The 288,358-nt window shown below is 38.0% G+C and overlaps 2 protein-coding genes across 3 annotated transcripts; both read left to right on the top strand.

Annotated features, from left to right (window-relative positions):
* The first annotated feature begins 50,759 nt into the window (after positions 1 to 50,759).
* Positions 50,760 to 69,174, top strand: LOC101836510 (40S ribosomal protein S27-like). The gene is made up of 2 exons (XM_040731815.1): positions 50,760 to 50,840; positions 68,872 to 69,174. Exon 2 carries the CDS (start codon positions 68,938 to 68,940, stop codon positions 69,118 to 69,120), a length of 183 nt encoding a protein of 60 aa, XP_040587749.1. The 5' UTR covers positions 50,760 to 50,840; positions 68,872 to 68,937; the 3' UTR covers positions 69,121 to 69,174.
* A 23,587-nt stretch (positions 69,175 to 92,761) lies between these two features.
* On the top strand, positions 92,762 to 234,586 carry Tusc3 (tumor suppressor candidate 3). Of its 2 annotated transcripts, XM_005066634.4 has the most exons (10): positions 92,762 to 93,117; positions 142,468 to 142,637; positions 157,160 to 157,277; positions 160,083 to 160,223; positions 165,666 to 165,806; positions 183,259 to 183,348; positions 216,196 to 216,259; positions 223,162 to 223,236; positions 226,489 to 226,579; positions 234,125 to 234,586. In XM_005066634.4, exons 1-10 carry the CDS (start codon positions 92,980 to 92,982, stop codon positions 234,138 to 234,140), a joined length of 1,044 nt encoding a protein of 347 aa, XP_005066691.1. In that variant the 5' UTR covers positions 92,762 to 92,979; the 3' UTR covers positions 234,141 to 234,586. The 2 variants fall into 2 exon arrangements, with proteins under 2 accessions (XP_005066691.1, XP_012966331.1); XM_013110877.3 differs by lacking the exon at positions 183,259 to 183,348.
* The last annotated feature ends 53,772 nt before the right edge of the window (positions 234,587 to 288,358 follow it).

Genomic DNA, 288,358 nt, shown 5'->3' with positions numbered 1-288,358 from the left:
GAGGAACCCTGGTCTAGTTCAATGAACCTATGAACTTATTCAGCTGACTTACAGGACACTGGTGAGTGGTTACTTTTAAGTGTGTTGGGTGAGTCTAAAAAGCCACATCACTGAAAATTCTCACTACAGCATAGGTTACAGCTTCTCCACAACTGAGTTCATGGAGTTTTCCCTTAGCTAACCTCTCTCTGTATATATTCTCTACCACTTTAGACCAGTATATGTTCTCTACCACTTTATACCAGAACATGTCTAGGCACAGCTGGGCAACTGAATCTGCAAGAGGGAGGGTGTGACCAATGTCAGGTGGAGATGTAATATCCATCCTCACCACCCACCCTCTTCTGTAAGGGAACATCAACATGCCTGCTTCATGGAGGGTCTACACATAATCTTGGAGGAGAGAGTTCCACAACGAATTGCGTGGATTCTTCAGTCTGCAATTAGATGACTTCAGTCTGCAATAAGAATGGCAGCACCCCCACTCTTTTTTTAAATAATATTTTGTATTTATTCTTTTTTATATCTTTTTAAATAAAATAAATTACATCATGTTCCTCCTTCTAGCATAACAACTAACATGTGTACCTGTGCTCTCACATTCTGACTGGCTGGTTCAAATTTTATTCCCAAACTTGGAAGGCTTAGGGTTGGTTGTACTAAGATAGCTAGTAGTTTCCTTGAGCTTGGCGACTTCAAGAGATGGCCAATTTCTAAACTACGAGGTTGTGATTGTGTTTCAGAAGATCCACTCTAGTTTTATCTCTTTTAATGACCCTTTTGAATCTGCCATTCATATTTCCCTACTAAAATTGATGTAATATATTTAGATGTGTTTCTACATTGGTAGACATTTTCATACCACATCATCCCATTAAGACAGACTGATCAAGTCAAGAAAAGTAGATGTCAGGGCATAGACCAGCAAAGCTGAATTTCCCATGAGTACTGATGCTAATAAAGTAATCAATAGATTAGGCTATCTCAGGTTCTGTCTCTTTCTCTGTGTATATTGAAGATTAAGAAACTGAAAAAGGCAAGTTGACCTCTCTAACGACTTATTTATATATTTAGAACCACTTCTACAAAGTACGGTTTAGATTAGGCATTTAAATCTGTCCATCAAACAAGCTCATAGTTTTACCATTTAACTTCAAGAAGAGTGATATTTGGAGAAGTATTTTGTGGCTCTTTGTGGCAACCTTATCCATGAAACAATTATTCCTTCTGACTGTTTCCCTTCAAAACACACTAGTTCATATCATAACTGGCTGATATTAAATATATTTTAACATTTCAATATAGCACCCTGTCAACCGTGTTCATCTTTCCATGTTTATCACTTTTATTTTCTTTTTTATGCTTTCTACTCTTTCATCCTGTGCAATTCCTTCATCAAATACCTTGGGGAACTGGAGTTTCAGATGGTGGTAAGCTCCCCTGTGTATTCTGGACACTGGGAACTGAACCTGAGTCCTCTGTAAAAGCTTCAAGTGCTCATACCACTGAACCATATCTCCAACACCCCATACTCCCCCCCCCCTTCTTTTGGGGGGGTGGGTTTGGTTTCTTTGAGTCTCCATACTGATTTCCACAGTGGTTTCACCAGTTCAGGTTCCCAGCAGGAGCTGATAAGAGTTCCTCTTCCCCCACTTGCTAGCATCTGTTGTTGTTTTCTTCATGATACTACTCCTACAAGGGATGTAACTGAGAATCAAGTAGTTTGGTTTACATTTTCCTAGTGGCTAAGAAAGTTGAACATCATTTTTTTTCATGTGCTTATTGGTCATCTATACTTTAATATTTAAGAATGGTTTGTTCAATTTATTTGCATTACTTGTTTGGATTCTTCTTTTTATGATTACTCTTCCAGGTCTTTATATATTCTGGATATTAATCCTGATATTAATTGGTAATATTTTCTCCAATTTTGTAGGTCATCTCTTTACATAGTAAGTTCTTTCCTTTGTTCTGTAGAAGTCTTGTGATTTAACAAATCCATTTGTCACAATTTTAAGATGATTTTCCGAGCTATTTAAGTCACATTTAGACATTCATTGTCTGCCCTTACATCTTAATTTTTTTTAGTGTTTTCTTGTAAGACTTGCAAATGACCAAGTCTTACATTAATGTCTTTGATCAATTTTTAATTGATTTTCATGAAGAATTAGAGGTAAGGATCTAGACTCAGCACTCTATGTGTGGTTACTCAGCTTTCCTGGCACCTTTTTAAAAGAGTCAGTCTTTTTTTACTGTGTATAATTTTGGCAGCTTTATCAACAATTGCTATCATTGTGTAGCTTTATTTCTTGGTTTTCTTGTTTATTCTACCTGCCCAGATGCTGATATTTTGTATCAGTACTATTACTGCTTTTAGTATAATTTGAATATACATAACCTATTTCTTTTGAGTGCAAGTGAAATTCTTATTTAATTTTTTTCTTTTTACTTCAAATTTTTCCTTACATATTGCCTTTTATAGAGAGACAGCCCTTGATCACGCTACATTGAAATGAATCAAGGGACCAACAGGACAATTCAGAGTGTAGAGGCATTTTCCAAAAAGCCTAGTAGTCTGAGTTTGATACCAGAAACACACAAAGTTGTAGGAGGAAACTGTTTCTCCAAGTTGTCTGACTTCCCCATGTGGACTGCAGCATACATGGGTACAAGCTCCTCACATGATGTAAGGGATAGTAAGATCGCTTGCACCTCTTTTATAAGGACACTAGTGCCACCAATGACCCAGTAGTTTATCAACTCCCCCATTTTTACATTTCTGAACTGATGATTAAGTTCTAGCATGAGACTTGTGGGAACATAAAATTCCCAAGTATCTCTCTACTGGAACTCAAAGCTGAACAAAAAAGGTGGCAAGTAGGGTTTGAGTTTGTGTGTGTGTGTGTGTGTGTGTGTGGTATGTACTGTGTGTACACTTGTGTGAGGTGCACACACATGTATGTTCATGGTAGAAGGAAAGATGGGATAAGAAACAGGTTTCCATCATCAGAGAAGCTTCCTCCTGGAGCAGATGAGACCTACAACCAGAAAGAGAGAGAGAGAGAGAGAGAGAGAGAGAGAGAGAGAGAGAGAGAGAGAGAGAGAGAGAGAGAGAGATAACTTTGGAATATATAGCTCTAAGTGAGGTATCTTCATCAGACCCCTCCTCTGAGAGCCCAGGGATCCTCAAAAAAAGAGGAGACAGAAAGAGTATAAGAGCCAGAAGGCATGGAGGACGCCAGGAGAACAAGTCACTCTAAACCAGCTGAGCAAAGTTCTTATGAGCTCACAGAGACTGAAGTAGCTAGCACAGACCCAAATGCATCTGCACCAGGTCTTCTGCATTTATATCATAAACTTTCAGTTTATGAAAATCCTGAGTGTGTGAATAAATTGATCTCCGAGTCTTGTACCTCATCTTAGGCTCATTTCCTTCTGTTGGTTTGCCTTGTCTAACTTCAGTGTGATGGTTTTGTTTTTATCCTATTGTATTTTATTTTGTTATGTTTTCTTGTTATATCTTAGAAGCCTGTTCTTTTCTTTTTTCCCCCTCAATGTATGTTTTTATTTAAATTAGAAGCATGAATGCTTCACATGTCAATCCCAGCTCCCTCTCCCACACCTTCCTCCCTTGTCACTCCACCAGCCCCTTCGCCTCCCCCCAGTCCCCATATCATTCCCCAGGGAGGGTGAGGCCCTCCTTGGGGGAATCTCCAGAGTCTGTCATTTCATAGAAGCCTGTTCTTTTCTAATGAGAGACAGAAAGGGAGTGATCCAAATAGGAGGGAAGGTGGGGAGGAACTGGGAGGATAGAGGGAGGGATACTAATCAGGGTATATTGAACAAGAAGAGAATCTATTTTTTCAATAAAAGGAAAAAATAAGTAGATAAGCAAATAGATAAATAAGTAAATAGGTAAATAAAAGGAGGCTTATGCAAGAGGTCTTGTAATGATAGAGTAACATAGAAAAAGAGGTTGATTTTCCTCTTTTCCTTATCCTATCACGTCTCAATCGTCAATAGTGTTCAACACCATGATAGATAACCAATAAAATAATGAGTTATGCTATTTAATACTGACACAGTTTTAACATTAAGTTTTAGATGGTTATTCTCCAGTTTAAACACTTGTTCTTATCCTGAAATTATCTGCTGGCACTCCTTTGTTTGGATTGGATGAAATCTTACTTTTTTTAAACACCAGAAGCTCTCTTTCCCAGGCGATTTCAATATGAGGTAATTTAATAACTATGGTTGCCTAAAATGTAACAAGCTGCTTCCCAAATAATCATCAAATAGGGCACTCTGTTTCAAACAGCTAAAATACAAGTTCATATTACATTGAATTATAATCCAAATAAATGTTTCTATGTGCTTTATGTTTCACCAAAATCTGCATTATTCTTGGGAGCTGATTTTAAGATGAGGCTTCCTTCTCTCTGTAGCTTCCTTTGTCACTTATTATACTATTGTCTTTCAGTTCAAAATCTATCCAGCTATGTTCCTCATTGGTATCTTCTGCTCTTGGGACAAAATTCTTTCAGCTACGATTTTCCTGTTTTAGTTGTTGGATTCAGGTATTGAGATGAAGACTAAAAGACAGATAGGATACCACTGGAGTTGTCAAGGTCAAAGTCAAAGTTCTGACACCCCTAATGTGCTAGGCTGGCTACCCACTGTCAATAGGCCAATGAAAGAGAACAATACTAGTGAGAAGCGAATAAAATAGTTCACTCATTATTTATTGATTGCCAGTCCATTTATTCCAAACGCGTGTTGATTTATTTTCCTATATCTGGCTGTCTGAGATCACCGAGAGAGATACTGAGACATTCTCAGGACCAAAACAGACATACATTTCCCAGAAGTTCATATTCTAATGAGAAGAAGAGTTGATCAAATAACAGCATCCACAAATGTAAAATTAAAGGCCCATGTAACTGTGGGAAGACAAAAGACTGCAGGGAATAGTCTTCTAGATCCCTGTGCAAAGGACCCCTGGAGAGAAGGAACAAGTACCTGAAAGAGATAATTGTGCTTGGGTAGGAAACAGAGCATGAGCAAGCTTGCATTCTGAGAAGGACATTCATTATCATCTCATGTACTACGCTCATAATTGCTAGCTTTGGAAAACAACAGATCCAGGAGACCAATAGGAGGCAGGAACAAGCCTTTGGTGGGATTCATCCCCAAGAAAAGCATTCTAGGCCACAAGCTGTGAGAAGGGAACAGACCACTTCTTATCCCCAGCAATGCTGGGGCAGAGGCAGCTCCCTCACTAATGATTCCACAGGGGAAAAAAAGAACAGGAGCGGTACGTGATGTGGAAAAGAAGCCCTCTCCAGTGGGGCATTTTAATTTTACGTGCACAAAGAAAAGCTGTGCGCGAATCCTCTGCGAACGTTTCCTGTGAGTCTCCAAAAGGAACGAGTTATATTAACAGTGCAGATGACTTAGCTTTAAAAAAATCAGCATTTGGCATAATTAATGTAAATATTGCCTGCAATAGAAAAATATCCTAACGCCTTCTTTACTTAAAATGGGTTTAATTAATGTCAAGTGCTGCAATAAGTGGCGATATGCCCCAGCTTGCCTCTCTTCTCACACTGTGGAAATGTTCCTGCTGCCTTGTTTACCTGCAAACTTGAGAATCTAAATGCTCAGGGGGAATTTAAGCTTTATTTCTAAAATGCTCGTGCTCTCTCTCTCTCTCTCTCTCTCTCTCTCTCTCTCTCTCTCTCTCTCTCTCTCTCTCTCTCTCTCTCTCTCTCTCTCTCTCTCTCTCTCTCTCTCTCTCTCTCTCTCTCTCTCTCTCTCTCTCTCTCTCTCTCTCTCTCTCTCTCTCTCTCTCTCTCTCTCTCTCTCTCTCTCTCTCTCTCTCTCTCTCTCTCTCTCTCTCCTTCCCTCCCTCCTGAACTCTTTCATTGAAAGAAACTATTCCCAAAGCCTCTTGTAAATTCCTTTCTTGTAGACAAATTCTGAGTGTCCAACACGACCTACCCATACCCGCCCTTGGTTTATAGGCCTAACAACACAAAGTTAGGAATGTAGGTCATCTTTATTGGCCAGAGCCTAACAACTGAATTCCTCTTTCCCTTGCTTCTGCCTGTAGATTGACTCCACGGGGATCCTAAACAAGACAGGAAACTGGTTGGTGTGTCAAAAGCAAATGCCAAGAAAACAGAGAAAATTGTATTAGGCTTACAAAATAGCCAGGAGGGATTCTCTCTGAGCTGCCTGCCTTCCTCGACAGTGAAATGGCATGCCTATTTAGCATCACAGTTTAACATAGGCTCTCAGGGGCTGAAATTATGGAGGAACCTGTCTCCATGCCTATTAAACACATCATATCTTATAATTTCTAAAGCAAGATGCACCAATTTTCTTAGAGATTTCCAACGCAATATTTTGAAGCTTGTACCACCAAAGAGTTTTTGTTGTTGTTGTTGTTGTTTTATCTTGCTTCCCATAGTTTTGCTTCAAACTGTACTTTCCATAATTCAAGGAGATAGCATGCACAAACATTATAATCCCCTTGGGTCAGGGTCCTTCAATTCCAGACTCCAAACTCCTTGGAGTTATTTCAGATCAATCCAAACCTGAAATGACTTCATGATTTCCTTGGTAGTAGTGTTATTAATTCAGAAGTTGCCTGCTGTTTCAAAGCTCTAGTTTCCCTTCAAATATAAACATGAAGAAAAATATTAGCACCAAATATACTTTTCTAACACTAAGTCTCAGACTGGTATAAAAATACTTTGCCTACCTTTAAAAAATCATTTAATGACATCAAATGAAAAAAATCTTCATAATTTCTAAGCATTTTTCAAACCTTACAAGATGAAGCTAATCCTGATTTATCCTAAATATAAATTGAGGATATTTAGCCTTTAAATTATATTTTCAGTTAGGAAATTGGCTTACTATTTTTATACTGTACTCAAGTGTCTGATTTCAAACTAAAATATTTCAAAGGAGTGAATCAAAGCCAAGAATGTCTTTAATTGCTTCTACGAAAGTTCCTGGGTTCCATTTCAATACACACACACACACACACACACACACACACACACACACACACTTTATTTTCTGTAATGTAAAAACAAATGAAACAGGCATGCAGATTTATCTGTTTACCTATCAAAATTACAAGAAACCACAATGAGGCAAGTGTGACCTTTATTGTGGATATCTCATTTCTCCCACCATGGGTTAGCTTTAAGACTTTAACAAAATATTTTGTTTCATATCTCATTCAACATTGTGGCTTTTGTTACATGCCTACAGATGAACCTCTGTTCTCCTTCATGTCTCTCTGCCATCTCAGGGTCCCTACTGGAATCAGGTGGGGATTCACCGGGTGCCTTCATCACTAAGGGACATCACTCCCCCAGTTTCTAGCACTTACAGACTTTACAACTGAAACATTGAATTCATACTTGTAAATATCTCCTCCGCTATTTTCCCACTGTGACAGACAGATCATGACATTTTCTATTTTTGTCAAAGACCCGTATGTGATTTGAATAAAAACTATTCTTTGGTAGACAGACCACTGAAAGAGAAAGCACTGGGCTCATAGACATGGCTGCCTTCATATATTTCCATATATCTTTTTAAGTGCCAGGTACAAACTAATCCTCTGGCTTCCCAAAACTCTATTCCCTCTCCAAAGAAAATAAACTTATTACATCCCAACATCTTCAAATTTCTATACATGCCCTATCTCATCTGGATAAAGTCAGCTGAGAAGCCCCCATTGGATCTCATCTTTTAAGTTGGGTAGATGAGGGCTAGCTCACATCCTGAGTGTCATCCACTGTCATCCATCTACCTGTTCATCTGTGAAACCCATCTATCTGCTTCCAAAATATACATGTGGGATAGGTATGGGATAAGCAACCCTCACTGAGGAGAGTCAGAGCAAAAATTAGGGTTGCTGGTGTACATCAAGTGTGTAACCCAGGAAAGCAAATTCCATGGGGCTCCAAGGCCCAAGAAATTTCACCAGGAATGGAGGCTCTGTCTTCTGGGATCACAGAGAGGATCCTAGTCTCTCAGTTCTAAGCCTGATCCACTGCACTGGCTATCCACCTCTTAGGTTTGAACTTTGCCCAGCATCTATAGCCATGGATCTGCCACTATGTTGTCAATGTTCCCCTTCTCTGTCCCTTTCCGTTTAGACTGGCAATGTATCTTCTTGCTAGCACAAAACTCTCGAAAAATTGGTTCTTGAGCTTATGGCTTTCTCCCTTGTAAATTCTGCACTTCTAGGGTGCCCATACCTTTGGGTATAGCAGTATCCCATTGATACTTCTTGGATCATATCATTACTAACTCTGACTTCTGATAGAGTCACCCGACACTAATCCCTCAGCAATTTTTGACTATCAGCACCTTTGCCTATGAAAATACAACTCAACTCAAATTTTCCAAATAATCAAATTTTATAAATTTCTAGTTTAGTTCACAACTTTTATCTCTCATCATATTTTTATAAAGAGCTAGGAGAAAGCAGACTGAAACATTAATTGATGTGGAAGTCCTGTGTGTATGTCAAGAAAACACTATTGGCCAATAGGGAAGCAAGATAGGTGGGACTAGGAGTCCAGGAGGGCTCTGGGTAGGAGAAACACAGGGAGTCAAGATGTAACCACCATAGGGATAAGAAGCCTGGAAACTTCTCCGGTAAGAGAAAATACTTAGATTAGCAATTATGGGATAAATACTTAAGTCAGAGCTAGCCAGTAAGAAACAAGCAAGGCCAACAGCTTCATAATTAATACAGCGTCTTGTGTGTTATTTGGGGACTACAATGCTACAGAGCCCAGGCGACTGGTGGGGAAAAACCTAAAGCGGCAGACAAGAAAAAACCTTCTCTCTACAATTACTTATTATTTTTTTAAAGAAACAACTTTAGCTAAATATTCAATTTTGTTGCTTGAAGTTCTATTTCTTGACTCAACACTGTAAACACAGTTCTCCGCTCCTTAAACTCGCAGACTATATTTCTTTCATTTTCCAGTATAGTGTGTTTCTAATTTCTGCTTGGGACATCATTAGAAATGTCTTCACCCTTCCTGTTTTAATAAAATTCTTTTCATTAAATATATGTATCATAAAAAGTGACAGAAAACTTTTCTGGGGCAACTCTAACTCCTTTTAGGTCCTCACCAAGTATGTCTGTAATGTCCATATTTCTACCAAGGGACTATCCAAAGCAGACTAGGGTTTTTCTATCATGTACTTCAAAATTCTTATCTCTACCCAATTCCAAATTCTTTAATTTTTTCTGTATATGTTAAAATACCACCCTTCTTAGCATTAGAATAAGTTGACTATATTATCTCCAAAGGCTGCCACAGCAAAGTACAATAAACAAAGAGTCTTGAGACAACAGAAATATGTTACTACATAATTCTAGCAACCAGAAATTAAAAACCAAGGTGTCTGCAGCTTAGTTCCTTTGGAGAACTCTAGGGGGCATTCTTTCCATACTTTCTTCATTGTTTCTGGTATTGCTCTGTAAGCGTGGGTATTTCTTGTTTTGTGCTCGCATCCCTACAATCGTTGCTTCTGACATCTCATTATCAACTTCTACCGTAATATCTGTGTGTCTTCTTCCTCCCTGTACCCTTATATAAAGACAATATTCCTAGGGAATTAAAGCTCCACCTGGCTCCAGTATGAGTTGATCTTAACTAACAACACTTGTAACCTATCTCCACATAAAATCACTTTGACAAGTGGAGATAGTTAAGACTTCAACATGTACTTTAGGACAAAGTAATCTAACTTAGAACAATGTGACTTAAAAAAATGTCAATAACATGGGCTTTCCACATAAAATAGTTCCTCATTAAGTGTTATGATAACAGGAAAATGATCTTCAGAAATAAATTAAATACAGGCAGCTGCTGATGCAGAACGTGTATTTACTATTAATACTATTTACTATTATTAACACTAATACTATATACATTTGCGGAAATGTAAATAGATTTGGCGATTTTGAGCACTTGCTTGAGAAGGCTAGGAGCCAAGTCTCAAGAGAGGTAGTGTGAACACATGAAAAGATGCCATATAGGTCTTCCAGCAATAAAGTCTACAGTTACTGTTGACTTATGGCTAAAGTGTCTTGCTATTAAATAAGATTGTGTCCTTTCTCTTCTTTCAGTGTGGAGATAATCTTAATGAGGGATTATTATGAATGAAAAGAAGGAGCATATAGGAGCTTGTGATATTACTGAGCTGTGAGAAAGCTCTTGGCAACATTACAGAAGCAATTATTAAAACTCTACATGCCTGAGAAACCAGGATATTTTATAGCACTTGAAAACAAAAGGTTCACGTATCTGTTCCATTCAGTGGAGAGTTATAAGAATTTCATGCTCAATAAAAAAGGAGAAAGCAATGGATTGTTTTATGTTCAGAAAAATGAAACTAAGAATCAGCAACAAATAAGCACAATAAGTCAGCTAATCAACCAAGGTGACAGAGCACCTAGCATGAAGTACCTCAACAAATGGGCTCTTACTAATAAGTACATATAGGTCTTCTGTTTTAAAGATAAATAGAACCATTCTGGGAGCATGAATTCTATATGCCAAAGTACTTTCTGAATATGCATTTCTTTTCAATAAAGGTAATAGAAGTTGTATTTCTATTTTTACCAGTTCCTTTTTATTCCACTTATTTATTCTGTCCCCCTCACTTGTGTGTGTGTGTGTGTGTGTGTGTGTGTGTGTGTGTGTGTGTGTGTGTGTGTTTGGAGGATTTGGTTCTCTTTTCCATCATACAAATTATATTCCAGGGATCACGGCACATTCACCCTCTGAGCCATCTCACTGCCTTATTCTGCAGATTTTTAAACAAAATCATTTTATCTCCTGAAAGTTCTAAAAGTTTAAGCTTTTCAACCATTTACTTCAAGCAGTGTTTCTAAAACTAATGCTACATGTGAAATGCTTATTTTACTAAGCTGTCACTAATCTCCTTGTGCTGTCAAGAAACACCATAAATAGATATGAAGAGGAAAAGTTAGGAATTATAAGATTTTATTTCAGAAAAAACCCAAAGCACTAAAAAAATTAAAATGAAGAAAAAACATGCACCAAAGTAACAGTTGGTATTGTGTGTGTGTGTGTAAAGTCAATAGAGCTGAATTGAAGGACTTACTGCTATTTTTACCATGTCTAAAAGTTATAGTTAAGGGAAAGTTAAAGTCTCTTGCAACTAAATTCTTCCCGGACATATTGGACAGATATAATACATTTCCTTTTCTTGAAGCAATATCTTTGAATTCATGTAAAGAAACCCATTGTGTAATCCCAGTCAATAAAAGCACTGAAGAACAAAGCAAAGAGATGCTTTCCAGCCAATGACAAACAACTTAGCATGAAAAACATTATAACATCCAACTGTCACCAAGTAACAGAAAACTAACACAGTGATTTATTTTTTCTTATGTGGCATTCACTGCTGTGTATTAAATCCAAGGATGACATTAATTATTCAGTCTTTCTGAGACTCTTCGTTGAACCTCACACTTCTATGACCAACTATATATAAGCAACTATAATCATACTATATCATACATAGCTACATGCGACTGAAACTAAACTATGGTTTCTTTATCCCTCTCCTGATCTCCCTCCTACTCATTCTCTGCGCATTATTTAGTTGTGAATCTATGTGTTAGTTTCCATATCCTGGAAGAAGAATCCTCCGGGATGAAGGTTGAGTGATGCTTTTATTTGGGTATAGCAATATGTTGTTCATTAGTTGTCATTTTGTTTCTGCATTCCTTTAGCTGAATAGTCATATTAGGTTTTTCCCTAGGTCAATGACCTATCTAAGCTCAGGTTCTTGGCCACTTTAGCAGTTAAAGGTGCAGGTGGCATCTCAGGTAGTGGGCCTAAAGTTTGATCAGAAAGTGGTTGTTTAGCTCAATAATATTGATGCCACCATTGCAGCAGTGTATCTATCGAGGAATGCACAGTTTGTGGTTGGGTGATACTTTTTAAGTATTATAGCCCATTTCCCCTTACTTGGAAGATCCCATTCTCTCCATTGACCCCTTACAAGCTACCTCACCTCTGATAACTAAGGCTTAAAACTAAAGCCTGGGTTACTTCAGTCTAGTTGATTGTTTATATTTCCATCAATTTCCCTGCAAGTTTAATAAATTCATTTTTCTTAACAACTGAATAATATTTCATTGTGTAAATATGCCACATTTTCATTATCCAGTAATCAGTTGATAAGTAGCTAAGCTGTTTCTATTTTCTGGCTATTATAACTACAGAGGGAATAAACACGGGTGAGTGTGCATCTTTGCAGTAAGATGTTCGATCCTTTGGGTACATGCCCAAGAATATAGCTAAATATTGTGATAGACTGATTTTTAGGGTATGCAGAACATCCATGATGCTTTCCCTAGTGTCTGTACCAGCTGAGTCCTACCAGCAATGAATAAGTATTATCCTTACTTTGAATCCTCATCAGCATGTGTTATCACGCGTTATATAGGAATCAGAAAATGGAAATGTCTCCTACACTCACAGATCAGCAGGATGAACATAGTAAAAATGGTCATCCTACAAGGAGCAATCTACAGACACAATGTGATCCCCATCAAAATTCCTCCACTATTCTTCACAGAAACTAAAAAAATAATCACATACTTCACGTGGAAAGACAGAAATCCCATGAAAGCTAAAACAATATCAAATAATAAAAGCTGCTGGGGATAGCACCATCTCAGATTTCAAGTTGAACTAACAAAACCATAGTAATAAAGGCTTTACCATACAGGAATACAAACAGATATTTGATCAGTGGAATAGGATTAAAGACTGAGACATAAATCTACACACCTGTGGACACTTCATTTTCAACAAATAAGCTAAAAATACACACTGAAGTATCTTCAGCAAATGTTGCTGGTCAAACTGGATATCTGCATGTAGAAGAATGAAAAGAGATTTATCACCTGCACAAAACTCAATTCTAAATGGATTAAGGAATTCAACACAAGCCAGATACACTGAATCCTACAGAGAAGAAAGTGAGAAATAGGCTTGAAATTGTTAGCATAGGAAAGACTATTTTGAACAGGACACCCACTGTTAGCACAGCCAATAAGATCAACAGTTAATACATGGGACCTCATGAAATCTAAAAGCTTCTGTCTGGCAAAGAATGCCATCATTTGGGTAAAGCAGTAGTTTGCAGAATGGGAAGAGATCTTTACTAGTTATGCATCTGATAGAGGGTTAGTATATAAAATATATAAAGAAGTAAAAAATAACCACACAGAGAAACATCAAGAAATTAATAACCCAATTAAAAATGGGTTGCAAAACTAAGCAGACAACTCTTTAAAAATAAAACACAATAGCTGAAAAATAGTCTTTAAATGTGCAACATCTTTAGCCATCAGGGAAATGCAAATTAAAATTTCTTTGAGATTTCATTTCACTTCACTCAGAATGGCCGAAGTCAATACCCTTGTGTTTTCCCAAGGGTTCTAGAGATACGAATATACGTCCTCATGTTTGCATAAAAAACACTTTGTTCATTGAGCCATCCTCCCACACCACCCACCAATTCCTTTGGTATAGTTCATTTTATCTTAGTCTATTATATCATGTTCTATTACATTGTTCTGTTTATTCCCCTTGACTCAAAGCTGCACTCTCAATTTCTATTACATTGTAACAGCTATTCTCCCCTAGAGAATTGGTCTTTGCTTTTCAATAATGTCTTTTGTGTTTCTAAAAGGGTACAAAATTTTTATTACACAGGAGAAAAGTTCAAGAGCTCTATTGTCTAATACGATTACTCTAGTTCATAATGTATGGTGTTTTGAAGGAAAATGGTAGCTTTTAATTATTTTAATCTATAAAATGTTGGAAGTATGTACAAATTAGTGTCTCTCATTCTTAATGCTCTCAAGGGCAAAGGAATGGCTGTTTCTAAGTGGTAAGACAACACAGATATTCACCTTCTCCTCTTCTTTCTGAACAGTGGCTGAGCTCAGGGAAATTTCCAGAACTCCAGGCCCCACTTGGCCTCTGACCACTTTGAGAAAAGGGTGTTTTGTGCCTGTTGGGAGAAAATGGAGTTACCCACATGGTTTAGATATTGTTATTGATTCCAGATATTTCTTATAGTGCCTTCAAAAAGAAAGCCAGTAGCTGCTTAAGAATAACATCACATTGCTTTACCAACTCGAGGAGAATGGAGTCCCATCCCCTCTCAGAATTTACAAATATAGGAACATGACTAACCAGAACTAATCTATCCAAAGCATGGAATGATAAATAGGACACAACTCTAAATAATAACCCACAAAACCAAAACTAAATGGATTGAATGTGGTTTCTCAACTAGCAGAAGGGACATCTGTCTATTACAGCTTTCTGTGTGCACCAAGCAACACAATGTTTCAATTCTGTGGATGCAAAGCTGAATGAAACATAACTTGTTCCGCACACAGTTTTTAGCTTCTGTAACTGCACAGACAGGTAGAAAACAATTGTCTCAATCATGTTGCTACAGAAAGGCTTTTAAAAGATGCTGTTTGCAAGAGATGAAAGGGAAAGTGATCAATCCCACTTGTGGTCAAGAAGAATCTTGAGAAGAAGAGGCAAAAGTGGGATTTTTTAAGAACCAGTAAGCTGCATAGATATGGAAAGAAAAAGCATTAAAATGATTAAAACAAAAGGCCAGCATCTCCCATTGGTAAGTGACTTGGGATAAGAAAAAGACAATAAGCATTTTGTGTGCACTGAAGACTGTTAAAAGTAAATCAGTCTGAGAAAAACATTAAGTCATTGTTAAGACCCAATTCAGGTTGGAAGGTATGAACTTTACTGTAGTGACAACCATCATTTGTGTGCTTTTTTTTTCATCAAGAATGGTGAAGTACAAGCTGAAGAGTTGGCTCAGGGTTAAGAGCACTGTGACTCTTGAGGAGAGTCTGAGTTTGAGCCTGTGTAGTGGCTCGCAGCCATCAGTAATTCTAGTCTAGAAGATCCAATTCCAATGCCCTCTTCTGACTTCTGTAGGCAAGAGGCATGCACATGAGACAGATACATACATTCAGGTAAAACATACATATGAAATAACAAAATAAGTCTACAGAAGAACTTTTAAAGGTGGGAGAAGACACACAAACATACATCTATTAAAAAATAAATCATGCTGAACCAGTGGTTAAGAGTGCCTGCTGCTCTAGGGTTTAGTTCTGAGCATCTACATGAAGCAACTCCGGAGCCTCCTCCAGCACCCACTCTCAAGTACACATACACACAAATATAAGTAAAATAAATCTTCATTAAAAAACATTTTGATATACTTCTTTGAAGACTCACATATACTAATATGAAAATCTCTCCCTAAGGAAGTACCATGATCCCATGTATCCTAGTTAAGGTCTTCATTGTTGTGAAGAGACAACATGACTACATCAGCTTGTATAAAGGAAAACATTTAATTGAGGTGGTTTACATTTTTAGGGGTTTAATCCATTATCGTCATGGTGGAACATGATGAAGTGTGGGCAGACACAGTGCTGGAGAAGTAGCCAAGTGTCTTACAACTTGACTTGCAGGCAACAGGAAGTAGTCTGACTTATTGAGTGTGGCTTGAGTATATATATGTGTAGCACGATTAATATAAATCCAGAGACAGATATTTGGATTGAAGGTGAAGATCAGAGAAGCATAGAGGCCAGCCACTAGAGAGTTCTCACCTCTACCAATGCTCAGACCAAAGGGGTGATTGTGTCCTCTGCATCTCCAAACTATGATGCTCCTCAAAGCACCTAGACTGAAATGCTTTCCACCAAAAACCAGACTGCTCTCCGAGACTGCACTGAATTCCTTATAGTCTCTCTAGTGTTGGGATCAAACGGTTGTGCTCTGTTTCTCTTTTAGACTGATTCACTTTCTTGTAGGCCAGGGTGACCTTGAACTAACAGAGATTCATCTGCCTTTGTCTCCTGATTCCTGGGATTGAAGGCATGCACCACCAGCTTCTATGGTTTACTAGTATGGATGCAGGGATTAAAGGTGTGTACCACCACTGCTTGACCTCTATGGCTGTGGCTAGCTTTGCATTCAGACCTCCAGCAAGGTTTATTAGATCATAAATAATATATCACCACGTATATAAGACCTCAGAGCCCACTTACACAGTGACACACTTCTTCCAACAAGGTCATACCTACTCCAACAACGCCACACCTCCTAGTAGAGCCATTTTCTTTCAAACTACACAATCATGAAAAAAAATTAAGGGAAGACTGGTCTACAAAAGTGATTTTTTTGTAGAAGGTACAGAAAGCAGAAAATGTTTTTCAACAGAGTGCACTCATTCTGAAACCCCCACCACTCAGGCACAGTGGGAAAACCTTACAGAAACAGATGCTTATGTGTAAGTTCAAAGCAATGTTCAGCCTGAGCCATCAGAACGTATACTCCAAGGACCTCCATGCTGAGAACCAGGGAACTGAAACCAAAAATTACATTACTCTCTACCTTTTATTCAGACAAACCTTGGATGACATTGATCTCATGGCTAAAAATCTCTCCACTACTTATCTGTTCATGCCCACGGACACTGAATATTTTAGGTTGATCACTAAACCTTTAACAAATATTAATTTGCCTGGTGTCACAATTCATTTAAAATATGAAAGTGCATCCCTTTGCATTTCACAGGATTGTTGAGGTGAAACTGAGATGCAAAGAACTGTATTTTAAATGCACATTTGATGAGTTCGGACATAAGCAAGCATACATCAGCACCATCAAGGTAGAAATCATTCTCAAAGTTTCCTTCCACCCATGTGTTATTATCACTGTATTTGTCTGTTAGAATAGTTTCCCCATGAGCTCTATCTTGATAACACATTGAGAAAGGCACCATATCATATTCCCAGCTATAGACATCATGCTGTATGACACATAGGATATTCTCCGGCCTACATAAAATGTTGTGCCAAATAAACAACCCCTCATTTCTCCCAGTCTCCTGCCCTTGGCAACCACTATTACATTTTCCACTTCCAGGAGCTTAACTGTTTCAGAAACCTCATACAAGTAGCTCACACAATATTTGCCTCTCTGCCCTCATGTGTTTATTGTATTTAGTGTGATGTGTTCCATGTTTTCCTGCCTTTTCACAAATAGTATGATGAGATTGATTTCTGTGCAGGACTAAGTAATAACCCATTGCATGTGTACATACCATTTTACTTATCCATTCAACTCTTGATAGACACAATTTTTCATAACTATACAAGAAAAGCTACAATATGCCTGGATCAGATAGCTATTTAAAAATCCTGATTTTAACTCTTTGGGAGGTATACCCCCAAGTGCGATTGGGAAAAAACACAACTTCCATCTCATTTTCCACAACTGCTTACTGCTTTACCCTCCCCTCAACCAAGCATAAGATTTCCAGCTCCCTAAATCCACCCTAATGAATGTGATAGATCATTACCTTTTTGACTTTCAACACCTATCTTATAACTGCCATTAGTATCTGTTCTTTGGGGGAAATAGGTGTTCAGGTGCCTATTTTAATATGTATGTTGTCAACTTGCTTGTTTTGCTGTTTTCGTTCCATGTTATTGTATGATATCAAGTATTTATTTGGGATGTTAACCTTTTATCAGCAGATGTGCAATTTCACACGTTGTCTTATTTATTTCTTTGCTTGCTTACTTACTTATTTTTTTTTGCAGTGTCTCACTATATAACCCTGGCTGTTCTGGAAGTCACTCTGTGGACCAGTCTGGCCTTGAACCCAGCTTCTCTCTGCTTCCTGAGTGCTGGTATTAAAGGCATGCACCATCACGCTTAGTCTGGCCTTTGCTTTTTTTATCCTCACACATCTTCTAACATAACGTTTCCTGGCTGATAGAGATTTACTTATCTCCTGTTCTGGTGACTGCACTTTGGTTTCATACCCAAGTAAATGTCGGTATTTTCTCCTATATTGTCTTCTAATACTTGTAAGCCTTACATGAACCTTCCCAATCTAAAGTGACTTTATTTTTGCATCGAGTCTAAGAAAGTGACCAACTTAATTTTTCCCCCATTTGATTATTCAGCTCCTTCAGTATCAACTGTTGTGGAATATTTAGCTATGTAAAAATGTGTTACCTTTGTTCATGCTGTGGAACATTACTTTAACTGTGAAAAGGTGTGTTGCATGTGTTTCTACAGCCTTTTTTAATGATGTAAAACATTTGTTTATGCTGCATTTCTTTAATTATGTAAAGATGTGTTGCATTTGTTTAATTATGAAAAGATGTGTTACATTTGTTTCACCTTGTCTGCCTAAGACACCTGATTGGTCTAATAAAAAGCTTAATGACCAATAGCTAGACAGGAGAAAGATAGGCGGGCCTGCTGGACAGAGAGAATAAGCAGGAGGAGAAATCTAGGGAGAGAAGAAGGAGGAGAGAATGAGGAAGAAAGAGAGTGATACACCAGAGGCCAGAAGCCAAGCAGTCGCCAGCCAGCCAAACATGAGAAGCAGAGAAAGTAAGATACACAGAAACAAAGAAAAGTAAAAAGTCCCGATGTACATGAAGAGAAGCAAGTTAAGTGATAAGAGATAGTGAGACAGGCATAAGCTTAAGGCCAAGCACTCATAACTAATAAGTCATCTCTGTCATGATTTGAGATCTGTTTGGTGGCCCAGAAGAAAAAGCCTGCTACAGTCAACTCTTGAAAACATCAGCTTTTCTCCCAATTTGTATCCTTAGATCCTTTACCAAAGGTGAGATAACTACAAACCCTTAGACTTATTCCTAAACTCTCTGTGTTATTCTATTGCTCTCTGTGTCTACCATTTATACCAGTATTATACTTGGATACTACTCTTATTAGTATTTTCTAGTTGTTCTTATTTTCCCTAAGTTCGCTTTGATGTCTTTTGCAGTTCCATATAAACTTTGGGACTTATTTCTGTAACAAAATACATAGTTGGTATTTTGAAGGGGTCAACAGTGAATGGCTTTGCATAGTAAGGACATTTTTTAAATATCAGTACCTCTGAACAATGAGAATAGGAAACTTTCAATTTATCTATGTCTTCAATTTCCTTTATCAATAATCCGGTTTTTAATAAACAGCTCTTTAGTTCCTTGGCTAAATTTATTGCTAAATACTCTGTAAATGGGATCATCATCATCATAATGTTTCTCTCCAGAGTATTCCTTACTTATAAATAGAAATGCACCTGTCTTTTTTTAATATTTAGTTTTTTAATTAACATTTTAAAAAGTTCCAGCAGAAGACAGAAGAGGAACTGGTACCATGGAACAAGAGTTATGGACAATTGTGAGACACCATATGGGTCTAATCTGGGTCCTCTGGAAGAGCAGCCAGGGTCCTTAACATCTGAGTCATCTCTCCATCACCGGCAGCTGATGTTTGTGTGTTGATTTTGTTGTTAAGTTGTTTACATATGAGTGTTCATGTGCAGGCACATACGTGTGTGTGTGTGTGTGTGTGTGTGTGTGTGTGTGTGTGTGTGTGTGTGTGTGTGTGTTTCTAAGTTTATGATATGTGTGCTTTCTGGTGCCAGAAGAATCCACAAGAAGTCATTGGATCTCACGATGCTATGGAGATACATGTTTGTGAGTCTCCTAACATGGATGCCAGGATCCATTTCTGTTCATGATTGAGTAGCACGTGCTTCTGAGCACTGAGCCACCCCTCCAGTCCCAATGGCGCTTTGTCTACTCTTCTCCTTTACTGAATATATGTTTTGACAGATTTTTAAATTTTCAATTTGAGCCTATAACTAGAAATTTTATCCCTTCTCTCTTCTCCCTCTAAACACTGCCATAAACTCCCCCTTGCTCCTTTTCACATTTGTGGCCTTTTAAAATTAATTGTTATTATACACATATGTAAACACATATATACATACATATACATTCCTAAATATAACCTGCCAAGGCTGTGTAGTGTTATTTCTATGTAAGTTTCCAGGGATGACCATTTGGAATTAGATAACCAGTTGATGTGCTCTTCTCTGGGGAAGACTATTTTTCCTGCTCTCAGTTTTCCTTAGTAGTCTGTAGTTCTCTGTGTAGGGATGAGGCCTCATGGGCTTTTCCCCATATGCTTTGGCATGCCTATGGTATCAGTCTTGTTCAGCACATGTTTAGGAAACCATGTTACTGATACTTCAATTCTTGTCCTGCCTGATATTTAATTAGTACCTTTAGATAGTGGTGGTACTATTATAATTTGTTTTTCCCTTTGTGCCTTAGTACTTTTTCTTGAAAGGTACTTACTTTGTATCCAGTACTGGGGGAGGTTTTCAATATGACTTTGTTGTTGTGTTGGGAAAGTAAGGTGGATATTCTGTAGATACATGATAAGACTTGTTGGGCAATGTTATTTTCTTTTTTATATAAATTTTATTTATATTAGAAGAAATACTATTTTACATATCAATCCCAGTTACCTCTCCCTCTTATTCTCCCATGCCCCCCACCAACAAACACCCATCCCATCCCCATCCACCCCCCAGGGATGGTGAGGCCTTCCATGAGGGATCATTAAAATCTGTCAAGTCAAGTCATTTGGGGCAGGCCCTAGGCCCTCCCCTGTGTATCTAGACTTAGAGAGCATCCCTCCATTGGAAATGAGCCTCCAAAGTCCGTTCATGCACTAGGGATACAACCTGATTCCGCTGCCTGAGGCCTCATAGACTGCCCAGTGTTTCTAGCTGACACCCATGTTCAGGGAGCCTTATTTGTTCCTATGTTGGTTCCCCAGCTGTCAGACTGGGGTCTATGAGTTCCCCTTTGCTCCTATTTATTATACTCTCTCCATGCTAGCCCTGTCTGTCCTTGCTCCTGCCTCCTTATTGATCATTCAGGTCTTTATTAGGACCATCAGGTGGTTTAGGCAGTAACAGTAACAGCAACAGTGAAGAGGCTACCTTAAATGCCCTTCCCCTATAATGAGAATGATGACTCCCTTAAATGCCATCCTAGAGCTTTCATCCAGTAGCTGATTGAAACAGAAGCAGAGATCCACAGCTAAACACTGAGCCAAACTCCTGGAATCCAGTTTCAGAGAGGGAGGAGTGACCAACAAAGGGGTCAAGACCATACTGGAAAAACCCACAGAAACAGCTGATAGGAGCATTTGCATTTCCTGGATTGCTAGGGATGTTGAACACTTTCTCAAGTGTCTCTCAGCAATTTTAGACTCCTCTATTGAGAATTCTCTATTTAGTTCTGTAGCCCACTTTTTAATTGGATCTTTTGGTGTTTTGGAGACTTGCTTCTTGAGTTCTTTGTGAATTTTGGAGCTCAGCCCACTGGCAGATATGGAGTTAGTGAATATCTTTTCCCATTCTGTGGGCAGCCTTTTTGTCTTGTTGACTGTGTCCTTTGCCTGGGGAAATGAGGGGGTTTTGGGAGGGTTGGTGGGAGGGTATGGGACAAGGGTAGTGAAAGGGAGAGGAACCTGGGATTGACATGTGAAGCAACCTTGTTTCTAATTTAAATTTAAAAATAAAAATAAAAATACTACTGAGGTAATTTATTTGATTGTACCTAAGTGTTATCCCAGCATGGAATTTTACACACATTTTCAGGAAATGGCTCAGTATATTACAACCTGGAATATAGGTAAACTGAGGCCATATTGTTGGGGTCAGCTCAATGACAATGTTTGCTCACATGTGTGAGAACTAAGTTTGTAAGAGGAAGTATCAAAGCCGGGCGTTGGCCGGGCAGTGGTGGCTCACGCCTTTAATCCCAGCACTCGGGAGGGAGGCAGAGGCAGGCGGATCTCTGTGAGTTCGAGGCCAGCCTGGACCGACAGCCTCCAAAACAATACAGAGAAACCCTGTCTCGTAAAAACCAAAAAAAAAAAAAAAAAAAAAAAAGCCGGCCGTTGGTGGTGCACGCCTTTAATCCCAGCACTCAGGAGGCAGAGGCAGGCGGATCTCTGTGAGTTCGAGACCAGCCTGGACTACCAAGCAAGTTCCAGGACAGCCTCCAAAGCCACAGAGAAACCCTGTCTCAAAAAACAAAAAAAAAAAAAAGAGGAAGTATCAAGTAAAAATGTAGACCACCATTGATAGCACGAGTACACTTTATCTCTCCTCAGGGTCTGACTGCAGCAGGGCTGGGCACAAGACTGTGCAGTCCTGTGACATGAGACAGTATTGACTACAGTGTGTGAGCAGGTGTTTCAGTAGGTCAGGATAGAGAGGAGAGGAACAGTAGGATTCATTAGGGTAGACCAGGAAAAGTAGCTCGGGGGAAGGTATGGGTCTGTTGTCTGCCTTTGGCACCTCCTGGGTGCCTCTGGTCTGGTCAGGGTGAGATGGTTTTTCTTCTGCAGTCTCCAAGGTTACAAAATGGATGCCCTCCTGTGACTTTGAGCTCAGTTTTAGGGCCTTTGGCTATTTTTTTCTTTTAAAAACAGTTTTGCGGGGCGTTGGTGGCACACACCTTTAATCCCAGCACTCCTGAGGCAGAGACAGGCAGATCCCTGTGAGTTTGAGGCCAGCCTGGTCTACAGAGTGAGTTCCAGGACAGTCTCCAAAATAATACAGGAAACCCTGTCTCAAAAAAAAAAACAAAAATGTTTTATTGAGGTATAAATTACATGAACTAGAACATAGTGTGCTTATTAGAGAGTTTGAATTTTGACAAATGCATGGCATGGAAAAATCACAAGGACAATAAAGCAGAACACTTTTATCATTCCTCGAAGTTTTCTTTATTCCTTCTCTCAACCAAATCAGCCTAGTACCTCGTTCACTCAGCTCCCACATGCACTATACACTACCCCAGGGCTTAGACAACCTCCGAATCCACACTGTCACTCCAGATTCATTTTGGCACTTTAAGAGTTTCATAAAGATGGAATTGTATATGTCTATTCCCTTTCCATGGCTGCGCTTGCTTAGAAAAATGTTTTTGACATACATTCCTCTTGAGTGCTGCAGTAACTTGTTGCTTTTCATTCCCGAGTCACAGAATTCATCATAAAAAATTACTATTATTTATTGGTGCTATATGAGGCTCCGCCTACGCCATTCCGGGGCTATTAGAAATAGAGCTGTCATGGGCATTTCCTAGAAATGTTTTGGTGAAAATTTATTTTTATTTCTCTGGTGTAAACAACTACAGGTGAAATTGTTATATCATATGCTGTTTGTTTAACTTCAGGAAGAACTGCCAAACAATTTTCCAAAGTGTCCTTCCATTTCCTCTCATAGTCTCAATGGAGATATATGATATATGCGAGTTCCAGTAGTTTTATCTCATTGCCAGATCCTGACATGATGAAACCTACAATTTAGTCATTCTGGTAGGTCTGTAATGATAGCCTCTTGTAGTTTTTATTTAAATTATCTTAGTTACTATGAATGGTAAGCAAATTTTTTCTACAAATTAGTTAATTGTACATCATTTTCTTTTGTCTTTTTTCTATAAGAAACTGTTACATATTGACTACCCTAGTTGGTTTTTTTATTATTTTAGTAAAAAAGTAATGTATTGTGTATACAGATCCTCTGTCAGATATGTGCATTGTGAATAACTTTTTCAATTACATCATCCCAAAATATTCTAGATTATGACTTCCCTCTTTTCACAATATTTTTCAAATATTAAATATTTCTTGATGGGCTTATATACTCACCTATGCTTATATACTAACCTAAAATGCTATTCAGCCATTTCCTATATCTTGATGCAATGACCTCTAATATTTTTGACAACTTTAATATATGGACTGAAGATATACTGATTAACTGTCTATATAAAATATGTGCTTTATTAATATTGATTTATACATATTTTGAATAAAATACTACATGAAATACTGTAAGAAGCAATAGAACATTCCAATAACATGAAACAGTTATAGTTCAACTCTTTAGATATATCTAATGCCTCAAGTATGAAGAATTTAATAAAAACCATATTCTGACCTATTATCCCTAGGTTACCTTAGGAAGATGAGTGTACACCTCACCTTCTATTTGAGCATGTAAATTGTGAGTTGGGTTCCATGAACGGAAACTAGACCTGCTACTCCAGGAATCTGGATTGTAAAGACTTCAATTTTTACATTGAACCCAATTGACATGACAATGAAACATGCACTTGTTATCTACTCACTAGAATTTTCCAAATTTTAACACCTTGAAATAGTGGTGTTAGCATAGTTTCTTTACCTGCCAGTATAGATAAGCTTTAGCAGGGCAGCTCTTTCTGTGGGAGAAACATTTTGCAGTTGACATGTCATCTGGAGCTGCAGATCACTCATTTTTAGGCATGTACCCAAAAGATGCACATTCATACAACAAAGATGTCTGTTCCACTATGTTTATAGCAGCACTATTTGTAATAGACAGAATGTGGAAGCAACCTAGATGGCCCTCAAATGAAGAGTGGATAGAGAAAAGTGGCACATTTACACAATGGAGTGCTACTCCATGGGAAAAAAAAAACAATGGGATCTTGAAATTTGCAGGCAAATGGATGGCACTAGAAGAAACCATCCCGACTGAGGTAACCTAGTCACAAAGAGCCAAACATGGTATGTACTCACTGATATATGGATTTTAGACATGAATCAGGGGAGTGCCAGTCTGCAATCCCACTGCCAGAGAGTCAGGGAAACAGGAAGGACCCTAAGAGAGATACGCATGGTACTCCAGAGAAGGTGGAATGAGGCAAGATCTCCTGAGCAAATTGGGAGCATGAGGGAGAGAGGGAGAGGAAAGGGAGCCAGGAAAAAGAGAAGGGGAGGAGAGGAGAGGAGGACATGGGGGAGCCGGAAGGTTGAGTTGGGGGAAGAATAGAGGAGAACAGGATGAGAGATACCATAATAGAGGGAGTCATTCTAGGCTTGAGGGGAGATCTGGCACTAGTGAGATCTCCAGAGGTCTACAAGGATGACACCAACTGGCAAGCTAAGCAGTAGTAGAGATTACTTCAAAAGTCCCTCCCTGATAATGATTTTGACAAGCATCTTAACCATCCCAGATCCTTTATCCAGTGACAGATAGAAGCAGAGGCAGACACCCACAGCCAAACAATTAACTGAACTCCTGGAACCCAGTGACAAAAAGGGAGGAGTGATGGGCAAAGGGGTCAAGACTGGGCTGGTGAAACCCAGAAAAACAGGCGACCTGAACAAGGGGGAGATCTTGGATCCCAGAATGATGGCTGAGAGGTCAGCATGGGACTGATCCAGACTCCCTGAATGTGGGTATCAGTGAGGAGATTCAGGCAATCTGTAGGGCTTTGGGTAATAGATCAGTATTTATCCCTGGCACACAAATGGACTTTGGGTGCCCATCCCACAATGAGGGATGGTCTCTTAATCTGGACACTCGGGGGAGGGCCTGGGCCATCCCTGGAATGAAGTGACAGACTCTAAAGATCCCCCATGGAGGGCCTTACCCTCCCTGGGGAATGGAGTGGGGATTGGGTAGGGGGCTGAGGGAGCTGGTGGAGGGTAATGGGTGTGGAGTGGAAAGAGAGGGAACTGGGAATGTGAAGCAAGCTTTTTTCTAATTTAAATATATAATTTAAAAAGTGTTTAAAAAAGATTTGGGTGAGGTGGAAATTTCTGCTTACAAACATCTCACCCACATGACTCATAACTGAAAGTTTACTATGAACTAGGAGCTTCAGGTCTTCTCATGGTGTTTCCTTGTCACTTTGATGTTTGTTTCTCAGCAGTGAAGGTTGAAAAGAATGAACTTGGCTGTAGCCACACTGCCATTAAAAAGGCTGCCGTAGAAGCAACATGCGGATATATTTGCTGCTTACTCTTGATTAAGAAAGTAACAAAAGGAAAGGGGCTTGTATAGCTGACAAGTGGGACTTTGTCAATGTCATATTGTGATAAAAGCATTTGGATGGAATATGTATTGGCTCAGTCTACAGTCTGTCACAGTTCTTCATTTTAGATTCACCCAACGGTGAGTATCTATCCTCCACAGTCCAAACATCAGCTTTACTGTCTTTACTTAGGCTACACCGACCTCCAAAATAAACATGTAAGGTAAATATTCATTTCTCCTTTCACAGAGTAGAACTGAGTTTAAGAGCAATGAATTTTTCTGAGTTCTTCCGTATAAATAAAATAGAGGATAAAAATGATTTGAAGGATAAGCATAGGTTCAGATTCTGACTCTACTAGTTCAGGAATGACTATATGAATGAAGAACAGAAGTGGTAATTAGCTGAAATTTTGAAAGGTGTCCATTTTTTAAAAAACAACTTTATTTTATGTGCATTGGTATGAAGATGTCAGATCTCCTGGAACTGGAGTTACGAACAGGGTGAGCTGCCATGTGGGTGCTGGGAATTGAACCCACGTACTCTGGAAGAGCAGACAGTGCTTTTAACTGCTGAGCCATCTCTCCAGCCCTGAAAGGCTCCACTTTTATGAGAAATCGAAATTTTATTTTATATTACTTACTTTGTTCACACCTGTAAAAGCAATCATCTTAGAGTTTAGGAAACAGGATGAAGTTCTATACATCCTCATGCTTAGGCAGTTCCAGAGACTGAAGAATAGCTTAGTCTTTTGAAATCTAGTGTGATATTTATTTTCTCTCTTTCTTTTGCTGCTGTTTGTTTTTTGAGACAGGGTTATTCTATGTAGCCCTGGCTGTCTTGAAACTCATTTGTAAACCAGGCTGGCCTTAAACTCAGAGATTTACGTACCTCTGCCTCCTGAGTACTAGAATTAAAGGCATGTGCCACCACTACCCGGCTTATATTTTCTTATTCTAATTTGTACCAAGCTGTTAATGAAGAATAATTTCCATTAAGCAAATTTTATTTTGTAGCAATTTTAGTAACAGCAAACAATTTGAAAATTAAAGGGGGAGGGCCTAGGTCCTGCCCTGGTTGAAGTGACAGTTACTGGAGATACACCATGGAGTGCCTCACCCTCCTTGGGGATCAGACTAGAGATTGGGTGTGGGACTGGGGGACCTGGTGGGGAGGGCGGGGAAGGAGGGGAGGAAGAAGGAGCTGGAATTGACATGTGAAACAAGATTGTTTCTAACCTAAATAAAAAAATAAAGTGAGTTGGGGAGTTATGGTACACGTTGGAAATTCTAAAACTTAGAAGGGAGAGGCAGGAGGATCTGGAGTTCAAAGCCAACCTTGCCTATGTAAATTACAAAGACATTTTTAAGGAAGTAATTCAGGTAAAATATTCAGGACAGCCTTTTCATATCAGGATCTCAAACTACCTCAGTATTAGAGATAATAAATACAGAAAGTCAGTATACTTTGAGATAACAAAAACAGACCAAAGCTGTGTCTACATTCAATTACTTTGATTCCAGAAATCAGACACCTGATTTGCATGCAAACTAGACACCATATCTTGCATTTCATATTTCATTCTACCACAGTGTGTTCAAGAACTCGAAAGAAAAGACCTTCATTAAAATATATTTGTCTGCCTATCTGTCTGTCTGGTTGATGCTGCTCATTTTTGGACCACATGTCAATTCAAATGTAAAAGTTATACCTAGTCATGATGTGAGCATTACCTAGAACAATACCTTTGGAAGTGTACAGGCCATTGTCCTTCTTGTTAAATTTTCCAGTGTTAGCTCAGTGGTAAAGTAAAATTGTCTATTTAGGAGACGCTGATTACAAAGTCACATTTGTTGCCTAGTTCTGTTCTGGGAAATTAATAAACACAGGTAATTGTTTCTTTTGAGGATTTCAGGAACTTGAGGAAGGCTAGAAAGGGAGGTATTTTAGTATTCCTGAAAAGGCCAATTGATTCATGTTATTCATGAGCTTGCCTTGGCTAACCAAAAACACTTTACTTCATTCGGTAAGCATTCAATAATGTAAATACTTTACATTACAAATGGCTAGCCATGTGTCATCCATGATGCTGTACTAACAACAACTAATAATGTTATACAAGGTTTTATTCATGATGGATTAAAATGCACTGAAATATTATGCATATGTCTCTGGACAGTTACAGGGGTTGGGCAGAACTGACATGATTCTCTCATTCCAAGGAAGAAGGATGAACATTGCAGTCAGACTTATGGCAGGAAACACATGGTGTACCCATGTGAGTAATATGGAGAATGTTATAGAAAGTCTCCATTGACAATGTTGTGTTTACTGTGGAAGGAAATGATAAAAAGACTTCAGTGACCAATCACTGTCACCTAGAAGCAGTTAGTATCCTCTGACATGAAGGGACCAGGAGAGGTTGGAGAAAATAAGCCAGAGTTGCAGAGGTGTGTGGAAAACTGTTATCGTCCAGGAATGCCACATTCATTCAGAATAAGCAAAGACAAAGACAAAAGATAGAAATCTCCTCCTGTCTCTTTGGTCTGTTGCTATCACTGCTATAAGACAAACTCTGTTAGCCAAAAAATAAAATAAAATAAAGATCAAGATAAAAAACAAAAAGACCCAAATGGCACATAGTATTCCCCACGTTTCAAGAGAGGCATATTTTCAGCTAAGATTATACGAACTTGGGAGTGAAGAAAGTAGACTCTGGTCATAGAGCAAAAGCTTGTTCTTTATATCTTTAAAGGAAGCTATATTATTTCCAATAACTGTAGTAACTATGTTAATAGGTCCCTCCTGGACTTGCTCCTATTATATATCTTTTACTCATATCCAGTAATTTCTTCACAGTCATCACTGAGAAGCACTTGACAAAATGATTACTTCTAGAATTATAAAGTATAATATACTCTTCAGTTTTGTTTAAACCAAAATTGAATTTCATTTCTCAAGGTTGTGTTGCAAATGTTCTAAAAAATAAGAAAGATCTGTTATTGTGTTGTCAAAAGTGCTGTCATATTTAGGCAGCCATGTTGGTGAGATGTCACAGGTTTAAATTCTGATATGACCTGAAGAAGGACCAAATTACATTATAATGTAGAAGAAGGAAGACTCATGAGGCCTCAAAGACTCTTGACAAAGAATTACAAGTAACTATGAAATGACAAGAGTAGTAGAAACTGTTTTCCATCACTGTAGAGAATACCAATTGGTTATTCAATGCCAAATTATCAGTCCTGAAAATATATTCATTATTCATACAAATAATACTACATGCACTAAACATTATATTTATGTATATTTAGGAGTGTGTGTGTGTGTGTGTGTGTGTGTGTGTGTAACAACAATTAAAGAAAAAGAAACCATGATTTTGAAAGAAAACAAGTAGGGGTTCATGGGAGAGTTTGGAGGAAGAAAATGGAAGAGGCAATGATATATTATCCTAAAAAATCATGTGAAAAATATTGAAAGAAAACAAAATTACTGCCAAAAATGCTTAGTTTAACCAATATTAGTTATATCCTTCAATTATAATTACTTAAATTATAAAGAAATAAATTTATGGGCAGAGAATAATTGTAGTCTTATCACAAAAGTTCTGTTAAAAATTAGGAAAAAACAAATGTGAGGCAGATTCTTTTTAAAATACTGTGTTTGGAACTTACAAGTCCTAAGTGTGTCTTACAACCGAGATCAGGGCAAGTATTTATGTAGAGTTGTCATTTAAACATTATTCCAGGGAATATGAAGGATAAACTGGAGCAGGAATGAAAGATTCAGGGTCACCTTGTAATTTACAGCTTCCTGCACTTCTTAAGGTCAGGTGTAGACCAAGTGAGTGAGCCAAGTGGACACCAGCTGTGCAGATGAATCTTACATTTGTTTTAATGTTCTGAAAGTGATTCCTGGGGAAAAAATCCTGTCTGGTCTTATTTTCCCAAATAGCTATCTTTTTCTAAGAAGTTATTTTGCTTTATCTTCTGGGTATGAATCTGTGAATTTCATAGTTGACCCAGTTTCCTTTTTATGTGCAGTGTCTTCTGGGAAAAAAGTGAGTATCAAAAACTGATTTCAAACTATTCATGTACGAGTGCTGTTTAATTCTTTCAGGAATTTTATTTTCCGTCTGTGTCTGCTATGTTTCTTCTGCTATCATTATATAGTATGCCTATCTACATATTGATTGATCATTTATTAATATCTATATTGATATGTATGTCTCTGTGTGTGATTTGCTATTCATTCCTTATAGGTAGGTTTTATTTATAATTCTGCCATATTAATTATTTTTATAAAATCCCTGAAAATGTTAGAGAAAAAATCAGGACAAAAGTGAGGTTTTATATGCTTGGCAGGGAGTCAGGATAGGCGTTTAATGACCAGAACATTACTAATAAAAAATATCAGCGGTAAGGAAAGATAATGTATAACTCAGTGTAAGATGATTCTTACTATAAACGGGACAAAATGATCTGATGGTAAAGACTAAGGTGGAGGACAAGGAACCAGTTATTGTCTAGAGTGTAGGAATCCTAGCTAAATTCTCTTCTCAGGATCCTTGATGAAACTATACAATACAGTGATGAACATGGAAGTTCAAAAGTCAAGATATAATTGGGAAAAGTCCAGAAAAGCCTGACTATAGTATGATTAAAGAAATAATTTTCATTATTACTTCCAAACATATCTTCTGACTCAGATATTTAACACTTGTTGTATATAGAGAGGGAAATACATACTATCCTATACTTTAAATTGATCCCCAGTGCAGAAAGTAGCTAATATTACAACTTGCCCTCATCTTGCAGTTTTCATCATCGTGGGAGAGATATACAAATCTTAGCAGATGTCTAGATTGGAAAGAAGAGATAGATAGTAATGCAATGCATTCTGGGAAGTGCCAGTTATGAACAAAGATTCCAATGCTGGTATGTATGGAGGTTAATACTGATAGTAAATTTGACAGGTTTAGGATCACGATGGAAACAAACCTCTGGACATATATGTGTGGGTTAAATGAAATGGGAATACCTACCTTAAATGTCAGCAGTGCCATTCCTTGGACTGGAATCTCAACTTGAATTGAAAAGAGAGGGAAGTCCTCATCACTCTGTGATCCCTGACTGAGAATTCTACTGGGCCAACATCCTCCAATTCCTGCTGCCATGACTTCTTCAACCATCACAGTGAACCATGGTCCCTCAAACTTCCACCCAAAGTGAGCCCCCTCTCCTTAAATCACTTTGGCAGATCAATGAGAAAAATAACTAATACAGCTGATAGTATATAGTCTGGGAACTCAAGAGGCTGAAGAATCAGTTGGAAAACTGTTCTTCTATGCTATGCAGTTTTAGTACCCAAAAATCGAATGATAGAGGCAAAAAGTAGATTAAGGCGAAGTTTATTTGAAACAAGCAATATGATGGGACGTAAAGAGCATCAGAAGTCCTCTTACTAATGGTCTGAAAATCATCAACAAAGGCATTAATAGACAGTAGCAATGAGCAAGAAGGACAAAAATCAAATGACCCTGTGTCTTGTGCACCAAGGATGAACCAGACTACAAACCAAGTGTGGACAACAAACAGAGACTTTTCTGTACTGTCTGGTCCTGTAGTTACTTTTAAAATAATCATTCAGAGGTTTAATGTTAATTAAAAACTGTTTGGACTATTGCTTAGCCTTATAACTAGATCTTACAATGTAAATTTACCCATTTATTATTAGTCTATGCTTTGCCACATGGTTTTGTGACATTACATGCTCTATAGTTCATCCAGTTGCTCAGACAGCTAGCTGGCATTTCATCAAACTCTGCTCTTCGTCTCCTGTATCTCTGATTGGGTTTCCTGCCTGGCTCAGACCAGCCTTGCCATAGGCCACATCAGCTATTTTTATTAACCAATGGAAATAAAAATGTTCACTGCACATAAAAGGGTTATCCCACAGCAGTGGATTCTTAAAACATCTTCAGAACATGGAAGAATAAATTCAAATCAATCCACTTCCTCACTAAATTTTTAATACAAGAAAAGCTTTTGAATAATTAGAAAATAATACATAGCTGGGCATGGGTGGCACACGCCTTTAATCCCAGTAGTCGGGAGGAAGAGACAGGCAGATCTTTGTGAGTTGGAGGCCAGCCTGGTCTACAGAGCCAGTTTCAGGACTACCTCCAAAGCAATACAGAGAAGCCCTGTATTGAAATATTATTACTACTAGTAATACTACTACTACTACTACTACTACTACTACTAATAATAATAATAATAATAATAATAATAATAATAATAATGAACTCTTTGAAAAAAATCAGAACTTCACATGCAGGGAAGGAAAAGACATAAAATTGAACCAAAACATGATTAGGTAGCAAAATCTGATTGAAAGAAAACAAAAGTCAATAAAATTTGGAAAAAAAAGTGTTTTCTGATGATAGTGAGAAAGAAACTTCAGGAGAATAATAAAGTGTGAGCAGGACAACTTCAATGTGGCTCCCAGATGCAGGGGAAAAGATGAGATGAAAGCAATGAGACCATGCAACAGGGGACTCCCATACGGAATATAATTCCTGAATCTATTACAAGAGAGAATATAAAGAAAAATCTCAAAATCGAGAACAAAGAAATTTTTTTAAAAACCTCAAAACAGGAACTATCATATTTCAAGGACATAACCTTAAAATCCAGAAGACAGCAGAGAAAGATCTAAGGCACTTTGAAGAGCAAATATATAACTCAGTAAATTTATATGCAGAAAAGTACTTTGGCCTGTCAGAAAAACAAAGACAAAAATTAAAAATAAATGAAGGCACATGAATGAGGAGATATCACATTAATAGAGATTAAAGACACAGGTTTAGATTCCTCTTATACTTCACTATAAACTTATAAATGAATAATAAAAGTACCTGGAAATTTTAAATAGAGCAAAGTATTTCTGGGCTAAAGTCTGAAAGTTTAGCTGGTCACTAATGAGTAATAAAAGAAACAATAAAATGTATTAGATGTTGTAATAGTGTTTACACAAAGTTTCTTGACTTGCTTGTTTTTTCATTTTTTTCAGAGGTAGGATATCCCTATGACTCCTAGGATGGCTTCAAACTTGAAATCTTCAGCTTCCTGTGCAGAATTGATGACAAGCATGTCTTACCATGTAAAGCATTATTAACTCCTCAGAAGGAGTTATTGCCTTTCAAAAATATGAGGTGTAGATTGTATTTTGAAAATACAATCATTTAGGTCATTCATCTAATTTTCATTTATCTTTAAGATACAATTTTTAAATTTGAATTAGAAAACCCATTATAATTAGGTGGTTCTGTCACTTAAAAATCCTGTGAACAAACCAAAATGTAATATAAACAACAAATTGAAACTAAAAGCTGTACAGAAACCACTAACTGACCTCTAAATGAGTGAATCCCTACATTGGAAATTGGTCAACAGGCTAGAGTTGGATAAAAGGGATCAGTTCTAGTGTTCTGTGGCACTGCAGGTATTATGAACAGCCATGCAATAGGTACTCAAGAGCAAGGAGAAATGTGGATGTATGTACACAACACGAAGAAGGGCAGTACCAAATTGTCAGCGCTGACATTATGTACATGTAAGCAACAGTATAGGGACTGAGAAGATTGAATTTATATAATATATAAATTTATATATAGCTATATGCATACATACATAAAGGTAAGTAACAATGACTTTGAGAGAGAGAGTCAGGGATATAACATGAGAGAGACTGAAGGGAGGAAACTCTATGTCTTAACAGCCATCCAAACAAGCACCACCCAAGGACCAATGGCTTATACTATGAGTTTATGCTGCAACAACCCATTTTACATCCAATCCACATCAGAGTTTATCTTTGCTTCACAGGTTGAGGGTACCGACCTTCAGGGCATGAAAGTCGTGGTTCCAGAGGCAGAAGATCATGTTACACTGGAAAGCTGCAATGAGAGTGGGGACATGGAGTGGAAAGGGGAGACGTTTGGGGAGAGAGGAAGAGAACAGGAAGTGGGCGGGGTTATAAAAACCTCAATGCTGGCCTCTCAGGGACCCAATTCCTCCAGTGAAGTTCACCGCCAAAAGATGACCAAGTGCTCAAACATTTGAGTTTATGGGGGATGTTCACATCCAAAACATAACAGGTTGGGTGATCTCCAAATAGTGTCAGAATTAAGTTAGATTATGGAATATGCAGTTGGTGTCTCTTCAGTAGTACAGACATGAGAACGTTTTGGTATGGGGGTGAGAAACCTCTACATATTTTGGTGACCAGAAATATTATAAGCGTGTGTAAATACATGCATTTTTAGCTGTTAGGAGTATATGAAATCTTTCCAGATACTAGGCCACTCAAGGGATAACAATGAAGCACCTGAGTAATGCAGGGAGACTAGGAAAATATCAGCATCCTTTCCAACCTTCCCACAGCCTCGAAACCTTTCCCTTCCAGGGTAACACCTGCCACAGAAAGCCGATGACAGTAACCTTTCCCAGGAACGGTAGAATTACTGAGTTTTCTGTGAGCATAGTTTTCTTCAAGTTTTAAGTTAGTATCAGTGAATTTCTAGAAACTATCGTGTCAGCTAGTTATTAGTATCATCTTAAATTTAGCAACAGTGTGGTTATAAATACAATCTAGTCACAGAGCTAATGAACATGCTAGGATTTTAATCCAAGAAATCTGGTTCCAGAGCTCCCACTGGGAACTCCCAAAATAACTCATGGTAGTGGGAGAGGGGAGATGGGTTTTATTCTGAACTAGACATCTTAAAATATCTTTTCAAAGCAGCAATAAAAATGCAGGGGAACAGCTAAACAGTTAACTGAACTCCAGGAACCCAGTGGCAGAGAAGGAGGAGTGATGAGTAAAGTTGTCAAGACTGGGCTGGTGAATCGCACAGAGACAGCTGACCTGAAAAAAAAGGGGAGCTCTTGGACCGCAGACTGATGGCTGAGAGGGAGGCCAGCTTGGGACTGATCCAGACCCCCTGAATGTGGGTCAGTGAAGAGGCCTGGGCAACCTATGGGGCCTTGGGCAGTAGATCAGTATCTAACCCTGGCACACAAATGGACGTTGGGTGCCCCTGTCACATTGAGGGATGCTCTCTCAGCCTGGATACATGGGGGAGGGTCTGGGCCCTGCCCTGGATGAAATGACAGACTCTGGAGATCCCCCATGGAGGGTCTCACCCTCCCTGGGGAGCAGAGTGGGGATTGGGAGGGGAATTGGTTGGGGCTGGAGAGGATGTGGAAGAGGGGAGGAAGAGGGAGCTGGGATTGACATGTGAAGCAAGCTTGTTTCTAATTTAAATTTTAAAAGATTAAAAAATACAGGGGAACATGTTCATTGGTTTCTTATCAATATCTACCTTATCCACGTGAGCCTACTTGTTTTGTTTTGACTTGGACATGTTTCTTAGCCAAGAGAGTAATATGCACCCAGACTGTCAGTTTTATTTTCTCTTGGAGAAAATGGAATCAGCAGGGGAACATTTCCCTTGTTGAATTTCTCTTCACACCTCATCATATTTTGAAATTTAAATTTAAATATAGAATTTCTTAAGCTCAAAATTGAAATTTAGATACATCTATCAGTCAAAAGTAAAAGAAAGTCAATCAATGAAAGGAAAAGCAATTGATGATCAAAACTTTAAGTCAAGAGTATGTGGAAATTACTTTTCCTTTCATAATGATAGTATGTACATTACAGATTATATCTTCTCAAACTTACAAGTCTTTAAGAGATGGAAAGTATGATATAACTATTCCTTTCAAGTATATAGAATGCCAGTGACCTGTGTACCTTCAGTCAACACCTAGGGAACATAGTAAAGTGAAGATGTGTCAGTGTTATTGGTGTCTAGACATGGAGGAGCAAATCCTTTTATTTTATGTTGTGTTAAAGCCAACTTATATTACACATCTACCAGTTGGGACAATGTTTTGAAAGACAGTTCATATGACTTCATGTTAGTGTGATGGTTATTACTGATAACAGTTATTTCTATGTTTACTAATGTCCTCAAACTATGAACGCAGTAGAATTAAAGGACAAGTCACTGGGTAACCCACATGAGGTGGCTCCTCACAGGGCACAGACCTGGTATCGTCCTCGAATACGGTGCTCACACACACACAGCTCCTTGTCCCAGAAGAGCAGAGACTCTGGCATGGATGGCAGGGTGCACAGCCAGTGTAGAGCCCATAGAAGGAACACGCTGTTTTCCAGGCGGGAACAAGCTGCTCTGCAGATGGGAACATGCAGCTCAGCCCAGGTCACCAGCCGCCAAGCCAGACTCCTTTAGCATCTCACTGGCTAAGGGACTGCTGGCCAAGGATGGAGCTGGGGCTCCACCTCATCACCCAGGGCCCTCCCCAGACCTCCTGAAGCTTCACAATCCGAGCCCTGAACTGTGTGTACCATCTCATGGTGGAGGCCCTGGGAGCCCCGTCAAGGTTTACCCCAGGCCAGAGGCTTCACTCTGGCTGGGTACCCTAGTACATCCTCTCCATGAATGCCAACAACCAGAAGAGGACATGGCATCTAGCAGGGAGCAGGGGTCACAGCCCTTCACCCACTCTTAGCCCCAGCACCACCACTCTGAGCACGAAGCTTAAGACCCACATCATTTTGAGTTCAGGTACTGTCTGCGCAGTGCAGGTGACTGGCGTGGTGGCTGAGGCCAGCCACACCATCATTAAGCCATCCAACTCAGGAAGACAGGAGAAGACTCTACTCCCACTCCTGAGCTGCTTTCACCACGGGCTACAGGTACTGGACAGGACTCTGAGCAGGGACACTAGGCCTTCTGACTTTGTATGCAAATCTTGGCCGGCTCGGTTTTCTTTTTTTCAGAGGGGGGGTGAGGGGGGAGTGAGGCCCTGCATTTCAGAGTGGCCTGTACCAAAGCCGAGACCATACCCTTTGGTGGGCAGACACGTTGTTATAGTCCAAGGGCAATAAAAGTCAGAAACTAAAAAAAAAAAAAACAACAACAAAAAAGAAAAGGCATTCAATGCTCATTTAATCTACACAGTATGGATTCCTGCTTTTATAATACCGCTAAAATAACAAGTAGTTCCCACCTCTGTTCCTGTTAACATCTTTCAAGAAGTGGTAATTTTTAATCACGCATTTGACTCTTGTCAACTGTGAAAGTTGACTTGATATAACAGCTTGGAAGGACTCCACAAATCATCCCCCCCCCCCCCCCACTGTTAGCTGTGACCATCCTTTCTCCCACACAATTTGCATGAATTTCTTGAATAGTCAAAAAATTTTTTGAACATGATGGGAAAATATTTATAGAGCTTTCTACTTAGGCTAATCAGTTGGGACACTGATACTCCAATATAGATGACTATTTATTCCCTAGTGTGGGCCTATAGGTTATACACAGATTATATTTAGCTAAGAACACCTATTTTTCATTCCAGACTTTCTCTTAGATTTCAGTTTTCAAACTTCTTCCCAAATCCCAAGTTATTTTGATTCTGTCCCCAACCAGGAAAATGACCTTCTGTAAGCTAAATATTTGTTTACTTTTAGAATTCTTTTTAGCAAAATCAAATATTAGCCTACTTCAGATGGACTGTTTTGGCGGATGCATTATATAACTGAGATATTTTAATGAGGAGTTATTCCCCATACTTGCTCAACCTGGAATAAAATGAGACAGGATTAGTTGGAAGCCTATACCCTAACATAATGTGGGTATGAGTCAATCAGTGATTCGTATGAGCTAATCATTCATCTTCTTTGTATTTTTACACTACATAGAACAAACTTATGAATAATTGCTAAGTTAAGTCAAAGCCCACAAATCAGTTTACGTTTTTCGAAAACGCTCCTGGTAGCCTTGTTGCCGTCCTCTTCCAGAATCTAGATGATTTCCAAAGAGGGACGAGAAACTGTGGTGGGAGCCTAAGGGCAATCACAGGTGGGAGGGAGAGGCATTTTGTGATTGCTGGGAAGAGGCTGCCTTTGACTTGTGGCTGAATACACCTTCAAAGAGCAAAATAAGAAGAAAGGAACTATGTGTAGGAGACCATACTTAGGTCACCTTTTGTTCTGAATAGAAATCTGGTTGAAAATCCAGGAAAAGCAAATAAACACCAATTGATCTCTGATATTTGATTTCCAAACCTTCTTTTTTTGAAGTTCTAGGGCTGGGAATCATATTCTGAGAATCTTCTAATGTGATTTCTCTTTGAGAAACTCCAAGACAAAAGAGAAGAGCTCTTTCACAGACTGACAAGCTAATGGATTCCTGGGCTGTTCCCTAATGGGACACAAGGGTCCAAATGTTAATGTAATTGAGGAGCATAACTATGAAAAATAGAAGAGGCTTACTAGACAATAGATTGTCATTAACAGAATACATAATAGAAACGATATCCAATAATATATAAGTTGCTTCAAATATTATTAAGATTTCTAGGAGGAGACTAATAATAGCTCCATGGATAAGAAAACAGGAGAGAAGGCTAAAGCAGAAGTTAAGACAGTTTTTTGGAAAGAATGAAAAAAGCTATATGGAGCAAATATCTGCAAACACAAATTTGAAGAACAGAATCATGCAATTAACGTAGATTGAAAATCTTTGAGAATACAAGTTGACAATATATTGTGCAAAGGGGAAGCAATTGGATTTTAGGCTTTGAATGCTACACATAGTATTTGTCACATATACACACATTTTTTAAAAGCAAATTATTGGTATGTACTTTGGCCTCCAAAGTACATTAATTCATAAAATGCCTAAATCAAACATATTGAAATTGGTGAAAGTGGTAGATGAGAGAGAATATAAACACATAAATTAATTCATTCCATGACCTAGAAAGAAAAATTAGCAGCATAGAGGAAAATTTTAATAAAAATTGGCTGAAAAGTCAGCAATGTATGTTAAAAGCAACATGGCCTTCAAAACCGCAGCAAGTAAATTGAGACTTTGAAGAAAAAAAATGAAATCCTGCATATGTAAAACTCAATGACTCAAGTAAAACTAGAAATCCTGAGGTATAAAATTGACCAATCAAAAAAAAAAAAAAAAGAACGTAAGACATTAAAGAACATGGTTTCCAGAAGAACAGCACCACAATGTCCAAATACTCTGAGAGACATCAAAAGACCAAAACCTCAAATCAATGGGGCAGAAGGAGCCAAAATAAACACTAGAGGCACAGACAACCTAGTCAATGAAATTCTAATAGAACACTACTAAAATATAGAAAAAGAAATATTCATTCCAAAACAAGAAGCCTTTGGAACCACAAATTAACATCAAACAAAGGCATATCAAGAAAATATTGTAGATAAGAAAAATGAAAATCTGACTAAGAACCCAGAGCTGAAATGTTCATAGGCTCCAGGAGTTAACCTACCACCATCATTATGCTGTGTAGCTATACTATCCAACTCTCCTCCAGATTCATACTTCAAATACGTATAGATTAGCATAGCTCTCAACCCAGAGAAACTTCTTTCATTGGGTAGTGGATGTCAGTTATGCAGAAATACAAAACTAGCTAAAATGCAGGCTGAAGGATACATAGTCGTATATGGGACATCTAGACCACACATTTCACAAGACTCAAAGCTGAGAGGAGAAGGAAAGATCATAAGAGCCAGGGGCCAAGGAGGACTGGAACAAAATAGTCTCTTCTAGAAATTACAGGACCTCCACAATCATGGACTTATAGTAGCTATGGTACCCTGCCCAAGAGCTATACAAGATCACGTCAGACAACATTAGGCATGAAGTGGAAAAGGAGTTCATGAACTCCTACATCTATCTGAACATCTATAGGCATTTGATGGCTTCTGTGGGAAACAGTCAATTTTCCTTCAGGGTGTGGTTCCTGGTAGGTACACCATAATCAAGTTGAAGACTCCACAATGTACAGTAGTCCAAAGACAGCATAAATTGGAGTTCATGGGTTATTAAGTTAAAAAAACAAGACAAGAAATGGAAAGAGTAAAGAGCTAAGAGTAGACATAGGATGAGTTATGAGGAGAAGTTGAGGTGAATATGATCAAAATACATTGTATCCCCTACAGAATGGGATAAGATTTTTATGAACTACAGATCTAACAGAGGGCTAACATCCAAAAAGTATTCAACATCCTTAGTGATCAGGGAAACATAAAATAAAACTTCTTTGAGATTTCATCTTACATCCTACAGAATGGCTAAGATAAACATAGCAAATGATAGCTCATACTTGAAAGGTTGTGGAGTAAGGAGAACATCCCTCCATTGCTGCTCGGACTGTACTATGGAAATAAGTGTGACAGTTCCTTGGGATCTACCTCAAGATCTTTATTCTTTGGCATACTTCCAAAAGATGCTTCAACCTACCACATAGTCACTTCCTCAGATGTATTCATTGCTACTCTATTCATAAGAGCAAGAAATTGGAAGCAAACTAAATGTCCATCAACAAATTAAAGGATAAATAAATGTGATACATTCACACAATGTTGTATTGCTCAGCAGTCACAAAAAAATGAAATCATGAAATTCACAGATAAATCGATGAAAGTAGACAAATACAGTCTGAGTGAGATAACTCAAACCCAGAAAGACAAATACGGTATGCATTTACTAGTATGTGGATACTAGCTGTTAAAGCAATGATAGCCAAAGTACAATCCATAGAACAATAGAGGATAGGTATAGAGACAAAGATTAGATAGTTATGGATGGATTAGGATGTGGAGGGCATTGGAACTGGAGAAGGGGAGAGAATAGGAGATTGGGAGATGAATACAGGGAGAGATAACAAAAGTTAAGCAACATTTGAGGGGTAGTATGGAAACATAATACAACAGAAACATTCAAATATATATGTATACATATTAGATTTACATACATATAGTGTGTATGCATGAATGTACGAATGTATGTATGTATGTGAAAACAACCTAAATGAAATCACCAAATCATGGGAAAGACAGAGCTCTAATAGTACATCTCTTGTCACCAAATGAAGTTTCCTGTAGCAGGAATGTATTGTATCTAATTGAATTGCTGGCCAAAAGGATCTCATGGGAACCCTCAATCAACTCAGAATGTTTCCAAGATTCTCTCTCTCTCTCTCTCTCTCTCTCTCTCTCTCTCTCTCTCTCTCTCTCTCTCTCTCTCTCTCTCATATATATGTGAGAATGTATATATATATATATATATATATATATATACATATATATTCCTCTCCACAAATTGAAGGAGGAAAGGCCCCATTTCTGAGGACAACATCGACACAACTACTTGAAAATAGAGAATTAAAGATAGTGCCTAAATAGAATATCCACCCCTTCATGCTAATGTCTTTGACACAGAAAGATACTTTGCACACTGCCAAAAGTGAAATGTAAACACCAATTCAGTCACAAGCTTCTGATCTAAATGGTGTTCTTCCTGAAAGATACGCTAGTACAATGGTGGCAAAAATTTGTGGGTGTAATAAACCAATATCTAATTTAACATAAGTCCTACTCCATGGCTTGGATCTTAGATCTGACACTGCTTGGGTGACCAAGAATTAGAAACTAGACAGATCAGGGACTTAGGGTAAAACTTGTAATGTGCATTCTTCCCGATAGTTGCCTGGGTCTCGTTGCCACTTTAAACCCCAAATAACACACGAGACACTATATTAATTATAAAGCTGTTGGCCATTTGCTATTGTTTCTCATTGGCTAGCTCTGACTTAACCATTGACCCATAATTACTAATATATATTTTTAAAAGAACTTATCTTTCCAAGGACGCCCTCCTGAGTCTCTTCAATACATTTCCCAGCATCCTCCTAGACTCCTAGTCCCACCTACCTTGCTTCCCTATTGGCCAACAGTGCTTTATTTATACCAATAAAACAAACATATATACGGAAGGACTTCCCCCATCATCCAAATACTACTGTTCTACTAAAATAATGTAGCAATAAAATGACACCCAATGACATTCTGCTATGCTCGTAAATCAGTGCCTGGCTCAGTCATCATAGGAAAATTTTACTCGTATAGCAGAAGGATTAAATACAGAGACCCACAGTCAGAAATATGCAGAGAGGAAGAGACCTTGGAACATTCTGCTTGAAATGGGATGGCTCTTCATGGTTCAGGGAACACTGCAGGAGAAGTGAAAGGGTGTAAACACCAGAAGGAATAGTGGACACCAAGGAAACACTGTCTTCTGGACCCCACAGGACTGACACATATATGAACTCAGAGACTTGGCAGTATGCACAGGGGCTTAACAGACATTCTCGATTCTTTTATGTCAGCTTGACACAAGCTAGAGTTATCTGAATGGAGGGAATCTCAATTGAAAAAAATAAATGCCTTTATAAGACCAGGCTGCAGGCAAGCCTGTAGAGCATTTTCCTAATTAGCAATTAATGGAGGAGTACCCAGCCCATTGTGGCTGATGTCATCCCAGGCTGGTGCTTCCGGTTATAAGAAACCAAGATGATCAAGTGACTTGCACTCCTTTGTATCAGCTCCTGCCTCCAGGTTCCTTCCCTCTTTGAGTTCCTATCCTGACTTCCTTCAGGGTGGACTATGATTTAAAAGTTTAAACTAAATAAATCATTTCCTCCCAAGTTACTTTGGTCATGGTTTTTCATAGCAATAGATACACGAAGTAACACAATGGTTATGAACCAGATGGAGTCCTAAAGCTGGCAAGAGAAGTGGGCACATGCCCCCATCCCTAACCCAGAAGCTATCTCTAATTGATAAGTACTTGTGAATGTAAATTAAGTTTTCTGCAAGGGAGTCTCACTGGAGAAACAATTCTTAAGGGCAAACTGCATGCCCAACAGGAGATGACCAACAGGAAACAAATCCAAGGTCATCTTTGGAGGTTTCTTGTCTCATACGTCTTGTCAGTGCATTTGTATTTTCTTAATTTTAGTATACTTTTTATTTCAATTTATTTTTATTTTTATTTCATTTAAATTAGGAACAAACTTACTTTACATGTCAATCCCTGTTCCCTCTCCCTTCCCTCCTCCCCTGCCCCCATCCCCCATCCTACCCCCCTTTCTGCTCCCCAGGGAGGGTGAGGCATTCCATGGGGAATATTCAAAGTCTGTCATATCATTTGAAGCAGGGCCCAGGCCCTCTCACTTGTGTCTAGGCTGAGAAAATATCCCTCTATGTGGCTTGGGCTCCCAAAGTCAATTCCTATACTAGAGATAAGTATTGATTCATTGCCAAAGGCCCCATAGATTGCCCAGGCCCCCTAACTGACACCCACATTCATGGGGTCTGGATCAGTCCTATGCTGGTTTCCCAGCTTTCATTCTGGGGTCTATTAGCTCCCCCTTGTTCAGGTCAGCTGTTTCTGTGGGTCTCTCCAGCTCATCACTTCTCCCTCTCTGCAACTGGATTCCAGGGGTTTGGTTCAGTGTTTAACTGTGGGTTTCTGCTTCCATCAGCTACAGGATAAAGACTCTAGGATGTCATACAAGGTAGTCATCAATCCCAATATCAGGGAAGGGCATTTAAGGTAACCTCTCCACTATAGCTTAGATAGTTAGTTGGGGTCATCCTTGTAGATCTCTGGACATTTCCATAGTGCCAGATTTCTCTTTAAACCAATAATGGCTCCCTCCATTATGATACCTCTTTTCTTTCTCTCCTCTATTTTTACCCCAACTCAATCCCTCATCACCTCCTCCACCTCCTCTTCTCCCCTTCTCTTTCTCCTAGCTCCCTTTCCCCTCCCCCCAGGCTCCCAAATTTCTCAGGAGATTTTGACTCTTTCCCCTTCTCTGGGGAGGGCAGGTCCTCCTTGTTTCCTAGATTCTCTGGAGGTGTGGATTGGAAGCTGGTAATCCTTTGCTCTATATCTATAATCCTTATATGAGTAACTATATACCATGTTTGTCTTTTTGTGACTGGCTTAACTCACTCAGGATGGTTTCTTCCAATTCTATCCATTTGCCTTTGAATTTCAAGATTCCATTGTTTTGTTGGGTTTTTTTTTTCCACTCCGTTGTAAAAATGTGCAACATTTTCTCTATTCATTCTTCAGTTGAGGAGCATCTAGGTTGCTTCCAGGTTCGGAATATTACCAATAATGCTGCTATGAACATAGTTGAACAGATGTCCTTGTTGTATACATGGGCATCCTTTGGGTCTATGCCTAAGAGTGAAATTACTGGATCTTGAAGTAGACTGGTTCCCATTTTCCTGAGGAATCACCATACTGATTTCCAAAGTGACTGTATGTGCTTGCACTCCACCAACAGTGGAGGAGTGTTCCCCTCTCTCCACATCCTTTCCAGCATAAACTGTCATTGGTGTTTTTGAATTTAGCCATTGTGACAGGAGCCAGGTGTTATCTCAGCATTGTTTTGATTGGCATTTCCCTGATTGCTAAGGATGCCAAGAACTTACCTAAGTGTCTTTCAGCCAGTTTAGATTCCTCTATTGAGAATTCTCTGTTTAATTCTGTATCCAACTATTTAATTGGATTATTTGGTGTTTTGGTGACTAGCTTCTTGAGTACATTGTATATTTTGAAAATCAATCATCCATCAGATGTGGGGTTGATGAATATCTTTTCCCATTCTGTGGGCTGCCTTTTTGTCATGTTGACTGTGTCCTTTGCCTTATAGAAGAGAGTTGGTTTCGGGGAGTCCCATTTATTAATTAACCATTTCAGTGTCTGTACTATGGCTGTTATTTACAGGAAGCAGTCTCCTGTACCAATTCGTTCAAGGGTACCTTCCACTTTCTCTTCTAAGAATTTCAGTGTGGCAGGATGTATGGTGAAGTCTTTGATCCATTTGGACTTAAGTTTTGTGCATGGAAACAGACATGGATCTATCTGCAGTCTGCTACATGCCAGCATCCAGTTATGCCAGCACCATATGTTCAAGATGCTCTCGTTTTTTTTCATTGCATAATTTTAGTGTCCTTGTCAAAAACCAGGTATTCATAGATGTGTGTGGGTTAATATCAGCATTTTCAATTCGATTCTATTGTTCTACCTGTCTATTTTTGTGCCAATACCAAGTTGTTTTCAGGACTATAGCTCTTTAGTAGAGCTTGAAGTCAGGAATGGTAATGCCTCCTGAAGTTCCTTTATTGTACAGGGTTGTTTTGGCTATCCTGGGTCTTTTGTTTTCCATATAAAGTTGACTATTGTTCTTTCAAGGTCTATGAAGAATTGTGCTGGGATTTTAATGGGGATTGGATTGAATCTGTAGATTGCTTTTGGCAAGATTGCCATTTTTACTATGTCTATCCTACCTATCCAAGAGCATGGGAGATCTTCCCATTTTCTACTATCTCTTTTAATATCTTTCGTTAAAAATTCAAAGTTCTTGTTATACAGGTCTTTCACTTGTTTGGTTGCCTTTACCTGAAGATGTTTTATGTTGTTTGCGGCTATTTTAAAAGGTGATGTTTCTCTGATTTCTTTCTCAGTCCATTTATCATCTGGATATAGTAGGGCTACTGATTTTATTTTTAGGTAATCTTATATCCTGCCACTTTGCTGAAGGTGTTTATCAGTTGTAAGCATTCCCTGGTAGAGGTTTTTCGGGTCACTTATATAAACTATCATATCATCTGCAAAAAGTGAAACTATGACTTCTTCTTTTCCAACTTGTGTCCCCTTGGTCTCCTTTTGTTGTTTATTGCTCTAGTTAGAACTTCAAGTACAATATTATAAAGAGACAGGGTTGTCTTGTTCCTGATTTTAGAAGAATCACTTCTAGTTTCTCTTCATTTAGTTTGATCTTGGCTGTTGGTTTGCTGTATATTGCTTTTATTATGTTTAAGTATGTTCCTGTTATTCCAGATCTCTCCAAGACCTTTATCATGAATGGGGGTTGACTTTTTTCAAAGGCTTTTTAAGCATCCATTGAGTTTTTCTTTTGCAATTTGTTTATATGGTGAATTACATTGATGGATTTTCATATGTTGAACCTTCCCTGCATTCCTGATCATGGTGGATGATTTTTCTTTAATCGATTTGCCAGCATTTTGTTGAGTATTTTTGCATCAATGTTCATGAGGGATATTGGTCTGTAGTTCTCTTTCTTAGTTGTGTCTTTGTGTGGCTTAGGTACCAAGGTTATTGAAGCCTCGTAAAAAGAGTTTGACAATGACCCTTCTGCTTCTATTATGTGGGATACTTTGAGGAGAATTGGTATTAGCTGTTCTTTGAATTTCTGGTAGAATTCTGCAATGAAACCATCTGGGCCTGAGTTTTTTTTTTTTTTTTGGTTGGGACACTTTTGATGACCACTATTACTTCATTAGGGGATATAGGCCTATTTAAATTGCTTATCTGTTCTTGATTTAATTTGGGTAAGTAATATCTATGCAGAAAATTCTATATTTCCTTTAGATTTTCAAATTTTGTGGAGTACAGGTTTTCAAAGTGTGACCTAATGATTCTCTGGATATCCTCAGTGTGTGTTGTTTTGTCATTCTTTTCATTTCTGACTTTGTAAATTTGCATGTTCTCTCTCTGCCTTTTGGTTACTTTGGATAAAGGTTTGTCTATCTTGTTGATTTTCTCCAAGAACCAACTTTTTGCTACATTGATTCTTTGTATTGCTTTCCTAGTTTCTACTTTATTGATTTCAGCCCTCAATTTGATTATTTCCTGGCATCTACTCCTCTTGGTTGAGTTTGATTCTTTTTGTTCAGTTGTGCTGTTAATTCTCTAGTGTGACTATTCTCCAGTTTCTTCACGTAGGCACTTAGTGCTATGAACTTTTCTCTTAGCACTGCTTTCAAAGTTTCCCATAAGTTTGGGTATGTTGTGTCTTCATTCTCATTGAATTCTAGGAAGTCTTTAATTTCTTTTTTATTTCTTCCTTGACTCAGGAATGGTGCAATTGTATATTGTTTAATTTCCATGCATGTGTAGGGTTTCTGCAATTTGTGCTGTTGTTGAATTCTAACTTTAAAGCATGGTGATCTGTTAAGATACAGAAGGTTATTCCAATTTTTTCTCTACCTATTGAGGTTTCTTTATTGCCGAGTATGTGGTTGATTTTAGAGAAGGTTCCATGTGGTGCTGAGAAGAAGGTATATTCTTTTGTGCTTGGATGGAATGTTCTATAGATATATGTTAAACCCAATTGGGTTTTAATTTCTGTTAATTCCTTTTTTTCTTTGTTAAGTTTCTGTCTGGTGGTCCTGTCAAGTGGTGTGAGTGGGGTGTTGAAATCTCCTACTATAATGTGGAGGTTTTATGTGTGATTTGAGTTTTAGTAATGTTTCTTTTATGAATGTTGATAGCTTTGTATTTGGGCAATAGATGTTCAGATTTGAGACTTGAATTGTTGAGTGTGTTATTGTACTGTTGTCTTCCCATCCCTTCTTCCAGTGGGTACTGGTGGGGTCATTCCCTCTCCTAGTAGGTACAGGTCCAAGGTTCTCTTGTGGTGGGTGGAGTCAGGACTAGCACCTCGAAGCTGGCTCATTCTGGATGGACTGGTCTGCAGGGATGGGCTCCCTTTTACACAATCCCCAGTTTTCAGGAGGTTCCTAGCAGAGCACCAGAAGATGGAAACAAGCCCAAGCTTATCTCCTCCTGTGGATGGAGGCAGGACTAGCACAGTGATGCTGGCAGACTCTTGATGGGCTGTTTGCCTGGACGGGATCCCTCGTGCCAGTCCTATTTCTATTTATTTTATGAATATTTTCCCTTTATTTTTACTTGATATACTTTAGGTATATATTATGACTTTAAGTTTAGTGTTTTAATGGGAATTCTCAGTGTGTATACTATTTTATGTATCTGTCATTGTCAAAATTTGTTTTGCAATACCAAGCTTGATGCAAATATAGACATATCTATACCACATTGTCTAACAATTTTGGTAAACATAAAAATTGCATATAGGTGCAACACAAATATACAGAAATTTTTATACCAGGAGCTGGTTTATAGCTCTGTAGTAGAATACCTGCCAACCATGCATGTCTGGAGTTCATCCATTAAGCCAAAAAGCAGTAAAAGACAAACAAATTCATAAGAGAAAAAAACTTCAAAACAACCCAAAGCCTGTATGTAGCAGTGTAAGCAAATACAATTATAGTCAGAAGCTGAAAGAATTCACAACAGTGCATAAAATGTAGTGTTATGTTTTAATGGAATCCTCAATGAAAACACATAGTACGATATACATCCTAAAGTTTAGTACTTAATAAAGTATATTTTAGTAATATACTTTATGTGCATTTGCAGAACTGAAATGAAAAGTATTGGAATAGAGAGTAAGTGACTGGTGTGTCTAGTTGGAGCAAGGAAGGAAAATAGGGTGGTTTAAAATCAGGGTCAGATCCCTTACTTTCTACACAGTGTGTTTACTGGTCTTATTTCATTATTCTAAAGCCTGGTTGATATTGCAGGGTGCACATGATCTAATGATGAACGTGTCACATGACAATGGCAAAGACTGACTTATAATCCAAGTTTAATCCATTAGGTTCAAATTTTAAGGTTCACAATTAATGAAAAATGAGGTAGCAATTTGAAGGAAAGCAGAGAGTTGTATATAGGAGGGTTTTGATGGAGGAAAGGGAAAGGAGAAATGTAATTGTATTATAGTCTAAAATTTTTAATTTAAAAAAATGTTGGAATATGTAGCTTTCCTCCAAATTTCAAAAAGTGGAATACTTTCTGAAATTCAGAATAAGAAATGATTTGGGACCTAAACCTTGTCTACTGATGGGGGATGGAGCTCTGGTTCATTGATACAAAAACTAAAGGACAGTCCCTTGTAATACTGAAAAGTGTCTTGGATTTTAGTCTCATGGCTGACAGAATATTGGTATGCAAGGCTCTCTACTTTTGAAAGTCCATGTTCAGTCCACAAATTCCTAGCCCCAGAGAGAGTGAACACAGATTATGATTGTGAGTCTTGGAAACCATGGTAAAATAAGTCCTCCTCCTGTTTTTCTCATATAAGCTCAACTAGGGTTCTTTTTATACATCTACCAGGTCCATTTTTATTAAAAGCCAATTGAGGTAGTGAACCAATTTTTTATGAAATGGTCTAGATCTGGTAATTCCTTAGAATTTATGATAAGTATTTTCTGTCCTTATCACCTAAGTTATTTGAATATATGCTGAAATTAAAAGATCAAAATGATAGTTTCTCATTTTAAATATGTCTATTTAATACAAAGAAAATGTTATGAGAAAATAGTGTAGATTTGGGTGGATGTGGTGAAGGTGGATAGTCAAAACAGTGATTAAGTTATGTCAACATTGTTTGAGGTGATTAAATAAAAGGGCACAAGACTTTGAAAATTGAGTCAGGCATCTACTTAGGCAGTTCTGGAAATAATATATGCAATTATAAGATGTTTTCTTCTTGGAGATGAGAAACCGGAGGAACACAGGACTAAAGAGGTTGTTTTTGGTGACAGTTGTATCTTGAAACTGTGCAGAATAAATCCTATCTTTGACATGATAATTGCCTCCTAAATTCTCTCTCATCACAGCGAATCTATCTGTAGAATGTGGGAATGGACTTCTCTAGAAGAGTCATAAGTAGCACCACATTAATAAACTACATTGTTTTAGAAGTAGCAGCGTTATTGTTAAAAGGAGATAACATTTGTGTTAGCTTACAGCATTTGATTCTTAAAATCCAATCCATTAGTGGACATGTGGCAACACAGGCGTGAGTTTCCTCCCTGACATCTAACCTTTCACCTGCACAAATCGGCTAATGTTTGGCTTCAGAACCCATTCGGACAAGGAGCACAAAGACCACTTTTCTCTGAAAGCATTCAGAATCACCACCTCCCAAGGTCACAGAGGCCAGCGAAAAGAGAAAGTGCTTTTCCCTGGAAAGAGGGGAACAATTCAAAACCGATTTGTCAGTTTTAAAAGGAGAATGAAAGGAGAAAATGAAAGAACATCTGTGGGTAATGGCTTTGATTTTTTCTTGTTTCCTTTTTCTTTTTCACGCCTCTTCCTCCTCGTCCTTTCCCTTCTCTTCCTCCTCATCTTGTTCTCTTTCCTCCCCTCCCAAAAAAATTTAGAAAGATTTTTGTCTTGATTCAAAAATACAATTACCTTGTGAATTGAAAATTTCCTTAGACTGGTTTACCAACAAATTGCTTAACATGAATTTCAAACTTCATTATATGTGTTGGTAAGAATAAAACTGTATGCTGTTATTTTAGCTGACCTAAAATTAGAGGGGTCACTCCCTGCTATGATCACATTATAACATAGAGTCAAACAATTTTTCCTAATGGCACACAATAATTTCAAGAGGAACACTGGAAAGTAATTACATCTTCATCCAAATAATAAGAAAGATCATTGTTATCATTGGCACCATAATTGGACCGATAAGCTCACTGATTGTGCAATTCGTGTTATTCTCGCTTTATGTGGTCTTAATTAGAAGGCATCTGGCAAATGAACACCTGAGTAGCAGAGAGTTAGAAGGTGGAATGGCAGTTCTTCATAGGGTTTAATGGTCTGGATTGAAACAGCTTCTTCAGGTCATGAAGCCCTTTGATCATTACCGAATGATTATTGCTGGGAAGCATCATGAAGTCAGCTTTTTTATGCACCTGCCTTAAGGATACTGTAAGGGAATACTCATAAAGGTGGCTTAGCATCTGGTATCAGAGTCAGTTTTCAGTGTAGTCTCTACACAGCCATGGAGGCTCTGTACTCTCAGGCACTAAAGTAGCCTCGCTTCATGATAGCACCGTGCTGTGGCTCATCCTCATTTCTGGTCACGCTGAAGCTTCTTTGTGATGTCACAACTTAACAGCCTCCCAGGTAGGGTCCCTCTATTGTCTTCTCATTGAGCCTTTGTGATCAGTGGGGCACTTGTGGGGTACTTCCGTGTTTCTTTAGTGGCATCCCTTAATATTTACAGATGAAAGAACTTTTGGACTTGGTGAAAAAGTCTCTAAATTCACTATAAGATGTTATCTGGTAAGCAAGCATTCGAAACCTTCACAGTTAATCTATATACATGTACCTAGGCAACTGTAGGATGGAAAATTGGTTAGGTATTTACAGGTTGTCATGATTACAGATTCTTCGGGAGTCAGAGTAGGAGTCCAGCAAATAAAGAGGGACTAATGTTTGCCAGGTGTATAATTCTGATGACTGAGATGTAATCTAATTAAATTGCTCCAGTATTGTAGCAAGCATCGATTCCAGACTCAAGTATTGATAATGCAGAAGCAACCATAGACCTCAACCGTGCAGACTACAATGCAACAGCATGACTTCACTCACCCACTCAACAAATTATTTAAGTCTGTTATATGCTAAACCCAGCAACAAACAGAATTTCTCATTTTTCTGATGGTCTGTGTGATCTACTTGAAGCATTAGCCCAATATTAAACAAATGGGGGCTGGAGAGGTGGCCTATGAGAACTAACTGCTCTTCCAGAGGACCAAGGTTCAATTCCCAGCCTTCAGACTGTAGTTAACAACTGTGTGTAACCTCAGACTCAGGGGATTTGATGAAGAACTCGTGTTTGGTGCACAGACATACATGCAAGCAAAACCCCCATACACGTAAAATAATAAAGACCTAAAATATGTTAAACTTGTATTCAGTATTTCAGTATATTGTTGTCAGTGTAGGACTATTTTGAAGTTAATAGAGTTTAGAGCTTCATTTACTTCGGTTTATCAGTTTTAAGTCTTCAATGGATTTACATGATACTTTACACTTTTGTTCTTGCTGTTGTTGTTTGTTTGTCTGGAAGGGTTGTTTTTGTTTGTTTGTTTGTTTTTGAGACAAGGTCTCTCTGTTTTACATTTCTCTTGCTGTATCATTGCTAAAGCAAGCTGTCTTTGGTAAGAAGTCAGGGTCTATAGTCTTCCCTAAGGGTCAAAGTAAAAGAAACTATGCTATGGCAGAGACAGCAAGGAGATTTCCTGTCTCAATCCTGGCAGGAAGAAGAATGAGTAGGAGGAGGAAGAGGGGGAGGGGGCTTTGTGTTTTGGTTTTGTTGCTATTTGTACAGACTTTCCGTGTTGCCCAGGCTGGTTCTGAACTTCTGTACTCAAGCAGTCAGTCTGTGTCCCAGTCAACAGAGTAGCTAGGACAGCAGACACAACTGGCTTTCTTCAAGTCTTTGAACCTAAAAGTGATTTATTTATGCTGAGTACAGTGTGTGGCCCAAAATGTCATATAGACTTTAAAATTTTACATGATCTCAGCTGATCACATCAGTTTATTTAAAGACATTATCAGTGATAAAAACGTGAACTGTTTTGAGAGATATTAAAATAACTTAATGCCCCTTGAATTTAATAACATATAATGAAAGTTTTGTTCCAAAAATAAAGCCTATACTTAGTATTCTCAATACAGGATTATAAAAACTTCTGTTTTAGAATAAGAAATCAGATTTTGGATCTGGAAAGATTTCTCAGAGATTGAAGCTCTGGCTAAACTTGCAAAGACCCAGGTTTGGTTCCCACCCCCTATATAGAGGCTCATAATCATCTGTAACTCCATTTCCAAGAGATTCAAGGCCTTCTTCTTATCTCTAAGGACCCCAGGCCCATGCCACATGAGAAGTACATACATGCTTGCAGGTGAAACACACACACACACACACACACACACACACACGCACGCACATGCACACACATAAAATTTTAAAAGAAGGTAAGTCAATGGAAAACATTCATCTGCAAACTTTTTCTTCAAGACAGAAGAAAATAGCCCATAGGATCCTGGCGGGAATTCCTCATCTCCTGCCATAATCCGATTGCCAGTCTTTAGTTCAGCACAGAATATCCAGGGAAACAGGATAAATATAAAAATGTATTTGATCCAAGTGTCTCATAAATGTTGGGCTACACCCTTCCACTGCAAAAGAGTCATGATTAAAATAATTGATAAAAACTTAAATTTTCTTGCCTTATAAAAAGATATTCCTTTACAAATTTTTTCTTTCTTTCTAGGAAGAGTGTTTCACATTAAATAATCAGATGGTATCATATTGTTACTGAAACAAACTAATGAAATCACCACCATTTTGAAAGATATATTTTTAAGGCTACATTTCCTAACAGTTGTATCTTTTCTATCAGGGTTCATGCAGTCCTCTGGAACACTTTTAATTGATACAAAGAATTGTACCCCAAAAGGAAGGAGATCATTTAAAATTCACTGATTTTTTTTCAGAACTGAAGATGTTTTCTTACATTATAAATAAATGCTAATAGTTGAAAAATAATTCGACATTTTGTGTCTTAGTGCTTTACACAATTTAATTTGATATTTTTAATTTTCAAAATACTGGTTTTAGAATAAAAAATTATGTCTGGTGTATAAAAAGTACTTACATAAGGAATCATGATCCCTTTTAGCTTATTTTAAAGCAAAATTCAATGATATTGGCTTCATAATTAAGCCAGTATGAATCTTGAAAGAGATTTTATCCATAACATTAGAGTTGAGAGACTTTCAGAATGATGCTTAGCATACACGCCAGCTATCAAAGTTAACCAGGGGATCTCTCCACTGTTCTTATGCATTTGTCTAAATTGGTGGGTGAAAACCAATACTATGTGAGGTACTATATTAGCTTTTCAGGACTGATAATGGAAGCCAGGGCTCTAGGACATGCTAGGCAAGCAACCCAGCCCTTTCTTGCTACTATTGTAATGCTTTTCTTAACGTGTCAACTCTTTTTAATGCTGTTTTCATTTTCTGATTTCCTTCTATAGGAGGCCTTTCCCTCTGCCATGACGGAGAGTGTCTGTGGGAAGCAGCAACCATTCTATCCCTTTTTACCTGTCTGTCTTTGTTATTTTTAAGAATACGCTATCTTATTCTAGACCCATCTCCTCCTCAATTAGTACTTATTGTCTAAACTACCATTATGCAGTATTCTTATTTAGAATCCAACAGTGTAACTTGCTATCTTTCTCACAAAGTAAACCTGTAATTTTATGCTATAACAAATACAGAAAAAAAACTTAAAAATCTAAGTTTGCTGCCAAGATGGAGGTGTCAGTAGAAAAGTAACTTTTAAATCAGTAAAATACACATCTGTAATTAAAGGAATGAATGTCGTGCACATATTAAAAATCTACAAGGTGTATTTTTAGAGGGGCAATTTAGAAAGAAACATTACAGACTATTGTATAATTATCTTCCTGAGAACAACAGAATTTATTTGTTTTGTTTTTCTCTTTGAAAGAAGGCAGGAAAATGCCCAACAGTGTCTCAAGAGTACACTGTTAAAATAAGAGCACTTGGGATGTTTAAAGATGGAGATCAGGGAGCATAGGCACATTTCTGGGATTTAGCTCTTAGTTCTCTGGACTGAGGTCCCTGAACTGAGAGAGAGTGCCCTGCCTCAATCAAGAAACCCAGCACCACCATGACCTTGTTCTAAGGACTGCATCTCTAGTTGAACAGACACGTGTTTTAATTGGAATATTTGGTGTTTTTTTGTGTGTGTGTGTCTAGTTTCTTGAATTCTTTATATATTTTAGAGACCAGTCTTCTGTCAGACATAGGGTTTGTGAAGATCCTTTCCTATTCTGTAGGATGCCTTTTTGTCTTGTTGACTGTGTCCTTTGCCTTACAGAAGCTTCTCAGCTTCAGGAGGCCCCATTTATTAATAGTCTATCTCAGTGTCTGTGCTACTGGAGTTATGTTCCGGAAGTGTTCTCCTGTGCCAGCACATTCAAGGGTACTTCCTACTTTCTCCTCTAATAGGTTCAGTATGGCTGAATTTATGTTGAGGTCTTTTATCCATTTGGACTTAAGTGTTGTGCATGACAATAGATAAGGATCTATCTGCAATCTTCTATATGTCATCATGAAGTTATTTTCGTACCATTTGTTGAAGATGCTTTCTTTTTTCCATTGTATAATTTTAGCTTCTTTGTCAAAAACCAGGTGTTCATAGGTGTATGGATTAATATCAGGGTCTTCAGTTTGATTCAAGTGGTCCACCTGTCGGTTTTGGGATCAATACCAAGCTTTTTTCATTACTATGGCTCTATAGTAGAGCTTGAAGTCAGGGATGGTGATGCCTCCAGAATTTCCTTTATTGTTCAGAGTTGTTTTGGCTATTCTGTGTTTGTTTGTTTGTTTTTGTTTTCCCATATGAAGATGAATATTGTTCTTTCAAGGTCTGTGAAGAATTGTGCTGGGATTTTTGATGGGGATTGCATTGAATCTATAGATTGCTTTTGGTAAGACTGACATTTTTACTATGTTTACCTTACCTATCCAAGAGCAAGAGACATCTTTCCATTTTCATATATCTTCTTTAATTTCTTTCATTAAAGACTTAAGGTTCTTGTGATACAGATCTTTCACTTGTTTGGTTAGAGTTACCCCAGGATATTCAATGTTGTTTGTTGCTGTTGTGAAGGGTGATGTTTCTCTGATTTCTTTCTCAGCCCATTTATCATCTGTATATAGGAAGGCTAAGGATTTTTTGAGTTAATGTTGTATCCTGACACATTACAGAAGGATTTTATCAGGTGTAGGGGTTCCCTGATAGAATATTTTGGGTCACTTATGTGAACTATCATATCATCTGCAAAGAGTGAAGGTTTGACTTCTTCCTTTTAACTTTGTATCCCATTGATCTCCTTTTGTAGTCTCATTGCTCTAGCTGGAATGTCAAGAACATTATTAAACAGATATGGAGAGAGTGGATGGAAGGACCAAAAATTAAATAAATAAAAGTTTAAAAACTTGGGCTCTAAATCTATACAGAGAAAGGGAACTTCTAATGGTAAAGGAAAATTTAACTCCTTAAATTAGGTGTGTCATGGCTGGTGCCTGAGCTCAGCTCTCAAAGAAGGGAGGTGACCCTCCACCACTTGGGCCAATGTTCCCATCTGCTAATTGCTGGTCATAAGGTTGTAAAGTTCCCCAGGCCATGGGATAACTGACAGACCCTGTGACTCTGTAACCCAGCGCCCTGTCTTACCTGACTCAAATGTATCTTGCTTAAAATATATAGTTACTGCTTTACTCTGTACTTTGTATGACATTAAGTAACCGTGGAAACTCTGAAATTTGTGACCTTTAACCTTAAGATCTGCCCCTTTAAAAGCTTCTCTTTTTGGCTGATTGGCATCTCATTTCCCCTGCCATTGAGTGAGATCCAAACTGACCAGCTTGATCAATAAAAAGAAACCTTTTGCTTTTGCATCAGAGTGTCGACTCCTTGGGTTAGTCTCTGGGGTCTGGGAACCCAGCACAACAGACAGCCTTGTTTTTTTCCCTATTTCAGATAAATCACTTTGAATTTCTCTCCATTTAGTTTGATGTTGGCTTTTGGCTTGCTGTATATTACCTTTATTATGTTTAGATATGTTCCTTGTATCCCTAGTCTCTCCAAGGCCTTTATCATGAAGGGGTGTTAGATTTTTTTTCAATGTTTTTTTTCAGCATCTAGTGAGATGATCATATGTTTTTTTCAGTGTGTTTATATGCTGGATTACATTGACAGATTTTTGTATGTTGTGCTGCTTCTCTAGGATGAAGCCTACCCAATCTTTTTGATGTTAACCCAGATTTCCCATTTCCAGCATTCCCTCAGGTTGTGCTTTCTTCATTGCCTCTATTTCAGTTTTCAAGTCTTGACCTGTTTGAACTGTTTCCTTCACCTGTTTTTTTTTCTTTTCTTAAAGAATTTGTTGATTTATTCCATTTGGGCTTTTCCCCCTCCATTTCTTTAAGGGAGTTTCTCATTTCCTTTTAAAGGGTGTCTCTCATCTTCATGAAGTTATTTAAAAGATCATTTTCTTATGTTTCATCTGGACTGGGATGTTCAGGTCTTGCTGGTTTAGAACCTCTAGTTCCAGATGGTTTTGTCATATTGCTCTTTATGTTGTTGAATGTATTCTCATACTGTCATCTACCCATCTCTTCTTCCAGTGGGTACAGGTGGAGCTGGTGATACAGGGTGTCCCTCTTCCTCCAATTGGTATAGATGGGGCCTGTGGCTTATGTGAGCTCTCTACTGATATGCAAGCTTGACTACTGCCACACCTCCCTGGCTTGATGGACTCATTCTTCTGTTACTGTAAGCCTAAATAAACCTTTACTTCCATAAGTTGTTTGTGGTCATGGTGTCCTTTCATAACAACAGAAAAGTAACTAATACAGAAGATAAGGAAACACATAGCCCTAAAATAAGCAAAAATAGGGATAATTAGACATTAACAAAAAAACCACCAAAAACTCCTGTGGGGATACTGAAGTCACCAGCAATTATATAAACCAATATTCATATAATGGTTCCAGTCCATTCGAAACACCATTGGTATTAGAGTGAGAATGATCAAACTATGAATTGTCTGCTCTTAGGATTTGGTATTACTGCCAGATTGGCCACCACAAATCCTCTAATGGTTCTTCTATTTGTTCTGAATCTGTGGGAACAAAGTCTAATTTAAGTACCCATGAGGAACATAACTTTAACATATTGGAAATTCCAAGTTCCAAAGAGATGAAAAGGTGAGAGGAAATTTTAGGTTTTATTGAGGCGAATTCATCCATGTATTAAAAAACAAGGCTCACAGGTTGGAAGGCCAAACATCCATCACAAATGTGCACTCAATTATTCAACTTGTGTAGGCAAAAGTTAAAATAAAATGTTATCCTCAGTAGTCAGATTTAAGGCTAAAAATATTTGTTTTGACAGACTCAAGTACAGAGAGATAAAACATTTATAGGCACAGCCAAATCAAATTAGATGCTAAGGAGTTACAATTTGCCTGTCTCGCCTTTGTCTTCATATTTTCATGTACTTATTTCTAATCACTGAAAGAAATATTAGTCAAGTATTTTTATCAGTATCATTCTTCAGATAATTCGGTTATTCCTCTGAGTTTTGATGCCTTAGGATAAAATAAAAAATAAAGTTAGAAATATAACATTCTTTTTGATATCTTGTTTTATTTGGGATCATTTAAAATATTCAGGGAAAGTAAGTATATGCAATATATGTACTCACATACACATGACTGTTTTTATTCATCTATATCTATATGTCTTCATACATGCATGTCTATATCTATATGAAAACACACAAATCAAATTACACTTGTTCTTTTGTATAACAATGATATCTTTTTTAAAAAGACAGTGTCAAAGTTAAAATTCCACTCGGGTTGTGGGACAAAAACAAAAATGCCTTCCCTTCTCCTATATGCATTTTAAGGCTTATACTTAGGGCTTTAATCAATTCTCTATACTTTTCAGAGTGGGGGAGATACACAAGGAGTGCACTGGTCAAATACAAAAAATAAGAACAGCAATTGTCTTAACATAGACAGAGTAAAGGTAACATGGTATAGTCCTCACTATATTGAACTTAAATTCTGTGGTGTCTTTATATCACATATACCTAAACATTTCACATTTTGTGTATTTCATGGTATCTAAAGTACACATGTATTTTTCACAATTCTTAAGTGGCATTTTAATATTTGAAACTTAGAATTTTTATTCTTGGATAGCTTAACATATAAATATATTTTAACTATTCTTGAAGAAAATGAATAGTGAGAGTTGGATGGTATTTGGTTCTTTAATTTTGTTTTCATTTGGGGATAATGAGGGAGCAAGAATAAAGACCTCATACCTCCTTTCACAGAATCAAAAGAAGGAAAACAACTACAACTTCTAGCATCTTCAGGAGGGATAAACTGGCTTGTGCAGACAAGGGATCCTGATGGAAACTGTGGTCCTCTAGGATGCAATCAGAAGGAAGTGTCCACAGATAAGCAACTCTTGTGTACAAAACATCCCACATGAGACCCCTCATAAAACTATCTCAGCAGATCTACTTGAAGGATTATTTTTGTCATTTTACAGGTTATTGAATAGGATTTCTGTGAGGTTAGGTGCCCTGTTTAGTGTTATCTGACCACCAAATAACTACAATGAGATATAAGCCCATGACTATTTCCCAAGTCCTTAGATTTAAACCCATACTCAAGCTTGGGGGTAATGAAGTGTATGTAATCCATGACATTGGAAGGGACAACTCTGGCATTGGACTACCCTTCCTCAGCCTTTTTATTGTACCTCAAGTAAAGCTTAGTTCTCTGTCAGATGTGGGGTAGGTGAAGATATTTTCCCATAGGGTTGATTCCCAAAATATACAAAGAACTCAAAAAGCTAGTCACCAAAATATCAAATAATCCAATTAAAAAGTGGGGTGCAGAACTAAATAGAGAGTTCTGAATAGAGGAATCTAAAATGACTGAAAGACACTTAAGAAAGTGTTCAACATCCTTAGCCAAGAGGGAAATACAAATCAAAACAGCTCTGAGATTCCATCTGGATCCTGTCAGAATGGCTAAAACCAAAAATGCCAAGGACAGTTTATGCTGGAGAGGATGTGGAGAAAGGGGATCACTCCTCTACTGCTGGTGGGAGTGCCAACTTGTACAGCCACTTTGGATATCAGTATGGCATTTCCTCAGGAAAATGGGAAACAGTCTACTTCAAGATCCAGCAATCCACTTTTAGGCATATACCCAAAGGATGCACATTCATACAACAAGAACATCTGTTCAACATGTTCATAGCAGCATTATTTGTAATAGCCAGAACCTGGAAGCAACCTAAATGTCCCTCAAGTGAAGAATAGATGGAGAAAATGTGATGCATTTACACAATGGAGTACTACTCAGTGAAAAAAAAAAAACAATGAAATCTTGAAATTCGAAGTCAAATGGATGGAACTAGAAGAAACCATCATGAGTGAGGTAACTTTACAGAAAGTAAAGTTTAGTTCAATAGGATCTCAGTAATGCACATTGATTCTTCCCCAAGCTGTCATTCGTTTTCAGCACAGTTTAGAGTTACTAACGGTACTAACGTTAAATTTAGGAGACTTATTAGTTGTGTGATTTCTTGCTTATCTTGTAAATGTTTGATTAAAACATTTAATAATCACCACACAGTGTACACCCTTGATTGTTTATGACATAATTACAAAAATAACTTCATTTTATATGCCCACGTATGATATATTTGTGTATATGTGTTTGGGTGCATGTGTACATATGTGGAGGCTAGGGGCAGAAGTACGTCACTCTCCACATTATGTTTGGAAACAGTTTTTCATTGAACCTGGTGCTTATTGATTAAGGTAGATTGTTTTGTTGGAGCACCCATGGATCTGCCTGTCTCTGCATCCCCTGTGATATTAAAAATGCATGCTGATGGCCCCATATTTTTATGTGGGTGCTAGGAATCTGAACCCAGATCCTCCTGGTGCTGTATTGCAAGCACCCATGTTTCCACAACGGTGATCTCTGCTCAGTTGAACTGAAAGCAGCTGTTCGGTTCCATCCTCCATCTTTCCTAAGAGTGAATGCCATTTTCACATAAAATTACCAGAGAGAAAAGATGGTTTTGTCTGACCATGTTTGTCCATTTGAAGTAGTGTTGGACTTGCTCAGCACTGATTTGGAATTGAGAGTCGTAAGACAAATTTGAAAATCCAGTCTTACTTAACAAAGTGACCTAGTTTTATCAACACATTAACTGAACCTCACCAGGAGTGACAAGAGAACAGGTGTAGTAAGAGCTGCATGCTTCATCATGGAGAAAAGTCACAGAATGTATTGTTTTTGTTTTATAGCTGGGATCTTGGGATGATGACTTTAAACAGGTAGAAATCTGTGTTATCTTTGTCACAGGAATAAACCTCCCCATTGTCTGTCCAATAACTTTTCTTATGGCACTGAGATCGTTCTGCTAGCAAAACAAATTCAATCTGTCATTCAGACATGCTCCTCTGTGACACAGGATTGGCTTTATTAGCTGGCATTGCTTTTATTTGTTAAAAAATGTATTGATAATTATTGATGGCTATAACCCAGCTGCTACTATATGATAATGATAGCTAATTTGATTGAGCAGTGTGACTATTGCACAGTTTCTAAACTCTTCTGGTTTCTGTTGCTATTATATAATCCTCAAGAGTTGGAAATTTATAAAGAGCCTTTTTTTGCTTATGTTCCCTGAGGTCAGAAGGTGTAAGAACAAGGTGCTAGCCCCAACTTTTACTTTGCACAGTTCTGTTTTATGGCACTCTGTGCAAATGTAACTGATGCAATCTAACAAGAGGAAGATCTCACTACAAAACTAGGGCAGCTATCCACCCCTGAGGCCTCTGTCTACATGATCTAATTGTTTCCCCAAAGATCAAAACTACCAGCATAGCCAGACTGAAGACTAAGTTTCAACATTGATGTGAATGGAGAGGAAACACACTCAATCCATAGATACAATATTGCTAATTTTATTGAGCAGTTATTATTTTATTATACCGTATCCTAAGCCTGAAGGTTTAAGTTACCCCATGCTGTCTTCATAGGCGTCTTAGGAGGTATATATGAGTATTAAATGCTTCATAGATGAGCCTAGAGATGAACAAGTTGCCTGAAGTTACTGAACTGGCAAACAGCTGAAGTAACATGAGAATCAGCCTGCCCTAGAGAGAGTTGACATTTTACTATTTCCCTGTACCCTGTGTATGTGGCATACATGGGGAAGGTAGCATTTGAGAAAGTTTTTAAGTAGTGTCATCGCTTGCTTCATTTAATTAGTACCAATATTTTTCTTTCCATCTGTCAGTTTTCTGTTTATCTCCCAGCCCCTGAGCCAAACTCCTAACAGAGATTTTTAAAATTTCCCTAGATAAATGTTGAGATCTGAATCTGTTTAACCCTGCACAGATGAATTCATTTTTATAGAGCTGAAAGAAAAAAATGCATAAACTGGAAAATTAGAACTTCCAAGTATTTGGGGCTCCATACCATTACTATAGCAATTAACAAAAACTAATCATTTTTGTTTTACATGTAGATTATTGGCTGGTGTTTTTGTTTTAGTTTAAATTGTCCACATTAACATAAATACACAGATGAAAGGGAAGTAACTTATTTGCATTTTGTAAATGCAATTAGCATTAATAGAATGTATGAACTCTGATAGTCTAATGACACAGTTGCATTAATTTTCATCCTGGGATAGAGTTAAGTGATTCGGTATATACTCCTTTCTAATTGGATTGTTCTAACAAGGATAGCTCAGGGTGATGCACATTTAGAACTGAACAGAATATGACTTCCACAATTTTAACCACATAATGAGGATTTTTTCTTGACTTAATGTGTATCAGGCTTTCAAAGATACCTATAAAATCATTCCTACAATACTTGTTTTATCTTGCTTAGAAATTTCATTCTGAATAAAGTATTTCTTTTTTTAAAAAAATGCTGGCTGGCTATACCCAAGGAATGGCTTATATAATTGTGTTATTATTCAAGTGGGTTTTAAGATCTTAGGAAAATAATCCATTTAAAGATTCTTTAAAAACATAATGTCTAATTCAGTGTGAGCATAGAATAATGTAAATATGACACTAGCATCCACAAAATAAACTTAATCAGTCATTTTGTGCACTCTCTCTCACTGTTTTGTGTTCCAATAAGCCTTAAATTTTTGTGTAGTTCAGTGGTTTTGTGTGCTGGTTATTTTTAAATTCATGAGAATAACATTTTGTAAGGAACATGGTATCTATATTACCACAGCTAGGAACTTGTAAACTACAGAGGGTTTAGCAAGGGCTCTCACACTTTAGTTAAAAATAATTTCTTCTGGGTGGTGGTAGTGCATGCTTTTAAGCCCAGCACACAGGAGGTAAGGGCAGGCAGATCTCTGTGAGTTCTAGGTCAGCCTAGGCTACAGAGGTAGCAAGTGCCAGGACAGGCTCCAAAACTACAGAGAGAAACCCTGTCTCAAAAAGTCAAAAAGAAGCCGGGCGTTGGTGGCGCACGCCTTTAATCCCAGCACTCGGGAGGCAGAGGCAGGCGGATCTCTGTGAGTTCGAGACCAGCCTGGTCTACAAAGTGAGTTCCAGGACAACCTCTAAAACCACAGAGAAACCCTGTCTCGAAAAACCAAAAAAAAAAAAAAAAGTCAAAAAGAAAAAAAAAAGAATTTTATTCCATATTGCTCCAAACAGGATTTTCAGTTCCATTGATCAAAATATCTCCTTATCTCCATTCAGTTACCCATGAGGTTATTGCCACACTTTTCCCCTTTTAAATAACTTTTGATGATAATGCAATGCTACTTATAACTTAATATCAAGCTCTCCATGTAAAGAAATTTCAGTGTTATAAATATTCTTTGCAATCAATTAACTAACTTGAAATATGACAGAGTATAAGCCTAAATAAAACAAAAAGTGTATACAGATATGATTTCATATAAACTATCAGGAAAATTTGATGGGTAATACTAAATTATGGTATCGTATCGTCGTGTATTGTATTGTACTGTTTTCTCTCTTTGTTGTCTTTCTGGCCTCTTTTCCAATTACAATCCACAACACTGCATAAATGAGAAAACTCTCTACAGACAGTTTCAGAAATAGATACTACACTTGACTGACTTTTCTTTGTCTTTTAGGGTGACCGTAGCATAATTCCACAGATAGGATGACTTAAACGAAACAGCCATTTTCCCCTTGCTTGCTCATGACCACCTCCCTGAGTCACATTCCTAGTGTCTCTGTAGATGCTTCTCCTCTCCTTCTAAGAATTCTGGTGAATTTGCAATACATGACCTCATGTAACTGTATTACTGCCCTGTAGGCCCGGTGTTCAAACACAGTTCCATCCTAATGTATTTAGAGTTGTGACTTCAGGAGGCTTTTGGGGTGACACAGCTCAGTCCATAAATGTGTTAATTGTGTGAAATCCAGGTTTCCTTATTCTAATTCCATTTCTATGGGAGGACATAATTGCACATCTGTGCTTCTCAGTCCTTAGAATATCTAATGAGAGGTAACAGACTTTTTAAAGCAGCCTGTGGCTCTCATGATCACTTGTACTTAAAGCAATATTATGCAAGAAAGTTTGTTAGTCTGCATTCTTGATAAAAATATAATGTGGATTCCCATACTACTTGCAGGTGATATGTATGGGAAATATCTTTGTTGGATTTGTGGTATTGTTTGCTTGCTTGTTTGTTTTTAGCCTGTGGCATATACCTTATTCAGATCAACATGTGGCTACAATCATTGCTAGTCTGTTAAATCAAGTTAAGGGTCTTTAAACCCTTATTGAGTAAAATCTCAATACCTAGTTTCTTATCTACTTTCAACTGGTCCTGAAACAAAAAAAAAATAGATTCTCCTATTGCCCAGTAAAATGGACATATGAAATTATATGAATTACATAGATCATTCTGAATATAGAAATAGTATACATTCAAACTCATGTTTCAAAAATAGGAGACAAGTTATAGCAGCAATGCCACAGTTACACTGATATTATGCTTCAATTACCACTACATGTCCAAGACTGTCTGTATCACTACACTTTCAAGGGTATGATGCATACTAACAAACTGAATTATGGTAAAGATACTGAATCAAGTATGCTTGCAATTATAAAGACTATTTATGATGATATGGAAATTGATGTCAAGGCTTGTCTTGCATATATGTAACTCTGAGTGTGACCCCAGTACTACATATATACACACAATCAGAAACACAAGCATGTGAACAGTATGGAAGAGAAAAGCATAATAAAAATGGATGTATGGATCACCATGCAATTTAAATGCACAGATATTCCCAGAAATAGGAAAATCTATAAAATTCAATGTTACCACTATGATTTTATATGCTTGAATAAATGACTTCTTATATTTTTTCCTTTTACTGAAAATAGACATTTTTTCTCACATAATATATCCTGATTATGGCTTCCCTACCTCCAAGCCTCCCATTTCCTCCTATGTCCCCTCCCATCCAGATCTACCCCCTTTCTGTCTTTCGAGAAAACAAATAGGCTTCTAATGGATAACAAGAAATAAGATGTAATAGGATGAAACAAAAACAACACACTAGAATTGAACAAACAAGCAGATACAAGGAAAAGATCAGGAGGAGGCACAAGAATCAGAGACCCACTTGTTCACACACTCAGGAATCCCACAAACACAATTAACTAGAGGCCATAATATGTATGCAAAGGACCTTTAAGATAAAAATGGAAGAAGAAAAATAAAAATATGGTAGATAAAATTTTATAAACCATGACAAGACATTTTGAGACAAGGGACCTCCAAATATGCTTTGAGTTCATTTTCTATTGGCCATCTACTGCTGCACAAGCTGTTTATGCTTATGTCTTTGATTGTGAGTCTAGCCTTTAATGGCTTAGCCATTTCTCGAGCCAAAGCAGCCTATCCTTACGAGTACTTTGTTTCCCTAGTGATGCTGACAACCTTGGAGGAAATTACATTTTCATTTGTAAATGGTTATTGATTGGAGTTAGATTCTGCATCAGTACTAGGGTCCCATCTGGTGTAGGTCCTGTGTATGACAGATGCCTGAGTATCTTTGAGTTCATATGTGCATAGACCCTGGTGATGTAGTAGGCCTTATTTGCTTAGTGTCCTCCATTCTCTTTGGCTCTTTTCTGTCTCCTCCTCTTCCACAGCGATCCCTGAACCCTGCAGGAAGGGATATGATGGAGACATCCATTTATGACAGTATTCCATGGTTTAGGGTCTGGCTGTGGGTCTCTGAATTTGTTCCCATCTGCTGCACAGGGGAAGCTTCTCTGATGATGGTGGAACAAGACACTGATTTTTTTCTTTGGTTTTTACGAGACAGGGTTTCTCGGTATTGTTTCAGAGGCTATCAGCCCAGCCCGGCCTCGAACTCACAGAGATCCGCCTGCCTCTGCCTCCCGAGTGCTATGTAGTCACTAGCTTGACTCCTCCATGTTCAATGAGTTGTGTAGATGTGATCTTCAGCAATGGAGCCTTGCCATCAGTTCAGCGAGAGCAAACTGTAGTCTTCGCAACAGTCTGGGTTGTGTGGGGATTTTCATAGAATTCCTTTGGCCAACTATTCAATTAGATATAGCCCATTCCTGCTACTGGATGCTTTGTCAGGTAATAAGATATGTTAATAACCAGCCTTAATCTGTGATGGTCAGATAGGAAGCAAGGTGTTATTTCTTGTATCTGTTGAGGCTTGCTTTGTGTGTGAATGTGGTCCCTTTTGAAGAAAGTTCCATGACATACAGATAAGAAGGAATACTCTTTTGGGAGTAATGTTTGGGACAAATGTTCTGCAAATACGTTAGGTCCACTGGTTCATACCATCTGTTAGTTCCAATATTTCTATACTTAGCTTTTTCTGGGTGACCTGTCTATTGGTTGAGAATAAGATATTGAAATCTCCCATTATCAGTATGTGGGGGTCAATATGTGATTTAAGCTGTAGTATTGTTTCTTTTGCGTTTCCTTGGGTGTGATTATTTTTAGCTTGAAGAATTGGAGAGCAGAAAATGGAGGTGGATTTGACAGAAAAATTCAAGCATATATGAAATTTCAAGCAAAACTATGACCAATTTTTCAGGTTATATTAAGCTATACAAATCCAATAATGATTTAAATATATTTGTGTTTTCATAGTCATACATACATAAAATAGTAGTGGATGTGTTTTGTGATATTTGACTTATTTAACCTTTCTTGAGTATGAGTGGGAGAGCTAGTTATAATAATTCTTTATCCTAATAGAGTCATACTGCCACCATTTTGGAACCCATTGCACTAGAGGTATTTACTGCGTTACTTCATTGATCTCTTATATCTAATGTGCTCCATTTTATTGTTGATCCGATGAAGCATTGATTCAGTAACTCACACAATTTGGTAATAGAGTCCATATGGTGTCTGGTGAAAGAACTTGGATCTAAATTTCATTATTTATATAAACAACCGAGAGGCCACTTGAAACAGCACAGCCTGGGAGCAACTGTAAGGACAAAGCAGTGGCAGACAGGAGAGCAGCTGGGACAGCAGCAGGCTGGTATGGTGGGGTTATTCTTGAACAAAGAATTCAAGCAGGTTAGCAATCTATAGGAAGGCAGTGCAAATGATATCAAGTTGTGTAAATAGTAGCTGGACTTGTAAAACAAAGGGCAAATATTGTATTCAGCAGCTCCTGAGTTTGTAGTATATTTATTGATCTTCTCAGTAAAAGCTATCAATACAGCCACATAGCAATAAGGTGATATTCAAACAGCCTTGTGAATTGGCTTACAAACACACTTGAAAATAAAGGTTCTAATGGGTTAACAGATGAAAAAGTGAAATTCTGTACTCTATTTGTGATACCAAAATAAGTTTTACCTGGTGTGTTCATTATTTGTACTTGCTTAGGAAGTTAGCATTTCAATAGTGTTGTTTTTCCTTTCCTTACCAGATGGTTCGATCTTTAAAGACAGGAACTACATTTTTATTACTAGACAGCTTTAAATTTATTATTGCACCATCTTACTGTTATTCTAGTACCAAACATTAAACAATGACTCATTTTCTCAAGCTGATATTTAATAGTGAGGCTTGAACAGTATAGATAAGTGATTGACAATTTATAGTCAGACCAGGGTAAAAGTTTTAGCTCTTTTGTTTACTATGTGATCTTGACTAAGTTGCTAAAACACTTTGTTATGCTTTCATTAGTAACCATCTTGCAGAATTTCTTGTTGAGGTTAAAGATTAACACTTAGTGCTGTGCCTGGAACATGGCAGAGATTTGATAAATGGTAGGTACTATCATCAGCTTTGTGATTTTCACAATGCAGTATAAAATTTGGCAAAGAGAGCAACACATCATCATTAAACAACCAATACCTGATTTTTTGTATATTCTGTATATACAAGGATAAAAATCTCATATGTATAATTCTGAATCTTAATTTTAATGTTCTTCAGACTTTGTGTCTGAAGTTATCAGAGGGGTTGCCAAGTCAAACCTTCCACTCAATGAGTTATCTGTAATGCTCTTGATACAGATCATATTTAAATTTCTGTCGGAAGCAGGGCTCTCGCCATTTTATCTTCAGGATGGACACTCCTTTAAACTTGGACTATTTGATCTTTCGATTTGAAACAAATAAGGTTTTTGTAGATTTTTGCACAACGACCTTAATTCTTCCTTGTAGAATTGTCTACAAGGAAGTGTACAAGCTCTTTAAACAATGCAAGAGAGGTAATATTAATGGCAAGAAGCTCAAGTTAAATGACACATTAATTAATATTACCAATAGGAGGGGTAGTCAGTGTAGAAATAGAGTGGGTGCTTCTTGAGATGGTGTCAACTCCTTTTGCCCTTCATATCGACATTGCCTCCAAAGAAAAGTTTAATAATGCTTGTCTGTGTACCCCAGCCCCTCTAATCTCATAGTCTCCTAGACAGTGGGCAGAAAGCTGCCAGGTGGCAAGCACTAGCAAATTCCTTTATAAATAGATGAGTGAATGGGACAGAGCAGGAGATGACAAGTAACTATATTTCAGGAGGAAGAGCATGTGATCTGAAGCTGAGACCGTGTGGCTGCTCAGTGAGTTGAGGTAACACTGTGCAGTTAGATGGAATGAGCTCCACTGTAGAACACTAACGCTAATCTATAAGGTTCCTGGAACTTATCAGGAGTGGATAGTCCATGGACACTCCTTAAAACAGAAGCGCTAGTCTCAGTTGAGTCATTGCTTGATTTTGGTTCTTGACCTTGTTGAGAAATTCCGGCCATCTTGGGCCCGTTGTCTTTCACTAATGCCTCTGGGTTTATAGACAGATGCTCATCATTGTCACAGTTTCCCACCTTGTGCCTGACACTCCTCTCCCTCCACTGTGCTTGAGCATCAGCTGGAGAGAAGAAGGCATGGAAGGCTAGAGAGTCACCTCCTCATGAAATGTCTTCTACACACTTTACAATATTAAACAAGTATCATAAAGAATTGAGGTGTCTGTAAAGACAAAGAGCAGGGCCCAGCTATGCCGACGCCAGGGGCGGCGAGGGGCGAGCTCTCGTCGGCGTGTGACAGCAGGGACTGCCTGCCATGGTCTCTTTGACCGGCTCCCTCTAAATCTCTGCATTTCTGCTCCTCACAGCTCGCAAAGGATCTCCTTCATCCCTCTCCAGAGGAGGAGAAGAGGAAACACAAGAAAAAGCGCCTGATGCAGAGCCCCAACTCGTACTTTATGGATGTCAAGTGCCCAGGATGCTATAAAATCACCACGGTCTTCAGCCATGCACAAACGGTAGTCTTGTGTCTTGGCTGCTCCACTGTCCTCTGTCAGCCTACGGATGGAAAAGCAAGGCTGACAGAAGGATGCTCCTTCAGGAGGAAGCAGCACTGAGAAGCACCTGATTCAAGATGCGTGGGAACCATCCCAATAAACACATTTTGGATATATATTTAAAAAAAAGACAAAGAGCAAAGATCTAAATTATGACGAGATAACTTCTATAACCTCCCATATTCTAATTCAGTCAATGTTCTTTGAGCACTAAGGACTTTAAATGTGTTGGAGAGTCAAGAATAAAACTTGTGTGCAATCTTTGATTTAAAACCTGCTGGCTGGGGAAGAGTGAGAGAGGGTAGGAGAAGGAGAGAGGGAGGGAAGGAATGAGGAAACAGGAGAGGGAGATAGAGAGAGGGAGAACAAGAACAATAAAGAGAGAAGGATAAGGTTAGGGGGAGGAAGCGAAGGGATAACAAAAAGTGTGGCTAAGCAAGAAATTTGGAAAAGGAGCCGGGCGTTGCCTCAAACAAGCAATAAGGACATACAGAAATGAAGTAGTGAAGACCACATTTTAGTGAGGTAATACTTCAGCCAGAGCAGTGAAATGTGAGTAATAAGTACCACAAATCATTTTGTAAAAATTAAGGATGAGACACACTTGGGGATATATTTTTTAACTAAGGTGAAGACCCTTGTAGAGAAAATGAGAGAAGGATCATTGACAAGACCTCAGGGAGGGAAGAAAGTGGACTTAATATCTTAGAAAATGAAAGTTTCCTTGTCTAATGAAAGATAAGGCTCAGCACTACCAAGACAAATGCAAACTTCATTGGCCCCACTCTGTCACTTATTGATATGGAAAAAGTTGATTTTGTATCCTGTCCCTGTGCTGAAACTGGATTATTTCTGTAAGTTTCTCCCTTCAACCCTATTTTATTTTACTTCCCTTGAAAGCCCTTCCTCATGATAGCCCTTAGTATATTCCTGATGTCTGTGGGTATTCTAAATGGAATACCTATCTGAAGGCTAAAAGCTAACTTTCAAGGAATGAGAGTGAATGTATGATATATGATGTATGATGTTTGCCTGATGTATGTATGATTATGTATGATATATCTGGATTACCTCACTCAGGAAGAATGTTTTCAGCTCCATTCACTAACCTGAATTTTCCATTATTTTATTGTCACAGCTGAATATTTTATTGTTTAAATAAATGTGCCACATTTTTATTACCAATGTATCAGTTGATAGTCATCTACAGTCTTTCAAATTTATTGCTATCGTGTCTAGAACAGCAATGAACATGGATGAGCAAATATCTTTATAGTAAGATGTAGGGCTCTCTGGGTATATGCCAAAGAGTAGCATAGTTGGATATTGTAGGTAGATGTTCAGCTTTGGCAGGAATCTCCACACCAATTTCCATAGTGGTTGTGCCAGAGTACATTCCCACCAGCAGTGAATATTCCTCTTTCCCATCACCCAAGCCAGTGTCTAGTGTCATTTATCTCTGGATATGGGTCATTCTGACTCGTGGAAGATGAAATCTCAGTAGGTCAAATTTGCATTTCACTGAGATCCAAAGATGTTTAATATTGTAAAAAAAAAACCGTTTCAGCTATTTGTATTTTGTGTTTTGAGAACTGTTTTGATCCACACTCTATTGTTTGTTTATTTTCTTGAGTTGTTTGTTTTTCAAGACAAAGTTTCTTTGAGTAGCCCTGGCTGTCCTGGAAATCACTCTGTAGACTAGGCTGGTTTCAATTCACAGAGATCCATCTGCCTCATGAGTTCTGAGATTAAAGACAGGTACCACCACAAGAAGTCATGTTGGTTGTTTTCTTGTTTAGGTTTTGTGTGAGTGTTTGTATGTTTTTAATTTATTGTGTAATCTAGATACTATCAAACTGACAACTGACATTTTTCCCTATTCTGTGGTCTGTCTCTTTGCTTGAAAGATGGTGTTCTTTGCTGTACAGAAAATTTCTGGTTTCTTGGGGTCCCATTTAATGTCTGCACTACCAGGTTTTTTACATAAAAGTCTTTTCCTGTAAAAATTCCCAAGTTGTATCATTTAGTCACTTATTTTTACTATTTCTCAACGGTTTCTTTAACGCATTGATTGTTCAGTAGTGTCTTGTTTAACATCCATGAGTTTGTACACTTACTGAAGATTCATTTTTTATTGAGTATAAATGTTATAGCATTGTGGCAAGATGTGGTACACAAAGTTATTTTATTTTATTGAATTTGTTAAGATTTTTTGTGTCCCTGTGGGTGGTCTATTTTAGAGAGGCTTCCATGGGCTGTCGAGTAGAATGCATAGTCTATAGAGGTTTAGTGGAATATTCTATAGATATGTTAATATCATTTGTTTTATGCTTTCACTTAGTTCTGATGTTTTGCTGTTCATTTTTGTCCAGATGTCCAACTGTGTCTGAGTTGAAGTTAATCTGTGACCTGAAGTTCAATCATACACTTGTCATGAAATTGGAAGCACCAAAGTTTGCTACATATGTTTAGGAATGTAATGTCTTAATGGATCATAATTCCCTTAATTAGAATTAAACTGCCTTCTTTATCTGTTCAGGTTTGTCTTAGTTTGGAGTCTATTTTATTAGCTATTAGGCTATCAATGCCTACTAGATTCCTAATCAAGTGTCTGGAATACTTTTCTACATCCTTTCATTTTAAAGCAGTTCCTGTCTTTAAAATAAAATGAATTTCTTGTAGACAACAGAAAGATCAATTTTTTTGTAGTACATTTAACTAACCTGTGTATTTTAACTGGTGAGATGAGGCAACTAAGAGTTAAATCTATTATTGAAAGGTCTGTGATGACTGCTGTTATCCATTTTTCTGCTTGTATTCTTAGTCCCATTATGTGTTTCAGTAATTACAGCTTCATTTGTTTTCTTTCTATAGTTTCTAGGCTATGGTTATTCCTCTCTTCAGCCCAAAGTATTGCTCTGCCTTACAGAAGTTTCTAAGTTTCATGGGGCCCCATTCATTAATTGTTGTTCTTAGTGCCTGTGCTATTGTTATCAGGACATATACAGAGAGCCACAGTTAAACTCTAGGTAGAGCCAGGGGAACCCCAAAGAAGAGGCAGGGGAAGGATTGTAAGAGCCAGAGGGGTCAAGGACATCAAGAGGACACCGAGAGAACACAGCTCACAAAACCAACTAGGCAGGGATCATAGGGGCTTACAGACAGTGAAAGGACAAACATGTACTCAGTATGGGTCTGAGCTAGGTCCTCTGCACCTATCTTAAGACTGTGTTGCTTGTTGTTCTCGTGGGAGTCCCAATATTGGGAGTGGAAGATTTCTCTGGCTCTTTTGCTTGCCCTTAGGACCCTTTTCCTTTTACTGGGTTTCCTCAACCAACCTTGAAATGAGGGTTTGTGCCCAGTCTTATTGTATCTTGTTAGGCCATGTTCCATGGATATCACTGGGAGGCCTGCTCCTTTTTTTCTTTTTGAGGGGTGACGGAAGGGAGAAGGAGTTGATCTGGGGGAGAGGGGAAGTGTTGGGGTATGGGAGGAGTGGAAGGAGGGGAAACTGAAACTATGTCATTGAGGAGTGAAGACAGTATTTTTGGGTGAGAGATTGAAGGCTGATTTCCTGTCCATCTAACTGTGCATTTGCTCAAATTATTTTTCATTACTTACAGTATTAACACTTAGTTAGCATCATCTTGACTCTAACAAATAAGAAAATGTTATATTTTCATTGGTTCATTATTATACAGAAATTTGAAGACTCTTTTATTAACAACAGCCTAGAGCAAAATAACAGGAGTTTAGTTATTGAAACATTTTTCACATAGGAACATTTCTATTTTGTATGGCATAAGACATTTCCCCATTAAAAATTCTTTATGATAGCTTTCATGCTTTCTCAGAATTTTTTATTGTGTGAAATGATCCTAATCACATTATCAAGGACTTTGGAGAAGTCTTGGGTCAAGAAGTCAGATTGGTATCGGTTTTCACAGTTACTCTGTCAATGACTATCATTGATTAGTCAACTGATTTTGAGTAGCCCTCACCCATCGTAACAGATGCTTCACTGTCCTTAGAATTGACATATTTCCTATATTCTTTCATTGATACATTCAGTTTATAGGAGTATTAAAACAACCATAGAGGGAAACAACAGCAATCAGCATACAGAATTCATGGTCTATTTCAACTTTAAAACAGCAAGTTAGTTATTAAACTGTTTCTAAGAGTCTCACCTGACCGTAATTACTGACAATTTAATTTTGTTTATAGGCTTCCCTTTCTGCAGGTAGCTTCTCACTTTGATTACTTCAGGGCATTATTCACTTACAATACATTACACTTGGGCTCTATGTATTTCTCTTGGTACATACACAGCTTCTTGATGCTATGGCAGGTGATTCTTTTCCCCTTGCAAATGGTTGGCTTTCTATTACCATACAGATTACTTTTCTTAATTAAAGTGGGTAGGTTTATAAATTGGAACTGAAAGCATTTGGCTCCTCCTTGCAACTCTGTGTTGTCATTCATTACTGGGAGTGTTCTCTCTCACAGCCACACTACCATTAACCAAAAGGGCAAAAAGCCTTCTGAATTAAACAGGCCACATATAGACAAATTAATCTTATGAAATATAAAAGGTCAGACACCATTCCCTCAATGTTTGTTGAACAAGGAAAATGAGTAATACATCATCAGACAAAACACAAAAATGAAAGTTAATCATTAAAATAATTATACTTCAAAATGAGATTATAGCTTTAAACAATACAAGATAAATTTAGGATTCTCGTAATATGTAATTTTAAAATTGAAATAATTAATTTATGTATGCTAAAAATAGAGAAGTTTGCATGCCTTCAAGGGCCATCCTGTGATCTCTTGATAAATGTATATATTGCAAAATACTTTGACCAGAGTAAACATTCTTTCTCTTCCTTGTTGCACTTCTTTATTATCCTGTCTTGCCCCCTTGTTCCCATTGAACTCCTCTTTGTCTCTCATCATCCCCTTTCTACATTTATGTCAACACATGGATGCATATAAACAAAATACACATAACTAAAAATTTAAGTCTAGATTTCTACATCCGAGGCAGTATAGGTGGGATTTTTTTTCTTTCTGTTTGCTTTCTTTTACATAACACAATGATTGCCAGTTCTATCCATTTTCCTTGCAGATGCCACCCTGTCATTGTTCACAGCCGCATCACATTGTCTTTATCCAGTCATCTGTTGGGGAATGCCTAGGCAGGTTCCATAGCTTAGCTATTATGACAGCAGCAATAAACATGGATGTTCAAGTATCTCTGTGACAAGCCGATTTACAAGCCTTTGAGTGTATACCCAGGAGTCCAATAGATGATCATATGGTAGTTACGTTTTTCTCATTTTGAGGAACCTCCTTGTTGACTTCTGCAGTGGCTGCACTTGTTTAAATTATCACCTACAGTGTAAACGGCTCTTGTCTCCCCACCTCGTAACCAACATTTGTTGACATTTGTTTTCTTTTTTTATTTTAATTTTAAATAGCTTGTTTTACATGTCAATCCCAGTTCCCTCTCCCTCCCCTCCTCCCGCACCCCTCCACCATGCCCCCCCCAGCCTCCCACCCTATTGCCAATTCCTTCCACATAGGGGATATCTAGAGTCTGTCATTTCACTCAGGGTAGCGTCCAAGCACTTCCCTAAGAGTCCAGGCTGAGAGAGCATCCCTCTTTGTGTTATGGACACCCGATGTCTGTTTGTATTCCAGGGATAAACACTGATCCACTGCTCAGGGCCCCATAGGTTGCCCAGACCTCCTCACTGACACTCAAACTGGGGGGTCTGGATCAATCCCATGCTGGCCTCCCAGCTGTCGGTCTGGAGTCCAAGAGCTCTCCCCTGTTCATATCAGCTATCTCTGCTGGTTTTGCCAGCCCATTCTTTGCCAATTTGCTCATCGCTCCTCTCTCTCTGTCACTGGGTTCCTTGGGTTCAGTTCAGTGTTTAACTGTGGGTGTTTGCCTCTGCTTCCATCAGTCACTGGATGAAGGCTCCTGGATGGTTATAGACATCAAGTTCATTATCAGGAATGGGCATTCCAGGTGGTCTCTCCACTATTGCTTAGCTTGCTAATTGGTGTCATCCCTTTAGATCACTAGAGGTCACACTGGTGTCTGATCTGTCTTCTATCCTATGATTCCCTCTTCCCCCTATTCTACCCCCCACTCACCCTCCCTGTTTTCTTGATGATACCTATACTGACCAAAGGGACAGGGAACGTAAACCAGTTCTAATTTAGACTTCCCTAATGGTTAAGGATGCTGTACACCTTTTCAAATACTTATTAGCTGTCTGCATTACTTCTTTTGAGAACTGCCTATTTGGTTCTATTTGCCCAGTGAATGATGGAGTTTTATTGGTGCTTAATTGTTGTAGTTCATTATACATTCAAGATATTATGAGTTGTTAGGCAGATGGCTAGCAAAGGTTTCCTCCTATTCTGTGGGCTGTCTCCTTTCTTTTTGCACACAAATTATCTTAATGTCATGCAATCCATTTGCTAATGTTTTATTTGATTTCCTGAACCATAGCCATCCTGCTGAGAAATTTCTTGCCTGTTTCAACATCCTGAATTTTTTAAAAAACAGTTTCAAGGATTCAGGTCTTACACTAGGGTCTTTGATCTACTTTGAAATTATTTTTGTGTAGGGTGAGAAATATTAGTCTTGTGTCATTCTTCAACCTGTGGATAGCCAGTTTTCCAAGCACCATTTGTTGAAGAGCCGATCTTTTGTTCTAATGTATGTTTTGGGCACCTTTGTCCTATGTGGCTGTAGCTGTGTGGGTCCACTATTCTATTCCATTGGTCCTCATGCCCATGCTTGCTTTTTTTTGTTGTTAGCTTACTTTGTTTTTCCTAAAGGTCTGCAATTGTGATGCCTCCAGCATTACTCGTTCATGACTTCGGAGAAACTGCTCTTAGTATAACTGAATTTAGTATAATCTTGGCCAAAGGCTTGTCATATATGGCCTTTATTATATAAAAATATGTTCCTTCTATTTCTAGCTTCTTTGTGGCTTTTATCATCAAGGAAAGCTTGACTTTACACAGGAATTTTGTGCATCTATACAGATATGATTTTCTGTTTTAAATCTATATACATGCTTAATTACATTTACAGATAATGCATGTGTTGGATAATCCTTGCATTCTGGAAGGAAATCAATCTACTTTTTGTTTATGATCTTCTTAATACAGTAGTTCTCAGGCTTGGTGACCCCCAACCATAAAAATGTTTTCATCACTATTTCATAACTGTTACTTTGCTACTGTTTTGAATTGCAATGTAAATATCTGATATACAGATGGTCTTGTGATGCCTGTGAAAGGTCCTTCCATTCTCAAATGGGTCATGACTCACATTAAAGAACCACTGTCACATTATGTTCTGGAATGTGATTTTTAAGAATTTTATTGAGAATATTCATATGTATATTACTTATGGGAAGTGGCCTAGAATTTTCTTATCTCTGTCTCTGCCTCTATCTTTACATGGTATATGCATACATATGCATGTTATATATGTGGGCATGCATGCCAATATGTGTTTTTATTCCCTTTCTTTTTTAAATTTTAAATAGCTTGTTTTACATGTTAATCCCAGTTCCCTCTCCCCTCCTCCCGCACCCCCCCATCATCGCCCCCATCCTCCCACCCTATTGCCAATTCCTTCCGCATAGGGGATATCTAGAGTCTATCATTTCACTCAGGGTAGGGTCCAGGCACTTCCCTAAGAGTCCAGGCAGAGAGAGCAATTAACCCATACACCTATGGACACTTGATTTTTATTCCCTTTCTTAAGACAGGGTCTCGCATGGAGTCTAAAGCCCACTGTTTCAGCTAGGTTGGTTAGTCATTGAACTCTCAGAATCCAACTGTCTCTGTCCTCTAATACTGGGATTACATGCGTCTACTGCCATCTCTGGCATTTTGTATATGGGTTCCAGGGACTCAAACTCATATTTTTATGTTTTAATGGCAAGCACTATACTAACTGAGTTAGTGCTCCAGCTCCCTGAAATTTTACTTCAACTGAATGATTTCACAAGGAGATCAGTTTCTCCTTAAAAAATAATTGTCTGTTCCTGAATGGTTATGTCTTTTTTTCTTTTCTAGAACTATAATCAGATATTAAATAGGCTATATAACTCTAGGGATGGTTACTTATCTTACTAACAAATAGAACTTTGGAAAACTGTAAAATGTAAAGCTGCTTTGGACCACTAAAGATTTATGCAGGAATATATTTTGCCTATGCCTAAAGGAATACCGAAAGCTAGCAATGTTATCAATTCCTCATTTTTTTCATAAAATTAAAACATGTTTTAAGCTAAATTTTCATATGTATGTAGACACAATTTCATTAAAATGTAATCAATCTAAACCATACTATTCTCTCATCTCTATTTGAAAAAGTTTAACTATGCCCATGACACCACAAGTCTATCCTAAAATTGAGTCAACAAATGAAATCTTTGTATGCAACTATGCCACAAAATAACATTTGCTCATAAAACAATGCATTATTACAATATTGTGTAGCCTTGTATTTTTGGCTCATTGATTTGGGTCCCTGCTTATTCTGATATATACATCTTCTGACGTAAGATTTATCACCCAACTTTTAATTAAATTGTTGAAGCATGATGGAGGAGTTGTGAAAATAACGATTGAATTTAGTTCTCTTATTTAGCGAATTTTTCGTTAAGTTTTTTTAAAATATAAAAATTTTAAAGACATTAAAAACTGAAAAGGCATCATCAATATCTGCTTATTATAGAAACATGTATCATATAAGAATAATTTTTCATAATTTCTTTGTAATAGCCATGTAATCTTTCCACTTTTTTGTAAGATTTATTTTTTATTATGTATAAGTTTACTACCTGGATGTATTTCTGAAGGCCAGAGGCTACTAGATCTCATTATAGATGGTTGCAAGCCACTATGTGGTTGCTGGGAATTGAATTCAGGACTTCTGCAAGAGCAACCAGTGCTCTTAACCTCTGAGCCATCTCTCCAGTCCCTGAATATTTTTATTTAGAAATTTGACACTATTAATAAACAAGTTTATCATTTAGTTATAGAAAGATCCTCACCAGCACTCGGGAGGCAGAGGCAGGCGGATCTCTGTGAGTTCGAGGCCAGCCTGGTCTACAGAGTGAGTTCCAGGACTTCAAAAATGATACAGAGAAACCCTGTCTCAAAAAACCAAAAAAAAAAAAAAAAAAGAAAGATCCTCAGATCCTCATGCCCCATCAAGTCCAAACTAACACCTGTTTTTTAAAATATATATATATTATAGGCATAAAATTACTTTGAATGGTCTATTAATATCAATTAATATGCTAGGCATGTTATTCATATCTGACATAAATTGCAGTTGCCTATATTTCATCTCTGACTTCTTCTGTGGTCACATGTTCTCTTTCTCATCTTTCAGATAAGTTCGAAATTCAGTATCTGTAAGGGAGTATGGAAACACTAAAGGTGGGATAAATAAGAATGAGACACCTTTATTTTTCATCAATAGGGATTATTGACTTTGTAAGTGGATTGATGTAAATATTTTTAAAACCATAGAGACAGACTATAATTACAGTATAGTAGGATTTTTCTTCCTAAATGTACACAAAGATATTTTGACACTGAGTAATACTGTGATTCCCCAAGGCCTTCTCTTCATTTGTAAATGAGACAATTTATATGAAACATTCAATTTAATGCTTGAACATTTCTAAGAAAATGTTGGCTGATTCCTCTGCTTTCTATTGCCGTGATACATTACCATGACCAAAATGACTCATGGAAGACTTTATTTTGACATAAAGTTCCAGAAGGATGAGCCAATCATGGCAGGAAAGCACGCAGGAAGGATCAGGCTTGAGTGCCGGAGTAGGAAGCTGGGGGCTCATATCTCAACCACAAGCATGAATCAGGCAGGAAGAGCAAACTGGAAAGTAGGGTGAGGTTACATGCACTCAGATTGCCCCCAGGGACAAACTTCCTCCAGCAATGCTTACCTCTTAAATCTCCCCAAATGGCATTATCAACTGAGGTTATCTGAGTCTCAATCAGACTACTGCAAATGATAACTAATGAAATTTAAATCTTATCAATGTGTAGGTCTGTGGAGCTGAAAAGAGTCAGCCAGGTGCCATGAAACACACTTCTTGTTTTGTACTAAACTTCTGCTTTGTATAATATGAACAAATTTCTTCATCACATACATCTGGGAATATGACACAAATAAATGATAGGAAAGATTCGTGGTTTAACTCCTCCATAATTAATCAATGGATTCATACTTCTAAAGTTTCCAATTCTAGTCAGAAGCTTGTATTGTTTCTACTCATATTTCTCACAAATGCCATCAATTATTCAACAAAAATAGAGTAAATTTATTCTCTATGCTAGTTGCAGGAGATACAGAATGGAATATTCCAAAGTTCTCGTACTTACAGATTTGTTGGGAGGATGAAAAATAAAAAACAAAAACCAGAAAACCAAGATTTTCATTGAAAAGGTAAAGTAGACTTTGAAACAAGGCTCTAGTGCAGGTTATTTTATTTGGGAACTGATCACAGTAAAGAAGTGAGGAACAGTTAAAATGCAAAACATCACATCTCACTTTCTTAGACATTTTATGAAATGTTATCTGAGAACTAGCATGTGCTGTTGATCATTGACTCCTCTTATAAATAGACTCAAGTTCAGAAACCACATGATCATCTCATTAGAGGCAGAAAAGGCTGTTGACAAAGTTCAACATCCCTTCATGATAAAATTCCGAGGGAATCTAGGAACATGAGGAACATATTTCAACATAACAAAGGTATACAGGAAGCCCAAAGTCAACATATGGCTAAGTGAAAAAGAAAAACAAACAAAACAAGAAACCTCAAAACATTTACACTAATCTGGGAAAAAAGACAAGAATGTCTACTCACCTTTACTGTTCAGGATAATGCTTGAAGTCTTCTTTGAGCAGTAAGACAAGTAAAGGAGGCAAAGTGGGTATAAATGGGAAAGAAAGAAATCAAAGTATCCTTATTTGCAGGTGAAATGATTCTATACATAAAAGACACTAGATGGTCCACCAGAAAATACCTACAAGTGATAAATTCACATTCAGCAGAGTGGCAGGAAATAAAACAAACACACAAAAATTCTTTAGTCTTCCTATATATAAATGACAAACATTTTGAGAAAGAAATCAGGGTAACAATACCATTCAGCAGAGCCTAAAAGTTTTGGGCTGAATCTAGCCAAAGAAGTGAAAGAATTGTACAATGATAATTTTCTGATACTGAGAAAAAGTTGCAGAATATAGAAATACCTCCCATGCTCATGGACTGGAATAGTAATATTTTTAAATGACCCCCGGTATAAAGAGTCAAAGTAGCCCCCATAAAATTTCCAGGTAAATTGTTCACAGAAATTGGAAAAAATCTTAAATTTCAGATAGAACATGAGAGCTAAAATTGTCAAAACAAAACCGAACAATAGAAAACCTGCTAGAGGTTTTCAGTTATACTACAGGACAATAGTAGTAATAGTCTGGCACTAGCATAAAAACATACACATTGATAAATGAGATAAAATTGATGACCCAGATATAAGCCCATAAACAGCTACCTCGTTTTGGACAAAGAGGCCAACAATATGCACTGGATAAAAGTAACAAGGTATTGGTCAAACTGGATAGCTACATATAGAAGAATGAAGTTAGATTCTTATCTGACCCTGTAGAAATCTCATCTCCAAATCTATCAAAAAACCTCAATGTAAGACCTGAATCTCTTAATCTGGTAGAAGACAAAGTCATTGGCATACACAAAGACTTTCTAACAAGGATCCCAATAGCACAGTAATTAAAGACCAGCAATAAGTGGCATGGCATAATCCTAAAAGGATTCCATGTAACAAAGGGCCAAATGGCTCACTTGAGTGAAGAGGCAGCTTATAGAACTAGGGAAAAAAATCTTTGCCAGCTCTATGTCTACCAAAGGGTATATCTAGAATATACAAAGAACTGAGAAAAAAGTAACCAACAAGAAAACAAACAACCCTCTTAAAAACTGGAGCATGAACCTAAACAGACAGTTCTCCAAAGATGAAACACAAACATCTAAGAGGTGCATTATCTTCTGGAACGCTGGCTTTGTTCTGTGTTTTTGTGATGCCTTTATTCAAAGGGAAAGAATTTTCCTTTAGCAAAGGGATTACCTCTGTAACTTTCAAGAATTTTGATAGCTTAAGATACTCATGTTTGCCTACAGAAATCCCTGAGTTCAGGAATTAAATACAGGTAGCTTATTTGAGAAGCAATTTGAATTCTGGCTTCAGGAAAAGAAGAATGTTAAAGAGCTGCAAGCTATCACAAAGATTTTTCATCAAGTAAGCGATCACTGAGGAAAACAAATGTGTATCATTTCTGTTGCATCCTGTGCAAAGCTTTATATCCAACCAGAAACATCTGTCTTGGTGATTACCCAGAGAAACATCTACCGGTTCTCAACCCTGATGTTCAGAAACTACACTTTGGAGTACTTACGGTAAGAAGCACATGAGACAGTCTGAACTGAAGTGTCACATGATCCATCAAAAGCCAGGGAAGTAGTGACCAGCATCAGGGATGAAGAAGGATCTTGTGTGAGACGGACAAGGTTTGAAGTGTCAGAGTTGCTTATGAGTGATACAGTAGTTATGTACTTGCACTGACATTCCTGTGGTGTGTTGTTCTTTTTGTTATAACTTTTGTATTATTTCTTTTTCTATATGCTTTCCTCTTCTTTTTTTTAAAGATTTATTTTATTATGTATATAATGCTCTGCGTGTAACCCTGCAGTACAGAAAGAGCCACCAGATCTTATTACAGAAGGTTGTGAGCCACCATGTGGTTGCTGGGAATTGAACTCAGGACCTCTGGAAGAGCAGTCAATGTTCTTAACCATCTGAGCCTTCTCTCCAGCCCACTTTCCTCTTCTTTTTAATTGACTAATTTGTGTGTGTGCATGTATAAGTATGTATGTGAACACAGTGTGTCATGGGATATATGTGAAGGTCAGAGGCCAACTTGCTGGAGTTGAGTCTGTTTTTCTAACCATAAGGAAAATGAGAGCCAAACTCAGCACCACTGGATTGGCAATAAGTAGTTCATTTCTTAAATATTAATATTTGGAATATTTTATAACAATTAAAATGGTAAAGAATGTCGTCTGGGCCTGAATAATTATAACCATACATGAATGCTTGTTCTTTTATATTTCACAAGTAGTTAGAGAGAAAAATAGATTTGATGAAGCAGTCCTCCTGAGATATTCACACCTGTCATTCTCCCATAAGTGATCAAAATGTTTGACTAGATATAACCACAGATAAAAGATGCAGCTTTTATTAAGTTACACATTAAGAATTGTAAAAAAATGCATTGCTGCTAGTTGTTTGGTAAATATACTACTTATTTTTTGCAAGCAATGAACTCACTTTTATTTTAAAATAAATTATTTTTTTTGCTCTATTTTATAACATGGAAAATACTGATGCCTATGGCCAACCTAAACTAAATAAAGTTCCTTGAATCTCCAATAATTTTCAAGAGTACTAAAAGATCTTTATACCAAAATTGTTCAGGATTACTCCACTCTGTCATTAATAGTCCAATGTCAAGATGTGGCAAATAATCCAGAATGAGACCTTGTGGTTGAAGATTCTGAGATGATTTCTCAGAGGCAACTGAAACTTACATTGGATCTTAAATGGTAAAATGGATTTAGAAGGAAAAGAATGTCCCACTAAGGATGGTAGTAAAAGCAATGTAGATACCAACCACAAAGTGTAGGAGTAGCGAGAAATGGAGGTGGGGGGGGGTAGGGACTGTGCAGTAGAAGAGTAGTGGAAGCTAAGCTGCAAAGACAGATGCTAAAAGACAGGGTATAAATTTAATCCTATCAACTATTGGCAGCCAGTAAAGGTTTTCAAGCATGGAGAATAGAGTAACATGAATGCAATTATGTTTCAAGGGGATCATCTGCTTGGTGGATTTGATTCTACAGAGAGGTAAACTAGTAGAAATATTATCACTGGAGTTCCATATAAAACAATAAATATCAGTCCTAAATTTTCAGGGCTCGAAGCTTGAATGAGGAGAACAATGAGTGTGGTATTAAGGCAAAAAGAACACTTGGTAGGGATTAGAAGGAAGGGCAAAACACTGTTATGATGATGAAAGCACTGCTCAATGCTTCTGAACTGTAAATACTACATGATGCATGCTACAATGTAAGTATAAAATATATTTCTTTGTATTGCATTTTAATTTGTGTAGATCTATTGTTAAATATATGAAAATAAATCTGAGTAATTGAGTAATGAATACCCTTTGTTTCAACAACCGTAGTTAATTAAAAGTGTACTATGCTATGCACCTTGACACATGCTAGGGAATGTTTCTGCTTATGAAGAAAAAATTTTCTTATAGATTTAAAATTGTGATTTCTTACATCATTAACTCTTTTTATGAGAAGCTTCAATACTTTTAAATCTGCTTTTTTTTTCATTTGGAAAGGCAGTCCACACCAAAAACAAGCACTACTAAGAAATAACTAAACCTTTGAACAAAATAAATCTTTCAGGTAAACAATCATTGGGGCAAATATGGTGATCTTTAACCCCAGCACTTGGAAGGCAGAAGTAGTCATACCTCTGACTGCAAGGTCTGAGGGCTGCTATGGGTAGGGATGCTTCTTTTGTGTGGCAATGATGAATGCAGACTCATAAGTGAAAATGAGAGACATTGAAGGTTTCTGTGGACCTCCACCCACATAAAGAAATAGCCCAGATAGAAAGCTATTGAAGAGAGTCCTTAAAAATTGTGATAAAGATGCTGAAGTGTAGCTCTTCACAGTTGATGGCTTCTGTCCATGGTGTAGAGTGGAGAGGACTCAGATTTCTTTAAGGGGTTGGCCACTGACAGATTGACTATTCCCCAATGAGTATATGATCAACCCAAATTTGAACTTGGTGTATTTCGGGGAGGGGTGGCTCAGGGGTGGGAGGGTGCGGCCTGGAATGAATGGGAAGAAAGAGTGTGATCTGGTACATTGTATGAAATTATCAAATAATTAATAAAAATATTAGGTTGGGGAAATTTTTTTAGCTATTCTGCAATTGTTTACATTTTGTCCCACAAACATCTACCTTTTCTTATGATCACACACACACACACACACGCACACACACACATTTTTATATTAATGAAATGAAGTTTTTGAAATAATAACAATACCTGCTTTAAAAGATATCACTTCCAGTCGGGTCGTGGTGGCGCACACCTTTAATCTCAGCACTCTGGAGGCAGAGGCAGGTGGATCTCTGTGAGTTTGAGACTAGCCTGGTTGACAAGAGCTAGTTCCAGGACAGCCTCCAAAGCCACAAAGAGACCCTGCCTCAAACCCCCCCCATCAAAAAAGAAAAGAAAAAGAAAAAGAAAAACGTTCACTTCCTGGGAAGTCCTCATTTCAGGAACTAAAAATATCCTTCAGCATATTTCTTAACAACGAGTCAGCCTGTGAAACAGATGAACAACTTTGCAGGAAATCAAATGGCTATGTCACAATATTCTACCAATAAAATTTCATGACTGATTATAATTCCAATTAAACACTTGATTTTGTTAATATAAAAGCGGCATATACCCAAGTCAGCATTTCCATTGTTTAAAAGCCCAACTATCCATCACTTCTTTCCTTGAAAATGACAAGGTTAAAATGAACATCTATTCAGTGAAACAAAATTATTGGCATGTAAGTTATTAGCTCACTTAGTGAGCACATGAAATAAATTGAGAAGAAAGTTACTGAATCAAGGATGTGGTGCATAGTTTACTCATCAATTCTATTTGAACATTTACATATAATTCCAAAGAAGGGATAGTTGAACTGTGGCCATTTATACACTAACAAATTATAGCCTTTCTTAAACCCAGAGAAGCCCCAAACAGAATACACTGCTCAGCATTCTGCAGCAAGCTCACATCTATCGAAGCCAAGACAATTTGTTTGACATAATAGGAATGGCAGCATTATCTCTGTGGCTCACCTGGCTTCAGAGTTTCCTCTCCAATGTTTCCTTGGCTCTGTGGAATCCTTCTTCAATTATTTCCGGAGTCTCAGAGATGGCTTCTATACATTCCTGTGACCCGCTTGGACTTACTTCTGTTAAAAAAAATTGCTACAGATCGTTTGAATTAAATAGCTTCAATCATTTGTCCATGTCCCTACCTCCCCTCTATACCATTTCGTTATGATAAAATGAATATTCCTATTGGGAATAGGAAATTTCTGGTTGCCTTCTGCCAGAAAGTAACTGTATTATGGACGCTGACTCTACAGTATGTAATAGAGTAGAATTTAAAGAAATAATTTGCACCATATTTGTCTACTTAGTACTCTTCCTTCCCCAAAGCCACTAAAACCTTCATATTTCTTTGACATTATATTTATTGGGATTAATGTGTATGCCACTGTGGCTATGTGGGCATACTGAAAAGTAAGTGAAACATTGTGTAAGACAATGAAATGGCCCACATAACCAATTCCTATGATGAGGGCTTCTGGAAACATCCCAAACACAAACACAGAATGAAATCTATTTGCACAGATGCATGCCCTTTCTATTACAATTTCACTTGGTAATTTCTTTACTAGAATGTTTAATAATATATTTCAACACAAATATATAATGGCCTTGATAGAAATCCTAGGGCACAAATCAAGCTACACTTAGATCATAAACAAAGGCTCTTGGCAAATGCCTTAAATTATATGAAAGAGAAAATTTAAGTTTAATAACCAGTGTGACATTAGGTTGTGTTTAACAATATTATTGAAATATAACTTAATTGCTCTTGATTATAGGCATAGCACTTTGAAATTTAAGTTATTAATAAAGACATAGTTAAGATAAAACTGAGTGAAATTTATAATATGCAAAATCACTTTTATTTTAGAATACTTTCAAGACACTTATAGAAAAATTATGTTGTTTAAACAAATGTTGTTTAAAAATACCAACATCATTTGGATAACCTAACATATCATTATGTTTAATAAAAAGTAAAGGCAAATTGGATTAAATACTAATGCTTACTACTTCCAACCATTGTTTTCTAAACCTAAGAGATCATGAATTTTTTCTACATAATAATTTCTTTTTATGGTATATATTGACACCTATGTAATAATCCTTGGCATAAGTCTTGTTTCAGATGGGTTAATGGTCCTGGGATGGATGTGTGGAGTTGGCACCATGAAAAAATTGTGACTACCTGCTGTTGTTCATAGAAGTGGCCCCAGATAGCCTAGGCTATCTTTATTTATACAGTTTCAATAGTTTGCATGAATAGTTTTACAATCAGTTTTGACTTCCTAAGTTAAAAATGGTTACAGTAATTGCTAGTTTGTTCCTTGCTTCTCTCCTGTCTCGCAACTCTCCAAGGGTAATCATTACCTTTTTGATGTATATCTCTACCATCAGAAGCATAAGAAGTTTTGAAAGCTACAAAGGAACTTTTCTAACTAGGCACACCTACAGGTAGAACAGTATGCCCAGCTGGCAGCACATGAGGTTATAGAGTCATGCAGGGTGAGAGATAGTTTTGTCTTTTGTGATTAATATTTATAATCTGGTAGGGTCTGGGTTCTCACAATCCACTCATCAGCCAAAGTTGGATTAATCAATCCTACATTTTGTACTACTCAATCTCCTCTGGGAATATAACAGGTTTTTCCCATTTATCCTATAGGCAACATAACCTGTTGACTTACTCTTAATAGTTGACACTGTTTATTCTTTGTCCTTATATCTATTTCTCTTAACTTCTTAGGGTATTGGCACAGCTATTGGAAATGAGAGAACTATGGGTTTCTCTGATTCTACTTCATTCTCTGTTCCTTGAATGTTTCCATTAACTCTTGCTATCATCTATTTAATAACATTTTTTTAAAGTTCTTATAGTTAAAATAATTCTTTGCAGAACAGGTACGCAAATATATAATATTAAACTTCATGACCCACTGTGACTTATTCAGGTCAGTAGTATGGCTGGCATAGTGAAAGCAAGGAGAGCACGTGGCATGGGGTCATGTCTGGAATTATGCAGCGAACTGCCCTCAGGTCCTTGCCAAGTGGGTTAGGGTCTCCAGGGCTTTGCCACAGGAAAGCCATTCCTGCTATTCTCAGTCCTTGTTCCCCAAAGAAGTCGCATGGCTCCTGTCAATTTCTGGGGACAAAAAGTGGTTTTTGCTCTCATATGACATCATACACAGTAGGAAGAAGGTGAGGCTTCTGCTGGCTACTGGCAGCATTTGTTGACAGACCAGCTAAAGGATAGTTCTAAATACACTGATGTGCTTGCTCGTCGACTCCACATGCTTAGTATCTTGGCATGTTTCTTATAGAAGACATTGCTTACTTATCTTTTCATGTCTGAATAGAATGTAATGTTTATTGAATACTCACTAATACAATGGGAAGTAATGTCTAGCATTTAAAGGTTTTGGTGCTTTTTGTATGACAGATGGACTTTTCCTGAATAGATGCAACACAAATGTCTATTCCCTCCAGATAGGGAGTCTACAACAGATCAAAGTACAGATACCATCAAAGTCCAACTTGGTGAACCAGGGATTTTATTAGGGATAATTTCAGCAATATGGGTGAGGGCTACTTACGGTGGAAAAAATCATTCAAAGCCAGAAGTATCACCAAAGCCTGCCTCAGCATATGAGACTGATCACAAAGCTGGACATTTAAAGCACTCTGCAAGCTTATGGGCATCTATAGAGGTCAGAGCTTATCTTTCCCAGGTGGCTCAGTTGGCCTAAGCCCCTCCCAGGCATCTTGGCTGGCTTCTGTCCCTTTTAGATTGCTTGGCTGATCTCAGATTTTTCTTTGCAGCTTGGCTTTTCTGAGAATGGCTTTCAGCAGTCTCTACTGTTTTTTCTTGATAGGAATGGGCCTAGTAAATCTGGTCAGTTTCAGGGACTTCCTGAAGCTATTTGAGTTGTTTATTTCCTATCTTAAGAGATTTCGTGCAGAATGGAATGCTTCAGTCTGGTGGAAACTGCTACGCAACAGGGTTGTTACACATGTTTTGCATGTACTCATTTCCTTCGTGTTCACCATATAATATTACTCCCATTTTATAAAAATAAACGTATGGTGGATAACAACAACTCAAAAAGAGGGCCTGAAGCATCTATGATTGATGCTTGAAAGGGTTAGGTAGCTTCTGTGAAGGATTCTGCAATAGTCTCCAGAGACCCAGTTGCGGCCCTGGTGGTAATGGCTATGGTTGAGACCACAAGACCCATAGTGGAAAAGCTGACTACCAGGAATGGATTGCTGGAATCAAGGTGGGTCACCTGGTCAAGGACATGAAGATTCCAGTCCCTGGAGATATACCTATTCTCTCTGCCCATAAAAAACCCCGAGATTGGCATCTTCCTGGCAGTACCCCTTAAAGATGAGGCAATATAGATCATGCCAGTGAGGAGTCAAACTTGGCTGGCAGCAGAGCTGGCTCAAGGCTTTTGTTGCTATTGGGAATGACAATAGTCATGCAGTTCTGGTTAACATTTGGTGTGACATTTAAACTTTTTTCTTTGGTTATTAATCATTTTGTCAGTTATGAATACTGCTTGGTTTTGCTGTCACCTGATCTGTTCTATATTGCTTTTCTGTGAACCTGTTACCTGGTCATGAAGAACCTCCTTGTTTGGACTATTTTATTGTCAAATCTGTATCAAGGAGTCATCTCCAAGGAGAAAATAGACACAGACCCTGAAAATTCCAACACTGACTCAATGTCAAGGAACTGTGAGTTCTGAAGACATTACTAGACATTCAAGTTCTTTAGATCAAAGTAATCTGCTGTCACTAGTTCAAATCTGCACGAGAACTTTCCTCTTAGTGTGGGAAATGACTTACGCAGTTTCTTCTGTTCAATGTCAGGGCATTCTCTCTGTCCTCTGATTAATATCAGTTACCATTTGCCCAAGTATGACAGGTCCAAAATTTCAGAACACACACTAACCTCATGACCCCTTTCAGGTCAGACACTTGGTTCCTCCATATTTTCCTAGTATAATATATAGTTACATTCTAATTAGTGAAATTTTCAAGAGATAAATCGGAATTATAGTGGCTACTCAGGAGACTCTTGACAATGGGAAGAACAAAGCAGGGCCAACATTATATTGTTAGGACACAAAATGACATTACAGACTAACAAGTACAGTAGAAATCATGGCATACAGTGATAATAGTAGTGATGTGATACTGTAAGAAGTTGGTGTATATATAAAGTTTAAAGAGTTTAGTATTCTCACTGACTTTAAAAAAATGGAGGTAATAGATCTGAGCCTTATCATAAATAAACGGATAGGTGAAGGATTCTTTTGCTGTGATGAAATGTCATGATCATAAACAACTTATAGGAGAGGGACGTCTGTTTCAGCTCCCAACTATCAGGTCACACTCCATTGCTAAGGGAAATCAGGGTTGGAATTCAACAAGAACCTGGGGTCAGGAACTGCTACAGAAGTCATGTAGGAGTCTTGCTTACTGGATATTCAATTTGTTGTGCTGAGTCTCTCACATCAACAGCCAGTCAAGAAAATGCCCTACAGACTTACCTAGTAGCCAATCTTATAGAGGCATTTTCTTGATCAAGATTCTTTCTTTCCAGATAACACTGCCTCGTGTTAAGGTGACATAAACTAGCCAGCCTAGATGCGAACCTTTATCTAGGTGAAAAAGTTTGCACCAATGAGGTCATCAGTACTGAGAGCCAAATAACAGAGTGTAAATGACACATTTAAGAGAAACAAAACAAGTAAGTAGAACACAGTGAGAAAATAGAAGAGAAAATGAGTTAGCAAAGGTCATCATAGATACAGAAATGAGTTCTTGAGGACATGCAATATTATGTTTCCTCTAGTGTGGACAGAGAAAAATGCTTTACACAGGTTTCTGTTTTAAAGCTACTTATGTAAAATGCAGGGAAGCAGGATTAGGAGTCTGGAATTATGCTAATAGAGGAGGATGGTAAGAGTTTTAAAAGCGAAGGAACAATTTTAATAATAATGTTTGACACTTATGAGTTATGGAGTTACACAATTGGAAAGGAAAACAGGCTTGCAACACCTTAGACATAGAGTAAACTGGAAACTGTGAGCTGCAGCATTGATCAGGAGAATGAGGGAATGGAATGGTGCTCTGACACGTTAAACATGGGATGATGATGCTAATTACTGCAAGGAAATTAAGACCTATTCAGGAGATAAAGAGGGATAATGGATTTTTATCTTATTGAGTATATCTAAATTGTCGATGTGGATTTGCAATCAATTATACATTTCCTCTTGTCCCTAAATAGACAAAACTTGAGGCTCAAGATGAAAGTCAGGGGCTATTTAGGAGAGTAAACGCAACAGGAGGTAATGAAATCTGGTGAAAGCACGTTTTAAACACACAAACATTACTCCTGTCTTATTCACTGTTCTGTTACTGTGAAGAGGCACCATGACAAAGGCAAATAAGTGAAATAAGTGAATGCATTTAGTTGGGGACTCGCTTACAGTTTCTGAGGGTGAGTCCATTATCACGGCAGGTAACATGGCGGCATGCGGGGAGATGCTAGAGCAGTAGATGAGAACTACATCCTGATACACACACACACACTCACACACACACACATAGAGAGAGAGAGAGACAGAGAGAGAGAGAGAGAGACAGAGAGAGAGAGAGAGAGAGAGAGAGAGAGAGAGAGAGAGAGAGAGAGAGAGAGAGAGAAGGAGAAGAGCTGGTCCTAGGAAGGCCTTTGAAACCTTAAAGTTCATCCCCAGTGACAAACTTCCCCCAATCTCCTAATTAATCCTTTGAATCTTTTCAAATAGTGCCACTCCTTGGTGATTAAGCATTCAAATTACATATGTAATAACTTCAAAGTCAAATGTATAGCTATGACCAATTATGCAATAGCCTTATTCAGCTTTAATTTCTTTTGGAGCTGAGCTTTCTAACATTTTTCTGATTCTGAGTATGACTAGAATTATGAATTACTTATGCTCCACTGTTGCATTTGTCTAGAAGATTTCTTTAACCAAGAGTGATCAGTCCAGGCATATTGCATATATGTGTCTATTCTGAGTGCCTTGTATATAGAGGCAAAAGGATCATGCTTATAATCATGGCTGTAGAGTGAGATGCTGTGTAAAAGACAAAATGTAAAGAACATGAACTAATTAATATGAACAGAATGCTCACAGAATTTTAGGAAATCAAGAGGCTGGGGCACATAAAAGAGCCCTTTAAAAGAGGTGATGATAGGTTGGGAGATGGTTCAGTGGCTAAGAGCACTGGCTGCTCTTCCAGAAGACAAAGTTCAATTCCTAGCATTCACATGAGGGCTTACAACCATCTGTATCTCCAGTTCCAGGTGCTCTAATGTCCTCTTCTGGCTTGACAGGAACCAGGTGTGCACATGGTGCACATATTTGGGTAAACATTCAGCTGCAAAAAATAAAAATAAATAAAACACTTAAAGTTTGATGTAGCATTCGCAAGTTTACAGAGCTAAACAGACATAGCTCTTCTTCAACCTTTTGTAGCTGTACTGCCTAACTATTGAGTGTTAATTTATCTAATTTTTAATAACTCCATGTTTACTAGAACTTTCCCAATAGCTACACTATGAAGTACCAGCAGTATTTATTCTTTCTTATGGAAACTGGCCTTGCCATGCCACAGCACAGTGACTGCAGGTAACATGGAATGTTGTGATCACTACTCCAAAATGAATTAAAACTACTGTTAGATGGCTTATGAGAGCATTACTTAAATCTCATCTGACTTATTGTCTATGTCCCTGTAGTTCCGTGATCTTTGGTTATGACAAGCATTCACCTGCTGTTTCTCATATCTATAATGTTGTTTGATATCTCCCCAATACAAATATTTGTTGGCCAGAAACAGTGAATTATTTTAATGTTAATAATATTGCACTATAATTGATTTCTTGATAGTTCTTTATATATATATTTTATTTAAAAATACTTTCAATGATGTCTCTAGGTTCCCTCAGATCATCAAAGGTGTTCATTGTACATGTGAAAAAAATTTAGGTAGAAGAAAACAATGGATTACTAGGGCATTAATTATGTCTATTCATTTTTGCTCAGAAAGGCTCTAGAAAAATGTTGATAGTCCATGAATAGTGAATGAATTGTTTTAGCTATGTTGTATGCTAGGGCCCTTGATGGAGGGTGGAAGAAACCAAGGCACAGTTGCAGAGCACTTTCTATGCATCCAGGGACTAACTTGCACGTCAAGTGTGGTAGGGTTCTCAAGAGGAGAAACATTGGGGTCCCTACCTACTTCTCAATGGGAATGGAACTTTCTGGTGGCTAGAAACCCAAGAAGGCAGTGGGAGGGCCTCATGATTTAGGTGCAAGTTTGGACTAACAGGCTCGTTGCACACTCGTGTGCCCAAGCGTGTCTGGAGAGTGGCTTCAGGTGCGGATCAGAGGTGAAGGCAAGGGGCTCTGTCCCCAGGCTGGCACAGGAAGACCCCAAGAGCGCAGCTCAGACGTGCGCACGGAGCCGCGTCCTCGCCACGCCCACTTCCTGCTCCATCCCGCGCCATTCCTGGTCCCCTCTCCCGGTGAACCGGATGCTCTGCCAGTCGCCTCCTCCGCGTCCTTAGCCGCCACCCAGCTCCCTGGAGAAGCCGCTGCCACCCCGAGCAGGCCTTGGCCAAGAGGCTGCTGGCGACTGGCCCGGCGGGCGCGGGCGCGGTAGGAGCTGGGCGCGCACGGCTACCGCGCGTGGAGGAGACACAGCCCTGCGGCCATGGGTGCCAGGGCCGCTCCTTCACGCCGGAGACAGGCGGGCCGCCGGTTGCGCTACCTGCCTACTGGCAGCTTCCCTTTCCTCCTCTTGCTGCTGCTGCTCTGCATCCAGCTCGGGGGCGGACAGAAGAAGAAGGAGGTAGATCGGAACCCGCGGGCGGTCGCCTGAGGGCCGGGGCGGGCTGGAGCTGGCCGCGTTGCTAGGAAGCCCCGTCGCGTTGCTAGGCAGCGTTGGATGTGGGCGCTGGCGCCCGGGGGCGGGAGCCAAGTGGGCGGGAGCGGATTGGGCGTGTCCCTGGGGGTGCCCCAAGCGGAGGATGCTGATGGTGACCCTAGTCCTACCTCTAGGAAATGGGGACTGTGGTGGGACTGATAGCCCATGCCTCAGAGACCTTGGCTGCCCTGAGCCTCAGATGTAGGCCGGGCTTTTGGCAGTTCCTTTATATGCTGGGTGTGAAAATACCCATTGGAAGTATTTGTAAGAGCAGAGGAACTGTTTCCCTCTAATTCTGCCCTGTTGTTTATGTTAAGGCCTCGTGCTGAGTGTGTCATTCTTCATTCTCAGTTATACCCTTGCAGAACTAAATGCCTATTTCTGTGTTCATCTAAGTGTGTAATCAAGAGAATAATCTCATTTTTAATTAAACGATGTTTTTACTCTATACTTATTTGTGATGTTTGAGTCTCCTGATTTAAATTTCAGCCCACCATTATTTTGAGGGTGAGCTTTGATGTATCTCAGTGAGTTGTAGAGTCATGTGTGAACTCAGTTTTGCAGAGTTAATGTGGAAGTCTGGTCTAGTCGATTCACAAAAGCATCCATTGTGGAGTTGTGACTAATATTTCTAATTGTAGACCCAGTTTGGTAAGCGTGCCTTGTTTATATGGCGGAAGATGATTTTTACTGTGTAAATTACACAAGTCATAATCTGACTCTGGTTCAGTTTATTACTAGATTTTTTTCATAGTTAAGGTAGAGAGTGAGTAAACAGTAATTCCTTCTCTCCATTAATTAAAAAAATTAAAAATGGTATGGACGTGTTTCGTCTGCATGCCTGTCTGTGCACCACTTGGAGGCATCTGATGCCCTCAGAACTGGAGTCACAGCTGGTTATGAGCCCATCATGTAGGTCCTGGGAATCGAACCCAGGTCTTCTGGAAAAGCAGAAAATGCTCTTTGATGGTGGAGTCTTTTCCAGACACCCCTCTTCACCTTTACTTGAAACCTCAGTATTAAGAACTGTCCCTCCCCCGCTTTTGCATTTTATTTTTCTTTGCATGAAGTCAGGCATACTAAATTCTTGGTATTTTGGTAAGAGATTGGAGAAGCACCATTGGTAAATTGAAATCACACTTCCAACACAAAATTTGATTTTTCCAGCACTTGTGTTTTGTGGCATATTTTCCAGATTTTTAAATTCAGTTCACCAGAAAAGTAGGAGGTTTGCAGCAGGCAGGTTTACTTATTTATTCATTTGTGGGTGGGGTTGTATACAAAGCAGAGTTCAGTAGTAATTGATGAGGAACTTGGTGGCATTTGTGATTGCGCCTAAGGATGTCACCAGGACCACTGGAGGAAAAATATTAGAAAGTTTACAGGCTCATAGGTTCTTAGCATCTCCAGTCCTGAGGCCATTTCAATATGTAAAATGTTGGGAAACTAAATGATTAAGCTTAAAGTGCATATATGCTTCCCTTAGAAATCCTTAAAATATTCGTTAGACAAGATATTTTGGAAAAGGAAAAGATTAGAGACCACTGAGGTGACTTAGCAGGTGGAGGCATTTGCCATCAAGCCTGATGACTTGAATTCCATTTCTAGAGCCCTCATGGGGGAGAAAACCAACTCCTGTAAACCATTCTCAGACCTTGGCATTCTCTTTGGCATGTGTACAACCACACATGTACATGCACAGACACAAATGTAAAAATGGGAGGCAACAGGATTTGAGATTGGAAAGGGATGTCTTCCAAAATTACCTTTGCCATAAAGAAGAGAACCAATAATATATGGCGATATTATAGGGAATGCTGGTGTATGTAAAGAAAATGTACACAGGAAATTAAACTTTTGAAGTATCTTGAACGACTTTGATATCTTCTAATTCTGGAAGGAAAACATTCTTTGTTGGAAATGATGAGAAATGGTGGTCCAACATTTTTTCCAGTAGATGTTTTTATTTAATTTTTTCTGTCCTGGCCTAAGACCCTAATTGCCAGTATTAGATTCTACAGCATTGAATCAGAAAGCATAGCAGTTGGAACATAATTTAAAATAGATGCTACTGGGATATATATATCAGAGTAGCAGCCTTCACATGAGCATGTTTCTTTTTTCTTTTTCTTTCTTTTTTTTTTTTTTTTTTTAGGTGGGAAGCCAGGTTGAAGTCTAAAGTTAAACTGGGAAAATGGGTGGTGTTTGCTTTTAGTTTGGACAGCAGCAATTGTCATTATGGATTTTTAAGTCTCAGGCAGGTGGTCCTCTTGCAACTGGATCCCCAAGTGGATCCCTGGCAGGTACTTAACTTTGAAGTTTAGTGTGCTTATTTTCTTTTTTTTTTTTGGTTTTACGAGACAGGGTTTCTCTGTTTTGGAGGCTGTCGGTCCAGCCTGGCCTTGAATTCACAGAGATCCGCCTGCCTCTGCCTCCCGAGTGCTGGGATTAAAGGCGTGCGCCACCAACGCCCGGCTAGTGTGCTTATTTTCAAATCTAGACACCAAGTACCTCTTTCTTAGGATACTGTGGTTAAGCCTGTATAAAGTGTCCACTACCGTGCCTCACACATACTAACAAATGAAATAATGCTGGCTAATACTATGTGGGGCTTATATTAAGCTAGGTATGAATAGGATGGGGTACTGAAATGAAAGTTAATTTTTTTCTTTTTTTAAACTTAAAATTTTTCTTAAATAACCTCCATAAAAATAAATTGTATGGCCTCTGTAATGAATTACTGTATTACAAAATACTTGAAATCTAAAATTCGTAGGTTGTTGAAGTACCCGGCTTTTCCATCCCACAAGAGTTAGTGATAGTTCATAGAATGGGGTGTGTTTATGTATACCTATGTGTATTATGTGGGTGCTTGTATAATTTCTTTATAAAATGACATTCCTTAAAATGAGTTTGTTATATTTTCTGTTTAAGAATATACTCAAGAGAAATAACCAAGTAGATTTTTAGCTATTTCCTTTAATTACATTTAGTATGGCCACTATCAACAAACCTTTGAACCGTTTTTACGCTTGGCGAAATGAATTTGTGGGAAATTTTGCAGTTTCTTGTTCTCTTACATCATTAACATTTACCAGTTAATCATCTTCATTTAGAATTGCTTTTAATTTCTAATGACTTCTTATTATGTCATTTCCAGTGGACTTAGTGACTTTGCCAAACACCAGAAGTGTCTGTTACAATAATTTATTGTACCTGTGTGGTAGAATATTATTTTCAGGTGTGTGACTTTTGTTTATGCTGCATTTGTTTACCTCTGTGAAGCGGTGTTACTGTGCCTGGTGGTCCTAATAAAGAGCTGAATGGCCAATAGCGAGGCAGGAGCCAGGATAGGTGAGGCTGGCAGGCAGAGAGGACAAATAGAAGAAGTGAGGAAAGGGAGCAAGAAAGAGAGAGGCAGGAGGGCCTCAGGGGTTAGTCAGCTGCATAGCCAAACATGGAGGAAGAAGGGAAGCAAAGGTATACCAGAATAGAGAAAGGCAAAAACCCCCAGGCCAAATAGAGAGGGGATAATTTGAGTTAATAAAAAAGCTGGCAAGAGTAGCCAAGCTAAGACTGGGCATTAATACCTACGAGTAAACCTCTGTGTGTGATTTACTTGGGAGCTGGTTGGTAGGCCCCTCAAAAAGCCAAAGGAGTGAAACGTCACATAACATACCTGCTCAAATGTGACTCCTTAAAGGCTGGGGTGTGTAGGCGCTAGTGAATAGGCAGCATGAAGACCTCAGATGTTTGCTGAGAGAGTGAGAGAGGACTTTTTTCTTTTTTCTTTTTTTTTTTGGCCTGTCCTAACAGACATTTCCATTGTCTTTTATGTGTGTCTGTGTCATTAATTTGTGAAGAGCATTTACACGGGTGTATAATAATCTCCAGTTATTCCTCATGGTTCTTCTGTGAGAGACTTGAATGCTTTACCGAATGTTGGAAAATAAATAGTATATTTTAAGACAGGGTTGAAGTAGAGGGAAATCTACGGCTGAGATTTCAAAACTGTATAGTAAATAACATGCTGATGCCCACACACGTCAAGATGTGTGATTTAATTTAGCTGTTATCTGATAGCATGTTGAAGGCTGGCTGAAAACAGCTTTTTCTTGAATAGCCCAAACTGACTATCCATCCTGCCAGTGTTTCAGGGGTGATGGCAGAAGACATGCAGGTCCTGCATCACAGCACCGAATGTTTTTGTTCCCGCCAGCTCCGTGGTCCCTTTGCTATATGGATATAGAAACACTGGGTCGGTGAGAGATGGCTCTTCAGTGCTTCTCTGACAGTTTTGTATTTTGGTGCTGGTGTTTGATAGCAGTGAGCAACAATAATAGTAACAGATGCAAACCCACGGTGTTTACAGCTTTTTAGTAGGCCAGGATACTGAGACCCCCAGCCTACCATGTTACAGGTCTTGTGGGGAGGTCTATGTTGGTACTCAGCCCTTGACAGCTGCTGGTGTTGGCATTTCTGGGCCTACTGCTTGGGATTTCCCAGGCCCTTGACTGTAGCTGGAGTTACACATCCTGGTCCTAGCACCCCAAGACCTTTGGCTCTTCAGCTTGTACCAGGAACCTTTCCAGTTTCCAGTGCTTGTGGTTTTCTTCCTGCCAGCCTCCTCTCCTTCAGCCTTTGCCCCTTTGCCTCCTCTTGTCTTATTTCCAGTGCTCCTGTCCCGGTTGCCCTCTGGAACTGTTTAGCTGCCCCTTGAGCTACGGCTCTTGCGCTGTGACCCCTCCTGCTTCTTTTGCTGTCCCTGCTGCTGCTTCACCAGCTGTTGTGACTTGAGCCTACTGTGGGACTCTAGGAATATCCCTTCTGTTGCTCCTGGGAGCTCTTCAACAGTGCTGCTGCTTCTACTCAGCCTGCTGTCTGTTTCCCACTACCTGTGGACCCTGGGAGGGGGGTCACCCCTCTCTGTGCTTCCTCTGGCTCATTATCCCAGGACTGTCGTACAAGAGAGTTATTACAACAGTAGTGTTTTGCTAGAGTTCAATAAACTTACTGCCGTTTTCAGGAGATTTAAATCAGGGTGTCACCATCTTGTGTGTTGTTTCCCCTTCATTTGACAGAGGACAACATGGACTGGATTGTCCAAAGAGGTAGCTCACACCTCTATTGAGTTGCATTGCAGGAAAGGAACCTTGAGGTTCAGGAACCCAGACCCTTTGAAGAGAGCAGTGGGTCTGTTTGACCTATGCCTTAGAGTGAAATATTATCTTCATTAAGCTTGCAAATAACGCCCCTCCCACCCCTTCCATAGTGCAAGCTCCATCATGGCTGTACTATACAAAACCAAGTCAGTTTGTCTCAGGCTATGTAGAAACCAGCACTACTGCTAGCAGGGGAGCCAGGTGGGTGAGGAGAGAATGAAACTCAGTTCAGCACAATTTAGCCAGTGTTGGCTCAAATTTCTGGAGTCTGGTAGAAAGAGGTTTATTTTTTAAATATTTAAACGCAGTAAAACTTTGGAAAACATTTTTCCTGATGACAGCTAATCACAGCAAAGCTTAAGGCATCAAGGCGTGGAAATTCCCTTATAAAGTATATCTCTTTAGCCAAGCACCTGTGAGTTTTCCAGTGGCGCAGGTTCTGTTGACCAAAAAACCATGCTCAATATAGGGCTTTGGGAGGAGGGGTTTGTAGTAAGCATCAGGTTGGGTTCTGTTCACTGAGAAGTAGTGCTCAGAAGTTTGGGAATTCAGGTAAGAACTGCCTCCATAGACTAGGAAGGAAAAACCTCGATTCTGATTTTTCTAGTTCTTAACTGTGGGCACATGGACCTCCTTGTGTCCCACTGAATCCCATGAAGAGCACGTGGACCTCCTCGTGCCCTTCTTCAGAATCCTTTGAAGAACATGTGGGCCTCCTTGTGCCTTACAGAATCCCATGAAGAGCAGGTGGACCCCTCGTGTTCTTCAGAAGCCCATGAAGAAAAGAATTGTGATATATATGTGACAGGAGCTTTGTCAGAAGGGGTCGTAGGGAGGGTGCTTCTACAGCCACATATCTACAGCATATGCTGTCTCATAGATTGCTTTTAATCTTCTTGCTTCTTTCTCTTTGTAGCCCTGAATACTCATTGTACTTGGCTTTGAGCTGTTATGCCTTGTGACTGATAGTACATTGCTTTTGCAGCACACAGAACTTCTTACTAGCCAAAGTTAACACACCTTGAGCAGCTTTTCCAGTGTTCCCTCCTATCAGCTTTCCACAGCCCACACTCAAGACTATTCTCTGCACGCCTGTGACATCACCTTGTCAATTATAGGAACTGTGTCTGTGTCTCTTTCATTCTTTTTATGGTTGAATAGCATTTCAGTATGTATATGTACCTCATTTTCTTTATCCAGTCAGCAGTATATAAGATACGTTTTCTGGCTTTTTGTTTTGTTTTGTGCAGTTAATGCCTTGGGGGGGGGAGAAGGGGGGAGAGACGGATAGAAGGAGAGGGAGAGAGTGTGTGTGTGTGGGGGGGGGTGCAGTTTCCATGACTTAGGATTCAACTGATAGCCGAAGGTTTTCTTTTCTATTTTCAGTTTATTGGGGAAACTTGACACTGCTTTTACATCATGTGGTTGACCTTCACATTGTCAGTATACATGGGTTCTTGTTGTCCATATTTTCACCAATTCTGTGAATCACCTGATCGTAGTCACTTTTACTGCGGTAAAATGGTAACCCAGTGTGTTTTAATTTCCCTTTAAAGTGATGTTAAAGCCAGGCAGTGGTGGCGCATGCCTTTCATCCTAGCACTCGGGAGGCAGAGACAGGTGTATCTCTGAGTTCGAGGTCAGCCTGGTCTACAAAGCTACCCACAGAAACCCTGTCTCAAAAAACCATTAACCCCCCCCCCAAAAAAAAAGAAAGGTGATGATGCTGAACAATTTATCAATGGGAGAAGGTGTTAAGTTTGGATCAGCTCACAGTTTGAAGGTCTGTCTTTCATGGTGAATGGTGTGACAAGGCTAGTCCCATTCCATCTTCAGGAAGTAAGGAGATGAATGCTGGTGGTCTTTGCCAGAGCCAGAAGTCAGGGCCCACTTTACCAAATACCATTGATTTATCAGACACAGTGAGTCAGTCTATCTGTCTGTTTGGTGATACATGTGGAGGTAAGAGGTCAACCTCTGGTGTCATTTTTTTTTTTAAACTGCCCCTCCCCCATCCTTTTTTCTTTTGGAGAGATGGCTCTTTGATTGGCCCGGAGCTCCCAGATTAGGTTTAAGCTGGTGAGCTCCAGGGATCCATCTGTCCCTGCCTGCCCAGTATTAGGATAAGTCCACCACTACACCTAGCTTTTACAAATTTTATTTTATTTTTTACATCAGTTCTGGGGATTGGAATCACATCACATTTTCACAGCAAGTGCTTTACCCACCAAGATAGCCCCTAACCCTTTACATTTCTTAGGGAGGTGTTAGGTGATATTTCTAGAATGAGCCCTTGTTTGCCTCCTGTGTTTTCTATTTTACTGCTGGTGATTGCTAATCTTGGCTGACAACGTGACTACATCTGTTACCAACCAAACCCCAGGCATCTGGGCATATGGGAGAGGGATTTTCTTGACTGGATCATTTGAGGTGGGATGACTCATTCCAAATCAACCCCATCTTTTGGTGGCAGACCACAAGAAAGGATGCACTTTGACTTTCTGCTTGCTGAAAATTTCCTTGATCCTGTTGCTGTGGCATCTTTTCACTGGCATTAGAATGTGCTTCTGGGATTTTTAACTTAGACTGAAGACCAGTTTCTCTCTAGGAGTTTTCTGGGACTCCAGCACTAGATTGGGACAATTGGTCTGAACTCTTTATTAGTTTATAGAATGATAAGGAACTACTAGTAGATATTTATATATAGCTCCTTTCTATATTTTATTTATGAAGTATGATAGTAGAGGGACTTCTGACAATTCTTCTTCTTCTTCTTCTTTTTGTTTTTTTGAGAAGGGTTTCTCTGTATTGTTTTGGAAACTGTCCTGGAACTGGCTCTGTAGACCAGAGCTGGCCTCGAACTCACAGAGATCTGCCTGCCTCTGCCTCCCAAGTGCTGGGATTAAAGGCATGTGCCACCAATGCTCGGCCTGACAATTTCTTTATACACCTGTGCTGGCTAGTTTTATATTAGCTTGACACAAGTTATCTTACAGAAAGGGACCTCAACTGAGCAAATGCCTCCTACTGTAGATATGGCTGTAGGCAGGAAGCCTGTAGGGCATTTTCTTAATTAGTGATCGTTGTGAGAGGGCTATAGAAGTGAAGTAAACCCTTTCTTCTCCTAGTTGCTTTAGGTCAGGGTGTTTCATCTCAGTAATGCTACCCCTAACTTAGTAACAAAGTTAATTTTATGTATTAGAAGTTAATGCTAAAGTATACAATGGAAAAAAGAAAACAAATTCAAGTGGTGCTGGTATAGCCAGATGTAGGCATGTAGAAGCCTGCAGATAGATCCTTATCTATCCCCACTTATAAAACTTAAGTCCAAATGGATCAAAGACCTCACTATAAATCAAACCACACTGAACCTCTTAGAACAGAAAGTAGGTGGTACCCTGGAATGAATTGGTACAGCAGTCGGCTTCCTGAACATAACACCAGTAGCACAGACATTGAGATCAACAATTAATAAATGGGACCTCGTGAAACTGAAAAGCTTCTCTACGGCAAAGGACACAATCAATAAGACAAAATAGCAGCATACAAAATGGGAAAAGATATTCACTAACACCACATCTGACACAGGGCTGATCTCCAAAATATACAAAGAACTCAAGAAGCAAGTTTCCAAAACACCAAATAATCCAATTAAAAAGTAGGCTACAGAACTAAATAGAGAATTCTCAATAGAGGAATCTAAAATGGCTGAAAGACACTTAAGAAAGTGCTCAACATCCTTAGCCATCAGGGAAATGAAAATCAAAACAACTCTGAGATACCATCTTACCCTTGTTAGAATGGCTAAAATAGAAAAACACCAAGGACAGTTTATGCTGGAGAGGTTGTGGAGAAAGGGGAACACTCATCCACTGCTGGTGGGAGTGCAAACTCATACAGCTGCTTTGGAATCAGAATGGAAATTCCTCAGGAAAATGGAAATCAGTCTACCACAAGATCCAGCAGTTCCACTCTTAGGCATATACCCAAAAAATGCCCATTCATACAACAAGGATGTCTGTTCCACTATGTTCACAGCAGCATTATTTGTAATAGCCAGAACTTGGAAGCAACCTCAACTGAAGAATGGGTGGAGAAAATGTGGTACATTTACACAATGGAGTACTACTCAGCAGAAAAAAAAAAAAACCAATGGAATCTTGAAATTCTCAGGCAAATCGATGGAACTGGAAGAAACCATCCTGAGTGAAGTATCCCAGTCACAAAATGACAAACATTGAATGTATTCACTCATATAAGGATTTTAGACATAGAGTAATGGACATCCAGCCTACAATCCATACTGCCAGAGAAGCTAGGATACAAGGAGGACCCTAAGACAGACATACATTGTCCCAGGAAAAGGGGAAAGGGACAAGATCTCTTGAGCAAATTGGGAGCCTGGGGGGATTGGATAGGGAGCTAAGAGAAAGATAAGGGGAGAAGAGGAGGGAGAGGAGGACATGAGGGAGCAGGAAGATTGAGTCAGTGGAAGATTAGAGGAGAGCAAGAAAAGAGATACCATAATAGAGGGAACCACTATAGGTTTAAAGAGATATCTGGCACTAGGGATATGTTCAGAGATTTACAAGGTTGACCCAAACTGACAATGAAGAGGCTACCTTAAATGCCCTTCCCAGATAATGAGATTGATGACTACCTTATGTGCCATCCTAAAGCCTTCATCCAGTAGCTGATGGAAGCAGGAACAGACACCCACAGGTAAATGCTGAGCTGAACTCTGGAACCCAGTTGTAGAGAGAAAGGAATGATGATCAAAGGGTTCAAGACCAGGCTGGAGAAACCCACAGAAATAGCTGACCTCAACAAGGTGGGGCTCATGGACCCCAGACTGATAGCTGGAAACCATCATAGAAGTGTTCCAGATGCCCTGAATGTGAATGTCAGTTTGGAGGTCAGGTTAATCTATGGGGCCTTTGGCAGTGGATCAGTATTTATCCCTAGTATACGAATGAACTTTGAGAGCCTAGTCCACATAGAGGCATACTCTCTCAGCCTAGACACAAGAGGAAGAGTGTAGGCCCGACTTTGAAGATCTCTCATGGAAGACCTAACCCTCTTTGGGGAGCAGATAGGGAATGGGAAAAGGTGGTGGGGGGGCAGGGGAGGAGGGGAGGGAGAGGAAACTGGGATTGACATGTAAAACAAGCTTGTTTCTAATTTAAATTAAAAAAGGAAAAAAAGCTTAACAGTTATACTTTGATTTGATAACAACCTTTTTATCATAAAGAATCAGTACATACATTTTCAATTTGAGTTACGATTCTTAGAAAGTACCAAGAAGTAATCACAGCTGAACTGTTATGTTTAAATTCTTTTGACAATCAAGAAGCAATCATGGTTACACTTCATTTATGCTCATTTCAAATACCTGTGTATAAAACCATGCATTACAGTGTAAGCTATTGCTGCATCTTAGCTTTTTTTCTAGGCTTATTTTTGTTTTACATGTGTGAATGTGGGTACATCCCATGCAGGTCAGAGATGGTGATTGGTTCTCAGGAACTGGATATAGAGATGATTCTGATTCAACTTGTGGGTGTTGAGATCCAAACGTGGGTCCTCTAGAAGAGCAGGCAACACTCTTAACTATTGAGCTATCTCTCCAGCCCCCACTTTAGTTTTCAAGTTGTCATTACTTTATGGGTACTAAAAAACAGTTACTCATGGTAGATAAGAAAACTTAGAAAGGCTGTAATTTGTCTTAAGTACCCCCACTGTTGCTGGATATCTCAAGCTCTTGTCCTTGTCTCCCAAACACTGGGACTCCAGATGTGAGCCATTCACTTGTCCCAGGTTATATGTAACAGGAAGTACAGGATACTTAATGATCAGGAAAGGAATGCAGGAGAGTAGTTACAAACTTTATCCCTGGCCATATTTCTTTTCTCTGTCAGGTTATTTCTGTGAGTTTGGCTTTGTCCTACAGAGTACCATCTTTCTGGTTTTGTCTTTTTGGAGGATTCCGTCAAGATAGAATAGATAGAGGGCTCCAGGGAGCTTCTTGTAGAGCCATGTTGTACTTATTTCTTAATAAAATATAAACTTGTTGCCTGTGGAAATTTTGCTGTTACTATCTATGTCAGTATTATAGCAGAAACAAATTAGATGTGTCTTCTGTTTGACTTTAAAACATTTATAGTGTGTTATAAGTTTCATGTCTTGTATTTGTTGAAGGTTTTAGTAGAAATAATGCTATTGAAGTAATAAAAAAAGTACATGAGTATCATGTTTTAAAAGTATCATGTATGCCATCTGTGTCATTCTAAAATATGTTCTGTCATTTTTTGGTGGTATATACTAATTGGTCAATATTACTTACTAGATATTGTGCTAGATTTTGGCACTAGGATGATGATGGCTTAGAGTGCTGCTTCTGGCGTGTCCTGCAGTTTATAATCCAGTGGAAATTCATGCAGAAAGATAGGGTGAGAATACATAAACTTGAATGAGGACTGTGATAGCATGTAGGAGCTCATTGTTTTTTTATAAGCTACCACAAATGACATACCTGGAGAGAAGGAATTCTGAGGAATGCATTCATCAGCTTGGCCTCTGGGCAGATCTGGGACATTTTCTTAGTTGATGATTTATATACAAGGGCCTAGCCCACCGTGGAGCCACCTTTGAACAGGTGGGCCTGGGTGTAACGATCTCGGGCTACAACACTTCTCAAGGATTGGGGTGAGAGCCTGAGGATTCAAATGAAGACAAAAGACAGCAGCTCATTCTTGCAAGGAGAATGGCGTTTATTGTAACAACATTGGACCGTTATATACCAGTCAGCAGGCACAGTGGAAAACTACCAAGGTCAGAAGCTCACCTTCCCAGGGCCCTCTGGCAATAAGGTTGGGCTGGTAACAGGAACTTGAATTCAGACAATAAGGATGGGCAGAAAACATGAACTTGCATACAGGCCTAACTGGAAGGAGGGGAACAGGATATGCTTGCTCCTTATCACAAGCTGGTCAGCAGTCCCTATGGGGGAAGGGTCCATCACCTGGGTTGTGTAGAAAGGTGCATGAATAAACTAGAGGAAGCCAGGTAGTAAGAAGCATTGCTTTGGCCGGGCGTTGGTGGCCCACGCCTTTAATCCCAGCACTTGGGAGGCAGAGGCAGGTGGGTCTGTGAGTTTGAGGCCAGCCTGGTCTACAGAGCCAGTTCCAGGACAACCTCCAAAACAATACAGAGAAACCCTGTCTTGAAAAACAAAAAATAAATAAATAAAAAATAAAAGAAGCATTGCTTTGTGTTCTCTGCTTCAGTTCCTACCTCTAGGTCCCTTCCCTGACTTCCCTTTACAAGGGACTTTAAGCTGTAAGATCAAATGGATCCTTCCTTCCCCAAGTTGCTTTGGTGAGTGTTTTATCACAGCAACAGAAAAGTAAACTAAGAAATAGGGGTAAGCTGTAAACAAAGTAAAAAGGGAGAAAGCCCCAGGCAAATTACCAAAAACAAACAGACAAAACAAACAAACAAACAAAAGTATTGGTAAAGGGCTCAAAACATGACCAAGCATAGCAAATTTAGAGAACTTGAAGTAGTTCATAAAACTAATAAACACTGTGTGGAGGATTCATGAGTTGAGACCAGAATGGAGACTTGGGGTCAAGTTCCATGGGATATGTAAAAGTATACAGCTTCATCCTGAAAATCAGTAGAAGGACTGGAAGGGTTTTATATTTTGAAGGTGAAATTTATATTTAGAAGTATTTCTCTGAGTGTGATATGGAAGAATAGCTTTGATGGGGATGCAAGATTAGAAAAAGTAACCGTGGATTATCAAGAGATACTGCAAATGTATGAGGTAATGCTGCCTCCAACTTGGTTGTGACAGTGAAGTAAAAAAAAAAAAATGGATTACAGAGCTGTTTAGGAACCAGACAAGATAGCACTTGGTAATTGATTGTGTGGGATGAGGGAGGAGACAGGAATGGCAGTTCTAGCTTTTGTTTAAAGGACAGTTATGTTTGCTGAAATAGTAAATGGAAAGGAAGATATGTTCAGTTTTTAATTTGTGAGAGTCAAAACTGCGTGTTTGGAGGCATTGATAAAATGGATTTAGAAATCATTAGCATAATTGTGACTGAATTCATGGTTGTTGATAGACTTAATACTAAATCCTGATACATGTTAGTAATTTGGTGTTGTACCTGTAGTGTCCATGCGCAACTGAAGACCTGAGTTTGGATGTCCCAAAAGACTATGTCAAGGACAAATTTCCAGTAACAAGTGGTGGCTGCTGCAGAGTTAAAAAAAGGAAAAAAAAAACTCATTGGATTTAGCAAGAAGAGTTTTATTGTAGAGATCAGGATTCATCCGTTTAGTGAATAAGTAGACTGAGAAAAAGAGCAGCGCAGAAAGCAATTTTGCTCTGAATGGGAACAGAATTTCGCAGATGGGAGCTGGAAAAGCAGTTGAAAGGAGGGAAAATTGATAGAACCAGGTGACAAAGGGCAGGGTGAAAGGATGCAAATTGAAGAGGCGTGTTAGCCTTAGAAAGAGATGTGCTGGCTCAGGTATTCGGCTGTCTTACATATATGTGGTAGTGTCTTAGTCGACTGGGACCACTAAACAGTGCAAGTGTCAGAGTCTGGGGTCCTGGGATATCCACAGTCACAGTGCCTTCAGATTTGGCATTTGGTTGGAGGAGGGGACTTTTTCATAGATGGTAACTTTTTACTGTTCTGCATGTGGGGGAATTGTTGCAAGAGGCCTAGGTGGAAGGAAGAATCCTTTTTTCCTATGACTTTGTTCATATGGCTTTCTTTCTTGTTTCCTACTGCTTTCCAGAGATAGTGTATACTTACGCATGCATGGAAAACCAAATTCTGGAAATGGAGTTTCAAACATTTTCAAGTATTGCTTTGACCGTTCCTTCCGTCATGGTGGATTTTAGTTGCTGACCCTTTTGGGCAAGTCTGCTTGCTACTTTCATGTCTCTTTGTGTGCCGCTCACTGGGTTCAATTAGAGTTTTTGTCCTAGTCTGGGTGGGAAGTTATTTACCGGAGCAAGGACAGTTTATCAGTACACCACTGAAGACGATGCCACTCCTCCCACCCCAACAACTGTAAAGTGTTAACATTCCTCTGGAAAGGGATGGGAACTTACAGACTCTTGCCCCATCCCTGCTGAAATGTTGAGAGGCCCAGCCTTGAGCAGATGGATAACCAACACTGCAGGGATTGTAAGTGCTGTGCAGTCTTCTCCCGGTGCCCTGGCTCCCTTTGGTCCTCCTTTGTGATGTTCCCTGAGCCTTGGAGTATGTGATGTATGCAGCTCTCATCATTGTAGTTATTAGCTTATTGTTTCCTCCTTGAAAGAGAGTGGGTTACCACCTTTGGATGAGTATGCCTTAAAAACTGACAAGCTTATTTGTGTAGTTAGACAGGGCTCTGATCCAAATAAACCAGTCAACGGGGCAGAAGTAAAAGAAGTTAGATGTGCTAAGCTTTTCATCCTGCCTTCATTGATTCCTTGATCATCTGAAGAACCAGGTGAAGAGTTCATATGTCTTAAGCAGAAACAGCCTTCTAGGTCATGTTACAGAATGTTGAAAAGGTTTATTTGGAACTTTTAAAAATGGAAGCGTCATTCCTCATAAAGGATCCCTTCTAATGTTGGTGATTAGGTTTTAGGGTAGGAAAATTTTTGGGACCACATACTCAATTGCATTTTCCCATTTCTTTGAATTTGGATTGGCCACATATTTCAGTTATGAAGTTATAGACAGGGATTTGTTGTTGTTGTTGCTGTTATGCTAAAGTGATATGTCTTTTGTCTGGTTTGTTGAATTACTGGCAGGAATAGTCTTGTTAATCCATGATAGAAGAGCACCTGTACTGTCATGTTTAATTACTGAGTTTGGTGATGTTAGCATACTATCATCTAGCCTATTTTTACTGTTTCATGGACTGTTGGTTTCTTTATCTTTCTAACAAAATTTTAAAAAGCTACTGTAAAAATAGGTAATTGATTTAGGAAAAATAGAAAAAACACTACCAAACATTTTTAATTGCTTCTGTGTTGCTGTGCTAAAACATGAACCAAATACAAAGAACAAAGGGTTTGTGTCTGCTCAGACCCCCAGGTGACATAAAATTGTCTCAAAGTAATAACTTAAAGTAATAACTCTCAGCGCTGACAGGAAGGATGGTGTGGTCAGGTGGAGTCCATCTGAGACGTGTTCTTGCGATGTGGGGAGAATCTAGATTTTGGAGGTGGTGGTAGGGCTCAGTTCTCTGTGTGTAGTTTTTTTCTCACTGGGTATGTTGCCCATCACAGACAGCAGCACTCTCCAGCAGTTTGCTCTCCTACAGTCCTCACTGAACTCCATCCTTTAATATCTTCTCCATCTTTACCAGATTAGGCCAGGCTTGCCTCCCTTTTAACTGTAGCAGGGAATTAAGGATTTATGACTACAGGTATTTACCCTGAACATTAATATAGTTATGGGGGTGTTAGGAGATGGATTAGGATACCATTAAACTAATCAAGACATTTCAGAGAATAATACTTTGAGGGGGGAGTCATGGGGAGAATGAAGAGTTAAAGTTCAAGATCTTTAGTGTGCCTATAATTGTCTGCCAATGCGTACTTTTAAAATCTGTTTTCCTATGTTAAGAATTTAGAGAAATGTTTTCTCCCCCTTCCCCATTATAGGAGAAACCATTATTGTATCTGATACGTACTTGTACTTTGTTGAAAAGTGTTTGTTAAACATCATGTACAAGCATGTCATTTTTTTTTTTTGTGGCTTACAGTATCCATCTTTTAAGATTTATGGTCTATGTGCCCCAGATTCAACTTACTGATAAAAGAGCATGTTAGACACCTAAGTGGGGTTGGCTGTAATATCTTTGAGTTAATTCTCTTCCCATGAAATGAGAAAAAAAAAGTCCCTTTTGTTTCATGTGAACTACTTGTATAAGCATCTTACCTTTATTCAGTTACCAGCAGACAGTATTGTGGTAAAGAGAACTGTGCAATCTTTAGTTTGTTATTATTACCAAGTCTGATTACTATAGAATTTTAAGATAACATTTTAACGTAATTGACAACTTTGTATGTTTATTGCAAAGATACCAGTGATACTTTTTTTCTTTCAGAGCTGTGAATTAAACCTAGGGCCTGGGCATGCTAGGCAAATGAGCCTGTGTTTTATTTATTTTTTTTTAGGATTTATTTAGTGAGTGCTGATATATATGTACATATATATGTATATGTATATCTATATATATGTATATGTATATCTATATTTATCTATCTATATATATGTATGTATGCTGTGTGAGGGCGTTGGATCCCCTGGAATTGGAGTTACAGACAGTTGTGAGCTTCCACGTGGGTTCTGGAAATTGAACACAGGTTGTCTGAAAGAGTAGCCAGTACTTATAACTGCTGAGCCATCTCTCCAGCTCCCTAGCTTTCATCTTTTTAATAAGCAGTGCTATGCTTGTGCATAGACAATACTATGTGAACATATTGATGAACAGTTGTAGAGAAAGACCTTTTATGTCATTTTCCTGCTGTGGTTTATCATTTCATTCAATACACTGCATTATGTATTTTTCCCCTCAATTGACTTAATGGTGTGCCAAAGATACTTACCATTATCAGTTCTCTCTTTATAGGCACAAGCCAAATGACATTTCCTTGTCTGCGTAGTGTTCATCAGGACCATATAACAGCCCTGGGCCATGAGAGTGCAGAAACATAATCAAGATGCTCTCAATCTTTCCCTGGCTACGGGCCCTCCTCATGGCTGATACCATCTACTGGTGTTGCAGGGTCTCACCTATATTGCATTACAGGCTTCTTGTGAGCTGCAGTGTTAGTGTGCCCATGAGACTAGGAATATAGACAGGACACACACAGGTCCAGTTGATTTTTCTATTTCTTAATGAGAAGTCCCACATTTTTTATGACTCTGAACAATGACAAGTTACTGTTTCAGAGTTCTAGAGGTGAGATGTAAAAAATCAGCCTCACTGACCAAATAGCTGTCCGTTGAGTTTATTCTTTGAAGGCACTGAGGGGAATATTCAGTTTCTTGCTTAGATAATTAAAATAAAACATTAAGCCGGGCGTTGGTGGTGCACACCTTTAATCCCAGCACTTGGGAGGCAGAGGCAGGCAGATCTCTGTGAGTTTGAGGCCAGCCTGGGCTACAGATCAAGTGCCAGCATAGGCTCCAAAGCTACACAGAGAAACTCTGTCTCAGGGAAACAAACAAACAAAAAACCAAAACATTAAAAAAATCCCATCTCTTTGAATGCACTTACATATGGTCACTTTAGGGCCACACCTTTCCTCTGCATTTGCATCTTGGGAGACACTGTCCATCGAGAACACTCACCTATGACTAGTGTTTAGGTCTCTAACTTGACTTGTTAGCATCATTCTCAGTGTCTTCCCTGGACCATACCATCAGAACATGGTGTTGTTTGAGCATTTAGAGGAGGGCTTGCCTACAACCAGCTCTTTGGCATTTCTAGACTAAAGCATGACACTCAATAGATGTTTAATGAATGTCCCCTTCTTACATGAGATATAGAAATTGTATTGGCAGAATATTTTTACCAAGGCATGTAAAATAACGTTTCTCTGCCTTAGGAGCAAATTTCAATGGCCAACCTTACTGTGAAAATACTGAAAAATGCTGTAGGCAGTTTAGGAAATATATTTAAATTTCATTTTACTTTCCAAACAACACTGAAGATTACATCTTTTTCACTATACTTATGCCTCAGTTTTGTAATCCTTTACTTAACCATACTGAGCACAGTCCAGCGTATATGTTTCAAAGTACTTTTTTCTTCTTCAACTCAGCTACATAATAGCTTATGGTCCTTTATCTTCCCATCTTTCCAGGAATCCGGCCTGCTGCTATTGTGCCCAAAGTCAGGTATACATTCACTTAACATTAAAGGGCTGGTTAACTATTTCTCAAATATGAGGTTTCGCTTTACATAGTGCTTGGTAGGAGACCTGCTTAGGAATGTAGTTCAATGACTAACAATATTTCATAGTGAAAAATGAGAAAGACTTTGACTTGTCTTTGCAAAAATACATCAAAATTACATTTTAACTGACCATGTTTTTAGAACTATTCCCATAGCTATTTTTAAAAATTATGTATTTATGTATTTATGCATGGGTATGTATAGGGTGCTATGTATGGATGCCACATGCTTATGGGTGCCAACAGAGGCCAGAAGAGAGTGTCAGATCTCCTGATGATGGGATAACTGTCCAACATGGGTGCTATGCTGAGAAGCAAACTTGGTTCCTGTGGAAGAACTAGTAAATACTCCTACTAAGCCCTCGCTCCAGCTCATAATTAATTGGTCATTGTTTTGAAATTTAGCTTTTAATTAAAAACTTTCATGGTTTTTGGGAAGCAACAAAGAATAAAATAAGGCTGATAGGTTTTTATGTTTTTGTTGATTTTTAGTGAAATTGTGTGAAAATAGAGTAGGGCATTTCAGTTGTTTGTATTTTAGATTTTGGAACATGATTCTAGGTGCAGGTGGCTTTGTTTGGTTTTTGTATTGGGGAGACTGGATTGTGGTCTTACATGTTCACTTGGCAAGTGTTGTATTATTACTACATTTACAGTTCATGGGCATCCTTTGAAAGGTCATTTCTGAACAGATAACGTGCATTTTCACCAGCCTTTCTGGAGCTTGTTCAATACCCATATTCTCTTCTGAAGTACCTAGCATCGTCATTCTTGTTGTTTCTCGATTTTCCTATGTTAATTATTATAATTCTGTCAGATGCTCACTTATCATTTGCTTTGCATTTAATTTGAGCAATTTTCTATCATTTTCTTAAATATGTTTTTAGTTCATAGCAGTGACCAAAAAATTGTGTTATATGATGGGTTGATTAGATAATAGGGGGACTAAAGAAGGATGTTTGTTCAGGCATGGAGTGCATTTTATAAGTAGTTGGTTCTTCGTGAGTCTTATATAAATGGGCTTTCAATGTGTACACATACTTTGAATTTGTGTGTCTATATTGAAACTTAAATTTTTGTTGGGGGGGGGAGGGAGATGGTTGAAATGGAAATAGCCAGAAGATGGCCATGCTAGTTGGCCTATGAAATAGGAAGGATATATGCTTTCATTCTAGCTTAGAAAACTGCTATAGATGCCAAGCAGAATACAAAAGTAATTTGTCGTCCATTCAGTGAGTAGTAGCCATCACAAATCCAGTTCTAGTTCTGTCTTCCTTGTTTTGTGAACCTTACATACCACTTCTCGAACTAGATGTAATTGGGTTTATATTGTTTGTAATTCCAGGGATTTTGATAAATAGGAACATATATGTTTGCAGTTTCTTTTTCATTAAGAACATGATATTCTTACTAAGAATATTCTTAAGAATTAGGAGGGGGAAAGGGGAGGGAGGATGGGGGAGGAGAACATGAGGAATCGGGAAGATTGAGTCAAGGGAAGAACAGAGAAGGAGAGCAAGGAAAGAGATACCTTACTTAAGAGAGGGAGCCATTATGGGCTTAACAAGAAATCTGGCACTCGGGAAATCTCCAGGAATCCACAAGAATGACCCCAATTAAGACAATTAAGAATCTAAGCAATGGGGGAGAGGCTATCTTAAATGCCCTTCCCCTATAATGAGATTGATGACTACCTTAAATGCCATCATAGAGCCTTCACCCAGTAGTTGGTGGAAACAGAAGCAAAGACCCACAGCTAAGCACTGAGCCAAATTCCTGGAATCCAGTTGTAGAGAGGGTAATGAGCAAAGGGGTCAAGACCAGGCTGGGGAAACCCACAGAAACAACTGGCCTGAGCAAGGGGGAGCTCATGGACCCCAGACTTGCAGCTTGCAAACCAGCTTAGGAGGAAACTAGGCCCCCTGCATGTGGGTGTCAGTTAGGACGCCTGGGCAGTCTGTGGGGCCCTTGGTAATGGAACAACATTTATATCTAGTATATGAATGGACATTGGGAGCTGCTCATTCCCTATGGAGGGATACTCTCTCAGCCTAGATACATGAGCAAGGGGGACTAGGTCCTGCCCCAAATGATGTGACAGACTTTTGTTGATCTGGCATGGGGGGGCTCACCCTCCTTGAGGAATGGATGTGGGGTGGGATGGAGAGCTGGTTGGGGGGGGTGACTGGAAGGATGTGAGGGAGAGGGAACTGGGATTGATATGTAAAATAAGATTGTTTTTAATTTAAATAAATATCGATTGAAAGTAATATTCAGAATTCATAAATGTGATGACTCTCATATTGGATGAGCAAAATTAGAGGAATTATAAAAGTTGAATGATAGTTTTTTGTTTGTTTTTGAGATAGTAGCCCAGTACAGCTCCCTGTGTAGCCTAAACTGGCCTTGACTTTGTGTCAATCATCTCACTTCAGTCTCTTGAGTGCTGAGATTACATTCATGAGCAGCCTGGGGCTACTGACAGAGCTTTACAATTAGTATTAGTGGATGATGAATATGTGAGACACATTGTTTGCAATCTTGCTACCATGGAAATGGCTCTGATATGCTTTTGTATTGTGTCAGCACGTACTGCAAGATAGATAAGCAGCTTCATTCTCCAGTCTGTCATCTGTTGTACGTTCCTGCTTTCATTTGTATCATTTCCTATAGTATGGGCAGTTTATTTTCATAAAAGAATATATACCCTGTTAATGTAGGCCACTTAAAGTGAGAATGGGAGGAAAACTCTGCATAAGAATTTGAGATAACAAATTATTATAGCATAATGCTAATGAAGCCACATAATATATACACATAAAGTTTATTTAACTCGTCTCAGAATATCTATATAATTATCCTGACATCTGGATGAGGGCACAGTTAATAGCTTATAGCTAAAAGGAGCCAGCTATTTAAAAGGAAGATGACTGTATAATTTATCGTCCAAATCGGGACACTTGAGAGTTAAAGTGAGGATACAATTGATAATTTTGCTGAGATAACTGAAGCAAGGTGAGGCTGTTCCTGGGTAACTGTGACATCTGGTGACTAAAATTGGAGGCAGGAAAGAGTGTTGAGAGGAATATACAATGGAGGCAGGAAAGAGTGTTGAAAGGAGTATACTATGGAGGCAGGAAAGAGTGTTGAGAGGAATATACTATGGAGGCAGGAAAGAGTGTTGAGAGGAGTATACTATGGAGGCAGGAAAGAGTATTGAGAGGAGTATACTATGGAGGCAGGAAAGAGTGTTGAGAGGAGTATACTATGGAGGCAGGAAAGAGTGTTGAGAGGAATATACTATGGAGGCAGGAAAGAGTGTTGAGAGGAGTATACTATGGAGGCAGGAAAGAGTGTTGAGAGGAGTATACTATGGAGGCAGGAAAGAGTGTTGAGAGGAGTATACTATGGAGGCAAGAAAGAGTGTTGAGAGGAGTATACATACTATGGAGGCAGGAAAGAGTGTTGAGAGGAGTATACATACTATGGAGGCAGGAAAGAGTGTTGAGAGGAGTATACTATGGAGGCAGGAAAGAGTGTTGAGAGGAGTATACTATGGAGGCAGGAAAGAGTGTTGAGAGGAGTATACTATGGAGGCAGGAAAGAGTGTTGAGAGGAGTATACTATGGAGGCAGGAAAGAGTGTTGAGAGGAGTATACTATGGCGGCAGGAAAGAGTATTGAGAGGAGTATACTATGGAGGCAGGAAAGAGTGTTGAGAGGAGTATACTATGGAGGCAGGAAAGAGTGTTGAGAGGAGTATACTATGGAGGCAGGAAAGAGTGTTGAGAGGAGTATACTATGGAGGCAGGAAAGAGTGTTGAGAGGAGTATACTATGGAGGCAGGAAAGAGTGTTGAGAGGAGTATACTGTATCTGAGTAATCTTGTCTCAGTGTGGTTTATAGGCTGCTTCTCTGTGCTCAGGACTGTGTCACTGATTTTGGTGCTTCGTTGCTCAGCTAACACAGAGCAGGGGCAGTGTCTTAAGTTTCTTGCTTTCCTGCTGTAGATTTCTACAATTCTTAAATCAGCTATTCAACTTTTATCACACCACTTCTGCCTCTTCATTAGTTAAGAAGCAACTTGTTTCCATTAAAATTTAAATTAAGCTTTATATCCAGCTTTTTGTAGAGATGAATTTTTGGATTGTATGTACAGTGCATTGGTTAAAAAGAACTCTTCAGAAAGCCCGTTGTTTAAGAAAAGTTGTGTGTCGTTGCTTGTCCCATCCCATCATATGTCGTCTCAGGATAGTGAAAGTCTGATTTAGAACATCATGTTTCCTTTTCACAAGTAATGTATGGTGTAGAACACCTTAGCATAAACTTTAGTGTTTTTCTAGTGTTGATACAACAGTTTTATAGTTCATTTAGTGTATGTGTGTGTGTTTGTGTATATGTGTGTGTGTAGAAACTTATGTAATTGAATGATGACTGATGTCCTTGATGAGACTTGATAGAAAATGAAAGAATGTATTCTTTGTATTGTATATACTGTGACTATATTTATATCATAAACCTATATAAATTTAAATGGGTTTATGCCTGCCTACCTTCCTTAATTTGTAAATTATTCTAGTCACTTGTTGTTTCGATAAAGTACACAACAAAAGAAATTCCTTTACTGTAGCTTATTGAGGAATTACTTGTATTTGGCAGGGAATATATGTTGGGATAAGCAGGAGGTGGAACGCAATTACTCGTTGTGCATACCTTTCTTTTTCTTCCATGGGAATCCTAGTTCGTGGAATAGCACCACCCCAAGTTAGGAAGTGTCTTCCCACAGTTAGCCTCTCTAGGCCATCACAGCACACCTGGAAACTTGGTTCTGGGCTGATTTAGAATTTTGTCAAGTTGACAGTCAAGATTAACCATCACGGGTAATTTTACAACATGTAAATTGTTACATTTTGTTAAAGCATATAGTAATTTACATATTGTTAGTATGCTCAACAAAGTTTCGTATGTATGCCACAATGTAATTATTTTGTGTTATCTCACCACAAACCTCAGTGTGAGTTAGTTTTGCAGATGAGCTAAGTAAATTGAAGTGTTGTATAGATGAAGGTGATTTGCTCTAAATCAGGATACTAGCAACTGTGCCAAGAAGTTCAGAATTGACATCAAAGCTGTTCTTAATTACCGGGCCATACTTCTCTCTGTGCTTCGTAGACTTGAGGGAGGGAGTGACTGTTTCTGTGTGCCTCTCTGGGGATCTGGAGGTACAGTGTGCAGCCAACTGACTGTTCAAAATAGCTTTGTGACCTTATGTTTTATTTATATTAAACCCTGTGCAGACTTTGCTTTCTGTTCATTCTCTGTTATTTTAAAGTGTGTTTCACTTATTATTTTTGTTTCTCTGTTGATTATATGGCTTTGGGAGTGTATAGTATATTTTTCTTGGCATGCTGTCTGTCTTTCCCAATGGGGTTTAGGGTTATTCTCTCAGCAATACTGCTGTCAGTAATTGCCAGCTAGCTTTAGGACTGTGTGCTTGCAGCAGCAAGCAGCGGCATTGAAGGTGTGTAGTGGAAACCCTGGGTTGACTTGCTGTGCTTTCGTGGATTCTGATGCAAGGGAGACAGTGAGTTTAAGTGGGTTTTGGAAGTATTTTACGCAGGACACAACACACAGGTGAATCCGAGCACACCACGTACTCAGCGGGTCTCTGTCACAGCTAGGGAAGCCTGCACTTAGACTGACTTTTGAGTAGCCACTTTAAACCTCTTCAGCTCTAACCTGCAGGAGACATGGCTCCATCAGTCTGGTAGGGGAAGAGTCTGCTCTGACTCAGAGGGAAGCCCTGCTTTGGAAGCTTTTATGGAAATAATTATATAAAGATACTTAAACTAAAACTGGGAAAGACATGCAGACACGGCTTGGAGCACCACTTCTCCACAGCACGCCGTCCTGACATCGCTGATAGTCTCTTACAGGAGAGGGCAAGGAGTTACCTTCACTGTGCAGGGTAGAGCTGAGAAGGGACAGTTACACTCAGCCTTTCCTTAGAGAATTTTAGGTATGTCTGTTTAGTTAATTTTATTGCTGGTATTTTATTCTCCAAAGTCATCTCAGACTTTTTTTTTTAAATATAATTTCGGTAACTCTTTGGAAACGTGCCTTACAAAGGTCACATTTAGGATCTTGGCATGATCATTTCAGTGAGTGGTTCTCATTTCCCAATTACAATTGTCCTGTTGGTCTTACATATCTGAATTTATACTACTTCAGAGAAGTGAATTAGTCAACTATTAAAATACTATTTAGTGTGTGTGTGTGTGCTTGCATGTGGCATGTATGTGTGTAGTGTGTACGTAGAGGTCGGGGAGGGCATTGTATGCTCTCATGTTGTATGCATGTGTGTAGTGTTTATGTATTTGAGGTAGGATCTCTCCCTGAAGCTGGCAGGTTTTCGGCTTGTCTGTCCTCTAGCAAACACCAGCAGTTCTGTCTCTGCCCTGGTCAGTGCTTGGGTTACAGCTGTCCATGAGACCATGCCCACTTGTTACTTGTTCCCTCTGGGTGCTGAAGTCAGGGTCTCATGGGTTAAGTAAGTGCTCCTAAGTGCTGTGCAGTCTCCCAGTGCCAAACATTGTTTTAATGTAGCTGCTACACTCTTTGTTCACATGAGATTTTATCTGGGTGTTAGTCACTGGGAAATCAGAAGGTGCAGCCAACTTAAAACCTCAGAAACCTGTTGTACTTTAACCTCGGTTATGTGAGAGGACTCCTGGGAGATAAACTATCCTCTTGTTATTACATGATCAGGCTACTTTGAAAGAAAAGATAGTTTACCTTGGGGATAGTTACTTCCTGCAGACTATTTTTTTTCCCCTTTTTGAACCGTTTCTTGAGTTTATTTTTTAGGAAATTTTAGTTTTGAGATTACTTTTAAAAAGCAGGTCTAGGCCTGCTATAAGTAGATTAGTGGTAATTCCAGGTACAATGGACGATGAGGCAGGAGGATAAACAATTTAAGGCAAGCCTGAGCTAGAGTGATTTCTGGGCTAAACATTGTAACTTAGTGAGACCCTACTTCTGACTTCAGTGTTTTTAAGTAAAAAGAGGATGGGGGAATATCTTTGGGTCTAATTGTAGTATTTCAGAAAAAACAGCAAAAAAATGAAACAAAGTACCCAGTACACCCACTGAATTTTTTTTTGTAAACACCACTTTGCCATTTAAATTCCATAAATAATGGGACATATGTAAGAGGCCAGTGCTGTTAAAGTGTTTGTAAATTGAAAGTCTTTGATTTCACTTTGTAATGGTGTTCAAACTTCCAAGTAAAATGGAATTTTTTCATGGAACTTGTTTAAACATAAAATAATTTAGATAGGTAGTAAATACATGTATATACATACCATTTTACTATGAGAGAATGGTATATGTTTTATTAAAATATATACATAATATGTATGTATAATGTAATATATAATAAAATGTTATAATATATAAATACATGAAGTATATAAATATGTAATATAATAATATATACATGTATAAAAATAAATATAAATAAATGAGATATGCAGTTGTTCTCCCTTGCTTTCATTGTTGTTTTATATGGACTCACCTTTGGTGGTCCACTGTAAGCTTAATCTACATGCCACATTGTCTGGAGATTTTTATTAAATTGCTTTAATTACTATACCAATTATTATGGAAGTGAACTGTAATAATTATTGAACCAGTGTGCGTTTTTCTCTCCCTTGGATAGCTCTTGAAAGAACGTATTACATGTGTTTTATGTCTCTCCATGTCCAAAGCCCGAAAAACACCTTTGAGATGAGAGTTTATTTAACTGGAGGTACAGTTTTTGAGAGAAAATTTGGAATGGATATGCCACCTTAGGACACATGTGGAGTCACGTCCCTTGACCAGCGGTGTAACTAGTCTGCCCTGTCCATCTCAGGGGTGATGTTTTAGAAACAAATGTAAAACAGAAACTTATGATACAACAAGCCAAGACTTAACACTTTTAGTGTTCTTATTTTTGTGTGGCAGTTTAATATGCTTAGATGCTTTCCTGATATTCAAGTTTTTGAATGTTTCTTTAGTATTCTCAGTTGTCAACTTCATGAAAATATTATTCTAAGTCAGTAGATAAAGAGCAAGTATATATAGATTTGTAGTTATCAAATTGGCCAGTCAGTAGAACTAAAAAAGAAAAAAACAAATCGAAAACTGATCCATGAGAAGTCTGTGGGTCCATTGGGAGAGGGAGGGAGAAGGAGAAGGGGAAGGGGAGGGAGGGGGAGAGAGAGAGAGAGAGAGAGAGAGAGAGAGAGAGAGAGAGAGAGAGAGAGAGAGAGAGAGAGAGAGAGAGAGAGAGAGAGGGTGGGGGAGGGAGAGAGAGTAGTGATGCTTATAAATGAGAAAGGTCTGTGAAGAATCTCAGGTGGGAATGGCTTCACAAGGAACAGCTGTGTTAAATTAAGGTTTCAGAATAGTAAGACCATTTGTGAAAGGATCTGCATACATCAGGGTTCTCCCCTTCATACCCCAGCTTAGACACAGAGCACGCAGACATCGGACACTCCGCAGCCTTCACTGATGATCTGGGCACTGTTTAGAACCCAAGGGTGAGAGTCTTACCAATCAGCTGCTGTTGGATGAGTAGATCAGGATCAGGAGCACTGGAAAGAGTGGAGAAGGCTTGGGGGAGGGTGTTACTGTCCTGTCTATGTCATGGCATCTGAAACAATGACACCCTAGCATACTACAGGGTGCTGCCCTCTGAGTCCTGGATTAGGCACAGGCCACACCCTAACGCCAATTTCCAAGAACAAATTAAACACAAAGATCCATTGTTAAGCAAGGCAAAGAGACAAGGTGGCTGACTCTGAAACAGGCAGAAACAGCAGCAAATAGCTTTGCAAGTGTTAATTATTTTTTTCAAGAAAGGGTTTCTACGTGTAAAGGGTTGGACTGTACTGGACTCACTTTGTAGACCAGGCTGGCTTTGAACTTACAGAGATCCATCTGTTTCTGTTTCCCAGGTGCTGGGACTAAAGGCATTGCCACTGCTACCCTGTGCGAGTGTTAATTTTAAGAGGGGAAAAAGATGTCTGTGTTAGAATGAGCTGGGACGTGTTGGCAAGTTCTGATTGGGTGTTTTAGTTGGGTCAGGCAGAATAATACATTTTGATAGCTGGACTTTGATGTCTGATTTTTGGTCCTTGGTGATCAAGCTCAGGAAAGTGTCAGGCATAACAAAGTGGCCAAATAAGGGAAAGACCTTGGTAGCTAGCTTTAGGAATGTAGTCTAACCGTTTACCAAGGGAGAGGGAAGGAGAAAAGGCAAGGCCTGCCAGCGCCGTGTTTGCCATGCTTGGGCCTGCTGGAGCCCTTCAGTTTCTGCTCTGGTTTTTGTTGGGATTAGCTTGACGTGAGGCTGGAGAGGTATAAGTTAAAGGTATTTTAAAAACCATGGAACACTTTATACTGTTTGGAATTTATATTGTAGGAGATGTATAGATTTCAAAGGATACTCTGCAGACACATTAACTAATATATATCTGTCTACAAAGCATAATTCTTGCAACAATCTAGAAAGCTATTAGGCTTGATATGCTCCCAAATGACTCAGAATTAAGAGTATGATAGTGCTAATTTGGGAAAGATCATGAAAGTTGGATGTTATGTTTATAACAATGGAGCGAAGGTTAGAGAAGCAGTGAAGTCACTGACATTAAGGTATAGTTACCTAGCTGTGTTAGATGCCACAGAAGTTGAAAGACACAGTTTTGAGATTGAAGTAGGTGTCATAGTTATGTAAGTCAGTAGTTAAGTCCATGAAAGTACGGAAAAGTGCCCAAGGAATTCATACACAACAGCGAAAAGGAAAAACAGAATTCTCAGGAAAATCCATCAAAAACTTGGGAAATGGTTAGGGAATTGGAGAACCTGGAGAATGGGATAACTCAAAAGCCAAAGACGTTTCTTTGAAGGAGGGACTCAGTGTTTTCAGATAGAGGTTGATGCAGATCAGCAAACTTCCATCGTATTTGCTCATTGAAAGTTTAGTTGCAGTTTGTCAGGATTTAATAAGGCCAGTGAATGAATTCAAGGTAAATACAAGAGGGAAAGGTGCTGTTGACAATGCTTGACTAACTAGTGTGGCCAACAACAGCAGTGTAGATAGAAGTAAATGCAACTTCAGTGGAGGAAATTCTAGGGGCTGTTGGGTCGTTAACAAGAGATGATAACAGTAAAGTAGGGAATGCAAGAGTGGTTTATCAGCCACTTGTAGCTGTGACAAACTGTGTGACAGAAACAAGAGAGAAAACAACTCATTTTAGCTCCTGGTTTCTGGGGATTGGTGTCCACGATGGTGGGGGAAGTATGATGCAGATGCCCTAGATCTGTCAGTGAGTGTGTGAAGTGATGAAGTTTTGTGCAGTATATTTCACTTCAGTCTATGAGGTAGAAGTCAAATAACTAGATGCAGGTTGAATTCTTCTCCTTCATGTTTGAACATATATCTTGTTATGCATCTTGAGCTTACATGAAGCAGCAGCTGAGTAGTAGTGTAGTATTGATTTAAATGAGGCTAACATTAGTTTAATAGAAGGGTTTTCACTAGAGTCCTCATTCACCTGCTGGCTGTGGCTTTTTTGCTCTGCTTGGGTAGATATTGTGTAGGCAGTGAGGAGCCATTGGGGGTCTTTTGCAACAGCTTCTGTTTCCTTCTGGCAGTGCCAAGTAGAGGCAGTAGGCAGGTCCATGCAGCAAATAGTCCAAGTGCTGGTAGTCCTCAGGCCAACTTGGTATCAGACCTGTGTTTCTTGGCAAAGGCCAGTGATGGAGTCAGAAAACTTGACAGTTCTCTGCAACTCTCCTGACATCAAGCTTCTCTGCTTGGTCTTGTACACCTTTTCTCTCAGTTGCTTTTGGCTCTTTGCTTTCTTTTATCTTCCTTCCGTACATTTACTTCTCATCTTTCCTTGCTGGTTCTAGAACTGTTGGGTAGCTGCTTAGATTGTCAGGGAGCTGGATGCCCCACTCTTTCCACAGGTTGACCATGCCCGGACTCCCTGGGGCAGGTATCTGCCTTCTCAGACTGTTTGCTCCTCAGGGTGCATGGAAACCAGAGTGCACGTTGGCATGCTTGTGCCCACCATCTCTGCAACCAGGACCACCCTAGGGACTACTGCTGCTGCTGCTTCAGCTCGTGCACTCACCTGCCTTGCTGCCTTCAGTTCGTCCAGTCAGTTCAGTTATCCCTACGTCCATTGCTCTCCTCTGCATCACTACTGGTCTCTTCTAGCTCTGATGCTACTTGCTTTGCTGCACCAGTCAGAAGGTCACCGGAGAGAGAGCTAGCTCCTTCCTCTCTGTTAGATCTGGGGTCACACCCAGGGAAGGAGCACAGGAATGTGGCTTTAAGCTCATTCACTAAGTGAGCCTGAGTAACCTACCTGTGTAGCTCACCAGTCAATGCCATTACAACTTGTGATTTGGACCAATCACAGTCTAATCTCTAAACAACAATAGCTCTAGCATGTTCTCTGCTACTCTGTGATCAGGGGAAGTGCCCTTCCTTCTACCAAGGTGGAAATGGCTTGCAGGATCACAGTCATCTAGAGTTCATTGAGGCTTGTTGTGGCCAGTTGTCTGGTGAACATTGCTTCAGACATCCCTGGCTGGGATTGAACATTGAATAACCAGAGCAATAGGTTCTTAAGGTGTTCATGCAGTATTCCAAACAGCTGGTATTGGCAGAAGAATAGTGTGACAGGCTGTTAGACTGGTGGCCCTTTTATTCATAGTGGCCAGGGCCTCAAGGGAGAGACAAGCAGCTGCTACCTAGGGAATTAGTTTGCCAGTTCCTAATCCTTTGCTTATTTACAGGACACAAACCTCAGAAACAGTGCTTACACACAAGCTTGAAGAAATTACCATTGGCACCATGAACAGTTTTTAAAATATCTCGATTTTTTTTTATTTTGAGATTGTAATAATGGCGTCACTTTCACCTCCCCTTTCCTCCCTCCAAATCCGTCCATATACATCTCCTTGCTCTCATTCAGAGTCAATCATTTCAGGGCTGACTATCTGGTACTTGATAGTCAGTCAGTGTTCTCTTTCCTGGGAATGGCAGTTTTCATGCTCTCAGCATTCCTTAGTTGCCTGTAGTTCTTTCTGTAGGGATGAGGCCTCCTGGGCTTTGCTTTCCTTGACAACTTTGGCCTGTCTGCTGGTGGTGGTCTTGTTTAGATAATGTTTAGGCAGTAATGCTGGTGTTGCTTCTGACCTTCATTGGTACTGCTGCCATGAGGACTAGTCTTTAGCAGCTCAAGGGTTGAAGGAGAGCCATGGAGTGGATGAACTAGTCACTCAACTTGACTTCTATCTGATGGAGTAAAACTTAATTCTTTGTTGCTGTCAAGGGGGGCTAAACTTAACTCTGGAACACACACACACTCTCTCTCTGTCTCTCTGTCTCTGTCTCTCACTCTCTGTCTCTCTCTCTCTTTCTCTTTCTCTTTCTCTCTCTCTCTCTCTGTTTCCCCTTTAGGGTCTTTCCATCATTTTCTCTGCCTATCCATTTCTTTTCTCACCTCTGTTCAGATGTATCCCTTTTGTCTTCCTTGATGTCTTCCTTCTAACTTTATTTTTTTCCCTTACAGTTTGTATATGCTAGCAGAAGCACTCAAGCAGTATAAAAATTATAATGAGGTTACATTCTAATTTTAGGTGAATGAACACAATGAATACAAATGAAAAACAACATGTTTTTCATATCTCCTACGTGATTAAACATTTTACACATTACTGGTGAAAAACAAATTATCCCAAGAACCTACATACATTCCTACTCAAGCAACTTGTTGTAGGTTAACATAGAGTAAGCAAGCAAGGTATTTTCCTCAGCCATTTCTTTTGTTCATAGACTGCATTTTGCGATTACAAAGAAAGGACCAACATTCTTATTATTTATTTCAAAAGGTAATCTTATAAGAAATCTTAGAAGATCACAAGTCTAAACTTTTTGTATGAAAAACAGTCAACTCTACATTAAATCCTCAGGGTTCATTACTTACTCATTTGTTTTCTTAATATCAGGAAGCTGAGGGCAGAAATAGGCACAAGGAATTAATCATCATCTTGGATCACTAACCCATCCTAACAAGAAAAGCTCTGTCAGCTAATAATAACCAGGCTGCTTTGTTCTTGTTCCCGACCTCAACGAGTTCCTCATTCAACTATGCCTTTCTAAACTTTAGATTATTTCCCAAGGTTTGTCAGCTCACAGCTACTAACAAAATCATCTTAGCCTAACCTTAAATTATATTTAAAGCTTTGTTTCAGCTATGATGCACCCCGTTACCTGTGAACACATCTCTCAACATTTAGATTAAAAGAACTTGAGCTAATTTAGCTTTTGGGATTCTTAATCGTTAACCTAAGCCACAGTCTATATGGCTTCTCAAGAGAACCTCACTGTGTGAAATTTTCTTGTTTTTACTTCCTATCCTCTGCAGCCCCTGCTTTATCAGGGGCAGGGAGGGCAACATTTTCAACAGTACAACTTAACAACCCACAGGTAATAATGCCCAGTAGAATGGGATATTTCCAAGAGGCAATCCAACCATTTTAAAGGCAGTGGGAATCTCCCCATGCCCATCCACACCATGTCAAATACCAGAGAAAAATAGTAGTGGCAAACTGGCCACCAGCACCTCTGGGACACAGCTTCACAGCAAACTCAATGATCCTCTGGCTCATAAAACCTTCCCACCTACTCTCTTCTTCATTCTCTAGCCTTAATGTAGGAATGTTTTGTAGTTGTATCCTTTGGGAGTGGGCGCCGCAGTTTTCCATTTTATTGGTTGTGGTTTCTCTGTAATGATCTTTGTTGCAAAGAGAAGTTTTCTTGATGAAGGATGAGGACTGCACCTATTTGTGGGGATAAAGAGAAATGTTTAGAGTGTACTTAGGGATTGTGCTGGTTGAGTTTAGTAGCAGGTAAAGGTAGGTCTCGCTGACCTTTCTCAATTAGATCATCAAAGCCAGCTTTACTGGAGCTTGTTAGAATGAAAAAGCTTAGGTCCTACTGACCTGGTTTTGAAATGTTCAATTAAATAAAGAACAGCTCCTTGCAAATTCCCATCCATGCTAAAGTTTGGGAACTGCTGGTTGGGGCATTACACTTTGAAAACCACTGCCCTTCATATGTTAATAGCTAGTTCCCTTCATTTCCTTACATAGGCCAACTAGATGTCGTTTATGTCTTGTTTATGTTTTAGGTGCTTTTATATATGTAATGTAGGTATCATTGTACAGTTTTAATTTGAGTATTTTTAAAAATTGTGTGTAGTGTTGTGGAATGCTGTCCTTTGCGTGTGACCTGGTGACCTGATCATTGCTATCTTGCAACCTCAGTTGCTTTGATTATCTGTAGGAGGTCCTTACAAGATTGGGGCTACTAACATCTGCTTCTGCAAGAGAGGGGTTAGGGAGGAGCATCAGATCCCTGTCTACCCCAAGGTCCTATAATCTTCCACAGCTGCATGCGGTGTGGGGAGGTGCTACATAGAGTACATAAGAGGTGGAGGTTGACTATGAAGGGGTCCAGGTGATGTACCTGTTGTGAGTCATAAGCCTGTGCTGGATGAGGCAGCCGCCAATCATCCATTCTCCTGTAAGTAGCCCAAATATATCGATTGATTGATTGCATTAGACTTGCATGGAATTGTTTCTTTGATTTGGTAGTATTCTGTTTGATGCAAATAGGAGTTTCTGTATGTTTCCCCAGGAAAAGTCACCTGCCATTGTCACATATAAATAAGTATGGAGTTTTTTGTCTGAGATCCTGTTGACATGCAGATGGTTTTAGATTTTGGAGCACTTTGGATTCCAGTGTTGCAATTGGAGATGCTCAGCTTGTGACATAAGGTTTCCTTCTAACCATGCAGAACTGAAGCTGGTGAAGCTGCTGTTTGCACATCTGTCTGGATCTTCTGTACATTTGCCTTTGACCTTTATGCTTTAAAAATGTCTTTATAGATACAGTAGCATTCCAGAAATCATCTTGTCTATTTAATGTGTCACTACTGCTTTCAGTTTTGTTCCTGTTTCTCTCTGGTAAATGCTAAAGAAAACGACCCGTAGTCTTTTCACACTTCTCCCTACACCAGTTGTATTTACATAATATTGGAAAAGCCATTGTTACAGCGTCTACTGTTTCCTTCTGGACCCAATAAACTTTCTGCAAGGAACTTTTCTTTGTATATTGTTGGAAGTAGTTGAGTGCAATGATAATGAAGTTTTAGGGACTGCTTTGCTCACCCCTTTAAAAGAGAGTTGACACTTAAAATGTTTCTAACCTGGACTGTGTTAGTAAATATGGTGTAAGCTAATGATGCTTTGATATAATCACATACTAACGTCTTTACATCATTAGTTTAACATGTTTTGAATTTTTTAAATATTTGAATTTATTTCAAATATATGACCTCTTGACTTATTTTCACATTGAAGCTTCCTGTAACATTTTACCTCAAGATTGACCCTTTTTCTTCACAGGTAATTGTTGTGAGGTTGTTAGTGCTCACACTTTTGTTCAATTTGGTTTATTGTTAAAATCACCAGCCTCACAAGAGGAGTTTAGAGCTAAAGTATCTATTGCAGACTGCCCACTAGGAGCTTTGCTGCAGAGTCTGTACTTCATCAACATACCTAGACGTCCATAGGTACACTGTAGCCTTCTCAGATGGAATAAGATTAGGATGTGGATTGATTTCCGTAATTGATCAATTAGAAAACTGAGCATGACTTTTAGGAGAGAAATGTATGGTGCAAAGAAAGCCTTAATGTTACATTAAAGGTGGGTAATTAAAAATTAAAATGAAAACCAATTAAATTTACCTTGAGATAGAAAATTAGCCTGCTTCTCCACATTGATATTCATAACTAGCATTGCATATGTGTAAGCTAGTGTTGCTGTAGCCTATACTAATTAATCCTTATTAAAATTCCACATAGAATTCTGTGCTCTATAGTTATGACCTTAGATTGCGGCAATATGGGTAAACTTAAATTGGAAGTTTCAAAATTGAAGATGGAGTTAAAAAGGAATAGTAATAGAATTTTAAAATAGCATTTATACCTTAAAATAAGAACAGTATTATTTCAATATTTTCTCTTTTGGGACTGTTTGGTAGGATTATCTTTATTATTATCCTAAAATCAGTAAACAGAATTTAACATAGTCACTGTGGCACTGAAAGTGACTTAATGATTGAGCCAGTGGAGTATTCAAATCTGAGACTAGCACCTCTTCGTCTTAGATAGTGTAGTCTATATGTCTCTAGAAGTTAAATTGGTTATTTTAATTTTTTTATGTTTGTTTTTGAGCATGTAGAATGTAGTTCATTGTCATTTCCTGTTAATTTTACCATCTGTGATGTGAGGTTTATTGATTACTTTTCTTCTCCTTATGTTGGAATGTGCCCTGTTTTGCTTTATGCTCAGAAGTGCTTGAATGGATATCAGACACTGTAGGTTTTACTGGGACACTGCAGGATATGATTATCTTCTTAGACATATCACTGAGGTTTATTCTCATTATGATGCAAGTATTTTGATGCTTTTAAGTCTTTATACAAGATTTATCAGTTTGGATTGGAACAGGGTTCCATATGAGAAATAATTATTCTTGTCTACTGAAGCAAGGACTTCTGAGTACTCACTAATGCACCTTAAGTTATGAGTTTTTTTCCCACATGGCTGCTGGGAACAGATGCTGTTTTTGGCTGTGAGTGTCAGGTAACTGCTCTTCTTAAATCTATATGCTGTGCACTGATTATACATTGTCTGAGTCTAGTGAGATGAAATATAGTCATGTGGCAAGTTATATGAAGCAGGTTGTTACAGGGAGTCAAGAAGGACAATAGATACCTAGTCTGTCCTTCACAAGGCCCAGGGAAGGTCCCCATGTAGATCTAGTCTTGATTATATAATATGTGCCCCACTTGTACTACTAGAGTGAAGCCTAGGAAGCAATCTGTGCTGGCCTCAGGGCAATATAGCACTCACCCATAGACTAACCTCTGTGTTCAGGGAGAATGTTATCAGTCACGTTAGTTAGGGTTAAATGTTTTCCTGGCCTCAGTTACCTCTTAAGGTGTAGGATACGATCAGCGTTTAGGTGAGTATTAAAGATCTACGGTTTTTCAGATTTCTCTGTAACTCAATAGTTCTTTACCTTGATTCTAGTTCCTTTGGTGCCTGGCCTCTCTGTTGGTATGGCCTCCATGACTCAGCCTTACACCAGACACTCTGAAGGAAGCAATGTGTTTCCTATCTCTTCAACATTAATGTCTTTTATTTCCTGATATGCACTGTCCTATAGTTTTATATGTTTTATTGTGGTTTTTGTTTGCTTCTATTCGGGAGTTAAATCTATATAGTTTTCTCTATGCTGGTTAGTTTTTTTGAACTTGACACAAACTTTAGAGTCACTGAATCTCTATTGAGGAGTAGTCTGTAGGCATTGCCATGAGGCAGTATCTCAATTAATGATTGATGTGGGAGGGCTCAGCCCAGTGCGTGTGATGCCACCCTTGGGCATGTGGTCCTGGATTGTATAGGAAGAAGCTGAGCATTTCTCTTGATCTCTGCTTCAATATCTCCTCCAGGTTCCTGCCTTGAGTTCCTGCCTTATTTTCCCTCATTGAGGGACTGTAACTCTAAGATGTAACATAATAAACCCCTTCCTTCCTAAGTTGTTTTTCATTACAACAGAGAAGCAAATGAACAGAAACTTGTATCAGGAGTGTGGGATATTCTGTGACGAACTGGAACATGAATCGCTTTTGGCAGGATTCTGGAGCTTTAGCTAGAAAGTACTTTGAGCTTAATGAGCTGTTGTGGGAGCTTGGAAGAGAGTACTGAGAGAGACTGCTCACACCCTTTGAGTTCAGGAGATCGGAGTGAATCCTAGTTGTCTAACAGTAGTTTATACTGTTGAATTTTGCTTGACCTGATTTTAAATGTGCTCTGTTTCTTTCTTCTTTGAATAAAAAGGTATATAACTTATTTTGGAATTTACAGCAACCCACAGTTAAGAGGCTTTCTTTCAGATTTTAAATTTAATTTTTTATGTGTGAATGTTTATTTAATAGTTTATTTATTATGTATACAATCTTCCGCATGTTTTGTCTGTCTGCATGTGTATGTACCACATGCGTAACTGGTGCTCACAAAGGCTGAGAGGACTTTAGATCTCAAGAAGTGGAGTTGCAGATGCTTGTGAGCTGCCTTTTAGGTGATGGGAAGTGAGCCCAGGCTGTCTGCAAGAGCAACAAGTGTTCTTAACAGCTGATCCATCATCAGCCTTGATACTTGGCTTTGGAAGTGTTGAAGGATTTAAAATATGAGAATTGTAAAAATTTGTTCTGTGGTTTATATTGTCATATTAATATTAACATAAAGTCATTGGGACAAAGAAATGAAAGAGCACGGTTTATTGTGATGTGCTTATTTCAAGTTGTCAGTCAGTTGTGCTAGTTAGTTTTTGTCCACTTGATACACCTGGAAAGACTGAAATTCAAGTGAAGCATTGTCTTTATTAGACAGACCTGTGAGAAAACAGTCTGAGTAAGCCATGGAGAACAAGCCAGTAAGCAGTGCTCCTCCACAGTCTCTGCTTCAGCTCGTGCCTCCAGGTTCTTGCTTGAGCTCCTGCCCCAGCGTCCCTTGGTAATGAACTCGAACCTAGAAGATGTGATAAATAAATCCCTTTGCTTCCCAAATCTATTTGCATCATGGTTTTATCAGAACAGAGAAGCAATCTAATTCAGTATATTATTCCAGATATGGAAGAATTACATTTAGTGTTGTGTTTTCAAAAGTAATGTGAGACTAATAAAAAATATCTCTTGCTGTCCTGAAACTCGCAGAGATCCACCTACCTCTGCTTCCTGGATGCTGGGATTAAAGGTATGTGCCACCACCTCCCCCACCCTGGCTAAAAAAAACCCTTAAAGGGAGAAGCCACTTTTAAAGCTAGAGCAGCATGATAGCACTCATTTTAGCTTTGTATTTTTTTTTTACTTTTTTTCTTAGAACTTAAGTGCAGCTCTTTCCTTTTTTAAAAGAAATATATATATGTCCAATAAATTTAAAAGTGAGTGTGTGTATAGAGTGTGTACATGCATGCATATTTATATTTCACAGGTTGTATTTCTTTTTGCTTTGTTAAATTCAATTCGGTATCATTTCTGTATGCTTTAGAGACTTTAGTGTTAATAATCACTGATTTTAATTGAATAATAAATGTCTAAAGGATGTATCTTTGATGTCTTTATTTAGACTAATCCTTAGAATTAATATAGATAAGCCAGGTTCAAAGTGATAACTACTGTTTGTTCCCTATATGTGGTTTCAGAGTTTTGTAGCCTTGTGTCTAAGTAGTCTCAGGTTTATTTTGTAAGGGTGATTTTACAGACGCATATTGAAATCTGTTCGTTGTTCCCCTTTATAGTTATAAGTTCCATTTGAGTATATTTGTAAAAATGAGGCAGTTTCTAATAGTTTTTTATATATAAAGTTGATATTGTATGCTTAAATACACACAGAAAAAGCAGTTTACTATTTCTTAGAGGAAGTTACTGAAAAAAGAATCTGGTTGTTTCATTAATGTGCTTTTTAGGTTGGTAGTTATGAGGTAATTACAGTGCACACTTAGTTACAGCCTTATTCTTCACAGTACTGTTACTCTTATGTCTCAATCGTACTTCTGTTTTCCTTATACAGTGAAAATTTTTATTAACATAAAGACATTAAAAGTGAGGTATATGTATAGGTATCAGAAAGGTACAGTGCTCAAATAAGTGCACACAAAAATATTTGGTTGCGTTTGAATATAATTTTATTGATAATTGTTTTATGAAGTACAGATATATTCTAATTGTACCCAGTAGCCTTTCAAGCAATGGGCGGGCTTCCTTATGCAGCACTGTAAACTGCGCATGTTCTGTGAGAGAGAAGCTGTTCATAGGGAGTGGCCGATAGTTCTGTGCTCAGTCCAGTTATTTCTTAGTTCCAGAGGTACCTCCCTTCGGTTTTCTGTCTTACATAATTTGTTGATAAATACTAAGTTTTCAGCCCTCAATTCATTCTCTTGGACATGATGACGTCTAGCCCCTCACTCTGTTAAGTATAAACAGTCAAGTGTATAAACCAGTAAAACTTGAAGTCGTCTAAGATAGTACTTTCAGAAGCCTAGTACATTGTATATAATAAGCTAAAAATGCAATGAGTTTAGATTGACACTGGTTAGGAAATCCTTTGTGGATTTGTTCTGCATGCTACCACGTGGACTTTTTCAAAACAATACAAAACAACAGCAAAAACCAAGTTCTGAGGATTTAGCTCCATTTCACTGAAGGAATTAAGGACACATATTAAGAGCACATGGCTGAGTCTTATGCTTTTGACACTTTTGTAGTCAGTCACTTGTCAGAAATAAGTATGGGCTAGGTTTTAAGGCACTTGCTAGCTTGAGGACTTGGTCTATGTTGTGAATTGTTTTCAGACAATACTTTATAGTAAATGTTCTAATATTTTTGTGTGTATATAAATAATACACATTGCTTTAAATACATACAAAAACACACTCATTTATGTTTGTAAGGGTCCTTGAGAACTTGGTTTATGTTGTGAATTGTTTTCAGACAATACTTTATAGTAAATGTTCTAATATTTTTGTGTGTATATAAATAATACACATTGTTTTAAATACATACAAAAACACACTCATTTATGTTTGTAAGGGTCCTTGAGAACTTGGTTTATGTTGTGAATTGTTTTCAGACAATACTTTATAGTAAATGTTCTAATATTTTTGTGTGTATATAAATAATACACATTGCTTTAAATACATACAAAAACACACTCATTTATGTTTGTAAGGGTCCTTGAGAACTTGGTTTATGTTGTGAATTGTTTTCAGACAATACTTTATAGTAAATGTTCTAATATTTTTGTGTGTATATAAATAATACACATTGTTTTAAATACATACAAAAACACACTCATTTATGTTTGTAAGGGTCCTTTTTTTAGAAGCCTATGGCCCAGCATTGGCATTTTTGGATGATGCTTTTCATGTAAAGTGGTTCTTTGTAGATTCATGTAGACCATGAAGTTACTTCTAAATTGTGGGCTTCTGGTTAAATAAATTTTTTTGAGAAGAAGGTTTAGAAAGCTTCATTTAAATTATTATTTTATGTAATATTTCTGTTTATTTAGGATCCACGTTCTTCCTCATATCCCTACATGAGTCAAATGCATATTATCATATGAAATTGTTTCTTTAGTATTGTACCCTTCTATAAATACTTTAGTTTCATGATGCTCTCTCATTTAAAAAATTTTTTTAAAATACATTTTTGGAGGGACTGGGGAGATAGCTCATTCTAATGGTTGTTTTCAAAGCATGAGGACCTGGTTTAAAGCTTCAGATCCCAGTTTTTCAATTTATTTTTATTAACAGCCTCATGTGGAAGCATGCTTTGTTAATCTGGTGCTTGGTGGTGGCAGCAGGTGGCTCCCTGAGGTCTGCTGGCTCACCAACCTAGCCTCCAGGGGAAGATCCAGGGCAGTGTGAATCCCTCTCTCCTGAACCAGTAAGAAGAAAGACAATGCCTGAAGCCCAGCACTGAAGGACAAGGTCATTCTCTGCCCTGCCTAAGCACATGCACACGGGGTGAGCCTCTTGCCAGTGCTACTTTTCAGGTGGGGAGAAGATTGCAATTCTCAGCTAAGTAGAGATGATGCCCACCTTTGCTGCCCATCCCTTGTTGCCACACATTTTCCAGGTCTCTACCAGAGTGGTGCATTTGGTCCTTTCTTAGGGTTTCCACTTCTTTGCCTCCTTATTTATCTTTGCTTGTGTGCTCTTTGCTTTCTTCATTGAGACCTTAGCATATTGATAATTGTTGTTAATTCTTTGTCTTAGTTCTTCCAGCATCCCTGCTGCTCTGTGTTGTTTTGCTGCTTATGCTTTCTCTTTTGTTTGTGCTTAATTTTGTCATAGCGAGAAATGTATCAGGGTAAAGGAACTGTTGGCTAGGCATATAGGAAGTATTGTTTAATTGATTCCCTTTTCTAAATGGGTTGCTAATTACAATGAGTGCATGTAATATGGGGAAGAGGGTAGATGAATGTGAACATCAGAGGAGGGGACTCGGTGTAGTTTTGGGATGTGAGACAGGAGATCTTTTGCTATTCAAGTGTGGAATTTGTTGAACCGTTCACATCCTGTGATCTGAGTTTCTTTGTTTTATTAGCACTGTTGATCACACTCATAAAGAATTTTGTTTCCAGTTGTTTTCTTAAAGTGGACTAGCAGTTTAACATTGCTCAATAATAGAAACACTAACTGGATTACTCAAAGCTAGTGATTATCTATACTAAAGTTCAGCATTATAATAAACTTGTATGTTTAGTGGAGGCAATACACATGTTCACTAAAATCAAGGCAAGCAATTAAAAGTGCAAATGTAATACATTGTAAACCTCAGTTTATGAGTTCACTTTGTTAATGGTAGTTGTGTTTGTTCTCATGGGTAGCTAGGCTGAACTGGATCTTTTATCCACTATTTTAATAGGCAGTATTTTCATTCATGTTCTTTGTGTGTGTGTGTGTGTGTGTGTGTGTGTGTGTGTGTGTGTGTGTGTGTGTGTGTGGTTATCTTATCTTCTTTATATTTGTTTTGACATTGTGTAGTATTTTGAAACAGGATCTCTCTGGCTGACTAACCCTAACCCTAACCTGCTGAAACTATAAGCAAGCCTCCAATTAAATATTTTCTATTATAAGAATTGTCTTTGACTTGGTCATGGTTTCTCTTCATAACAGTAGAACACTGGCCCCATTCTGTTATTTGTAAAGTGAGAAAGGTAAAAAAAAGAAAAACATGATTGACATTTATGAAGTAGAAATACAGATGCGCCTCCATATCAGTATAGTAAATACATGTCAGGAAAGGACCATTTATTTTGGCCATGGCTTGATGAGTATTGTTCATGTCTAGAAGGCATGGTGACTGGCTGCATTCACAATGACTGAAGTCTGAGAAACATGTTGCTTACATGCTACAGACCAGAAAGGAGAGCACCTGTAGAGTTTCCTACTTGAAAAAATTTCTAAGTTAATTTTTTCTTATGATAAACACATGGCACCTGTGTTGTTAGAAATAATTTGGGTATAGAGTGATCTTCAGAATTGAAAGTAGCCACTGTGAATTAGTAGTCACAGAAATGAAATCATCTTTACTATCTTTTTCTAATTATTGCTATGCAGATATTTTCTTAAGCACCACAGCCCCAACCCCACTTATCACTGCTAACATGTATTTGCTAGAACAATCTGTCTTTCTCTCTTTAGGAAGTAATGTCAAAAAACATCAAAGTGATTGTACCATTTTCCGAACAAAAAACTAATTATGTAGCAATTTCTCACTCTGTGAATTTAGCATGTTTTCATATGGAAAGTCTGAGATTTAAAGTAATAACTAGTTTTTCTTAAGTATAAGTATTCTCTTATGTGCTTCCTGCCAATGTTGGTAAAAGACTTTTACCAGAGATGGGGACCAGATTTGACCTTCATATTGATCGTAGGCTAAATGTTTTGTATGCATTAATTAATTTAATCTTGCCAACATCTTCACAAGATTTTGCTTGAATTTTGTACATGGAAAAGTCTGAGTGATACAATTTGGATAAATTGCAGTGCATATAAATTCAGTCATATTTTGAACTTGTCATCAAATATTTTGTTCATTTTTAAAATTAATATATGCATTTTCTTTTAAAGATATATTTATTTTCTGTGTATGTTTGACTGCATGCATATGGGTGTACCAGGTGCCAGTCTGGTGCCTAGCGGTTTAGCACATTGGGTCACCTGGAACTGAAGTTAAGGGTGATTGTGTGGCACAATGTGAGTGCCTGGATCCAAACTTGGGTCCCTGAAAGAGCAGTGAGTGCTCTTTATCTCCGAGTCCTCTCTAGCTCCTTAGTGTTTCACTTGTTATGGGTTGCATTATATTTTATTTCACAGATGTTTGCTTACTTAGTACAGCAGGTTCCAGAGGCATAAAATATATTCACCTGCTTGATTCCTCGGTTGAAGTAAGGGTGGAAATTCATAATCATTGTTCTCTCCAAGAGGCCATGAGAAACTCGGGAGAATTTTAAGTCTTTGAAATATGCTTTAGAGATTTGCTATTTTTATGTTGTCTCATATGTACCTAGCACACATGCATGTTATTAAACTTCTGTTTGTTTTTCTGATTCTTGTCTAGCTGTATTTTACAGGTAGGCCCAAGTAAAAACTATGAATAATGCAGAAAATTATGTTCTCTCCTCTGCGAGACTGAGCTTCTCAGATTGCATAACATCAGAATAATTGTTCCTAGGGGAGCTAGCATTTTCTGTATATTGCCTCCTAACACACTTTCATTACGGTTTGTCACTTTTATCACCTCGTGGAAGCACTATGTTAAGGACACACACAGAACAAGTAGTCTAGATGGTGATGGGAGCATTCAGCACAGCACCCTGCTCTCTCATGCTTGTTTGTAGCCGTCTGCTCCATGCTAGCAAGCTGCCTTATTCTTTAGATGTGTTTTTCATGTCATAAACTGACTCATTCATGCATGTAATTCAGTGATTTAGTAACTCTCAGGAATGGTATATTCATCCCAGAAATAGATTTTACAGCATTTATGTGTTTCCGGTAAGAGACTCACACATTTCTCATTCACTTTGATTCTTTTACCCAGCTCCAGCCAATGGTTTCTTTACCATTGTATCTATAGAGAGTTTTCTGGACACTTGTTCCCACAATAATGTGTTCTCTGATATCTGCTTTCAGTGAGTAGCTTTGAGGAGTATCCATATTAATTGTTTATGTGAATTTTGCCTCTTTTTCTTCCTCAGCATTCCATTATGAGGATATGCTACATTTTGTTTATTCATTTAGGGTTTTGTGACACATAAGCACAAAAATCATGGTTTTAAAATGTGTAAATTGCTTTGGATGTCATAATAATTTGAGTTAACAGTCTCCTTTACTGAAAATCTGTGATACCTAACGGTCCATGAAACCAGGTCCCTTGAGTTAGAACTAATATTGAGTTTATTTTCTAGTGTGTTAAAATCTTACTATAAATCTTTTCTTTTGCTTAAATATTCACCATTATAAAATTCACTTGATGTGTGCAACACAAATACCTATATTCAACCGAAAAAGCTGAGCAGTGCATTTAACTGCTTCTTGATAAGTAATGACATATCTGTGTCTGTAGAATAGTACTATTGGTGTGCTACCAACATTCTGGAAAATGGACTTATCTAGTCTCCTGCCTTGACGTGCTGAAATTACTAAGAAAGATTTTACTTATTTCTTTTAGTTTTGAGCTTTGTATTATGAGGCAGACAATAGTTTCACATAAAAAAGTTTCAATTTCTGTTACCCATGAGGTAAATTGATATTCATGTGGTAACTTGTCATTGCCATTCAGTAATGCCAATTTAGCACTTCTATGTTAGTAAGGTGACACATTTTAGTTTGCGCTAGGTAGTAGTAAACAACACTTTCATATTTTTTATTGTTTCCTTGGGTTTTTCTGGCAGGCAAGCCACAGGTGCCAGGGATAAGTGACTGATGACTATTAGAGATGGGGAAGATGCTTGAGACAAGACTTTAGAAAGTGACTGCTCAGCCCATTCTGAATGGAGAGAGGAACACAAGTAGGTAACTTACTGGAGTGTAAAAAGAAGGTTCAGTGGCGGATACAGCAGAAACAAAAAGAATAGAGGTCTTGTCTTCTCTGTGGTGGCTAATCTTGCACATACACACTTGTGCATAAGTACACACATATATATATATACTCTAAGAAATTTGTTTATGACATATTGATGTGATTTAAAGAGTGCAGGTCTCAGGAAAGAAGCTGTCATGAATTGCCCCCAGAGCTGCCTTATTAGAGTGATTGAATCATAGCCAGAAGTGGGTGGAAAAGAACCCTTGGTTCCCTTCAGTTCCCAAGTAGAGGAGAGTTATCGAAGTGAGTCAAAATGCAGTAGAGTGTTGAAGTGAGAGACTTAGTTCCAAAATTAGAGTTTTAGCATCACAGGAAAACATCACAGGGGTCAGCAGACCCTAACTTGCAAAGTGTGAATGGAGTTTCCAACTCTTACTTGTTTTCAGAGGTTGAGGGTTAAGTTAATCACCATTTGATCTAGGCTTTGTGTTAGGGGTAATAGGGCAGGAAGGCAGTAGATGAAATGTCAGGGTTTTCTTTGGTATGGTTATCAGGGAGCTGAGTTTGCCAGTCATTACAAGTGAGAGATAGACTTCAGCTCTGTGTAAGTGCTGTAATGTCACAGCATGTGTTACTTATCAGCCTGGAGCACATGGGCACATAGATTGTCTGGACAGGTTGTTCCATGATCTCTAGGAATCTGCTTGTCTCTGCTTTCCAGCATTGGAGTTAGGACATGCAGTACATGATGCCTTACACTTTGTGTGTGCTGCGGTTCAGAACCTGGATCCTCTTGTTTGTATAGGCAGCACTGTATTTGCTGAGCCATCTCCCAGACCCTTCTTAATTTTTTAGTTCTCTTCTATATTTATTTCAGCACTGCAAGTTTTGGATTCATCCTAGGTTTTCATCAACAAATGAATGAATGATACACACACACATACACACTCATACACAATAGGGTTTTATTCAGATAGTAAGGACACAATTACACCATTTGTGGTATAATGGAACTGGGAATTAGTACATTAGTCAAAATAATTGAGACTTACAAAGCTAAATCCCTTCTCACCCTCCTCCCCAGTCTCCTGTGTCTGGTTTCTTTTTGTATAAAACATGAAAATAGAAGAGGGATCTATTTGGAATAGGAACAAAACTATCCAGTGATGGAGCAGAATTCGGTATAACGGGATGGCAAGATCAAAGTACATGATATATTTAAATAAAAATATCACTTGAAAGCTATCACTTTGTATAATGAGATATACTGATGCAAAAATTTAAATTTTATTTGTGATTCAATCAAAGAATCAAGGGCACAATATAACTAGTGAGAACATAACTGTGTGAAATACCTTGCCATAAAATACTAATGCAAATGAAAATGTTGAGATACTTTTTCACTATTTCAGAGGTGTACATACATGCACACATGTAAGATAAAATGAGAATACCAGTTTCTGGCCACAGAATAGTGAATCTCACATTCTAACTCACCAATACAGTGTGGATAGCTTTGAGGAAGTCTTGTCATTAGAGCCAAAGCCATCAATAATTCATCTGCCAGATGACACAAACTGATGAGTGTTTCCTTAAAAATGCTGTATTTTATAATGAGAAAATTGTATGTGGTTGCAGTTCTACTTTTTTCAAAGCATGATATATAAAAGTTTTGTTTTTCCTTTCTTTTTCTTCTTTTTATCCAAGCATTTGTGTCATAGTGTTTGTCAACTTGTAGAATATCAATAAGAAAAATGTGTTTCATTTGCAGAGTTCTGAAGGATTGTTTTCATTTCATCTAATGACATTTGTAAAAGTGTACTGTTGAAAGGGATTTGGTTAAGTCATAACCTTTGAACATTCTAGGCAAATGTAACTTATTTTGTCATAGGCTGAGTAATGAGGGTGCTGTTCCATAAGGTGGATAGCACAGGGAAACCCAGATTCCATTCTTGTTTCCTTCAGTACAGGCCCCAGTGGAATACTTGTTAAGATAGGTGAATTTTTTTGTGGTTACGTAGTTAATGGATCTTGCCTTAGAAATCTTGAACTCTTGAAACAACCTAAAAACTAGCCAGGGATGTCAGGGATATGTCTGGGTATATGAGAAGTCAAATACAATGTTGTCTTTGAACCCGATTTTGTTAGTTGGGGTGATTACATGCCCCCCTTCCACTCAGAAGGTACTTATTTTTCCATACCCCCTTTAAGCATACACAGCAGAAAAAGAACTTTCATTTTTCTAAATGGGAAGCAATCAACCTGTCTGTCATATTTGAGGTTTTAAAATTTTAGGTTATGTCTATAAATTGCCTATTTCAAAGAGTGAAGTTCTCAGTATTATTAGGAGGCACTTCTCCATGGACCACTCATGTTTCAGGTTCCTATATACCTGAGCACAATTGTAAACAGGTGTGGTGTGTTGTCTTCTCAAGGACATTGTCATATAAAATTCTGTGAAGATTGGGGTAGCATCTCCCTCCTGGCCAGTGGGTAAATTTGCTTCTGCATAAAAACAGAAACTTTTTCCCCTCTCTCCAGGGTAAAGGTTGGACAGATTTGCAAGCAGTTCTTTCAAAATCTTGGTGTTTTCACACCAGGGAAGCTGCTGCTGGGTCAGTCAGTAAAGCAGCTGTTACCTGAGCATAAGGATTTGAGTTCCATTCTCCAGCACCTAGTGAAGTCTGAGTGTGACCTAGAACACCCGTAGTGTTGACTGTGAAATGGGTCTGTCTACAGAGCTCTAACCAGCCAACTGAGTTATGAACTCCAGATTCAGTGAGAGACCCTGTCTCAAAAACTAGAGTACAACATCCACTCTAGTCTCCGTGTAATACCATAAACACACACATTCATACCCACCCCTACACATATGGACATAAAATGTGTATGTGCCACACGGACAGACAGACAGACAGACAGACAGACATACACACACACACACACACACACACACACACACACACACACACACACGACTGCAGTTTTCTAAGCGTTGGATTCTTGAGCTATCACATAAAACCCCTGATTGCACATCATCCACTTAGGTCACTTGGTTCATACCGGGATGCAAATAGAATCATTAAATTCTCACCCTGAGAAATATCTCTGGGAATTTCTTCTAGTCTCTGAAATTATGGTACGTTGTAAATTGATTGAAACACTTAGCTTGTGTTTTAACAGTTAACTGATAGATATTGGTATAATTATGTGACTAAACCATTCCGCCACCTATAATTTTCAGAAATTCAGAGTGCTGTGAATATTTATATTTAATGAGAAAAGTATGTTTCATTAGAAACTCTCCTAGGAACCAGAAAGGTAACAATTTCTAAGACCAGGTTTCTCTGCCCCCTCAGGGACCTGACTCTGCTTGATTTCTGGTTTGGAGACTTTTTCCTTAGAGATCACAATTATTAAATATTTAAAACACACTTTACATTGCACCTACTAGCTAAATTGCAAAAGCCTGAAAGAACTTTTGGGTAACATTGATTCATTGAGCATTAGAGTGAAGAGTTGAAGATTTTTATATAAATTCCCTAAATATCTCTAAGGCAAGCATTGAGCTGAATGTGTGTCCTAAGAACTAACCTTGCCTGTAGAGTTCTTAACTCTTTGGGGCATGTTGATGGGGCAGAACAATTTCTTCCAAATTACTTTTTATTTTTTTCATTTTAATAAGATTATTAGTCTCGTTATAAAAATGTACTCATACTTTCTGGAAGAATTAACAGTTAACTTTATCTGCATCTAAATAGATTGTTTTTAGATTATAGTTAATTTCACTTCTTGCCTTTTTTGTTAGAGCCAAGTCACCTTATTGAAAAAGCAAACAAACAATTGACCTGATAATTAGCCATAATTCTTTTTCATACAGTTAGTCCTTATATGCGAACTTGAATACTTTATGCCCACTCTTCATCCAGGCTCCTACCAGCCTTTCCCGTTCTTTTAGCTTTTACCTTTGCTTTGGTAGGCACAGAATACTTCCCTGAGGTTCCCTGAGGGATTTGTTTCCTTGCCTGCTTGTTTTTTCTCTTAAAAGCCAGGTAAGATGCCTGTCTTCCTGCTTCTGTATATACCCACCCCTTCAGAGTTCATAGTGAGCCATTGTGAGTGTTGTACTTGAGAAGGAGAGGGAGAGATTGTGTTTGTCTTCCTGAACTGTGTATAGAGCTGGCTTAGACACAACACTTGAATGCTGTGCTCACTACTGACACCTGTGTGGTTTGCAAGGGCAAGGGCAGTCTTACTTCTAGAAGTACATCCCTGTGGAGGTTTTGCTCTTCAGGCCTTTTCAGGTCTGCTGATGAGGCTTCTGCTGAGAAGCTCGGGTGCACTCTGGAAGAGAATGGCAGCAGAACTCTAGCCTTTGCTGCCCTATCTTTCAGTTTGCCTTTCCCATTGTCTCCCTCCCTGCCCCATATCCATCACCTCCCTTACTCTGTCTCTGCAGTTTGCTTGACCTTTATAAATAAAATTACACAACACTCTTTTCATGCACTTTTATACTTGAAAGATTTCTCTGTCGTTGCATGTTTACAGCTAAAAAAATTTAGTCAAGGAGATGCTCCCATTCCTCAGTTTGCTAGAGAGCATGGTAATGAAAACACACACACACACACACACACACACACACACACACACACACACACACACACACGGGGGGGGGGATGAGTCCTTGGTGATCTGTTTGGGTAGAGTTGCTAACTTGATCTTACTGGGTTGTCCTTTCCCTGCCCTGTGTGTAGAACAAGATTTCTTAAGTCTGTTTTGTCTGCACCATTCACATTCTTGTGTTGCTGGCTTCTTCAGAAACCTGCCTAGAACATAGTAGAGCAAACCTGCACTAGTTGCTTTATCATTCTTCAGTTCTTCAAGTCTCTAGCCTATCTGTGTGTCTTCCACTGATGCTGGCTTCTTTTGCTGGCTGGCTTTTTTTTTATAGAATGAAGAGAATTTTTATCTGTATTTACAGTGAAGATCAGGGAAATGTATTCTATTTTTTTTCTGAGGACAGAAATTTGATGTTCTTTAATACCTTTTTATAGACTTTAATGTCATTTGCAAAAATGAAATATTCTGTGCAGGTCAGGTCAATAAAGAATTAATAGACTTACCCAAATAAAGGCCATTAACAAAGATTAATTTAGGTTAAGAATATAGCCTCTATATAATTCTACTTATATGAAATGTAATGTGAAAAATGTTAGTTTCTCATGAATTATTTAGTAGCATAACAAATGTTGACTTACTAAGGGAAAGTGAGAACACATGAGGATGGGAATGACTCCAAGGGAGGAACACCCTTATAACTTTTAATTCTGTTGAATTACAGAACCTTTTGGCTGAAAAGGTGGAACAGCTAATGGAATGGAGCTCCAGGCGCTCCATCTTCAGAATGAACGGCGACAAGTTCCGCAAGTTTGTGAAGGCTCCGCCTCGAAACTACTCCATGATTGTTATGTTCACTGCTCTCCAGCCTCAGCGCCAGTGCTCTGTCTGCAGGTAATTGATGCGTGTACACACTTGGAAGAAGCCATAGCCCAGCTCATAGTCTCATATTAACATTTACTGAATTTTCCTAAACATGTATAATAGTAGTGTAAAATGTAACTGTCTTGTTAAAGTCAGCAGTAAATCAGGATATTGACCAATGTCACAAGCATTTGTTCAAACTTACTTCTCATCATTTTGTCCTAATTTTTGTTTATAGGTCAGGAGGTAAGAGCTGTTGCCTATGAAGTAGTTCTCTGGTGTACTTCCTTTAAAATGTTAATAAAGGAACTCTCATTTTTCTAGGGAAGTCCGTTTACTTTTGTGCCTTCTAATCTTTACAAACTTCTTAGGGGATGGCAGAGGTAACAATTTGAAAGGAGTGAAGCGTTTGTCAGAAAGAGATTCTGGAAAGAACACTTCTAATTCATGTGCAGTACATACTGAGATAATGGTAGAGTCACAACTAAGGAATTGTTAGAAGTTATAAAGAGACCCTTTGTTCTGCTTTCCATTTCTGTGGCAAAAGCTGAGGAGAGTCTGCATGAAGTAGGGAAGGATTCATTTTGGGTCAAGTTTTCAGAGATTGCAGTTTATTTTCACTTGGTTTTATGTTTTGGAGCCTGCAGTTTTTGAAGGGAGGCAGCCCCAAAATAGGTCAAGGATCCAGGGCCAAGATAAAGCTCTCAAAGGCATACGCCAGCAGCCTTGTTTTTCATAGGAGAAACCACCTCAGTATAGCCTATTCAGATATGGACTCATCAGTGGATCAAACTGTGTGTGTGTGTGTGTGTGTGTACACTATATATGTACACACACATGTGAAGTTACAAGCTTTCATGCATGTCTCAGTAACTTCTCAGTAACACCAGCCCCTGCATACCATGCCGTCAACACAGGAGTTTAGATGCCATCTATATTCAAATCACAGTTTCCTATAGATGGTTTCTCCAGCACCTTCCAATAGTTACATCTTACAAAGCTACAATACCATATTGTCAGCAGATAGTTGACATTGATCTGTCAAGTTACAGAGGGATTATATCACCATTTTTTTGGTAACCTTCTCTACTCCATATTCCACTCTCTGCCTTGAATTCGGCAGCTAGCTGATTGATTTCCCATTTGTATAATTTTGTTATTTCAAGAATGTTATGGAAATTTAATCATTGTAGAACCTTTTGTAGTCCTTCTTTTTTAGTTAGCGTAATTTCTTCCAACACCACCAAGTTGTTGCATTCATCAACAGCTTGTCTTTTTATTACTGAGAAACAATTTCATAGTGCAGATGTTCTGCAGTTTATCAGTGTGTTTGTGCTAGGGCACAATCAGAAGGAGGCACACTTGTTTGCAAAATTACCTGTAGGTTATGTATGTCAGGTATATGCTAAATATTATGAAACAAATGAGTATTATATGTAGATTTGATCCCTCTTTCCAAGTGTTTAGAATGTGTATGCATGTTTTAAAAATCTGAACTGATCATAAAACTGAAAACACTGAATATAACAAGTATTATGGATAAAGCTTATTCAGTCTGTCCAAATAAAACAACTGAAGGTTTTCTTAATGGCTGGTAATGATTAATGTCTTTTTATATGTGTATCTTTTTGTATTTGTTACCTAGATAACTTTCATGAAATACCTGTTCATGTCTTTTGTACTTTGCAAACCTTTTTTTCCCACTGAGTTATATGCCATCACCTATGTGTGTGTGGTGTGTGTATGTAGCTCACTGTGTATATGAAACTAGCCCTGTGGTCTTGAATGGCCTTCAGTTTGCAGTCTATAGTGTTAGGATTACAAGTGTGTGTCTTCTTGCCTGACTGTATATATCTCTATTATAAACACTTTCAAAGGGAGTTGGAGACACTTTGAGAAAAATCACTCTTTCAGCTGTGAGCCCCTCCCCCACCCACCAACATGAATTTTTATGGTTCCTTCTATGTCAGTTTAATTCTGGAAGGTTGCTATACACTGTCATTGTAATATTGTACAATTCTATATAGTCTTTGAAAAATCCCTAGTTATTTTTCAAAAATATATGCTTTCCATTTTTAGCCTTTCTCTTTAAGACACAGGAAGTTTCTCTTAGCATCAAGCATGGTTGTTTGCAGGAGGCTGGTGACTGAGCTTTTGGCTGCCTTTAAATCCTTCCCAAGTCATCCTTTTCTTCCTTCACAGTCAGTTTATTCTCAAATTTTAGAATTCAATTCTCACCTCCCTCCTGGTTAACGTCAAAGACCTTAGCCAAATAAAATTGTTAATTATGGCTACTCAATACAATTCTCACCTCCTTTAAGTGTTAACTCCAAACTTCCTCTGCTAAATTATATTGTAGAGACTATTCCCATAATTGCTTAGATATGTTCTTGTACAAATTTGCTCATCTCCAGAATTGACTCTCTTCTAGGAAGAAAATAGCCTCTTTTAAGGTTGTTGTTATGGATCAGTAGACTTTAAAAAAATCATAGGAAAATAAAAATTTTTATTTTAGAATCAAACAAAATTTATAAGCAAAACCCTGATGATGTGTCAGAGATTAATTAGTATTATACTTCAATTGAAACATAGTAAATTAGAAATATATTTTGATTAGATGCTGACAATATGTGTATATTCACATGTGAACATAAATGTGTTCTAATTCTAATTCTGAAAGGTATATATAATAAAATACATTTTGTCATTGACATTAAAGCTGAGAGGTTATCTAAGTTGTCTGAAAATATAAAACTAATTCCCACCAGGGTGAGGATTTGTGACGTGAGAGCTATTAGAGTGTAATGCTTTCCTTAAGAGCCTGTGTTCATCGTTGTCCTTAACCTGCAAATTGTAACTTGTGTCTTGCCTTTGCATAGGCAACTAAAATATTAGTCATATTTTTGGGTGTAGATGCGTCAGCTAACACTCCCTATACGAATGACCGTGGAAGCTTTGTTTTAAGGCAGCAGCTCCTGAAGATCCAGCGTTTAGAGTACTGAGCCAAAGCCATGCAGGGTAGAACTCATCAGAAAGCCATGCAGGGTAGACCTCATCAGACTTCTGTTGACTCCAGAGAAGTCACGTGTAGGGTTAGGTTCTCAAATTAGCAGATAAGATGAAAGCCACGTGTAAATTACATTATGCTGGCATGTTATCTATCTGTATTACCTTATAAATGATTTTGAGACTTCAACCCTTACTTGGTTTTTATTTCTTAAATAATATATCTCTGAGAACTTTAGTTTTTATGTTTCACTCATTGATTCACCTCCTTGAACAGGTATTTTACTTTGTCAGAGACTAGAAAACTCCATTTCCATTCACTTATTTTCTGTCTCATGGCTTGGTTGATTCTTGAGAAATATTTTAGGCTCGGGGGTGGGGGGGTGGGGAGAATGTCAACTAATTTAATAGTAGAAATGATGCCGGAGTTATTGCTTGGTTCAATGATTTCATTTTCTTTTGAAGATACATGTTGTAATTTCAGTCTATTGGTACTCTGTCAGGTTGTATGATCCCAGCTCCTCTACTGTTTGCCATGCCTTTCTCTGATAGAGGAGATACTGTAGCACTTGACTGAGCTCTTATATGTTTTCTGCACTCTGCATTTAAGATTTTGCTTTAATCTTTGATCCCTATCCCTATTGTAATTTCAAACATACAGAAACAGGGACAGTAAAATATTTGACACCAGTATTATTCTTTATGAAGATTTTTACTAATGGGTAACATTTACCACCTTTGATTTTTTTTTTTTCCTCTTTCAAATAAAGGTCAAATAACCCTAGGCAGACATCAGCAGGAGTGTCTGTGAACTGGAGCAGGCAGTCAGTGCCATGCCTAAATTTGGTAGAAAGCTTTGAAGAAGGATGAAGCCGTTTTGAGACAGTCTGAGGCCCTCTTTGTCTGCTTTGACCTAGTCAGTGTTGTTAAGGTTGATTGTCAGTGTTGTTATCATTGATTGCCGTACCTCTTAGTTTCTTTGACTTTATGTCATTGACATCTGGTTTTTTTTTTTTTTTTGAATCCAAGATCTTGTTGCGTTTACTCCCAATTTTCTTACATTTAGGTTTAGGTATTTATTTAGTGTAAAAGTGACATGAAAGTCATTCCTGCATTCTTATCATATAAGAGGCATTTAATGGTAGGTTGTTGAGACTCAGTGTTGAGATTGAATACAGATGTTGCTCTTCTGATCTGTGTATTGTCTGGTAGTTGGTTTTTTTAAATATATATCTCCATTGTAATATATATCTGAGAGAGATAATTAGGTTTGGAGGAAAGATACGTAATTATTATCTTAGTTACTTTTCTGTTGCTGTGATAAAGCCCCATGACTAAGGCAACTTGAAGAGGAATTTATTCAAGTTCATGGTTCCAGAGCACTAGAAAGGAATGAAATCAAGGAAATTGTTGGAACATGCGGTAAATAGAAATCATCATGTTAAGTAAAATACAGTAGGCTCACAAGGAGATGTATTACATGCTTTCCCCACGAGTGGGTGGCATTTAAGGCAATAAACAGAAATCATAGTAAATTCAGAACTAGAGGGAAGTGGGAGGTAAGAGGGTTAGTGAAGGGAGATGGATAAGAGGACCAAAGGGTGAGTGAATATGAATCAAAGTATATTATAAACACATGGACACTGCCTTAGTGAGGGTGTACCCCGCACAATTCATGTTTACTGGAATTAAGTGATACTACGATAAAATATATGTATTTTTAATTACCATTTTTGTTTTACCATAACTACTTTTCTTATCCAGTGCTGTCCTCAGACTATTAGTTTTCTATGCTTTTGCTGTATGTGGTAAAGCATGATGAATGGGTTTTCAAAATTGTGTTGCCATGCTTACGTGGATCATACTCTTGGCTATTTGTGTTTTTTACTTTTACTAGTATCAAAGTGTCACATACTCTTTGTGTTACACTTTTTGCTGAAGAGGTGAGCTGTGTACAGAGCAAAGAGCAAAGAGTATTCAGGTGGGCTGTCCATGGAGTTTCTCAGTCAAGTACCTGCACAGTGCAGTGTATTCTCACTTAAGTAAAGTTCATCCTTGAAGGATGGGCAAAGGGGGAGCAATATAGCGGCAGCAGCAAATTGAAGGGAATCAGAAGTAGAGAACAACCAAGTTCCACTTTTCTCCATTGCTCTGAAAAAAACCAATACAGTAATGACAGAAGTGCTATTAAACCAGAAAGGGGTTTTTTATCTTCTGTGTTTGTGTGTCTGTTCTGTCTGTCTGTGTCTGTAGGAGGAGGATAGGGGACACACACACCCACACACACACACACACACACACACACACACACACACACACACACACAGACACACAAAGGAAGCTCGTACACATGCCCGCACACACTCACGCACACACACGCACCACAGTACACAAGTTGAACTACAGGACAACTTATGGAAATTGGTTCTCTGCTTCCGCTGTGGTTCTAGGAACTGAATTTGTCATTATTCGTGGCAAACACCATCCTTACTGGCATGCCATCTGACTGGCTCTAAACCAAAAAGTTTTAAAAGATGATTTAAAAAATATGAATTAAAGGAAGAAATAGAAGAAGTAAAGCAAATTTTTAACGAATATTCAAAAAGCATAGAGAAGAGGATAAAGGTGGTGTAAAGAGAAAAAGCAGGCAGGGTAGATGGAGGAGGAAAAGGGTCTGAAGCATAAGGAGGAGCCTCATGGTGGATGGGCCAACACACTGAGCAACAGGACAAGGGCTTGTGTTTTCACCACCCAAGCCTCCTGCTCCTGACGCTGACTCCCTGATGCTATGGCATGTCCTCTGAAGCTGCCTGTCTCCATCTGTGCCATGGATCTTAGGAGGAACGCAAGCTCCACTGTGTCCTATGTCCCTGATCCAGGTCCCACTATTCCAGGAGGTCACATGATAGATGATGTCCAAGACAACATGGCAATCCTTGGTGTGACAAACAAAGTATATGATCAGGGTTTCTCTGTGGAGTTCTGGCTGTCCTGGAACTCGCTCTGTAGGCCTGACTGGCCTCAAACTCACAGAGATCCTCCTTCCTCTGCCTCCCTAGTGCTGGCATCAGAGGTGTGTGTCACCACAGCCAGTTTGAAATGGATGATCTTTTATTTTCCAAAGCAACAACTTTGGGTCTGAGTCTGACCTTCACAAGATTACACTGGGAACACAGAATAATTCTCAAGTGCTGGCTGAAATATAGCTTCTAGATTAGCTGCATTCAGACTGCCTTTTTATTTATCTCCCCATTTGAGCCATTGTGTCTCTATAACTCTGTAAGTTGTCTCCCCTGCCACTCCCCCAGTGACGTTGAGTGCAGTGCTAATGCACTCTTTTCCTGTGTCCCAAATGCTAGAGTTCTGGAGTCTCTCAGGTCACTGACTCTCCTTTACTGATTTTTTTCTCCATCCTGTCAGCCACTCACATCACCAAGTTCTTTTGATTTTGTACTGAGAAATGCTGCTTACTTTTAATACCCCATCTTTGTCCCCTTTGACCTTTGAAAGTGGTCATATACAGTATGTATAGCATTTTCGTTACCATTATAAGCCATTGTATTTGTTTATTTATTTAAAGTAATTATTTGTTGACCTTCATGAGTTTATAGTGATAATTTTCTATGTATAGCTTAATTCTTTGGAGGGTTATTTAATATCTGAACAGAGCAGTGAAAGCATTTTGTATAATGGCTATTATGGAAAGATAATGGTGGAGGTATGACAAGGATGAGAACTGTAGATTGAAGGCTTTGTACTTGTGTGCTTCGTAGAATTTTATTAAATGAATAAAATTATATTGGTGACAAACAATATATTCAATATTGAAAACTTATGCAACAAAATTATAGAAATAAATAGGTCAGAAGGATGACTAGCTTCTTTCAGTTGTTTCTGAAGTTATACATGATGTTGTTATTTGTTTTAAAAACAAAGTCTTGGTAGCTGCTGTCAGACATTCAAAATAAAGACTGAAGTTTGTGCATTTTTATTTCTAAAGCTAGAGATATTTATTTTTAATTATGTTATTTAACAGTTTTATTTTACATACCTTCCCCCTCCCTCCCCTCCTCCTACTCCATCCCTAATTCCCCCCACCCAACCCTCCATCCACTCTTCAGTAAGGATAAGGCCTCCATGGCATATCATGTTGAGGCAGGACCAAGCATCTCCCCTCTGTATTTAGACTGACTGTAGTGTATGTATGAACTGACTTTTTGATGCCCATTCCCTATGGCAGGATACCTTGGTCAGTCTAAATACAGAGGGGAGGGGCTTGGTCCTGCCTCAACATGATACACTACAACTAAATTTTGGTCCCCTGCTGGTGGTCCCATAAACTGCCCAAGCTACATAACAGTCTTGCAGATTCAGAGGGCCTTCTTCAGCCCTATGCAGGTTCCCCAACTATCAGTCCATAATCAGTCTTCCACTAGCCCTGGTCAGCTGATCTTGACCCCTTTGCTCTCTCTCTTTGATTGGGCTCCAAGAAGCTAGACATATTCTTAATAATAAATAATACATGAACATCTATTAGTCTTTGATTTCTTTTAGTTTAAGATACATTAATAACCATACTATGTAACCCTCTCTGTTTTCTTCGCCTTACCTTGCAAATAATTTCATTTAAATATACAAGAATCTGGATTCTCCAGTGATGACTTACATTATCTGGTACTTTTTGTGCTAGATTGTTGTCTCTGTTGGGGAAATACGGTGAAAATGTTGAGTTTGTCCTTTTATGTGTTAGAGACCACAACAAAGATAGACAGAAAAGAAATCACTGTCTTTAGAAAAAGAAACAACCCTCAAAGTTTACTGTTTGGCTATGCTGTCATTCTATTCCATACGTGGGAAGGATGTGTCACTGGTCTTAGGACCAGTTTCCTTCTGGGAGTCTAGATCTTGTCCTGTGTAATAGCAGGCAATGTGTTTCCTGGCCATCTCTCTTAGCAATGTGTCTGTAATGATTGCACTTGGTGCTGCAGCTCTGTGGTAAAGAAGTTCTCTGACTTAACAAGGAGGCATTCTAGAAAGCTGGCATCTAGTTTACTTCACACTTTGCTTTAAGTCCCCTTTTCCCTTTTCCTCTGTCATATTTGCTATAGTAAACACAAACAAATGCTATTCTTGGATATGGCTGTGTGCTGATTTTGTGAAACCATTTAGTAAATCATATGTAGCTGTCTTGTAGGGACTCCCAGTGCAGAAACTTTCAGTAATTATGAACTGTTTTTCTGTATTTTACACAATATGTTACATTCGTGATTTTTTGTTTTATTTGGGATTTTGTGATTGTTTGTTTGAGACAGGGTCTCACTGTGTAGTACAGGAACCCTTTATGTAGAGTAGGGTAACCTTGAACTCAAAGAGATCCATCTGCATCCACTCTCCTCCATGTAGACCAGGCTGGCCTGGAACTCATAGACCTGTCTGCCTCTGCTGGAATTAACAATGCATCCCACTGCTGGCTTATATGTTTTAATAGTCACTATAGTTTTTATTTAAATTCTAATGTAATAGCAGTTTTGTTTCCCTGCCTGAGATATTGAATAGAAACAAGAGAATAAAATTTCATTATTCAACTTAGTATAACCACTGTGGAGCATGGTATAATCATGATTATTTAACATGTACCTAGTGTGCATGTTGTATCATGTATACCCTCTAGGTATAGAAAGTTTAGGAGAAGTACAGAAGAACATGTAGAAACAGTCCTGTCATTAATAAGGCTAGTTTATAGAGGGAAATTAAAGAAGATTTTGGGATTTGATACAGAGTGGGAGAAGTAACTGTTGAAGAAACTTGAAACTGCACATCATGAATTGTGGTTTGTACATCATGAATTGTGGAAAACTTTTACTCAAGTCAGGTCACTTGCTACCCAGCCTGGTTGGATCTTTCCTCTAAGCATACTATAGAAATACCATCACAGACTCCTGGAAGTTTGTGTGCTAGCTATGTCAGCATTTTTCCATGCATTGAAGTTGGTAAGATTTACAGTCAGTTGGTTAATTTAGTTATTTTAATATCATTACTAGTTTTACTTTTTATGTAATATCTTCCTCTGAATTATGCATATAGACTTTAAAAGGATTGCTCAATGAGCAAGTGGTATATCATTTTTTTTTTGCTCTCTGTATGCTGTTTACCTTGGCATCCATATTTAAGCATTCCTGTATTACTCAACTGTTTGTACTATTTATATTCATGTGTTCTTTATACTCCTAAACATTTTAGATTTAAGATATGGTTGTATTTGAATCAATTTTTTACTATTGTTTTCATTGTTTATTTTGATGAAGGAAGACCTTGTAAATATACAAGAATTGCAGAGTCTGCCAGTCATTGGTGGCACACTCCTTTAATCCCAGCACTTGGGAAGCAGAGGTAGGCCGATCTCTGTGAGTTCGAGGTCAGCCTGGTCTACAGAGCGAGTTCCAGGACAGCCTCCAAAACAAAACAGAGAAACCTTGCCTCGAAAAACCAAAAAAGAAAAAAAAAAAAAAAAAGAAATGCAGAGTCATCATTGGCAGTCATTGACATGGTTTGACATGTCTCAAAAAGAAAAAAGAAAAAAAGAAAAAAAGACCAGATGTAGTCTCATGCAAGCAGTGTTTAGGGCTTGACTCTGGGGAAGTGATTACATTCTGACAGCTATGGTTCATGAATGGATAATCCCATTGTTGTATTCAAAATTTGTATAGGTAAGTTTGTAGGATTGTTACAAGTGGTCCTAATTGGAAAAAATATGTCACTAATAGTTTGGCCTTGGCAGTATTTCTGGTCTTGTTCCCTCTTTCTGTATATTGAGTTCCTGGCCACCTTGAGGTGAATAGCCTCTTTACATGCTTCTGCCATTATCTTACTCTTCTTGTCTTTAGTCCGTCAACCTGTGATGAACTAAAACCTTGGAAACTGTGAGCCGTTGAGTAAATATGCCTGCAACGTGGTTGTGCTTGATTTAGTGAGGAAAAGCCCAACCCACTGACTCTAGCTAGCTTAGCACACCAGAAAAATGGTTGCAAGCTTTGAAATATCCTATTCGGTGTTTTGTATTCTCCCTAACTGTAATACCAGGAGCTTATTTCAAAACTGTGGACATCACTATCTATTGAAATTATTTGAGGGTCTATGAAGACATTCTTTGAAATAACTAAGAAACATACATATGTTTATATATATGTAATCCATCATAAATGCGTATCTATAAAAACAAACTCTTAATATAGGAATCTATTATATGATAGGAAATTTGAATAATGTTATGAAGAGATACTACTTAAAACCTTCCTTAAAATGCTTTAAGGATGAAAATTACATTCATCTTGGGAAATATAAAATATATAGAACTATAGATGAGTTAATAATCCTTTTTAGTTTTACATAACCTTTTAAAAAGGAGTATAATGTAAAAAATTATAGCATTTGAATTAAGTGATTTTTTTTCTTGTTCTCTAATAAAAAATGGAGAAGATTTAATACAAGAGATTTAACAGAACAGTGCCCTGCAGTTATTACTTAACACTCTTGGATCTTTCTCATGCAGCTTGACTGCCCTCTTCAGGCTCCAAGGGAACACATTGGAACAATTCGTATTGTTCCCTCAGTTCCTAAGGTTGGAATGCTCATTTTGCTGTGGACTACCCCCCACCCCCACACATAAATACTATTAAAGGTGTAGTCATTTATTTGTGTGCTCTTGGTGTTTGTGGTTTCCACTTTGAATATTGAATAGCAGCGAGGTCTGAAGTGTACTAATAAACAATAATAATTGTTTGTACTTTTAGTATAAACTGATAAACATGCTAGTTTCCACTATATTTCTTTTTCTTTTCTTTCTTTTTTTTGTTAGTTTTCTTTAGTTCCCTGATAAGAACTTAGAATATTAGTGGAAATAGAGAATAATTGGTTTTATATTATTGAACACATTTATTTCTGATAAATTACTTGTATTTGAATAAATAGCATTAATAGTACATATTTATTAAGCACATTTTATTATTTTTAATTTTGTTTTAGAGATAGATTTGTTCATTAGAGTTATTGTTACCCAATACACCCAAACAGGAGAAAATCTTATGTATTTTGCCAATATTACCTTTGATCAAAGTTTTGTATTTGAGTTCAGATATTGTAAATTGCTTTGATTTTCATGAATCTTTTTTCAAATTAGATGTATTTTCAAGGATTAGTCTTAAGTCTTTTCTCTGTTCCTGTGAGCAAATAGCCTGTCAACCATGCAAGCCAGAAAGGGCTCAGTGTACTGAGGCAGTAGTCTGTCATTGTGGTGTTTCCAGGCAGTGGGATCTTGAAGCAGCCTGTCACTTTGTGTCACAGCCAAAAGCAGGAAGCTGGTAAAGAATGAATGCCTGCATGCCATGCAGAACTCACTGCCTGTGGTGGTTTGATTGAGAATGGCTTCAATAGGATCTAATGCCTCCATCCTTAATCCCTAGTTAGTAAACCCTTTGGTTAGGATTAGGAGGTGTGGCCTTGTCAGAGGTGGAGTGTCCCTGGGGGGGTGGGCTTTGAGTCTTCCATACTCCATGATCCTAGGCCCAATTTCTTTCCTTCCCTCCCCTCCCCCCTTCCCCTCCCCTTCCCTCTGTTCCTGTTGCTTCTGGATCAGATTGTAAAGTTCTCAGCTACTGTTCCTGTGCCATACCTGTCTTTTTCCCACCATGATGACCATGGATTAACCCTTTGACACTAAGCAGGCCCTCAAATGTTTTCCTCTGTAAGTTACTTGGTCATGGACTCTCCTCACAGCCAAAGAACAGTGACTAAGACACTCCCCTTTTCATTTAGTCCAAGGCAAGTCCAGGGAACAGTGCTTTTCACACTGAGGGTGAGTCTTCCCACCTTCATTAGCCCAGTATAAAAGCCCCTCAGAGATGTCTACAGGCCACACTTAGCAGATAATTGGTCATTGAGAGTCTCTTTGCAGGTGAGTGCACGTTTTATGAAATCTACAATCCAAACTAGCCATCTAAGGATTGTAAGGAAATCTTAGTTGGAGATTCTGGACTTCTAGATTCCAAAAAGAGTCTATACAGAATAGGCTAAATGATTATATAATATTTTAGTAACCCGTGTTTTCGAAACTTGACCATTATTAGCATTTCAAATGGGCTCTAGATATTTATCATCCTGTGCCTCTACCTTAGACATGTGGTTATCAGACATAGTGCAAATGCTGTTCTTCAAACTGTACTTCTTTTCAAAGCCCTGAAGCTAGTCACTGATTACAGAATGGAGCCACGCTCCTATTTCTGCTCTTTGTCTTTCCTTATGGTCTAGTATGAAGCCTAGATTCTGTTGAGCATAGGAAACATTTGAGAGTAACTCATTTATATTGTTATCTTCCCGTCCTGCCCTGGTAGTCTTGCTTATAATTTCAGTCATTTGGACAGACCTGTTCTTTTCCAGGTATTTCTATTCACTGTGGTTCTAGTCTATTTTCCCCATCTAATGTATGAAGTGTAAGCTACACTTAACACTTTCTTATTATGTGTTATCATTGCATGCCTGTTCCTTTAAGATGCCTCCAGGTAGACAGTGTCAGCCATCTCTTTGTTATTGCAGAATCTACTTAAAATGTTGAACATAACTATATTTATGTTTTCATTTCCACGTTTACATATAAAGCTGACATTATTAACATGTCTCTCAGTGATTTATTCATTCTAATGGTGAGAGTTGTAAATAATATTCATTCACTATGTGACATACATTGCTTTACCTTATTGGTTGTTTGGTCTATTGAAGAAAGTACAACTTGTAGTATCTTTGCTATTACAACATTGTCCTTTCCCATCATTCCACTGTATAGTTTGTTTTATAATAATAGAGCCAAGTTATTCAGTGAAACCAACCTAAATGAGAATACTATATTATTTTGATAGTGGGATAGACAAAAGTTCATTGTTCTTTCTGCAAAGCCCCTTTAGAGTGAAATAAATCTAAGTGTCCTTTAGTTACATCCCAGAATTGAGAATCTCTAATGCAGAACAATCATGTTAAAGGTATTTATGATACACTGATCAGAGAGGAAAGTATATTATTCACCCGTACTAACAACAAAAGTTGATGCAAGTTCAACTTCTAGCCACTAGGCAGTCACTACTCCAGGTAGAACAGCTAATGCACATCCAGTAAATTTTTCTGCACTGTAGTGGAGGGTTTCTGTTGCAGTCAGTGGCATCAGCCAGCATTACAACCGTAGACTTGGAAGTGCCTTTCAAAAGAAGTAGCAGGTTTCATACTGACTTGAAGGAAATATTTAATGCATGCTGTAAGAATGGCTAGGGAGGATTTTGTGGTTATTAGAACATTAACTCTAGAAAAGTAGAATGACAATGGAGTGTAGAATTTAAAGGCAGAGAGGATTCACCTTTGATTAATTGGATTTTTTTAAAAACACATATTCATTAAGAAATCTTCAGGGAACTAGAAATGATCTGATAGGGTGTATAAGAGCTTCTTCTCTAGAATGTAAGCTTCTTGAACTCTTGGCATTTTTTCATTTGCATATTGTGTTGCAATTTGTTTTGAATTATGAGTAGATATGCATGTTTAATAGGCCCTGATATGCCTGGATAACTTAAACATCCTTGTTTTAAGATGTTTCATTATAAGCTTTTATATACACACATGCTGAAAAATCTAAAATATTTTTTATTCCTTATTTTATTTTATAATGGCATATTTTCATTTAATGTCTTATTATCACAAAATGCCAGTTCTTAATGATTTTACATTTTCCTGGGTTTGATTTTTATAGCAAAATGCTTTTTTTAACAAAACTTGAATTATGCAGTTTGTTCACATGAAATCACAATGTTATCCCTTTAATGTTATGGGTCCTGTATCCGCTATTTGCAGACATTCAGCCAGAGCCTATTACTGTAACTTCTTCATATTCTCTTCTGATTTGATGGCTCCATGTATCCAAATATTATAATATTCATACGGTAAATTGATCTTTAAGTTTCTTGCTATGAAATGTAAAGATTCATCAGCTCACCTTCCCATTAGAATATTTGTCATTTTTAAGTTCTATTTGATAAACACCAACAATACAGATAATATCATTGTGTTTTCTGTCCCTTAAATGTAGATGATGTTTCTGGATTATCTGATTTATATACAGAAATTTAGTATCGTCTACTTTATACCCTCTTTAGTGTTGCCATAGTTAGAAGCATTTACAGGCTATGCTACAAACAGTTAAATCTACAAGCTGTGTATAGATTGGTCCAAAAAATGAATTCAGTTGCATTCATATGAGTAAGTGAGGCTGTATTGTAGTTACATTAGTTATGAACAGTAAACTTGTAATTTGATGTACTTCTTCCTTTTCCAAAATACTTGCTGATCTTTATATGTTGTATAACAGTTTAGTTTGCAGTTCATACAAGAATTAAATGAGATGATAATCTAATCAGTAACCGGTTAACTCTACCCCTGAATTGCCTGTTCTTGTGATAGTTCTATTCATTGCATACTCAAATGTTTGTGTTTTCCCCCATTATCTGTTTCAGGCAGGCTAATGAAGAATATCAAATTCTGGCTAATTCCTGGCGTTACTCATCTGCTTTCTGCAACAAACTGTTTTTTGGAATGGTGGACTATGATGAAGGGACAGATGTTTTTCAACAGGTAAAGTCTCTGTATGTTATTTTGAAATACATAACTGAGTTTATTATTTTTGATACACTTTTTTACTGCCTGATTAAATACAAGTCACTGGGTAAGTTAGTGAGTATAGTAAGAAGTGATAGTAAATTTTGTGATGTGGCTGAAATAGAGTTCATATTTGGAGACTGCTAATCCCATCAATATATAGTTTTTACCTTTATATTATAGTAGATTTCTATTTAGAAGAAATGTGCCTTTTAGCATATAGTGGCTTTGCATGTGCATTAATCACTATGATATTATATATTGGTTAGGTTGTATTTCACACAGGCTTATGGCATTTCATATAGTATAAGTGCAGCCTACTTATTTATGCATATCATGTGTGTATACAATAAATGTGTGTGCATGGATGGATGAGTGTATACATGCATACATGTGTATATGGAAGTAAGAAGTTGACTCTGAATATTTTCCTTTTGCTCTCCCTTTTATGTATTGTTATTTTGTGTACATGTGGGCTTGATTTATGTATTGGTGTACATGTCATAAATTGCATGTTGCTGTCAGAGGACAACTTTGTGGAATTGGTTCTCTGTTTTCACCGGTACAGTTTTGTGTTAGGATGAGGGACATCATCCTAATAGTGTTTTTTGTTTTTGTTTTTTTGAGATAGGGTTTTTCACTGGCCGTGAGTATTGAGAATTTGGTTGCTTAGTTCATGGGGATGACTTGTCTCTCCCTCAGCCTCAGTGCTGGGGCTACAGATATGTGGTCCTGTATCCAGGTGCAGGTGGTCTGAGCTGAGGTCCTCAAGATGCTATAGCATGCACTTACCCACTTAGCTGCTTCCTCAGTTACTTATTTCCTACTCCAGCAGAGAGAGATTTATGTGTAAAATATTCCATATTTATCAGAAGTGTTTTCTAGCCTAGATCTTGACTATAAATCACCTGTAACCACATGTGTGAGAGAGAGAACATTAAAGAACTTCCAAGGATGAGTCACTAATCAAGTAGAACTGGTATCTTCTTTTTTTTTTTAATCTAAATTGTACAGAAAGAATAAGAAGTTAGGTTAAACAAATAAATGCCAAGAAAAGAAACAGAGCAAAAAATGTAATCTCTGGGTATCTTTTAAGAAAAGTCTTAGAATGTGCAGTGCAAGAGTAACTGAGATTGGGTAGTTAAAAGTGAACCAGATGTACTGCCTTGCACATTACAAAGGACACAGAGACTAATATAACAATGTCAGCATATGAAGAGCTCCCTCTTGTATAGCTGTGAGAGGATCGCAGGGAGGAATGAAGACGGAAACTTGGACTTTTATATAGGTGTCCACCCTCCCCTTGTGGGTAGAACTTTCATGGCCTCATTACCTCATGAAGTTCACACTTTTACAGAAGCAATTTAAATTTAACATGAATGTGTGTGTGTGTGTGTGTGTGTGTGTGTGGTTTGTTTTGAGGGAATAAACAGAAACCAGGGCAAATAGAAACCAAGTATTCCCTGGCTACCTGGAGCCTTAGAGTAAAGTGGAGGTGAATAGTGAGCATTTGATAGCATCCACAGTACAGTAGTGCAAATAAGAAGTACTTGGTACAGATATATTGCTTTTGAGAATTCAGATTTTCTTTGCTAAGCTGGTTGAGGCTCTGTAGTTATTTGGGACTGTTGTGAGAATTACACAACTACAGGTAGCATTCTTTTATGGACCAGGAGCTGTTTTGCCTTGACTATAAACATTGTCATTTTTGGCAGCTGACCTTTTGGTGATAATACTCACTTGGTACCCGTTCATCTAACTAATTACTTGATTTTGATTTGATTCTCATTGAGTGAGCCTCTGCTTTCTATTTTAAGGTCTTTTTAATGTAATCCAAGATAGCAGAAATTTAATACATTGATATTGTAGTTAGCTCTTCTATCAAATTACCCTATATCTTCTATCTTATTTTTAATAAACATAAGACTATGGCAGTGTTTTTGTTGGTATATTTTATGAGGACAGATTTTCTTTAAGACAGATTTTCTTTAGAAAAGTTTGCCATGCTTTTGTCATTTTATGACATATAATTAAGAAGTTGAACAGATATTTTTCTTATCTCTGATATATTCAAGTTGTTTATAACAAAATACTTGTGTCTGGTGCTCATCAATCATTAACTAAAAAGAATGACCTTTGCAATTTTTTTTGTTTTGTTTTGTTTTTGTTTTTTTCGAGACAGGGTTTCTCTGTATTATTTTGGAGGCTGTCCTGGAACTCGCTCTATAGACTAGGCTGGCTTTGAACTCACAGAGATCCTCCTGCTTCTGCCTCCCGAGCGCTGGTATTAAAGTCGTGCCACCAACGCCCGGCCCTGAGCTTTACATTTTTACTAAGAAATTTGATTTACCTGTAATGTGCCTTGTAATCAGTTCAGTATGTGCTCCCACTTCTCTGCTGCTCCGGCAGCTGCTGAACTAGTGGAGTGCTCCTTGTGCTGACAGATCACTGGGTTTCTGTTTGTACTTCTATGCATGGTCCATCATTTTAATCATCCAAGTCTGGGGAGAGAAAGAATGAAAAACTAGACAAAATGCCAAACTGGGGAGGTCATCGGTGTGCTGAATGTGACGTTCAAGCTATGTAAGCAGATTCAGCCATTCTTCTTCACTTAATAGTGCATCAAGATGAATAAAAGTAGACGTGAGCCCCAGAAAGCCATGCAGGTTTTCTTCATCATTCTTATTTTGGAAATTCAGATGAAAACGTATACAATGTTGGATGAGTATTATGCGATGTTGAGGTGTTGTTATACTTAGCATTTTGTCACTTGTTTTTCAGCTCAACATGAACTCTGCCCCCACTTTCATGCATTTCCCTTCCAAAGGCAGACCCAAGAGAGCAGACACTTTCGACCTTCAACGAATTGGGTTTGCGGCTGAGCAGCTAGCAAAATGGATTGCAGACCGAACGGATGTTCATGTATGTCCATGCATTCACTATAGTAAATATGTGTGTGAGAGAGAGTATGTATTATACATACACTTGTATATGTTTAGGTTGATTATCTTGGTTTGCTAGACAGTTGTAATGAAGCAGCAGGGGTTTTGGTTTTTTAGTTCATCTCTGGCCTTTTTTGCTTTTCCTTGCTTAAAGGAAGCTTTGTTTTTGCCATGCTGGGTTGAACCCAGGGCCTGTGTAGTGAGAATATGTATTCTGCCATTCAGTTACATCCCCAGCCCATGAAACCTGGACTTAGCAGTTGTTACTGGTAGTTGAATTTTGGTTAGTCCATTCAGATGCATTGTTGCATATTGATTAATCGATATTCTAAACAAACACTAAAAAGTATATTAGCTGGGTACAGTTTAATTTTAGGGACTAGAAAATGCAATGAAAATAGTTTAATATTATTAGTGATCAAAATAATTCTGAGAAGCAAGAAAGAAAGAAAAGCATGAATCTTCTATATATGTAGAGGAAAGTTTTAGTGCTATAGAAAACCCACTCTACCATGTATTGCTCTGGGGACTGGCTGTTGGTCTAACCATTCAGACAGCATGTGTACTATGTCTGTCAACAGTAATTTAACTTATCAGTGCCACTTCTAGGAATTGGAACTTAAGGGTGATTCATATTCTTAACCCTGAAAAAAATTTAACAACATTAATTTTAAATGAAAATTGGAAACAAATCAAATCCTAAAAAAAAAAGATTTTTGCATTAAATTCAGTGTTTAATAAGTAAATTGTCCATAACACAAAGAGGGATGCTCTCTCAGCCTGAACTCTTAGGGGAGTGCCTGGACCCTGCCCTGAGTGAAATGACAGACTCTAGATATCCCCTATGTGGAAGGAAATGGCTATAGGGTGGGAGGCTGGGGAGGATGGTGGGGGGGGTGCGGGAGGAGGGGAGGGAGAGGGAACTGGGATTGACATGTAAAACAAACTATTTAAAATTAAAATAATAAAAAACATATTGAATAAAAAAATAAGTAAATTGTCAGTTAGAAGACTGTGATATAGGGTTTTGTTTCAGCCAATGTTGTATGCATAGACTGGGACAGATAATTTATTCTGAATGTAAACTAACCAAAATTATGATGGGTATGATTTGTCTGTGGAGGGCTTATAGCTGTGTTTTTTTTTTTTTTTTGCTTTATTTGTTTTTTTTGTGACTTAAGCAGTTATTATTTTTTTGTTTTTTTTATCTTTTATTGCATACTCTTTATTTTCTAAGGCAGGATCTCTCTATTTTGTTGTCTAAGCTGGCCTTGCACACATAGAGATCCACAGTGCTGAGATTAAAGGTGTCTGCTGCTGTGCATAGTCACTTAATTACATTTTATTTATTTATTTATTTTTCAGTTTAAATTTAGATAAGAAACAAGGTTGCTTCACAAGTCAGTTCCAAGTCCCTCTCCCTTTCCCTCTCCTCCTCCCGTGCCCTCCCCCCCCCCATTATCCCCTCATTTCCCCAGGGAGGGTGAGGCCCTCCATGGGGGTGTCCATAGTCTTGTCATTTCATATAGGGCAGGGCCTAGACCCTTCCCCTAGAGTTCAGGGTGAGGGTGCACCTCACATTGTTCTATGGGAGTCCAAAGTCCGTGTGTATACCTGGGATGGGTACTGATCTGCTGCCCAAGGCTCAATAGATTACCTAGGCCTCCTCACTGACACTCACATTCGGGGGTCTTGATCAGTCCCATGCTGGATTCCCAGGCTGATGCCTGGGATTCAAGAGTTAGTCTTTGTCAGGTCAGCTGTTTCTGGGGATTCAACCAGCCCAGTCTTAATCCCTTTGGTCATCAGTCCTCCCTCTCTGTTACTGGCTTTCTTGAGTTCAGCTCAGTACTTAACCGAGGGAGTCTGCCCCTTCTTCGATCAGCCACTAAATGAAGTTTCTGTTTCCCAGACTCTCTGGCCATGGGATTGTAGGCTGGCACTCCCCAGATCTATGTCTAAAATCCATATATGAGAGAGTACATGCCATGTTTCTCTTTTTGTGACTGGGTTACCTCACTCAGGATGGTTTCTTCTAGTGTCATCCATTTGCCTGCGAATCTCAGGATTCCATTGTTTTTTTCTGCTGAATAGTTGAGTTGATCTTGTAGCCTGCCACTTTGCTGAAGGTGTTAATCAGCTGTAAGAGTTCCCTGGTAGAGTTCTTTGGGTCATTGATGTAAACTATCATATCATCTGCAAACAGTGAAAGTTTGACTTCTTCCTTCCCAATTTGTATCCCCTTGATCCCCCTTTGTTGTCGTATGGCAATAGCTAGAACTTCAAGTACCATGTTGAAAAGGTATGGAGAGAGTGGACAGCCTTGTTCTGTTCCTGATTTTAGAGGAATAAGCAGTTATTTTAAAGGTAAGAAACCTTGAGTTTTTACCAAGATATAAACACATTTTTCTGAGATGAGATAGTTGTCTTATGATATTTCCACCTTTCACCTATATAGTGTTATCACCCGTGTCATGTGTCACTGGCTTTAATGATACCTTTGTTAATAAGTTGTTTCTCAAATTGGTTTTGGTTTATAATGTACCAACAATGTATTAGTCCATTATAAGAAATAGAAGTTAAGACAAGGCTAGAATTCAGTTCTTAACACCCATGTCAGACAACTAACAATCACCGGTAACTTCAGGTCCAGTGGCTCTGATACACTCCTCTGACCTCCTAGGGCACTTGAAATCACATTCATGCATGTGCTCTCTCTTTCTCTCTCTCTCTCTCTCTCTCTCTCTCTCTGTCTCTCTCTCTCTCTCTCTCTCGGCGTCTCTCTCTCTGTGTGTCTCTCTCTCTGTGTCTCTCTCTCTGTCTCTCTGTCTGTCTCTGTCTCTTACACACATACACACTTTGTAAAAATAATAAATATTTACAATTTTTAAAAATATATACTGGTAATTAGAATGATTCTGACTTCTAACAACACTTATGTATTAAGTTCTTTAGTTGGATTAATTATAAACTACAAGTTGAAAATAGTTACAGATTGGTACACTTTTAGCAGTACATCCTTTACATAGATTCATCTGTTATCCTCTAAGCACATATGGTTGGTGATTTTTATTCTTATTCCAATCTTCAAGTCCAGTCCCTGTGCCTTTATTTATAAACACAAATTGACTTTTCCCTTGAAAATCAAATAGGATGAATTATACTTCTTATAGGCACATTAATGTTAGGAGTCTCATGAGTTCACAAAAATTAACATTTTATGAAGGGCGACACAATACATGTTAGAATTTTATCAGTTGATGTTTAACGTTTCCCACCTTTTGTGAGCCAGTTTCACGTTAAGTCATTCATTTAGTTGTCATGTGTTTTAAATTTCCTTCAATCTGTAGCATTTTTATAGCTTGTGGATCCTTTTAGATTTAGTAGATTACATATGTTAAGACCTTGTCATGCCGGGCGGTGGTGGCGCACGCCTTTAATCCCAGCACTCGGGAGGCAGAGGCAGGCGGATCTCTGTGAGTTCAAGGCCGGGCTGGACCGACAGCCTCCAAAACAATACAGAGAAACCCTGTCTCGTAAAACCAAAAAAAAAAAAAAAAAAAAAAAAAAGACCTTGTCCTTAAATATCTTGTTCACCAGAATTTTCTCTCTGTTTATTGCTAATACTTGCCTGGTCCACTTGTTGCCATGATGACTCAAATAATGGCTGGATTTCTGGCTCTATCTCTGAATTCCTTGTTATGTTTCACTACTCCTTCTCCTTTTCCTTCTCCTTCTCCTTTTCTGTCTCCTTCTCCTTCTGCTTCTGCTTTTTCTTCTGCTTCTGCTTCTCTGCCTCCTCCTTTTCCTCTCCCTCTCCCTCTTCTTCTTCCTTTTTTGACATGGAGTGCCTCCTACGTTTGGAACCTGGTAAACTTTTTTTTTCCTACCCGTGCAACTCTCCTGTTATGCCTGCTTATAATTTTTTGCTATTGTTTATTAGCTGTGTGCTAAAATTGCCTGAGATTTGACCCACACACACACACTGTTCCCCCTGGGCTCTGGTCCCTGAGACACAGCTCCATTAATAGTTTTCAAAGTATGCTCTTATTTTCTGATTTCCTCTAGGCTCTTTTTTTTTTTTTTGCTCTGCACTCTACCTAGCATTTTGTCCTCAGAGTCTCCACAGAAAATGTTTCTAGAACCAATTTGTAAATCATGAGTCTGTTCCAATTGTATCACTTTGTAAATATGGCTTTTATATGTTAAAATACAATAACATGGATGCAAGTTGACAGCCTGCAGAGTGAAGTAAATATTTACAAATCATATTTCCTGAAGACCTAGCCACATATCTAGGTATATGTGTGGCTCTTAAACCTAATAACAAAATATCAAATCTCAACCAAAAATCTGAATAAACCGTTCATTCATGAAAATATACATAAGGCTCATAAGTACACAGAAAGAATGTTCATCATTACATTGCAGGCAAATAAAAGCCCAAACCACAATAAGATAGTACTTAATACCCAGGAGGATGTTTAGAGCCAGTATGTTGCTAAGTGGCACTGTCAGAGAAGCAGAATAAATGGAATATTACTGTACTCCTAGAGTATGTGTACTGGCACTGGTACTTCAAAAACAGCCCCATCATTCTTTAGTTAAATATGGAGTTCTCTGTGAGAGATAATGAAAGCACAGATACCTGCAAACTCTGCATGCATGCTGTAGTTGCTCCTGAAAGTAGAGGTCATCTTGGGTGAATACAGGAATTAGCATACATAAGCTTGAGTGGGGAAGTTAGACTTCCAGGTTAGATTTGCATAGCTTTGTTAAGCATGGCATTTAAAGTCTCTAGTTGAAATAATTCACATGTTCCCACACCTCACCTTACCTTAACTTACCTTACCTTACCTTACCTTACCATGTACTAGCTAGTTGAATCGGTTTGTTGTGTAATCCAGAATAGCTCTGGGTTTCACATGCAGCATTTACATAGACTCCAGCATATGAACAAAAGAAAGAGAGTTTCTCTGTCAGCCAGCATGTTCAAAGCATGTATTTTTGATTCGTTAAGAGCTCTGTAAATGTACTGTCAAAGCTAGATGTGAAAAATAGAATGTCAGTTCTGTGAATTCTTTGTGTTGAAGATGGAAACACTATAGGTCGATTATGCTTCAGTGGATCGCCCCCACCCAGTAGTATATAGACAGCACAAAGGAACTGGACAGCATAAAAGAGAGTTAATAGGTGACTGTTAAAAAAAATAGAGGATGGGAAGTTGAGGGCAGATCTGAGAGGAGTTAAAGGAAGAAAAAACTTTCATCATATGTACTTGTCAAAGAAAACTAAATTAGTTAATTAAAGGTAGTGATGACAAGAGTATGAGTAAAAGAGAAGTGTGTTTACTCTTTACTCTTTTTAATAATAATTTTTTATTTACTCTTTTAGTTATCATTGCTTTGTTTGTGTTTTGCAGATTCGAGTTTTCAGGCCACCCAACTACTCCGGCACCATTGCGTTGGCCCTGTTAGTGTCGCTTGTCGGTGGCTTGCTCTATCTAAGGAGGAACAATTTGGAGTTTATCTATAACAAGACTGGTTGGGCCATGGTGTCTCTGGTATGTTACCACATAGCCTCCTGCCTCTGCTGCTTGTGAATGCGCTTTATAATAACAGAGTGAGCCAAATGAGATGTCATATTGTTTTTATAGGTAAAGTAGATTTGATTTACCATTCAGTTTAAGCTATGTATATGGCTTCTTCTATTTTTTACTATTAAAATATAATGACTCTAGAATGTAGCACATTCCAAAAATTAAATGTATCTTGAGAATATCTGTGTAAGTATGGTGATGAGTCAGTAAGAATTAGCAGTTTGAACTAATTTCTTAGCTGAAGAGATTTGGGTGTGTACTCGTTCAGTTTTCTCCCCAGCAGTGCTTATATCCTCACTGTGCGTTTGTCATACTTATTAGACACTGGTTGTATAAGAATGAGACACGGCCAGTTGTGGGGGTACACACTGGTTAACATATACCTGCTGTGCAAAGTTGTACAGGCTCTTATGAGGATCAGCAGGGAGAGCTGTAGGAGTGCTCAGGGAAAGTGCCGAGCCTGAAGTGGAGAGAAAATTGGACAAGCCGCCCAAGCGAAGCAGCAGCTGAATTGAAGAGGAATGGAACTCTGCAGTTGTTATGGACAGTGAAAGGAGCCGTGATTGTGCAGCGCTAGAAAATGGAAGGTGAACTGTTACATGTGGTGCGGGGTAGAAGGGGAAACACAAGCATGAGCAGGAATTAAACGGATGCTAGAGTGGTTACACTTCCACCAATGGGCATTGACTGAAAGTGGCTTTGCAAGACAGGGTCCAGATGATATTAACGCCAATCCATAGACCATGTTCTTATTTCATGTTTTACAAAGCTGGATTTTTGTCTTTGGCTAAAATCGTACCCACCCCCACTCCTTTAAATAATTAGCTAACAAAGGGGCAAGCAAGATGGTTCTGTAAGTAAAGGATCCTGCTGCTGAGATAGTCCACCTAATTCAGTCTTCAGAATCCAGGCGGTGGAATGAGAGCGCTAACTCCAACTTGTCCTCAGACCTACACACACACCAACACTGTGTCCGCCTGAAGAATAAGTGTAAAATGTCAAGAATTAGCCGAAGTGAAACATGTAAAACATCTCCAAAAATGACATGATTACTATGTGAAGTTTGAATTAGTTAAAATATTAAGTGTTAAATATAGATTGCAGGGATGAAGAGATGGCTAACTGGTTAAGTAGCGCTGCCAGCTCCTAGAGGTCTTGAGTTTAGTTCCCAGTGCCCCTGTGACAGTTCACAACCATCTATAACTGCAGTCTATAACTGGTGTCTTTTCCGATCTGATGCCCTCTACTGGTGGACATATGTACCTGCAGACAAACCACTCATACATAAAAAAGCAAAACTCTCCTCTTTGAAAAAGTATACATTATAAATAGAGGCACAAAATTTATGTTACAGAAGTAGGCTTAAACTATTTGTAGGAAATAAAAATATTTCCTAATATATGAAGGATTGTTCATTTTTCATTTCTCAGTTAATTTGAAATATATGATAGGAAAGCAAAATTTATAACACCAGATGGATTGTCTGATGTATCATATGCATGTATATCTACGTATAATAGAAATAGCATATGAAGGCTAATTTGTCCCTGGCTCACACACTGTTACTGTGTCTTAAGTAGTTCAATGTCATATTTAAATTGATGGGAATTAGTTTAAGATGCATTTTGTAATATTCAGAGGAGTATCTGGGAAAAAAAAGCAGAATACAGGTAGAAATCTATGGCAAGTGTTAAGATGGAAACTACTATAATTATTACCGAAGCAGTTACGAAACCAACAGAGGGAGAAAGCCTTGTGACATACAAATAATGAGAGACTTAAGTTCAGTGACATTAGTGTATTTATTGCATTACATGCAGACAAGTTTAGCATCAAATGAAGAAACAGAGCCCATCATACAGGTTCTAATAATGCAGTAGCAAACTGGCCTGGGTGCTGCCACATCAAGAACAATCTGAAGTCACTTAGTGCTAACTATATAATAAGCACATAAAAAGAGACTTATGGAGAAGTGCATGCATTCAAGAGCATAAGGTGGAATATTGTGTATCATATCTCCTTAATGTTTAGATGACAGTTATATCCTGGAATGTCTTGTTAGAAGACAGCAAGAAGCTGATTCTAAAGTTCATGTAGAAGAGTCTTGGAATATTGAGCTGGCTTTTTTTTTTTTTAAGACAACCAAAGACCTTACTTTAGCTGGCTTTGGCTTACCTAAAGCTATTGTAATCAAAATAGCATGGAATTGGTCTATGGCTTGATACCTAATCATTGGAACAGAGTGCTGGCAACCGAACATCTCACATGTACATGTTCAATTCACTCTTGAACACAGGTGCTAAGTAATAAAAATGAGACATACAGGCTGGCACAAGTAATGCTGGAAAATACCTAAGTGCAAATAATGAGTCAATTAAATGGGCCTCACATCTGTGAAATGTACTCAGTGGCTTATGGCTCCCTGTACAGGAGCTTAAGTGACACTTCTAGAAAATGGCAGAAAACTGTTGCATAAGATGAATGAATATGTAAGTGATAAAAGGATGAATTGTTCCTGATTAAGGTTAAAACTTCCTACTCTTTAAAAGTTGCCCTGAAAAAAAAAACCCGTAATATATAGACCAAATGAAAATATTTGGAAAGCATATGATAAGGATACATAGCTACATGTAACGCATAGGAAAACAATGCTCTCATGTTTAGAAGTAGACCAACGGCTTCTACTTAGGATGGAATAAATGCCTACTTCCTTTTGCTTCACCATGACACAACTGGAAAAGCTGGAGGGAATGTGAAACTCCAGTGTTCAGTTTTCTACAAAGTAAATGCCAATAGACTGACCATTCCAAGTGCTGTGTAATTGGCAGAGCATTGGTAACTTTTTACTTGTGGGGTTGAATTTAGTGTAGATGAGGGGGAGAGCGGAGATCATCTACAAAAGTAAGGAGATCTCAAGAGCTAAAAGAGTAGAGGGGCTTCTCCTGTGTTTCTCTTCCCTTGCACCACACCCCCTGGATTCCTGAATACAAAGCAGTAAGGGGCCTCAAAGTAGCTAGCTGACTTTGTGTATGCCTAGAGGTTTCCAAAGAAGAAATGCCCTAAGACAGTGAAGAGCAACAGACAGGCCCTGGATGGAACTTCCAGCTTAGAGACTGAGGGACCAGTTCCTGTCACAGCCTGTTTCTGTAGGGAAAGAATTGAGCCTTCTTGAGGCAGAAGGTGATTTAGGTGTCTTTCCCATACCCAGCGCTGCTTGGAACCTTAGCTAAGTTTGTGACTAGGACCTGGCTGCTACTTGTATGCCTCATTTTCTACAGGCCATATTTGAAACAGGAATCCTTGATGTCTGCTTGACACATCACCAAACCATGAAACCAAACTTAAGTATATTCTAGATAATACAGAGGGAGAGCTACCCCAGCCTTTGCTGTTGCTGTCTTAGAAGTGCCCCCTTAGGATGATCTGAAGAAGTTTGTAGACTTCTCACCCCATAAAGCATCTCTCATTGAGTTGTAAGGATTGCACCTTTGATTTTGAAAGGAACTGATCATGTTGTTAAATTCTCTTGGGTTTTTTTCATCAAAAGTTTTACATTTTTCCTTCATTGAAATTTTATGTGCATGTCTATAGCACGGAAGCTCTAAGGGCCAGTGGTCACTGTGTATATGGAAGCTGCTGGGAAGTTGGACTAGTTTTGGTCCACTTGGGAGAGGACTATGGAAGTAGCTTGTGTTGTTTCCCACCATTCTAAGAGTTCGTTTTTTAGGTTTTTCATGTAACCTACTATGCAAACTTGACTAGGAATGTGTAGGTAAAGGGAAAGACAGACTTAAAATTTTGTGTATACAATCTAGAAACACTACCCAAGACCTGCTGCCAGTGCTGGTGAGGTGTGCTTTGAGCTCTTTTGACCAGTTTAGAAAGTGATCATGGGTCCCCTAATTCATAATTTCAGTAGCACTCCCAAGAATGTCTAAAAGATGCATTTCTCTCATAAACTCCAGCCTGCCCAGTTACTAACATCTTCACTTGCTAATTTGTTGAGTTTCCAGGAGTTACATCTATTAAGACAGGTGACAGAACTGTAGCAGGTTACTTAACCTGTGTGAGGTAACAGAGCTGTGTGTGACTAGCAGCCCTTACTCAATGAGCCCATGTGAGGTGACAGCTGTGAGTAGCAGCTCAAGTGAACCCGAGTCAGTAGTAGGTGATGAAGAAGGCAGCTGCAGCTGCAGGATGGTCCCCCCCCCACAGAGCAGCACTGGGCAGTGGTCATATGACACACATCCTCAGCAATGGAATTGTCTTACTCTGGAGAGCCCTACAAAATGGAAATGCATTTCGGGGGGTGGGGTGGTTAGGCAGGCTTTAGGAGTGAAAAAGTCCTGAACTGAGAGTGGAGGAATTTCCTCAGCTAAGGTCTTCTCAGCCAGGTCTCCTGATGTTTCCATCCAACTGATACCCTGAAATGGTGGTACTCACATAAGCATGGTGGTTTAGTATTGACATGCTTGTATCCTTGACTCAGCTCCCTCTAGGACATTGTGATGGAGTATACCAAGTGTAGCATAGGAAGGGCACTCTACTCTTCTCCACTGCTATGAGCCCTTTTAATTACTTATCTCACCCTGAAAAGATAAACACATAGGACTGTCTTTGACCCAGACTCTTCAGATATTAAGCATAGAAAGCTAAGTTGACTGGAAGGCAAATGGAATTTAAGATGTATAGAAAGTAATTGGACATATTATTATGTAATAATTAAATACAGGTGAGTCTAAGCCTTTGGCTCTATAGATGCATGTAAGTTGAAATGAGACTTAAAAGGTTCTACATGTAAATTGTAATCAAATTAGAGCAAGAATGGCTATACTTAGAGTATGATATTCAAAAGAAAGGTGAATATTATGTAACAGAAAGGAACCAATCCATTGATGCTTGTGTATCATGTGTGCACAGTATTGGAGGATCTAAGTACACAAAAGAAATATGAGTAGAAGTAAGGAAAGAAATAGACAGCCATCCTTAGGGGATTTCAGCTTCCTGCTTTTACCAGTGGAAAAATCAACCAGACTGCCTTAAGACAATTAAGGAAACAGCTGATGTGAAGAACACTGGAAATCAGAAGAGCTCAAGAGACATAAACAGAACACACTTCATAGCAGCTGCAGAATACAGATGATTCTCAAGTTCACAGAAAACTTTCTCCTTAGTAATATAATAATACAGAAATCATATTGTTTTTTTCTGACCACATTGGCGTGAAACTAGCAATCAGCAACAGGAAAATCAAAATCAACCCAAATGATTGTTAGCAGAATGGAAGGGAAGAATAATATAATTATCTTTTAATGAAAAACAGTGAGTACAACATAGCTAAACCATTGCGGCACAGCAGAACTCTTTCTAGAGGGAACTTACATTAAGTCCTGAGAAAGCCAGAGCTCTCAAATAAACAGCCTGGCGCTTACTGTAAAGACAAGAAAAAGGATGGAGTAAAGCCAACGTTAACAAAGGATGAAATCAGATTTCAGCAAAACATGAAATAGATGGCAGATTGAGTACAAGGATCAATAAATTTTTTCTGATAAAATAACAATGAGAAAACTCACAGTTAGGAGAGAAGGTGTGGCAGTTATTCTGTGGATAATAAAACCACAACTATCAATATCAATATTCCTATGGATATGGGAATTTAGAGAAGGCCAAAGCATAGGAGTGTGTCCAGGCATGTTGCAAGCAGCACTTACAACTATAAAAGCAGGAATACTAAAGAAAATATTGCAAATTAGCACCAGAATTTTAAAATAGAAAGCATAAAATGGGAAGCAGTATGTCATAGGAAAGGTTAAACGTTATGAGTTTTGTTAATTGTAAAAGATCTTAATGATTGTTTAGAGGAGAAGTAAGATTGTGATTGTGAATATGATTAGGTGTCTCATAAATAGCAACCAATCATAATATTAAAAGGTTAATAAACTTAATTGATGTGAATATTGTGAATTAGGCAGTGCTTATCTAGCAAAAGCTGTAGTAGATATCTTTGTGGTGAAGATTAAAATCATGTTTAATTTTGTTTCACTATTCTTCATTTTACTCATGAAGTTTGTCAAGTGTGCAGTAAAAATATTAGGAGTAAAGGGGAAATTCACCACCAAATGATTTGCTTTTAATATAGTTGTCATTTGATGATTCAAGATAGCATTTTTAGGGAACTGACAATAACAGCCTGGTTAATTCCTATTCCTACGTTTCCTACATATGGTTCAGTTTGGATACATGATTAAAAATGAAGCATTTCTTATAATGGAACAAAGTATGTGGTGATAAAATACCCTCTAAGTATCCTGGCGGAAGAGGAAAAGGTTAGAGGAGAGGCTGCATATGTCAAAGTGGGATAAATTTGTATATGGAAATGACATGGTGAAACCTAGAAATTTGTCCAATTAAAATACCATGAAAAGTTAATCTAACAAGTTATCTCATTTATGTTTAGCATATTAAAAACAGACATGTGCAATGCGGTATGTATAATCCAGTGTCATACTTCAACAGCTAATTCTCACTTTGCCTATGTCTAATAGCCCATTATGTCCTGCATACTTCACATTTTATTTTCACCAACTAGGTAAGGATCTCCAGAACTGATAGGGGATTAACAGGGCAAACTAAAAGCAGACAGACCAGTTACCACAGGGCAGACTGACATACCAGCCACCACAGGGCAGACTGATAGATCAGGCAGCTGGCACCACCAGGCAGACTAGGAGACAGATAAGGCAGCAGGCACTTGAGAGCAGGTCTCTTCTCTGGGAACATGCAGAGTTTAGATCTCCACGCAGTATCTGTGCCTTTCCGTACCCCAGAATATTATGTTTGACTTCATGCTTTTAAGAGTAAAGATGGCAACACCTACCTAAGAGATTTTGATTTTCTTTGTACTGATTGCTATAAGTAAGTAAACAGTGGGTAAGCTGAGTCATGTCAAAACTAAGGTATGTTTTGTCTCAGCTGGATTTGGGGTTGCTTATTTCAGGGAGTACCCACATTTCTTTGTCAAAATACAGTTTTTCTTTCAAAGTGTTGTTGGAATTTAGAAATTTACTAGTATTTAAAGAATATCATAGCAAATCTTGTCACTGTTTCAGGTTAAAAGAATAAATACTGGTCAGTTTTCTTTTCTGAACTTTTACAACTTGGAAGAGCCTCCAATTAGCATATCAGAAGGCAGTTATGATGAATATTCCTATTTACTGAACTTACTTTATGGGTATGTCTTATAATAATTGTGCAAAGAAGTTTTATTATTTTATAAGCAAGAAAACAAAGAATCAGTTAAAATTAGCTTGCTAAAGTATGCACAGCTAGATACTCTCTGAACTGGAATTTGAGCATAATTACCTGTATTCTGTATTCACAAGGCTGGGTGTCTATAATTTCAGGCACATTTTTTTGTTTTTAATGTCTAAACCTCATGGCCATAAAGAACCCATTATGACAGCAAAAATGCATAAGAGACCATTTGTCTCGTGTATTTAAATATAGCAACAGTTGTCTGAATAGTGTTGTTGCTGTTGTGTTTTACTTTGAAACCTTAAGAGCTAATTAAATTGGCATAGAGGAATATATTCTAATACTCACAAATACATATTTGACAAGTAAATTTTGACAGGTGAACCACTCCCTGGTGGAGACTTTTAGAAGTTACTAACAGACTTCAAGAACAGACATGTTTTTAGACAATATATTACAACTCTACTAATGATAAATTGCTCATTTAAAAAATGAATTGCATACTTTTTTGCAATCTTCCTTTCTTTAACATAGATATTAAAATCGTGAGGTGGTGGCACATGCCTTTAATCCCAGCACTCAGGAGGCAAAGGCAGGTAGATTTCTTTGAGTTCAAGGCCAATCTGATATGCATAAAGCATGTTCCAGAACAGCCAGAGCTGTTACACAGAGAAGCCCTGTCTATGAACACACACACACACACACACACACACACACACACACACACACGCTCGCGCGCGCGCGCACGCACGCACGCACGCACACATATTTGCTGAGTGTGTGGCACACATCTTAAGTCCCAGCACTTGAGAGGCAGAAGCAGGCAGATCTGTGAGTTCCAGACCTGCTTGCTCTATAGAGTGAGTTCCAGGACAGCCAGGACTATGTAGAGAAACCCTTAGATTGTTCATTTTCATATACTCTCAGTCTGTTTTGGAGATTTTCTTAGATAGTAATGAAGCTTTGCAATATGCTGTCTTGTTTATTCGGTTTGCCAGATATTTTTCTGTTTTAAATAACCAACATCTCTCTTTTTTCCCCTTTGGAAGCAAGCATATATATTTCAGTTTGGGCAGAAATATTAATATCTGATTTGGAGAAATTCTATTAAAAGCTTCTAATTGCCTAGCGAAAGAAGAGTTCTTGGAGCACTTATCAGCCATTCAGGAAATGCATAAGTAATACAAAAGGAATTATCCAGACAAATAGTACTTGTAGAATCTCTTTCTCTGTGCTGTTTCTTTCCATGCACGTGCTCGTGTTCATGTGGATATGTTTATAGGGGTGCTTATGGAGACCAGAGACTGCCACTGGTATTTTCTATTTCTTTCCACCCAATTTTTTGACACAAGATCTCTCATTGATTGTGAAACTCAGTAATTCAACTAGGCTTGGCCAGCCATCTCTAAAAATATTCCCTTTCCCCAGTGCTAGAATTACAGGCATATGCCAACATACTCAACTTTCTCACATGGCAACTGGGAATTAACTTGGGTACTCATGCTTGTGAAGCAACCAGTCTATTCTCTAAGCCATCCCCAACCTCCTACCCCATGCTATTTTCTAGTAAAGATAAGGCTAGGTACCACTAGGTGTATGTTGTATAGTTGTTTCTTTAAGAACATAGTTTCCAAGAAATTAGTGTTATAAACTCTTACCACTGAGTAACCTGTCCTATAAGGGGAGTAATTATGTTTACTACTATACTTATTGCTTTTGGTTTACAAGTAGAATAAGCATAGAGTGTATATTGCAAAAAGGAGGAAATTATTCATCATGGTTTATGTATACGATAGAAAGATTTGAACTTCCTGGCAAAGAGGAAATGAGCTCTAGAGATATTAGCACATGCATATTTCATAGGTTCCTAGGTTCTGAGTTAAATTACAAAAGTGAGAGAGGTATACTTTACTGCTTCTTGGGCTTCTTGAGCAGGAAACATGATTCTCAAATACTTTGTATTAATAAAAGGCAACAACGGTCCATGGAACAGAATACAGATCGTTGGTTGGTTCTTGTTTTTTTCCTTTCCTTTTACTTGGAGAATTAACCATGTCCTGATTTATGATGTTGATAAACAATGAATGAATAAAATACGGAATTATAGTAGTACATAATTTCAAAGAACATAGGACAAATGTAAACATTGTAGTTTTCAAAAATCAGTGTTGTTTGAAATACTAGAATGGGTTAAAATTGTGTGGTTTGTAGCCCATAATGTAGGGCTTCATGGTACTGCTTGTTTTTCACCGATTACTTACTGTCATTTGAACCTAGGCAATATTAGTGTGCTGAATAGTAACATTCATTTCAAACACAAAAGAAAACATCCCAAGGATCTACAATTAAAAACATGAAAGATAAGATATCATTAAAAGTCTAATAAGCCTGCCTTATTATTGCCGTAAATCACAGTGGGGTAGAGCTCTTTCTGCCTGTTCCCACTGATGAGCTGTGCTAGTAGATGGCTCTCACACCCTAATGTTTCTCCTGCCTCAAAGAAATTATGTCAGTTTAATTACTTAGATTTTATGAGAAGCTTAAAGGCTAGAGATTAGTATAAATTCCCAGATAATTTTCACATTCAGGAAAGACCCTTAAGCTTTTAACACATCCTAATTTGTTGGAATAAACATTCCAAGCTATTGGGTGGCTCAGATTTCAGAGGGTATGCCTCTGCTTACATATTTTATTTATTTAATTAATTTTAGATTCTCAAGGCAGGGTTTCTCTGTATAGTCCTGGCTATTCTGGAACTTGCTCTATAGACCAGGCTGGTCTGAATGCAGAGCTCCACCTGCCTCTGCCTCCCTAGTGCTGGGATTAAAGGCATGGTCCACCACCACCCTGCTTCCCATATGTATTTTCATAAAACTGTATCTTTTGACTTATATAATGCTGCCTCTGTAGCTTGTTGTTTGGTTCTTTTGTAAGTGGGAAACAAATAGTGGTTCGTGTTCATTTTTCAGTGAAGTAGGTATTTGAGCAGAGCCCCAAACACTTCACTATCAAACAACTGAATCATTGTAAGATAGGTATGCCTCCTTTGTAAATAGGTAGTCTTTATATGCAGTCTAGTGAATACCTACGGAGAATTCTGACAGTATCCTGGAATGAGTTTATATTTTTAGAATGTAGTTTTTTCAAACCTGTGTCTTAATTTTCTCTACTAAGGAGAAACAGTTTAGTATTTTGATTATATGATGAGGGGATTTATTTTCTGGTCCTGTCTGTTTGCTATTCTCTATGACTCATGTACCTTTGTAGGCTAGGGAAAAGATCTCCAATTTTGCTGAAAATATTTTTTGTCTTTTACCTGGGTTTCTTCCTCTTTTTCAATATGCTTTTATTCTCATGTGGTCTTTTTGTAGTTTCCTAGATTTCCTTGATGTTTTATACCTGGGTCTTTTTAATTAACATTTTATTAACTGGGGTATACATTTCTTCTATCTCATTTCTGTATCTTGAACTTCATGAATTGGGCTTACCTCTGAGGTTCCTGGCTAAGTTCCTACATTTTTTCATTTCATTTAGCAATCTATTGTCCTGGTTGATACTGAGTATATTTCTATGCTGGTGTCTAAGCATCTGGATTTGGGATGATTGTAATTGTAGGTATTGATATCTGGACTTGTGTTTGTTGGGTGTGTGTTAAGTTCCTTGGATTCTGTTGCCCTTCTTGTCCTTAGAATAGTATGGTAACTGTGTATTGCCTGATAGGGAATGCTTCTGAGATCATGCCAGGTGTGGCCATAAGGGGTCCTGGGTAGAATGGGTTTTTAGATATTGGAAACTAATACTGAGGAATAGGGATGACCTAGAAAAGGGAGAGGAGTTGAAGGGTAGGGGGAAGAAAGCTGGGTGCTGCACCAGGATCTGAGTAGTCATCTTGGAATGGGGGCAGAGAGGAATGAGAAATCATAGCAGGCAGTCTGTTACAAAGCTGAGGTTGACTCAGGAATTGGAATTGGTAGAGAAGGGAGAGATTTAAAGTAACCTATGTGATTCCCTGGCCAGCATGGCAGCTGGGTTTCCAGGAAGTTCCTGTGGGAGTTAGTAGCTGAGACAGAGGGATGAGATGGTATTAGAGGAAGGTTGTATAAAAAGATCTGTGTGATCTCTTGGGAATAGGGGCAGAGAGGAAGGGGAGGCCACAATAGGTGGTTTACAAAGTTGGTGATAAGACTCTGAGGATTGGAATTGGAGTGGAATAGGAAGAATGAAGATTGTCTGAGGAAGTTGGTCACTGAAACAAAAGGATTGGTTGGTGTAGGAAGGCTGTAGGAGAAGATCTGTGTAATATTCTGGTAATATTCAGCTGCATTCTTTTATTTTAAAGATATGTGAAACTTAAATCATGTAATACTAAATTATGAATCTGCTTTCCTGCATACTTAGTTCTTTTATACCTATGGGAGATTGGTTCCAGAATTCATATCTATAGCACAGCCTGCAGGTAGTCATGTCCTTGATGTAATTGTTTACATTAAAATCATTTGTAGGTTACCTGTAAATGCTTATCACATTTTACCATGTAGGGACCAATACCATGAAAACATGTCTATACATTTTAGAGTACTCAAAATTTCTTAAAATTGTTTCTGATCGCTGGTGAACTGAATTTACATGTGAAACCCATAGATACAAAGCCACAATATGCTGAATTCTGTTGAATGCTTGGATACCTGGCAAGCAAAACATCTAATGCAAACCCATTGCTTAGAGCTGCTAAATGTATAGTGGCATGAACCACACTTGTCCCTGGAGAATCTCAGGAGTTGAGTAACCCATTTTGAAAACATAAACATGCATGTTAGGGGGAGTGCGCCTAGTTTAATCACAAAATTCTAGAAACTTTATGCGAGATGCCACAATATGCTGAGTTCTGTTGAATGCTTGCCTCGTATACAAAGACTAGAAGTCCATATCTTTTATAGCTGTGAGATAGGTCGTGTGTCCTTGTAGACTTGTCCACTATGAAAGTGCTCAGTAAGGATTTGTTGAATTAGTGGAAGTTAGGTGAACAGACTGTTTAGATGTAATGAGATTTTTAAGACATGGTTATTTTCACTAGTAATGTACCATTAAGGCTCATGTTGAGGAGTTAGTACGTTTTATTCTTTCTTCTTGACTTCTGCTATTTATTTTAAAAACAATTTTTTAATTGTACATACCAATCCCAGTTGCCCCTCTATCCCCTCCTCCAGCTCCCTCAACTTTCCCTCACCCCACCTCCATCCACTCCTCAGAGAGGGTGAGTGAAGGAAGGTGGAGTTTCTGTCACCCCAGTCCCACAGCATGCTTCTTGCTGGCTAGACCTTTCTTAATTATTAACCCATTTCTATTAACCTCTGTTATGTCACAAGGTTGTGGCTTACCCTTCATACTCATACTTGGGCATGTTGTTCCTTTGGTGGCTCTCTCTGGAGACTTACTCTCCTTACCTCTTCCCAGAATTTTCCTAGTCTGGTACTTTCTGCCTGGCTACTGGCCAATCAGCATTTATTCATCAATCAATAAGATAAACGTATTCACAGCATACAGAAAGACAATCCCCCATCACTCATGTAAATATTTAATTGAATCCAGACGTATAAGAGAACAAACCGAATTATCAGTCTAATTGGGAGCATAATACTTTCATCAGAAGGTGTAGCTTTGTATTGTTAGACAAGAATATCTTAGAGCAGAGACCGAAGAAACTGAAAAAGAAGAAATCAATGAGCTTTTATAACGTTAAGAGCTGTTTACTAAGTGACACTTAAGAAAATGAAGGGAAAAGCATCCATTTGCTAAGTCTTACTTGCTCTCTGTATATTTTAAAAAGTACCTGGATCCACAGTATAAAGAACTTCAATGAGCCGCTAACAGCAGGGCATGTAACCAAGTATATTTTTAAAACATTTGAAAAACAATCTTTTTTTATTTTACATACCAATCTCTGTTCCCCCTCCCTTGCTTCCTCCAGTTCCCCCACCTTCCCCTCACTCCCATCCATATCTCAGAGAGGGTGAGACCTCCCATGGGGAGCCAATAAAGTCTGTTACATCACTGTTGAGACAGGACAAGGCCCTTCGCTCTGTATCTAGGCTAAGCAAGGTATCCCTCTATTAAAAGAAGACAAAAGATCACACTATCACCCAATGTTAAAATTTCATTCAACATATGAAAATATGTTCACTTTCCATGATCTCTAAGGCTTTGTAAAATTAAATTGTTATTTGACCATACCAGGCTTCAGCTAGGATATGCAGGGATACAAAGTGTTGAGATATGTATCAGTGCATTTAACTCTCCCTCTGAAATCAAGCTTCATTGTATCTATGAAGGAGAGCATGCACTGATGTTTACTGCAGCACTTTCAAGAAAATACCCTCCCTGTGGAGTCTATCTTGGCAGCTATTAGACTGACAAGGGTTCTTTCTTAAGATAGTAGTTAGTGCTCTATAGTTTTCATTTGTGTAATTTACAAGAGGATGTTCACTTTGTGATGGCTCATAGAAACCATGTCCTCATGAATAATGCATGCTTTGTATATATTATTTAATAAAAGTCCCGCTTATTTCAATGAAAAAAAATCAAAATAATCAAATTAAAGAGTATACTGAAATGGTGACATTTTAGCAGTTAAGAAGAACAGAGATCATACTTTAAAGGCTGGTGGCATGAACTTGGCATGCCTTGCATTTTAGAAGACTATTGAGTCAGCATTTTGTTGTGTCTTGTGAAAATTTCCACAACTTTGAGAATGCCTGGGTTTCTGTAAGTATGTCTGTCACTGCCTCAGCAGGCTCAGCAGAGCATCTTGTTCTTAAGGCTCCTTTATACTTACTAAACCAGCTTCTGGACTCCTGAATAAATAATTGAACGAAATATGCAAAATTTAAGTAACCTGCCATAGATTGTGGTGTTGCTTATGTTTAAGAAAATTTAGTCATTTTCTCATGAGTTACTAGCAAAACGTGTTTATATTTGTTTGTAATGCTATATTAACATGTCACAGGACTTAACTATGATCTCAGAATTATCATAATTTAGAAGTAATTCTGAATGGGAACAACACTTTCATGTATTGGCTAAATTCTATAATGTGAAAATCTTAGAAATATTTCTCTATTTGTCTTATTTAGAGAAGTTCACATGCCACAAAAATGGTTATGATCTGGAACCTAAATGCCCAGTTGACAGAGATTGTGTATTTTTGAAGATTTGTTTCTATCTGGTGTAGATTCCCAGACTATATTGAGCACCATATTTGATAGATGAACCTCCTGTGTCTTGGACTACTGTCTACTGTTAACACTGAACAATTTCTGCTCCTATCTGAAGCTAACACCTCTTGTTCATGTGCTAGATTATGTTCCTTTTTTCACTTATTCAATCAATATCATTGTAAAATCTTCCCTTTATAAATAATTCTCTAGCACTGCAGCTAGCCTGAGTATAATAGTTTCTTTTCTAAAATGCCACGATAGGATGTTGGTTGGCCCAGTGTGTATATGTCTTGTATGTGCAGCTGTGCTATTGAGTTCATTGGGACAATATCATATCACATACAATGACAGCTGTTCACAACATTCTTTACTAGCCTTCTGCTCTTGTATTCTTTCTGCACCTCTACTGTGATGTTCCTGGAGCCTAGGAGGAGGTGATATAGATGTCGTATGTAAATACCTTCTACCCTCAAGTTGAGGCTTGTCAGGTTGTTTTATATTTGATCTTCTCTCGACTGTGATGTTTATGGACCACTATGACCTCATATCCCAAAGAACTACATTTGCCTACTATTTATATAACACTCCCCAACTATATCAGACCTGAGGATTCCAACTTCTGTGATGACAGGAATTTCTGAGTCATCTTTTGGGGTTATTCTTAGGTCTTGTTTTAATCTCACCCTACCTAGTGTTCTTGGGTAATTTAATTTCTTCTCATACTTTAGTAATGATACCTGGTAGCTTCACTTTTTACTTCTGTTATTATATATGTAATGCCTTTTGGAAATTAGTTTTTTAATATTTGATTTTATGTGTATGTGTGAGTGTCTGTTGGTGTATGCATCATGTTTGCCCTGGTGCTGCCTGTGGAGGCATGACATGAAGAGGGCAGGAGATCCCCTTGGTCTGCAGTTACAGGTGGTTGTGAGGTACCGGGTCGGGGCTGGGACTGAGCCCAGATATTCTGCAAGAAAAACAGTTGATATTAGCCATAGAACCATTGCTTAAGCTCAGAAATGAGTATTTTGAAGGTATATTGTGGCTGCCCCTTTAAACTGAATTCTAAGTCTTTCTACCTCCTTATTTATTCTTGCATGCCTCAGCCTCATTCTTAATGTCTCTGAGTAGCTCTTCAAATTACCCTGTTGCTCAAGTCAGAAACCAGTAACCTAGCCATGCAGTGTCCATGGTAATCCTAGACCCAAACATGTGGAAACTATGGAACACAAGCCAGATTGGACCATGTAGTTATTTCTATGCCAAGCAGATCTTATATATTGAATGCGAGAACCTGCCTCAAAGATAAAGAAGAAACCTGATACGTGGGTTCTTAGTTTTAGCTTTGAGTCTATTTTCTGTAATGTCAATCAGCCACTAAGGCCCAGTGATGCCACCTCTTATATGGCTGTCCTTCTCTTAGTTGTTGTCAGTACCATGGGATAGGTCTCTGTAATCTCACCTTACTAAAACTAATTTCTCTCAACTCTTTTCCATACTGCAAATAGTATCTTTCTGAAGTCTATCCTTGACCATCCTGGTCCATCAACCATAATGGAAATAGGATTAACAAAACAGTCAGTACAAAGGCAAAGAACCGGTAGATATATACATCGGGACAGATTTAGTCCATGTGAATGCGATGCCTCAAACTGGTAGAATTCTAGTGTCATTGTCCATCTATTATAGCAACAGAGGTCATCTGTTTATTATAAATGTGGTTTTTTCATATATATCTCTTTCTGTGGTTTCTCAATACATTCTGCTTGAGACTATCTTTAGCACAAAATTTTAACTCTCTCTAAATTCACTGAAACTAAGATGTGAATTAAGTATAGAATTTATTTTCCTCACAATTTCTATCATAAAGTGTATTGTTAGATGGGTAAATATATTCTCTGCCTATAGTAGACTGGTATTCTAATATTTCATATTAAGTACAAATATTTATAAATATCTGGCTTCAGAAAATGTCTTATTCAGTTCTGCCCATATCAGTTCTGGCTTCTAAGAATTGTTAAGTTAATTTCAGATTACTTTCATCAGTGCGAGTAGAAGATTCATATTAACCTCTCAAAATGAGTTTAACATTTTCTGTTGAAATTCTGGTTCACAAGCGTTGTTGAACGTAAGCCAACTTAGTTCTCTGAGTTTGTAGTCCTCCAAGGATATGCCACATCCTGCTCCTCTTCTTGTCCTCTTTAAGAAACAAAACAACCAAACCTCCATTGTGATTTACTGCTATTTTTAACCCTTGTTGAGACAGTTACCAGAACTAGGCAGCTGACATGGAGAGTAATTGGAACAAATTACAGAGCCAGAAGAATAACAATCTGGCCTGAGGCACTCATTTTATTCTGGAGGTGTGTTTGAGTTTATGAATTTTAAAATAGTATTTCAGTAGAACTTGTATAACCAAAAGTTATCATGACCAATCTGTGATTTCTCGTTCATTAACACCCCTCCATTAATGCTTTCTTATCATCAAGATTAGATTCCAAATAATTTTTTTCCATATAGAGCCAACAGGTCTAAAAATAATCCCTAGAGTTGTTCTTTAGTTTAACTTTTTGTAGCTTTCCCCACCTCTACAGATCTGGATTTGTAGCCAAGTGGAGATAGCACTATGGTAGCTGTGGATAGCCCTAGCTAGTGTGCAGATGGAGTCTAGAAGATGTAGAGAGGACCCTGGTCTTCATCACTACCTCATGTTTCAGCTGCTCTTTTGACTGGAGGGCTTGCAAGTGGTGTCAGGTTGTCACTCTGCCAGAGCAGGTAGAATAAGTAATTTGCTCGGGATCCTATAGTAAACTGATTTTTTTTTTTAAACTGCGGGAGCTGATACATGGTTTTTTAAAATAGAAGTTTAATGGTGAGTGTTACTTTTTAATTGCATTATTCTGGCATTCCCTAGCTTATGTATTGAAATATTGTACCCTGGTTTTCAGTGTATAGTCTTTGCTATGACGTCTGGCCAGATGTGGAATCATATCCGTGGACCTCCATATGCTCATAAGAACCCACACAATGGACAAGTGGTAAGTTTATTTTCTATCCGTCAATACTATAAACATTATACCTCTTAAATGAAGTTATGATTATCCTCTAGTAAGAATAGATTTTCTTCATGAAACAAAACATCTTTTCATTTACTACTTCTGCCCTATATATGCACACATGCCTAAATACATAGTATGTCTTACTTTAGAGTAAGGACCACTTTCATTTTGATACCTGAAAAGTTAAATTATGTCCCCTACAGAGTACACACATACACTTAACACTATTTCTACAAGTTTGTAAATTATTGTGACAACAATATGAAATACAACATGAAAAAAATTGAAGTGTCTAGTATACCATCAGTAGTAAGTTTAACTTTCAAAAGTTAATTTAAATATCATCAAGAATTCTAACATCTCATTGGAGTGTCAAGAAACCTTTGCTACAGAACTAAAAGTAGAGTTGAAAACATCGTAGAATCTATGCATTAATTAAGTAGATAATGGAATTTATATCAGTAATAGCTCCCAAATTCATGACATGGCCCGTTAGATTTCTTTTCTTTTGTAGGGAAGAAAATACTGTAATAGATCAGCTTAGTTACTTTTTCCCCTGGCAGTTTAATATTAGGTTTCTGAGTATTAAAAAGTATTCAGAGATATGCTTTATTTTCTCTTTTTCTCCTTTGTTCTTTTGGAAAAATAGAAGGATTTTTAGTGGATTACACAATGATGTCATTCAGGTCAGTAGACCGCTAACAGTTATCCTGCATCCCACCCCATACCTTTGACCAGTTGGAGTATTTTACACAGGTGCTCACTCTCGGTTCACCTCATAAGTTAATATTTTATTATGCAGCCAGTTATGGTTGCTCTTGTGTTGCTGCAACCAAAGCATCTAGCAGAAACATCTCAATGAAGAAAGATTCACTTTGGCTCATAATTTGAGGGTGTCTTAGTCCATGAGAACAGGAACATGAGGTGGAGGCTGTACACACTGTGGCAGACCTGGGAGCAGAGAAAGTGGGGCCCAGAGCAGGACAGTTGGACCTCTCAGAAGTCCTTGTGACCTGATTTCTTCCAGTGAACCCCCACCATGGTAAAAACTCCATAGCCTCTAAGAAGAACGCTACTAATTAAGAAACAAATGCTCAAGATATGAATCTATAGAAGACAGCCAGACATAATCCTCAGCCCTGACATCCAAAGCCTCTTGACTGTCTCCGTATATAAAATACATTTATACAATTCCAAGAGTCCCTAGTGTCGTAAAACTCGTTAGAAGTCCGAAGTTTCTACGGACATTCAAGGAAATCTCTTAGATATATGTCCCAGTTAAAAACGTAAAAAAGTAAAAATGGATGCCTCAGAGTAAATTCTCCCATTCCCAAAGGGAGGAATGGGAAGATGTGAGCAACAGAAACCCTGCAGGGTGACGTTATATCTGTCCTTCATGCTAGCATGTGAAATTCAGCTAGCCTGGGCAGCCTCAGATGTATGCTCCCTGTGTGTTTCTCACTTTGCCTGGGGTCTCTCATTTCTGACATCCCTGTCATCCAGGTTCTCCATTCTGTCTTAGGCTGCCACTCTCATGCACTGACTCGTGAAGGTCTCCCTACCTGCAATGTGATGTTACTACGCACTGGTTGGTCTCATCAGCTCTTCTCAGAAATCTTGATACAAACCTCCCGGTTCTGTAAATGCTTTACTGTGTATACAGGCAAAACTAACATACAAAAACAACTCCAGCTTCTGTTTCCATATGACCAAGTATCCAGACTTCCTTGGACTCTAGTTGTATCCTGTCAGTGCTAATGCACCGTGACCAGGAACATACTTGACTGTGTGGCCCTAATAAGTTAGGTGGCCCTGCTGCCCTTTCTTTATGAAGGAAAGTCTTTTAAATGGATTTTCATTTTTATACCATGGTTTTTTTCAATGGTTAGAGTTTTGCCCTTGAGATGCTTTTCTTCTTTCCATATTGCAGGCAACACAGCTTCCCTTCATTGATGTTACTCTTGCTCTTTGAACATTACAGATGCTTTCTTAAAATTAAATGTATTTATTTATTTTCCATCCGGACCTCTTCTCCCTCTTCTCTTCTATCTCTCCCTGCACCTCTCCTCTGCCCCCTCCTCAGTCTACTCTTCAGTATTCACTCAGAAAGGAGTCAGCAAAGCATGGCTTATCAAGCTGCCTTAAGACCAGCTTGATATCAGTCTGGGCAAGGCACCCCAGTAGGAGGAATTGGTTCCCTAGAGCCAGTGAAAGCACTAGGGATACGCCTGCTCCATTGCCATGAGTCCCACATGTAGATAAAATTACACAACCATCACATACACGCAATGGGTTCATTCTAGGGGCAACAATGGAATGAGTGGTCTAGACAAGCTACAGGCCCCCAGAAAAGAAACTACCGGGAGTGGGGACCCGGTACAAGAGACAATAGCAATGCATGCATATTGAACAGTGCAGGAATGACTTAATGGAAAATTGTTCACATTGGCGGTGAAGGAAAATAGAACGGTTAGAGTTTGAGTCTACAAAAGGAGGATAGCTGAAAATGTTCCCCTTACCAGGTTAGTCAATCCGGTGAGCCACTGAAGCTTGAGTGTCATCCCTCAGGGTGTTTTGGAGCCATTTGATATAGATGCTGGTTCTCCTGCAGTAATAGGAGGCATTTATTTATGCAGCCTCCTGTCAGTCATTAGGTGAGTGCATGTTCCCTATCTAAGCATTGCTTTCTTGGCACAGGCAAACTTCATCGAAAGAAATCCAAGCAAACACCGGTTCTGGGGGCAAGTCAGGCTGGAGTGCAGTGAGGTGCTGAGGGCAAGGTTGTGCATGAGAGTCCTTTCATGAACAGTGTTTGCTTCAGCCTCCAACATGCCAGCCTTCTAGATTCCAAACAGAAGGAAATGCTATATGGAAAAAATACAGTTTCATGTTGTATTAAGTTATTGTGCTCTGAAAAAACTAGCCAAAATAATATTGAAAATATCTCCTCTATCATGGTGAGTCAATTTTTTTCTCTTTTTTTATACTTTTTTATTTTAATTTTAAATAGCTCGTTTTACATGTCAATCCCAGTTCCCTCTCCCTCCCCTCCTCCCGCACCTCCCCACCCTATTGCCAATTCCTTCCACATAGGGGATATCTAGAGTCTGTCATTTCACTCAGGGTAGGGTCCAGCCACTCCCCTAAGAGTCCAGGAAGAGAGAGCATCCCTCTTTGTGTTATGGACACACGATGTCTGTTAGTATTCGAGGGATAAACACTGATCCACTGCTCAGGACCCCATAGGTTGCCCAGGCCTCCTCACTGACTCTCACATTTAGGGGGTCTGGATCAGTCCCATGCTGGCCTCCCAGCTGTCGGACTGGGGTCCAAGAGCTCTCCCCTGTTCAGATCAGCTCTCTCTGCTGGTTTTGCCAGCCCATTCTTTGCCAATTTGCTCATCTCTCCTCTCTCTCTGTCGCTGGGTTCCTTAGGTTCAGTTCAGTGTTTAACTATGGGTGTTTGCCTCTGCTTCCATGAGTCACTGGATGAAGGCTCCAGGATGGTTATAGACATCAAGTTCATTATCAGGAATGGGCATTCGGGGTGGTCTCTCCACTATTGCTTAGCTTGCCAATTGGTGTCATCCGTTTAGATCACTAGAGGTCACAATGGTCCCTGATCTGTCTTCTAACCTATGATTCCCTCTTCCCCCTATTCTACCCCCCCCCACTCAACCTTCCTGTTCCCCCATGACCTACTCTCTCTTCCTCTTCTCCCCCTCTCTATTTCCCAGCTCCCCCTCCCCCCCATTCCCTCGCCATGTTCCCCATCTGTTCAGAGGATCTTGCCTCATTCTTCTTCTCTTGGGTACTGTGCATATCTTTTATGTTCTTTCCTGTTTCCCAGACTCTCTGTCATTGGAAGTGCAAACTGGCACTCTCCTGATCCATGCCTAAAATCCATATATGAGTGAGTGCATACCATGTTTGTCTTTTTGTGACTGGGTTACCTCACTCAGGATGGTTTCTTCCACTGCTATCCATTTACCTGCGAATTTCAAGATTGCATTGTTTTTTTTTTTTTCTGCTGAGTAATACTCCATTGTGTAAATGTACCACATTTTCTCTATCCATTGTTCAATTGAGGGGAATCTAGGTTGCTTCCAGGTTCTGGCTATTACAAATAATGCTGCTATGAACATAGTGGAGGAGATGTCCTTGTTGTATGAATTTGCCTCATTTGGATATATGCCTAAGAGTGGAATTGCTGGGTCTTGTGGTAGATTGATTCCCATTCTCCTGAGGAATCTCCATGCTGATTTCCAAAGTGGCTGTACGAGTTGGCACTCCCACCAGCAGTGGAGGAGTGTTCCCCTCTCTCCACATCCTCTCCAGCATAAATTGTCTTCAGTGTTTTTGATTTTAGCCATTCTGACAGGAGTAAGATGGTATCCAAAGTTGTTTTGATTTGCATTTCCCTGATGGCTAAGGATGTTGAACACTTTCTTAAGTATCTCTTGGCCATTTTAGCCTCCTCTATTGAGAATTCTCTGTTTAGTTCTGTACCCCACCTTTTAATTGGATCCTTTGGTGTTTTGGAGACTTGCTTCTTGAGTTCTTTGCATATTTTGGAGATTAGCCCTCTGTCAGATGTGGGGTTAATGAATATCTTTTCCCATTCTGTGGACTGCCTTTTTGTCTTGTTGACTGTCTCCTTTGCTTTACAGAAACTTTTCAGTTTCATGAGGTCCCATTTGTTAATTGTTGATCTCAGTGTCTGTGCCACTAGTGTTATGTTCAGGAAGTAGTCTCCTGTACCAACTCGTTGAAGAGTATCTCCCACTTTCTCTTCTAAAAGTTTCAGTGTGGCTGGATTTATGTTGAGATCTTTGATCCATTTGGACATAAGTTTTGTACAAGGTGATAAACATGGATCTATCTGCAGTCTTCTGCATACCAGTACCCAGTTATGCCAGTACAATTTGTTGAAGATGCTTTCTTATTTCCATTGTATAGTTTTAGCTTCTTTGTCAAAAATCAAGTGTTCATAGGTGTGTGGGTTAAAATCAGGGTTTTCAATTCGGTTCCATTGGTCAACCTGCCTATTTTTGTGCCAATACCAAGGTGTTTTCAGGACTATAGCTGTATAATAAAGCTTGAAGTCAGGTATGGTGATGCCTCCTGAAGTTCCTGTATTGTATAGGGTTGTTTTGGCTCTCCTGGACCTTTTGTTTTTCCATATAAAGTTGATTAATGTTCTTTCCAGGTCTGTGAAGAATTTTGCCGGAATTTTGATAGGAATTGCATTGAATCTGTAGACTGCTTTTGGCAAGATTGACATTTTTATTATGTTGATCCTACCAATCCAAGAGCATGGGAGATCTTTCCATTTTCTGGTATCCTCTTTGATTTCTTTCTTTAAAGACTCAAAGTTCTTGATATACAAGTCTTTCACTTCCTTGGTTAACATTATCCCCAGATATTTGATGCTGTTTATGGCTATTGTAAAGGGTGAGGTTTCTCTGATTTCTTTCTCAGTCACTTCATCATCTGTATATAATAGGGCCACTGATTTTTTTGAGTTTACCTTGTATCCTGCCACTTTGCTGAAGGTGTTTATCAGCTCTAGGAGTTCCCTAGCGGAGTTTTTTGTGTCACTTATATAAACTATCAATTCATCTGCAAATAGTGAAAGCTTGATTCTTCTTTCCCCTTGATCTCCTTTTGTTGTCTTATTGCTGTAGCTAGAACTTCAAGTACAATGTTGAAGAGATATGGAGAGAGTGGACAGCCTTGTCTTGTTCCTGATTTTAGAGGAATTGCGTTGAGTTTCTCTCCATTTAGTTTATTGTTAGCTGTTGGTTTACTGTATATTGCTTTTATTATATTCAGGATCTCTCTAGGACCTTTATCATGAAGGGGTGCTGGATTTTGTCAAAGGCTTTTTCAGCATCTAGTGAGATGATCATGTGGTTCCAATACTCCTCAAAGTATTCCACACAATAGAAGCAGGAGGCTCACTGCCAAACTCTTTTTACGAGGCTACAATTACCTTGATACCCAAGCCACACAAAGACACAACTAAGAAAGAGAACTATAGACCAATTTCCCTCATGATCATCGATACAAAAATACCCAATAAAATACTAGCAAACCTGATTCAAGAACACATCAGAAAAATCATCCACCATGATCAAGTCGGCTTCATCCCAGGAATGCAGGGATGGTTCAATATTAGAAAATCTATCAATGTAATCCACCATATATACAAACAGTGAGTTCTTTTTATAAGGAACTATATAGTGTTTTATAAATAATCCTGCATAGTATTGAAGGTGTGTGTGTGTGTGCATATATATATATATATATATGAGATTTGTCTCTATAATTGATAATTTTATTTTTATTACATACTTCAATGTTTTTATATAGGTGCAGATTTTATTTCCTTATGGAAGTTTTCTCGTTGGCAGTTTGTAAGATTTTTATTTGAACTGTGCTCTCCAGAATTGATACCCATTGCAATCAAATCTTCTGAGCTTTCCCTTCCCACTTCCCTTGTACTTACTAGTGATAAATTGTAGAAACACTGGTAATAACTGTGTGTAATTTGGGGCCATCAATAAAGTATATTATATATGCTGCAGAAGGAACTTGAAGACATAAAATTGAGGCTATCAAGGATTTACAAATTAAGTGGCTTAGGAAACATTGTTACACAAAGTGTAATTTTGTTAAAGGAATGCTGCTGCTGCTGCTGCTGCTGCTGCTGCTGCTGCTGCTGCTGCTGCTGCTGCTGCTGCTGCTGCTGCTGCTGTGACTGGAGCTAAGTAGTGAACTGATCGGGCTTGTTAGAAAAGTCTACAGTCCCTGGGAAACCACTTCTGTAAATTGTCACCAGGACTGATGTCAAGTTGAGTTTCATTCCTGTAACAAAAGGAGACACCCTGACTTCTAAGCAGTCGTTAGACCCAAAGAACATGGGTAGCTCAAGCAAGTCACAGCCTGTAACAACCATCATTACTTATTAAGTCTGGTCTGCATTAAGTCTTTATCAGGAGTAGCATAATTCTGCAAGGTGGACCAGCTGAGCCTGGTCTATTCGAAAAGAACAACACTGTTTTACTTAAGTAATTTTGTCAATATCTGTCCATATGGGTAGACTTACAGTTTCCAAACTGTTTCACTTGTTCACAGTGTAACCTGGGGCCTGAACCTGAAATATACTTTGATGATAGCTTATGTGGACTGTGTAAGCCTATACATGCTGGTAAAATTGTCTATTCAATGCTGGTTTCCTTGTGTGCATTAGCTAGAACTAGTCAAATGCTATTATTAGGGGTTTTTCCTCCTCCTCCTCTTTCTCCTCTTCCTCCTCCAATTGCTATATGTGTGGAATGGCTTCTTACTAGGAATACACACACATACACACACACGCGCACACACATAAATACTATAAAAGTATGTAATATAAAGAAAGTACATATAATTGATGACATGTCAGTTCTGAACTTCTTATTCTGCCTTTTTTGTTTTTTAATTTATTTTTGTTTTGTTTTTCAACATAGGGTTTCTCTGTGTAGATTTGGAGCCTGTCCTGGCACTCACCTTGTAGACCAGGCTAGCCTTGAACTCACAGAGATCCTCCTGCCTCTGCTGGGATTAGAGGTGTGCACCACCACCACACTGCCTTATTCTGTCATTAATCATGTAAGCTTCTAACTAGACTAAGCAGATTGGACAAAACAAGCTTAATACATAACATTTTGGAGTATATTTTGACTTTTTTCATTTCATTTTCAATGCTTTATATATAAAAACTATCTTTAATACAGCATTTTATTCACATTATCACATTAATTGAGAAACAACACATACTTTAAAAAGTAGAAAATATTAACAAAGTTCTATTTCAGTGTAAATGATCTGAGGAATGTTAGAGAATTAATAGTGCTGGAAGAGAGTGCTGAGCTGATTGCGAGTTTGTCACTGTTAAGATGCTATGTAATTGCACAAGGCAGGCACTAATGATCCACTTAACAGTGTGAAAGTCATCACAAAAGCAATCATTACTGCATAGCTAAAGGGAAACTATACAGCTTAGGGTTATACTGTTGATAAACAGTCATGTTCAAGAAAAATGCATAAAATGCAATAAAATTTATACTTAGGCTATTACTCCCACTGTAAGCAAATGCATCGTTCCTTCTAAGAGTAAGTGTTAGCTGTTGCCTAGGATTGGTGTTGTTAGTCATACCTAATCCAGGGTTTGTCACTGCTTTGTAATATTCCAAGTGTTGTGCCCACATGTTTATGCATGTAAAAGCATTGGGTGTAAAGAGACACTGCTGCTGATTGAGTCAGTGTTAATGATCCACTAGACTTTCTTATGTTTCAGCTTTCATGCCTCAGATTTTACTCATGGTAGATCTATGAAGGTCTTATTAGTCCTGCAATTCCATCTCCAATTATAAATTGGAGATTGTATGTACTTAAGCTATTGTTGTGATATTTTGATTAGATATATTTGCAAATGCTGTTCAGTACCATCTACAACATGAATGTTGAGCTTATCTTTATTTAAAAAACAATAAAGCCCAAAAAATTGAAATATAATTAATATATAAAAGATGAGCAGAAAATTTATATAAGGTGTTAGAACCAGGTTTCTTTCTGTTCTGGTTGACTCATCCGTTGTTTTTACCTGCAGTGAACATATCTTGAGAGTGCACTAATGTCTAGTACAGTCTGCAGTACAGTCTGTGAGACCTCATAAACTAGGGAGGAATTGTATAGTGTGTTGCGGGTTAGCGTAGAGTCTCATATGTAGAATATTGCTTCTTACTATGCTATGTGGTTGTTACTAAAGTAACCCCATAGCTATCTGATCTTTTACACATATGTCCTTATATTCCCTGTTACTTTTGGTAGCATTGCCCACCTAGCTGACTTTGACAAGATTGCCTGCCTCTATTATTATTGCCGTGGTTTGCCCTCTCTCTCCACCTCGTATTTACTTTCTTTGTGACCTTTAACTCTATGCATTCTCAGCCAAAATGCTGCTGTGTCTTGTCAAACCTTTGAGCAGTGTAAACTGCTTCCTCCCACGGATTTCAGCATCCCACATACATATTACAAGGGACAATTAGAGGGACTTCTTAACAAGGCACTCCACATGATAGACATTTAATAACTTATAGACAAATAGATGTTTTGCTTTGCAAAAAGAAAATAGTAATTCTATGCCTTTAACTTTTTTTTAATTTAACTTTTTACACATTACTCTTGGTTCCCTCTCCCTCCCCTCCTCTCCCAGCCCCTCCATTCCTCCTAACCCTCCATCCCCCCCTCCACTCCCCGGGGAGGGTAAGGGATTCCATGAGGGATTTTCAGAGTCTGTCATATCATCCTGGGCAGGGCCTAGGTCCTCCCCCTTGTGTCCAGGCTGAGAGAGCATCTTTCCATGGGAATGGGCTCCCAGAGTCTATTTGTATGACAGGAATAAATACTGCTCTACTCTTCAAGGTCCCATAGATTGCCAAGGCCTCTTTTCTGACACCCAGGTTGGGGGGTGGTGGTTTCTGGATCAGTCCTATGCTGGCCTCTCAGTCATCTGTCTGGGGTCCATGCGTTCTCTCTTGTTTAGGTCAGCTGCCTCTGTGGGTTTCGCCAGTCTGGTCTTGATTCCTTTGCTCATCACTCCTCTTTGCACTTGGGTTCCAGGAGTTCAGTTCGGTTTTTAGCTGTGGGTGTCTGCCTCTGCTTCCGGCAGCCACTGGATGAGAGTTCTAGGATGGCATATAATATAGTCATCAATCTCATTATCATGAGAGGGCATTTAAGGTAGCCTTAATGCCAGTTGGTGTCATTCTTGTAGATCTGTGAAGATCTCACTAGTGCCAGATCTCTCCTCCAAATTATAATGGCTCCTTCTATTATGGTATCTCTCATCCTTGCCTTTAACTTTTAAAGTATATCAGGAAAATAAGACTTTACTAATTAAACCCTGATAGATGGCAAGATTGCTCATTGACTAATGTCTCTTACATTCGTGCCTGCAGACCTGAATTTTGTTTCCTGGGAACTCACACACTAAAAGAAGGAATTCAATAACTGAAATTTGTCTTGTGAACTTCACAAGCACACACAACATACCCCTACACACAAATGCGCTTATAATAGAACTACAAAATGAAAATGTCTTTTCATTGTCAAACCGTAGTATAACTAAATATTCTCTGACAAACCAGAATTGACTTGATATTACATGAAAATTAAATGAGAAAAGAATCCACGTTCATACAGAGTAAATGTTGAATTACTCATTAATTTCTTGACATTGCTTAATTTTTTTCCAATTATGGAAAGTTATTTCATGCTTTCAAAGAATTAATATGCTAAATAGCACCCTCTTTTCTTTAAAAACCAGAGATTATTCTCAATATATCCTCATATATATTCTTTCAATAACTCAATATTATTGAGTTATATTAATTATAACTCGATAGTAATCATGTAATTTGAAATCTAGGAAAATATTTTAAATGTATATCTTTAAGAATAAGACCATATAAACTTCACTAATTGACACTATTCTGTGAAGGCTACGAAGTATAATACCATTTGACATTTCATAAAAGTAGTGAAATCTGAAGTAAATAAACATCCAAAGCCCATCTCTTTGGTATTCATATTATCTATGTTACTTCTATACACATTAAAATGAAAATTTAGAGTTTGTATTTTTAAACATAGGTAACTAAACTGGAAATGACAAATGGGTCCCAAAGAAAGAACTGAATGGTGTGAAACAATCTCATATGAGACATTCATGTACCACATATACTTCTATACACATTAAAATGAAAACGTAGAGTAACTTGTAAATATTTGCCTTAAAAATAGTTTGTCTTTATATGCCTAAGGACTTCTGTAAACTTTAACCCAATGTTATATGTTACATGTGTTATCAAAACAAAAATATTAGCTGCCTTCTATTAAAATAACTATGAAAATCAGCATAATTTGCCTACACTGTAGACAAATTTATGCTTTAGTTTATAAATGATAATGATGTTACTGTGGGGATGAAATAAGTATGCACTGGGAAATTTTCACATTTCTTTGCGTAAATAATACTGAACAAAATTCAGGACCCAATAGATTTCTCTCAGCTTCTGTCACCCCAGCCCTTGTTCCCTTCTTCCTTCAAGTATTATGACATTCTCAGCGTTATGTTCAAATAACTAAGTCATCCACACTATCATGGAGCTAGAAGAATAAGTCCAGTATATTGTATGTAATTCTTATTCACAGTAAACAAGTAATATATTTTCTTCTGTTACATGCTGTGATTTTTTTTTAATGCCCATCCAACTTTCTTCATTCCCCAAGACCCTCTTTTTCTGACAAAGGTCATATGTAACTCTTTGGAGAAAGTTAGGTGTCTACTTGAGTGAATATAATTATTCTGAGTAGAATTACCTTGGTTGTTACAATTGTTTAATTTAATCATATTTTTCATAATCATATCTACTACTGAAGTGACAATCCTTGACCATAATGCCATAATATTCTTCATGTTTGTAATTTTATTCAAGGGGCTGTGCAGACAACATACTGAATGAAAAAGTGTGCCAAGAGGATGCATCCGTAGGCTGGATAGATTTCATCTGTTTTTTTTTTTTAATGTTCACAGTATGGTGGTCTTGTACCTGTACATTCATTACTTATCTTGAGCTTTGCTTTGTGTTTTGGTTGATTTTTTTTAATTCTTTTTGAAATAATCTGGGAAATAAATGTGATTACATGTTACTTATTAGTAGAACATTGGCTACACAGAATATATAATTATTTACAAAACTATTTCTAACTTTGTAACATTTTTTATCCTTCATAATCAGTTATCTGTTATAGTTTATAATTATAAAATTGTTACATATACTAACACTTCATCCATTTGGAAAGTTTGGTTTTGGGTCAAGATAGTTCAAATTTAAATGAATCTTTGTGTCAAAATATAGTTAATGTATACCATACCATGCTTAAATATCTATGCAATACTAGGTTCTTTTACCTTGATCCTTGAATGTACACTTAAAAATAAACACTGTTGAAATGTGCAGTATGCAAAGTAAGCTTTGTTCACAACAATGAGCTTTGTAATAGATAAAACAGCAGAGATGTCTTGTGAATTGTGCAAAAGTACTGCACTTTGCTCCAGAGGGAACAATTACTGTGCAAAGAATCATTTTCTTCAGTAAATACAATGGTCATGTGCTATATCCAATCCTGTAGAATTCTGTCAGGAGCCCAGAATGCTAGGCAAAATTATGTACCTTCTTTTCTCTTAAAAGAATGAAAAGTCATTTTTGCAGTAATGGAAACTTTTTAAAATATGTAATAACTATATATTATGTCTGGTATTAAATGTGTAGCTTATATGCTTAGTAAAACTGGAAGTCATATTTTCAAAATATAACTATCAATCTTTAGAAATGCATCTCTCCTATGAGACTGTTTCACACCATTCTGTTCTTTCTTTGGGACCTATTTGTCATTTCCAGGTTAGGTAGGTGTACACTCAAGTCCCTACACTTTCTTTGCATATTGTTCAATAATTGCAAGAAACTAAAATATTGCCTGGGAAATACTAGGAGAAAGATGGTCTCTAGGAACAAGAATACCATAAATAATATATCAGGGGAGGGTTATCCCAACTAGTTATGGTCATGGAGCATTTTAATAAACTTGACATTTTAAAATATGTTGAAGGTGGTCAATGATTTTAGAACTTAATCTATTAACCAGTAATTAAACCGGAGGACCATATGGTTTCTAGCAAGGGATGAGATTGTATGACATAAACACAGGAATTTTGAAGAACATTGGGTAAGAGCTCACATATTATGTTACATACAAAATATACAGCTGCTTGAGTATACCATTTTCATGAGAAGTTTTAAACTAGACTGTTGCTTAAATTCTTGTATGTAAACTATATTCTATAGGAAATTATAGAAGAAATATTTATTCTGTAGTTAAGTATCTAAGAAATCTATAACATCTTCTAGAGTAAATGTGTTTTGAAGTGAGGGCAATAGTTGATAATTAAGGACAGATGTAGACCATGTCATTGTTGAACTACCCCACAGCAGACAGCCTGAGTATGAACTTACTGAGGAAATAGAGATTTATCGTGCTTCAGAAAGAAGTAGACATGGAATCTGTCCATAGCTTTGGGCCTGGGCTCATGTGGTATAAGTGGACTTCGCAAGGTAGGCAGCTGACATGGATTTGGAAAAGACTATTATATACCAGTTTGCATTTCCTGGAGAGACTGTAAGGCAGAACTCTTAAAGCAAGCTGTCCATCCAGGTGTGTGGACTGTTGTGTGTGATAAATTGATTTGCATAGATTTCCTGAAGCAAACACTTGTTATTTCTTTGGCTTATATTCTTTGTCAGGCAAAGATTTCCTTGAACAAATTCGTAAGTCATGTTGACACAGATGTTCTCAGTTCTCAGTGATAATTCAGGAGGTTGTTGAAGAAAAATTCCTTATGGAATAGTGTTAGTGTTCTCATGGCTTCAAGGGACTTATGTGTTATCCTTGCTTACTTTGGCATTTATCATTCAGATTCTTTTTTTAATATATTTTGTAGATGGTAGGGAGTCTAAATGGTACCAAATTCAGATTTTATTTACAAAACACTTTTACAACTTCCCTTATTAAACATTAATGGTAATCTGCCTCTTACATTGAGATGGCGAGAACCTGCCTTCTCATGAGACCATCAGCACAGCTATAAAAGCTCTGTGTGTTGGAGTGTGTGTGTGTGCACACTAGAGAGAGAGAGAGAGAGAGAGAGAGAGAGAGAGAGAGAGCCTGTGCCTGTGCATGCATGCAGATATGAAAGCAAGAGGGCAGCATATAGGCCTCTGCCTTTCCTCCTTGGTTGAAACAGGGTCTTTTCCCTTCTCATAAACCAAGCCAACTGTCCCACAAGTTTAATGAGACTCTTCTGGCTCCACCCTGTTTCCCTGAGTCACTTTGGCTAATGTGTTAGGCTTTTATGTAAGTGTTAGAGGTTTGAACTTAGGTCTTCAGCTTTGAAGTGCTTTTACCCTTCAGAGGTATGTCTATAGACTCACACCTTTAATTCTCACATTTTAACACACTGATATAGGATTTGTGATTTGAAATATTTCCTCCAGTCAATTGAAATATCACATCTACAGGGAATCAGTGGAATTAATGAATTTTCTTACATTAACAAAAGAAGTTAGTCACAAAGCAATTAAATTCAAATAAGGTTTTTTTTTTCCTGTCTTATTTTAAAACCTGGTGACTCTAACCTTTTTGGTTTTGTTTCTGTTTTTTTTTTTTCAAGTCATTTCTTTTGTTACATAATTTCCTCGGTTTGCATAATCTCCTGAATTCTTATACCTTGTGGCTTTATTTCATTAGCATGCCATTATTTGCATTATTACTGATATTTATATTTTCATAGCCCATCTCTTCTCAGACAGTAGGAAAAGGTCCAGTTGCATGCTTTTCTTTCCATGCCCTTCATAAGCAGAGGTCTTGGGGCTGTAGTCACCCAGTACAAAGGGGAGGAATGTAGCAATGTGTCTTTGGTGATAAAGGGAGGTGTCTTTGCCTGTTAAGTTGACTAGAGCCGCATGGGCAATTGGTAATTTTAAATCACATATTTTGAAATTATGCTTCTACATGCTGTGCAAACATAATTATTGCTAAGAAGGGTCTGCTAGATGGCTCAGAAGGCTGTGATACTCAGAACCAAACCTCAAACCTAAATTCAATCCCCAGGACCCAAATGGTGGAAGGAGGAACTCTACATGTTGTCCCATTACTTTCACACGCATGCCACATTACCTGTGTACATGTGTGTACACTACTCCACATGTACTAAATATAATTTTTATAGTTTGAAACCATTATTAATGAAACTAATTTATCATCTCAGTATTATGAGGCCATTTATAGGTTAATTAGGAATATAGTATGTCACTAAATTAATTGGCTTTAAGAAATAATTTAATGCATACAGTTTTACATAAAACTTTTATATAAACTCTGAAAATTTTTTGTAACTATGTTTTAGTAATGTTAGAACTAACTGCCTTTAAAATGATTTTTACTAGACTGTTGGTAGCATGGGCTGATAGAAAGTTTCTCAGAAGGCTGAACATAAGTGTCCTCAAACATAACTGTTTCTATTATGTTAGAAAATGAGCTGGGTGTATCTCTTCTGTAGTCACAGCGTCATGCCAGTGGTGATGCATGCCGTCACGTTGACAGATAATATGAGAGAAGATTATCTTTCTGCTGTAATCTCCTCTTTCATGCTCTTAAATCTTACATCTTATTAGGAAAAACTGCTTAAAAAATCCCTTCCTATGTTATCATACAATAGCTCTAGTTTCTAAACTCACTGATAATATAAATGGATGGATGCTTTAAATTCTAACATGGAGTCGATGGAAATTACTGTCCTGGTTCCTCACTGCACTAGGATTAAATATGACTCCAGTGAGGATCCTAAAATGACCTCAGCATGTAGATACAGCATATGCAAATGGTATATTGGCTATTTTCATCTTCTAGCCTAGTACTATTATTGTTACTCTTATTTAAATCATAAGTTAGTTATACATGCAAAAGAAAATCTGATTTATTTGGCGTAGCACCATGTTTTCAAGTGCTGTCTCAGGAAATTATACAAAAGATTCTTAAATAACCCAATAAGAACATCTACATAAAGACTGAATTACTGGTTCTAAATTAATTAATAAAGAAAATGCCTTTTAAAGATCCTTTTTTAAATTTTAAAGATTCTCATATTTTATCTATATGAGTATTTGACATACACGTATGTATGTGCACACGTGCATGCCTGCTGCCCACAGAGGTCAGAAGAGGGCCTCGGGTCCCCTGGAACTGGAGTTACTGACAGTTGTCAGCCACCTTTTGTCAGCTAGGAACCAAATATGGTCCTCTGCAAGGACAAGGATGTTCTTTTCCACTAACACAGCTTTCCAGCCCCGTCTAATCTTTCTTGATGATTGTGTTCTTCTCGTTCAAGCAGATAATGGAAAATTGTTCCAACTGACAGTAGAGGCACTTCAAAGTATAAGACAGGAAAAAAGTAGAATATGTTATCTGGGTTTAAAGAGAATAGACATTTTGTATTGCTCATGTTGAAATGTGGGTTGTAATATAAAATAGAATACAGTTTATAAATATTGCACAACTTCCATTTGTGTGGATAAAACACAGCGACACTGTACTCTTGAAAGCACAAGAACATGACATGAGTATTACAATTTCAATGTATGGGAAATGAGGAAACAATGTTCAACTGAACATTATTTTCTAGTATCTGCATTTAAATTTTGAAATGAAGATATAGGGATGCTCATGAATTGATTGGGGCCCACAGAACAACATGAACAGTTAAGCTACATCTTTTGGGGGGAGTTGGCTCCATATTTTTACCAGAATAATTAGTTAATCTGGTTTTAAGTATGTCACTTCCAAAAGCCTAATGCCATTGTTAATAGTATACTATCTGTTCAACTAACCTAACTTTAGATGATATTCTTTGAGAGTCAGCCAGTTTCCTAATGCATGTACAAAATAATTAAATAATGATTGAATACAGTACATGGGTATTGGAAAATAATTATCCCAAGACATTATCATTGAACTTTGTGAGTACACATTGAAAATACGAGTGATGGTTTGAAGTTGTTGGACTTTGGTTTCTTATCTTCTGTCCTGTGATGGTCCTTTTATATTCTCTCTTTTAATCAGTTGAGTTCAGTGATCTGGATCTGAATCTGAGATCTGTAGATTGTCATATTTAATCCTATACTTCTTTAACTTCTGTAGTGGATCATCTATAATACCAAACACTCTAAATACTGATTTGATTCATTTACAGTTTTAGGATGGAAAGGATATGATTATATATGGCCACATTCCCCTTCATTTATAGTGAAACGTCAAGTTGAAATTATTTCTGTAGTAGCAGAACTGGAACAGCAGCTTTCTACACGTGTGTAGAAAGCAAGGAGAGAGAAATGTGAGAGCCCCGGGTTCTTATGTTCCTATAGGGATTTTGGAAGTAGGTGATGAAGTTTTGACTTTCTAAAGTTGTCCGTACCTGGGGTAATGTAACACAAGAGGCCTGTGTTCTTAGAATTCAGGAAGCTAGACATCCAAAGTTGGCTTCTCCTGAAGGTTCTGGGGGAAATCACCATATGCTTTGCCTAATTTTTTATTGTTGCCTAAAGTTCTTGGCATTCTTTGGCTTGTTAATGCACCACTGCAGCCTCTGCCTCCATCTTCATACATACTCTCTCAGGCAAGGCAACAGGCTAGGCATTCCTAAAGATGGGACAGCCCAGGAAAACTCTAGAAGATTAAAAATAATCTTCTTGTGAACTATATAGTTGCCCTTGGTTTATATCAATAAAGATAATGTTGCTTATAAACGTTTACCTATATATTGAAAGAGCTCATTTGTAAATTTCTGGTAGGAATTGAAGTGATTCTACTATGAGAATATATGTAAAAAATGTATACTTCTCTTTTCTTCACAGTTTACTATAGTCATACTTTTGAACTATTTAGGGAACTAAAAGGAAAACATAGATGAAAAGCTAATTTTATGAACTTTAAGAAAAACATGTAGGAGGCCCCGTGGTGGTGGCGCACGCCTTTAATCCCAACACTGGGGAGGCAAAGGTAGGTGGGTCTGTGTGAGTTCAAGGCCATCCTGGTCTTCAAAGAGAGTTCCAGGACAATCTCCAAACCTACAGAGAAACCCTGTCTCAAAAAAACCAACAAAACAAACAAACAAACAAAAAACCATGCAGCAGCAAACAGATGATATATCAATTCCAGATAATGTGTGAAAATTGTTCAACCCTTTGTAGAGAAAAACTAAGTTGATTTGCAATTTCCTTGTATTGCTATATTTATATTGCTTGGGATTCAATAATACATATGTCGTATCATTAGAAAGTGTGATTGATCTAGTCTATATACCATCTGAATGAATCACCTAGTAACTTACTTGGAAAATGTGATCCTGGGGTCTTACTAGTTAAGGTTATCTAATATATTCTGATGCCCTCACTTAACACAGATCCTTCCCTTTTTTGAAGACCCTTAGGTTTATACTTTTAGCATGCTGTCTCTGTGTTAACATTTTCCCCTTAAATTCTGTATCTGCCTTTCCACTTTATAAAATGCCCATTTAGAAACCTCCTGACACTCATCAGATTCTGTAACTTTCCAACAGCAAGTCCTTAAACCTGCAACGTAGCATTCTCCAGTGAGGTCTTGTTTGCTATGAGTCTCTTCCGATCTTCAGTCCTGACCTGTTTTTTACATTTCTCTTATTGTCCTTTCATTCTTTTCAAAACACTCGGATGGATACTGACTCCTGAGTTTCTTTCTCCAAAGTCTCTGCCCCCATCCCATCATCCCTGCCTGTCCATCCCTCATCCTGCTAAGCTTTGTTGTCTTCTTTACTGTCATTTGTGAACTATTAGAGAAAGTAAAGATGTCAGTTTAATATAGTCCATATTTGTTCTTAAAGTTTGTTACTGCATACCTCTATCCGATCTTCTCATTTTTCACTGAAGATTAGTTAGGTGGTTTTATTTTCCTTATGAGCCAGTAAAGGAGTTGCCTGTACCATCAGTCTGATACTGGTTATTTCCATATTAAGTCATTTTGATTGATATTTTTCTATCATTATAAAGGCTAAAGACAAACTACTTTTTAAACAATTCATATTATGCCTTTATATTGTCACAATTGATGGTAACAATATTATATCTTCTGAAAGAGTGTTTGGTTGAGTAGAAAGTTCAATAGGAGAGAGTGGTTGTGGCATGCACAAAGTGGGGTCTATGACCAGTGATGACAGAAAAAAGAAAACAAAGAGGAAAACTGATCCCCAAACAAACATTTTTATGGTGATTTTGTTGTTGTTGTAAAGAGTAAAGCGTGTCACTTTCATTGCTGGTTTTTTATGCCCTCAGTCTTATATGGATAGTTCAGATTTCTTTGTTTCCCTATATATACATCCAGTAGTGGTTATGATGATCACTTTTAAAAGTAAAATCAAACATTAATATTTATTGTTCTGGAACCTAACAAAAAAGAATTTCAGTCATTAGTGTCATCAATTAGTAGATGTTTAGAAAACAAACCTTAGTTTTTTGCTAGCTGAACATGTATTAGTTTGCTTAGGATTGCGGTAACAAAGGAACACTCGCTGGTGTTTCCAACAACATAAATTTAGTGGAACAGAAGCTGAAATCTTGAGGTCTAAACTCAAAGTGTCAGTAAGTAGATTCTGCTTCTCTTCCATGAGGTTGTAGACATAGTAGCCTCCCTCTCTGCCTGCCCACCCTCATCTCTCTGTACAAGGATATACTTCCTCGTGTTGAATTAGGACTCACCATAATAACTTCATTCTAACTAAATTATTTAGATACCTTTGTCCATTTATAGTCATATTCTAAGGTTCTTGGAGTGAAGAATTCCAACAAATGGAATTGCATAACAGGATATTAATAGTCCATTGAAATGTTTGTTACTGTACTTTACAGGTTCAGTTGGACATATTCTGTCTTTAAAATACACTTGAGCATTACAAACATGGTCACCTGGAACACTGAATAAAAGTAGAGAGATTCAAAAATAAATATTAAAGATCCTGTACATCAAACATGGTATGTTAAGCACTGAGGCAGAATCAGTTGTGTTGAAGTGCTTACTCTTTCTCTAAGGTGACAAATATAAATGAGATAACTTTGTGATTGATTAGATATAGAGCAGTCAAAGCTGGGGGTTAAGTCACTAGGTCATTACTGACAGAAGCACTTAAGTCTGGCAAACATACTTTGACTTCTTCCCTTCCTGTTTGTATATCCTTGAACTACTTCTGTTGTCTTAGTGCTGTAGCTAAGACTTCAAGTACTATATTGAATAGGTATGGAGAGCGTGGACAACCTTATCTTGTTCTTCATTTTAATGGAATTGTTTTTAATTTCTCTCCATTTAGGTTGACTTTGGCTGTGGGTTTGCCTCTATTGTGTATAGGTGCGTCCCTTGTATTCTCTCCAGGATTTTTATCAAGAAGTGGTGTTGGATTTTGTGAAAGGTCATTTCTGTGTGTAGTGAATTAAATAATGTGGATTTTATCTTTCAGTCTGCTTTTATGGTGGATATATTTATTTACATATGTTGAACAATCTCTGCAATGAAGCCTGCTTAATCATGGTGGATGATCTTTTTTATTTGTCATTGTATTTGATTTATAAGTATTTTATTAGGAATTTTTATGAAGGATATTGGTCAATTGACTTCCTTTTGTTGGGTCTTTATGTGGTTTATAAATCAGGGTAACTGTGGTTTTATTAAAAGAGTTGGGCAATGTTCCTTCTGTTTCCATTTTATGTAATAGTTTAGGGCTATTGGTGTTAACTCTTCTTTGAAAATCTGGTGAAATTATGTGCTAATACCTTGTAGTCTTAGTCTTTTGTGGTTGTTGTTAGATTTTAATCACTGCTTCTTTTTCACTAGGGAATATAGGTCTGTATAAATCGATTTTCTGATTGTGATTTAACTTAGGTAGGTGATACATACTAAGAAAATTATCCATTTCTTTTAGGTTTTAGAATGTGATGGACTGTGTGTTTTTAGAGTATGCCCTTACGATTCTCTGAGGTACTTTGGTGTCTGTTGTGTTTTCGGCATCTCTAATTTTGCTAATTGGGATCTTCTCGCTCTGCCTTTTAGTCAATCTTCTGAAATCTAAATCTTCACCAGTATAAAGACCTTTTGTTACTATTCTTAAACACAACTCTGTCTTAAGGCTTTCCTTTGGATGCCGTTCCATTTGCTGTCATGTGCTTCCTTCCAGATGTCTGTTAAAATCTGCCCACACACCAGTGCTTACGTTGTTATCATTGTCCTCATTCGCAGCAATCTAAGTCATTCAACATTGCCCTGTTATTGTTATGTATCATTTACAAAACAGCATGTGATTTTATGTTATTTCCAAAGACACATTGAAGTGTTTCAATTTTATCCATCTTCTCCAGGCCAAGCAACACATAAGCCCACATAAATGCTTGCAAAATCCAGCTGCATTTTATCTTAGGTACCTAGTAATATACCTGCCATATGTAATTTGTAGCATAAATAAAATTACAGTTGTCAACAAGGGTTACTCTTTCATACTTTGATTCTTTAATTTTAATTTTTAATTAAAATTATTTAGTGTAATTTATTTTAATCAGATTCCTTCTTCTCTATCAACTCCTATTTACACACCCAACTTGAGTTCATTCTCGTTCTTTCTCAAACAAAAGTAAAACAACAAAACAAAAACTATCCAAACAGATAAATTTAAAACAAAAAAAAATATGAGTATCACTAAGACAAAAAAAAATCCAACACAAAAAGTGCACCCTCAAAAAAAAACATGGTGCCTTTTTTGTGTTGGTCAACTACTTCTAGTTCTGGAGTGTTGTTGAAGACACCAATTGCAGAGCTTCTTGGTTAAGTATGTCACTTTGTGTCTATTTTCCCTTGTCAGTGTTGGGATATTGTCTGGTTTGAACCTGTGCAGGTCCTATGGATGCTGTCATGGTCTCTGAGTTCATGTGTATTAGTGGTGTTGTATATAGAGGATTCCATTTCCTTGGAATCACCTATCACCTCTGTCTCTTTAAATTTTTCTGCCCCCACTTATTCATAGATGAGTCCTGAAGGGAAGGGACAGGATAAAGATGTCCCATTTAGGACTGGGTGCCCTGAAGTATATCACTGTCTGCACTTTGTTCTGTTGTAGATCTCTGTTAGTTAACATCTACCGCAAGAAGAAGGATGTCTGATGAGTATTGAGCAATGTTTTGCTCTATAGGTGTAACAGTGTGTCACTAGTAGTGGTTTTATTATTGTATCATGACCTGTCTCAGTCTTAGGTTATTGACCACCTTAGCAGTCAGTTATAGGTTCCGTTTTATGGAGTTGGCTTTAAATGTGGTAAAAAAAAAAAGTGACTCTCATAACATCTGTGGTACTGGTGCCCCCATATATCTTCCCGGCATGCCTCTTAAGTCACAAGGCTGGGTGATACTCATTATTTTCTTCCTCCAATAACATCCAAAGTTTCTTCTTGTCATTGGGTTGAAGCTTCTAGTAGGCAACAATTTAGATTCTGTATGTTCCCCGTTCCATAAATAAGTAACCAATAGTCAGTAGCTTATGATGACCCTGTGACAATCATAAGAATTAGAAAACTGATTATCCCTGTTTTACAGATGAGGAAACTGAATCCTAGGTTTGTTATAGAACATGCCTGTTCCATACTGACTGTAATAAAATCACATTTCCTTTAATGATAAGGATATGGAACTTTTCTTGAAGATGAGTATTGTATTCACTGTTCTATCTTTATAGTAGATGCAGAACTTATATTTCATAGTCTTACACATGTTGCATACAGAATACTCATACATGTGGATTCTTTTTGATGGTGTACTTGGTAAATACAAAGATTGGTGTGTTAAATAGATAGCTTTAAGCCAGTACTGTAAGGTCTCATTTGACAGATTAACAAGCTCAACCAGAACATTCGTTATTAGATCTATTCTGGAAACCTGCAAAGCTTTGGTATCATCAACTGTGGCATATGGGTCTTATATCTGAATCCTTATCGGTGTCGTTTTCATTTCCTAGGCAGGTTTCATTTATCAGGCTGTCACACTATACTTCACAGGAAATGTCAAGGTGAAATCTGCAATGTCAATATTTAGAGATGGAATCTTCACATACTGGTTAACCCGCGTTTAGTGGTCCTAGATAGGTAGACAAAACAGATGACACTGTATTTCTAAAGCAGTTGCATTTATTGAAATTTTGCAGTGTTGTTCTTAAAACCATGTATAAGCAGTGTCAAACCTACAACCTAAAGTCGCCTGAGGCACTGGAGTGGGAGATTTACAGTAGCAGATAGTCCAGCCTGATGTAATGGGATAAACACTAGGGCATATGTTGCAAATCAGCGAGGCAGTGGCAAGCAATAAATACAAATCACAGTAATGATTCATGAGCTATCTACCAGTTATTACAAAACATTTACTATTAAGGGATAACTTGTCTTATTGCCCAGGTGTGATTTATTATACATGTGACTGTGCCCATAGACAATTATCAAAGCACTGTGAGGTGAGTACTGAGACTATGGCAGAAATCACAGGTACATAGAAGGGAGATAAAGGGTTAGGAATTTGGTTCAGTGGTGGACTGCTTGCTAGACACTTGGTTCCCCTGGGATGGAAAGAAAAACAAACAGAAATGCCTGCAATTGTTTATTTTCCATGATAAAGTTAGTAAAACTCAAAATTTAATTATACTTGTCCTGAATACCTGATGCATTCTTTGTAATCTGTGAGATCATTTACATTATTGATTGCATAGTCACAGTGTCTCATACTGTTAACTATTCATTTGGATGTTGAGATACAAAGGAATATGGCAAGCTATTTTTATTTGTTTTTTATTACAATGATGAAGAAAGAAATCTCTGTGAAAGTTAAGTATGTAATACATTTCAAATCTCCTTTTGTTGCTGAATAAAATGAAATCTATAAGTATAGAAAAGTGTTGCCAACAAAACTCTTTGTTTGAAGCCTTTGGACGGTGACTCAAAGAACAACCTTTCAACCTTGTGCTTTGCACTTGAAACCTTCTTCCTCTGCTTGTGCTTTCCTTCTCTTGTCTCTTTGTCTGTAGACCAGAAGGTCTTCACATGCTTGTATCTCCTGCTTTGTTCCAAAGGGAGGAATGGTTCTTCAAAGATAGCTCCTTCCTCCAGCTGTCCCTGGCACCGTTAGCTCGGAGTATTTCATGTTCTCCCTGGAGTTTCCTAGCCCTGCCTGTCTTTATTGCCTCACTGTCTCAGTTGAAACAGGTTCCCAGCTTTTTGAGCTCACTCAGCTTAGAATCTCTTCAGCATTGTTTATTTGCTGTTGGTTTTTGCTTTTCTCTTACTCAAAATGCCTGTGTGACTAGTCTATTTCTGTCATTCAGATAAAGTTATAAAGGAGTGAGAGTTCTTTACTTTCCTTCTGAGGCCAACACATTTGGGTAGAGGGACCAGAATTAGATCCTGCCCGACCTGGGGCACCAGTTAGGCTGACATTGTATATCTTTAAGTCTTCTGTTAAGAGTGCCTGTTTCACTTTCCATAGTAGTCTTGGTTTCAGACTCCCTTCCATTTTCATTCTGTCTTTTACACTATGCTTGAAAATCTGAATACTAAATATGATTGAAATCAGAATTTGATGAAATGTGTCAAGTGTTACCTGTTGATATTTGTGCTGGGTAGTTTTGTCTCAGCTGGATAAAAGCTGGTTTCATCTGAGAGTAGGGAACCTCAGTTGAGAAAATAACCTATAAGATCCAGCTGTACAAAGACCTGTAAGGCATTTTCTTAATTAGTGATTGATGGGAGAGGGCCCAGCCAATTGTGGGTAGGACCACACCCAGACAAGTGGTTCATGGTTCTGTAAGAAACTAGACTGAGCAAGCCATGAGGAGCAAACCAGTAAACATCACCCCTCAGTGGCATCTGCATCAGCTCCTGCCTCCTGGATCCTGCCCTGTTTGAGTTCCTGTTCTGACTTCCTTAGATGATAAACATTGAAATGAAAGTGTTAGCCAAAGAACCCTTCCCTCCCCAACTTGCTTTTTGGTCGTGCTGTTTCATTGCAGCAATAGAAATCCTAAGACAGTATTATCTCTCTGATTCATGTCACATAGTTTCCTATTGTTGATTCTGTTCAATTTTCACCCATCCTTCTGTAGGAACTTCAAATTTCTATATTTGCAATGGCACTCCTTTCATTGTGTTAAAGAATATACTAGTAAAATATTTCTTCTGAGCTTTAACCTTTTTACATTCCATAATTAAAACTTTGCCCTTTTCCAGAAAGCCTCCAACATAATGAAATGCTAATTCTGGCCCACCACCACCATTTCTTACATGTTCTATGTGTATATAAGAACACACAGCATTTTTTAAGAAAGTATCTCAAGTCAGTTTCATGTACCCATAACTTGAGATTTCTTTTGAGAAATACTTGCTTAGGGTAAGTGATCACCCTTTTTAGTCATCAAGGGTGATGTTACTATTAAGAAACCCTTTGGAGTATGCCTGAGCCAGGTTATGGGTTGTGATCTTTTAGTTTGGAAGGATAATAAAATGTGCCTCTAAATTTTTAGGTAACAATTGATTTGAGCTTATTACTAACAGTTGACAGTTACAAAGTATTTCTACTGGCAAATAATTGAAGTTTATCATAGTTTTCATGAACTGTCTCATTTTACACTTTATATCACTTTTAGTTTTAGCCAATTGTTTAATGAAATGCATAGAACAGCCTCTAGGGAAATCAAACACTGAAGGTTGATAATACCTATTTGTACCTCTTCTTTTAAACAAACTGAGAAGGACTTGACCTAGCCATTTTATTATCTACAGCTCTTCTGCTCTGCAACGTCGTTCCCTAGTAACGATTAATCCTGCCTAGAGAAGTTGATGTAATTTGAGGCATACAAAGAAGGCTCCATGGATAGAACTGGAAACATGTAGCTATACAAGATAAAGGAGTCTTTCATTAGAATAGTAATGAGGGCTTTCAGGTAATTTTGCAGAGTGCTCTTGGTGACCCAGGATGTGACCTCAACCTTGCCTGCATACATATCTTCCTACCTTTCTTCTTCCTCTCTTTCTTCTTTCAAACTTGGTTTATGTTTACAAGCTTTTTTACTAAAGCCTCAGTTGGTTCTGCCATAGGCATGATTATAGTTAGACACAGTGGGACATTCTTAGGCTACCTTTGAAGTTTTTGATGATGCAGTTCATGGTGTTTTTTTTTTTGGGGGGGGTGGTCTCTCTGAGCAAACTGAGGCACATTATAAACCCAATTCTATCACACAAAGAAAAACATCTTTCATTTTATATAGGCTATTGGGGTCAGTGAGCAATTTTGTGGCACTCCTAATAGAAAATCTTGAGCAACCAAAGTGAAATATAAATATCAGAAATTTAAATTCAACCAATTAAAATTCTAGAATTTCAAATTCAAAATTTTAAATCAGAAAACAACCTATTTTTCCACACCCATGCAACTAGAGGTGACATATTTAAAGTGTTGTCAGAGACATTTCAAACAAGCTTGTTTCTAATTTAAATTAAAAGAAGAAAAAGTGTTGTCAGAGAAAATAAAGAAGTCTATTGGGTGTTTCTCTCTCGTAATAATATCAATACTGACAAAGAAATTAAGTCACATTCTAGATAGCTGATAGAGTTTCTTAGATTGCAAGTCTAGATTTGAGTCTAATTTTTGTTTTGCTGCAGGCCACAGGTATTCACTGGAGTATTTTTCATGATGCGTCCAAAAAGGAGAAAACAATTTGTGTGTCATGGTATACTGAAAAGTTATGTAAGATTAGACAAAGAATTCATGTAGAAAGTGAGAAAGAATGACAGCAGTTCTTTTCTAGTGTTTGACCAGCTCTTGGGTCCTTTGGCCATCAATTGTTCTTGAAGAAAATAAATGAGTAAGCCAGGCACAGTAGTAGTTCAAGTAGTTCTTCTACATTGCGAAGTGAATTTGAGACTAGCTACCCTGGACTGTGTGAGACCCTATCTCAGAAAGTCCAAAGGAAGAAGGGAATGGGGGAAGAATCAAATATATTCTGTGTGTTTTGACCTGGAAATAAGACATACTGTTACTTGAGTAACCTACCACTGTTGAAATGTTTCTATCATTTAGGCTTTGGTTTGGTTTTTGAGATCATGTAAGCCAAATTAGCCTCAAACTGTCTCCTGCTTCAGCCTTCTAAGTACTAGGATTATAGCCATGTGGATTTGTGTATCCTTGATATTTCAAATATGTCTTTAAAACATATGTATACAAATGAAGAAAATAAGAGTCACCTCTTTAGAAATTAAACATTTATTTTCTAGTAAAGAATTTATGAAAAGAAATAGATGCTAGCATGCATTTTTCCCTTATATTTTTTGGAATTGTTCTTAAGAGTAATACTCAAAATTTCCCAAAGCCTGTTTAACTAAAACAGATTCTGTTGAGGTTCCTAAGACAATAAGTACCCTTATCTTTTATTGCAATGTGGTATCAACTTTATAAAGGAGGCTTGAGTAAACGTTAAAAGACAAGTTATTCTAGGCTAAAAAGATTTGAACAAAGACATTGTTTGCTTTTACATGTCTAATAACAATAGTTTCCATTTGAGTCCTTTGAGTAAGATAGAAAAGCTAATTTCAAATTAAGAAAGTATGTGTTTTTATATTTTTTGTGCAAACTTAATCCTGATGAATTTTTATTCTAAATAAGATTAGGCTTTAAATAAACCATGATAATAGGACTATTCTTTTATTTTTATGTCACATGTTCTGTGAAGTATTCAGTTCACTTAGTAAGTGAGCAACATTTGTATTGTTTTGGCAAAATGTCTGCCTCTGGGAAAATGGATATGTGTAATAGCATAGACAGTACACTTTTTCCTTGAACTGGCATTCAGCCCCCTTATAAGCATAGTTACCTATACATTTTGGGGTAAATTACAATTAGCTTCTGCTACTTCTCTCTTCAAACTGAGGAAAACTATATAAATGGATACCTTACATTAGCTTTAAATGAATTATGTTAGATATTCTTTATTTCAAAGAGTTTGAAAGTGAATGTACCAATACAATCTTTAGGACCAGCATTAATCTGTCTCTTAGTTCAATCCCAGTTGAAACATAACTAAAGACATCATTTGAGGTTTCTGTAAAATTCATATTTGTCTTTAGTATTTCTTTGTCTTGTGGCTTTCAGTGTGTCACTACTCTTACTGTTGGACTTTACTAGCCATGTTCTTGGAGTTGAATGTGCCAGATTAAGATCCTAAATCAATACCTGATGCATAATAATTACCCAGTAAAAAAACCAACAAATTAATGCTAGTTCATTAAATCCTCACATCCTACGTTGCTTCTGGTCTTGAGTAATTTTGAAGAATAAAAACAACTCAGGACTGTTACACAGAGAAGCCCTGTCTTGGAAAGCAAAAAAAACAAAAATGAATAAGAAAGCTAGGTAGGCATCTTGTCTTAGTTTCTATAATCCTAACACTTGCCACTAGTTCAACACCAACCTGGTCTACAAACTGATTCCTTCTAAAAAAAAAAACCAAAAAGCAAACAACAACAACAAAAAAAAACCAGTTAAACCCAGTGGTGGCAGTTTTATCTCCTTTTAATAATATCGATTCAATCCATTAATTTCACATATGAAAAAAATATAATACATTTGTTAATTGTAAGTACTTAAAACATGTTTCTTTAATATTTGTAAATTAGAAGCTATTTTAGTGGTGCATTCTTTAGTAATTTTATTTGCTCTAGATAGATAGATACTATGTTAATAACTTACTAGAACATTCTTGTATTTTTATTCTTGTATTTAATCTATTAAGGAATATTCACTCTCCTGTTTTCTTCCTAAAGTTGAGATTATTGAGTTTAGTTGACCTGTTTATAGTGCATGGCTAGTTGCAGATTTATAATGTTCTCTGGAGGCCTCAGGTTCTACATTTCCATTATGAATTCAAAACCCTAAGGCCCAAGTACATGTATTTGGTTTATGTTCTGTTTTCTCTCTCTCCCTCTCCCTCTTTCCTCTCTCTCTTCCTTTCTCTATGAACTACAATTGTACATACAAATTGGAGTTCAGTACACAGTCTTTGGTATTGATACTGGAAACAGTGCATTCTGTGGTAAAGTTTCCTGCACTCATTTTGGAAGCAATGACAGATTCTGAGTAAGATAACTGTAGGATCTGGTGTGCTGTAAACAGGGTTAATCTTACTGAACAAATAGACTGATGGGGTAGGGGTGAAGAAAATGAAGGCATCTTTGCTGTAAGCTCAGCACAAGGTGATGATTACTTGACTGACAGTAAATCTTAGACCCATTTCCTTAGGCACCTTTGCCAGTTCTCCTGTAAGTACTGACAATTACTACATTGGGAATGACTGTAAAATAGAGCCCATGCTATTTTCTGAATATTTGGATGAATGGGGACAGAGGAGTGGAGAAGGGGAAAGAATGCAAGCATGATTTCAAGGGTTGAGCCTAAAAAATTGGATAAATCAAGTTGCTGTTACCTACGATGAAAGAAACAGCCACTTCTGCAGTAGAAAGGAAAATGTATCAAAAATTTGTTTAGCACTTTTTAAGTTTCAGACCTCTGTTAATGATAGTTGGTAGAAGTAGAACTATGTACCCACGAAAAATAAAAGACCCAGAGACTGATACTGAGGTTCAAGTTTCAAGCTGAAGGTCATAAAGCAAAGCAGCTGGTCACTAGCTCTTCCCCTACCTCAGACTAAAATGCCATCCTGGCTCCACCAAACCTCAGACTGCTGCCTTTCCTCAGCATTTCTAGAGAATCCTGAGGAATCCTCTTCCTATTCTCAATGAGGCTGGAGAATGAGTCCCTGATACTGACTCCCGAAAGAGCCTGCTTCTATCTTTTATACCCTCTAGTGTTGGCATTAAAACGGTGTGATCCCAGGTGCTGAGATCATCTGTGTGTGAGCTGTTTCTTTTTAGGACTGTATCACTCTTGTGTAGATTTGTGTGGCCTTGGACTCACAGAGATCTGTCTACCTCTTAATCCTGAGTCCTAGGATTAAAGGTGTGTACTACCACTGTCTGCTCTCTATACCTTGAGGCTGATTTTGCTTTCTGAATCCTCAGGCAAGCTTTAATAAATCATAAATAATATATCACCAGAGAAGCTAGATATCTTATTACTCTAAAAGCAAATATGAGAGCCATGCGTACAAATTTAACAACTGAAGTACGTGGGTTGGGTGACAATGCCTTGGGAGTACAGAAGAGAGGCCTAAACCTGTGGATCTCTAAGACACCCCGAAGTTTAGGAGACTATTAGAGGTAGGAGACTATAAGAAGGCAGGGACTGCCATGAGCATCAAGGAGGAGGACCCAGTGAAGTAGCAGAATCAAGTGGGTTGGGTGACAATGCCTTGGGAGTACAGAAGAGAGGCCTAAACCTGTGGATCTCTAAGACACCCCGGAGTTTAGGAGACTATTAGAGGTAGGAGACTATAAGAAGGCAGGGACTGCCATGAGCATCAAGGAGGAGGACCCAGTGAAGTAGCAGAATCAAGAGTGGCAACCTAGGAATGAGTGGAGATGCTCACTAAAGAGGAGAGGGTGATCCAAGGGAGCAGTCCCAAGAGGATTAAATGAAGTGAGATTGAGAAATGACCATGGGGCTTGGCAGTGGGACTTCTACTGACCCTAAAGGAATTTTTATTGGAGAAGATTCTGGTGCTTAGAACAAGAAAAAGACTTTGGAAAACTCTTGCTTAAAAAATACCTGAATTTTCTCGTTTTATTCTAAAATAGACATAGTGCCTTGCAATTGTTACATAAGTTTGGCATATTATTCTAAGCTGATACATTCGGTTATTTTAGGCAGTCATATAAATACTGACTTTAATTCCTTTAAGTTTCAACAATTGCTTATCTGAATGCCAAGTAAGGATTAATTCTTTAAAAAAATTAAACTTTGTTGATATGATGTAGATACTTACTAGTTGTATAATGTTGAGCAAAGAATTCTAGGTTCCATTTTATCATAGGGAGATGACAGGTAATAACTTTTATTTAGTTGTTAAAAGATTAAAGTAGGAAATTATACATTCTTATCACACATTCAACAAATGGCAGTGTACTACAGTAGAATAAATGCCCAAGTTTTGAATCACAAAGACCAAAGTTCAATTCCCAAAGCTTGTGAAAACCTGGAGATGTTTTTCCCCTCTCATCTATAACATGGCTTTAATAAATCATTGTATAATATAGAGCTCTGCATGCTCTGCATGCTTCAGGTAGAATTCTTAAGTGCCTTAGACAGAATGAGTAGTCCATAAGTATACTAATAAGGATATATTTGTTATTATCCTCATGATAAAATTAATAAAAGAATAAAGCCTTACTCTTTGGTGTCTCTGTGACTCTTAGCTCTAGTCAGACTTGATGTTAACTATAATTTGTATTTTACTTGCTTGGCTATTTTTCTTTTCATAATGTCCATGTATTAATCATAATACATGTATTTTGTCATACATTAGTGAGGATTAGTCCTATATGATTAACAGTTAGATTATATTTTTCAAAATTATAGTCATTTCCATGTAAGAATATTAAATAGTCAGAAAATATAAATGACAGGATTTAAGAAGTCATCTTATGAATGAATTAGAAGTGACTAATGTTAGGACTTCCTGAGACTGCTCAAAGAGTATCTGAACACAAGATACCGACAGATGAGGCAGCTCTGCTGGAAGTACTCAGAATGAGAGGTAGAAACAGATGATTTAGATAATGAGATACTGCTCTTTTCTGAAAGGAAACCAGGGGATGCGTGTATCTGATGGAGAGGGGAGGTGGGGAGACTAGAAGAAGTAGAAGGAGGGGAAACTGAAGTTAAGATGTAATGTATGAGAGAAGAATTAAAAATACAAAAACCACAACATGAAAATATGGGGTAGACAAGATGACTCTACAAGTAAGCTTTAGCAGAGCATGACTAGTGATCTGAGTTTGAATCCTGGACTCCAAACAAAGGTGGAAAGAAAGAACTAATGCCACAGAGTTGTCTTTTCACTTGCACAAGCTTGCCCTGACATGTGGTTCCCCTGTCCCCCAACACATTGTGTGCATGCGCACATACACATATACAACAATTTTAAGGAAAAATTAGAATAGAGTACCAGAAAAAAACATTGATGACGTTAATGTAAACTTTACTTCAGAAAAGACCTTAGGAGGTACATAATAGAGTTCCATATTTTATTGATGAGAAAATACTGGATTTGTTTTATAACTTCCTAGTTAAGTGTACTTCACACTAATACACACAGAATTTTATTTGTTGTCACAAAACCAAATTGAACAAAATAAATTGCAGGAACTCTTAGAACTCAAATAATACAATTATGGATTATACGCGATATAAAAATTAGAATTCTTATTTGTATTACAAGATGCTGTATTATTTTCTCCAACATGAAAAACCTAGACAAGGACTATGATTTAAGTCAACTACCTGGAAAAGGGAACTAATTATTTGGGGGCAGTAGCCATAGGGGTGTGGAAAGAACAAGGGAGAGTATTTGGAATGTCTTGTAAGAACATAGCACAGCAACATATGCATGAAAAGGTCAAAATGAAATCTGTTGTGTTGTGTGCTAACCAAAAATATGAAAAATAATAAGGCAAGTTCAGAAACCCCCAACCTTCATAAGCGGTCATAACAGTGCTTCAGGGTTAGTGAAATGTGGGCCTTTCTAAGACTATCTCGTTACTCTAGATGTTGGTGATGTAGCAAAAAATGGCCGGACATTGTGCAGGGCAATTTCAAAAAATGAGAAACAGAAAACTTGTCTTTGCAAGGAACTCTAGGAGAGTCATTGCCTATGTGTTTGTATGTGGTAACATTTTAAGAAGTAAAGTTTATACATTGAAATTACTTGCTGTCAAGTTATTTTCTACATTTTATAATAACCTCAGAGCTTTAATCTATTGCCAGTTAACTAAAATTTGTTCAAAAGAATCATAACTAGTAACTCAGATGACTGAAATAGCTTATATGCCTGACAGATCGGTGAAGCAGTTACTTTTCCCTCTTTGTGACTTTTTGTTTATTTTCTTCATTTACAGAGCTACATTCATGGGAGCAGCCAGGCACAGTTTGTGGCAGAGTCACACATCATTCTGGTACTGAGTATCCTTTAAAATACAAGGTTTTCAAAAAGGTAAAGTAGAGATGCAGGCTAACAACTTACTATTTTTGTGGCAATAAATATCAAGAATTTTAAAATACATTAACTTTAAAACTAGTTTTTCTAATTCCCATGTAATTACTTACTGTTGTACTATATTTTCTGTTATGCTGAATCTTCTACAGATTATAAATTTCTCTTTCTATTGACTTTTAAATTCCAAAGTATTGGTTTTAATCTGCATTTATTATCTCCACCTAGATGGTGTGTGTGTGTATGTGTGTGTTTAAATAAAATTTTTCTCTAACAGAAGGGAAAAATGTGCGTCTGACCTACAGTGAGACAAAAGTATTTTACTTCTGTGTGAAATAGTACACATAAATTTAGGATTCAAAAAACTAGTTTAATCTCCATTTTATTTTTCCACTTGGAATTTCACTAGTCACAAATTGAACACAGAGATACATTTTCTTTGGTCTAAATGACAAAGGTATAGATGATTAGGAAAATGCAGCCCTTGATACCATTATAGGCATAAAACCAGTAGGAAAATGCTGAAATAATTTCATTCTTCCAGGGTGAGAGGGAACTCTTCCAATTGTTCACTTACAGGTTAGTTTTTAAAAAGATACTATTTATAGGCCTGAGCTTTGAGATGAGGCTTGAAAGGAGTTTTTAAATGTCTAGATCATTATTCCAGGGAAATGAAACCCTGTGTTTCTAAAATTCACCAAACTGTGTTGACTACCTTCTGCATCTGTTTGTGTCATGGTGTCCTCTCTGTTGAGACACAGTTGGATCCATATGTTAAACTGCATGAAATTGCAGCTTATTGCTTTCATTGTCTTAGTAATGTATAATTTTAAAAGCAGGAAATTTTTGTTTTCCAAAGTGGCTTTAGGTGAGGAAGTACAATACAGATAGAGCAGCTTCTCTGATAAAGGATGAGAGCCACCTTGTTCCCTAGAGAGGTGTTCCGGTGAAGAGGATGTAGCTTGGTGAGTTCTATACCCATTGTCCTTTACTCCATATGTCTTCATTAGGACCAACAAATTTTAGTAGTCTGGCTGCTTTGTTCTATTAAAAGCCCAGAAGATTAATCTTCACAAGAGATCCAAGGAAGCAGCTGTGCCTCTTTCCTGAGCTGACTGCTGACACTGTAGTTTACCTCTGGGTTATTCACAACCTGCTTTTAGTGTTCCCTTCAGGTTAACCACTCTTCCGTGGTTATATGCACAAGGACTTACTAAGACATACACTTGAATTTCAAGTAAAAAGAGTGGTCCTATATTCCTATTTTATATGGTTTTTCTGGTGTCACACTGGACAAGTTTAACCAAAATCTACCCTACCTGCTAGTCCTTTGAATAAGGCTGTATTAGAACACACCACACTTTTGTGACCATTTTTATATCACAACAGCTAGGTGAGTAGTAGCAACAGACATCATAGGGGATGCCTAGCCAATAATATTAACATCTTTATATCTTATATCTTACAGAAAACCTGTAGTCAGTAAAGATACTAAAAATCCACAATGTTACCACCTCAACAATAGAAACAATTAGCTTTTTAAGATTGTGTTTCTCTTCCTCATCATCTCTCTGAATTTGCATGGGAAGAGATAAGGTTAAGTATTCACAAATACTTCATTTTCATGTAGCATGACAAAATTATCATGTTTTATTAGTAAAAACTTCTGTCACCTTCTTTTATATAACTACATAGTCTTCCATGTATAAGTGTACTGTATCTTGTAGGTGATATTTATGTTTTTAGTATCTCAATATTACAGGTTATCCTTAAGTATTTTTATTTTGTCAACCTAAAGGCAAATTGAAAAAAAAATCTAATGTGAGTAGAAAAATGGAGACTTTACTCAAACTCAGATGAGGATGTCAGCTAGGAAACATGTGTTATCATGCCCAGAAGAAGTGCTGTGACTTCTATCCAGGGACAGTGGTTTTGTTAAACAGTAAGCTGGAGTCAGTTATAGATTAGGAAGGGGCTGTGAGTTTCTCTATTCCTGGTGAACTATTGGCTATTGATTGGTTGTTGGAGATAGACTGTCTTTGTCTTCATTTGTGTGCCCATTGGGTTCCAAATCTGTGGTCACATAAATAATCAGGTGGGTTATATATAAAACAAGACAGAAAGATGTGCATATAGGAAACATGTAAGAAATGAGAGAGGGTGGGGTGAGGGTAAACTGTATAATGTACATGTATGAAGTTGTCAAAGAACAAATTTAATCAATAGAATTAGATAGGGTGATAGGAATAGCCAGGTTGTTGATTGGCTGGTCAAACATGACTCAATAGGCTATACAATCCAAGGGAACCCTTCCAAGAGAACCCATCCAGGAGAGGTGGAAGGTGCTTCTCATGCAGTTACGGTCTTCAGCATCCGTGAGGTTAGGTAGTGGAAGCTCCGGTGCTGACTCAGAGTAAACCTGCTCACTGTGATCCATGCCTCATGCTTCTCCTCGGCCACCAAAGAATTTAGAGACCAAATTCTTGTGACATATCAAAGCCCTTGTCACTTGTATATTAAGAGTTTATTTTATAGTAAATAGTACACATATGTTAAGTATCTATTACTGTTATGTATACTCAGCACTGAATTTATGATGTGCTGAAACCTGATAATTTTAAACGAGGTTTCTAGTCCCTTTTTGCCTGGTTAATAGGAATTATCCATACTATAGAACTCGTTGACGGGTACTACTCTGTTGCTTTAGTTACTCCCAGAGCTACAGAATATTTTGAGAATTTGATTTCAAAACAGTGTGAGGTATAAACATATGTCAGATCATAATCAGTGCTTCAGGCAGCAATTTAATATTTGTAAATTTCTATATATCTAAAATGAATGCTTTAGAGTAGTAAACTACATTTTTGTGTTTATGGAAATAATGTTTGCACGCACCATCTTGTGTTGATTTTCAGCGTTGATCCTTGTGGTGATTGCGTTTGCTTTTCTCACCGTGGCGCCATTGTCACCATTTCCCTGTTCCAAATCTTTCTGTCACTTTGTTTATGCTTTTAAGTTTACCCAATTTGAGGGTTTTGGGTGGCTTATTTAGAATCTCTGTAAACTGCAGTTGTCTTATATACAAACTAATAATAGTACCCTCATCGAGGTCTGTTAGATATTCAACAATTTTCTTTTCTGTTGATTATAGTCTAGGTTTGCAGTGGTAGGGAAGGCAAGGCAAGAGAAAGTGAGTCAGAAAATTCTTTCAAAAGCAGCATTACAAGCAGATAAAAATAAAGAGAAGTCAGGCAAGGCTGGCGCTATAAGATCATTTGAGCAGAGGCCTGATAAGAGCAAGGGAAGGGGTCCCAAAGTCTTAGAGAAAAGCATTGTGGGTAGTGGGAATAAGAAGTTCAAAGATTCCGAAACAGAGGGTAGTGTGACTTGACATTACTGCAAAGGACAGGAATAAGGTAAACAAAAGGAGAATGGTGTGGAAGCCGAGGGCTGAGGCATCAATCATGTACAGCCTTGTGCTCATTAAGAGCCCCTATGACTTACTCAGAATGAGATGGGACATGATGTGACAGTGCTGTATCTTGACTTTTACAGCTCTGAGAAGAAAAGACCAGTTAATATTTGAAGACCTATATACAGATACTTTTTCATAAGCAAGAAAATGAGCAAAACATTAATTTGTTCACATTAAAAGTAAAAACTTCTGTATGAAGAAATAAATGCTAAAGACGTAAAGTAGGAGAATCTGTGTTATAATACTTTATTCAGCTAGTATTCAGAAAAAAATGGACACATAATGATTGGAAAATAAAGCTGCTTAAATGGACAGAAGAAAAATGAGAGAAGCAATAAGTAAGCATGGCTCAGATGCCCAGACTCGAGTGGTAACATTGCTTCTCACTTAGCGGCTTACTCGCTCAGCAGTGCAGCAGTGCTCCGTGCAAGGTAAGGAAAATGGAGACCTATGTCCTGCTCCAGAACAGGACCATTCAGTTGACAAGCTGGAAGGCACATGTGCCTGGTCTCAAACGCACTTAGACGTGTGCAGGAGACGGTGCATACATGCACAGAGGCCTGTTAGACAAACCTTTATCTTACATATCATGCATGCAGCTGTGCCTGTAAGAGCAAGTGTAGTGGTGGAACAGCCCCAGTGCCTTAAGTAAGACAAAGCAATAAAATATTGTGTACTCTAAAAGAAATCTTAGAAATTCAAAAGCATTTCAAATGAGGGAATGCAGTGCTCAGTGTTTAGCAGCATAAAGTAATGGCTTAGAAGGACAGTAAAAATAAAATGAATCTCATCGAATTAGCATGCTGTCGTTTTTTTGTCACTGAAGACTGAACTGAGGGCTTGTACATAGTAAGCAAGTGCTGTTGCTCTTTTACTTTGAGACATGGTCTTACTGCTCAGCTTCCAGAGTGCTAGGGTTGCATGTCCTTACACCACTAAGATAAACTCTCCAGTATAGAGTCTGTGTGTGTTCATAAACGCAGTGGACATTTGTGGTTTATATATGTCCTTACACCACTAAGATAACACTCTCCACTGATGTTATATTATATATGTCCTTAAACCACTAAGATACACTCTCCATTGATGTTATATATGTCCTTACACCACTAAGACCCACTCTCTACTGATGTTATATCTGTGTGTGTTCATAAACACAGTGGACACTTGTATTTTTGTCTATATGTCATATGACCCTGAGACTATTTTTACATATAGTTTTATGTTTAATTGACAGGATTTTAAGTTTTGAAGACTTGGTTTTGTATCACTTTGTCTACAATTTATTGACAGATGTGAGATAGCTATTTATGAGATATAATTGTGAAATGAATATTGGCTTTGGTTTTAGTACCTATAGAATTCTAAACATTTTAGTTACATTTTCATTACAAAGATTTTATTTTGGTTAAAATTCTTCAGAATTCTATATGAATTATTTTTGTCAAATATTTATATGTAAATGTGTAGGTTATAATTTAAAAATGAATATAAATGTCAGAAATGATACATTTTTAATTATTCTTTCTATTATGTGTTATTAGCACTCTGTGGTTACAGACAAAGAGGAATTCATACAGATGGATCGTCCAAAACATTTTAAAAATAATGAGTTGTTGCAGATTGTAGACTTACTCTCCCATTAACAGTTCTAAAGCTATGTGGCCAACAGTCAGGAATTCAGTGACCTTCAAACTTCAGTGGATTCACACCACTGTGCTAAGGTTTCCTTGAAAGCTGAGTGGGAGGGAACATGTACTGTGTGGTTGTGTAGGGTAGGACAGGCAGCACTCCACAGAGCTGCGGGATACAACTCTGGTACTGTTCAGCCTCTAACAAAAATTGTTTGCTAGTTTGCTTCCAGAAAAATGTTCCAGTGCTATAATAACTGGAATAGTTTGAAAATCATTTATATAGAGAGGTCCTTGTAACATAAAAGAATAACTTGAAGAGTTGGATATTATCATTCAGACATTGAGCAGTGAGTCCTGGCAGAAACTTAAACACAAATAACTAAGTTCAATACTGTTGTTATGTAAACTAACTCAGTATGAGAATATACACTCCACCTTATGTTCTCTGAATTCCTCCATTGAATGGTATAGACACAACCAAGTGGTACCCTTTGTGCTTTTGTTGTTTAGGAATGAATCAAGAGACTTGATGGTGCTATTTTCACATATACAACAGGAGAAATGAAGGCAAGGAAGTCATAATTGAGGAAATGGAAGAAACTCTGAGCTAGAATTCATATAATTGTCTCTAATTTTTTTAAATTCATTAGTCATTTAGACAGATGCATTCTATATATTTCCAGGATTGGTAAGTTCTAAAATCTTAGCAGTAGGTAATATGGAAGGTATTTTGATAGCATGGCAAGGTTGTTTTGTGAGGTTGAGTGACTCATTGCTTTAGCATTAACCTGGCATCTGTGAGCATGGTCTGAGTCCATCAGTCAGTTGTAAGCAGATGTTGAGTAGGTGAGTAGTGTCCTCTTTCTTGTTGCTGTGCTGAAGTAACTGATGAAAGCAACTGAAAACTGCCTTTTGGCGGGGATACAGGCCACGTGGGAAGGAAGGCATGGCAGTAGGGGCATGGGGCAGCTGGCCACCCTGCACGTGCAGTCAGGAAGCAGAGCAGGGAACGTGCTGCTCAGCTAGCTTCCTTCCTTTACTTCTTTTCATTCTGTTTGGGATCCCAGCTCCTAGGAAGGTACTGCCTGCATTCAGGGTGAGTCTTCTCTTGCTCAGTGGACTTCAGAAAACACTCTCACAGGTGTGCCGTGGGCTCTGTGTACTTGGAACCCTAAACCTAGTCAAGTTGACAGCGAATATGAATATCAACAGCACGCTTGGTTTTCGTTCTTAAAATGTCAGGTAACTGGTCCAAGGTCCTTCTCAATTGGTCAGATTGCATCATAATATTCTTGCTTGATTGCAGAATGCTTATAATTGACAGTCGCTGCTACCTGAGTTAAGTATTTCTCTAAACATTTAAAGAATCTATGAAGTAAGACTTTTAAAATTCAAGAATACGTACATGTGCACACATGCTATGACAATGAGAAAAATTAAAAAGAAACACTGGTGAATACATTCTAATATTCTATAATTGCCAATAATGTGTGCCACTGTAACTAAAAGTAGCATATATTTTATGTAAAATATGAAATTATATACCTGGTTTTAAAAACTACACAATTCATAATATAGTACAAAAAAGTGAAATATTAAAGAAAACTTCAAGATTGGTAATTGTAATATACAAAGAAGTGATTGTCATTTACCTGTTCACATTTGTCCTTTAACCGTTCTGGAACATTATATTCAGATCCAGGAAAAAAGAATAGCAGATTTTATTCACACCTGTCTATGGTTGCCTTGACAACTACTGTAGATGCTGCCATCACCATGGGGATGGTTCTTCTAAATGAAGCAGCAACTTCCAAAGGGGATGTCGGGAAAAGACGAAGTAAGTTTATGTTGCTGTATTTGTTATTTTGCTTTAGTCTTAGGATATATGTAATTCAAAAGGGAAACAACAGCCCTAGTCTGTGTCAAGGAGGTTAAGATTTTCTTTTACTTCTTTGCTTTATTTGATGTGTGTAAGAATGAACTTGAAAACATACCTTCCCAAAAGGCACTTGAGTGCTTTCTGTGAGTTGCATGCACAGTAGAGGGGGGTGACATCACCCTGTCGGGGCTGCTCTGGCCCATTTCTACTACAGCAGGTCTCTGCTGGAACATCCTCACGCTGCAGACGGTCAGTCTTCAGAGATTCTATTGGCAGTAATGTATTTTTATGTCATGAGATGCATGTATCTCACCGAAGCTGGTGCAGATGGGGGAGCTGCTGCCAAAGCTTCTCCTGTGCACAGATTCTTGATTACTTTCCAATCCCTCCATGTCTGTTACAGACATTTAAGAGACAGCAGGGATCTGTGTCTAGGGACTTTGTTCTTCTATTGCTTTTCCAACGATTTACAACCCTGTGAGATGCCAGCATTTTAGGTTTAAGCGAGTTAACTTTTATCCTTTGACAGGAATGTTGCCTATCAAAGGATTGTAGTTAGACTTTAACTCTTAAAGATGTTGATGCAAACACAGCAGAGTATCGGGGAGTGTTTCTGACCTGAGAAGACTGCAAGAAAGACAAGGCTTTGAGTGGTGGTTTCCTGCCACAGAGCTTTATAAGAGTCTCACTTCATGGCTCCCTAAAGCAGATCATTTAACAAGTACAGCTACAGTTTGAAGCAACCCATTTTATTGTATAATTCCCGAACTTGTTTTAAAACCTATTTAGATATGAAAAACATGCGTGTCCCTGAAAGCATATTAATTCGCTAAAATATTTAAAATAAAAATCTAGATTTGTATTCTGCACTTTTGGGTATTATGAGTGTGTAAAAGAGCCATGGCAACTTCTGAATATTTAAAAGCATGAAGTATTGGGATTGGGTGGTACTGTGGAGAGTTGAGCCTGGCCTCAGTGATCCTCGGATACTATCTTCACAAATATCAAAAACTCAGAACTCAGCCCATTGCCTTCAGCATGGTGACATAATAAAATGCTGTCTTTTGAATAAGCATCTTGAGACTGGCCAGGCATTTTTATGAGCCCCATATGCTTAATATGGTGGTATATATTGTTATTTCCTCCAATCTAAATTACAGAAAAAGCTATGTAGGGGATTGTTTAATCTCAGAACTATGATACAAGTTTATGAAAGCACTTCCTTTAACTTCCATCTCAATAGATGTCCCAGTGGAACACCTGCTCCCCTTACCTCCAGATTAATTTTTATGTGTGGCCACAAAGGGATAGGATGCATTTGAGAAAGAAGAAGAGAGGACTTTGACTTGCACAACTGCTGTGATTACCACTCTTCCCCTTGCAAGAGCAAGCCTGTGGGCCTCATTGAGAGCTCCCGCCCCTGCTGGGATCTCACAGGCTCCATTCCTATTCGCAGACACTGGAGTAGCAGTATTTTGCTCTCACTGCATAGAGTCACATGAGTCCATCAGCTTTGCTTGATCACAGATTTGGAGCCTGGTCTCCATTGCTCTACTCCTCTTCTAAACAGTACCATAAGAAGGTATGAAAGAAAAAGTATATAGTAGAATACTGCATTTCAGAAGGTATGAAATAACACTAAGCTCAGTGAGATAGTTGTAAGAAATTTACATACTCTGTATCCTGGGCTGATATGAGTCATACTAGAAGACTATACAGTTTTGGGAAAGCTGTTTTACTTTTTTCTCTGGTAGTGGTCATGTGACACTAACAGATCTGTGTTGTCATAGCAGAAACTGTGACTAAATGCTACTAAACACTCCTGGTGTTTTATTGTTTCTACTGTCAACAGCGGGTGATAATCCTGACAAAACGGCATGGACGCCAGCACATCAGTGACCATGTGTTCACATGCCATCACTACCCTGATCCCAGGACTGGCGTCATGCCTTTTCTCCATGCTCTTTCCCCACTGTCGAAACAGAGGTTGTTGACAGCAGTGTTTTTCAGACTTAACATTATCATCTAGTTATGTCACTCTCTCAATATTCCCTCAGGTTAACAAATGTGTATTAATTATCTTACAAATGTTTTATTCATAACCGATATTTAGGTAACACTAATGTCTAATTCTATAGAACAGGTTTAAATACTATTTTTTTATTCTAAGTATGTCTACATTTAATTGGCTAATATACTTTAAACTTTAAAAGCAGGTTTTAATTTTACTAATGGCATTGAATCCATTTAAATATATGTATATAAAGGGGAACTAATATGTTTCATTAGTCGTCTGTTCCCAATCATAATAGAAGAAAATGAAAACTCAGAAAGCAATGTCCCTGTTGTAATTTCAAAAAAAAAAAAAAAGCAGTTCGAGAGAGAAAGATTCCATGCAACAGAGTTCAAGCAGAGGGGTTTTTCCTTAAGGGGAAAGAGGAGGGGGGAGACTGGCCTCGGGGACAGGAGCAGCAAGAGAGTGGGGGTGGGTGGGCCATGGGCAGGGCCCTTTTAAAAGGGAATACAGTGAGTAGACGCAGGTGGTGCTCTTAGTGGCTGCAGCTGGATGTCTATCCTGTTAGACTCCAGAGGCAGGCCAGTACAAATGCCTAAATACTGTTCAAGCCTGCAGGAACATAGCCTCTGCTCTGCAGTACTCTTACACTGTGACCTGCTCTGGAGTGGTCTGCTCCTCCTTGGCTTTCACCAAGAACAGTTTCACACACACACGATTTTGTTCCTAGCCTCGTGTGTGCTGAGATGTGGTGTTTCTAAATAACATGAGCTCTATGGAGGCTACCGTGAAACCGATAGCTGGAATTACATTTCTGTGTGAAGATTGCATGGCATCTGAGAAGAGGAGTTTTTCTTTTCAGCATCTGCCAAGTCATGTGCTCCTGCTGTCATAGCCTGTGCTTCGACATCTGGGGACTGGTAATCGTGTTTGCGGCTTGTCACATTTGGTTCTGTTATGGTCCCTCTGGGACTTTATAAAGAAAATCACCACAAGCCTTAGTCAGTTTTGTTGTTTTCATGCCCCAGATAGTACATTTTCATGGAAAATAATGAGTATGTTGTATTGTGGGTTATCTGCTATGTGCTCCTTGTGTGTGCCGGAACTGTTCAATGTAAGTATTTTGGAATCGGTTGCATTTAAAAGCACCAATATTTGCATTGTTGCGCCCCTAACAGTGTTGTCTCTTTCCCTAGTAATTTGCCTCGTGGGATTAGGCCTAGTGGTCTTCTTCTTCAGTTTCCTACTTTCAATATTTCGTTCAAAGTACCACGGCTATCCGTACAGGTGAGACATTTACAGTCATCTGGATGTTTCATTTTAACCAAACTATAGGTATTTCAGGGTTAGTTAGAGTTAATAATATATGGATCCAGATCACTGCCCCGATTTTAAATGCTGTTAAGCAAGGTGAGGGCACTCAGCATTTGTTTAGCATCGTGGACTTACAGAAATATTAGACAGTTCTTGTTACCAGCAAAATGACTTTTAAGTCACAGACTTTGATACAATCCCTTCTCTTTGTTATTTTGCATAATTGGAACTTTTCAAGATTGCTTTCTCATATAATCTACTCTTCAGTGTCCTTTATTGCAATATTTTTTGAGTAGGACAAACTTGTAACTTTTCCAAAAACAGAAGAAAAAAATGAAAACCTCATCTCTGGCTACTCATCATGTTGAAAATTGTTCAAGATTTTCATTTCACCAAGTGTCAAGTGTAGAAGAGACTAGATCTGGGGATGTACTCTAGAGTTACTGTGGAATTTCAGTCACTAAAGCATCTTTCAGTCACTGTGCTGGGCTGTCATTTTGGTTCCTTTTACGTGTTTGTCTCTTGGCCATATTCCTCCCTCACTAGGCGCCACGCTTAGATCTTAACCACCTGTCTCTCTCTCCTGAGAATGCAAAAGTCCACACGTCCTTTCTTGGAGAGTTTGATGCCCATGTCTGCTGAGATGCTAGGAAAAGTGATATTTTGATACTATGAGTAGTTTTCCAGTGTATACACTTTTTTTTCTAAGGGATTGTTGTTAGCATAGTAACACTCCACTGTTCTGGGTTTGGTTTAGGTTTTTTTTTGTTTGTTTGTTTTGTTGGTGATGGTGGTTGGCTGTTTTGTTTTTTGTTTTAACCAGGTAAAATATATAAATATATAAATCACCTGGGAACCAAGGTTTTCAAACTGTTATGATAATCCTTCCCGCTAGATTATCCTGTGCACACATAGTAGGACCATCTGAACCTGAGTTCCTGCCTGCTTACTCTATTTTTAATGTGAAGTTGAATTTTCTCTGTATAAAGTAGTTCATTTCCTGTGAAGGTTCCACTATTCCATAAAGGTATTCTCATGTGGACAGAAATGTAGATGGACACACTTAAGATAACACAGAGGTGGGAATCATCTCTAAGGCTTGGTTTGATGATACGAAATTCGATAGGTTAAATGAAGAAAACACGTGAGTTGTTGGCAAGCAGCAGAATCAGTGGAAAGAAAGCTGGCCAAGACAGCCTGGGAAGCCCGGGGTTCTAGCAACAAGAGGTCAGAGTGAGGAGAAGAAGGCCGCCTTTGCAAGCACCACGACTTGGGTTGTGCTTTTGCGTTGGGGAGGAGGTCACCCCACTGTGTGTATTTCAGGTTGAAATTACTATGTTGGGTTTAAGTTTTGGCTTTCCTTCCAACAGCTCCTTTCCTCACAGTTTCAATTCATTACAGTATATCCTATAACCTTGGATTTCCTCTGTATGAAGTGACCCTCTCCTGATTATTCATTTTATTATGTACTTTAATGAAGTTGGCCTACACATGTTTTCCGTACAAATTTGAAAATGTCTGTTTTCTTGGACCTCATGCATGTGCCTCCTTAAAGCATAGAGGTCTACTTTAAGTATCCATTGCTCCCTTATAGCTGATTCTTGTCACTATGACAAGTATTCTGCAGCAGCAACTGGTCCATACAATGACTAAATTCACAGATCGCCTTTGGAACCTAAATAAGTAGACTTGCCCCAATTCCCAGTCTGCTTGTGACCATAGATAAATTGCTTAACTTTTTAAACCATAGGTGTTATTTTTCATAAATAAGGACAATTTTATATATCACATTTTTATTTATATGTGATAATATATGTAAATCATTTAAAATGCCAGTATATAGTAGTAATTAATTACTCTATAAATGTTTAATGCTAATTATCCTTAATTCTGATATAAATATTTACACTCATATTTTACTTTTCTCTAAATGGAGTTTTCTTCACAGTGCACATCAAGTAGCTTTGGTTCATATTTACATAATTCATTTGAGTGAAGAACAGATTTTCACTGAACCTTTTGATGAATTTAATTGGGCTCCAGAGTCCCTTGAAACTTGCCAGTGAAATATCAAGATTCTTTGAGTTTTTATCTAATTACCATCTGACAAATAATTCAGAAGACATTTTATTTTGCTCATAGCACTGACTTTATATTATGTAGTGAATAAGAATTGGCTTCACCCTTGCTGTTTTCTAAGAGGATGCTGGCCTGGCTGGATAGATGGTGGTCTCCACTTAGAGATAATTACCTCAGCCTGTCCTACTTGCACTCAGACTAGAAAGTATTTTTTGGAGATGTCTCTTAAAAACATCCTTGGACCATCAAAGTCTCTACTGTAGTACGAAAAAGCATGAAATGTCTGTATTCATTCCATCACTATGTTAACTGTCTGAGGAGTCTTAATTGGCTCAGAGCAACAGAGTAGCATAATGAGAAAATAATAATTAGCAGATGAATATCTGAATGCAAGTTTGGGGCTTGCTTTTACACTTTAAATAATAGGTCTTCTCACTGCAGTTGCACAAAATCTGGTTAAAATGTCTTAGATCTCTTTACTAATGTAGTCTTAGAGTTAGCTACTTCCTCATCGATTCTGCTCAGCTGTGATGTACTTTTTGGTGGTTGGACACAGGTAGTTAACTTTCTGTACCTGTCCCAGTATCTTTAGCTATTTTTTTATATGCAATTATATTTACCTACCTCAGAATTACATGTGGAGAAATGTCTAGTCCCTGAAATTGTCCAGGTTCTTGGTGACTTAACCTAACCTATCTTCAGCTGCACCAGGCACTTACATTGTTTTGTTAAGTTTTTATGTACAGTTCATTCACATTTCATTTCTTTCCTTTCTTGAAGACTATTTTGGGGAATGGCTCTTAACATAGCATTTTGTGTCTACAGAGGGCTGTACACATAGTAGGCACTTGTTATTTGAATCCGTTTTCCTCAAACCATTGTCTACCTTAAGGTAATACAGAGGCACTGTCAAAACAGTGAAGAGTGCTGCTCTGGAACCACGTTCCTCTCCGGGAGCTCTAATACATGCTGAGTAACATATCTGGTGTGTGCATTTCCCCACACAACTAAGAGAGAGTCTGTGGAAAGATAGTTAAATAAAAAGCCAGAACATTACTCTAATATTAGAAAGATACCAGAAGTTCATTATGAGTTATGACCAACAGCATTAAAATGTGTGATGACATTCAGTTGAGGAACTTCATAATAACACCTAGACATGAAAGACATTTAAAATTAGAGAAAAGATGAGCATGAACATAATGTGCAGATGTAGAAAGAACCTTAAGGATTATTTTTTCTGGATTGTTGTATTTCACTGTGGTGTATTGGAAAGTGATCTGGACATTGAGTGAGAAGATGTGATTTGGACCCTGGCACTTAAAAACTCTAACCTTAGGCAAGTCTTCAAGTCTTTTCACCTCTTCTGAGCCTCCGTCTTCCCACCTTGCAAATATAGGCCATAATTGATCTCTTAAGTTACAGTAAGATGCTGTCATGTGAATAGATAATCAAGATAAGTCGGATTGTGGCCTGACACTGCTGTACTTTAGCAGCTATAACAACAAGGTCTCCAAATAGATGACACCAATGGTCTTTGATGCCAAGTTATCATTTTTTGTCAAACTGTGTTGTTTTAATAATATACAAACATGTCCCCTCCATTTTGGTTCACTTATTCAGTTGTCACTTTACAAAATATAAAACTAAATAAGTTGACAAAAAGTATTTAATTCTACCTAGAAAAAAATGTAGCTAAATCGTTTTTGTTATTAATATAAAAATAAGTCCAACATCATTTTAATAGGAAGTTTAGAATAGTGTCTGTATTCTTCACCATGCATCCTAACGACCCACATCTCAGAACAGGGGTACTATAGAAGGATATTTCTGTTGTGCACTGTACCACTTACTCTACCAGGTGCATCAACCATGGAACAGGCAGGAAGCAGAGGAGCTGATCAATGAAAGCCACACATGCCATCCTTATTGATAGTCGTGTCATCCAAATTCTCACTAAGTATGTCTCTGTGTACTAACTGTACAGAACTGACCTTGCCAGCAGTTAAATGTGGTAGCTGTTACTTTCTATACCTATAAATAGAGAAATTCCTTCCCCATGGTCTCTGATTCCTGATAAAGCTCAGAATTTCTTTAGACCTTTTCAAAAGGATAAGTTGTTTCAGAGCTGAAGACTTCCCTGGTTCTGTAGACCCTTAGTAAGGAAAGTGCCTCAGGACTTTAGGCTAATGAGATCTCACTAAGGACAGTAATTACTCTCGCTAGCACCCCATTTAACACTTGTAAATGTAGAGGATTGAACATAATTAGAAAGGTGAATCAGCAAAAGCACTAACTACAAGGAATAAAAATTCAACTAGCAGTCAGGTGTGGTACACACCTGCACTTGGCAGTTGGAGGCAGGAAAATCAAGAGCTCATTGCCTACACAGGGACACCTAGCCTCAAAAAAAAAAAAAAAAAAAAAGAGGAGAAGGAGGAAGAAAGAAGAAAAAAGTTCCCCCATATTGTACTTAGTAGAGATGTGAGGTCCTTCTTCCTCTGAGAGCGCCCCTTTGACCACATATGCATGGCCACCAGAGCTCCTGACTCTTTCCTGGAGTTGAGAACAAGAAGAGCAGGGAATTAGAAATTACATGCAGTCAAAGTTCTCAATACTTCTTTAGCAAGCCAGGCGTTGGTGGTGCAAGCCTTTAACACCAGCACTCGGGGGCAGAGGCTGGCAGATCTCTGTGAGTTCGAGGCCAGCCTGGTCAACAGAGCGAGTTCCAGGACAGGCTCCAAAGCGATACAGAGAAACCCTGTCTCAAAAAATGAATAAGCAAACAAATACTTCATTACCTCCCAGTTGGACAAAATGCATTAGTACAAAGCACTGTGCGAGTCTTGGGTTTTCAAAACATCAGGAGGAGGTGAAAACCAAGGGAAATGGTGAACCACTGTTTCCTAGCATGCCAATGAATGCAGAGGGGCAGAGGACTATCAAGATAGACCTTTCTGTCCCTTAGCTGACTAATTTTTCCTTTCAAACTGCTGCCCTATATTTTTTCATTTATTATCTCACTGCCAGATATATTAGCCCTGAGATCCAGGGCTAAATATTGACTTGAGAAGCTCATTTTCTATATGACCCAAGTCAGCCTCATCTCTGCATGCGCAGTGATGTTTTCTCCCACTTCTCCCTGACATAGGAGTTGGAAATTGTAGAGTCTTGTCCTCAGCTCACATCCTGTCCTATACTGTTAAAGGATTGGTCCCTCATACTCTTACTGCAGCTGTCTTAGCGATACGCTGTGTACTTGGGACTCTGTCTCTCTGGAGGAAAGTGTAAGGAACATGGCTTGTCATGCCACTTCCTGTGCACTCTTCTGTGCCCAGTACTCAACAGTTGATGATCGATCCATAGCACTTCGCTGTCTGCTGCTTAAAAGTGACTCTGGTGAGGCACTATGATTTGAGAACATTTGAATCCTGGTCTATAAGAAGTCACTTTGAATTTTAAGTAATGAACTTGCTAATGTGCTTCTGGAATGTCACCCTCAGGAAGTCAAGGGCAGTGGTTTTTGTTTGTTTTCTGAATCCTGAGTGTGAGTAAAAGAGTCAGCATAAAGAAAGATGCATTGGGGGGCGCGCTCCCATTGTGTGTTATAGACTAGTGTTTCTCAGCATCCCTTACATATTTGAGCAGTAGTAAAGCCTCAGAGACAGCATGCGATAGCTACATACCTGAGGCTAAAGGAAACGAAGTGTTTAAGGATATCTGTGCAAGTCTAACCCAGATCAGAAGATGGCAGAGCATACGTGTTGTCCCAGTGAATTGAATATACAGACTTCTAGCCATGTGAGAGTCATTTGCCAGGTGAAGTAGGTAGCAGGACGAGAGTCAGCTGTGGAGAGGCATTGGCGGGGATAGAGAGAAGCAGATCCACCCGCGAGGTTCTCTACATAGCCAGTTCTGCCTAGTTACCGCTAAGTTACAGGCCACTGAGAGATGCTGTTCAATTGAGTAAACAACCAAACAAAAAAGGTTTACAGTGCCTGAGGAATGCCAAGACTGTTCTCTGGCTTCTATACACAGGGAGATGGGAGGAGAGAGAGAGAGAGAGAGATAGGGAGAGAGAGAGAGAGAGAGAGAGAGAGAGAGAGAGAGAGAGAGAGAGAGAGAGAGAGAGAGAGAGAGCACTTAACTCGAAAATTCAAGTTCCCACTTGTTCAATTCTAAATAAAGCCTGTAGCTTGCTGCACCCACATACAAAGCCCAGCATGATTGTGTATTCCTGTAACCCCAGCACTGCAGGAGCAGACAGAAATTCCCAGAGCCAGCCAGTCGAGCTATTTGTCTTCAGGTTCAATGAGAGACTGCTCAGTAAACTGAGACAGGGAATGAAGCAGAGACTGACAGCAGACTCTGGCCTCCATACCCACATGCCAGTGTGCATACACAGACACAGTTACTATATACCCAGGATACTTGATAAAGGTGTCTCTTTGCTAGCCCCCCTTCCTCAAGTTTGCTTTCCAGTCTGCACAAGCTTGTGACTGAGGGCGGAGTGCTAGTGAGTGCCTGTACACGACAAACCTCTGCCTGGCCAGCTGCTGTGGAGGGTCGTGTGGGTGCAGCAGTAACTGCAGCTTGTACCCACAAGGAGGACTAGGCGCTCCCTTCCTTGCCGAGGTGAAGCTTGTCTGTTACAGTTATCAGGCACTATCCCCTAAACAAAAGCAGTGTCGGATTGCATACTGCTATCAGAATACTTTCTGTCTTTACAATTCTGTAAAAACAATTATGCATTACAATTAGTATATGTTGCCTTATATAATCATAAATTATAAAATATTAAAGCAATATATGCTTTCTTTGTTTACATAAATGTATTATATATATATAAATTTTATGTATTTTTCAATGTGTTTAAGCATTTATAAAGCACTAGCCTTACACAAAACTTTGGATCAACCACAAGTGTTCCCTTCACTAATGAGGAAACGAAGCTTCAGAAAGACAAAGTCATACATGCCAGGATATAATTTAAACACTGAAATATCAAACTTACTATGTTGAATAGTTTTCTAACATCTCAGCTGCAAAATATTAATCTTTTTTGCTTTAATATTTAGTTTGAAAGTGGCTTGTCTGCATGGTTGTAAGTAATTACTAAGAATGTAAAATTTCTTCAAGAAATTCAATCTTAGCTATTGTTTAGGTCATTCCCTTTCGTTCCCCTAAATCTCCATTTCAGGTGCTGGCTTTGCTGTTGTTACTTAGCACATAGCATGTCACCTCTGACCCAGTCCTCCCTGTAAGCCTGACCCCGTTACAGGAACTTGATTCACAACCAGACCCTGATAGCAAAGTTTCTATTATCTGAATATAATTATGGTATTTTTGTTACATTTATGTGAACTAATGTAGAATGGAATAAGTAGCTTGTTATGCTTTCCCTTTGCTCAGTGTGTAATAATTTCCTTTCTTTTTCAGCTTTTTAATTAAATGAAGCCGAGTGGGATTTGCATAAAGTGAGTGTTTACTGTGAAGAGAAGCTGTTCCTCACATTATCTTATTTGGAATTCTTGAGTTCGTTCTTTGTTGGTTGTGATACGCTAGCTTATTCTTGTATAATTTTTTTAAACTGTGGGTTTTCCTAAAAAACTTACTTTATAGAAGTGCATACGTGACATTCAGTAATCCACAATGGAGCATCAAAGTGTTTTTCCAGTATTGTCAGTGTATACCACAGGAGTGAAATAAATGACAGTGTAACTATGAATTCATGTTGTAAAACTGTGTTTGCTCATTAGTAAAGAAATCACGTGCTAGTAAAGGAATCCATGGAATGTATGTAAAAGAATTATTAGTGCTGTACAGAACAAGGCATATGCATGAAATATGTCATGTGGACATTCTTCCTGCTGTTTCACTTATAAAGGATATGCACCGTTACAAAGGTGTTTTGTTATTCTTACTACAACTAGATCATGATGCCTATAGGACAAAGAGCTGGACTAGTGTTAATGCCAATTCAGACACTTAAGCTAGAGGAGGGAGCGTTGGGGAACCCAGGACTCAGACATGCACTGTGTCATCTTGTCTCAAATGGACCCAGGCAGTAGAAGCAGCACATCATGACTGTCAGCTACTATTTCTCCATCTCTTGAAGTGGCATTCCCAAATTCTAACTTAGGAGACCAAGCCTATTCTTCCTATGGTCATTTTCCTTTTGTTTCATGGAAGCATCTGCCTTATGAATGCTCTGGAGATCCATATTAACAGCTACTTTTCCTAGAATGACTCAAATGATTTTTTTTTTATTCCAAATACAGGAGTGTTACCATTTTTACCTTTGGGACTGACTTAAATTTATATAGCACACCCACATATATTATTTATTCCTTACATCTTTTAAATGGACAGGGATAAGAGAAATTTTCTGTGCATTACAGCTGAAAACCAAATTATTAGTTGCTTACAACCAAGTTTTCAAACTTTCAAGCCTATTTTTTTAACTCTATACTGCATCTCAAAGATGAATTCAGGAGAGATTTCTTTATTTGGTTCCTGTGAATTTCTACAAAAGTAGGAAGAGTACAAGTTTAGTGGACTTGTTTATCCAGCTGTGTCCTGAGAAAATTATGTGTGTTATCTTTTCAGAATGTGGTAATATTCTCTAAAATTAGAATTCAGAACTATATTACATTATCATATATTCTGAAGTCTGTTAATAAAATATTTCCTTAGTTCAGTTCACAGATTTTATAAATTCAGCTGAGATGCCATTTATGGAGGATGTCAGCATAATTATCTATTTGGTGCCTATTCCTGGTTATCACCTTAATGATAATTCTGTAACCACCTAATATTTCTATAGCCCCAAAACTTAATCGACTCAGAACATCAGAGAATCCAAATAGAATCTGTTGCCTGACTTTACAAATAACAAATATTTATTATAATTAAATTTATTATTCCCTAAATTTCAAATTTATCTTCTAATTACTATGCAGTTAATTAAATGATATTGACGAAACTCATCAAAGCTTGCTCTAAATCATAGTACTATATATATATATCCATGGCCACAGCCAGGTCACCCTCAGCCCATGTGATGGAGGCTAGGAGATAGGTATTTCCTTATCCTACATTAGTAAGAGTTATTCCAGCCACAATTAGCACTTTCCTTAATATCAAAAGTAAGTCAATTATTACAATTATTTTTCAAGTGCCATAACTCTAGCTCCAGGGGATCTGATGCCTGGCACCTGCACTTTGTGCACATTCTCAAACAAAATTAATTTTTTGTTATGTGTCTATATTTTTTTCCTGATTTCATAACTTTAAAAAGGTACATGTGGGACAAAAGAGATGACTCAGCAGTTAAGAGTGCATACTGCTCTTCCAGAGGACCCAGGTTTGATTCTAAGCACCCACATCAGGTGACCTACAACCACCTATAAGTCTAGTTCCAAGGGTCTGTCACCTTTAATCTATATTCACTATATTGAAATTTTCATTATAATTCATCATGCATTTGACAATCTCTCACTAGAATTTAATTTTTTTAAAAATTACTCTTCTTCTATGGGAGAATGATCCCCTTTCAAGTAGTTTCATTCTATAATATCATATGCTGGCCAGCTTGTTACATTTTCTTTGGCACAGTGCTCCTTTCAATATATATTCAAATAAATCCATTAGTATATACTAGCTATAAATTCCTTTTACAAGTAAAATAAAATATCAGTTATTATTCAACAGGTCCTTTCCCCATGTATGGAATGATTCTATATATAAAAGACCCTAAAGACTACCAGAAAACCCATACTGCTCATAAACACTTTCAGCAAAGCATCACAGTACGACTTCAGTGATAGAACATGAAGTAACTGACCTGTCATTGACCTGGGCATTTCATCCTTACTACCTGACTCTCACAGTACTGCATGGTGCTTTTCACACTACGAGAGGAGAAAGTGATCATCCATCTTACCCAGCTGTGAAACCTGCAAACTACAATAAAGACCAGACGGCAACACACTAACACTGGTGCAATAGTAGTATGGCTACCATGGGAGTAACCAACCACTTTCTGACTGGATTTAAGGCCCACACCATAAGACGGCACCCATACTTGGCATAGTTACTAGAGCCAAAAACCTGTGACTAGTAAAGTCGGAAATCCTACAATGGATCTCCTAAGGGAGATCCTCGATGATTATGGTAAGTGGACTTGGCATTAAACTGACTAAAATGATGTGTTGTAAAACTCTCAAATCAGTACATCTCTCAACCTTCATCAGAGAAATTCTGTCTTGCAGTAAATAGGATTACCATTAAGACCCACAGCTAATCACAGCATCCTCCCCAGGTTCAAGAGTCACTACAGAAGAGGAGACTAGAAGGTTTAAAGAGCCAGGTGTGATGGGTGATTGCAACAAGAGTGTTTTTTTCTGGGCATAACTGGGAAGGTGCAAATAGGAACTCACAGGAGTTGTGACAGAGGCACAAAACTGGAACAATCTCAAGAGAAAATTCCAGCATGGAGGAGGTAGATGGCCACAAAAGTTTACCCTTGGCGAAGGAGCTTTTGGCTACTAGAAGAGATAATCAGTTTTCTCTGAGGGTGTAGCCCCTGGTAAGTCACCCACAATTCAGTAGATTCCCACACATCCAAAGAGTTTATGTGAAGCATAAATTGGACTTGATAGGTGTTTTGTTTTCCATGAAAAAAGAACCCAAAGTTCAGTGGATAGGTAAGAGGGGTGGAGACTGTTTAAATTATGGCAGGAGGTAAATATTACCAAAATAATATGATGTTCTCGAAGAATTACTACTATTTTTAACTGTGATATCATGCACATAAGGAGAAAAAGCACTTTATTCACAGAACACAAGAGAAAAGACCCTTCGTGAGAGGAGTAGTTGAATAGAAGAGAGCAGCAAGAATTAACTGTGCCCAAATGAACAGAACTCTAATTCTAATACGAGGAAAAAATGAACTACAAATGTGCTAATCAACCTATAAAATCAGAGGGAATAACTAAGGGCTTGGAATAATAACTTGAATAGAAATGCCATTTTAACAATTGAAAATGCAGACTACGTGGACTAACACAACCTGTGTGTTGTTTTGAAGTGCATATAATTCCCAAAGGAATCTAAAAAGTGAGTCAATATATCAAGCAAATGGAAGCCATACAAAGCTGAAGCAATGCTTCTCTTCTGATAAAGTATGCCCAACCAGTCAGAACAGATAAAAAGGACCTCTACAGGACTGGGGAGAAAGCTCAGCCATTAAAACACTTCCGACCCAAGTGTGCTGAGTAGAGCTTAGGGACCCAGACACCACATAAATGTTAACAGAGGGATCCATATGCATTTCCAGCTTTGGGAAGCAGAGCCATGAATCCCCAAAGCAAGCTGCAATTGATTGGAAGACAATGCCATCAAGAAAAAGGTTGGATAGTGATTTTAGATTATTAAAATCAACTTCAGTCCTACACACAGAAGAACATGCATGCAAACACATAAATACTTCCTACAAATTAACATAAAAATAAGTTAAATTGATTTTTAAAGGAGGATTGATCAGCACATATTAATAAAAAACAATTCATGAAGATTTATAACATTTATGCACCAAATCTTGTTGCTACCAATTTTATTAAACAAATGATAAAGGAGTCATAGGCCTAGAACTGAACCTATAACGACAAACTTCTGTGCCCCATTCTGATATTTGGATAGATCTTCCAAATGAAAAACCAGCAAAGGAATCTTAGAGCTAATTACATATTGTTGGAGGGATTATCACAGTTGTCACATCTCAAATTATACCCTGGAGTCAGTGATAAAGGCAGATGGTGATAGTACAAAAAAAGACATATAGACCAGCGAAACATAATAGAGGACCTAACAATAAAGCCACACAACTCTGGCCACCCAGTTTTTGACAAAAATTAACCAAAAGCATTCTGAGAAGAGCCTGTTGAAAAAAAAAAATGGTGTCGACTAAATTGGTTAGCCATCTGAAAAAGATTGGAATCAGATCCATATCCTTGTTCAAAAGTAAATTCAAATGTGATCAAAGTACTTAATTTAAAAGCTAAAATGCCAAGGCAAACACAGGGAACACATTTCAAGGGACCAACAAAGGCAAAAACGAAATGCAAGATCCTTTTAGCTTAGAAAAGAGCCCTAAGGATTGAAAGTTTGGGTTACTCAGCCGTAGTCTCAAAATGCTAAAAGGAAAATTTAAATAGAAAGAATCCCATGCATTTGTAATTTAAGCAATAATCCTGATAGCAGAGGAAACTTAACAACAGCACAGTGAAGAGACACCAGAATGGGAGATCCTTGTCAACACAGCTTGAGACAGAGGTCTAATGTATAGAATATCTGAAGAGCTGAAAAAAATTTAAATACCATAAATCCAAACTGCTGGCCAAGAAAAGGGCTGGTAAATTAAACACAGTTGGAAAATAATAAATGAATAGCGTTCTTCATACTTCGCCATCTGGGAAATGGAAAGTCAACCTTTTTAGAGCTTCTATCTCACACTTTTCAGAATGACTGTTGTCAATTATACATACATACATACATACATACATACATATATATATATATATATATATGCTGGTAAAGATATGAAGTGGTGCATCTTCTATGGGAATTAATATGGAGGTTTCTCAAAAGACTAATACTAGACCATAACCTCTATATTTTTCTGGGGATATACCCAAAGGATTGTATTCTGCAACAGATGGTAACATGTGTATGTTGTTATTCAGCACAATTGCAAGGAAATGTAATCATCCTATGCATTCATCTACATCTAAATGTGTATAAAATAGTGCATATATACTACTGGATCTTATTCACCTAGAAAAGAATGAAATTTGCAGGAAAATTAATGGATTTGGAAACTTACTATATTAAGTGTATCAGATAAGCTCACCCAGGCTCAGAAGTATAAATACTGGTGTGTTCCCCTTCATACAGCTTTTGGAATAGCTTCTAGTTTTTACATGTAGATTTGTGAATGTGAATGTTAATATAGATCATAAAACTAGAAGGGACGCTGAGAATGGGCAAAGAGGGGTTAAACACAAGGCATAAGAAGAGTAAAAGAAGCCGGGTAGTGGTGGCACACAGCACAGAGAAACCCTGCCTTGAATGCCCATTTAAAAAAGACAGGGTAATAGAATGGGTGACCATAGCAGCCAAGAGGACCAGCCTCCTGCAGTTCAGGGTTTGAGGTGGAGCCAGCAGAGTTGGCAGACTATCACTCAACTTTACTTTTCTCTCTGAGGGAGTAAAACTTAAGGTGAGTCTCCTCCACCATTCCTGAGAATTAGCTTTCCAGGGTTGGCAAAAAAAAAAAAAAAAAAGGAAAAAACACACACACATTGTTAGGGTCCTTCTCTGTTTTGTCTTTTTTCTCTTTTCTCATGTCTTAATTTTTACTTTACAGCTTATATACCCAAACAAAAATATTTCAGGCAATATAAAAATTACAAAGTGGTTATATTCTATTTTGCAAGTGAATGATTATAATTGATATACATAAAAAACATGTTTTCATTTCCCTTACTTGATTAAACATGCTACATATTGTAGATGAAAAACAAATTATCTCAAGAACCTACATACATTCATGTCCTGGCAACTTGTTATAGATTAAGAGAGTGTAAGCAAGCAATGTATTTTTCTCAGCTAGTTCTTTTACTGGCAGGCTGCATTTTGTGGTTACAAAGACAGGATTAGTCACTTTACTACTTTATCTCAAAAGGTAATCTTAAAAGAATCATAGACCTAAACATTTATATATAAGAAAAACAATCAAATTTTTCTACTTTCAATCCTCAGGGTTCATTACTTACTCATTTGTTTTCTTAATATCGGGAAGCTGAGGGCAGAAATAGGCACAAGGAATTAATCATCATCTTGGATCACTAACCCATCCTAACAAGAAAAGCTCTGTCAGCTAATAATAACCAGACTGCTTTGTTCTTGTTCCCGACCTCAACGAATTCCTCATTCAACTATGCCTTTCTAAACTTTAGATTATTTCCCAAGGTTTGTCAGCTCACAGCTACTAACAAAATCATCTTAATATAACCTTATGTCATTTTAAACCTTGTTTTAGCTATGATGCTCACCGAAATCTATGAACGCATCTCTCAACATTAACATTAAAAGAACTTGAGCTAAATTAACTTATGGGATTCAGTTGCTTTTCTTAATCATTAACCTAAACCAGAATCTATATAACTCTTCAAGAGAAACTAGCTGTGTGACACTTACTTGTTTTTATTTTCTATTCTCTGCAGCCCCGGCAACACCATATCATGCTTTTTGCTATATTAGTTTTTCCACTAAACTAACCTTTATCATAATCCCTTACTATATTTGTTGAGCACCCTCAATCATCAAAATCCTATTTAAACTAACGCTATTGTTGTGTAAAACATTGCTTCAGTTAAACCATACAGCTTAGAGGAAACCATCTTCATAATAATCCATGGGTAAAACTACCAAGTAGAACAGGGTATTTCCGTGAGATAATCCCATGATATTAAAGGCACCCATTCAGATCATAACTGATAATGATAGCAACAAACATGTAAAGACAGCAGTAGCAAAAGACATTCTGGGGCCAATAATCTCTGGGCCTTGCCTACCGGAGATTCACTCATAAGTGCCTTGCATGCTGGTGGGCTGATACCCTGAAGTCAGGTGCCACATGCTGCTCTTCTCACATGGCCACCGTCAGGTGACATCCAAGAAGGAAGAGTAACATTGGATGTGGATTAAAACATACTTTTGGGATAGGAAAGAATGGGGGTGATGAGTAGGGAAGAAAGATCAACCAAAGAAGTATACCATTGCCATAATAGAGACTTTCAAATATGTGCTAATTAACAATAAAACAAGGTAGGTAAGATATATAGGTGATGGATATAGACAGTTTTTACAAAATAATATTGGGTCTTAAATTGTAACAGGAATACATGACTATATTAAGTTACTTTAATAAAGCTATAATGTTATAAAAATGGAAAATAAATTAGACATATGTTTTTAAGATATACACTTATAGAACACAGATTCCAAAATAACATCCTTTTTTTACCAACAATTTCATTGAATGTAAAATCATTAAAGCTCTGGTGAATAGATATTAAAAAATGGATTATCAAACTATGAGCAACCTATCCTGCCTATGAGAGACTCATTCATACAAACACAAAAATAGGTTAAATGTGTGTCAGTGGAAAAGGGATACTCAGCAAAAATGGTAATTAAAGAAATAAACTCGGAGAGAAATATCAGCCAACAGATCTTATACTTAGTTATAAAACATACACCAACAGAAACTATGCATTTTTCCAATTTCACTTGAAATATCCCATTGAACCAAACATTTTCCCAAATCTTGATTTTTAAAATACTAGAATCATATGGTATTTTTTCCCAATTGACGTAGAATAAAAGTAAGAATCTGGTACTAAGAAGTTTAGGAAAACTTAGGCCAGCCGTGATGGTGCATAGCTTTAATCCCAGCACTTCAGAGGCAGAAGCAGAAGCAAGGGCAGGAAGGTTTCTGTTCTACACAGAGACTTACAGGTCAACCAAAGCTGTAAAGAGGAAGATTTTCTCAGAAAGAGAAGAGATTGAATAGTCGCAGGACTTAAACTTTTCTCATGCAATGGGTCATAACAGAAGTCATAATATAAATTAAATACTTTTTGGATAAAGTAAAGTGAAAATACAATAGAACTAAAGATGTGCAAACAAAGACAGTGCCTACTACATTGAATGGAGAAAGAAAGCTCCCACATGAAAAAAAAAACATTTGAAGAGACTCAATAGTCAATTTTAATAAAGATAAAAACTCAACATGCTTGAAACTCAAAAGCCTCTGTGTTTTCAAGGACATTTCTGAACAGCACGCAGCTCACATCACATTTTATCTGTGAAAAATATAAAGCAATCTATGAAGAATTCTCACCTTCACCACTTTTTTCTATACTATAAGTATTCTAGACAGGAAAAACAATGGGTTTAGAAAGACAACCACATTTGGTTATTGAATTGAGTTTTATCAGTCTCTGCCTAACACACACCCCAAGATGTTGTGAAATCCTAATCTCAGTATTTCAGAATCTGATGTTATTTGAAAAAAGTTGATAAGAGTTACAGTTAGGAAAAATGAGATGATACCAAAGAGGGTAGGCTTCTAGTCCAATATAACGTAGGAAAAGGCATTCATGTGAGGACAGACATAGAGGATATTTTCAGAAGACAAATACTTGTCAAGGTGTATCTACACTCCAAGGAGTTCCAACAAACCACCAAAAGTCAATCAGTGCAATGAAGGATTCCTATAAAGACTTCACACAAAACATGTCCCTCCTAAGAGCTTGACTTTCAATGTGTAATTTCTAGAATTGTAAAACTAAGTTTGTATTACGTGTAGCATCTAGTTTGTGTTAGTTACTTTGTTACAGAAGACCCAGGAAATAGAATGACCAACCAACTTGATTAAACATTATCATATGATATACAAATTGTGGTAATAATTATTCATTAAGGAAGGTTTTATCTAAATTACAATAGATTCCACTTTGCAGCCTCCTAAATACATACAATTCATGAACTGTTTATGAGGATGCGAAAAACTCAAAGCCTTCATATCCTGCTAGTGGGAATGTCAAGGAGATCTACTTTGGAAGCAATTCACTAATTCCTCAAGAGTATACACATATACATACTATATGATTGTAGGGAGAGATCTTACGTAACCATTGTGCTGACTATGCCCATTTGGGTGTGGTCACGGGTACGTAGAACGTATGAGGGGGAGGGATAAAAGAGCTGGGGGAAGGAGACGTGCCCTTTTGGGTTCCAGTTGTGTCTTGGAGAGCAGCATGCGGACCTTTGGTTCTTGACTTTCTTGGCTTCTCATGTAAGTGACTTCTCCCTCAGTAAAATATCATAGGACATCCCTACTTTGTGTAGCTTAGTATTTCCATGATATATGATAGCAATCAAATCTATTTCTTGTATTTTGTTAAAAGGATTAAAAATAATTTAGACAAAAACTGTGCACAAAAATGCAGCATTCACAAATGTCAGTCACATAGAATAACCCAAATATCCATCCAGTGTTGGGACAAGTATAAGACTACTCAGCCATAAATATTAGGGTGAGACACTAATATATCCTACAACATGGATGAAACTTGAAAATACTAAGTGAAGTAATTCACACTGAGGAAACCACATGGTGCAGAATTTCTCCCATGTAAAGTGTGTAGAGTAGGAGATTCATTATCCTAGTTTTATTTCTATGGCTTCATAAGAACATCAGGCATTCAAATCCACAGTGACAAAGAGATAGCTTGCAACTATCCACACAAAGAAACAGAAGTTGCTTCTGCCTCTGCTTATGCCACCTGATTTACAGAAGGCCCAAATTGATTCCATCCATTATGAAAACTTGCTCATAGACCTGTGTGGGAAAATGTTACCAACATTGGTACCATTTCCTGAACAGTGGTATTCTTCTAGGATTCTAATAATAAAAATGGAATAAAAAAACAAGTTGCAAATATTTGGGCCTTAATAATATTGGGTATTTATTGAGTAATCATCACCTGGAATTCTAGGGTACTAAATTCAAATCCAACTCAAGGAATAAAATTATTTATGTGTTTATAAACACAAGCACAGACTCTCTTTAAACCCACATCAGACATTTATCACCACCATGCTGAGGCCAGTAAAAGGACTTATAAATAATGTAATGCAGTAAGTTTTCTCATCACTTTTAGTGTGTGGGGGCGTGATTACAATTCTAGAAGCCTAGGGCCAACCTTTTGGGAACAGTATAAACTCAGATTTTATACCAAATCAGTTAAGTGTATTTCCAAATGTACGTTTTCTGTATTGAAAAGCCTATAAACAGCTGAGCTATACTTAGAAGTTAACATGTTATACTAATAGAGTTGTTAAAGAATAATGACTGCAGATGGTGTTCTATTCTTCTGAGTTTACATTAATTGTATTTGACTATCAAACCTGTGATGGTTTAAATAGGAATCAATCCCATAGACCCAGTGTTTGACTACTTGGTCATAGGGAGTGGCACTATTTAGGAGGTGTGGCCTTGTTGGAGGAAGTGTGTAACTATGGAGGTGGGTTTTGAGGTCTCATATGCTCAAGCTATGCCCAATGTGGCTCACAGTCTCCTCTTGTCTATGGATCAAGATGTAGAACTCTCAGCTTCTTCTCCAGCACCATGTCTGGCTGCTTGCTACCATGCCACCTGCCATGATGATAATAGACTAAACTTCTGAATTGTAAGCCAGTCCCAATTAAATTTTTTCTTTTATAAGAGTTACCATGGTCATGGTGTCTCTTCACAGTGATAGAATCCTAACTAAGGCAAAATCCAAAGGAATCTTTCATTCACTGTAGTCTCTTCACATGATGTTGAATTAAATAGTGCCTTAGCACTAAAACTAGAGTAGGGACATCTCATATCTGTCATAGGTAAAGGTATATCAAAACATATGTTGCCACCACTTTTTCTGTACTAGACCAAAATTATGAACAATCCAAACTCACCATGAGAAGACAGACAAATAAACAACTTGTGATTTATTCTTTTATCCATTAGAATGTTATTAAACATTTTAAAGGACTAAACCATTATTACACAAAGGATATGAACAAATTTCAAAAGAATTATGCAAAACCCAAAGAAAAGAAACTGTGTTAATATGTATACATAGACATGCTGGCTAGTTTTTATATCAACATGACACAAGTTAGGGTCACCTGGGGAATGACAATTTTAATTGGCAAAATGCCTCTGTAGGATCAGTCTGTGGACACGACTGTAGGGCATTTTCTTGATCAATGACTGATGTGGAAGGACCCAGATCAATGTCGGTGGTGCCACACCTGGACTGGTAGTCCTAGGTGCTATAGGAAAGCAGGCTGAGTAAGCCATACGAGTAAGTCACTGAGCACCACTCCTCCATGGTCTCTGCTTCAATGCCTGATCTGGCTTCCCTAGGTGATCGAATTACAAGATGTAAGGTGAAGTAAACTCTTGCCTTTCCAAGTTGCTTTTAGCCATGGGGTTTTATCACAGCAATAGAAACCCTAAGACAGTAGGGTTCTAGAAAATATACTTATTGGTAAAAACAGAAAATGAGTGGTTTTTGTAAGAAGAGATAGAGAGGGTAGAAATAAAGGGCATAAGGAAACTAACACATTGTAAAACATCAAATCATATAATTCAACTATGTGCAGAACACTGTAGATCAATTATCCATCAAGGAAGTTTCAGAAAAGAAATTTAACCCTCAAGGTATAAAGAAAATTAAAAACAAACTAAATTTAAAGTTAAATGACAAGCAGATTTTTATCACACATAAAAACAGTAAAATACAAATAGCAGTGTAGCTGATACTGTATTTTGTTTGGCTCATCAAGGAACAACTGTTACAAATAAAAAAGAAATTACCAAAAATAAGATTTCAGCCATAGATTTTAACACCTCTATCAAATTTTGGCAAACTAAGCAAAAATTAAAGTTGTTACCATTTTATATTTCTATAAAAATGTTTTTTAAGTTATGACTTATTAATAAAACTTTAGGAATGAGACATGGAATTTTTGGAACATAGTTATATTCAGTTACAAACATCACTTATATTATTTTAGAGATGATACAGACCATCTAATGCCATCAAAATAATGGACAGAAAATATATTAAAATGGGAATAATGTGTTTAAAAAACATACACAGCAAACATTATGATAGTAACAGGTCATAAGTAGAAAAAGTCAGTTTTATTAAAACTATAAATGATAATGCTAATAATAAGGCTCAAACTTTTAAATATTCAAGACCAAGAAATGAATATTTATCCCTGTAATTCAAAGTGGTTTAATGTAGTGAACATATTAGACCTGAAAAGGAACCATTATTTGGAGATAGGATCGCTATGTGTCCGTAGCTGTCCAGGAACTAGCTATGAAGACCAGGCTGGCCTTTAACTCACAAGGATCCAACAGCCTCTGTATCACCCTAGTGATTTAAAGTGTGCACCTTAGAATCCATTGAAGAATTTGAAAAACTAAAACCCTTAAAACTCATGTCTTGGATATTTATTTTCAATACCCAGCCCTCTTTGCTATTTATTGAAAATAATGAAAATCAAATCAAATATTTCACCTACAAAAGCATCACAGAGGCTGGAAGATTGCTCAGTGGTCTAAGTGCTTGCTATAGAAGCCTAATGACCTGAGTTCGCAGCTCCAAAAGCCCACATAAAGGGCAGCTGTGGCAATATTTAGTACTGGGGATGACAAACATGAGGATGCATGAGGCTCCCAGACTGTCAGTCTGGCTGAAATGGTGAGCTTCAGATTCAGTGACAGACAGAAGAATAAGTGAGCCATTCCTTCCCAGAATCACACTGTTTGCTTTCAATAAAAAATCAGAGGATAAATAGAAATTTCTTGTTCCCTAACAGACAAACACACACACACACACACACACACACACACATGCACACTCACACAGGCCAATAATCCCAATGAACACAGATGCAAAAGACGCTAAGTAAAATATTTGCAAACAATACAGAAATATATCAAAGAGACTATCCATTGTGATCAGGCTGGCTTTATTTCTGGTATACAAGGATGGCTCAACATAAGCAAGTCAATCAATGTAATAAACCATACAAATGGACCTAAAAATAAAAATCACATGATCATCTCAATAGATGATGACCAAAAAACTTTGACAAAATTGAACATGCTTTCATAAGAGATCTATAGAGAGGAGGACTGGAAGGAACATTCCACAACATAATAAAGGCTATAAGTGACAAAGTCACAACAAATGTCATCCTAAGTGGAGAAACTTGCAGAGCATTCCTATTAAAATCAAGAATCAAACAAGGTTTTCCGCCATCGTCATTCATTTTCAATATAGTTCTCAAAGCAGTAGCTGATGCAATAAGGAAAGATCAGATTAAAGGGATACAAGAAGGAAAAGAAGTCAAATAATCATTATTTTCAGATGACATGATATAATAATAAGAGATCTCAAAAATTCTACCAGAAAATTTATGGAAAGGATTAATAGTTTCAACCAAGTGACAGGATACAAATAAACTTGCAACTATTGGTAGCCTTTCTATATATCAGCTACAAACACACTGAAAAGGAGATCATGGACACACTCCCAATTCACAATAGCTTCAAGAAAATATTTAGGAATAAGCCTAAGAAAGAAGGTGAAAGAAGCATTTGAGAACACTTGACCTCTCTGAGGAAAAAGACTGAGGAAGACACTAGATGGTAGAAAGACCTCCCAAACTCCTAGATGAAGGCTATTCTACCAAAGCCCACTTAAAGGGGGTAACAAGAATTTATTAAGATACACACATGGATACACAACAAGATAAATAGCTACCATAGTCTTCCATTCTACCCAGGTGTGAACAGAACCAGCTGTCTGATTTCTGACCAGCGCACAAGAGAAGAACAAATGACTGCCCCTCTCTTTCCTTTTAAGAGATCATGTCTTTCTGAAGCATTGCCTCTGTAGGACCAGATTGCTCAAGGTCGTGGGCAGAGAAAATACCCACTACATTTTCCCCTTTTGTCTACATAAGAAGGTTCTAAACTTACTACAAAACTATATACAATAACAACAATTATCAAGTATTGTCCAGGAGAAAGAAAGAGTAATAACATACACAAAAATAGAACTACAATCAACAAGAACTATGTCAAGCAAGAAACACATACTAAATGACCAGGCTACTGGTAACTGGAAAATAACAGAGATTATTCCAATAGCTGTCATATCCTGAAGAGTCTAAGTCTTGTGCCTGATATAAGTAATATACCTTAGTTAAGAAAAGAGAGAATAGTAGCTGTGACCATCTGGTCTGGATCTGTAGGTTTAACATTTAAAAGACACTCCGACAGTGCAATCCCAGGCAAAATTCCCAAAATTCTTCAAAGAAATATTTTTAAAAATCCCAAAATTCATATGTATCCACAAAGTACCTTTGATATACAAAGCAATACTGAGCAAAAACAAACATTATAGAGTGATTAACATTCCAGAGTTCAGGATATACTATAGAATTATAATAATAATAAAATATGTTACCAGTACATAAACAGACACTAACACCAGTGGAACAAAGTAGAAGACCCAAGCATGAGTGCATGTTTCTCCAAATATCTGATATTTGACCACACTGCTAAAAACACAAATGGAGAAAATAAAGTTTGTGTGTATTCAAACAGGCAAACAGATAAACGTGAGGAAACTTGAAGTGAAGGAAACAAATGACCCAAATATAAAATGGGCTATGTACCTAAACAGAGTTCTCAAATGCATTACAAAATGGCTAAGAAATATCTCAAAAAATTTATATTTTTCCTAGCAATTGGGGAAATGCAAATGAAAACAACTTAGAGATTTTTATCTCACCTTCATCAGAATGGCAATATCAACAAAATAGTTGACAAAAATCACTTTCTCTGTTGGTTTGATGATAAGCTGATGCAACCACTATGGAAGTGAGTGTGGAAAATTCTCAAAAACTTAAAAATATATGTACCATGTGAGCTGCACCATGCCTTTACATATACCCAAAGGACCAGACATCAACTCCACAGACAACTGCTCAGCCATGTTCCTTGCTAATCTACTAACAAGACCTATGAAATAGAAACTATGGAAATGCCCTTCAACCAATGAATAGATAATGAAAATGTGCTACAGTACTGCCTCTAGTCCCTTTGGACTCCTCAGACCTTAAAAGGACCCAGACTAATTTCTAACCATATCCTCTGTGTGAGGCACTCTACCAGGAACTGCTGACTATGTAGACCAGTGAATGAAGAAGGCCATGTTTACTCTCTTTCCTGCCCTGCATTGCAAACTCCCAAGAACCATCCCCAGCTGTGTAGCAGACCACCTGCAGGCGCTATCCTCCTCCATCCCTGGGAAACCCACAAATCCTAGTGGCATACCCAGTTTTCCTCCTTCTCATGAATCCTCTCATTGACCCCCCCCCTTCCATTCCATTTCCTTTCCTTCCGGTCAGCTTCTGATATATTCTAACCAGGGCCTCCAGTGGCAACACCTGTCAGGGAATCAGAATACTTCCTGTTGAGCATCCCACAGTCACAACACTCCCCAAAGATCCAGAGAGGACAACAGAAACCAAGGGATGGAACACCTATCCTACAAAGACAAGACCACATACAAACACCTAGGATTAAAGTAATCTCAAACTAGATGTCTACACACCACAGTAAAGCACAAACAGAAAATTATGTCTACACCAGACCTTAGCAACCCCACTATAGTAGGCCCTGGGAAATGCAACATAAATGAAACACAAGATAAAGACTTCAAAATAGACTATATGAATATGTTCAAGGATCATAGAGAAGATGTGAATAAATTAATTGGTAAAATATATGAAAACACCAAACAGTGGAATAAAATGAAGAAAACAGCTCAAGACGTGAAAGTAGAAATAGAATCATTAAGAAAACCCAAACAGGTGAAACTAAAAATGAAAAATGTAGACAGTCAAAAACTTCAGAAGTAAGTCTACAGATTACTAGAGATGGAAGAAAGGAGTTCAGGCACTGAAGTCAAGATAGAAGAAACAGTTACTTCAATCAAAGACAATGTTAAATATTTTAAGAAATCCAGTAAATTTGGGTTACCACATAAATACTAAATCTGTGAATGATAAGAATAGAACAATGGTTTTCAACCTTCCTAATGTTTCAACACTTTAATTCAGTTCCTCATGTTATGGTGACCTCCAACCATAAAATTATTTTTGTTACTACTTCATTACTATCATTTTGTTACTGTTATGAACCATAATGTAAATGTCTGATATTTCACTGTTAAGAGTAATAATGTAAATATCCTATATTTCTGATAGTGTTAGGTAACTCCTGTGAAAGGGTTATTTGACTGCCCCCTCCATAGGATCACAACCCACAATGTGAGAACCTCTGAAAACAGAGGAAGGAAAAGAAACCTGGTTCAAAGACATGGAAAATATTTCAACAAAATCATAGAAAACTATTTTCCTAAGATAAAGGAGATGGCAATCAAGTTTCAAAAAACATACAGAACACCAAATACACTACAAAAGAAATTTTTCACAACAGGTAATCAGCAAACACTAAATGTATAGAAAAAAGAATGTTAAAAGCTGCAAGGGGCCGGGCGTTGGTGGCGCACGCCTTTAATCCCAGCACTCGGGAGGCAGAGGCAGGCGGATCTCTGTGAGTTCGAGGCCGGGCTGGACCGACAGCCTCCAAAACAATACAGAGAAACCCTGTCTCATAAAAACAAACAAACAAACAAACAAAAAAGAAAGAAACTAAAAAAACAAACAACAACAACAAAAAAAAGCTGCAAGGGAAAAGACCAAATAACATAAATGCAGACTCACAGAACACCCTCTGACTTCTCAGTGAGGACTCTAAAAGCCAGAAGGGCCTGTACTCTAAGAGACCACAGATGCCAGCCCAGACTTTCAATCACAATAGATGGAGAAAGAAAAGACATTCCTTGAGCAAACCAAATATAAGCTCTCTATACAAACCCAGCTCTACAGAAAGTGTGAGAAGGAAAACTTCCATCTAAAGAAGTTAAGAACACCTAAAAAAGCCAGGCGTTGGTGGTACATGCCTTTAATCCCAGCACTCGGGAGGCAGAGGCAGGTGAATCTCTGTGAGTTCGAGACCAGCCCGGTCTACCAAGCAAGTTCCAGGACAGGCTCCAAAACAATACAGAGAAACCCTGCCTTGAAAAAACCAAAAAACAAATAAACAAAAAAAAAGCTAAGAAAACACAAACACAGGAATAAATTATCACAGTCCAGCAAATCAAACAAAGGAGAAAACAAAACAAAAGAAACAACTATCACCATAACAACAATATAGCAGGAATCAACAAACACTGATCATTGATAGCTTTCAATATCAGTGGTCTCAATCTCCTAGTAAAATGACACAGACTAACAGGTTAGATGTGAAAACAGGATCCACCTATCTACTGCATCCAAGAAACATACCTTAGCATCAAGGATAGATGTCATCTCAGGGTAAAAGGATGTAAAATGATAATCTGGGCAAATGTACCCAGTAAACCATCTAATGTATCCCTTTTAATGTCAAAGCTAATTGGGAGAGATAGGGAAAGACAATACATAGTCATCAAAAGTAAAAATCAATATTGCAATTCTAAACATTTATGTGCCAAAAAGAAGAGCGTCCATTTTCATAAAAGATATGTTACTACACCTGAAATCACTTACTGACCCTTACACAATGATTGATAGCTGGTAACTTTTGCACCTCACTCTCAACAGACAGGTCATCCAGAAAAAACTAAACAGAGAAATTCTGGAGCTAAATGATGTGATAAATCAGATGAATTTAGCGGATATTACCAAACATTTAACCCAAACACAAAAGAATATACCTTCTTCTCAACACCTCATGGGACTTTCTCCAAAACTGAGCATATACTCAGACAAAAAGCAAGTCTCAGCAGATACAAGAAATGAATATAACCCTATGCATCCTATCTGACCACCACAGATTAAAGCTGGGCATCAACACCAACAGCAAGTTTACAGACTCATGGAATCTGATCAACTTACTACTGAATGAAAAATGGTTAAAAAAAGAGATTAATAAGAAACTAAAAACTTTTAAGAATTGATTGAAAATGAAGCTACTACATACCCAAAGATATGGGACACAATGAAGGTGGTTCAAAGAGCAAAGGTTAGAGCACTAAGTACCTATATACAAAAGTTGGAGAGATCCCAAATTAGTAATTTAATGGCACACCTGAAAGCTCCAGAACAAAAAGAAACTATACCCAAAAGGAATAGACAGCAATAAATAATCAAAGCTGAAATCAATAGAAACTAACAAAAACAAAAACAAATCAATAAAAAGAAGAGTTGGTTCTTTGAAAAAACAATAACATTTATAAACCCTTAGCTAAATTAACGAGAAGGCAGGAATAATAGATGCAAATTAATAAAATTAGAGACAAAAAAAGGGGAAATAGCAACAGACACCGAGGAATTCCAGAGACTCATAAGAACATGCTTTAAAAATATGCATTGCACCAAATTGTAAAACCTAAAGTCCAATCAAAATATATAGTTTTTAAATGCAAAAAGAAAGGAAAAAATAAAATTGTCAGTGTTCCTCAGCCCACCTCAGATCACCGTTATCTGTCACTTTGATTTTGAAGTCCCTTCTTATCCATCCATTTTACATCTCCATTTCCATATTTTAACTTATTCTACTCTTCTACAGTGCCCAAAGCAACAAAGTTAATTCTATTAAGAATGTTTCTCTCTTTTTAGAAACATTCAATGGTGAACTGGAGAGAATGCTCAGCACCCATATGGCAGATCACAATTGTCTGTAGTTCCCAGATCTGACATCCTTATATAGACATATATTCAGGCAAAACACCGATGTACATAAAATAAAAACAAAAATAATTTAAAAAACCATCCAATGGTTTCTAGTGTATTAAAAATAAGAAAATGTTTTCCACAGTATATTTGCAAAGTCTCATATCTGTCCTATCTTTATCTCCAAAATGACCCTTTTCTCCAACTATTTTGTCCCCAATAGATGTCACTGCACCCAGCAGATGGTAGGTACTACATTAGGACTTATTAACGAATACACTAGTCTCAAATCATTCAGTTTTGTCAGCCATCTTTTTGTCATTTTGGATATATGAAAGTGGAGACTAGGTTAAAATTGCCACTAATCAAATGATATAAATTGTAGTGAAAGAATAGCTTCTTTTGAATATAATGCAGTTTGGGGACACGTGCCATCTAAAATTCTAATCATTTTACTATAAACTTTAGTCATTCTTCTGCCACAAATTGAGTTCATTAAGTGGAATTTTTAAAAAATATTATGTTTAATGAAATTTCAGCCAAATGATACTTTTGTTCCAGTATTAAATAAATCCTCAAATAACATGAACAATGGAAAGGTAATATTAATTGATAAATTCCATATAAAATATAAACAATGTCATAATACTATTTAAATTGTCATTCTTTTTTATATTATAACAATGATAGAGTTTTCCCTGCCACAGAGAAAGCAAGAAATTTAGAGAACACTATTCTTAATGTCTAGAAATGAATTAACAAATTTTTAAAATTCAGAGACTCATAAATTCAAACTTTAAAAACCTGTAATCCACAAAATTAGAAATTCTAGAAGAAATGGACAGTTTTCTTAAAAGTTATCATTTACCAAAGTTAAATCAAGATCAGACAAACAATTTAAATAGACCTATACCCTCCAAGGAAATCAAATCAGTCATTAAAATCTGCTAACCAATAAAAATCCAGAAACAGATGGGTTTAGCACAGAATTCTACCATACTTCCAAGAAGAGATAACACCAATACTCCTCAAATTATTTCACAAACTAGAAATATAAACGGAAGGAACATTGCCCAATTGATTTTATGAGGCCAGAGTTACCCTGACACCCAAACCACATAAAGACTCAACAAAGAACAAGAATTACAGACCAACTTCCCTTATGAACACAGATGCAAAAATATTCAATAAAATACTTTTAAACAGAATCCAAGAACACATTAAAATATCAGCCATCATGATCAAGTAGGTTTCATCAAAGATATGTTTCAATATATAAAAATCAGTATATTTAATGTGCCATGTATAGACAAAGTGAAAGAAAAAAAACCCACATGATCAGTTGGTGGCATACACCTATAATTGCAGCACTCGGGAGGCAGAGGCAGGCAGATCTCTGTAAGTTTGAGGCCAGCCTTGTCTACAGAGCAAGTTCTAGGAAAACCTCCAAAACAATACACAGAAACCAAAAAGGTAAACAAAAAACAAAAACATATGATCATCTTATATGGTAAAACTGATAAATTAATTAAGTTGCAGTATAAATTTAAGTAAAAAAATCATAGCTTTTTTTCAAAGACTAATAATGGACTTTCTGAAAACAGATACTAAGAAAATCCCCTCTAAGATGGCATCAATCCAAAACAATACAGAGGAACCCTGTCTCATAAAACCAAAAAAAAAAAAAAACCAAAAAGATGGCATCAAACACTAAATGTTTAAAAGTAAATTTCACTAAGGAAATAAATCATATGCAGACAGACAACAATAAAAAATTGGGAAGAAATGTGAAGAAAACACAAATAAATGGAAAAATAGGTGGTGTTTATAGACTTGATGAGTTAATACTATTAATATATTCATATCATGTAGGTTCTGTGGAGGGACAATGCAATCACTATCAAAATTTCAGTGTTATTTTTCATGGAAATAGGAAAAAATCCTCAAATTTCAACAAAAACAGTAAATCTGAAGAGCTACAGTTACTTCAGACAAAAAGAACAAAGCTAGAGGCACTATGTATATTACCTGATTTTAAACATAAGATAAACTTATAATCAAACCAACACAGACACATGAAAACAGACACAGAGCTGAAACAACATGTCTACGGTCTTTTAATAAAGATACCTAGAACACACAATGAGAAGAGACCAGTATGTCTTTTATGGGGAGAGTAGAAGAGACTTCCTCATGCAGAAGAATGACTTCTTGATCACACTTCCTAAAGGAATCAACTCAAATTAGATTATAAACTTCCATGTGAGAGTAATAATATAAGACTAGAAACAACTCTATGATGTTGCTCTGGGAAGTGACTTATTGAATATAACCCCAAAGCACAGGTATCATAAACAAAACAGCTCCCCACCACTACATCAAACTAGAAAGTTCCTGCATGGTAGAAACAACAGCAAAAAAAAATTCATGCTGCAGCATATATGAAAGTCATATGCCAGAACGGGATTATATCCTAAACATACACAACTCACACTATAATTCAAAACACAATTATTGAAAGGTGGGCAAACATCTGAATGAAAAGATCTAAAAAATGGCATATAGAAGGCCAAGAGGTATGTGAAAATGTGTTAGTTACTTATCGTCAGTTGGATGTAAGAGAAAGCCGCAATATCAGCTTACAGCTATTAAATGACTATTATCAAAGTAATAGATGATGTTGGTCCAGATTCACTTCAATATTATTTCAAAAGTCATTTTCACGAGTAGCTTTTACATTAGCTGTCATGCTTTCTATGGAATAATAATGTGGTAGCACTAGTTAATACTGGATCCAAACTAATCCATGACAATGAAACAGACATGGACAAAAAGTCTAATGAAAATCATAATAGATGATGATTTCATCCATGTGAAAAACTGTCAGTAGATTATGTATGTATCATTGGTTATATTTCCTGCAATGCTTGTCAGTTTTGTGCAAAAATAAGTAGGTAAAACATATAAATTGAATGGTTTTTCTGATACCAATGAAAACAGTTCTTAGAAAAAATTCACTATCAATCCTTGTATATATTCTTTGAAATAATCAGTTAAATTTTACTTCTGTGACATATATTTCCAAAAATAAAACTAAAATTGAATGCTTTTTATCTCTTGAGTTGTTGGCTATATTGGCTCTTTTTATTAATTTTTCATTTAAATTAAAAGCAATCTTATCTTTTTATATCATTTTTTATTTTAATTTTAAATAGCTTGTTTTACATGTCAATCCCAGTTCCCTCTCCCTCCCCTCCTCCCGCACTCCCCTTGCCCCCCAGCCTCCCACCCTATTGCCAATTCCTTCCACATAGGGGATATCTAGAGTCTGTCATTTCACTCCGGGTAGGGTCTAGGCATTCCCCTAAGAGTCCAGGCTGAGAGAGCATCCCTCTTTGTGCTATGGGCACACAATGACTGTTTGTATTCCAGGGATAGACACTGATCCACTGCTCAAGGCCCCTTAGGTTGCCCAGGCCTTCTCACTGACACTCACATTTGGGGGGATCAGGCACCAGAGTGACCTCCAGTGATCTAAAGGGATAACACCAATTGGCAAGCTAAGTAATAGTGGAGAGACCACCTAGAATGCCCATTCCTGATAGTGAACTAAATGTCTATAACCATCTGGGAGCCTTCATCCAGTGGCTGATGGAAGCAGAGGCAAACACACAGTTAAACACTGAACTGAACCCAAGGAACCCAGTGGCAGAGAGAGAGGAGTGATGAGCAAATTGGCAAAGAATGGGCTGGCAAAACCAGCAGAGACAGCTGATCTGAACAGGGGAGAGCTCTTGGACCCCAGACTGACAGCAGGGAGGCTAACATGGGACTGATCGAAGATGGATCAGGCAATCTTATCTTATATACCAATCCAAGTTCCCTCTCCCTCCTATCCTCCCATCCACCCCCCAATCATCTTCTCATCGCACCCCCATTCACTCTTCAGAGAGGGTGAGTCTGTCACATTTATGTGGGTCTAAATACACAACTGAAATCAATCAAAACAGAAAGCCTATTATTAGATTATCCTCTTCCCATTGTTAGTATTAAATATGTAATTCACTTTATGCATAACAATAATGTGCTCCTCATTCCAAAAGGTTTTAAAGAAATGATAAATGTTTGAGAAGAGAGGATGTCTAACCTGATACAGATATAGACAGACATTAGGTAGTTCATATGTGGAGTTAACTTATATGGCACAAAACATATATATATATATATATATATATATATATATGTGTGTGTGTGTGTGTGTGTGTGTATAATTTTTGTGCTTTTATGTATCAGTTTTAAGTAACAGTAGAAATAATATTAATAAACACTCTTCATATAGTTATTATCCTTCTTTAAAGAACTAATGTGTACCAGGCTGAAATTCAATTAAGGAATATCATCCTTTGGATAGAGTAAAGCAGTCAGAACTGGTAAATTATAACTACTTAAGTGTTCCTATTTTGTATAAATATAGACTAATTCAGAAAGAGAATGTTTCCAAGCCTGCTGACTGCCTTGGCTCACCCTGTCTGCCTACTAACCTTGTTTTCACACCTCCACAGGGTGATCAGGTCTTTAACAAATTACGATTATGGGGGTCTTTGAAAACCAGCCAAAAATATCCGGGAGGAAATGTCTGGAAAGCGCATATTTGATCTTGTTCACTATGTAATCTAAATTATGATTCCTTTTACATTATATTACCTGTATTCTTTCACTCTGGACTTCCTCCACACCATGGGAGAAAATGTCTGGGTGGTTGATCTTGGTCAATATGCATTTGTTTTTCCACTCTGGACTTCTTCCAGATCTCTAGTCATGAGTGGTAGAAACATGGATGAGGAGTCCTGCCAGGCTTATTGTCCTCAAATGCTTGCCGTTTAATCAGTCTTCTACTTCAAAGAGAATGTTTCAAAATCCTGCAGGCACTCAGGAACCAGAGCTTAACAACTCAGAGACGGTGCTCCTAAGTGAGATGAGGACCTTTTAGGCTGAACAGGTAAATTGGAAGCTGCTCTCCCCATGATGAGAGTGGTGGGATCCAGAGAAATTATTGTTGCTGTTTCTACAATTCTCAGCCATTTGGGGTGTAAGATGAGTCTCCCTAGCAGGTGTTAGATTATTAGGGAAATTTAGCAGATGGCTTTGGCAAGCTGCACATCCCTTTCGCTCTGCTGCCAGGAATTCCAGCCCTCCAGCTCAGCTTCACATATGCTTGTTTAAAAAGCTCCTGCCATTCAAGGAAATGGAATCGGTGTCATCATTTGATCTTTTCTGGAACCATGATGAAGCAGTGTCATCCTCAGCCTCTCAGAAGATTAAGCAAAAACCCTTCTTTGTTTTTATGTCACTCATAATGTGATAATAGGTTCCACCAAGGCAGCTTATGTCACTGGCTCAGAGGAAGAAAGTATGTGGGCCAGAGGCTGTCTACCATGTGCAGCATACTGTAAAACAGGTCTCATAACGTGATAGCCAAGCCTCTCATCTCCCCATAAGGAAATAGAACATAGCATTTCTAAGAATGGCTCTTCATGTTTTGAAGCCCAGTCTATTTGCTAACATTAGGTCTGTTTTTTAACTGTAGATTCACTTGGTTTATCAACCAGTAAATCTTTTTTTTTTCCCACGGCTCAGGTATGGTTTTATTTTTTTTCTCACTCAGTTTTTTTTTTAATTTTATTTTCCAGTTTAAATTTGGATAAGAAACAAGGTTGCTTCACAAGTCAGTTCCAGGTCCCTCTCCCATTCCCTCCCTTCCTCCCGAGCCCTCCCCCCCCCTGTTATCCCCTCATTTCCCCAGTGAGGGTGAGGCCCTCCATGGGGGTGTGCATAGTCTGTCATTTCATATAGGGCAGGGCCTAGACCCTTCCCCAAGAGTTCGGGTGAGAGTGCACCTCACATTGTTCTATGGGAGTCCAAAGTCCGTGTGTATACTTGGGATGGGTACTGATCTGCTGCCCAAGGCTCAATAGATTCCCTAGGCCTCCTCACTGACACCCAGATTCAGGGGGTCTTGATCAGTCCCATGCTGGCTTCCCAGGCTGATGCCTGGGATTCAAGAGTTAACCTTTGTCTGGTCAGCTGTTTCTGGGGGTTAAACCAGCCCAGTCTTAATCCCTTTGATCATCAGTCCTCCCTCTCTGTAACTGGCTTTCTTGAGTTCAGCTCAGTACTTAAACAAGGGAGTCTGCCTCTTCTTCGATCAGCCACTAAATAAAGTTTCTGTTTCCCAGACTCTCTGGCCATAGGATTGAAGGCTGGCACTCCCCAGATCTATGTCTAAAATCCATATATGAGAGAGTACATGCCATGTTTCTCTTTTTGTGACTGGGTTACCTCACTCAGGATGGTTTCTTCTAGTGTCATCCATTTGCCTGCGAATCTCATGATTCCATTATTTTTTTCTGCTGAATAGTACTCCATTGTGTAGATGTACCACATTTTCTCTATCCACTCTTCAGGTGAGGGACATCTAGGTTGCTTCCAAGTTCTGGCAATTACAAATAAAGCTGCTATGAACATAGTGGAACAGACATCTTTGTTGTATGAATGGGCATCTTTTGGATATATGCCTAAGAGTGCAGTTGCTGGGTCTTGTGGTAGGTTTATTCCCATTTTCCTGAGGAATCTCCATACTGATTTCCAAAGTGGCTGAACCAGTTGGCACTCCCACCAGCAATGGAGGAGTGTCCCCCTTTCACCACATCCTCTCCAGCATAAATTGTCATTGGTGTTTTTGATTTTAGCCATTCTGACAGGAGTGAGATGGTATCTGAGAGTTGTTTTGATTTGCATTTCCCGGATGGCTAAGGATGTTGAGCACTTTCTCAAGTGCCTCTCAGCCATTTTAGACTCCTCTATTGAAAACTCTGTATTTAGTTCTGCAGCCCACTTTTTAATAGGGTCCTTTGGTGTTTTGGAGACTTGCTTCTTGAGTTCTTTGTAAATTTTGGAGATCAACCCTCTGTCAGATGTGGGATTAGTGAATATTTTTCCCATTCTGTGGGCTGCCTTTTTGTCTTGCTGACTGTGTCCTTTGCTTTACAGAAGCTTCTCAGTTTCAGTAGGTCCCATTTATTAATTGTTGATCTCACTGTCTGTGCTACTTCAACCAGTAAATCTTTTTTTTTTTTTGTCCTATGATATTTTATTGAGAGAGAAATCACTTACGTGAGAAACCAAGAAAGTCAAGAACCAAAGATCCGCACGCTGCTCTCCAGGCCACAATTGGAATCCAAAGAGAAAGAATCTCCTCCCCCTAGCTCTTTTCATCCCCCCCAACATTCTACATACCCGTGAACACACCCAAAAGGGCATGGTCAGTGCTACGGGTACGTAGACCTCTCCCTACAGTTCCCCTTTTAGTCTAAAGAAAAGATTTAGACTTAAAACATAACTAAATTGTGTCAATATACAAAATGTCTCAAACATATATAAAGCATATATACATAGAAGATGATAAACAATTAAAATCTACCTATATCCTATCCTATTGTTATGGGATTCCCGCCAGGGTCCTGTTGCCACTTTAGCCCCCAAATAACACAGGAGACACTGTGTTAATTAAAATGCTGTTGGCTGTTTGCTATGGTTTCTTTCAACCAGTAAATCTTAAGAGACAGTTTACCAATCTGACAAGATCTCACACAGATGCCTAATTGAGGTCATTAATGTAATGAAGCTGTGAGATATGAACTGGAAACATTTAAAACATTCAAACCATCCAACAATAGTAGAAATAATCTGTTTCTATATGTGTACATTATTTTCTATAGACAGGGATAGTAACTAAAATAATTTATTTTAAAACTTCCCACCCAGTTGCTTGAACCTTCCCTAGCTTTTTCTTTTTTTACTATTTTCTATTTTACTTTTTTCACATCATCTTTAAAAGAATTATTCTAAAAAATAATTATTCTAGCTTCACTATTAGGTAAAGCATGCAGTATTGTCTTTTGCATCTGGTATATTTTGCATAACATAATGATCTCTACTTCCTTAACTTTCCTGTGACTAACATCACCTTGAGATCATTCATAGTCCAGAATAACCATTTCACCAAAAGCAAATGCACAGATTCAATGCACTTGCCATCAAAATGCCAAGAACTAGGAGACAAATGAATGCAGACACGGTGCTACAGGTCTGTTATGCCAGTGCTCAGGAGGAGAAGGTAAGAGTGTAGTGTCATAAGTTTCAAGCCAGCTGGGCCAGACTGAGAGCTTCAAAAGGGAAGCGAAACTAGAGAGATGTCTCAGAGGTTAAGAGTACGTACTGATTTTGCTGAGCCTATCATGTCAGTACACACGAACAATGTCAGATGGTTCACGATCACCCATAACTACAGGTTCAGGGGATCAGACTTTCTGTTCTGGGTTTCAAGAGCACTACACACACACACTCACACACACACACACACACAGTATATATATATATATATATATATATATATATATATATATATATATATCATCCCCCAGTTGTTGCATTCACATGACTATACATAAAGTAATTATTAAATATAACAAGACAAATTGAAGGGAGGGAAGAGAAGGGGACAAGACAATGACCTGGAACTATTTCTAAAATTTGTTTGGAATCACACAAGACCCCAACAGCCAAAGTAATTCTGAGCAAAGAGGACAATGTTGGAGGTATCTCTATTTCTTATTTTCAAACATAAGATAAGGCCATAGTAACAATGGGGTTGGTATGCTATGAAACAAAAATGGGCATATAAATCAATGGAATAGAACTAGAGTCTAGAAATAAGTCAATTGCTATGATCTTTTTGATAAAGATGCCAAAAAAGAAGATGATGATGATCAGGAACTAGTGGTGATGAGGAAAACTCAATGTCAGTGTAGAGGAGAATGAAATGATCTCCCGATGTCTCACCCTGTCCAAAAATAAACTAAAGTGGGTCAAAGATCTTTAAGAGATGAAATCTTGAAACCACTAGAGCAGCAATTCTCAAACTATTGGTCACAACCCCTTTGGAGATTACATATTAGATACCCTGTATATCAGATATTTAAATTACAATTACTAACAGTAGCCAAATTACACTTATAAGATATCAACAAAATTTCATGGTTTGGGGTTACCACAACATTAGTAATGTTGAGAACCACTGCACTAGAAGAAAATACTTAAGATTATCAGCACATATGATTTCCTGCATAGAACTCTCATAACACTGGAAAGAAAACCAAGAATTGACATAGGGGGCAATATTAAACTAGAAAGTTTCTTAGGGGTTGGAGAGATGGCATGGTGGGTAGGAATACTTACTACATAAGTTTGAGAACAAGGTCAGATTCCACCACCGTCTTAAAAAGCTTGTGTGACTGAACATGTGCTATGTAACCCCAGAGCTACGGTAGCCAGAGACAGGAGGACTCTAGGGGCTTCTCTCAGTTATTGCCATGAAAAGGGACCATGACCAAAGGCAATTTATAAGAAAGCACTTTACTTTGGGCCTTCTTTATAGTTTTAGAGTGTAAGTCCATAACCATCTTGGCTGGGAATATTGCAATAGACAGGCTGGCAGGATACTGGAATAATAGCTGAGCTGTCATACGTTATCTTAAAAATTGTGTCAGAAAGGCCAGGGAGAGAGGGATTGAAGGAGGGATAGAGGGAAGGACTGAGTGAAAGAGAAAATGAGAGAGAGAAAGGATGGATGGATTGATGGATGGGTGGATGGATGGATGGATGGATGGGTGGATGGATGGATGGATGGGTGGATGGGTGGGTGGATGGGTGGATGGGTGGATGGGTGGATGGGTGGGTGGATGGATGGGTGGGTGGGTGGGATGGATGGATAGATGAATGGATAGAGAGAGAGTGTGTGTTCCTGGCATGGGTTTTTGAAACTTCACCCTCTCACCCCAGTAACACATCTCTTCCAACAAGGCCACTCTCCTAATCCTCCTGAACACCTCTTAAACAGTCCACCAACTGGGAACCAGACATTAGAACATATAAGCCTATATGGGGGACATTCTCATTCATACCACTACATCTGGCTTCAAAGGAATGAGGTAGAGAATGATAGAGCAGGACACACAGTGTCCTCTTGTTCTGACCTGTGTGTCTATGTCCATTACTGTATACATATATCCCCTCCGTCTCCCCACCCCCCACACACATACACAAACACACACGCATTGTTCAGCCATAAGGAACATGTTTATTTTAAAAACAGTGTTCTGACCACCATGTGAAGACTGGATCAAATGAGACCAGGCATAGAAAATGTTTCAGCTTGTGGCTGAGATTAGCAGAATAAAGATTTCATTTAGTAGCAATGCTCCCAACTTTCCTTTAAGAAATATACTATGAGAATTACCAGTGGACTTACCATTACCATCTGTTCTACTTTTTGTTTATTCCATGGTAGAGAAAACAGTAAACTTTTAGAGCAGCAGTAATATGGTCATATACACTTAAACACACAAATACTTTATTTGCCTGTAAGTATACATTTATAATGGTAAATATTACTAATCCTATTACTTATGCATTAATGCAAAGGTAGAAAGTACCTTTTGAATTTTTTAGCCTGTTACTATACATGCCCATGTCTGCCTAGCATTGATATAAGTGAATAATCAATAAAAGATCATCCAGTCCAATTCCTATTTGCATGTGGTAGGACTACAGACTCTACTATTTCCACTAGTTTAAGTAGCACTCTTCTCTTATTGGCCAGCTTTGTAGCTTATTTTATGCCTTATATTCTACCAATATATTTCCCTAAATCCTTAACACTGAGCTATAAAAAACCCTTTTTCTTCTTATACATAAGAAAACAACAGTCCTGAACCATTAGAACCTAGTTTCTAACATGCCAATTTATCAGTATTATCTATCACTCTGCCTTCCAGCTTTCAAACTCTGCTTCCAACCACAGATGGATCCATTCTTATCATCTGTTTGGCCAAACTGCATCCCCTCCTTTTTTCCAGTCAGAAAACTTATCCATTAAGGGAGAAATTCAATACTGAACTGCCCATGTGACATTTTTTCCCTTATAGAATATATAAAAAAAACTAGAAATAAGTAGAAATGTGTGGTGGTTTGTGGACTCAATGACTATTTGTTAGCATTACCTTATGCTTTCCAAATAACAAGTGAAATTCTCTTTAGCCAAAACTTGTATGTCCATAACCCCTATATCGACATAGCCTTAAAGAGAATGACCACTTAAGCACTATATACCATGCACTATTTTCAAACTTTGCAGTGGGTGAGAAGAAACAGCTCTGCTCTTATCTTTCCATGTGAGAAAAGGAGTATCATTCAGAAAGCTAAGTCAACAATGTCAAAATATGTGATACCGTGCTATGCACAGAATTAAAGTATTCTCATGTTCATGAGTGCCCCTCTGGAGGGCTGAGAGACAACTCTGAGGAATGACGTTCATGTTGAGGTATAAATGGCTTGCTTATTTCATACCTGCAACTGCACTGAATTTAGCCACGAGAAAGAGACTCAGGAAACAAGTGATCACAGACCTCCAGAGGTCTCTTCACACCACTACCTATAGTGCTGCATCTTCTCCTCAACTTCCCTCTAGTTCTAAGCAAAGCTCCATGGCTTTTCTGTCTGTTGAGAGTTCTGATCCTTGCTTCATTAAAAAATTAATGTAATTAGAAGGGGTTTTCCTTATTCATTACCAGATTTATTGAAATCCATTTATGCTACCTTTCCCCCTGTTTGAGAAAAAGTTCCCGTGATCCTAGTTTACTTCTGCACTGTGTCTATAGCCATCTGACTTTCCCTAAGACAGTAGAGTAGCTGAGGCTGTATTCCCCCATGTTTTCTATTCTCGTTGGTCAGTCCAATCACCCATCATTCCATCCTGTTAGAATCCATGAACTCTACTTCATTGGATATATAGAAATACCTATATTCTCTGTAAGGTATTGAAGTTCAATGCGATTCGGTCTCAGTATTTGCAGAACTTAAGCTCCTTCCCCTATTTCTCTACCTCATACATTTGCTAGTCCTGAAGTTCATCATAGTACAGACCTCTGTACATCTGACTTCATTGCCCCCTACCTCCTTCAGATACCAACATATCACTTGTTCCCTAATTTTTGCTCTCATGAGATGTTTCCTATATTTCATTCTAATTTTTCCCGTAATTACCTGTTATTATTGATGCTTCTGGCTGTTTTAGTATATTAGTCAGGGTTCTTTAGGATAACAAAACAGAATGAATCTTTCTCTTTCTCTGTTTCTCTCTCCTGCTCTCTCTCTCTCTCTCTGTCTCAACACACACACACACACACACACCACATGCACACACATAGGATTTATAGAATGACTTAAAGGCTATGCTTCAGGTAATCCAATAATGGCTGCCTATGTATGGAAGGTCCAAGAATATAGTAATTGTTCAGTCATTTAGACTGGATGTCTTAGCTGGCCTTTCATATATGCCAGACTCCCAAAGAAGTAGGCCCTAATGCCAGTGAAGGGATGGACTTGCTTTGCTAGTGAGGGTAATGGGAAGCAGGCAAGGAGAGAGAACCTCCCTCTTCTGTGATCTTTATATAGGTTTCCAGAAGGTTAGGTGGCCTAGGTTAGCGGTGGGTCTTCCCATCTCAAAAGATCTGGAATAAAGGTGTGGGTTCCTAACTCAAAGACCTGGATTAGAAGTAGATACTCCTATTTCAAATGATTTAATTAAGAAAAAGTAAATATCCTGCCACAGGTGTGCCCAGGCATTTGAGGGTTTTGGTTAATTTTAGTTGTAGTCATATTGGCAACCAAGAATAACTATCACAATCAGGGTTTCCATTGTTACAATGAAACACCAAAAAGCAAGCTGTGGAAGAAATGGTTTATCTCACCTCACAGTTTAGAAGTCCATTACTGAGCTAAGTCAGAGAAAGAACTCAAGATAGGAACCTGGAGGTAGCAGCTGATGTAGAGTAAGGTTTCATATTGAACCTTCCGCTTTTCTCTCTAAAATCAATCAGGTTACATACTTTCATATAGCATCTTCTTGCAAATAGAGGGATCTGTTCTCATATATAGTTTGCATCTATTAGAACTTGTTTGTTATCTTTTGTTTGTTTTTTGTTTTTTTTTTGTTTTTGTTTTTGTTTTGTTGTTGTTGTTTTTTACTAGACAGGGTTTCTCTGTATTGTTTTGGAGGCTGTCGGTCCAGCCTGGCCTCGAACTCACAGAGATCCGCCTGCCTCTGCCTCCCGAGTGCTGGGATTAAAGGCATGCGCCACCACCGCCCGGCGTTTGTTATCTTTTTTATTTAATAAGAAACAAGCTTGCTTCATGTGTCAATCCCAGCTCTCTCTCCCTCCCCTGCTGCCCACCAACCCCCCCACTCCCACCCAATACCCACTCCTTTCCCCAGGGAGGGTGAGGCCCTCCATGGGGGATCTTCAGAGTCTGTCATTTCATCCAGGGCAGGGCCTAAGCCCTCGCCCAAGATTCCAGGCTGAGAGGGTATCCCTCAATGTGGGATGAGCACCCAAAGTCTATTTGTATGCCAGGGATAAATACTGATCTACTACCCAAGGACCCATAGATTGCTTAGGCCTCCTCACTGGCACCCATATTCAGGGGGTCTGTATCAGTCCCAGGCTGGCATCCCAGCCTTCAGTCTGGGGTCCAAGAGCTCCCCCTTGTTAAAGTCAACTGTCTCTATGGGTTTCACCAGTCTACCAGTCTGGTCTTGACCCACTTGCTCATCACTCCTCCCTCTCTGTCACTGGGTTCCAGGAGTTCAGTTCAGTGTTTAGCTGTGGGGGTCTGCCTCTGCTTCCATCAGTCACTTGATGAAAGTTCTAGGATGACATATAAAATGGTTGTCAAACTCATTATCAGGGAGAGGCATTTAAGGTAGTCTCTCCACTATTGCTTAGTCTGTCAGTTGGTGTCATCCTTGTAGATCTCTGGAAATCTCACTAGTGCCAGATCTCTCTTCAAACTTAATAATGACTCCCTCTATTATGGTATCTCTCATCCTGCTCTCCTCTATTCTTCCCCTGATTCAACCTTCCTGCTCTCCCATGTCCTCCTCTCCTGTCCTCTTTCCCCCCTTTTTTCCCCAGCTCCCTCTCCCATCCACTCCAGAGATCTTGCTTCAATTCTGTTTTCTAAGATACCATGCATATCTCTCTTAGTGTCCTTCCTGTTTCCCAGATTCTAGAACTGAATGTTGTAAGTGCTGTCCTGCCACAGTTGCTTGGAGGGAAGTAGAAGGCATTGGGTTACTAGTCAGGGATAAATCATATTTCCTAATCAAAACAATAACATGGCCATAACAACTTCATTTTTCTTCTGGTTTCCTGAGTGTTAATGTTAAATGACAGATAACACATGATGACCAAAGGACACCTCCACAGGAGCAACCATAAATGTAGAAGATGAACTGTAAGTTTGACAGTGCCATTTTTATAACATGTAGCCAGCATTGGAGCAGATACTCTGCCTTTACCATTCTAGACAGTGAAATGTTTGTTGTTTGTGCCAAAGTGACCAAAACTGTTTTCTAGACAGAGGAAATTAGAATATTTCTCACAAGATGTGCAGATGTTCGATGGTCCTTTGAAAGGGTCTCTTCTTAGGGTACCAGTTACTCATTACTTTACCATTCTGGCACCAGATGAAAGTTCCAGAAGAAGGCAGTCCAGAGTGACTCTTCTGAATCCAACTGACAGGAGCTGGAGACATCTCTTTTCCAAACTGCCTTATGTAGCATCAGCCTGTGCTTAGTACCAATAGGCTCCAAGCAAAATTAGTGACTTCAAACAAGTTCCTTTGGTTCCTAGTCCCAACTATTTAAACAAATGCCATAAACCATGTACTTCTGTATTGACTTTCTGGCTGTTCAAGGCATTAATCCAGCATGTCTTAGCATTTGCCCAGACTCTGAATGGTCTTATAAGTAGAAAATCCTGGCCAAATCCTTTTGTCTAAAGCAACCATGGTCAGTGAGCAGAAACCAATCAGATGATTTTTATCGTCATGTTGGCCTCATGGATCACTTCATCAGAAGTCAGGGATCAGTTTTGTCCCACTATTTCTAATTAGAGGATACCCAAGGTACAGAAAACTGCCAGAGTCTGCTTATAAATATTGTGTCTAAAAAGAAAAAGTAAGAGATTATCTATTTTTGCATTGCAGCATGGTTGCTGTGGAGGATTTGGAACCCCTGGAAAGATACCAATCCACTGTGGTCGCCAAGTATTGCCTATACTGCTTTTGTTCAAAAGTTCTTAGAACTTTTCATATGGCTCCCTAACTGATGGACAGGGCTTGTTGAGAGAGTTTGTGTGAGGCCATTCGGTTGTATCTGTCCTTTCTGTGCATTCTACAAGCTGAATGGCATTTGCTTGTAAGAAATGATGATGTCAGAATGGCAATAATACAACCTGGAATCATAGTAATAGTGGTAAAGTACTACTAACAGGTCTAAAAAGGATCAGAGTGCCTGTAGTTAGTCTTCCAGCAACGGATTGAGGCAACACCCTAATCAAGAGCTAGCAGGCACCACAAAGTGTGGCCTGGAGTAACAGCCTCTGCGCCAGAAATGTAGGGTCTATTGGTGGATACATTACAATGCCTGACAGGAAAAATTATAGTTTCAACAGGGCAGACTTGGTCAGGTGCTTAATTATAATGGTTTCAGCAAAAAGCAGGATCTTGCGTATAGCTTTGTCTCAAAACCATAATTTGTAGCTGTGAACCATTGCCCCTATTTTAGTTCTCAAGGAGAACTATCTTGAATCTGCTGGCCTATAGTTTTATAAGTGACATGTCAAACACTGAGGCCATGGAAACAGTATAAGAGTCAGTAAAAATGTAACAATGATGATCCCCAAGGATTTACTGTCCAGAGCACAGAGACTGGCCATGGGTTAGAACCACAGATTAGAGTGAACAGTGCTCATTTTCTACATGACTACCAAGAATGGATATGTCAGCAACTGAAGAGATGCTGTTTGGACACAAATTGGCCACCCCAATTAGTGTACAGGGTCCAGGTGTGGAGGGGACCCCAATTCTAAATTAAAAACTCCACAGTGAGGGAGATGACAAGATGACAAAACTTGAAAGAGGAAATTCTGTGTGAAAGCTTGACTTCACCAGAGGTTCAGTGTGGCAAAGTGTTGGTCACTCAAAGGCAGCATTAGGGTTCTAGGACTCCAAAATGGACAGAGGCTGCTGACTCTGCGATATTCGAAATGAGCTGATTGATGAATTAGCTTTATAAAGTACTAAACACAGTAGTGCATTCAGCCCCTCTTCTCTACAGAGCCCAATCAGGCCCCAGTTCCTAAAGTGTCCAAAACTGTATTAGGTCCTGGAAAGACTGCAAGACAACACTGCAAAACCACCACTTTATAAGAAATCTTCTGTACTTTGTCAGTGTTTGCCAGTCACCCCTGCTGAAGTGTGTGTGGGTTAATACCACCGGCAGTTAAGTACAATACTCAGGAGTGTGCTGACTGCCAATATTATGGCTATAAGGAAAACTTTGCAAACTGAAGATAGAAGCACTCATGATAAACCCTGGCTCACTCCCTAATGGTAAATAGATGGGAGGTTCATGTATCCTTTGAGAGCACAAATAGCATAAATTGGAGACCTTATTGTATAAGTGAGAAGTAGCCAGGGCCCTTGGGTATGCCAAAATAGGCATGTCCAGTGCAGAAGACCACACACCAAGTGCTATCAATCTGTTCAGAGGGTTCAATAAAACGCAATGTCTATAACTGCCCAGGTTGTGGGAGCAGTTACTGAATAGAATTGGTGATTGAATTCACTGTGAACACTTGTTAGTTGTTTTTATTCTTGCTATTACAGGCTTTTGTACTGAGTTATTGCATCTCTTACCACTTTTCCTACCTTTGAACCCTTCATTGAGGTAGTGATTTTGCCTTCTTTGTTAAGATTGTAGGGCAAAGGGACCAGTCAAAGAAACACACCCTGAGCAGAGCCAAAGAAACACACTTTGGCCTGCAACCACAACCAAAGAAATGTACCCTGACCCTAAAACCAGTACCAAAGGAACACACTTTGTCCCTGGAATCAGAGTCAGTGAAAGAAATGTACCCTGGCCCTAAAATTGGAGCCAAAAGGCTAAAAAGGACCAGAGAAAGAAACACACTTTGGCCCTGAAACCAGAGCCAAATCTGACCCTAATCCTGTGTAAAAAAGTAACCAATCCCGGAGCAGAGCTCTAGCCAATCTGAGCTCAGCACTGAAATCCGACCAATCCCTACTCTGGAAAAACTTCCCCAACCCCAGGAATCCCTATATAAACCCTGTGTATGTTCAGCTTGGCTGGTCCAGCTGCCTTCCAATAAACCCCTTTGGATGAGCTTCGGGTGAAGATCTTCTTTTGCGGCAGCGACAGAGCAGAGGCGACCCTGGGCAGAGCAGAGCAGAGCAAGCAGAAGCGGCCCTGGGCAGAGCAGAGCAGAGCGAGCAGCACTGTAACACTTGCCCGGGAAACCTTCCTTGGCAGAGCAGAGTCGTTACACTCTGCTCCCGGCTCCCTGCTCTCCGCTCTCCCTCCGCTCTCCAGGAGCAGAGCTGAACTGTAGCAACTTCACCCGAGAAACCTCCTGCGGAGCAAAACTGCTACACTAGGCGAACATCCCCAGCTGGAAGACCCTGTCCTGCTGGAGTGGAGCTTCTATCACAGAACTCTGGGCTCAGCAGTTAAGCCACTTTACTTACCAGCCAAGGCCCCTATGTTCCCATCCTCTGACAAACTCAATCTCCTGTTGTACATAGCAAGGTAACATTTTAAAAGAGCTCACTTTGATGTGACCTCCTGCAAGCCTGTGTGCCGCTAGCACTGGCTACACTCTTGCCTTGTTTTGTCAAAAAGGCCAGATGAGGTAGTTATTTTTCTTACCACTGTGATCAAATACCTGAAGGAATCAACAGAAAGGGGTAGGAGGGGATGGATTCAGAGGGCTCACTCAGTACATGGTACTCTGTTATATAAGCATAGGCAGAACATCAAGACAGCTAAAGAGAATAGGTGACAAATTTCTTCATGGGGGACTAGAGCAGAGAAAGGGAAATACCAACAATTGGATGTTTTTCTCTATTTTTCCTTTTTATTATCTTATTGTGTGATGGTGGCAATCACATCTAATGGGATTAGTTGGATCTTTAAATCCAGTCAGGTTGGCAAGGATGATCAACTGTCATACTAGGAAAACATTCCAGGGAGATGGGCTCACTGCATGATTTATCGAGATTTTATTTGGTCAGGTTCTCTTACCCCCAAAGTTCCTTTTTGTCAACTTCTAAGTCACATCACGGCAGTGAAAAATCTGAGCATTCATCAAGTGTCTCTTCTGTTTTCCCTCAGGAGCTTTACTATCACAGAGAAAGTTTTTTTGAGAGGGAAAAAAACGCCATAAAGAAAGAAACCAACATGCACTGTAAAACAAACCTAAACAACAGAAACAACAATCTGAATCCTTCTACTGTTTCCAGAGGAACCTCATTCCAGGTGCTGGGAAAGACTGGGCAGCAAAATGGCTCAGCCCTTGTCATTCTTCCCTTATCATACTCAGTCTCCCATATTCCAAGAGAAGCAGCCAAAGTTCAAACAATTAGCCTGCTTTGTTTACTAGCCTAGGGTGAGGCTTAGTAATGGTTTCTACAGTGCAGTGGATCTGAGCTGGTCATCATATCTCCTAGCATGTTTCTCTGCCAAATAGAACTGTGAACATACCATTTTAGTGATAGCTTCGAGCCTGCTTCGCAGTACTGTCTGCCTACATCTGAATTTCGGGCTTCATCTCGCCAATATTCAAGAGTGAAGGAACACTTATTGTACTACTACTCCTTCAACTTGGTCTACTATCATCTCCATGGATTGCCCACAGATCTTCACTACCACCACAGCCCTCATCTCTTATATTCTCAAAATATATACTCCACACAAATATGCACATAGACCCACAGGTGCCCATATGCATGAGAAAACACATACACATGGAAGAAAAGAAAAGAAAAAGAATAATGAACACTCATCTCTTTTTCAGTACCTTAGCCCTGTCATCAAAACTCTCAGTGTGTGATTTGAGTTTTAGTAGTGCTTCTTTTACGAATGTGGGTGCCTTTGTATTTGGAGCATAGACGTTTAGAATTGAGACTTCATCCTGAAGGATTTTTCCTGTGATGAATATGAAATGTCCTTCTTCATCTCTTTTGATTAATTTTAGTTTGAAGTCTAATTTGTTAGATATTAGGCCAGCTACACCCACTTGCTTCTTAGCTCCATTTGATTGGAAATTTTTTTCCTAACCTTTTACTCAGAGGTAACGTCTGTCTTTGAAGTTTAGGTATGTTTCTTGTAGGAAACAGAAGGATAGATTCTGTCTTTGTATCTATTCTGTTAGCCTGTGTCTTTTTATAGGTGAGTTAAGACTATTGATATTGAGGGATATTAATGACCATTGATTTTTTATTCTTGTTTGTTTTGGATTCATTTTTGATTGTATTATTGTGTGTGAGTTTACCCCTATTTCTGGCTTTTGTTAAAGTGAGATTATCTATTGCTTATGCTTTTGTGAGTGTAGTTAACTTCCTTGGATTGGAGTTTTCCTTTCAGAAGTTTTTGTAGTGCTAAATTTGTGGATATGTATAGTGTAAGTCTGGTTTTGTCATGGAATATTTTATTTTCTCCATCTATAGTGATTGAGCTAGTGTGGAGAATAGCCACACTAGAGAATTAACAGAACATCTGAAAGCTCTGGAACAAAAAGAAGCAAACTCACCCAGGAGGAGTAGAAATAATCAGCTTGAGAGCCGAAATCAATAAAATAGAAACAAAGAAAACAATACAAAGAATCAATGAAACAAAAAGTTGATATTGGAGAAAATCAACAAGATAGACAAACCTTTATCCAAACTAACCAAAAGGCTTAGAGAGAAACATGAAATTAGCAAAATCGGAAATGAAAAGGGGGACATAACAACAGACACTGAGGAAATCCAGAGAATCATCAGGTCATACTTTGAAAACCTGTACTCCACAAAATTGGAGAATTTAAAGTAAGTGGACAATTTTCTGGATAGATATCACTTATCAAAATTAAGTCAAGAACATATAAAAAATTAAAATAGACTTATAACCCTAACGAAATAGAAGCGGCCATCAGAAGTCTTTCAACAAAAAAAGGTCCAGGACCAGATGGTTTCAGTGCAGAATTCTACCAGAAATTCAAAGAAGAGATAACACCAATACTCTTCAAATTGTTCCATACAATTGAAGTAGAAGGATCACTGTCAAACCCTTTTTACAAGGCTACAATTACCTTATTATGCAAACCACACATAAAATATATTGGGTAACTCTAACCAAATAGGTGAAAAATCTGTATGACCAGAACTTTCAGTCTTCAAAGGATGAAATTAAAGAAGATACCAGAAAATAGAAAGATCTGCCATGTTCTTGGATGGATAGGATCAACATAGTAAAAATGGGAATCTTGCCAAAAGCAATCTATAGATTCAATGCAATCCCTATCAAAATCCCAGCATAATTCTTCACAGACCTTGAAAGGGCAATTCTCAACTTTATATGCAAAAACAAAACATCCAAGATAGCAAAACACCCCTGTACAATAAAGGAACTTCAGAAGGCATTACCATTCCTGACTTCAAGCTCTACTATAGAGTTATAGTAATGAAAACAGCTTGGTATTGGCACAAAAATAGGCAGGTAGACCAAACAAATCAAATTGAAGAAGCCGATATTAACCTACACACCTATGAACACCCAATCTTTGACAAAGAAGCTAAAACTATACAATAGAAAAAAGAAAGCATCTTCAACAAATAGTGCTAGAATAACTGGATGCTGGCATGTAAAAGACAGTAGATAGGTCCATATCTATCACCATGCACAAAACTTAATTAAGTCTAAAGGGATCAATGACCTCGACATAAATCCAGCAACACTGAACCTCTTAGAAGAGAAAGTGGGAAGTACCCTTTGGTACAGGAGACTGTTTCCTAAATATAACATCGGTAGCACAGACACTGAGATCGACAATTAATAAATGGGATATCCTGAAACTGAGAAGCTTCTATAAGGCAAAGGACATAGTCAACAAGACAAAATGGCAGTGCACAAAAAGGAACAATATATTCATCAACCCCACATCTGGAAGAGGGCTGATTCCAAAAATTTCAAAGAACTCAAGAAGCAAGTCTCCAATATACCAAATAATACAATTAAAAATGGTCTACTGAACAAATAGAGAATTCTCAATAGAAAGCCATTATAGGTTTCAGGAGAGATCTTGTACTAGTGTGATTTCCAGAGATCTACAAGGATGACACCAACTGGAAATCTAAGCAATAGTGGAGAAGCCACCTTAAATGCCCTCTCCTGATAATGAGATTGATGACTACCTTATATGCCTTCATCCAGTGGCTGATGAAGGCAGAGACAGACTCCCACAGCTAAACACTGAATTGAACTCCTGGCATCCAGTTGCAGAGAGGGAGGAGTGATGAGCAAAGGTGTCAAGACTGGGCTGGTTAAACCCACAGAAACAGCTGACCTGAACAAGGTTGACCCAATACTGATGACTGAGAGGCCAGCATGGGACTGATCCAGACCCCCTGAACCTGGGTTTCAGTTTGAAGGCCTTAGCCATCTATGGGGCCTCAGGTAGTAGATCAGTATTAATCCCTGGTGTATGAATGAACTTGGGGAGTCCATTCCAAATGGAGGGATGCTCTCTCACCCTGGACTCTTGGGAGAGGGCCTGGGCTCTGCCCTGGATGACAGACTTTGGAGATTTCCCATGGAGGGTCTCCACCCTCTCTGTGGAGCAGAGTGGGGGGTTGGGGAGCTTGTGGGTGTGGGGGAGGAGGGGAGGCAGAGGAAGCTGCAATTGACATGTGAAGCAAACTTGTTTCTAATTGAAATAAATAAGAAAACTCTAAATGACTATAATGCTTCTGAAATAATACTCTACATACAAGCTACAAATGGACCTTCCCCAAGTTCAAGGATGAAGGTAGATGGCATTCAACTTTGTAAGGTATTGCTAAAATTCCAATTGCTTTAATCAATAGCAATAACCTGAGAATATGCACCCCACTGTTCTCAATGTCCTGCAAGGCAAACACAAAGAATGCCAGTAAACACTTGCACATGTAATAGGCTGTACTGAACCAGACCCTCCAGTCTTGGTTAACCACACTTAGGGAGACATGCATATGTTCAAAGACTGAAGTAAACTGGGCCACTGTTGCACAGTGGAACACTGTCTCCATGCCTAAGTTTCCTCCCTCACAAAGGACATGTCAGTGGCTTCCTCACAGACTTAAAGAGGCACAAGGGACTCATGGGAAAGTTGTCTTCTTGTAGCTTTCCCTTGATAGTGCTGCTTATAAAGTCTCCTGACAATGCTGTCTCTTGCAAGGAGCTTACATAATAGCTCTTCTGATTTCCCAAGTCCTATTCCAGCATGTGCTACCTGCTTATTTACCCAGCTGTAATACTGAGTGTCCAAATTTGTCAGGTGTCTTTTCATCAGCTTCAGAAAACAAAGGTGCAAATCTTTTCTAATTTTATACAGCATTCATTAGTTTCCATCTCCGTCTATATATACCCTAATATTCTACCTTTCTTGATTCATAATGCCAAAAAATATCACTAGAAACTTTTTAGTTGTCTGACACTGCACAAAACAAATGTTTATGATAGCTCTATACTATTTTCATCACTGAAGACAAAACTGTCTTCAAAAACTGAAAAATTTGGAGGCAAAAACTAAAATAAACTAATAAAATATAATTCTAAGTATGATGGACAAAATAAACAATATAAAGATATTAGGGGACACTTAATCAGGATCACAATGCTATTTCATATAGATAGGTCATGGAAGCTGTCTATGACAGAATGACTTATGAAGGACAACGCAAGGCGCCTAGAAATGAGTCATGCCATTCAATATCCCAGGTAGAGGACTCAGCAGTGAAAGGAAAAGGGGATTTAGACCCGTATCTATTACCTTCCACAAAAACTAACTCCAAGTGAATCAAAGTCATAAATGTGAATCCTTAAACACTGAAACTTCTAGGAGAAAACATAGAGAATACCTAATATTATATATATATACATGTATATGTATATAATGAATCTATAATGAATATAACATGAAAGGGTTATATATAATAAATCTATAATGAATATAATATGAAAGGATCATATACATACATACATACAGAAAGATTTTATGATAGGACTCTTTCATTTTTTCTGTCTGATATATAGCTGGTGCACAAGCAGATAAAGAGGAAGCCCACAGAATAGACAAGAATATCTGCCATATATACATCTGACACAGAATTAATACCCAGAATATATAAAGAACTAAAAAAAGAGGAAAATAAAGAAGTAACTGATTTAAAAAAATGGACTTGGTATCTGAACAGAGTTTTCAACAAAGAAATAAAAATAAGAAATACCTCAAAAAGTATTTCTCATCTTTAGTAAGTTTTGTAAGTGCAAATTCAAACAATACACAGATTTTTATCTTCCACTAGCTGAATGAAAACCATGTGTTTCCTACTGGATTTGAGAACTTGAAGATTCTTGGCCACCTCGCTGAGAACAAATTCATAAAGGAGTTGGGAAGTTCTACAGCTCAAGATAGTGCAATAGTATCTTGAAATAGTGAACATGGACAGTTTTATCACCTTTTCTCTTACAGATACAAGAAAATGGTGCATTAACCAGAAAACTATGCTGAAATAAGAGGTGTGTGTGTGTGTATGTATGTGCGTGCGTGCGTGTGTGCGTGCGTGTGTGTGTGTGTGTGTCTTCAGTTAAGAGATATTCTGCTAAACAGCTAAGTCTCATGTTTCTTGTTTTTCTACCACACAGTATGATTTAGATCAACTGGTCCTGTAAAGATATTTTCTTCAGGAAACATTCCAACTCCCTTTTCTCCAAATAATTATCCTCACATAAACCTCCCAGTGTTTAGCAGACTTAAGCTCTGCCACTCATGCGTCAGAGTTTACCCTGAAGATCCTTAGAATGGAAATGGAAAATACTTAGGTGAGAAAATAGAGCAGGTGGACAGTTTGCAGTGACAGAGACATGCTTAAAGCTTCCCAATTCACACATGAAAGGCACAATTTTATAAGGGTTTATTTAATGTGTATTTGAGTCTATCCAAATTTCATTATTTCTATAAGGACAATTAAAAAGATACTCAGATGAAAGGAAATATTCACAGTGAAGAACGTGATTAAGCATGAAGCTGAGTCTATCTAGGAGCATAGAACTTGGACTATGCACTTTCTATAAATAATGTCTTGCCAAATGGTGTGGATTTACTAATTGCCATGTTTGGCGTTGTCTGAATGTATTTCATGAATGAAGAAAAGTCCACAACAATGTCTCCTGCAAGTGAAATGGCAAAAAATATAACTATGCCCCCCCAAGACTAATACAGCTGTAGCTACAATAATGACTGACAGTTTACAAGACAGCCATCATCTCCAAGGTTACCACAAAGAGGCACTTAATGAAGACATTGAATTAGCCAGACTGTCTCTTAAACAGTTCAGTGAGTCTGATGACTGCTGTGCTCCTTAACTTTTAAGAGGTACATTTTTACTATTTTTGCGCAAGCCACTGAGGCTTCAGAGCATGTGGAAAGATTGGTAGAGAGATTTGAGGAGTTGCTGGTGTGGAACTGAGAAGCAATGAAGGAACAGGCTCTTTCTGTCTTACCTTTAAGCCCTCACTTCTGAGCAACTGTCCTTGGGGAAGACTCTTGAGTTAACACATGCATGGAATAAGGAATGAGGGCCTGTGAACTGCAGTAACTAAGTACAACCCTAGCATGTTTTGATAAGGCGTTAAAAGGTATGGGTGACACAAGGAGAAATCCCATAGTGAGGGCAGGAAGAGGCACAGGCAGTTATCAGGTAATGCAGGAGTTCATGGAATTAACAAATGATGACTACCCATGATCCCCATGTGAATATCATCAAGGTTTTTGCAAACCTTCCAAAAAGATTCATTATGTAGATTGCAAAAGGAATATAAACACTAATATTTTCAAATCTTGTTTTATTTTACAGAGCTAAGGCTGGAATTCAGGGCTGTCACACATGGCAGCGCTGAACTACATCTGTAGTTCTTCACAAATATTTTTAAACATTTATTTTATGTTTCTGAGTAATTAGCTGAATGTCCGAATGTGTACCACCTGTGTGCCTGCTACCTCAGGAAGACAGAAGAAGACATCAGATCCCTTGGATGTGGAGTTACAGATGGTTCTGAATGGCTATGTGGGTGGTGGGAAGGGAACTAAGGTCCTCTATAAGATTGCTAAATACTCTTAGCCACTGGGCCATTTCTCTATGCCCTCACAAAAACTTTATAAAATGTTTAAAAGCCAGGCATAGTAGTACACATCTATATTCCTAACAATTGGATGGCTGGAGCAGGAAAATCATGAATTTTAAATTAGCTTGGTCTATATCATGATCAGTTCAAAGTATTTTCTTGATCCATAAGTCACACTTACTTATTTAAAAACTATTATTTGTTAGGCTACAGACAATCTGACCCTTTTTCCCCTTCAACTGTCAGAGATGGGAAGACGCTGTGGGTTCAAAGGACATTTTAATTTTAGTGCTACATCAACATAAAATATAACCATATAAATTATTTTAAGAAATCTATCATTTTAGTATTTTAATCTACAATATATAGGGGCAAATGGAATATTTTAATCAACATATTATTTGTATCCAGAGTAAATTAGGGTAGCTTATAAATACTGATGCAAGAGATCTCTTTCTGTTATTTGATACTAGTCATCAACATTTCATGGCAATATATCATGCTGGGACAATACAGTGGAGTATAGCACAAACTTGGAATCAGTTGCCTTGGGTCTAAAGTCTTAATTTGCTATTTATTATGACGTTGAGTAACTAATTTAGTGTCTCATAATAAGAACATCTACTACTGTGAAATTGGTAGTACTAACTGAAATCAGCACCCACAAAGTACTTAGAGCAGTGCCTATACATGGAAGGAGTTTGTGTAATAACATCCCTGCTTTATAACACTGCATATTTTATCTATACCTTGGGACTTCACCTAAAGAATATTTCATGATGTCACATAGTACACTATAGAAGCAACATATTTCACTTATTAAAGCTAAGAAATTAAGAACTTACTTTTAAAGGCTTATTTATTTATTATGTAATGTATACTATGTTCTGCTTACATGTATGCCTGCTGGCCAGAAGAGGGTACCAGGTTTCATTACAGATGGTTATGAGCCACCATGTGGTTGCTGGGAATTGAACTCAGTACCTCTGGAAGAGCAGTCAGTGCTCTTAACCTCTGAGCCATCTCTCAGAACTTAATTAAGAACTTCATGCTTGACTTTCTTGTAGACTGTTAGAATGGCTATAGTATTAATACTAATTTTCACAATAAAAACAATAACAAAGCTTTTTATCTACATACATAGAGGAAGACACAAATTATCCAAGTGAACCAATACTGTATTTTATTTTTTTACTATTTTATTCTTCACAGGAAAACAAATGAAATCTGATTAGATTAGCCATGTGGAAATAAAGGGCCTACATTCTTCACAACAGACATATATCTAAATGCCGAATATTTAAATTCTATCATATAATACATTGATAATAAGTATGCATCTAATTATAAATTAGTTCATCTTCTTTCTGAAGATTGGTGTTTATGTACTTTCAAAGAGTTATGTTGTTCAAGTCCACATTACTTATTTGTACCAAGAGTCAAACCAAAAATATACACTAATGTTCAAATAAAATAATCATGTAATATTAATCATTTTGGTTCATCTGTTTTAATTATCCAAAGAGTTGCCTGATCTAAAAACACTTTTCCTTGAAACACCAAATATTCCAATGGCAGTTAAGATGGCTCAATATTTAAAGGCACTTGCTACCAAAACTGAAGATCTAAGTTTGATATCTGGTACCCATGTCATAGAAGAAGGAAAATTCCCTTGGATTGCCTTCTGGCATCTACTTACATGTTCTGGCCCATGTATACAGAAACAAGAATAAAACTCTCTCTCTCTCTCTCTCTCTCTCTCTCTCTCTCTCTCTCTCTCTGAGATTCCAACCAATCCTTGAAGTACTGATTAATCAGAGGAATCTTGTCATATAATTAATTATACAAAATTACTGGAACTGGGCAAAACTCTATGCTGTGTACTTACTGAATACTTACTGAATACTGAATACTTAGCTCTGTGCTAAGTATTGCTGAATATGAGAGGAATATAAAGTATGTGTTAGTTATGATTATTACTGAAATTCATCAAAAACAAGCTATACACAGATACATTCAAATTAAATGCTACTAGTATAAGATAATATTGCTACAGGGGATGAGGCAATATAATATATTTATATAAAAGCACATTATCTGAAGGATAGATGGTAAATGCATAATACATGAAAAACCTCTGAAGGAAAGTGATTGTGAGCCATTACAGAAGACATTACCCTTTACATTACATTGCAGAAAATATTGTACAGAAGATATTAGTGAGGTAATGAATAATGCAGAGATTATTAATATAGAGGTAAGAGAATTACTTGGAAATCTATAGAAGCAAATCCATAGACATAATCACAACCATACTTAGGGACAGGAGAAGGAGAGAAGATGTCAATATCTTGAAGATAGAAATATCAATTTCCAAGTGAGATCATTAGAGAGGATGTTTAGTATTAAAGATTGAGTGTAACTTAGAAGAGACCCTTAAAAGTAATAGATATGCTTTTGAGGAGTATAATAATAGAGTATAAAAAGCAACTGAAAATTCTTGACTCCATCAGTACTGTTCTCAGACTCAAACCTAGAAATGTACACAGGTGATTCAGGCAAGGCAAGGAGAGACAGGGCAAGCAGGTAAAACCCAGAAGAGAACTACCTCTCCCTGTGATCTTTGCAGGGACATCTTTACCTATTCCCAAAACATAATACTAGACAGAATTGTACATTTGTAGCACTAGGCAGATCCTGTTCCTTATGACATTCTGCTCATTTGATTTTTTCTTTATTTGAAGAGTGAGTTCAAATCTCTTGATTCAGATAAGTTAGAGCTCAGGCCCTTATTAAGTAACTCACAGACAGTATTTCCAAATATTTTCTAAAGGTGAGCATTACAAATTATAAAAGAGCAAACCCAGCATTGTTTCCAGGGGAAAATGTAGAATAAAGTGTCTTACAGAATACTTAATGTGGAGAACATGCACTTTAAGTGCCCTCATGGGCCCATAAATAATAAGGCCTGGGAAAAATCTAATTGCTTTTTATGGCAAGACTGTCAAAAGAAGAGGAAGTACTGGTGTACTGAGTCCAACTTCCAATGAGACCATTTTCCTTATGCATCTGGCAAGCTGTCACCATGAATGGCACTTAGGATGAATGTCTGTGTTTGGACAAGTATAATCTGGGGGAATTTTAGGAGGGTCTATAGGTCTTCATCTTTGGTTTTGCCATTGACAATAAGTTATATTCCAAGATTATCTCAATAGATTTAGTGAGTCAAACAAAGGGTTTAAAGACGGGTAGGAGAAAGTCTCATTCCCTAATATCATCTACCTCTTGCATGAGTGGAGACTGAGAACACTTGAATATTGAGGAAATATGGAAGGGATAGCAATGTATGCATTTTAATTTTTCTAGCAAACTATTCTACTAAATGACCAGTTTAGACTCTCTTATAAATTATTCCTAGTACTGGAAACTCAAGCAATAAGTGAGGAAAGGAGATAGAAGTGAAGAAAAAGTACCTTCCGGGCACCCAGTTATGGGTAACCAAAGGGGAGAGGCAGAGTTGTCTCTTCACTTCTAGAAATTCTGGAGTTGCTGGCCCCACCTGTTGGGAGATTTAATTCATATGGTAATTTCCCTCAGACTGGTACTGTGTTTAGTACAATATATTAAGGCAAGGTTTTTATCTGTAGCACTTGGAAGGAAACAGACACTTTCGATATAGAGCTTCCCCAACACCTAAACCTCTTGAGTAGCTGCGTGCTTTGGCATGAAGCATATAGTTCAGCATCCTTCAAATCTATGGTGCCGGGAGCTGACAGTCACAGTGGAGGTTGAGCTTGTGTTAATAGCAAGATACAGATTTACAGCACCCAATGGCATTCACTTTCTTACATTATTACACATGAAAGGAACGGGAGTGAAATCTTTATTTCTATTTTGGCAGTACCCAATGTCTCTCTCTTTTATTTGGCTGGAAAATAAAACTTAAGACGACAGGAAGGCCACAAACTGAAATTTCTAATTAGTAACTTGGAACTTGAGGAAATAAATCAAGCTGTAATCCTTTCATAATCCTGTCACTACCTGAAAGAGATGGCTTTTCACTGCAGACTCCTGCTATTAGGAGAGTTATGTGTGGTGCCTCTCACTTGTAAAAGCACAAGGTACTTTTTTTCTGTTTGCTATTTGGAAGTACCCACTGTGAAATTATTAATGAGCATTCTGGTTGCTCATGATGTCTCCTGGCTGTCCTGCCTAATTTCTTCCGCATGCATAGAACTGCAGACTAAAGAAATCAAATCTTGAAAAGTACAACCTCAATGTGTAGCAATACAATACATTTACACAATCACATGTAATTCCCCTAGAGATAATATGAGTAGAAAATGTATTTATTTTACGTTTTGCAGTCTTATGAAGGATCATTCAGCATTTACCTCACCCTGACCACAAGGTAAAACATTGTTGTAAGCAAGATTACAATCAGAAGCATACAAAAAATCAACATGTATCATGAAAGAATAAAGATTAAAAAACACTGTATCTGTGCTTATAAAATTAGCCTTTTGACTTCCGTTGCTATTTTGTTGGTAGGCAATTTTTATTTACTTTAGTTCAATATGATATCATATATGTTGAGACCCTGATAAAATGTATTATTCCATCCATCACTCACTAAACATGTATTGAGTATCTTCCATAGACACTGTTTGTTAATGACAAGTTGTTTAAAATAGTTTCTATAGTCCTCAATGTATTCCTTATATGTCTACCTATGAAGTATTATCTCAATCTTCCAGATGAAGAACCAGAAGAGGGAAAGTTGAAGCAATTTGTTAAACATTTCACAGCAGGTAACCCGAGATGCTAGACTATAAGTTCAGATAGCTCAGAAACTAAGTACTGACTCCTAATGGCAGCTCCACCATTTATTTATGGGTTGGGAATTTGGTTGTCAGATGATATGTTTCTGGCTGAAATGATGAGATACTTAGGATCTGACCTTCCCAATAGATTAATTTTTGGATAAGCCCATAACATAAAGGCTATACTGGGAAAGGTTGTAAAGTAGGAGGAAAGTCCCAATTAATAGAAATCTGTCACTCAGGGCATACTTCTGTGAGGGTAATCTGTTTCACCATAGACTCAGAGCCATGGACCAAGTAAACATGGACTGAAGCCACTGAAACTGTTAGCTCAAGTAAGTAATCCCTTTTTTTAAGTTCTCAGGGAGATGTTTTATCAAAAAGAAGTGAAAACAAAGAAATACAGAAAAGCAGAACCAAAGAAGCAGGGCTGCTTCCACTGGTTTTGTTGGTATGGCTCTGTATATGCCAGAACTAGACTTTAGGAAGAGGTGGGAGAAGCCTATGAGTTAAGACCTTATGGTGCTGTAGGCAGAGCTTAATGGAACATTCCAGTCAGAGCTTGAGAGATCAGAAAATGGACAACAAATAAAGAATTCACATGGGCTTCTGCATTATATTGGGAATGCGAGTTGAGGTCATGTGCGTGATATTCTCATAAAGAACTTTTACCAAACCCTGGGGAAGTGTGAACTTAAAAATCATGGACTAATTGGTACAGCAGAGGAAATTTCAATACAGACAAGCATTCAGGTAGTGCATAGTTATCATTGGTTGCTCTAAGCGAGGCCTGTAGCAATGACAGAATCAAAAGGAGAAAAGTATAATTTGAAAGTTATGTAGTTTTCCCAGAAAGGAAGCACCAATAAAGTTAGAATCAATTAAGGATGGGGTTTTAAAATCTGATTTTAGAGACTTACAGAATGAAGCCCCAGCATTCTCAAAATAAGAGTAAGATAGATTCCCTGAAGGCATCTCAAGAGTTACTGAACTTTGCAGCCAACTCTTATTTGCAGGTTTGAAGGTGCCACAGGTTTTGTCTCATTGAAAATAGTTTGTACTGGGCTCTAAGGCATAGTAGCACAAGACCATTTATAGAAGTGTTCCCCAGTGTACATCCCTCTAGACATCCAAGGGCTGTGACAGCCGTGTTCCAAAGGTGCTTGCCTACTTCTTATGTTGGTAGAAGAGCTTGGTATTAAGAGATAAATTTTTTTCAGGCATATGAAATGGCAAGAATTGCAGGTGATGGAACTATTTACCCAAATCTCAGAGAAAAACCTGACAATCAAGTTGATCGATGTCACAGGACTGGGATCTCTTCCTGTAGCTCCTGAGAGGATAAAAGAACAATGTGTGAATATGTGATGGTAAAAAGGAAGACAAAATAGGAACTTCAGAAAATCAGAGATGCCAAGTTTATAAGTTGCTGGCAAGCTAAGGATAGGTAGTGACAGAGTCAACTAAGAGAAAGGGAATGCAGACTACATCCAGGAAGTCCATACAGGCAGAATTGCCCAAACTTTTTTAGCACACAGTCATGTGCCCTGGATACCAGAAATGCAGCTATAGCATTTAATGTTTTCCCTTATGGGTTTTCTCTTGACTTGGTGCTATCCCTTCTTTCTATGATGATATTCGTAGGTTTTGTAATGAAAATGTTATCTCTATGGCAATGTGTTGAAGTCTATGAATTGTTTCATTCCACAAGAACTCTTAGCTGAGGGTTGCATTGAGTCTCACAAGACACTTTGGATTTTGTTCCCCAAGGAATGCTGAAAATCTTAAGCTTGGGAGCACTCCTAAAGATGGAACAAATACATTATGAAGTAATAGAATATTACAGTTTGAATATGAAATATCCTCCAGTGGTTCAAGCATTCGCCTTTGATTGCTACATGGTATTAACTTTGGAGAAGTTAAATTAAACCTTTAATAGATTTATATTTGATGAAATTTTTTAAGAAGGTGAAAAGTAGTACCTGTGACTAAACTGGAGGAAGAAGTCCATGCTCCTTTGAGGGATGTATTTATCCCTTCCCTTTTTCCCTGTCACTCTCTTAGCTCTCTGGTCACCATGAATGAATGCTTTTTTCTATGGCACTGCATTAATTCACCAATATCAGAACCACAGAACCTACTGATCGTGGACTAACACCCTCTGAATCTATAGGTGTAAGCAAATCTTTCTTCCTTCAAATCATTTTTGGAGGTATTTTCTCCCTAATAACAAAAGCGAATAATAAAATACTAAAGCCAACCATATCTGCACATAATGATCACCGTATTTAGAAACACACTACTTCAGAGAGGTTGACACAGAAATGAGCACCATTTTATAGTTCAGAAAAATGTCTCTTTCAAATGAGAAGTAACAGCCCATTTCATGCTATAATTAAAAATCATGACATAAGGCAGAGAGAATTACTGTATGCAGATCTCATAAATGTGGCTTCAGATAAAGGTAAATAATATTTTACCTGATGCAACGTGTGACTTTGGCTTCTTTTACTTTCCCTCTCCTTGATTACTTTACATCTACCAATATATTTTTAAAGCTGCTTTCCTTTTACTAATGCTTCAGTACTCCTGACAGTTTCACAACAAAGATAGTTAATTTATTTTAAGGTTTGTTTTTACATATATGAGGGTTATGACTGCATGTTCTGCGTGTATGTCTGGTGTCCGTGTGGAGGTCACAAAAGGATGTCAGCTTCTCTAGGACTGGAGTTATTATTATAACTGATGGTTATCAACCATTCTGTGGGTGCTAGGCACCAAACAAGGATGATTGGCAGAGCAGCCAGTGCTTGTAACCTTTGATCCATCAATCTTACCCCGTAGTAAGTTTTAAGTTTTCACCATTTGACCACTGCCACTGCCTTTGTAAGAATTTAAGAGACTGTACTGCGAACTGAGTCTTTCCTTCAGTAGTAAATGAAAGTACATTTTCAAACACTGTGGAGATGTTGAAAGAGTTAAGCATATGAGAGATAACTGGGAGCTACCTCAGCTCCTTTTCACTTTCAGATGTGACTTTATTAGGTTGTTCAATATAAATCTATTAAACATTAATGTCTCTAATATTTAAATACTTTTTAGTTTTACACATATTTACACATACATATGTGTGTGTGCATATATGTGCCGTAAAGCAAAAGTGCCGTGATGTGCATTTGGAGATCAAAAGAAAATCTTATAGGAGTCAGAACTTTCCTTCTACTATGTGGAACCTGGGGGGGGGTCAAGTTGCAGTTGTCAGTCTTGGCAACAAGTATCTTTATCCATAAGCCATCTCACCAGCCTCTTTCTCTTTCTTAAATACAAAAAAAGTTCTTAAGCAAATCTTAACTGTTTCATGTCTTCTCATTGTGTAAGTTTTAATCTGTAATTGAATGTTACACTAATTTTATCAACAAAGTTTCTGAAAATAAAGTCACTTTCCCAGATTCCCAGTAATTGGCACGGAGATTCCTTCTTGGTTTCATTCTAATTCTCTAGGTACCTGTCCTTGGCCATATGAGAAGGCAACACAGAAATCGAGAGGTAAGCTGAAGAAAGAACTGTAGTGAACAGAGAAAGGACAGATTAAAAAGAGAAATAAAGAATATATGGGAAGTTACTAAAGGACTGAAGGTACAGAAGAACCAGGAAATTTCATTATTGGGAAAGTGAAGGGATTATGGCATGGGAGAAAAGGGGGACTAGGCAACAATATTTAGTGCGTCAAGGTAGCCAGAGAGTTATTTATTTAAGTCTTTCTGTTAGTATTGGTCATTATTATTATTGGTCAGCACTGTACTACGGTGTGTATGTGTGTATGTGTGTGTATGTATAAATAATATAGTCAAGGTATGAACATGATGCTGCCCACCTTGGCAATGGAATCATTAGACAGGATGTACCTGTTAGTCTATACAGGAAGCTGCCTCAGCTAAGATAAGGTCCTTTCTGTCATTTGATTGAAGGTAAGAAGTCATCTAAGTCAAATGCAATTGTTTTCACAGATGATGCTTATAGGTGAGATGTGTCAGATCCACTCTATAATTTGTCTTGCTAATCCTGCTTGCTTATGCTTTCTTTGACAGATATTGATCCCTACTAAGGATTTTGTGTTCCTAAATTGTGTTTCAGGTTCTTCTTCCGGAAACCCAATCTACAGTTCTAAAATAAATTGTGGAAATGTAAGAGGCAGAAAAAGCAGATAAGCTTTAATGGGTTTAGAATCAGGTCTAAGCCTCTGACTCAGACTGTGTGGTAACTGAGGAACAGAATGGAGAAGAGCATCTTCAGAGTCTAAGGAAGGAGAAAGCAGAGGATGAATACCAGTCATGGTGTCTGTAACACTTCACATATAAGTTCTTGTACCTAGAGAAAACCATGAAGTTAGTCAAGATGAATTAGTATGTGGTGGTTTGAGTAAGAATGACTCCCATAAGTTCACAGATTTGAATGCTTGGTCACCAGGGAGTGGCACTATTGAAAAGACTAGATGTGGCCTTGTAGGAGGAAGAGTGTCACTAGTGGTGGACTTTGATGTTTTTTAAAATCCCAAGCCAGACACAGTGTCTCTCTTTTCCTGCTGCCTATGGATCTAGATGTACAACTTATAGCTTCCTTTCCAAAATCATGTCTATTTGCATGCCACCATACTCCCACCATGATGAGAATGAACTACGTTTCAGAAACTGTAAGACAGCCCCAATTAAATGCTTTCCTTCATAAGAGTTATTGGGTCCTGTTGTCACTTCACAGAAACAGAACACTAACTAAGACAGACTGTGGAACCACAGATTATGAGATTTTGTCATGAGGTGATGTCAAGACAAAAACTTTCCTTTCCTAAGTTGATGATTATAGTAACTACCCCTCTCAGAGACCAAACAGCCTGTTCTCAGAGGCAAACATCATGTACAGCTCCCACATCTTACTATAGTATGACTTCAGTAGAAATCT

This window comes from Mesocricetus auratus, unplaced genomic scaffold (assembly GCF_017639785.1).
Source record: "Mesocricetus auratus isolate SY011 unplaced genomic scaffold, BCM_Maur_2.0 Super-Scaffold_100026, whole genome shotgun sequence".
Classification (NCBI taxonomy): domain Eukaryota; kingdom Metazoa; phylum Chordata; class Mammalia; order Rodentia; family Cricetidae; genus Mesocricetus; species Mesocricetus auratus.
Note: the sequence above shows the minus strand (reverse complement) of the source record. Positions and strands in the feature narration are given on the sequence as shown.

Bases quoted from the DNA above. Each gene is read 5' to 3' on its own strand.
- LOC101836510 (XM_040731815.1), top strand. From the start codon at position 68,938: ATGCAGAGCCCCAACTCGTACTTTATGGATGTCAAGTGCCCAGGATGC.
- Tusc3 (XM_005066634.4), top strand. From the start codon at position 92,980: ATGGGTGCCAGGGCCGCTCCTTCACGCCGGAGACAGGCGGGCCGCCGG. The intron at 142,638-157,159 runs GTAATTGATGCG...TATCTGTTTCAG, and splicing joins CGCCAGTGCTCTGTCTGCAG to GCAGGCTAATGAAGAATATC. The intron at 223,237-226,488 runs GTAAGTTTATGT...CTCTTTCCCTAG, and splicing joins GGATGTCGGGAAAAGACGAA to TAATTTGCCTCGTGGGATTA.